A 288358-nucleotide genomic window follows, 5' to 3' on the forward strand; every position below is an offset into this window, starting at 1 on the left:
TGGAGTTTAGTTAGAATGAATCTGATGTAGATTCTGTTAAGTTAAAATACACATTGTAAGCCTTGGGCAAACACTAAGAAAATAACTAGAAATATATACATATTTAAAGGAACTAAAATGTTACACTGGAAAACATTTGTGTAATACAAAACAATAAAACAGACACTTCAGATTCAAAGATCCAAAAGGTATTTTTAAATAAACCTGAAAAATACATCTTGCAAATAACAACCCATGAAAGCACTATAACAGCACAAAGGAGTTTCTTGGGAACAAAAGTGTATTGGAATAAGGGAACACTGCTGATGGTAACTCTACTGCTAAAGAACAAAGGAAGAGAACCTGAATTAGTATCAGTATAGCCTGTGTAGCTCTATTAGTAATCAGGCAATATAGATTTAAAAATATGTTACTAGTGATAAAGAGGGGTATTTTATGATAAAAGAATCAAGCTTGAAAAAACGTGAGTATCGAAATAACAGAAAATACGTTCTCCAACCACAGTGCAGTGAAATTGGAAAGTCAATACCAGAAAGAAATTTGGGAAATTCATGAATATGTGTAAACTGAACAAAATACTCCTAAATAACAAATGGTTCAAAGAAAAAATTACAAGGGAAATTAGAAAACACTTGGAGATAAGTGAAAATGAAATCACAACATACCAAAACTTATGGGATAAAACTGTAGCAGTACTTAGAGGGAATTTATACATGTAAATGCTGATATTTTTAAAAACGAAAGATCTCAAACTGATAATCTAAACCTCTACCTTAAGATTTCAGAAAAAGAAGAAAAAGTAAACCTAAAGTTAGCAAAAAGAAGGGAATAATAACTATCATAGCAGAAATAAATAAAATAGAGGATAGGAAAAATAAAGAAAAACAATGAAACCAAAAATTCAGTTAAAAATAGGCAAAGGATTTGAATAGATATTACACCAAAGAAAATATACAAATGTCCAGTAAGCACAAGAGAAGATGTCATTAGTCGCCACAGAAGTGCAAATCAGAACCACTGTGAGATATCACGTCACACCCACCAAGGTGGCTACAACCAAAAAGATAATAACAAGTCTTGTTGAAAATGTGGAGAAATTGAAACACTCACACTTTTTGGGTGGGAATGTAAAATGGTACAGTCACTATGGAAAACATTTTGGCGACTCCTCAAAATGTTATACATGGAGTTGCCGCGTGACCCAGCAATTCCACCCACAGGTATATACGGAAGAAAATTGAAAACATATATCCACACAGAACATGTACACGAACATTCATAGCAGCATCATTTGTAACCAAAGCATAGATGTTATGACTTTGTTAAATTAGCATGTGTTAAGTGGAGCACAGAGCGTAGACGGTGAGCTGCAGTTCAAGTAGACCACAAAAGAAAGGGAAACAGAGAAAATTATCACTCACCAGTCCTAGAGGAAGTACATGCCACGCCCCAAGGGTCCACGTGGGGAGGTAAGGTCAGGGTACAGACAGAGAGAGAGACAAGACCAAGGGCACATGCCTCTCTTAGGGTCTGAGGGTAGACTGCTTTGGGGTTCCCAGGCTAAGGTTAAAAACCACTTGGATGTCCAGCATAAGGTATGTGGGAGGGTGGGGAACGAAGGGGACCAGGGCAGAAAGAATGGTTCAGTCTCCACCTGGAAGGAAAGCGTGACCAAGAAGGTAGTGTTTGGATTTATGGGAAATGAGCCGTCTCCTGCAGGGCTTTGCGCACGGTGAGGCCTTTCTGTCAGTTTCCTTATTTAAATAATGGGGATAATGATATCTATGTCATTAAGTGACATGTGATATTAAGCGCCCAGCAGGGCCTGGACTCTACTGAGTGTTCCTTTCCTCCACATGTGCACAAGGCATCCCTCCCTGCCCCCCACCCAGGGCCTGGAATGTGCCTTTAGGCAGACCCCGTGCCAGCACAGACCAGCAAACCAGCAGGCAGAGCGTGTTCAGTAAGTCCCTGCCTCTCCTGCGGAGGCCAAGGTCAGGGACTGGGCCAGTCATATGACTGTCCAGGCTCCAAGGTAAAAACCAGAGCAGGAGATGCTGTGGCTGCAGCAGAAAACCCTAGGGCTTCCTTTTATATATTGTATTTCTGGCCCAGCAAAGAGGCATTGTACAAATTCAACACATAAACAGCAGTTTTGGCCTTAAGCTCAAAAGCCTTTTGGCATTCTTCTGTTTCTCCTCCTAGCCGGCGCCTCCCCGGTGGCTGGGGCAAGAAGCCAAGAGAATTCTTTGATTCCCCTGTCTCTCCCTCAGCCCGGCACCCACCCCAGAAAGTTCTGCCACGTCCGTTTTCTAAACCAGGCTCCGGTGAGCACCCTCCTTCCAGCGGCCCCGACCCCAGGCTCTCTCTGCGGAATAACCCAGCAGCCCCCTCAGAGCTCCCTACAATGTCCCCCCCGGGCCCAACCTGTCCCCACTGCTGCTCTGGGGGGGTCTTTACACACCGTGGAGTGGATCCCACTGCCTTCTCCCCACCCCTGCTGAGGACCACCCCCTTCCCTTCTCTTCATGGCTGAGGCGCACGTGCTCTTTGGCTGCCTGCCTCTAACTCTCCCCTGAACCTCCCTCCCGCCCTGTCCCCTGCTGGGTGCTCCCATCACACTGGCTCTTCCTGCTTCTGACAGCTTGGTGAAGCTTTCTCCTTGCCAGGAGCCCCTGCCCCATGGCTGTCCTCTCCTCCAACAGCCCTCCCCACTCACCCACTGGAGGCTCAAGGCCCCTTACTTCCTCCATAGCAGTTGTTTACTCATCTGTCTTTCTTGCCCTTTGGTCTGTCCCCCCACAGATGCAAGGGGCAGGCACGCAGCCTTGGTTACTTGTGTGCCGTCCCAGCCCAGTGCTGGGCACAGAGGAGGTGTTCAGGTAACGCTTGTTGGACAGCTGAGGGACTGAATGTGTGGAAGAAGGAAGAAATTGATAAATGAATGACAGCAGACAGCCAAGCACCCTTGTCTGACCCTCCAAGATGCCATGCCATGGCGGGGTGGGGAGAGGTCCCAGGCAGACACCCACACATCTGACCTCAGGCTGGCTTGGAGCCCCAGGACTTCCCATGGGAGCTTTGAGCGCTGAGCCTTGAAGAGAACTCAACATCTGGTGTGCCAGCACCCCAGCTCTGGCTGTCGGCGTGTCCTCTGTCCTTGTCCCCTTGTCAGCAAAGGCTCGTTGAACTCCTATTATGCGCCAGGCATTGTTCAAGGCACCGAGGATGCAGCAGGGAAGCAGACAGCCCCTGCTGTCATGGAGCTTGCATTCAAGAGGGGGGAGGGAGACCCCCAAAGAGTGAGCAACTGAGAGAGAAGCGAATGTAGAGTGGGATGGCAGGGAGCAGGGCACTGGGATGGAGAGGGACACCCGTGGATGGCGGCTGGGGAGGGGGAAGGTCAGGCAAGTTCCTGACCTTCTCTGCTTCAGTCTCTTCATCCGTGAAATGGGCTCACGACAGTCCCTCCTCATAGGGCACTGTGAGCCCGTAAATCAAGTCCCCCCCTAGCCTGTTCAAAGCCAGCAGTAGTGCCTCCTGGCACTAAGAGCCCTGCAGGATGTCCCCACCACTAGCTCCACGGTCCCCAGCCTTCACCTCCCTGAACTCATCCCCTCCTACTGCACCCCAATTCCCTCTGAGCACCCCGCTGCTCCTCAGTCAGGCCAGGCAGCACATGGAACAAACTCCACTCCCTTCCAGACCATACATAGGGCAGCCCCAAGACCAGACACCTGAACTGAAGCCCAGGGTCTCACCATCCCCACCATTCACAATCCATACACTCAGGGTGAGGGGCAGCCAAGGGCAGCAGCAGGTTCGTTTTGAGTAACTTTTCTAGCGCTGTCAGCAACTATACAGGGAGACCTTCATGACAGCCTACTTCCTTATTCCCGAGCCAGGTTATCCAATGGAGGTGCCCATGGAACCCATGCATTCTCCACGGATTTTTGTTTTGTGTTTTACGTTGGCCATAAAACAATAAACAGGGACCAGTTTTTGCCCCAGATACACCACCAAGCTTCCTATAGAAATTTGTTCTGTTTCTGTCCCTTCCTTTCCCCGCCACAACCACTCATCCAGCACCTACTATATGCAAATACAAGGCTGGAAGCAGTAGCGGGGGGGATCACATGTGTTAACAACTCATCCTAACAGAGAGTAGAATAAAATGGGGGCTAAGGCTCACTGCTGTGTCCAGAAGAACCGATTCTTTCCAGCCGCAGAGCTCAGGGAAGGCTGCATGGAGGAGAAGCCCTTGAGCTGAGCCTTGAGAGAGAAGCAGAACTCCCAGTGCAGGGCTGGGAGGTGGCTGACGGAAGGGGGCAAAGGCCAGGGGTGGCCTCTCCTGGCCAATCCTGGCAGCCCTCCCCACGGGGAACCTTGGTCTGGAAGGAGAGCCGGGCAGAGGGTGTGGTGGAGCTGGGGCAAACAGCTGTGGTGCCAGGAAAACAACTTGGATACCTCTCGTTGGCAGGGGACCAAGGCTGCTGGGGAAGTGATTCCTATTGTTTCTGTTTCCTCCGTGGGGGGCTGCTTGAGAGGACGCAGCAGGTCTCTGATTGTCAGTGGCCTTGAGAGCTTCTCAAGAGGAAGGCAGAATAGGAAGAGCCCCCTTGAAGAAATAAAAGCTAAGCGAGGATCAAACGACAGCACCCGTGATCTTGTAAGAAGCAGGCTACGAGAAAATTACTCAGATTCAAAATGCCGGAGCAAAGAGGCACTCGGGCGCCATCCACTCCAGCCTCCTTATTTTACAGAAGAGGATGTCCAGGTCCAAGGAGGTGAAGTGACTGGTACAAGGCCACGCAGCCGACTGCTTTCCTGACTGTACAGCAATCAGATTACTTCCTGGGGCCGAGAGCAGGTGGAAGGAAAGACAGAGGTCCCTTCTCCCTCCCTCCTGTGTTAGGAGAGGATGGTCCCCAATTCCCAGCCACGCAGGCCAACACCTGCCCAAGTGCCCATGAAGACCTCGTGTCACAGGGAGAGCCTCACACGGGTCCCGCGTGGCCCACCCCCCCTCCCTGCCCACCAGCCTCCTTGTCTCTGAGGCCCGGGAGGTCTGCCAGCTCTGGCTCCAGCCCTACCAATCAGGAGAGCAAAGCAGGACGGGCCGCGCTCACAGCAGAAGGAGGTCCTCAGCAGAGGGCTTTGTTTGCCAGGTCAAGGTCGGTGACTCAGGCTGGGGCCGCTGCACTTTACCCACCCTCCCCCCGTCCCACTCCAGCCACCCCTGCCTTTTGGGAAGTCGTCCCAAGATGGGGTGAGGGGCCCCTCCTATGGGCCCCTGGGTCCCCCGACGCACACACTCATCACATGGGGTTGTCTGAAGCCATACGATCGACTACAAGTTCCCCCAGGGCCAAACCCTACTTCGTTTATTCTAGAAATAACACCACCACAATGACACATTTTGAACTCTTTCTATGGGTTTCACTGTGGTGAGAATTAACTCACTCTCTCCTCCTGATAACTCTACAAAATGGGTAGAGTTATTACGCTCATTTGTCAGGTGGGCAAACTGTGATCCAGAGGCTGAGCCTCTTGCCCAAGGTCACAGAGGCAGTGAGTCGTGGAGTCCGATTTCAGAGCCAGCGTGGTGGACACAGCAATGTGCCACCCACATTTGTCTGCTGGGATCCTTGTGTGCAGAGAGCTTTCCAGGCTCTTGAAGAGTCCTTGCAAGACTGCCTCAGTCCCTGAGAGCAGCCTCAACTAAAGTCACGCGCCTTCCCAGGGCAGCCCACGTCCATGGACTGATCAATGTGGGGTATTAGGCCTGGCCTTTCCTGGACAAGCCAGGTCAACCCTGAAGGGCCGTTCTAGCATCAGAGCTCCAGTGAGTGGGAGAGGGCTTTACTGGGCCTGCACTACAACTCAGCTTCTCCCTCTGCTGAGTCCTGCCCCCTTCTCCTTGGGGGTTGATCCCAAGGCAACCCTATAATCACCCTGCACATGTATCTCCAACCTGCAATGGTCTGTTTGACACCAGGATACAGAGCGGTAACCGTCCATCCAGTCGCCCTCCAGGGAAGCAGCTCCACCACCCAGCGTGGTGCCGGCTGCCAGCTAGAAACTGACACTTGCCATCTACCTCTACCAGGATGAAATCACCAGCCACTGCAGTCACTGACCTTCAGCATCCCCTGAAAGGAGTCCAGGGTGGAGATCAGGAATGAGTTTTTCCCTGTGCTCTGGGAAAAGCTGGCAGAACAGGTCTTCAGACAGTTAGATATTTTCAGGAGAAGATTTCATGAGCCCAAATTCTTGCATCTTCTGATATCTAGAAAAGCACAGAAATCATTAGTGCTTTAGGAGACATCTGTTCCTTGTGACTAGCGGTAAACTGCAGGAGAGTTGCAGCCAGCCTCTGCCAAAATGTGTGCTTGACTACACGCATCTTCCTTCCCCCAGATCACATATACGCTGACACCCCACCCCAACCCTTCAGAGTAGTTCCTCAGAGCTGTCTAAGAGGCTGCCTCCCAGGCCATATTTCTCATTTTGCCCCAAATAAAGCTTAACTCACAACTCTCATGTTGTGCTTTTTTTTTTTTTCAGTTGACACGGAACACAGCAAAAGTGCTCGAAATGTACTTGTAATAAGGAAGACGTGGTATATGCATACAATGGAATATTATTGAGCCCTGAGAAAGGAGGAAATCCTGCCGTTTGTGACAACATGGATGGACCTGGAGGACGTTATGCTGAGTGAAATAAGTCAGAAAGAGAAAGACAGATACTGTATGACCTCACTTATATGTAGAACCTGAAAAAAGCCAACCTTGTAAAAACAGAGAGCAAAATGGGGGTTTCCAGGGCCTGGTGGGCAAGAGAATGGGAGAGATGTTTAAGGGCACAGACTGGCAACTAGTAGATAAATAAGTCCTGGAGATCTAACGCACAGTCTAGTGAATATAGACAACAATATTGTACCGTAGTCATCAAACTTGCTAAAAGACTAGACCTTAAGTACTCCCACCACATGCGTGCGCACACACACACACACACACACACACACACACACAGAGATAATTACGTGACATGACAGAGATGCTAACCATGGCTACATGGGAATCATATTCCAATATATAAATGTAACACATCAACATGTACACCATAAATTTACACAGTGTTATATATCAAATATATTTTAATTAAAAAATATTTTTTGAATAAATAAATGAACATCAATGAAGAGACTTCTTGGATGATTTAACAAAAGTGCGTATTTCCCTTCCCGGTCTTCACTGTTTATAACACCTAGCCAGCAGGCCCCCTGCATGTTTACGATGAGGGAGGCGGAGACCCCTGCCCGCCACCCGTCCTGAGCATTCGCGTGCTTTCCCACTGATGCTCAGGCTGCCTGTTTGTCCTCTGAACACTCTGTGCCCCGGGGACTGAAAGGACTTCTGCATCTCCATGTTACAGATGAGGCCAGTCTGGGTATCTGGAAACAAGGCCGCTGGCAAACCAGACCAAGTTCAGGGTGAAAGTTCAGAGTCCTTCCAGTGGCTGGAAGAGACTGGAAGCTATAAACAAACCCTTTCCTGCTCTTGTCTGTCCTCTGCGGCCCTCTATCCTGTCCCTACTGCTGTTCTTGCACACCACCCAACTCCAGCCCAGCTCCCCTGCAGCGCCAACTGGGTTTGTTTTCCAGCAAAGGGAAAGGTGGGGCTCTTAGGTGATCAGGAGGACCCTGGAAGCCACTCACAGCAGATAAAGGATATGTTTAGGGGCAAGAGAGAAAAACACTAAGAGTGGATGGGGAAGCAGGCTGCCTCCCTGCCCCCAACCTCAGTTCTGCTGGGTTCCTTCCCTCGCACCCTACCCCCACCTCCCAGGCCTTCTTTTCCTTCCCTCCCACAGGTCAGGGCTCATGCAGAGCTGAGCTGGGGCCACTGCGGAAGGCAAACCTTTAATGTCCTGCACGCTTGGTTCTGAATACACCCCATACTTCATCTTCCAAAGAAGCCTCTGAAGTAGATACTACTTACTGTACTTTTCAAAGGAAACTAAACCAAATCCTGAAACTCAAAGGAGTTGGGGACCTCGCCCGGGGTCACAGGGCTGGAGGATTTGAAGCCAGGTTGGGGACGACAGTGTTGTTCCTATCCTGCAGGGTGGCTTCCTGCTGGCCTTGGTGCTTTGGCACGTGGGCCCGGACCCCAGGATGAACAAGAGAGTGCTGGCTGCATGGAAACACAGTTACCAGTCAATGGGAATAGTAGCTGAGGCTGCAGGAATCACGCTAAGCAAGTTTGGCAAAATAAAGTAAATTCAACCAAACTGACTTGGGGTCACAGATCCCTTCCCCAGCCCAGCCCCACGTCCCCTTGCTCTGCGCCTTGACCATGGCAAAGCGGCAGCTAAGCAATCTCAGCGTGTCCAAAATCCAGGGTATGATGGGCAGGCAAGCACCTCGCGTCTTTTTTTGGAGGGTTTCTAACTACTTGGATGATAATATGGGAACCAGGAATGCTCACTGGATGTAATTCCATTTAAAGCATTGCTCTTCCTCTTGGTCGCTGGTGGTAACAGGAGCCTGAGAGGAAAGCGAATGAGAGCTGAAACGGGCAGAAAAAGGGAAGCTGTGGGCCCTGGTTTCAGGCCTCCCGGCCATCGCATAGGAGCGGAATTCCCTACCTTCCCTCAGCTTCCGTTTCCTCATCTATAAAACCCAGATAATAATATCTATCTTGTTGACTTTGTTAATGAGAAGTAGATGAAATTAAGAATTAAATTGATGTCATCAAGCCACCCAGCACAGTGCCTACAAAAAGCAAACGTGAGTTATGATTTATTCGGGGACCTTACTGAGGACTATAGCCTGGGAAACAGCCTCTCAGCTAGCTCTGAGGAACTGCTCTGAAGAGGTGTACAGTCAGGCCACCCAAGATGGCTGTTCTCTTGCTCTCTGTACATCCCCCCAACCTCCCGCTGGACCAGTGCCTGCTTCCCCTACAGCTTACTCACAGGACTGCCCTTCCTACATACTTGCCCCAGGTCCCAGCTGATGATTGTTCCTAACAGCTTATCAAAGGGGAAGTAAAAGGCAAGCGGCTCTGCTGGTTTCCCTGGTAACCACGGGGCCAATTCCCCGGGGAATAATTCCCGCCTATAACTGGTAAACTCCCCCTGCCCCTGGGAGTGAAGGCTGCCGCCTGGTCCTGCCCACTCTCTGTTGCACACAGTGGGGTGTCACCCCAGGACGTTGCTTCAGACGTTCCCCCAGCCATTAAACCATTGATGTCTCTGTCACTGACTTGAGGCTCTGTCTTCCGGTCTCAAGGCTCGGCAAGTACAAGGCTTGTCGGCCTGCAGCCGAACAAGAGGTAAGACAGGAGCCAGAGAAAACTATGCTAGGCCTCTGTTATCGTGAGTGACGCTACAAGTATCACTACTCCAAGTGGATTCATCTGAAATTCTTTCATCTAGAGATACCAAATAAGCCTCTAGAACGCCTCATTCACATGTTGCTATTTATGTACATAATTAAAATTCCAAGTTAAAGAACAAACAAAAAAATACGTGCACTTCTTTTTTGGCTGGGGGAAAACATGTAGTCAAGCATAAAAGGATGACTGCTAATCACAAAGGACAGACATCTCGAGTTAATGATTTTAGTGTTTTCCTATCCCTGAGAAGATGCAGGACTCTTGGGTCACTGACATTTTTCCTTAGGTATGCGTCTGAACTAGTACATCCAAAGCGCAGAATGCTTCTTGTCTCTCTGCATCCTGAATTCCCCTCAGGGGCACTGTGGTTGGGTGACTGTAGGGGCTGATGGCTTGATCCTTGTAGAACTGGAACGACAGGCAACATTTTTTTCTTGACAGCCTTGAATCCAGTAGATGTTTGCTGCATCTTGGCTTCCCTCTGATCCTACGTGCAGCACAGCCGTGACCAGGGGGAGCAGGTAGAATGGGGGCCGATCACAGGAGTGGCTCACTGATTTATTGAAGTGAAAACAAATTCAAGTCTGATTTTGTACGGAAAAATGAGGTGATGAAGAAAAGTGCATAAATCACTTAGATGCCATTTTCTCCGCAACTCCAAAGATCTCCAGATACACAAATCATCGTCTAGGACATAAAGTGTCTCTGCTTCCTAGCTCCGTGCCTGCAGGCATTATAATACCTAACTCAGGATTCTTTCAATGATTAAAGAAGATAAACAAGGGTTTTTCCAGTGGGTAAGTCCCCACCCCCTGCAAAAAAAAAAAAAAAAAAAGGAAAAGAAAGGTTATATCACCACTTTCTACTTCTGCAGCAATTATAAACATCTTCCATAGGAAGCAAAACAAAAACAAGTAATCTCCCTTCATTTTCAATGAAGAAAGCTAGTCTGTGTGGAAGTGGTTTACTCTGGAATTACAGGGCAAGCAAGGGGAAGTGTGACCTCTCAGCTCTGTGTCTGTCATTACTTTTGCTCTGATTCTTTTGTCTGCTTTGAACCAGATACATTTGTTTAAAGCCTTGTCAACAGATTGTGCAAGAGGAATCACCTGAGAAACACCTTCAAAAAAAGCAAAGCCAGTGCTTGAAGGTGCTGAGTTCTGATCCTAATTTCTGTCTCTAGATGGAGCTGCAGGGTGCAAGGCACCAGGTACCCCTGGGGCGTCAGGCAAGCAAGCCTGTTTTTTTCCTCCGTTCCTCTCTCTTCTCTGCCTCCGCTCCTGTGTGGTTTGTGTACCCACCGAGATCTGGCAGTGAGCCCTCTAAAAAATCTGAAGAGACCTTCTTTCCCTTTGGCTACGATAGAGTGGTTTGGCTCAAAAACAACTTTGCCTCTAAAATAACCACGATCCCATGTTATATTAACTTTTCCCCATTTCTCCATGAATGGTCAAGGGAACTTGAGATTATTTTTACTCAGGAACCAGCTGGGAATTTGGCAAAATCACAGAACTTCTCAAATGCAGCCTGTACAAGGATGCTGAGGGCATTCGCTTTTTTTGTTTTTCTTTAACTTTGAGTATAGTTTGTATTATAAAGTAAGTTTACAGGAAAAGCTATAAAGTTTTCACAACATTTTGGGGATGATGGCATCACAAAGTTAAATTCAGTTCGTCTCTGCTCCTGCAGAGGGACGGGGGGGGACATCACAGGTGCAAAACCTGTCACGGCAGCCGTCTGGATCTAAAATGGCATTGATGGCTTCTCAGCCCCACAAGCACTTTCTGCTGAGGGCACTGCCATGCCCAGGAGGACTATTGGTGGATGCGAGGGGGAGGTCTGAGTTCAAGTCCTGCTTCGGGGTACTTCTCGGTGACAGACAGCAGTCGGAGCTTCTCTGACAAAGCACAGGTGCTGAGCAGGGGGACAGTAGGGGTGATTCCAGGGCAGCTGAAGACATCAGGGACATAGCTTCTGCTCTGTCCTAAGCCTAAAGGTTGGTTGACACACGTGGCCCCAACCCTGCCTGGGTGGATAATCTGACGGCAATTCCAGAAGCTGCTGTAAGGCTCAGTGAGTGGGCATCCTGTGCGTGCCCGGCTGGGGCTGGCACCTGGCTGACCTGAGGTCCCACCTTGGAGTCCACTGGCCAATGCAACCTGCAGCAGCCCCTGGGTCCAGCATTTCCCAGCTCAGGCAGAGCAAAAGCTGCGTCAGAATCTGCTAGGCGGCTTGTGGAAAATGCAGCTCCCTGGCCACACACTAGACTCTAGATCCAAATCAGAGGTTCTGGAAATCCTCGTTATTAACAAATGCAGGAACTGAGGCTCCTGCATGCTGACACCCGTTCTCTGGAGAACAGTCCCCCTTTGACACCCAAGCAGAGTCCCCAGTGAGTCAGGGCCCGTCACTCCCCTTGGTCTTGGGGAGCAGCACTGGGCTCGTGTCCCCCACTGCATGAAGGGGTGAAAAACTCTTCACGCACAGAAACATAAGATAAATTGGGGCTTTTATTCACAGAATATGGAAGAAAAGCATACAAAAGAAGCCTCTTGGTCAATCGTGTAAAGGGAAGGTTCTAAAACTCAATTTTTAGTAGGGTGTGGATGCTGATACAGTTTTTTAAAAACTAAAGAGAAAGAAAAGGCGAAAAGGTAATCTGCAGCATGGGCGCCTTGTCTCGGGGGAAATGACAACTCAGATGAGTGACAGTTTACAGCAGTTCATCTTCTATGCACACGAATCTGGCTCCCAGGACCATGCCTGCAAGGTTTTGACTTTTGAAATTTCTGGATTAATTCTTAACCAGAATTCTAAAACGTTGAGGGCAAAATGTGCTTGGCCTTATAATGTCTCTAATTTGGGGGTAAGCGGGGGCGATTCTCCCTTGGACAGGCTTCAGCCGCTCTCGTCCCTCCCAGGTCACACTTCTACATCCCCTGGGAGACTCAACGGGCTTCTCTGGGGGCAGGCCAGCAGCACTGGGCCACCGGGCAGGCGTCCTCAAACCCACACAGGCTCCTTCTTCCCGTCTGCCTTTCCTGTGACCATCAGGTCGCGCAGGCCTGACTCTCTTTCCCCCCAGACGATGCTTTGCTTTTTCTTCCACGGATGTCGCCTCTCTTCCCTGACTCCCAGCGTGGCCAGGCACGCTCTAATTATCGTACATGTGTGAAAATGTGCCACCATCAGCTCTCATCATTTGAGCTAAAACAAGACCATTTGTTTTCTCTTTTCCTCACCGATATTAATGATGCAGGAATTGGGTCCAAGTTCATCTTCAACACAAGCCTCCAGAACGTGAAGCACAATCTAGCTTCCCGGCTACAATGCTCTCCTCCACTCGTTCCTTTTTCTGTCCATCTGTCTGTCTTCAAACCTTCTCCACTTCCCGGTGCCACCTGGTTGGGTTTGACGGGTGAAACACGAGCACTGAGCCCTCATGTCCCTGCTCCGGGAAACTTCACAGGGCAACAAGCAGGTGTTGCCACCAATCCTGCAGACTGGTCCGTAATAACTATTTTGGACTTCGGGACATTCTGGAAACCAGGTCAGAACAGGGGCCTATCGTGGAGGTTGGCAGCGGGCACCCCCCTGTCCGATGGTCCAGTGGCAGTCCACGGGTCACCCTCCAGGCCCGGGACCCTCGCCCGCCCTAACTTTGAATCCAGCTGAGATGACGTCAAACTGGGCAGCACGGAAGAGGAAAGGCTGCTCCAAAGGCAGCCAATGTGAGCTCACAGGCCTCAGAGGGTCTGGAAGCACCAGCACGGTGTCTCTGGTCACCCAGCCTCCCCCGGACCCGGCCCAGAGCTTAAGATTTTCCAGCGCTGATAACGCAGACCTGGCACCTGTGCTTCCGCTTCTCTCGTCCAGCATCCTTCTTCTGCTTCCTTCGTACCTGTCTCCTACCTTCTGGTTCCTTCTCTACATAATACACTTTCATTTCCAGGTATAGCACCTCCCTCTCTCCCCAGAGAGAGCACCCTTCGTTGGCTTGATGTCGAGGACGAGGGGGCTGATGGTACCCCAGGCAGCTGAGTCAGGAGGCCAGCCATCTGCCTGCCAGAGAGTCTGGCCAGCTCCATGTGGCTGGGCTGGACTGGGCTGGACTGGGCTGGACTGGGCCCGGCAGCTCTCAGGAGTGCTCTCTCCCTCAAACAACCTGTACCTGAACTTGCAGATCCTAACACCCTCATCACCACCTCCACATTCATGTCAGAGAAGGTGAAAGTGACAAGTCTTCATCTACTTGAAACAGTCATGACACATCGTCAACACAGTTTTCAAAGCATCGTAGCCTTCAAAGAGGTTTTTCTTCCTTCCTTCTTCTCAAGCCTGTAATTAAAACTCCTTGTGGCAAAGGGGTACAGGAAGGAGATGGGGGGATGACTTCAGGAACAAACAGTTCCTTGGGTGTCCTCAGAACCGAAGCAGCTAAGGGCTGGGAGTCCTGTCAGCTTGTGCGCTTTCTAGAATTGAGCAAATCAGCTCACTCCAGATGCAAATCGCCCATCCGTGTCCCTAATCACCACTCTGCTACCCACCCAGAGCGTGGACTTCTGCCAAGTGTTTGTCTCCACACCAGCCCCTGCCCCCTTCACGAGCAGCTCCGGTTTTAGTGAACTAACCCTAATCCCAAGCCTGACCTCAGCCTAATTCTCTGCGGGATTGTCCACCAGGGCCACCCATGTCCCAGACATGTGGAGAGCTCGGCAGTTGGAGGGGGATGACTCATCGGAAACACTCATCCAGTTCAACCAAGACGTTTTCTTTCTTCCGAGTATTTTGTGAGTTCAAGTCTGAGATGCTCCCGGATTCGCACTATTCCCGGAACAGAGGCTTCCAGTCTGCCCAGGCAGCTCCCACTAGCGGACAAACGACACCACACTGGTGGCCACTCCGAACGGGGCGGAGTAGGCAGCAGCGAATCCCTGCAGGCCGACCACGATGTAGCGGCATCCTTTGGTGATAACCTTCCCAACGTTCTGTTTTTAGGAACAGAAGAGAAAAGCAAAGGGTTAGGCGAGGCAACTTTGAAATCTTCCATGCACAATGGTGCCATACATAAAGAATCATTTCGCCTCATTTTCCCAGGGCAAATGAGCCAGCTAGCATTTTCTCAGCTCTCTGGTGTCCCACACCCAACCCCATCATACGAACACTCGGGGACTCAGCACAGACATCGGCACCTTGAAAAGGGCTTTCCAGCCCTGCGTGTTTCCAGATCATTCAGAGATCTTCTTGGAAACAGCAGTGAAGCTGCTACTTTTTTTTTTTTTTTTTTTTTTTTCCGTACGCGGGCCTCTCACTGTTGTGGCCTCTCCCGTTGCAGAGCACAGGCTACACACGCGTAGGCTCAGCGGCCATGGCTTACGGGCCCAGCCGCTCCGCGGCATGTGGGATCTTCCCGGACCGGGGCACGAACCCGTGTCCCCTGCATCGGCAGGCGGACTCTCAACCACTGCGCCACCAGGGAAGCCCGAAGCTGCTACTTCTAAAATCAGACCAGTTTTGTTGTATTTTTTTAAACCAAAGCCCATTCTCTTCTGTTCCAGCTAAGTTACTGGCTCTGCTGAAGGCTGGGTCGAGAGTTTTCCGTCATTCACCTGATCTGAAAGCCCACCCAGTCCTCCCTCTGCCTCCAGGGCACACCCCTTTCTGACCCACATTTGTGTCTTTAAAATCTCCTACTGTTCTGTCATTGCTGCATCCACGGAAGTCTTGGTTCCCAATACAATTCTACACTCCTTGAGGGTAACGACTGGGCCTTTCTTTCTTGGTATCCACTCTCCCTCCTCCTTCTCTTCAAGGCCTGGTGCTAGACTGAGGGCATCCAAGGGATTCAAGTGGAATCGCAACAGAAAAATGAAGACCACCACCACCGACTAACACTGACTGTGCTGCTGCCCCTCCCCCTTTCTCTCTCCACCCCCCACTTCCGTCATCCTTCTCCGTGACGACAACATCCATGTAGGTGACCTGGACATCATCACACATCTTGTCTCTACACCCTCGATTTTTCCAACTCCAATAACCACTTAAAATCCCTGATCACGGGGCTTCCCTGGTGGCGCAGTGGTTGGGAGTCCGCCTGCCGATGCAGGGGACACGGGTTTGTGCCCCAGTCCGGGAAGATCCCACATGCCTAGGAGCAGCTGGGCCCGTGAGCCGTGGCCGCTGGGCCTGCGCATCTGGAGCCTGTGCTCCGCAACGCGAGAGGCCACAACAGTGAGAGGCCCGCTCCCCGATCACAATCACAAACCTGCCTTTGACTTCCAACACTGCATGCCCAGCCTAGTCTGTCAGTCCAGTAGGCTGACTGTTCCTCTCTCCCAGATATTATTTCTTACCTTTTCCTTTCTCCACAAGCCTCTCTGCCCCCAATGCACACAGAGAAACACAAACAGTGTCCATACCCTCATTAGATGATCCCACTTCATCTCCCACTGACTCAGAAGTCATTAGGGAACCCGTTCATCCTCTACCACTGTCTACACCTGCCCCAGCTTCTCCTCCCACTTTGCCGGTGTCCCAGTAGAGAAAATGGCCCTCTTCCCCCAAGGCCACTCCCTTGACACTTGCTGTTGGTACCCTCTCTCACCTTGCCCCCAGCTTTCCCTTCTCCAATATCACCATCCTCTTCCTCCCCATTGCATCATTCCTACCAGCTTACAGATACGCTCCGCTGTCCCCCTGACTCCATACCCTTCTCTAGGTCCTGTCTGGGTCTCTGCTCTCCTTCTCGGCAAACCAGTGGAAAGCGCCATCTACACACACAGCTTCCACTTCCTCCCTTCTTATTCCCTCTTCCTCAACCCTGACCATCCAGGACTGCTTGGTCATGGCCGTCTGCCACCGCCATGCTGCCTGAGCCAATGAGCATTTTTCTGTCTTCCCCCTGACTCTCAACAGCTTTGGACAAACTTCATGAAACACTCATTTGGCCTCTGACTCCATATTCTCTTGGTTTTCCCTTACCTCACATAAAGCCCCTCCTCAGCTTTCATTTTTTTAAATAATTTTTAATTGAAATATAGCTGATTTAAAATAGCTCAGGTGTATAGTAAAACGATTCAGTTATTCATATATATACACATACATGTATCTATTCTTTTTCAGATGCTTTTCCATTATAGGTTATTACAAGATATTGAATATAGTTCCCTGTGCTATATGGTAGGTCCTTGTTGTTTATTTATTATTATTATTTTTTAAAGAAGATGTTGGGGGTAGGAGTTTATTATTTTATTTATTTTGGCTGTGTTGGGTCTTCGTTTCTGTGTGAGGGCTTTCTCTAGTTGTGGCGAGCGGGGGCCACTCTTCATCACGGTACGTGGGCGTCTCACTGTCGCGGCCTCTCTTGTTGCGGAGCACAGGCTCCAGACGCGCAGGCTCAGTAGTTGTGGCTCTCGGGCATGTGGGATCTTCCCAGACCAGGGCTCGAACCCGTGTCCCCTGCATTAGCAGGCAGATTCTCAACCACTGCGCCACCAGGGAAGCCCCTTGTTGCTTATTTTATAAACAGTGGTGTATATCTGTTCATCTCAAATTCCTAATTTATCCCTCCCCCCTCCCTTTCCCCTTTGGTAAGTTTGTTTTCTATACCTGTGAGTTTATTTCTGTTTTGTAATTAAGTTCATTTGCATCTTTTTTTAGATTCCACATTTAAGTGGCATTATGTGATATCTGTCTTTGTCTGACTTACTTCGCTTAGTATGATAATCTCTAGGTCCATTCATGTTGCTGCAAATGGCATTATTTCACTCTTTTTTATGACCCTCCTCAGCTTTCTTTCCCTTCTACCAAACTATAAAATGTTGGAGTTGTTCAGTACTGTTCTTTACTTTTTATTTAAAAAAATATTTTGGGCTGGAATCTCTCTACAGGTGGTCTCATCCATTTCTAATGACTTTAAGAATTCCCTGTATGCTGATAAATCCCATATTTATATCTTCAGCTCAGACTCAAATATTCAGTTCTCTACTTGAGGGCTCTACTTTTTGAGGCCTCAAGATCCCTCCGGCATACACTCTTCCTTGCTGCAACAAACAGACAGATCTAACTTGGACTGGCTACTAGTGCATTCCTAGAGGCCTCTGGCTACCAGGCTTCAACAAGAAGGATGCACCAAGGAGTTAATTTATCCATGATTATACAGCTGGTACGAGGCAGGGCTGAAGTTCAATCCCAAAGAAACCTCACCTCAGGGCCTGTGTCCTTACTCCCCACACACACTTCCCTTCTTTAAGGAAGGCAGTATGTAACCTTGCAATTGATTGCTTGCGGCCTGGGCTTAAATTCCAGCCCAATCGCTTATTTAATTTTCACTGGCCTCAGTTTCCTCACCTATAAAATGGGCATATTTAGTAACCACCTCATTGGGTGAAGAGGCTTAAAAAGGTTTACGCAAGGAAAGCCCTTAGAACAGTGCCTGGCACCAAATGCAGGCAGTAGGACTGGCCCCCCAAGGTCAGCTATCTTTATTGGAAAATAACCTTTGCCTCTTTTTATTCTACAGTAATTTACGTTCGTGGTGGTAATTTTGAAATCTAAGATATTTTGTTATCTGTTCAGGAAAGTTTCTTAAGACGGCACTTTCCTATGATTTCTGGCTTATGTCAGCTTTCAGAGACCTGAGAATAACAGAAGGAGGTCGTGCTCAGTACTGTATGCCCAGCATCCAGAAAGAGCCTGGTATTTCCTTTGGTTGTTCTCAGGCCAAAGGAGAAGTTCTGGGAGAGGAAGGTCACTCTGATGGCCTCTTTAGACACTGATTCCCAGGACACTGCCTCGTCAACTTCCCAAGGAGACACTAGGGTGTGTGTTGGGAGCAGGGAGGCAGTGATGCTGCTAAGAGAAACATCTCTATAAATGTGTAATAAGATTCCGTGGGAGAATTTTACGTACCTGTTAGAAATAACAACAACGACAAAAACTGTCGTCCTGGAGTAAGTATTAACAGTCCAGAGCATCCTTTATAAGCCAAGCCCCTAGAATCATGGATGGCCTGCATTAAACTTGACATTTTGGGTATTTGTACACCCATTTCCCTCAGCCTCCTATTTTAAAAAACTGCTTGTCACTTCATCTTTGCAAATGAGAAAAAAAACGTTACTAAAATAGCTCATTAGCTAGAACACAGTCAAAACACAGATTTGAGAGATGTGATGCAAAGAAATGTAACATAGCATCGACCATTTCAGTGTCACTGGAGGGAGCAGATCCTGAAATCTTTTGATCTGAGTAGAGTTTCAACCCATATAATCTCTCAGAGGGGCGGAGGGGTCTGGGGGATCATGGGACAGTGTGGTAGGTTGAATAATGCCCTCCCCTCAAGATGCCCATGTCCTAATCCCCAGAATCTGTGAATATGTTACCTCATATGGCAAAAGGGACTTTGTGGATGTGATTTAATGAAGGATCTGGAATTGGGGAGACTACCATGGATTATCCAGGGGGTCCCAATCATTAAAAGGATTCTTTTTTTTTTGCGGTACGCGGGCCTCTCACTGTTGTGGCCTCTCCGGTTGCGGAGCACAGGCTCCGGACGCGCAGGCTCAGCGGCCGTGGCTCACGGGACCAGCCGCTCCGCGGCATGTGGGATCTTCCCGGACCAGGGCACGAACCCGTGTCCCCTGCATCGGCAGGCAGACTCTCAACCACTGTGCCACCAGAGAAGCCCATATAAGGATTCTTGTATCTTTATAAAGATCCAAATAAAGACGACCACCCTTACAGAAGGGAAGCAGGAAGAGTTGGTGAGAAGGCAATGCGGTGCCAGAAGCAGAGAGACAGAGAGAAAGAGACGTGCAGATGCTGTGCCACTGGCCCTGAACATGGAGGAGGGGACCTCTGGAAGCTGAAAAGAGCAAAGAAAGGGTTTTCCTCTGGAGCCTCCAGAAGGAACCAGCCTGTTGACTGTAGCTCAGGGAAGACGACTTTTAGCCTCCAGAACTGTAGAATAAATTTGTGTTGCCTTAAATCACTATATTTGTGGTAATCTGTTACAGGCAAACTAATACAGGGAGTGAGGCTTTTCTGGGGGTTCCCGGGTAACCCCAAAGATGTCGGGGATTCCCTGTCCCCACCCCCGGTTTCCAAAAGGGAACCAGCTCTCAACAAAGATCTCTTTCCCCCAAGTATAAAAATCAAGCCTTCCCTTGTGAAATTTGGTCAGGACCCAGGCACAAAGCTGAGGTGGGCTGTCAGCTACAGAAGTTGATTTTTTTCTGAGTTAGAGCTCATTAAAAACTGATCAGAGAAGAAACAGTCATATGCGACCTCTCCTCCATCCCCTTAGATAACAGCCAACAACAATGACAGGACCCTCGCCATATGCCAGGTGCGTTCCAAGACCTGTACATGGACTACACTCATTTACTCCTTACCACAGCCCTAGTATTAACCCATGTGACAGATGAGGAAACCGAGGCAGAGAGGAGAGCAGAGCTCAAGGTCACACAGCCAGTAGGAGGCTGAGCACAGCTGGCGCCTGGCAGTCTGGCTCCAGGGCCCCTGTCCTAACCCCTTACTTAGACGTGGGACATTTTTCTTCCTCTTGAGCTCAAGGTTATTCCACACCCTGTGTCTCCCTTCTCCAACCCCCTCCTAGCTGCCCAATTAATAAAATTAATAACTTTCCTTATCTGCGCTTCTCCTTGTGGCTCTCAGAGGTGCCTGGGAAAGGCGACTTCCTATTTGAAGCTAAGTTTGGGGTTTGGTTCCCTCACCCCCCTTCTCCCTCCACCCTAACTGCTTTTGAGCTGGCAGGGGCCAGGGGAGACTCCTGACTCCCAGCTCTGCTCTCCAGCTGTGTGGCCTTCAACAAAGAGCTTAACTTCCTGAAACTCCAGTTTCCTTCACTGCATAATGGGAGTCCATGGCTTTCTAAGGTCGTTGAGAAGATTCAGGGTAATTGTGCATCCTATGTGCACCAGAGCACCCGGCAGCCTGTAAGAGCACAGCAAACCCACACACTTTCCCCTTCCCTGCACCCAGAAAACAGCACTTTCCCAGCAACTCCTGCCCATCTGAACACTCACATCATTACTTAAAAATCAACTGGGGAGGGGCTTCCCTGGTGGCGCAGTGGTTGAGAGTCCGCCTGCCGAAGCAGGGGACACGGGTTCGTGCCCCGGTCCGGGAAGATCCCACATGCCGCAGAGCGGCTGGGCCCGTGAGCCGTGGCCGCTGAGCCTGCGCGTCCGGAGCCTGTGCTCCGCAACGGGAGAGGCCACAACAGTGAGAGGCCCGCGTACCGCAAAAAAAAAAAAAAAAAAAATCAACTGGGGAAAAAAAAAAAAAGCTAGGGCTTTCCTGGGGCACAGTGTTTGAGAGTCCGCCTGCCGAGGCAGGGGACACGGGTTCGTGCCCCGGTCCGGGAAGATCCCACATGCCACGGAGCGGCTGGGCATGTGAGCCATGGCCACTGAGCCTGCGCGTCCGCCACGGGAGAGGCCACAACAGTGAGAGGCCCGCGTACCACAAAAAAAAAAAAAAATCAACTGGGGCCACTGATTGCCAAGAGTCTCAGTCACCCAGCCTTTTGAGCCCAGAGGTTCCTGCCAGAGACTGGACCCAGCACAGCATTGGGTCGACCCTGCTTGGGGCCAAGGGGCAGCAGGGGAAGAGGAACCTATCCTAGGACAGTTCACAAAAGCCGAACACCTTTCTTTAAATAGAAGCAGGAAGGGACTTGGGTGAAGGATTTGAGCGGTTAACAGATAAAAAGGAACTTTATTCACCCTTCCTTGAAGGGTTGAGCTATTTGCAAGTCATTCCTTATTCCAATGGCCCAAGTGCAATAAAATTTCACCTGGTGACCAAAGCAGGGAAAGTCACCTCCCCACATTTCTAGCGGAGACATGGCTATTCTCATGGATTTTCAACACAGAAGGGTGGACCATCTGCCTCCTCCATGTTGGAGCTTAGATGTCAACCTTCTTGGTCACCATCAAGAAAATGGAAGTTGAAGGGCAGAAAGGGCACATCCAACTCCAACGTGACAGCGTCCCCGCCTGGCCTCCCGGTCTATTGAACTAGCATGTAACACTCACTCCAGAGCTTTCACCTGCCTCATCTCTGCTAGCACTCTGCCCTCCGCCTTGGATGCCACCCCTTCTTTACCTGGTGAAATTCTTTTTTTTTTTAGGTGAGGTGAAATTCACATAATGTAAAAATTAACCATTGTCAAGTGAGTAACTCAACGGCATTGAGCACATTCAGTGTTATGCAAGCACCACTTCTACCTACTTCCAAAATATTTTCACCATCCCCAAAGGCAAACCCACACGCATTAAGCAGTCGCCCTGCATTTCTCCTTCCCTTCAGTCCCTGGCAACCACCCATCTGCCTTCCGTCTCTCTGGATTTACCTATTCTGGATATTTTATATAAATGGAATCATAGATTCGATATGTGACCTTGTGTGTCTGCCGTGTACTTCCTTCCTTTTAACGGCTGAATAGTATTCCATTGTGTGTATGAACCACATGTTGTTTATCCATTTATCAATTGATGGACATTTGGGTGGTTGCCACTCTTTGGCTATTGTGAATAACGCTGCTGCGAACATGTACATATATATTTGTTTGAGTATCTATTTTCAATTCTTTTGGGTATGTACCTAGGAGTGGAATTGCTGGATCATATGGTCGTTCTGTGTTTAATTTTTTGAGGAACGGCCAAATTGTTTTCCACGGCAGCTGCCCCATTTTACACTTCCACCAGCAATGCACAAGAATTCCGATTTTCCACATCCTCACCAACACTTGCTGTTTTCTGTTTTCTTTTTCCCTAATAATAGCTATGCTAGTGGATGTGAACTAGTACCTCATCATTAACCTGTGAAACCTTGACTCATCCTTCTGTGCCCAGTTTCCATGTCATCATTGATCTGAAACCTTCTCTGACTTTACAACCTCATCCCTGAAGATTAACTGCTGAGGCTCTTCCCATGCAGCTCCATGGTGGTGCCCCATACGGCAGCGTCTCCCTGGGAGGCTGTGGCCTCCTCTAGGGCAGGACTGCATCCTATCCATTTCTGTGTCTCTAGTGCTCAGCACATAGTGAGAACCTTCAAAGCATCTTCAGCTCAGCCAGCCTCTGAGCTGAGATTTCCACATTATCAGTTCACCAACTGAGAGGCAAATGATGGATTTTTTTTTTTGCAGTACGCGGGCCTCTCACTGCTGCGGCCTCTCCTGCTGCGGAGCACAGGCTCCGGACGCGCAGGCTCAGCGGCCATGGCTCACGGGCCCAGCCACTCCACGGCATGTGGGATCTTCCCGGACCGGGGCACGAACCCGCGTCCCCTGCATCGGCAGGCAGACTCTCAACCACTGCACCACCAGGGAAGCCCGATGGCTTTTTTTTTTTGTGATCAGCTGGAACCAAGAAGAAGAAGAATTCGTCCTAGCATGACTCTAAGCCTGAAAGGCCCAACTTTATAGTTTTTATTATTACACTATACCACTGCCTGCTTGTTTACTGCTCCCAAAGCTGCTGACATACCTTTAAAGAAGATGATAAAGCTAAGTTTCTAGGTGTGGCGACATCGGTTTCAGGTATGATAAGAGGTCACTGGAGGACTGGATAATATATCAGATGGGGCCCCTGCCCTTTGGCCAGGATAGAATGAGTTTTGTGATTATCTTCTGGGTGGCCTTGTCCAGTCCCAGGGACCAGAGGCAGCAGTAGCTTCAAGCGTTTCCAGGCCAAAGCACCTGGGAACTGCTTTGGGGCTTTGATCTCTAGGGAGGAAACTACCATTTTGTCCCATATTCATATTACCTCTCTCTCTCCCTCTGTCTCTCTCTCCCACCCACCCCACAAGTGAATACTTATGGAGTGTTGAGCTCCCAGGCCCTGGAAATCACCTTGAGAATATTGGGAGACATAACCCAAACAATTCTCAGCTAGTAGGATATCCTCGAGAAGGCGTTGCGGGAAAACAGACAAACTGGGCTGTACCTCCCTGCTTTCCAACTGGGTCACCTTCTACAAGTCACCTAACCACGCTAATCCCTCAGTATTCCCGCTTTTAAAATAGGGACACTGATTCCCGTCCTACCAACTACACAAGGGAGTGGGAAGACACACCTAGGATAAGAACCACCTGGGTAAGCGACCCCTTGGGAAAGTTACCCACCCGCCAGCATCGGGATAGCCGTGGAGCGGTGCGCAGGGAAACCTCTGATTTAATGTCTATCACTCCCCGCAGCTCACTTTCCCCTTACTGCCCAGTTCACAGAGTGAGCAGTCTCGGGGCTCCAGGAGCGAATGCCGGGAAGGGGGTGCTCGTGGGAGGCCGAGGGGGTGCAGGGCAGCGCAGAGAGGCCGAGACCGTCAGACGGTGGGGAGCCGACTCCAGCTCTAGGGCGGGCGCCCCGCGCTCCCCGACCTCCAAGGGACAGTGGCGGCGGTGGGATGCCTACCTTGCCGTACTTCTTCAGTTTCTGCCGGTACCTCTTCTTGGGCTTCTCGTCCGGCGCCGTCTCCTCCAGCGGCTCGTACCGCTCGGGGAGGACCGCGAGGTGCACCCTCCGCGCGCCCCGGGTCCCCGGGCGCTGCTCGCTCGCCCCGCTCTCCGCCGCCTCGGCCCCGCTCTCCAGATGCTCCAGGATAGCAGCCGCCTCCTCGTCCCCCTCCGTCCGCCCTCGCCCCCGGGCGAGGGGCCTGCAGCGCGGGAGACTGCTCGCCGCCTTGCTTCGGAGCCTGGCTCCCACCGTCATGGTGCCGCGGGCCCTGCGGCTGAGGTCGGTGCACGAAGACACCAACCTTTGCGCCTAGCCTGCGCCTCCACCCCCGCCGCCCGCCCTTGCCCAGCCCGGCCCAGCCCGGCCCAGTCCGGACGGGGCGGGGGGGCTGGGGGAGAGGTGGATGGGAAACTTGGGATCGCAGCGCCCCCTGGCCCTAGGATGGCGGCGGCTCCACCCAGGCCTGGCTTTCTGGTGGTCGGGCCCAGCCGCCAGCATCCCATCCTCTGGCAAAAGGGGTGAGGGATGCTCCAAAGCTCAATGCACAATGAACACGCAAAGCACGTTCAACCACACTTGCAACGAAATAAGTGAACCCCAAATAGTGAGACTTCCTTTGCACACGTGCAAGCTGGCAGAGATGATGAGAGATGATGATGATGGTGATGATGGTGATGAAAAAGACGACAGTAATAAAGATTATACTCAGACTTCCCTGGTGGCGCAGTGGTTAAGAATCCGCCTGCCAGTGCAAGGGACACGGGTTTGAGCCCTGGTCCAGGAAGATCCCACATGCTGCAGAGCAACTAAGTCCCTGGGCCACAGCTTCTGACCCTGCCCTCTAGAGCCCACGAGCCACAACTACTGAGCCCGGGAGCCACAACTACAAAGCCCGCGTGCCTAGAGCCCGTGCTCCACAGCAAGCGAAGCCACTGCAATGAGAAGCCCGCGCACAGCAAGAAAGAGCAGCCCTGACTCCTCTCAACTAGAGAAAGCCCACGCCCAGCAACAAAGACCCAACGCAGCCAAAAATAAATACATAAAGAAACTAATCTTTTAAAAAAGATTATACTCAATGCTGGTGAGGGTATGGTGAGAGGATGGTTATAATACAATATTCATGGGTCGCAAACTGGAGACAGGCTTTTGCAAAGGCAATCAGCAAATATTTATCAAGAGTTCTGAAAAACGGCCATACCTTTCTAGGTGCCTATGTTAAGGAAACATTCAGAAACACAGAGCAGTGTGTCCACGGTGTTAATCACAGTCTGACTTCAGCGAAAAGTTGAGGGAAACCAATGGGGATGGGCAGGTGAAATTCTGGTGCAAGCATATGATATCATACGAAGTAATCATTAAAATCACGATTTTCAAGAATATCACTCTGGGGGAAAAAACGAGAATATCACTCTGGTAGATATGCATTCTCAGGTCACTGTGAATCTCAATCTGTTTGGGATGCCTTACTTTCTTATGTGGGTAAGTATCTTTTAATTCTTGGAAACTTAGAGTTAAGTATAAAATGATGTGTTATTATTTCATTAATATTTTAATACTATTAAAATGTGTGATATGTTTAAGAATGATTTGGTTATACTGCTCTAAGTACATAAAATAGTCATAATTTAACATATTAGAATATCAAAAATTATTGGTGATTTCAACATAAAATGTAAAATCAAGTAGTTTACTTAGACTTATAAGTTTAACTTGAAAGGAATACAAAAATAAGTTAATTTACTGTATTTATAAGAATTACATAGTCCTGTACATAGTTGAAGTACTTGAAAAGAAAATCACATATATTAAATTTATAAAAGTCACTTAAAATGTTTAAGATAATTAAATTAAGTGAATGATAAAACCCCTTACAGTGACGGTTAAATTCTATTAGGTTTGTAAATGAAATAAAACAATACTGAATTTAAAAGCTATGGGAAGCTTGACTTGTGGATTTGCAACTTTACTAAAATAACTATTAACTTATAAACAAAAACAGACCCTAACCGTCCTTTTTCTATGTGCAAAACTGACTTCTGAGAACCCCCCAGATGACATAATAAATGGAGACATAGGTGGATTGTCCATGGAATGGAAAGTGTGTTTTGTCCATACAAAATACATTTCAAATATCACAACATTTATCTTGCCTGATATAAAGCAAAACACTAGAGCACCTGAAAACTGATCCGTAGACTATCTCCATAATCAGTGAGCAAGCAGGACTCAAGGAGATGTAATCAGAACCCACCTTTATGTTGCTCTCACCGTTGTCTCTTTAGAAGTTATTCAGTGTGGAGAGCGCTTCCCTTGCTCCTGCGTGACTACTTAAGCAGTCCTATAACTCTTCTGACCTCACTGTGGTAATCAAAAATCCCCAAGTTGCAAATATGTTCTCAGTTTATATAATTTTAAATCTTACAATGTCCAATTCCATGTAATACTCAGAGGCTTGAACTTGATTTTAAGTTAAGCCTCTCTCCTCCCTCAGAAAAATTCATCACCTGCAGGGCTGTGATTACTTGCAGGAGGACGGAAAACAGCAGAAGCGTGGCTTTCACCCCGGTCTGCTTTTCAAAGCAGGGAGCGCACCTGATTATAAGCAGGCTTGTTACATTCCCTCCAGGACCAAAAGGACTCTGCGACATGCTCATCTCCTAGCCTCTGCTCACAGGAAAGAGAATGGAAAGGGCTGAGTGCCAATCCATAGGAATCTTTCCTTCCTGGTAAGAATTAGGAACCTGACCTTCAAAGGAGCAAAAACATTGGAGGGCTAAGATTCATGAAAATAGATCATCAGTTAGTGAGTAAAAAAAAAAAATACTTAGACACCTCAGAGTCTTAAAAATAATTGCTTGCATAAGACAGTTACAGATATTTAATTGAAAACAAAGTTTCCATCTGTAGACATATAAAGGTTTTATGTTTTCATCTTTTGTTTTGTAATAAATGTGTGAATTTGGAAAGAAAGAAAAAAAAGGAAAGGGAGGGATCTTTATGGACCTGAAGTTTTATGAATTAAAATTGTTTAAAGCTGTTAGTTTATTTGTGTAGGCTTAGACTCCAGAAGAAACATATCTCTGGAGGTGAAAAGAGCTGGTTATAAACAATGGAACAGATATAACAGGTTTAATTTTCCAAAGACTGCAATGTAAAGTGAGAGGGAGAGCAGTTTTGAATCCTAGCTAAGTCTCAGTCTTGGGGCAGCCCCCAAAAGGGAGGATGGTCTACTCCTGCCTTTTCTCATGTTAAAAAAATTTCTTTTAAAGATTAAGTTTGGAGCCTTCTACATTAACTATCATTTAGTTCAAAAGGTGGTAAAACCAGATGGCATAATAGGAAGAGGAAATTTAACATTTGCATTTAAGTTTTTAAGTATTTTCTTTTTTTTTTTTGTGGCTGCATTGGGTCTTCGTTGCTGCACGCGGGCTTTCTCTAGTCGCGGCGGGCAGGGACTACTCTTCGTTGCGCTGCACAGGCTTCTCGTTGTGGTGGCTTCTGTTGTGGAACACGGCTCTAGACGTGCGGGTTTCAGTAGTTGTGGTGCATGGGCTCAGTGGTAGCGGCGCACGGGCTTACTTGCTCCATGGCACGTGGGATATTCCTGGCCAGGGATCAAACCCATGTCCCCTGCATTGGCAGGTGGATTCTTAACCACTGCGCCACCAGGGAAGTCCAGTATTTCTTAAAAAATATATCTGTAGTTGATCTGTGGTAAACCCATTCATGCAGATCCCAGTGAATGCAAAGTTGGGAATGTCAGGCACAGCACATTTTTATTTCACTTTAAGGGGTTGGATTTCTGCACCAAAGATAAGATCAGAGATTTGAGGTAAAGACAATGTAAGCCTGGGACTGCAGTTAAAGGATCTTACAACTAAAATTTACTACAATTGTAAAAACTAGGGTCTTCCATAAATTGCTTCTCTTTGAAATCTGAAGAATTTTTTTAAAAATTTTGTTTTCTCTTTCCCAGAGAGAGCAAGCTTTTTCCTGTCTTGTGATTACTGTGAGGGGCTGACCATCTGGAAGCTCATCCAGAGTCATCTGAGCCCAGGCTGGGCTGGGCCACAGCTCAAATTAGACCAGCTCACCTCTGATAAGCCCAAGCCTCAAACTTCTGGGCCACCACCATCAAGAGGCCAAAGCGGTTGATCTTATCAGCACTAGGGCTGGAAGGGGATTGGAGCATAGTGTCAATATTTGTTCACCCTGGCTTCAACTCCAGCAGGGCCCTGGCATCAACCACGGTGGGAAAGTTCGAGAAAGCCCACGTGCTTCCCAGAGCCGCCCCTCTGCGGCTTTCTCAGCACAATTCCAGGGGTAAGAGGACCATCGTGTGGCCAAGTGATTTGCTTACTTTTTATCTGGGGCTCGTCTAGTTTCCAGTCTAGCTTGCCAGCCCACATGTAACAAAAAGCTTGGCTCTTCCCCCCTCACCTGTAGGTGTCACCTCTCAGTACCAGGCAAGCCCCCTTCCTCGGGTCCCCGCACCCAGCTCAGCGACTTGCCCGGGAGTGAAGGCTGCATGCCTGCTGCCCATCCGTGAGAGGCTTGTCGCTCTCTGGAATTCCATTCACCAAGGCATCCCTGCATCCCCCACTGGTGCATCATTCTCCATCAGAAGCAGAATCAGAAGTCTTCTGTGGATGAAGCTTTAAAGTGTAATATATAACATTCAAAATCATCCTTCAACACTATAATGGAATTGTATCTTATTTGGTTGGATTTATTCAAAAACCACTGAAGATTTAGAAAACCACTGAGCTATTTGCGCTGAATATTGATAATAGAAAAATGTATGTGTAGAGAAAAAAGGTCAGAATTATGACCTTATGAGTTAAAAGAAAACAAACATTTCTGACAAAACCTGAAAAACCTGCTTTGATATGTATTCTCCTTTGCCAACAGAGCATCACTCAATTTATATATATATATATATATATATATATATATATATATATTTGAATATAATATGTAATAAAAATATCATGTATTTCCTGGAGGTGGGTTAAGATATTTTAATAACTGGTTCTGTATTTAGAAAACAGCAACATGGAAAACTATCTTGGCTTATATATAGTAAAACCAAGTAAATATTTAGTTTGATACAACAATACTTAGCACAAATAATGTATTGATTAGAAGGGAATGCTATCGTATATGCAAGAGAAAAGAAAAACTTGAAGCTGGCAGAGGGTGAGGTGGGGGAAGAAGGTCAATAAAAAGTTCTGATTTTAGGATAGAATTTAGTACAATGAAAATTTAACTGGAGACATGAAACTGTAGATTCCAGATGTATTAAGACAAATTGAATAGGATGGGTTTGCCAGAATGGGTTTGTCTGGGTCTGTCCAGAATGCACATATATAAATCTCACACATATAGCTCTGCACTGAGTCATTGTAAGTGAGGCAGACAGCGACTAAATGAAATTCCTGTTCAGTACTCAGAAGATTGAACTGTGGAGGTATTTCTATTTATTTTCATGATGCGAAGTAATAAAACTGACTTACCCTTTTGCCAGTGGCTGAATATAGCCCAAAGTAAAAAGCAGAAACTAAAATATTAGGAACTCAGAACTGTCAAATGTTGACCCCTTCAACTGAAAATGAATGGAACCATTTGAACAGAACTTTGCTAACCCACAGAATGAGGGATTATTTCAGAGTTCTCTAGACCAAAGTAATTCTATTCTATATCCTTTGGTGCACTCTAAGGACAAAAGTAAGTACAAAGACAAATTTGAATTTCATGTAGCAGTTTAATAGTTACTGTTAATACTGGTATCACTATTTTGGATCATTTTTCTTTTATTGGCAAGTAAAACAAATCAGTAATTCTGTTTGATTTGTTATAAATCAAGAGCTTCAGAGTGACAATTATATGTGTCATTTATGATAAAAGAAGGCATAATTATAGTTTGGATATAAAATTAAGAATTTAAATATTACAGCTGTGAAGTAATGTTAGGACTAAACTGAAAATGGCTATGAACTTATTACATATGAGTGTGTACATATAGATAGATGGATAGATAGATAGAGAGGTATTTTTTTTCCATCTCTGTCTACTGAAGTGGCCTACAGCTCACATCATCCTAATAGCACAAAGTCAGATAAGCACCTCTAGTGCTCAGAGTTTGGTTTCTAATATCAATTTCCATGGAAAGGAAATGCGGCTTAGGAAAAATTGGCCAAATGCATGTCTGGGATACAGAAGGTGTAAGATGGGCTTGGGATATCTTGTTACTAGAAAGCAAAGACAAGTAAATATTGTGCATTTTATGCTACCTGGGCCAGTTAAAGGACTGCTTTAGCTAACATAACATTTTCGTCAAAGACACACACACACACACACACACACACACACACACATACACACATACAACTAATGACCACAAATAATTGAAACAAATTGAGTCAATGAAAAGCCATTGGCTCATCACAGTATTCTAAGAGAAAAAATGTGTACAGTATGAAAAGAATGTGGTTATAAAAGACTATGGGGTTTTTTAATATGTTATTTTAATATCTCTAGGTTTTTGACCCTATTAGACTCACACAATATGAAAAGAATGCAGAATTCCATCAAGTTCCAGAAAATTTATAAAACCATTACATTTTGATATGAGGGATCCAATGGAATGAAGTTGAGAGTGCCTTTGTAGCCAGATGGTAGGACATTTTAAACAACCTGAGTGAATCAAAAAGGTGAAAAATTCAACTGAAGCAGCAAAGAATGTTAGCCTCAAATCCATGAGTAGGCAGAAGAAATAAACGTTCTCTTAGTTAAATCTAAAGAATGTGGGCCACAAGACCAAGCACTTTTCTAGGGCAACGGGGTGTCTGTTGTATAGACAGGTCTGTAGTGTTCCAACCACTGTGGGTAGTAGGACACAAGCACTGCATCCCCGACAGTGGTTTTCTGTGACCTCTAGTGGTTCCCTCTGGTAATAACTGGAACTAAAAACAATTACAACGTGTCAAAGATTTTTTAAAAAATGGTATGGCATTTCTGTGCTTTGGGCTGGGATTATATCCATTCAATATGGTGGCAGGGGTTATCTCACCCTGACCCTAATCTTTGACTGACAAATGCATCATTACTCGAATGCAGCTCAAAAGACCAAACTTTTCTGAAGATGGTTCCACAAAGAGAAATATAAAAGGGGATGTTGGTGAGGATGCTGGAAAGCACTGGCAGCACAGAGACCACAGTGTAAAACCTTCCTGGGCCAGACTTTGTACCAAATCATTATGACATCTTTGAATCCTGTTTCCTCATCAGAGAAATGAGGGTGTGAATGAAATGATTTCTCAGGTCACATCTGTCCATGATATTCTGGGAATACAACATGCACAAGAGTTTAAAAATCTGAACCAATTTCTCAGTCTGGATTCATTTCTTTTTTTATAACTGTAAGAAAATAAACATTTGTTAAATGTGTGGATTGGAGAAGACTTTTTATGGTTAAGAGTGATGAAAGAAATTATAAAGGAAAGACCAGTAATTCAGAAGACAGCATTAAGAGAAATAAAAGACAAACAACAAGCTGAGAAATACTGGCAACAAATAAGAAAAATAACAACAGCAAACTTCTATTGTGTCTAACACTTATTAGGGTCTTACAAAGTGCCAGGCATATTCTAAGAGCTCTACATGGTTTCATTTCATGGGTTCATTTCTTTCCATAGTTAATAAAATCCCTTTAACAAACAGGATCATAACTTTTAAAAGAAGCGGTTTAAAGAAAGCATTAATTTACTGCTCAAGTTTTAGATCCCATTTTGTACTTGACATCTGAAGCAAAAGTGCTTGGATTACTTCACCCTGTCCAGCCCCTTCACAAGTAGCTAAGAAAAAAAATATGTCTGTTGCATATCTATTTGGAGGTCATTTAATTTTCAAATAATGAAAATAGTAAGAATCCATTTTTCATTTGCTGGAGAGAACAGCTGAAAAACAGCTGTAGGACAAGTGAAAAGGGGGACTGTTGTTTTAGAGAGAGAACGGAGACCATTTTGATGCTAGTGAAATTGAAATGCCACTGGGGAAGAATCTCCAGCATCATGGTTTCTAGTACTTGCCAGGTATTCTTTCCCCCAATCAGTCCACTCTAAAGGGAGGACAAAAGGCAATTTTAAGACACAAAGTTACCTGAAAGTATACAAATTTGGAATCACCTATCTTGAAAGGAAAACATTGAAAGAGGCCTGCTAAATGAAGCCAAGCTGATTTTAGAAAACAATAATAATTAAGAATATGTGCATACCTACAGTGAGGGCATGACTCTTACGAGCTAGGGTTATTTCTGCCCTTTGTTGTTGTTGCTGTTCTTTTTTTAAATTGTGGTAAGGTATGCATATACAATAGATCATCTTAATCATTTGTAAGTGTAGAGTTCAGTGTTGTTGAGTACATTCACATTGCTGTGCAACCATTCTCCAGAATTATTTCCATCTTACAAAACTGAAACTCTAAACCCATTAAACAACAACTCTCCATTTCCTCTTCCCCCAGTCCCTGAAAATAACAATTTTACTTTCTGTCCTATGAAATTAACTATGAGCTACCTCACATAAGTGGAATCATACAATATTTGTCTTTTTGTGACTGGTTTATTTCACTTTAGCGCATACTGCTTATGTTTTCTTCTGGAAGTTTTATGGTTTCAGGTCTTACATTTAAGTCTTTAATCAATTTTGAGTTTATTTTTGTATATGGTGTAAGAAAAGTAGTCCAGTTTGATTATTTTGCATGTAGCTGTACAGTTCTCTCAACATCATTTATGGGAGAGGCCGTCTTTTCCCCATTTTATGCCTCCTTAGTCATAGATTGACCATATACACGTGGGTTTATTTCTGGGCTTTTTATTCTGTTCCATTGATCTACCTGTTTGTTTTTGTGCCAATACCTTACTGTTTTGATTACTGTAGATTTGTAATTTGATTACTGTAGTTTGAAATCAGGGAGGATGTAAACTAAACAGGGTGTATAGTTTGATACAGCCAGTTTTGTTCTTTCTCAAGATCGTTTTGGCTATTTGGGGTCTTTTGTGTTCCCATGCAAATTTTGGAATTATTTGTTCTAGTTCTGTGAAAGATGCCATTGGTATTTTGTTAAGGATTGCACTGAATCTGTAGATTGCCTTGAGAGTATGATCATTTTATTAATTCTCCCTATCCATAAGCATGGTACAGTTTTCCATTTGTTTGTGTTGTCTTCATTTTCTCTCTACAGGGTCTTATAGTTTTTGGTGTGCAGATTTTACCTTCTTGCTTAGATTTATTCCTAGGTATTTTATTCTTTTATTGTGAATAGGAATGTTTTCTTAATTCCTCTTTCTGACAGTTCGTTGTTAGTGTATAGAAATGCAACAGATTTCTGTATGTTAATTTTGTATCCTGCAACTTTATTGAACTATTTATTAAACTATTTAAACTTTATTAAGCTATTCATTTAATAGTTACAACAGCATTTTTGGTGGCATCTTTAGGATACTCTCTATATAGTATAATGCCATCAGCAAACAGTGATACTTTTACTTATTTCTTTCTAATTTGGATTCCTCTTATTTATTTTTCTTGTCTGATTGCTGTGGCTAGGAATTCCATTTCTGTGTTGAACAAAAGTGGTGAGAAGGGGCTTCCTTTTCTTGTTCCCGATCTTAGAGGAAAAAAATTCAGGTTTTTCACTGTTGAGTATGATGCTAACTGTGGGCTTATCATATATGGCCTTTATTGTATTGAAGTATGTTCCCTCTATGCACACTTTCTGGAGAGTTTTTATCATAAATGGATGTTTAGTTTTGTCAAAAGCCTTTCTACATCTATTGAGAGGATCATATGAGTTTTATTCTTCAATTTGTTAATATGGTGTATCACATTGATTGATTTGTGGATATCAAGCCATCCTTGTATCCTTGGGATACAACTCACTTGACCATGGTGTATGATCCCTTTAATGTATTCATGAGTGGTTTGCTAATATTTTATTGAGGATTTTTCCATCTATGTTCATCAGTGATATATACCTGTAATTTTCTTTTTCTGTGGTGTCTTTGATACCTTTTTTGGTATCAGGGTGATGCTGGTCTCATAGAATGAGTTCTGAAAGCATTCCTTCTTCTTTGATATGTTGGAATAGTTTGAGAAGAAAAGGTGCTAACTCCTCTTGAAATATTTGGTAGAATTCACCTGTGAAGCCCTCTGGTTCTGGGCTTTTCTTTGTTGGGAATTCTTTTTTTTTTTTTAATATTACTTATTCAATTTCAATACTGGTAATTGTTCTGTTCTTATTTTCTATTTCTTCCTGATTCAGTCTTGGGAGATGGTATGTTTCTAGGAATTTATCCATTTATTCTAGGTTGTCCATTTTATTGGTATTAATTTTCTGTAGTAATCTTAGGGTCTTTTGTATTTCTGTGGTGTTGGCTGTAACTTCTTTTTCATTTCTGATTTTATTTATTTGGGCCCTCATTATTTTTCTTGATGAGTCTGGCTAAAGGCTTATCACTTTTGTTTGTCTTTTCAGAGAACCAGCTCTTAGTTTCATTGATCTTTTCTGTTGTTTATTTAGTCTCTATTTATTTTTGGTTCTGATCTTTATGATTTCTTTCCTTCTACTATCTTTGGGATACTTTTGTTCATCTTTTTCTATTTCCTTTAGGTGTAACTTTAGGTTGTTTGAGATTTTTCTTGTTCCCTGAGGTAGGCTTGTATTGCCATTAACCTCCCACTTAGAACTGCTTTTCCTGTGCCCCATAGATTTGGGGTTGTTGTGTTTCCATTTTTATTTGTCCTAAGGTATTTTTTGATTTCCTCTTTGATTTCTTCAGTGACCCATTGATTGTTTAGTAGCATATTGTTTAGCTTCCACATATTTGTCTTTCTGCAGTTTTTTTCTTTTAGTTAATTTCTAGTCTGATAGTGTTGTGGTTGGAAAAGATGCTTGACATGATTTCAATTTTTAAAAATTTATTGAGACTAGTTTTGTGGCCTAACATGTTATGTATCCTAGAGAACGTTCCATGGGCTCTGAAAAGAATGCATATTCTGCTGCTTTTGGATGGAATGTTCTCTATGTATCTATTAAGGCCATGTGATCTAATGTGTCATTTAAGGCCAGTGTTTCTTTATTGATTTCTTGTCTGAATAATTTGTTCATTGATGTAAGTGTGGTGTTAAAATTCCCTATTATTATTGTGCTACTGTCAATTTCTTCCTTTATGTTTGTTTATATTTCCTTTATATACTTAAGTGCTCCTTTGTTGGGTGCATATATATTTACAACTGTTTTATCTACTTGTTGGATTGATTCTGTTATCATTATGGAATGCCCTTCTTTGTTTCTTTTATAGCCTAGTTTTTTTTTTTTTTTTTAAGTCTTTATTGAATTTGTTACACTATTACTTCTGTTTTATGTTTTGGGCCATGAGGCATGTGGGATCTTAGCTCCCTGACTGCGGATCAAACCTGCACCCACTGCATTGGAAGGTAAAGTCTTAACCACTGGACTGCCACAGAAGTCCCTATATCCTAGGTTTTAAAGTCTATTTTGTCTGATATAAGTATTGCTACCCCAGCTTTCTTTACATTTCCATTTTCATGAAATACCTTTTCCCATTCCCTCCTTTAGATAAATACCCAAAAGTGGAATTGCTGGATCATATGGTAGCCCTATTTTTAATTTTTTTGAGGAACTTCCATACTGTTTTCCATAGTGGCTGCATCAATTTACATTCCCACCAACAGTGCACATGTTCCCTTTTCTCCACCTTTTCACCAACGTTCGTTATCTTGTCTTTTCGAAAATAGCCACTCTAATTGGCGTTAGGTGATATCTGTGATTTGGATTTGCATTTCTCTGATTTTTAGTCATGTTGATCACTTTTTCATATACCTTTTGGCCACTTATATGTCTTCTTTGGAAAAATGTCTATTCAGAGAATCTGCCGATTTTTAAATTGTTTTTTATTAATTTTTAATTTTTTGCTTTTGAGTAGTATGAGTTCTTTATATATTTTGCATATTAGCCCCTTATCAGATATATGATTCGTAAATATTTCCTCCGGTTCTGTAGGTTGCCTTTTCATTTTGTTGATGGTTTCCTTTGCTGTGCAGAAGCTTTGTAGTTTAATATAGTAAACCCCATTCGTTTATGTTTGCTTTTGTTGTCAAAACAAAAAAACCATTGCCAAGACAAAAATCAAGGAGTTTACCACCTACATCTTCTTCTAGTTTTATGATTTCAGGTCTTAAAATTTGGGGTGCCAGATGTGAGATTCAATCTCTTTGCTACTCAGGAGTAGCTGGGAGTTGAGCTCCCTCTTGATTATGAGTTGCTGAGCAATGGTGTGGGGTTTATTGTGGGACTGTATCAGCCTCTCTTACCCATTTTGATGTGGGTTTTTTCCTCATTTGCCCAATGTATACAAGTTGCTAGTTTTCAGATTCCTTTCAAAGGATATTGTTCCATATTTAGTTGTAGATTCAGTGTATCCATGGAAATAGGTGAGTTCAGGTTCCTCCCACAACACCATCTTGAACAAGAACCAGCTTATCAATATTTTCTAAAAATTTTGAACATACGTCACTTTTATGAAAAGGAATAAAAGGCTTTATTATTTCTTTAAACAGGATAGAGTATAAGATTTTTATTGCTATTATATTTTATGACTCTTGGATAGACAGGTAACATTCAAGGGACATCTCAACAGATGAAATTTCTGAATTGCTATAAATGTCCGTTGCAAAACTGAGCCAAGAAAAAACTGAGGCATTAAGACGCTACTCTAACAGGTAAACATTGATCTAGGAAAAATCTTTCAGCAACTTAGGAAGTAACAACTTGGGAATGAAAATGAAAGATAATTATTAACAATTAGCATGAGTTCACTAATGAAACATTATATCAGATAAACTTTCCCTTCTTCCCTTTTGTTTTTGTTGTTGTTATTGCTATCATTAACGTGTACCATGGGAAGTATATCTAGATTTAAGCTGAACATTTTGCAAAATCAAAACATGGAAGAGTGGGCTGAATAATAGATTTATTACTCATAATTGGTTAAACGAAATATATGCAGATTCATTTCTCCATGTGCTTGCACTTCCCAGTGCTTGCACTTCCCAGTGCAGGATGAAGCTGGGAGGAATAAGGAAGGGGAAGAAGAGGGGTGTGCTTTGGGATGTGGTCTTCTACTCTGTGTCTGGACCTGCAAATATTTAGGGCAGGCTAGCCTTGTCTCTGCTGAAGCAGCATCAGCATGACCAGTTTTGGGGGATAGCTTAGATTCGGCATTATAAGAGCCTTTCAATCATGATATTTTGATTCTTGGACTAAGTTTATTATCAATTAATCTAGACATGGATAACAATAATCTATACAAATTTCTATGAGGGTTGAAAAATTTGTCTGGAGTGTTTATGGTGATATCAAACTTCAGAATGCCTCATGTAGAATAAATTAACTACTGATGGCATAAAGAAAAATAATCAACCCAATATAACTCAGGTTCCACCTTAATAAAATTAGCATTTTGAGAATCTACAGTAACTTTCGTTGGCTTTGTTTATATATAAATAGACACGACTTGGACATATGTTTAAAAAAATTTGATTTCTCACAATAAACAGGTGGGGTTTTCTATTGTTTTACTTGCTTTATTATATCCATGACACCATCTAAGTTAAAATATGACTTACCTAGAGATGATCTGAGACTAGTCTTCCTCAGCTTTTTTCAACTTCATATTTCAATTCAAAGTGAATATCACTAAAATTTCTTTTAACAGAAATTTTAGTGAGTGTACCATCAAATGTACCATTCAAACCACTGAGCATAAGCTGAGTGAGAAGCAATTATTTAGGAAATCTTACAGAACATGTCTGTTTGCAATAATAATACAGTTGAGCATTAGTTATCTAAGTTTTGTTGTTTTTTTTTAAAGATGATGTCTTTTACATATGATATTCCATATCAACAAACAGTTTTTTGGGACTTATTTCCATAACATACAGTATGTGCTAAGTGTGCTGAAAAAAGTTGAAATATGTACTGGCTGTAATATTACCAATTTTCTTTTCTTTTTTTTTTTTTTTTGCGGTACGCGGGCCTCTCACTGTTGTGGCCTCTCCCGTGGCGGAGCACAGGCTCCGGATGCGCAGGCTCAGCGGCCATGGCTCACTGGCCCAGCCGCTCCGCGGCATGTGGGATCTTCCCAGACCAGGGCACGAACCCGTGTCCCCTGCATCGGCAGGCGGACTCTCAACCACTGCGCCACCAGGGAAGCCCCCCAATTTTCTTTTCAGATAATTCCTCCTTATCATATACCCTTCTCCTTTCCACACCTCCTGCTTTATACTCATGAAAATGTAGTGTTCTGTTACATACAGAGAAAATGCAATGATGTTACAGACCAATGAGATGAATGAAAAAAATATTTAATTTTTAACCATGCTGGCTTTTAAAAAAATTGTATTAAAAATGCTATGTAGACCAGTTTCTATATAAATATATGATCTAATTTTTTACAATAATTCAGTTAGAATATTAATATTTGCATGCTGGAAAACTTTTGAATGGAGGCTAGATATTGTGAATATTATTACCATGTCAGGTGATGCACACTTTGTATTCCTATTAATATTCTTGAGGTCTGTTCTGGAACATAAGTTACTTAGAAATAATTCTCCTGGATATTGCTTGTTAAACTTTGTTAAGCAGGACCAATGCAGTATTTAATCCAGGGCTAACTGGTTCCAACTACTTAGGCAAAATTAATTCCCCCTGACCCATGAATTATGAGGTTTTTCACTGTGGCTGATTGGAGCAGGCACCACTTCTGTATGCAGTTTGATGATTGTTCCAATTTTTCAGGTGGTTCTTTCATTGGCTTCATGCAGTTTTCTCACACGCATGCACCAATCTCTGCATATCTCTGGGGTTTTGGTATAGCTCTCTCCCCTCCAGACTTTAGCTGTCTTGGTCTCCCTGGTCTCTCAGGTCTGACTCCTTAATGAGGAGCTTCCACTGCATTTCCCCTCCATATGCCACTGCCCAGAAATTCTCCTGAGGCAGACAGCTGGGTCAGTCCCCGGGTTCATGTGTTTCCTCTTAGGGATCACTGTCCTCCATTGACTGACACACAATGTCCTGAAAACATTTCATCAAAATGAAAACACTGTATGAATCTTGTTTCATATATTTTTGTCTTTTTCTTGTTTTAGGTGGAAGGATAACTCTAGTACTTGTTATCCATGTTAGATGAAAGTGGAAGTCTTCATACGCAAGCTGCAAACCTGAATCATATGCCAGGAAGCTCTTTGTGCCACCCACTCCTCCCTTTTATAGTCCATATCCTACTCATGCTATCTTGTTGATGCATCTTTTGAAAGGTCTCTCAAATATATGCTCCTTTTGATCCTGTGTTAACCACCTCTATCTAGACTATTTCATACATGCTTTATTGCTAATAGTCTCTGAAAAGATCTTCCTGGCTCTATCTAGCCTTCAGTCATCCCACAAATTTCTATTACAGATTTTTTTTTTTTTTACTGCTGTTTTCCCAGAACCTAGAATCTGATGTATATTGGTACTTGACAAAATTGCTGAATTAATGAATTGCTCTTCTTTTACAACCAATTTATTAGGTATTTCCTGGGCTTTGAAAGCCCTAACTACTCCCCTCTGACCACAGGTCAAGTCCAAGCTGAGGCTGCCAATCAATACTTTACATAATCGTCTATCCATCAACTTAGGTGAACCCTGTCAACTCCCTAGAACAAGTGATTCATTTCTCACATGTGTCTTACAGCCATTATTAACTTCAAACCTTTTCTCACATGTTCCTTCCATTCTGCCCCTTGAATTTTAACCATCCTCAAATTCCTTCCTTTCTCATGTTCCTACAGCACTCGCTCCCTCTGAATTCTTATAGCATCTATTCTTTGTGATTGAGCACTTTCACTGTCTCCTATTTGAGTGCGTGTTTTGTTGCCTTGTGCATGTTTATATTTTGTCTTCCCAAATGGACCAAATTTTGGAGAAGTAGGAACCCTCTTTTACAATTCCTTTATATACCTTAAGGCACCTCAATAGGTATTTTAAAAATGAAGGCAGAGATCTTGATTAACTGACACATGCTGTAAATCACTCATTTATAGTAAATTTATGTCTCACTCATCACATGCCATTTTGTTGTGCACATTGTGAAATGGTACCATTGGTGAAAATCACCTCACAATAAGGTCTTTTGGGTTTTAAATCAAGGCCTATCTTATTGGGTCAAGATTCTAGAGTGTATTTCAGCTTATTATTTACCAAATTTTTATTTATCAAATTAAATACTGTGCCCAAGTCTCTACAAAATAATTTAATATTAGGGATGTTATAGCAAATCATACTTAAACAGCAATGAAGGAAATCCTGATATCACATAGCCAGTGAACATAAACTGGTATTTATTTATGCAAACATACTATAAAATTCCTCTAAATCTTCAAAAAAAAAGTTATGTCGCCATATAAAATGGGAAAATCTAAAGTGAATATTAAGATTTCATTTTTAGTTCATAAAAAATATTGAAGTAAAATTCCTTGCCCACAAACACAGAAGAGTTAACCAGAGTGAGAAAATGCAAAAGAACATCAGTTTTTTGCCTTGGAAAAGGCATATCTATTTTTTAAAAAGTGTTTTAATTGATAGGAACTCCAATAAAAAAGACTAAATTTTTCTCGTCATAATGACATCTTGGAAACCTACACAGCTTTCCCATCAACTAAATTTAGCACACACAAAATAAACTCCCCATACAGAATACTTTTGCCCTAGAAAACAGGTAATTCACATTCTGATAAAGAGCAAAAGACAAGTGCTTTATTATGAGAACCGTTCAAGTAAAATTTCAGTGTGCACCAGTGAAGGTGAATGAAGATTTGCGTCAATTGTTCTGAATGAACACTAGGTTAAAAAGGGGCTACACAGTTGTTGGGTTTTTTTTTTTTCCAAACACCATCCTTTGCTAAGGCAAAAATACACTTCATTTTAGAACAGAACTTTACAGAAGAAAGCTACATCACAGTACAGTACAGATCACCCTAGTCTGGAAGCCATCATGGAATGGCACATCACCTACGCTTAGAGCTTTCTAACGTAGGCTAGAATTACAGTATTTAATCACAGCTTTATTTTCCTTTAAACTGATAAAATTGGAATACACTTTCTATTTCTCAGGAGTGTGAAGATGGGGCCCATATGCTGATATTACAGTAATTACAACATTAAATAACATTGCACAGTCAACCTCCAAGGCTAATTCAGTAGAAAATAACAAGTATTAAAAGGTACCTTTACTAGTGGTTTTACATCGCATGTATCACTAATTATGAAAGAAAAGTAGGCAAATGCCAATTACAAAGCTGCACATTATAGGCACAATGATGTGGAATAAATACAAGAAATCTGGCAAAATATTAAAAACAAACAGGTCACATGGGAACCAACTGAACAACCACATAAGCGTAAATCAATAATACACTGCTATAAATAGCATGTTTTACTCGGAAGTCTCTTAAGTAATGACAGATATGTGCCGGGGGTGGGTGAAGAGGCTGGGAGGCGCATGAGGCAAATGCTCCCAAGGCCAGTTAATTCCTGAGGTGGCATTATTTCTTAACTGATGCATTGATCAACACTGTAAAGATGAGTTTGTGCTATGAAACAGTCCCAATATTATTGTACTTCCGCAATTAATGCTGTGGGATTTGGAAGGGAGCAAACCTAAGTGACATTTTACATTGTAATAGCCAGATGAAGTATTGATTCTTTTAAATTTTGCTGCTACAATTAGCAGTGGGCCAGAAAATACTTTAAAGTTCAAAAGAAATTTGATGTAGGTTTAACTTCCTCCCCAGTACTTCTTAGTTAGCTCAAGGCAAAGCTATTATTATTTCCACGTACTTTATTTTAAAAACGCTAAGTGCCAACACTGTAAACATTTTGTATCTTCTCAACTAAACCTTGTCTGATAACAAGGATAAGAGCAAAGATAAGCAGGAGTAGTTCTGTGTATAATAAAGCTGATCTATTTATCAGCTTCTGGTTTAAATTTAAATATGATTTAAAAATAATTTTAAAAAGTCCATGCTATAATTGTAAAGACTATTTCTGTGCACTTTTAATTCTGGACACAACTCTCAATTTTTAAAATTGCATGATGGAGGTAAGAATTTAAAAAACCCACCAGAATGTAAATAACAGAGAGAACATTTTCAACTCAAAGCATCAAACGTACATTTACGTGCAGAAATCTAGACAACTATACAGGTTTTTCAGCAATCATCTGTTTTATTATACAACTCTATAAACAGAAAATGAACAGAAATACACAATATACTTACCTGTACATGTGAACCTACTTTTTTAGCTACACATATTTATTATGGTTCATACTGACTTTAATTTTACAGTTCATAACTATGTATAACCTTATTGCAGTAAGGGCAAAATCTACATGGGGAGATTCACAGGCCGATCACATTAAGCATTGCCAGTACATTCAAAAACTGTACCTCATATATGGATGTATCTTCCCTGATCCTGTATAAATTTGAGTTTCTTTACAGCTTAAGCTCATTTGCTATTTTAGATGCAATGTTCTTAAAGGCAATAGAAGTCCCGGATATTCGCTTGAAGCGCACCCCATTGAGGGACAGCCGTGGCAACTTGCAGACCTCCATCTCCCACTGCACAAGGCTATCCTGCCTGGCATCTCCATGGACACAGAAAAGCAAAAACCTCTCTTTTTGTTCATAATCACAGTTATTTGCGTCTAACACTTTCCGGATTTCTCTCATCATGTCACTGGGGTCCATTGAACTAGTGGTCTTCATACTCCACGTGAACCGCAAAGAACGTGGCTTGGAATCTTTACCCTCGTCCTTGTCTCTTTCTTTTGGTTCCCCTGTTGTACTTCTGGAATAAGAGGACAGAGGGGGAAAAAAATGAAAACAAAAATTCCATTCAGCAAAGAAATCAAAACACACATAAAATCTAAGTGGTCATAAACCAGTGCTTAATAAAACTACCCAGTTTGCAGACTACCTTCAAGCAGATACAAAGATTTGTACCATCTTGCTGTTACAAAAACCAGACTCCAGGACGCCATCTGTTTTGACTTTTATTAATATCTTCCATTTAAAATAGCACATTTTCTTAAATATATTTGTTTGTGGGAAATAAGTTTGCATCCCAAAGTAAAAAATTTAGTACTTTTCCTCCATATTTCTCCGTTTAAGTTGGAAAATGCAGATCCTCCATTTTCTGTACATTTACACAAAATGGATCCCACTAGCATGCTGCTTATAAATACACATTTTTGAAATACAATGAAACATTTCCTTTCTTTTTTACCTTTTTTGGGGAGGAGAAGGACTGGGGACAAGGAGAGCAGTAACGGCTACAGAGGGATTACTTGTACCTGATGATGCTGTGGAAGAACGTGGTACTGCAATGGGGTGAAGACGTCAGGCCACACCACACGCAGGAGTGTAGACATCAGTTCTAATGATTTCAACGTTTTGCTAAAGATATCCTTAAAACAGTCTACAAGGCTCCACATGACCTAAACTCCAACTCCCACCCCCAACCCTTCATCTATTATTTTCCTCCTTGCTCATGACCATCAAGACACACTGGCCTCCATGCCATTCTCCGAACACACAGGGTATGCTCTTGCCTTATGGCTGTAACACAGGCTGTTCCCTCTGCCACGAATGCTTTTCCCTCACATAGATGCATGACTAACTCCCTTACTTCTTTCAAGTTTCTGCTCACTTTCTCCATGTGGTCTACCCTAACTACCCTACTGCAGCCCCAGCTCCTACACTGGCATGGCCAACCTCCTCACCCTGCTATTTTTTCCTCTATAGTACTTATCACATTCTTACATAGTATTTAATTCATTTATTTATTATGTTTATTATTTATTGTCTGTCTCCACCGCTAGATTGCAAAGGCCAGGAGGGTAAGGAGTTCTGTCTGTTTCGTTCACTGATACATTTCAGACATTTAGAACTGTGCTAGGCAAACAGGAGATGATTAACACATATTTGTTAAATGAATGAACCTTATTGGATTTTCCTTATTGTAGGTCTCCCATAAATAATACAGTATCAGAAAACCTACTTCAAATAATCCAAGAAAGGTACAATTCATAGATTACTTATGATTCAGAAGATGCTGTAATTAAATTTGTTGAGCAATTATCCACAGATGTTACAATTTTAACTTGTTAATCTATCTCACTTACATGTGATTTAAAGCAAAATATGATGTACTTTGAAAGTTTATATTCTACTATATAAATATTTTGTATCTGTTTATAGATTTTATATCACTACCATATAAAGTATATTCACGTATACATTTATATGTATCAATTTTTATGTATACATTTACATATGCTTTCCTCCTCATTCCTAGATATCTGGGCTGACAGAGCTCTGCCAACTATGCAAGCCTGAGAAAAGCAGGAAAGGAGTAAGTACAGAAAATAAATTTCCAAAGTATGGAGAGTATGTATCTCAGTGGCTTCTCTATTATTCTCTTTTTTGCTCACTGAATCTAAGCCATGGCATCACAGGCCTCTGGGTGTGCAGATCCAACCAGTATCATTCGCTGGGACCACATGTACAATGCGGGCCATGGAATCGGCCTGCTAGGGTGGGGATGCACCCACGACATCACTTGATTGAACACTCATTTTCAAAACAGAACCGATGGCTAGGAAATGTAAATTACTTTCATAGAGCTAATGAGTTGGAAAGCGAAGACTAGAAATCAGATGTTTTATTCCAAGTATAGTTTTCCTTCCATTCCATCAAGGAAACCTGGTGACCTTAAGACAACAGGCACATACAAGATATTTTTCTACCTGTATCTCAAAGGCATCAGCACTGGTAACGTTAACTGTAGAAAGTGCCTGGAAACACTGACACCAATAGTAACAACTAACATTTACTGAGTACTTACTAGGTACCAGGAACTGTTCTAAGTGCCTAACATGTATTATTTACCCCTCACAACAACCCTAGGAGGCAGTCAGAATGAGGACGCATGGGCACAAAGAGTTAAAGTAACTTTCTTAAAGGTATACAGCGAGGTAAGTGGTACAACACAGCCAACGCCCACGCGGTCTGCTATTCACCACCGTGCCCAACAATCCCTCTGAAAGGACAGAACCTCACTGTAACTGGTTTGGTCCTCCCGATGCTCCTTACTGCTTCTTCATCTGTAAAATGGATACTTTTCACTTGGTTGTTATGAGGATTAAATGACCAGCCAGTACCTTATAGGTAGTAGGTATCAAATACGTTTGCTCAAAAGCAAAACAGACAAACAGACAAAAAAACCAAAAAGCAAAATTCAACCATGACCAAACAAAAGAGACACGTAGTCACATCAAAAAGATAAATGCATGCAGATTAACTGCAACATCAGCAGCGACTTGTGACCCTACACACGATTAAATGTCTCAGAAGAAAATCTAGTAGAAAGACAGGATGAGATGCAAGAAGGGGGCTCAAGACTAAGTGACTAAGTGAGGGAGGAGTTGAAAACGAGAGTCCTGCATGTTTACTCAATAGGCAGAAGGACATTAAAAATATCTGTCCTGCCTCTCCTTGCCTCCCTACTATGGTGATTCAGGTACCTAACTCAAAAAGAAATATTTCAACTACTATGACTAAACATATATACAGCACAGTTCGTAAAATAAAAAGACTACATAGGAATGCTCGTTAAGGTCTTTCCATAGCTCATTGTGTTTTATGTTTCAAATAATTTTAAAAAGGATAAATTAAACTGAGGCTTGTGTTTAGCTGGTCAAATATAATTCCTGAGTGAAGCTGGGCCTCTGTCCTACTGAGGAACTGCTTGTTAAGGTTCTGAGACTTATACTGGACCCCTTAATGCTGGTGTACACTCGAAATAATTGAATGCCTTCGTTTCTTAAATTTCCCATTTATAAATACGAACACAAGGACTAACATGTCACTAATGTGGGCCCCAGACCAGCGGCATCAGTGCCCCTCCCTGACAATCACAAACCCTGGGGGTGGGGCTCAGCCACCTGCTTCCTCAAGCCCTCCGCCTGATTCTGAATGTGCTCAAGTTTGAGACCCACTGCCAGAACGAATACACAACCAGTATTAAATGTCAAGTAACCCATAAAGTACGGCAGGGTGAGAGTTTTGAAATGTGGTCCACCAATGAAGAGTGCCCTAAAATATATGAATAATATCACATCTTCCTATGTATTTGGTAACCTCCGTGTTCTGCATTATTTGACTGAGACTAATTTTTTTTTTTTTTTTTTTGCTGCGCCGCGAGGCATGCGGGGTCTTAGCTCCCCAACCAGGGATCGAACCCGTGTCCCCTATGGTGGAAGTGCAGAGTCTTAACCACTGGACTGCCAGGGAAGTCCCAAGACTGATTTTATTTACATCATTTTAGTGAGAAAAGGATCAGTACATTTTAATCTATTAATTCTTCTGCTAAGACATGTCTTTTAAAGGACAGAAAGGCTATAAAGCATACAATTCAAAATAATGTTTAGAAAATACAAACTTAAAGTTAATACACTTAATAAATGCTAGGCAACATTAGGAAAACCCATACCAATATAAAATTTTAAATACACATACTATCTAGTTATTAGTTCTATCCATGTTTATTAAGCGCTGTAAGTATTTCAAAAGTACGTCTTCACACACAGGGACCTATAGCAGCGAAGTATTAATAGTGGCTCCTCACCTTGAAGTGTCGGCTCTGCCACTGGCTTCGCCTTCACTTGGATCCCTCAAAACAAAGTGAAGGTTGAGATTTAATGATAAAAGTGAAAAAAATACCAAGAAAACCTACATCTAAAATGATTTTAAAATAAACTTGTTAAGCAAACTTCTAGCATGACAGATTTCTATGACTAGTCAGTCTAATACCATTTCTTATGTTTTTCATCACAACCACACTTGACTACCATTTATTGAGCGTCTACTGGGTATACTGTCATAGAGGAGATGCTAGGTGATGGTTTAGGATTTTTATGTGATATTCCAATTCCCAGCCACGATTTTAAAGTCATAATTTACCTCTTGGTTTAGCTTAGGTCAATCTAAAGTCAAAACTATTTAATAATTATCAACAGCAAGATTTAACTTCATAATGGTTATTAAACATAGTTTGAGTAGTCGCTCAATTTAGAAAAATATAAATTAATCTTGCAGTTAGAAATAAAGCTCAACACATAAGTATTTCTAAAAATAAATACTAGTTTTTAAATATGCAAGTAACTTATTTCAGAAGTTATGCTAATGATTCATGCACATGATAAAGTATTATAGCAAACCTAACAGCCTATCCAAGCAGGTGAGTCTAAAGACATGAATTCAAACTTAAACAGAAACATTGATCTTACCTGGACATCCACCTGTGAAGTAAAACCAGGAAAACTCCACTAATTGTTCTTTTGTTGAATGTAATTAGTATTTTTGAAGTCTGCCAAAATTTTAACTGTCATTTTCAAAGGTAATTAAGTATCTAACATAGGAGTATCAAGTTATAAACCAGTTTAAATAGATTAAGAGAAGGCTGGTGATAGCAAAATACTATTAAATAGCTGGAAAAGTCACCAACTTAAACCCTTAAGTCCACATTTTCTTAATGTTTTAACCATTCCAGTAACATTTATATTGTTTACGTAAAATAAATGCAACAGGAATAAAATCAGTGCCACCTTCCTCATTCCCCAAATTAAGAAAATCCAGCAGTACAATAAGCTCTAAAACTTCAACTCATGGTTAAAAATATGAATGCCTTATACGCTTCTCAGGGTCTTTAACTATAGGGCTTTCTTGACAAAAATATTATGTAAAAACCATTTTCCTATCTGAATTAAAAAGGATAATAAGATGTATTCTCACATTCAAATGGGGTTTCTTAAATTTCTATTTTTAATAACTAGCATTTTCATTGGGAAATATAATAAAAGTTCAAAGCCATCTACATAAATCTATTTTTATTATAGCACACTGAAATAAACGAAACATTTTTTGAGCAGGCTCAAAGTGAAATGTATATTTTGAGTTACATGTAGATGTACTGAAGGGCAGTCCACCAGCTGGGCAAGAAAGATAATAATGCTGTTGGTTCCTGCTGCTAAGATAAAATTCCTTTAGCAGGAAGGGACATACATCTCACTGGACTTTTCTGTCCTATTTATACTTTGCCTTATGAATCACTGCTAGCAGACTGCTGCCCAAGTGTAAGCATTAGGAATGAAACACCCCTTAGACCCTACTTCCCTTGCTGTTAATTGTGGAAATAGCAACTGACTCGTCACATCGTTTCCCATACCCTGTTCCTGCCTTCCTGGATGCCACTAGGAACACTGACTGGAAGAATTTCTGCTATTTGGCAATGGTTTCAAATAGTCCAGTTAAGTCAGCTCCAAGCAGCCATGGTGGGAAGCATCTAGGGATACAGAACGTGCCGCTGGCTGTAACAGCAGATGCAGTGAAGCATGGTTCTCCAATATTTAAAACTTAAAGGAAAGCCAAATATCTTATATATAATCAGCTGAACCAATCAGGTTACTCCCTATGTAAGAACTATTGTTAAAAAATCATAAGGTTTGATCCAATCTCCTGTTTGTACAGTAGGTATATAGCACTGATCCAAAGCATATCATTCTAAATGCTATTTAAAAGACTTTGGAAATAGTATGTCTACATCCTCCCTTGACAGATTAGTCTAGTGTAAATCACTTTCCTAATTAGAAAGTTCTTTCTTAAAACCAGAAAACAACTCTCTCATGTAGCCATTCTGGTGTCCAGCTTCTTACTGGCCAAGAACTACTAGCTGGTTTCTTCTTTGTGATAATGGTTTTCAAATACATGGACGATTAACTCTGGACTATTCTTTATCCTTCTTTTCTTAAAGCTTAATAACCCAAATTCCTTTACTTTTTTCCCCTATAAAATCCTATTTTCTTCATCTTTTAAAGCCTTCAGTGGCACGTTGGGGACTTAGCTGGTCCCCGAGTCTGGAGGCGTCTTGGCCCCCGCACTGTGCTCAGAGCCAGCCCTGCCCCCCAGCACCCCGGGTGTCGGTGCGGGTCCCACGGGGGCGTCACCGTGCGGCCCCATTTCTTCAGGCTTTAGGCAGAGTGAAGTGAGGAAGGCAAAGGGAACAGAGAGAAAGGCCGGCCTTGAACCCAGGATGGAATTAAGAAGACGAGACCAGTGGGAAGGACTAAGAAGACAAGACCAGTGGGAAGGACGATAACCTGGCAGCTGAGTTGAGAGTGTTAAATAATAAGGCACTGAGAGGTCCTCTAGCTTATCTCCAAGCCTCCAGCCCCCGAAAGCTCAACTCGCCGCAAATGCAGACAGATCAGCTGCCCGTCCCGTCTGCCAGCTGCTAAAGAGCTCAGCAGGTTCATCCCCGGGACGGAAACCCATGCCTGCTTGTCTTCCTGCATTAAGTCGTCAGGGGGGTATTAGATGGCGTCATCTTGAGCCACAAAATGCTACCCTTACTTATGCACTGCTGCGAACGCAAACATACTTGTAAAGCCAAACCTGTTCGCAGGGTGACAAGTGGCCTTGGAGAAGAACTGAGCATTTTTTCTCTTCTCTCACCAAATCCAGAATTAATTAAAATATGTTAAAAATCAAGACATTAAAAAACCGTATCTAATTTCTGACAACAGCAAACAACCTCCGCCCTCCCTCCTTTCCCTACCAAGCACCGCCCCCCCCGCCCCGCCCCAGCCAAAACCCTCTACTGGATGACACTGTTCAAAGTGTGATAAGGGCATGGTGGAACCTTAGAAACTTCCACGCTAGCTCCCCTCACAGGCTGGGTCTGAACACTCCTATTCCCTCAACCTTGTTCTCTCTTTCAGGACCTGCCTCCTTCAGAGCACTTATCAGAATGTATTACAAGCTTATTTGTTTACTTTTTAAACTGTCTTCCATACTACTCGTCTGCTCAGTAGATGAATGTTTACTGAGTGCCAGAGTACGCGTCAGAGGGAGCACCTACTGCTCGGCAGGAGATTCAGCACAAAACAAAGCCAGCCAACGAGCCAACCGCAAACCCCTGTTCTCACGGAGCACGTCTCCTCGGCAGAGATGGACAAGGAACAACTACGTAAAGCAAACATACTATCTCATGTCGTGTTAAGTGCTATAGAGAAAACATAAAGCAGGAAAAGGGAATGTTGGGAGGGGGAGGGGATGATTTTCAACGTGGGGTTGAGGAAGGCCTCGCTGAGGAAGTGACAGTCCCGCAAAGACCTGAAGGAGGTGTAGAAGCCAGCCACGCGGGTATCAGCGGAGTATGAAATCCTGAACAAGCATGCCTGGTGTGCCCAAGGACAGTCAGGTGCCCTCTGGGGCTGGTGGGGAACCAGCAAGGGAAAGAGTGGGAGAAGATGAGGTCAGAGCAGGAACGGGTGGCCAGACTATGGAGACCACTGGCAGGCTCTGAACTGCATTCTGAGTGAGATGAAAAGCAAGCTAAGGATTTTTTGCAGTATGCAGGCCTCCCACTGTTGTGGCCTCTCCCGTTGCGGAGCACAGGCTCCGGACTCGCAGGCTCAGCGGCCATGGCTCATGGGCCCAGCCGCTCCGCGGCATGTGGGATCTTCCCGGACCGGGGCACGAACCCATGTCCCCTGCATCAGCAAGCGGACTCTCAACCACTGCGCCACCAGGGAAGCCCCAAGCTGAGGAGTTTAAATTGAGGACTTACATTGTTGTGAACAGAACAGGAGGACAAGGGCAGAAGCTAGGGGACCTGTGAGGATGTGAAATATCAACAGTGGTTTAGACCGTGAAGGCAGTGGTAGGAGTGCTGGAAGCAGCTAAATCCTGGAACTGTCGTGAAGGCAGAGCCAACACAACCGCTCGTGGAACTGACATGTGGTAGGAAGAAAGGAGGAGTGAAGGATAATCCAGGCTCAGGGTCTGAGCAACCAGAAGGATGGTGTCACCGTTACCTAAAATGATGAAGGAGAGGGGACAGTTTGAGGAAGAGAAGCGGGAGCTGAAATCTGGACAGGTTCTGTTTGCGAGTCTATTACACAATGAGGTGGAGAGGCAGAGCAGAATACTGGATACGGGAGTCTGCCCTTCCGAGGAGCGGCCTGGGCTAAAGATCTAAATTGGGATTGTTAACACATGATGGAGTTTCATGTCATGGGCCTGAGTGAGATCACCAAGAGAGTGAGGATAACCAGAGAAGAGATTGTGTCCAAAGACCATGCCCTGGGATAGGCTGGCATTTAGAGGTCAGGGGGAAGGGCAAAGAGACCTGAAAGAACCAGCAAAGGAGCCTGAGAAGGGATAGGGAGTCCGAGAGGGTGGAAGCCAAGTAAGGAAAAGGTTTCAGTTTGTGGAGTGTCGTGAGACCATCAGCGACTCGCAGGAATGGAGAAGCTGCTGGGCAGAGGGCCTGGCACGTAGTAGGTCTTCACATTTGTTGCATGCCTACATGGCAATCTTCTTGTCTGGTGTTCCTTACTACGTTCCCTCTAGAATCTAAATTTTTATTGCAAAGTAAAGAGCAATATTTTGCACAATGCTTAATGTACAGTTAGTAATCAAGCATTAAACTCAAAACCTGTTTTTCTTCACCTTAAGATTAATCGTGGATTAACCAGGAGAAAGTACCGGGTTTTAAAAATGGATTTAAATTGTCAGCTAAATTCCAACTACTGATAACCTAACTACTACCCTGCTGACGGCCAGCCAGCACTCCTGTCCCACTGTCACGCTGACCCTGCAGGGGAGCTTTCAGGCCTTTCTCTGTCGATGTGTCATGGTAACTGCCCAAGCGGTACAAAATCTCAGACTGATACGGTTAGAAACGGACGTTGCAAGGGGCTATGTTTAAAGTAATAAATTCAGCTGTGTGATCTTGGGCAAACTGATCCATGAACAGAGTCTATAAACAGCTCCAAGAAAAGGTGAGAGGCTAAGGACACTGCTTCTCTTTGCCACACGCGCTATCTGAAATCCTAGGAACACTAAAAACATTGAAAATTAAGTACTGAAGGACTATTTTTGCTGCAGGTACAAAACTTTCTTACCCATAACTTACTTCCTGAAACAACTACCTGCTATGGAGCCTGAGCTTCCCTCCCGAGTCAGGAACCCCACAGTGCCTTGCCTGCACTTTCCTTTCTGTTCACGTTCATTGTATATCGTGGCTGGTGGTGTCCAGTCTGATCCTTTTGGGGCTGTCCGAATCTTGAGGGCACAGATGCTGCCTCTTTATCTTTGAATCCTGTGCAGCACCTGGCACAGGGCTTGGTTCATACGGGACTTTCATGGGCTTTTAGTAGGACCTGACAGCACACCAAACTTACAGCAACCTGTACTGTGTTCAGCAACGTGTATCATCAATGTGTGTGACCCACTTACGCTTAATTTTTAGAAAAGGGTACAATTTCATTATTCTACTGGATTAGGTTACTACACTTGCATTCATTTTGTGTTTACCGTGTTCTGATGTTAGGATTTTATGATGTTAAATTACATAAGTAATCTCTGTGATTCCAATACGTAGGCTTTTTATAAGGAAGAATAAAAGGTAAACGAGATATATATATATATATATATATATATATATATATTATTAGTGAGCAATTGAAGAGTATTCTTAAGAAATACTATTTGAAGGATAAAGGTAAAGCCATATTTAATTCCTTTTTCTAAATCAAGGTTTTTGAGTAGGGGATACTGTTTGTTCAAACACACATTTTCGATGTCAAGTTTTGCTCTTTCCACTCTATTCTATAGTATTCTTAAATTCTCATTTTGTTCTTTTGTTTTTCTTTCTTTTCCTTAAGGGAACAGACTTTATGTCTTCCTTGATCTTTTTCTTCCAACTTCTGTAAAAGAGCACGTCTAATGAAATGTCATAAAACCATTTTGGAAAATCACTGTAGAGACTGAAGAAAACAACGAATCTTCTTTGTTAATTCCTAGAGGACAGAAAACACCACAATATGTTGGTACTGACCTGCGGACGAATTTGGACGTTATTTTGCTTATTATACCAGTTGACGTGCCCCTCCTGGCATGTGCAAATGCCCCCGTTTCATGCGAGGGGGAAGCGGGCGGCCCGTTGTAGGCAGCGCCGCGGCGCTCGCGGAGCTGCTCCCCATGGAAGGTGCTGCGGCTGGAGCTGCCCCGGGGGAAGCGGGTTCGGTCAGGGGTGGTGGTGCTGATACTGTGAGCAGACGGGGAAGCAGCGGGCGCGCGCTGGGCTGTACTGCTGGGACACATTGAGATGTATCTCTCAGAATACTGGCAGAGAAAGGTTTCACTCACGCTAAAAACCAGAAGAAAACTGCCATGGCTACTTTTATTCGGCCCTATTCTATTCTTTCCCGTTACAGATGTGATGCATGGGTTGACTGTAATTACTGTTATCGCCAGAGACGGATGACATTTCAGATTCAAACTAAATGCCTTTTATAAAAATTTAGTTACTAACGATTAAGACATTACTGAAACGGGGATACAAAGATAAACACTCTTCAGTAGCAGGAATGCCAGACAAGGGGCACTGCGTGCCAATTTTTTTTTTTTTAACTATTCTCTTAAACCATTCGGCAATGTAGAACACAGATTTTACTGTTTATCAAAAAGCCTTTGAATTGAAGGCTCATTTCCTATTTATAATTTCGGCCTCGGTGATAGCAAACGCTACAGGACACCACCATCGTGATTAACAAATCTAACTATCAAACATTTTCCTGAATTTGAGAAATCTCAACATACAGAAATACCAGAAAAATAGTCATTTAACTTTATAAGTGAAAGGGCTCTTCAAGATCATCTGTTTCGTCACTGACAGGAAAACTAAAAGTTCTTCTTGAGAACAAGTGACTGGCCAGAGCCGAGAAGATTAACGAGGTCTCAACACCTAGTCTCGTGGGGCTTTGTTTGTTTGTTTTTAAGCCATAAAAACTCAATTTAACTGAATGCTAAATTTGGCAACAACCCTTTACTTTATGGAGAGATTTAAAACAAAATCCTGGAAGAAAATTCCTCCAGAAAATGATTTAAATTGTAAGCAACATTTCTGATAACTGCTAGGGGATGTAGTAAGTTTATGTTACAATTCAACTTTACCTCTGCCACAAACAGTGAATCTTCGAAAAGCTCGTAATGTGATGGCTATCTTGTATTTTTGTATGGTGCAACATTTTTTAAAACTCTTTTTAATGACAAACAAAATGAGATGCAACCAGCATGTTACCCGGGTCTGTAAGCTTCAGAGCTGTCTTTAATGGTCGGCAGTGTGACTTTAATAGGATGACCAGAAGCGGACATGGACTTCTGGTGGCGGGGTCGTGCTGAGGGGACAGCGGAAGCCACGGCAGAGCCTGCAGAGGATATGCTGCTCGCGGACATCTCCGTGAGGCTTTCAACATAAGACAGTCGAGAAGACCGTGGAATGTAAAAAAAGAAGAAAAACTGCAGTTTACTAAAATTTAAGAACTAGATTTTTAAAAGTCTAAATTGACTAATACCTTTCATGACTGAAACTTAGAAATCAACATTAGTGTTATTATTACTGACTAACAACAATATTCTTGTCAAAAGTGTACAGGGTGAATTTACCACCACCTTCCATGGAAAAGATCTCACACACTCTTGTTCTATATATGTGAATCTGAAAAGTATGACATTATTTTTATGGATAAAATGATTATAATTAGAGACAGTTTTCACTTTCCAGCAATCACAGTTGGGTGTGACGTGTTGCTGTGGTTCACTGTCCGCTCTTCAGTAAGAATTCATAATCGTAGCAAAAACCCTATCTCTGGAAACTTCATCAAAACACTTTTAGTTCATATCTTTAATCAATAGGTTAAACTGATGTAGACTAAAGGAGCTAGAGATTAGGATTTAGTACAGGAGAAAGAGTAAGTTAGAAATCAATTCCCAACAACCTTTCTAGCCTAAAGGATCTTAGGTCCAAGGAGGATTCATTTACCTTTCTATGCCTTATAATAACATTTACTTTAAATGCCTATTAACTGAGAGGAAACAAGTGTAAGAGTGGTCTGTCAAGTTTGCTGAAATGACTATGGATGGAACTAGATGGGATTTTATTAGAAAAGACTCTCCCTGCCCTTTTGCCATATACTGATGAGCAGTCCTTAACTCACGATGAAAAGAACTTAGATTTTTTACATAATAAAATATGTATCATTATTTAAAATAAAACCCTTCGAGAACTGTATGGTTCTCAAAGATCAGCTGAGATGGCCACATTTCTTTAGAGGAAGGAAAACAAAGCCTTCACTCTTTGGATATAATGATGACTTGATGGGGGGTGGGTGGGAAGGAAGAAGGTAAGAAGGAAGCAGCAAGGGTATAAAAGAGTAAGATTCAAATAATGAAGATCAGATTAGGATGCTATGATAGGTTTTGCTACAGGGAATTATTTACTATCGTATTTTATTCAGAAAAATCACAGGTGAAGACATTTATCTCCTGTTTTCCCTAAACATTTTTTCATTGCTCCATTCTGGTACACATGAGGAGGTGCCTTAGTAAGAATGGTTGGTTGCGATCTAACTAGCTGTTTTGTGTTTCCTTTCCCCTTGACCCATTCAGCTACAGGAGTTTTACCCAGAGCACTAATGCAAAGCAATGACAAAGGTAGCCCTGCCTGTCACTGTGACAGTTACCTGCTGTCTTTTCCATTCTGCAATGCTGTGTATCGATCTGTGGTTCTTTCACAGACGTATGTATTCCTTCTTGCCATGCTACCTCCAGGATACACATTGTTCTTTAAGAAGTAAAAAAAACACATTAAAATATTCTAACTGTATTTGTGGAAAATCAGAGAAGTGAATTTAAGCTTCAAATAACTGAAAAACATCTGTGGTAGAATTTTAATTTATCAGAATCTTATATTAACAAATTCTATCTCCCACCCCTCTCCCTCGTAGGAATAAAAGGCAAAGCATAGCAAGCATCGCACAGTTTTCTTAGTTTACTGTCCTACAGCAGTGGTGAACAGTTGTTTGGGAAAAGCTGGGTTTTATTCATGCCTTTGTAAGCTGGTGATAGGGAGAAGGCCAGGACAGTGGCACAGGCAGCTTGAGGGGACTATGCACGAGAGACACCCCACCCTATCATTACAAACAGGAAACCTGGGGCCCTGAAGATGGAAGGCCACCTGGAAGCCTGTGGGTGAACCTTCTGCACCTGCTCGGGAAAACCCCACAGCCACTGGTGATGTTAAGAGACCAAAGCTCCAGGGTCACAGGCAGGCCCAGCTGAGGACACCAACACTGTGTGCAGTGCCACCCTGGGAATACTTCCTCTTTTCAGCTACACAGATATACAGTGTGTTTTTTTTAACTAATAAATCCCTAATTTTTGAACATTTAATTATTTCCTACTTTGCTCCTATAGATTACTGAGGAGGTTTAACTGGAGATTAAAAATTTAGAGGAGAGGACTTCCCTGGTGACACAGTGGTTAAGAATCCACCTTTCAATGCAGGGGACACGGGTCCGAGCCCTGGTTCGGGAAGATCCCACATGCCACAGAACAACTAAGCCCGTGCACCACAACTACTGAGCCTGCGCTCTAGAGCCCGTGAACCACAACTACTGAGCCTGTGTGCCACAATTACTGAAGCCCATGCGCCTAGAGCCTGTGCTCCGCAACTAGAGAAGCCACCGCAATGAGGAGCCCGCACACCACAACGAAGATTAGCCCCCGCTCGCTGCAACTAGAGAAAGCCCGCGCGCAGCAACAAAGACCCAGTGCAGCCAAAAATGAATGAACGAATGAATGAATGAATTTGTTTTTTAAAAATTTAGAGGAAAAATCCTGTAAATAAATAACAGAAAATAGGGGAAAATCCTGGAAAAGTATAAAACCACCAAGATATTACTAGAAGTCTGTAACATTATCCCATGGGCACCAAATGTAGCAATATAAGAATATTCACTTTCGATAATTTCACTGTTTTGGCTGAACTGTCACATGAGTAACCTAATTTTGAACAAATTCCTTGTCACATCATGCTACCATACATCCTTTAGAGACCTCTAAAACGTTTCTGGCTGTCTTCAGTAACACTACTTTCCTTCTCAAAGTGTGACGGGTGAACAGTTTCTCCTTCAAAACTGTGCCTTCCAGGTTTCTGATCCTCACAAGCTGCCTCCCTGGCCTTGTCCCTTTGATGGCAGTGATGCTAATACTAAGTGGCTAAGAGAAGAATTTCTCTACCAGAATCTTTTAGCTTATGTTTAAAAAAAAAAAAGATAAGTAAGTGTGGCATAGTTCGTTTAAATTTAAACCAATGCCTTAGTTTCTATGCCTTTTTAAAATTTACATATGCTTTGAATACCCACTTTGCGCGTCATCACTAATGATTCTGAGGAAGCTACTGTGTCAGTGTGTAACAGGAGAATATAAATATGGGGAAACAACAGTGAACAATGCAAGGCAGCATATAGCTACGAGCTAAATAACGTGGTCCAGCAATCAGAAAGGCCAACAAGATCACTCTGGAGCGTTCAGTCCTAGGAGGCTCCATCCAGGAGGCAGGACTCGAAATGATCTATAGAAATGGGATTTTCATAATGTGCAGGGGGAACTTTAAGCAAGAGCACTGCATAAAGGCGGGTGGAAACAGCTGAGAATATTCATGGGAAAATATGACCAAGTTGAGTTGAATGACAGGTAATCTAGCAGAGTAGCAGGAAATAGGGGATGGAATTCTTTCTTTCTGTTATATGGGGTGATGACACTCTGGAAACTGTCCTCTAGTTGATGTTTAGGTAAGAGGAAATGATGACTTGTCTAAAAAACTACTTATACAAAATGTATTAAATCTATTATAGTTAAATCATTTCCAAACAGACCAGCTGGAATGTAAGTGGCTGTATCCGTTCATCCTTAAAGCGGTTATACACATCTGTTTCATAGACCAGAAGGTGATGATCAAATCACATATTTTTTTTTAAAATATGGTTTCCATTAACTGTGTAAGACAATGGGTATTGGGGAGTTTAACCCATTTACAATTAAGGTTATGCTGGGCTTCCTGGTACCTTATTTCATGTTTCTATTTAAAGTGTCTTTATGTTTTCTCTCTCCTTTCCTACTTTCCATAAGCTAAATCAATTCCTTTTCTTCTGTTGGTTTAAAAGTTATACATTTTAGTTTTGTCCTTATATTTCTTGCCCTTAAGTTCCTGAATTTATTTTTGCTTATCACTACAGTTGTCCCTCAGTATCCGCTGGGGATTGGCTCCAGGACCCCCTGTGGATTCCAAGATCTATGGAGGCTCAAGTCCCTTATATAAAGTGGCTGAGTATAGTTGGCCCTCCGTATCCACAGGTCCCGTGTCTTCAGGTTCAACCAAACACGGATGGACAGTGAGAGCCAACTGTACCGATTTCTTACCCTTACCCCTACCTTCCCTTCCAAGGCATATGCTTTTTCCTTTAATTTCTATCCCTATCCTCACTTCCTGGATATTATTCAGAATTTTGGTTCTGAATTTTCATTGTTTTTTTTCTTTTTTGCGTATGTTACCACATACACACTTTAATAAGTTAGTTGATTGCTTTCAATTCCCATACATTTTACAGCAAAACTCGACATACCTTTCTCTTACTGTAAGAGTACTTCCTCAAACAGTACAGTGTTTTCAAATGGGTCACTGTATCACAAGAGTTGAGGTACTTTATTCATAAGAATATGCTTATTGTACCTTTATGTTTAAATGACAGTTTGGTTGGGTATAAAATTCTGTGTTCAATGTGCTTTTCTTTTGACACTTTAAATATATATATATTTTTTATCCATTTATCTTCCTGCATCCATCTTACTGTTGAGAAATCAGATGTCAGCCTGCATCTTGCTCCTTTTAAGGTCACCTGCTGTCTCATTCCGGGACCTTTGAAGTTTTTCCTCTTTGCTTTTGGTATCCATATATCCCACTTTAATGAGCCCAGGAGTAGGTTTTCCTTCTTGCTTCTGTTTTCCCTTTTGAGGCCTTTTAATATGAAGTTTTCCATCTTTTTAAATTATTATTTCTTCTTCAAATATTTTCTCCCTTTCATTTTGCCCCTTTTCCTTTCTATGCTCCTATTTCCTAAACGTCACTAATTCTACTTCTATCCTTTGTATATCTTAGTTTTCTTTTATATTTTCTCTTTATTCTCTGCTGCTGTCTTATAGGGGGACGTCTCAATCTATCTCCCAGCTCCCATTATATAATTTCTATAGTTTGCTGTTTTAAGTGGATAATGGGAGCTAGCTCTATAAAGTAATTATTGTTGTAGTCTGCCTTCATTCAACAGTTTATTTGTAAACATAAAATTAAATGCACCAATATACTATCGAGTAAATATTACAAACATGAAAACTGAGGCAGGAAAGTTTAATGTACTGTTTTGTGGTAAGGTTAAATGTTATTTTAAGAATTCACAGTTTTTGTTCTTAAATTGCATTTATTAGAAGCTTGGCCCCCTTTGCACGTTCTTTAAGTGTATGATTCACTTTAATATTTTTAAACTTGAAAAGAAAAGATAAAATTTTTTAAAATCTTTAAACAAAAAAATTCTGACAACAAATAACTACAGCATATTGCAATTTGCCAGAATATTTACTCACACTTGGAATAGTTGAAGACTTTTTCCTTTCTGGCCCTACAAGAGGGCTTGTAGTCATCTCACTTTTTGAACCAACTGTTGTGCTGCCAAGTTTACGAGCCACGTCTTTGTCCCACTCCTCTTTCTGCTCACTTTCCACGCTGTTAGCCTGAGGCCTTTTGGTATAGGATACGGCAGGGGGAATGGATGGACCAGCTGTAATTTTTTAAAAAGCATAATTAGCTGAAAAGCAACTGACATATTTTCTTCTAACGAACAAAAACTCTATCAAAAATATCTTTATTTGCATACTTTACGCTCTGAACGAAGATTAAACTGTTTGATTACAAAAATTAGGTCGGCCCCTGAAAACAGGATTATATTTATCATTCAATAATATAAAGCTGTGATAACCGGGAATGATACAAGAACATAAACATGTGAACTGTATGATGCTTAACAAAAAATGCAAGTCTGGGCAGACTCAGTCTGTCTTTCCACATATCTGACTTTCCCCCACCATGATCACTAAAGCGTCGTTGCTTCTGATTTGCTGAGATGCTCCGCTGGACCTTCAGGTGAGCAGGGGACTGCAGAGTGCTGTTGTTTAAGTCACTGTTGGGCCGTGACCTCTGACACAAGTTTCCACTGGATAATGATTCACCACCTTCAAACTATAAGAAGAAAGACCACCAACATTTTAAAATTAAAAAAAGTTCATAGAAACCTTATGCACGCTTGATTTTTCTAATTTATTCCAAGTCGCACATGGAGTAATCAGAACTAAGAAAATTTAAAAGTTTGGATACAGAACTGCAAGTTGGCAAACAGGAAGGGAGAGAACTGGATACAACATCGTTTCACAAGTACATGTCATCTTCTGTTATCTTGTACAAATGGCTTTGGGTCCTTCTGGGTCCAAATAATAGCTACCAATTATTGAATGGTTATTATATACTAGCCGCCATGCTGAACTTTTTATATATGTTACTTTGTTTAATCATTACAACAAACCTATGATGTATTAACCTGTACTTTTTAGATGGAAAAACTGAGGTTAAGAGATTCAAGAGACATCTTTGGGATTCGAATTCAGGTACAGTTGAGATTCAAACTTAGGATGAAATCTAAAATTTCAACTTCATGCACACACACACACACAAACACACACACATTTTTTGTTTTGTTTTGCTTTTCTCCACCACATTTACAGAACAAAATTTGGTTTATTGACTCTGATCAAGAAATTGCATCTGCTTAGAGCTAAGCATGGTGTACTGGGGATTGATACACTTTCCCTCTCTCTGTAACAAAGAAGTATTTTGTTGCCAGCAACCTTCTGACTGAATCACTGGCATTCTAATGGGAAATCGAAATTCATATGTAAAGTTGCTAACGATAAAGAGCAGAGAAATACTGATGATGAAAATTTTAATAGATAACAGCTAACACAGAGCACATAGTAGTGTGGCAGGAGCTGTTCTGAGGACTTGAGAAGTATTAATTCCTTTAAACCCTCTCAGTGACCCTAAGAGATAGGTACTATTGTCATCCTCATTTTATAGATCAGGAAACTGAGGCACAGAGAATTAATTAGTTAAATTGCCTAAGTCACACAGCTAGTTAGTGGCTGTGCTGGGGTGGGGGAGGGGTGGGAATTCAAACCCAGTGACCCTGGTTCCAAAGTTCAGGCTCTTACTACTTATAGTAGCTTCATTCATTTATAGTCAATGCAATTCAAACTTCATTTTAATTCATGCACGGGCTGGGCTGTATGCTTATAAAATTAGTGTGTCCTTTATACTTAAATTAATAGGAAGATTAAAGATCTCAGGAGTGAAATCTAAAATCTAGGTAGAGATAGTTCAAAGACTTTAGAGATAACCATTTGTACTATTTCCCACTTCTTAAAATTCTCTTGGCTTGGCTTCTTTGACGCCACTTCCCTAGCTATTAGCATCTCTACTGAAGATCCCTCTCCTCCGCTATAGTAGTACCTACCTGGTAGGGTCACTGAGAGGATTAGATGAATTAATACTTGTAAAGTCCTTAAAACAGTTCCTGGCACATTACTGTGTGGCCCTCCGATGACGAATCCCAAATCTGTTCATGCTATTCAACTCATTCCCTTCAGATCCAGATCTTTATATCCAAATGTCTACTGAACAGCTCCAACCAACAGGAATCTCAAATTCAACCACCCGGAACTGAACAAACCTCCCATCTTCCCACTAAGGTTCACTCTTTTCCTATCTTGGCAAACACATCTTACAAAACCAGTCACCTATGCTAGAAATCTGAGAGTCTCTTATCCTTCATTTCCAACAGGTTATCAAATACTGTTAATTCAACCTCTTACATGTCTTGGCCTGTTGTGGGTGCCTGTCCCCTTATGTCCCTGAGTATCCTGTACATCCCCCTAATCAGAGCACGTTCCACACTGTACCACACTGTGGACCGATTCTCTCCCCTCTAGACTGACGGCTCCTTGAGAGCAGAGACCTTCCAACCTTTCTATTCCAGTACTTAGCATAGTTTCTGGTACAGAGTAGGTTCAATAAATGTCAGCTGAATGTACCGATTCACTAATAGTTACTATCTAATTATAAATAATTTCATCCTACTCTACAAAATGCCTCCCACAGATGTCTAATTTTCAACCAACTGTCAAAGCTCTGGGCTGTTCTTGACTCTCGATTTATACCTTTATATTTTGCTGTCCCAAAGGATCATCAAAGGTTCAATCACAATTGGCAGAGAGTGACTCCCTTGCTCTCTCTCCCTATTATAGACCTCGACTGGCCTTGAGAATTTCCAACTGAATGTATCAAAACACTTGACACTCTACAAGGCAAAATATATCACCAAAAAACCTTTTCCTGGGTTCCCACCTATACATTTTGTTTTCAACGCTGTCACCTCCTTTTGTTTCAGTTGCTGTCTTTTTCTGCCCACCCAAAATAACCGTGTTACCTCTGGCAGGGCTGTTGCACTTGGGCTGCCAGAGCCATTCTCAAAGACGTGACTGTGAACAGGGCCTCTCAGAGGTAAGCAAGGCACTATGCCTGCTCTTTCAAAACAGAATCTCTCAGTATTCGGAAATAAGGTGAGTTCACAACTCAGCAATTTGAATTTTGACTTCTGATAAATAAGAATGTTAGGGTCTTTGTATTATTTTTGATACAACCTAAAATATATTTGCCAACATTATATCTATACTTAGCTGTGACTTAGCTCAAGAAATATTTCACATTAATCTGAAAAGGTGAAAAACTTACTTCAGGTGGTTTTCTACCTAGAAGAATATAAGTAGCCATGACTTCATCATATTTCTGATTTATTAAGGCATCATTTATCTCATCTCGGGCAAAACCCATGGTGACCATGATGTCTAGAAATAAAAAACAACAAAATTCAAATTTTCTGAAAATGGGTTTATTTTAGTAAAGAAACCAACAAAAATGGGCAAGTTTGCCCACATCGGATATGAAAACTAAATTCTGAACGTTTAAAGTGTAACTTTAATTATAAAACTTCTGGATTACTAATATACAGACACTGTGTAGTTACAGATACTGTACATCCCCAATTTTTCATGCAGAAATTATCTGCACTGGGGGTTAATATATTCACAGGCTACTCCATTTCTCATTCCCCAGCACATCCTTGAGCTGAGTTCCTTTATCCAGCTCCACGTAGCATCTGTCTCTCTGTGACACACACAGAACACCTTCTCTCTCTCTCGACACACCCTCAGCCACTCATGGAGTGGCTTCTCTCATCTCTTAACAATTTCTGCTTTACTCTTTGGAAGGCTTGAATCCCACAGTTCTTTCTGATCAGATTCCTAACACCCTACAATGCCCCTCCTCAGCCATTCTGCCTTCAAGCCAGACAGGAGATGACTCAACTGTGAGTTGCTGATGGCTCTGGGAATGAAGAGAGGGAACCGGTTGGGAGTAGAGCACTTGACTGGGTGTGGGAGGATGGACCCTGCTGAGATAGTGGGAAACAAAGGGGGAGCCAAAGTGTTCCTCCCTCTAACTCAGGGCCTCTAGGTTTTTGGTTAAAATACATGCTATGTTTTGCTGATATTTATCAGTCTGATCAGTGCTGATTCTTAAATCAGTCATTCCTCCCGTTAGGAATTGCTGAAATAAAAGAATGAGGTTTATCTACATTATCTTAATTTTTATATTACTGTTGCCAACAACTGGTTTAGGTTATAATATATGAGAACAAAATAAGGAACTTGAATTTTGCAATGTTTAGTGTATATCTGGAGAAAGAAAAGATGATAAAGCAAGTATTTTTCAAATAAAAACTGCTTCCCATTTACATTTTAAACACGGTTTTGGTAGACTAAAGGACTCTCACTTTTAGCCTAGGGACCACCCCTCTCACAGTACTTAAATACTTACCTATTCTTTTTGCATCATTGAAATCTGGTTCAGGCTCAGCATATGGCTTTAGTTCTTCTTCTTCATGACCAACATTCATCCATCGATCTTTCATTATTTGCTAGGAAATAAACTCTACATTATGTTTGGCCAATCAGAACATTCAACCACTTATGTTAGCTCTCTTTTAGTAAATGTGAAACTTATTGGTTCAGTCAACAAGAATCGTGACGTTTTCAAACTAAAGTTACTGTTTCTAGCTTGATTAGCAGGTCAACAGGAGGTGTAAGATTTTGGGACATACTTATAGGTCTTACGACAACTCTAACCATCACCCCACACACACCAAATGAACTGATTCAAAATATACTGCCTGCTGTCTATGCTCCTCTAAAAGGAATATTTTCACATTTGAAAAATTTAACATAAAAGCCCACTGATTTTAACCTCTGCTTCATTTTTACATTTGAGATTAATGAAGAGATTTTTTTTTTCCTGGTCTTCCACCAAATATATACCTGTAATTTTGAAATCATCACTTACTAAAACATTAGGAAAGAAGAGATCATGGGAAATGGAAATCAGAGTCAGTAATGACAATATAGCTCAGAGAATATGGGAAGAGAGAACAATCAAGATTTAAGCCTGGAATTAGGAATCAGTAAGAATCAGGGTGAAAACAGACGTTGGTGTGCATTACCAGAGTCCAATTTAAGCTGAGACTGTGAAACAACAGTCAATCCGGGGCTGTTAAAAGGCAACCCAGAGGGGGCAGCCCATGGAATGAGGAAACTACTGGCAAACCATATATCAGATAAGGGGTTAATATCCAGAATCTATAAAGAACTCCTACAACTCAGTAACAAAAAACTGCCCAATTAAAAAAATGGGCAAAGAACTTGAATAGATATTTCTCCAAAGAATATATACAAATAGCCAACAAGCATATAAGATGCTCAACATCACCAATCATCAGGAAAATCAAAACCACAATGAGATATCACTTTGTATCTGTCAGGATGGCCAGTGTTGAAAAAAACGAAAATAACAAGTGTTGGTGAGAATGTGAAGAAACTGGAACCCTTGTGCGCTGTTGATGTGACTGTAAAATGGCGCTGCTGCTGTGGTAAACAGTATGGAGGTTCCTCAATAAGCTAAAAATGGAACTATTATATGATTCAGCAACCCCACTTCTGGGTACCTATCCAAAAGAACGGGAAACAGGATCCTGAGGAGATATTTCATACCCATGTTCACTGCAGTGTTATTCAAAATAGCCAAGATGCAGAAACAATCTAAATGTCTGATGGATAGCCCCATACTTACTTCTTATAACCACTTTGAGCAATGGTAATTTAGGTACATTATCCAACTAATTTAAATAAAAGTAGACTCACTACAAATTTAAAAAATAACAATGCTATCACCAAGTCTTTAGTGATCATTCATCAATAAAGTAAAAGTGAGGCTTCCCTGGTGGCGCAGTGGTTGAGAGTCTGCCTGCCGATGCAGGGGACACGGGTTCGTGCCCCGGTCCGGGAGGATCCCACATGCCGCGGAGCGGCTGGGCCCGTGAGCCATGGCTGCTGAGCCTGCGCGTCCGGAGCCTGTGCTCCGCAACGGGAGAGGCCACAACAGTGAGAGGCCCGCGTACCGGGGAAAAAATAATCATAATAAAAATAAATAAATAAAGTAAAAGTGTCAGGGAGGGTGCACATCAGGAGAAAATAAATTTTGCAAAGCAGAGCTGTAAATTCCTGCCACATGATTTTCCAAAATATCAAAGTCCTTCCTGTGCCTCATCTGCCTCCTCCCAAATAGTATGTCTGGCAGAAGCCTAGACAGTAATCAGGCAGCAGCATCTGCAGGAGGAAAATCCTGTTGCTGGCAGAGTTTCCTAGCTTGTGTGGTGAATGCATAAAAATCCTCAAAGAATATGATGAACCACTTGGGACAGCTACACAGTACAGCCAGCCCTCCGTGTCTGTGGGTTTAGCATCCTCAGATTCAACCAACGATAGACAGAAACTATTCAGAAAAAAAAAAATTCCAGAAAGTCCCAAAAAGCAAAACTTGAATTCGTGACATACCAGCAACAATTTACACAGCACTTACACTGTCTTAGGTGTCATAATAATCTACAGATGACTTAAAGTATATGGGAGGATGTGCACAGGTTATATGCAAATGCTACACACCGTTTTATAGACGGGACTTGAACATCCACGGAGGTTCCTGGAACCAATCCCTGTAATCCAGCCCATCTAGTCCTTGACAACTTTACTCACGTCCGCAGCTGGACTGCACAAATATGTGGAGGTGGCAGCTCAGATAGTGCTTAAAAATGGAAGTCTTGAAAAACGTTTAAAACAAATCGATAACATAACACGACATTATAACTTAACTACACTTCGATAAAATAAATTAAAAAAAGAACAACCAAATCTATAACAAACCCCACCTCTCCACACAAACACATCAGTATACACAAAGGGATCTAACTGTCCTTTTATCAACACATTACATTTTGGGGGCAGCTCTCTGAGTGTCTGTTATTATTACGATGAATGAGAATGGGCAAACAAGAAAACTAACAAACATAAGCTAGACATAAATACTTCTGCTTTTTCAAATGAGCTGAACTTAAGTCCTTAGTGATGTTCTCAAATTTAAGAGCACAATATATATTTTTTAACATCTTTATTGGAGTATAATTGCTTTACAATGGTGTGTTAGTTTCTGCTGTATAACAAAGTGAATCAGCTATACCTAGTACACAAACATCCCCATATCCCCTCCCTCTTGCATCTCCATCCCACCCTCCCTATCCCACCCCTCTAGGTGGTCACAAAGCACTCAACGGATCTCCCTGTAAGAGCACAATATTAAGAGTTTGAAAATAATAACCAATGGACTGAGATTTATAAATAGTAGAATCCCAAGTAAGTGGAGGTTAGATGCTGGAAGAGTTAAGTAAGAGGTTATCCTGCCAGGAGGAATTGGAAGAGAGGCAAAAGCCTGCGAGTGATCCAGGCAAACGAGCAGGGCATGTGGGGGACAGCGCGTCAGTATGACTACACAAGGCGGGAGCCGGAGCAAGAGCAGGGTGGAAAATTAATAGGGACCAAATCATGAGGCTTCCTTTCAATTGGATAAAGGATATCTTTGAAGAGTGTGATTTTGCAAAGTCTCTCCAGCCAGTGTGTGGAGAGTCATTCAACACTGGAGACTCAGAAATCCACTAAGAGGCTTTCGCTGGAATCTAGGAGGGAGAAGATACCAGCCCGCTCTAAGGGCAGGCAGTGGCAATGGGAAGAAAGACATTTTCAGTATTTGGCTGGTAAAAATCAACAGAACTCTGTGATTGGAAGCGAGGGGAGAGATGAAAGAGCTCAGGGAAAATGAAGGCGATGATGAGGCTTCTGGTTTAGACAACTGAGTAGAGGCTGATACCATTTACTGAGACACCAAACTCGGGAAGAGAGGTCGAATGGACCGGGAAAGATGGAGCTCAGGTTTAGACAAACTGAGTGTGAGGTGCTTCGGCATATCCAAACAGACATGTCCTGTCAACACTTAGTTTATTCTAAAGCCCAGGAGAAATCTGGGTTAGGGATGGAGATTTAGAAAGCAGCCAACAGATGAGGACAGAGTGGTGGGATTCTCCAGAAGAGTGAATCGAGGGAGAATGAATACTAGAGGCTTAAAGAATGCCAGCATTACCAGCATATAAGGGCTGCAAAGAAAAGTAATCCCAAAAGTAAATGGGGGGAGGAAAAATCTGTACAGAGTGACATGCAAGGCAACGCGAGAGTTTTTCAAAGAGGAGGCAGCTGTGTCCTGTCAAATAAGGTGATAACTAAAAAAGTAATCTGTTGTGTTTACGACAAAGACAGATGAGTTTACTGAGGGTGGCTTCACCAAGTGGTGGAGATGGGAATCAGAAGGCAACGCACAGAGGCAAATGGACAGATGAGAAACTGGTGACTGCCGGTGGAGATACTTTTTAAAAAGTCTGGCCAGAAAGGGGGGAGCAAGAAAGAATACTGGATGGGGACTGTGAGGTTGAAGGATGCCTTTTTTAAAAAGCCAGAAGCTCTTTAGGTATGGATAAAGGCTGAGGGAAAGGAGTTAGCAGAGGAGGTTAGGATGGTACAGAAGAGAAAGCTTTACTGAAGGAATAAGGTACTGGGAAGGCACATCACACGTGCTAAATCCAGCACCGGAATGAATGGGTAATTCTTGCACAAGAGGAGACACCTCTCCACTGCAACAGGGAACTAAGGAGGTGGGTGGGGTTCAGACAGTACCATTAAGAGTATGGTGGCAGGAAATGGAGTTCATGACTACTGGTTTCTGTTTTCTCAGTGGAGTAGAAGATAAGGATCTTTGCCTGGAATGTTTCCCCCTATTTTTTCCACCTAAGTTCCGTTTTATCTGTCTTACAATGTCCACACAAAATCTGGGCTCCTTCTATCATTGTCTTTCATGGTACTCTGATCTTTGTGTACAATTATGTAACCTGTCATTATGTAAATATTGTGTTTACCTGTTAATTATCTCCGCTATTAGCCATAAAGCCAAACAAAGAATGACCTGCATCTGATTTGCTCAGTATTGCATATCAAGCACCTAAACATACCCAGCACTTAAATGCTCAATGCATATTTGTAGACTGAAGGAATAAAACCTCTTGTCTGTGTTACTCATCTGTCCTTCCTCTGTGTTCCCATGGAACTCTGTATATTTCCTATTGTGACTGTTATCACATTCTACCTTTTATCACAGCTCCTTCACTATATTTAAAGTCCTTGAGGATAAGGACTGTGCCTTGTGCTATCTTTCTCAGCACAAATGCTTGTTTGTTGCTTTTGAACAGGGCAGTGTTTTAAAATAAGCCTGGACAGAAGCCTTGAGTAAAATTAAATGTAGAGAAGAGATTAACAACAAGAAGACAGCTTAGGAAGTCGCTAAAATGCCCAGGAGATAGAGAACAGAGAAGTGAACTGGACAGGATGAAACAGAAGAAAGAAAACCTGTAGAGGCACAATCTATAGCACCTGATGACAAAATTCGTTGTTGTTTTTTTTAACAGCTTTATTGGAGTATAATTGCTTTACAATGGTGTGTTAGTTTCTGCTTTACAAAAAATGAATCAGTTATATATATATACGTATGTTCCCATATCTCTTCCCTCTTGCATCTCCCTCCCTCCCACCCTCCCTAACAAAATTCGTTTTGAGAATGAGGGAAAGGATGAAATCCAAGAGGGGTCTGAGGATTTTAACTCAGGTGCCAGGAGGAACAGAGTATCCCTAAGTAAAAAATACAAGAGCAATAACAGATTTGATAGTGGAAGACAAAATATTAAAGCAAAATTAAGATAATCCAAATTTTCTGATGCTTCTCAATTAAATGGTGTGTATTTGGTGCTCATTTCACAACCATTATTATCTGTCCACATCAAGGAAAAATATATATATGTGGACTAAACCCTGAGGTAATTTGTCTTTTATCTGGGGAAATAAGATTTACTCACCAAACCTGAAAATATTTGAATACACAATGGATTTACCTGTTCAGGAGTGTGCTATTAGCAGTGAGTATTAATAAAGATGAAAAAGAGTAACTTGCAGTGTGGGCTGCAGTTTTCAGGGAAGGAATCCCAAGAAGTTAGGAGGTGAACTCACTCTCCAAATATAGGTAATATCTGGACTGGTGAACAAGTGAAGGAAGATGTGAGGGAGGAACAGTGAGGCATCCTCTCCTTTGACTTGGAACAGAGGTAACATGCAATGAAAGAACAGGAGATAAAGTGAGTATCCTCAGATGATGAATTTAAACTTGATCTGATCGGCAATGGAGAAATGCTACATTTTATTAATGAAGAAGATAAGCAACATTTTAGAAACAGCACCGGGAAAGGAACGATCTGAGGAACACAGAAGGAGCACTGACTCTGCTAGTCTTCACACAAAATCAGATTTGAGGCCGGGCTGATCCAGGGAAGGTGGAAAATCAAAGTGAAAAGAAAAGGCCGCTGGGCGGTGATGAGAGAAAGAACACAGTTTCGCTTTCCTGTCTTAACTGTTCTGATCTCTGGGGGTCGCCGAGTCCACGTAGCAAAGTTTGTCTCCTTAAAAACAGTTGTGTTTCAAAGCAAAATAAAAATAATCTGAGGAAAAATTTCCTTCCGTAAAAGGAGTGGGAGGTAACAGTAGGAAGAAAGAAGATCTGCTTAAGGGAAAAAAGAAGCAGAATTAACTCTACTAGTTCTAAATCTGAAGGTCTTTTAGAGGAGTAAGGCACAGAGGGCAACAAAATAGGGATAGAGGAAAGGGAAGAGCATGCAGAAGTACTTGTCTTCAGTGCGTGAACCTCATGCCCACTCAAAATTCCTCCATGGGAATCGCAGGGTTAACATTCAAAGCCAAGGGAGAAGTAAGTGTCCCCAGGAAATGGTGGTGCTGGTGACCGTGGAGTTCATGCAACCCTATTCCTGGTGGTTTCAGGCAGTGTAAACCACTGGCCAACACACTGCACTAGACCAGTTCAACAAACTAGTCCATTTCAGGTTTCATTTGAGATATCTCAACATGAGAAACAAGACGTCCAACAAGACTGCAAACTTGAAGAAAGTTTACCCTAGCTATCACTGTCACTGAACAGAAATGACTACTTGCTGAGAAGTTCTAACAAAATAATTGATTCAGATGAATTATAAAGAGTTAAACAAATGACCAATGGAAATATACACATAGGTCCACACTAAAAAATTATGGACTTTAGGCTGGCCAGATGAAAATAATTTTTCTTAAATGGTTTCAACCTTTGTAAAGTATACCATATGCTTCTGAATTTGTACTTAGAAATTTTCATTAGAAAAATGGTTATTATTCTTATTAATTGTCTTTTGCTTTACTGTCACTTGAACTGGGCAGACAGAAGCAAGATTTTAAAGATTATCTTAGCAGCGGCTGAAAAAGGTGTTAAAAGTAAAAATAAATACTTTTTGAGGAGGACCAAAGATGAGGGAGAAAGGGCAACAATGAGGAACTTTGCTTTAGGCTCAAATTTTGTTATTGTTTTGAAAGGTAACACAGTCCATCTTACTTAAGGACTGGAAAAATGAAAGAATATACAAAGAGGGGGTAGCAGGAAAAAATTTCAGTATCTTTCTAAAAAAAATCCAGACACACCAATATTCAAATAAATAGGAAAAAACCCAGCATAAAACACAAATCCTTTGAAAATCATGTGTGATACTGTCCCCCCCATTATGAGTACAATTAGGAAGAGGTGACAGCACTCATATATACAACCTGAAAAAATTATATTAACTGTTTAGATCTAGAAGCAACTATGGGTCAAGCAAGTAGAACGTGAAATTATTTAAAATAAAGATTCTTTAAATCAAACTTCAATATTAGCAAATTACATAGTGAAGACTACAGTTTCATCAATAACTCATGATACTCAACTAACACCGAAAAAATACATCAAGTTCCATTTCTTAAAATATGAGAATTAACAGGGAAATATTTCATATCAAAATGTACGAAGCTGATACAAGTCTATAAAGCTGATTAACCAGATTCCTTTAAACAAGCAGTTTAGGGACACAGAGAGCTTACATATGAAGAAGGACACTTAACCTATTTATTAAAAATATTGAACATTATCTCTAATGAAAGAAATACAAATTAAAGCAATTATGACAAACTGCATTACTACCATAAAGGCATCAAATACTAGAAATTACTTTTATCCAATACTGAAACAAGCTGTGCAGAATATGTACCTTCAAATGCCTTAGTTAACACACAATCTTTTGGCAATGATACACAGGACCTAGCAGACTGTTTATACCCTTTGACCGAGTAATTACTGTCTGGAGAATTTATCTAAGCATACGTCCCAAAGGGAAAAAGTACATCACATTATTTTTAGCAAAAACAATGAGAACAACTCACATGTGGAACAAGCAGAGAATAAATAAACTTTGATACATAATCCAAGGAGAACAACATAGCTATTGACAGGGAAGGCAGTCACTCTCATGATAAAGCAAAGAGGACATACTAAAAACGTTTAAGTTAAAAAAAAAGAATGCAACATGACATGAAAACATTATTACTGAATAAAAATTTATGTTTACACACTGAAGACTGGTGTTTTGAAAATAGCTGCTTTTTATACTTTATGAATTTTTTGGTTGTAAAGTTGATAATAAAGTAGGTATGAAAATAAAAGCGAAGACTAATATAATTTTTGACATCATTGTTATTTCAAGGGGAGTTTCTTAAGATTTGGTATAAAGAAATCCTTTATTTTTTTTTCCCCAATGGTGTCAGGTTTCTCTGGAAAATCATTTCTGGGAATTGTGAAGCAGACCAGCCTTTGTATGCTGATATCTGCAATATTATGATAATATTTCCAATGTAGACTCATGGTTCCATGGCTGGAAAACTTAATTTTGAGAAGGTGGAACAGGAAGTTCCAGACTATATTCAAATACATCAAGTTGAGCTTCTGATGAGCAAATGTTTTCATAATAATAACTTGCTTTCACATTCAAGTCAGAGAATTCTAATACTTTAATCCTTCATATTTTAATGCTAAGGATGAAAGACTTAAATATTTGGCCACTGTAAATTAATCACAGTTAAGACATGAAGCATATCTTATCAATCGTCCATAGAGATTTGTAAAATCTACTCCCCCCAGATAATTTTTGTTCTTTATGGTCTTTTTGTTCCTCTCATTAGCTGAGCTGATGCCTCAACTCTGGACATTTTAAGTGACATTCAGGTAAACTTGGCTCCAATGATAAAAATGGGTCATAAAGCAGGATCAAGGGAGGCTTATGTTCCTACAAAATTTTAGAACTTGTATGAGTGTCAACAATTTTAACTATTTCACACAGTTTTCCATTATAATGGTTGAAAGTAAGTTTAGAAGAGCGGTAATATGAAAGTGGGCTTTTTTACTGCACAGATTTCTCTTTTAAAACATTACAACATATCCTTTGACCCCCAAAGAAAAAAACCCACAAAAATCATAGGAAGTAACTAATCACATTTAAACAAACAATTCAGTAAAAAATATCTGATAATTGATTTACTGGTATAAAACATTTAAAATAATTTCCCAATGGAAGTCACCATCCCTTAACTTCCATCAAAACATCATATTGTATCTTTTAGTGAAAAGTACTGTGGTAATCCAATTACAAAGCCCAAACTAACCTGAGAGCTCTGTACACAGGGATGGCTCACTATAAGGCTGCCTCCTAACCAGCATGGAGTCCATGCCAGAAGGCCCCCATTGCTACACTAAAAAAGTACAGTTTAAATGAGGTTAATTCTCTGAATTTTCTACCCTATCTATTAAGGCAAATAAATGAAGACAAAAAGTACTAGTGAACAATACATGCTGAATCTCTGAAATTATCTTAGTACAGGCTAAAATATTTTTAAAAACAGATGGGAAAAATGCTTAATAAGTTGTTCTGACTGCAGTGTCACAAGGAAAAAAGATTAGACATTTTGGTTATATGAACCTCTGATGTTACTGGCTGTAACATACTTAGTACTTTTTTAACAGCATCTGTTATTATAAATAACCTCACATATGTGGAATGTATGTAGGCAACACAACAGTGTGGTAAGAAATGAAATACCTGTTTCCAATATGTTCTACTTAAATATTTGCAAATTTTCTGTACTGATGATGAGAGGGTTCTATTAAATTTTTTACTATCGGGTACAGCCATGAAGTATTCACTGGATTCAAATTTCACTATCTTCTTTTATCCTTGAAATATCTGTACTTACTAAATACAAGGTTTCTATATTGGACCAAGCAATTTGTGACAGAGACTAGGTTTTCCTTCTTCTTCAACTAAGTCAATTTTATCCCTATTTTGATGTTGTTTTAATTTAAGACTTCACTGCAGGACAAAGAAGAAATAAAACTCTTTAGCCAAACCTACTGCACAACCTTTGAGTAGTGAAAGCATGATGTGACTTTCTCTAGATCTAAATAAAAGGCAAATGAGATGATCTGGCAATTTTCCTTAAAAAACGTGGGGAAAAATTATTGAAATAATGCTCTGTAGTTCCTTGAATATTTTAATTGTTAGACTTTAAATATGGAGTGGTAAAAATTACTTACTTCCAAGCTGCCTCTCTTGATTGGATTCAGCACTAATAATTTCTTCAGGAGGTTTTCACAGTCAGTGGACATATAGAAGGGAATACGGTACTTCCCTCGTAAGACTCGCTCCCGCAGTTCCTTACAAAGCAAAAGAAAGCACGTATCACTGGCTCATGAAATCACTGTGCTTGGGGATAGAACATTAATATCAAATTTAGCTGATACCTTTAAATTCTGGCCGTCAAAAGGCAAGGACCCACTGACTAACGTGTAGAGAATGACGCCGAGACTCCACACGTCCACTTCAGGCCCGTCGTACTTCTTCCCTTGGAAAAGCTCAGGGGCAGCGTAAGGCGGGCTTCCACAAAATGTGTCCAACTTGCTCCCGACTGTAAATTCATTACTAAAACCAAAGTCAGCAATTTTAATATTCATATCAGCATCAAGGAGAAGGTTTTCAGCCTAAGAGGAAAATAATAAAAAGGACAATGTAAAGAGCCTACATAAAATAAAACGTTCAATGTAAACATCTATTTCTTGTCTCTCATTTTTAAGTGTAACATCAAATTGAGAAGCCCAGTAGAGTACTTCAATGTGTAACTTCTCAGAATTACATTTATATAAAACTGAATTTTAACACTATATAGGAAGCTTCCATTTATATGCATATATGTAACTGTTTAAGAAAGGTTACTTAAAAACCATTTTCTTCCATAGGTCATTTTAAACCTAATTTTTTTCCTCATGGTAAGAAACATCCTGGAATTGCACCTTAATATGACCTATTCTAAAGAATGTAAGTCAACATAACACTAATCCATCTTGGGCTTAAACCAACAAATTTACCCAAATATGCTGTTTAATAGAGTATCACTGGTTAATGCAAGCCTCAAGCATATATTTAAACTAACTCCCAGTCAGGGGTTCTATGACTACTGAATTGATTCCTTGTCCTTTCTTGCAAAATGCATCCTCAACAAAGTTCTTTTCTCAGTAAAAGAAAACAACACAGCCTCCATTGGATCTTATCTGTTTTAAGCCTCCTTTTGCTTTTCTAAAACTAGATTCTCTTCTAGGGGTTTATTATGGTAGAAAGAAGTGATTTCTCCCATGTTTTAAAATGTCGGTTTTCTAAAATCTTCCTAAATCAGAATCATTCAATGAAAAAATTTAAATGTACCTTTTATAAATGCAAGCAATTCAATAAAGGATTTGCTTTTGCACATGTTTTGTTTCAAACTCTGTTACAACTGACAGACTAATGAAGTTATAGCTTAGTTTGTAGATGTGTTTTATCAGGTTACAAAAAGGAGTAAAATTTGACTAAAATGAAAATCAGAGTTCTCTACAGTTTATACCACTGGAGGGTCCAACAGTCAGCAGACCCAAGCACTTTGCCCATCATATAGCTCTTCCCTCGCCTACTTCCTCCTTTTCCTTTTTAAAGGAATACTACCTTGGGATATTTGTTTTCATCTTGTTTCAGAAAATACACATCTAACACCCAAAAATATGCAAAAAATGTGGTATCACTTATTACATAAATATTATAACAGCACACAGATTTGGGAGATTTATATTAGATCTTAACATTATGGACTGTGCGACAAAACCAGGTTACTCTGATGTTCTGATGTAAGGGCCTGGTCACTGTAAATTTCTGAGGCTGTCTTGGAGCAAGCTAGACTTTTCCCAGTCTCTCTAAAGATGTCTGGATGGATAGCAAAGTACCCAAGGCTGCCTCAGAAGAGGAGAGATGGCGAGGGTTTTGAGGTTTCCTCCCAAGAGCATACAGGAAACTCCTGGGTAATGAACATGATTTTTTGCAGATATTTTCCATATAAGAAATGAGATGACAAACTAGGAGTCAAACACACAGGCAGGGAAATAAATAGCCCTCTTCTTTCTCTTTCTTTGAAGCAGTGATTTCCCTTAAAATAGCTAAGGGAGGAAACAGAAATAGAAATATTTGGAGCAGGAGAAAATCTGTAAGCTCAGAACAATGGAGTCAAAATATAGGATGAGACTTTCAACAACTGTTTAGGACAATGTATTCAAATATAACACAAACTAGTGCTAGTAATTGACAGAGGCAATGGGAAAAGAAGTTGGAAAAAAAAAAGACCTCCTAGGTATGGAACATGCAAGTTAACTTTGGAAAAATAGAGAAAAAGGAAAAAAAAAGAAAACTTTCTTAGACAAGGAATCTTCTACCTTCGTTCAAAAAGAAAAGAATCCATTTGGCCCCAACCATTCTTTCTTTTTTTTAATTATTTTATTTTTTTAAATAAAAATTATGTATATTTAAGGTATAACACATGATAATTTGATATACATACAAACAGTGAAATGATTACTTAAGTCAAGCTACATACTTCCTCACAGTTACCTTTTTTTTTTGATAAGTGTGATGGGAACACCTGAAATCCCTCTTAGCAAACTTCCAGTATTCAATACAGTATTATTAACTTTTTGGATTAGACATCAAAAGCTCAGGCAACCAAAGCAAAATTAAACAAGTAAGACTACATCAAACTAAAAAGCTTCTGTACAGCAAAGGAAACCATCAACAAAATGAAAAGACAACCTATAGAATGGGAGAAAATACTAGCAAACCACATATCTGATAAGGGGTTAATATTCAAAATATGTAAGGAATTCATGTAACTCAATAACAAAACAACGAACAACCAGATTAAAAAATAGGCAAAACACCTAAACAGACATCTGATTTCATTTCCCCATGAAATGAAACATGGCTCCCATGTTCACTGCCACAAACATTTCCTGACTATCACATATTTCTTATTCCAAAGTATGCTAGTTTATACTAATCATATGCATTCAAGATTCATAAAAACATTTAAAACTTTCCTGATTTCTTTGAACTTTAATGTGAGGATGAGCACTGGCTCTTACATCAGACAAATCTGGATTTGTGCCCTGACCCTGCTTCTGATGGAATGCGGCCTCGGGCATTTTTAATTAGGGACAAAGTTCCTCATTTATGTTATTAAAAGAAGCTAATTAATGCAATCAAATCCTCTAGTCTTTAATGCTAGATAACTTTTCATCCACATTTTCTTCATTTCCTCAGTGAAAATACTGCCTTTTAAGAAAACATTCCTGGGCTTCCCTAGCGGCGCAGTGGTTAAGAATCCACTTGCCAATGCACGGGACATGGGTTTGAGCCCTGGTCTGGGATGATCCCACATGCCGTGGAGCAACTAAGTCCGTGTGCCACAACTACTGAGCCCGCATGCCACAATTACTGGAGGCCACGCACCTAAAGCCTGCGCTCCACAACAAGAGAAGCCACTGCAATGAGAAGCCCATGCACCAAAACGAAGAGTAGCCCCACTCGACGCAACTAAAGAAAGCCTGCATGCAGCAAGGAAGACCTAATGTAGCCAAAAATAAATAAATAAATAAATTTATTTTAAAAAAAAAGAAGAAGACATTCCTCTGATTTATGTCAGAGCATGTTTTGCCTATGTTCTCTTCTAGGAGTTTTATGCCTTATATTTAGGTCTTTAAACCATTTTGAGTTTATTTTTGTGAGGGTGTGAGGGAGTGGTCTAATTTCATTGATTTACATGCAGCTGTCAAGCTTTCCCAACACCACTTGCTAAAGAGACTGTCTTTTCTCCACTGTATATTCTTGCCTCTTTTGTCTTTTTCATAGATTAACTGATCGAAGACATGTGGGTTTATTTCTGGGCTCTCTATTTTTTTTTTGGCCGCGCACGCAGCTTGTGGGATCTTAGTTCCCCAGCCAGGGATCGAACCCGGGCCCTTGGCAGTGAAGGCTCTGAGTCCTAACCACTGGACCACCAGGGAATTCCCTGGGCTCTCTATTCTGTCCCACTGATCTGTTTTTACACCAATACTGTTTTGATTACTGTAGCTTTGTAGTACTGTCTGAAGTCTGGGAGGGTTATGCCTCCAGCTGTGTTCTTTATCCTCAGGATTGCTTTGGCAATTCTGGGACTTTTGTGGTTCCATATAAATTTTAGGATTATTTGTTCTAGTTCTGTGAAAAATGTCATGGGTATTTTGATAGGGATTACATGAAATTTGTAGATTGCTTTGGGTAGTGTGGCCATTTTAACAATATTAATTCTTCCAATCCAAAAGCATGGAATATCTTTCCATTTCTTTGAATCATCTTCAATTCCCTTTATCAATGTTTTATAGTTTTCAGCATATAGGTCTTTCACCTCCTGGTTAAGTTCATTCCTCAAGGCAAAAGAAATAAAAGAAAAAAAATAAACAGATGGCACCTAATCAAACTTTATAAAGTTTTTGCGCAGCAAAGGAAACCATCAACAAAATGAAAAGACAACCAAAGGAATAGGAGAAAATACTTGCAAATGATATGACCAACAAGAGGTTAATATTCAAAATACACAAACAGCTCATACAACTCAATATCAAAAAAATCAAACAAAAAAATGGGCAGAAGACCTAAATAGTCATCTCTCCAAAGAAGACATACAGATGGCCAACAGGCACATGAAAAGATGCTCAACGTCACTAATTATTAGAGAAATGCAAGTCAAAACCACAATGAGGTATCACCTCACATGGGTCAGAATGGCTATCATCAAAAAGTATACAAATATTAAATGCTGGAAAGGGTGTGGAGAAAAGGGAACCCTTGCACACCGTTGGTGGGAATGTAAGTTGGTGCAGCCACTGTGGAGAAGAATATGGAGATTCCTTAAAAACTAAAAATAGAGCTACCATATGATCCAACAATCCCACTCCTGGGCATATATCTGGAAAAGATAAAAACTCAATTCAAAAAGATTCATGCACCCCAATGTTCATAACAGCACTACTTACAATAGCTATGACATGGAAACAAACCATGTGCCTATCAACAGATGATTGGCTTAAGAAGATGTGGTGTGTGTGTATGTATATACACACAATGGAATATTACTCAGCCATAAAAAAGAATGAAATAATGCCATTTACAGCAACATGGATGGACTAGAGAATATCATACTAAGTGAAGTCAGAAAGAAAAAGACAAATATTACATAATATCATTTATATGTGGAATCTAAAAAATAATACAAATGAATCTATATACAAAACAGAAACAGACTCACAGACATAGAAAACAAACTTATGGTTACCAAAGGGGAAAGGAAGCAGGGGAGGAATAAATTAGGAGTATGGGATTAATAGATACATACTACTTTACATAAAATAGATAAGCAATAAGGATTTACTGTATGGCACAGGGAACTATATTCAATACCTTGTAATAACCTATAATGGAAAATAATCTGAAAAATATATATATAACTGAATCACTTCACTGTATACCTGAAACTAACATAATACTGTAAACCAACTATACTTCAATTTAAAAAAAAAAGAAAGAAAATACTACCTTTTATAAAAAGTTGCTGTGAGAATTAAATAAAAACTAATTTCCTTGTACAGTGCCTGGCACAATTAGGCAATCAAAAAGACATCTCTAGTAGTATCACATATCTGTTAATAATTAAGAAATTTTTGTAATAAAACCAATCACTTACCTTAAGATCACGGTGAACAATGCACTTTTGATGACAATACTGTACAGCAGATACAATCTGAAATAAATATTTGGATAAAAGATTCAAAATTATTATAGTAAAAACATCTCAATTTTCCCCCAATTATCATTCCAATTTAGAGAAATTACTAACTTGGATTTTAAAGTTACGTTTAGCAATTTCACTGTTCCTTTATTTCAGAAAACCATACATATTAAAGTTATGAAATTTTCACTTTTAAATGTGGACAACGTGCAAAAGTAGTATTCTCTTGCTAAAATACACTAAAATATTTATCAGAGTCCATGAAGATTTCTTTATGGGTTGTTATATTTCTGTTCACATGATACAATGTATACACTTTGTAGTTTTGGTCAAATGGTTTACACTGTTGAAATAAGAATTCTGGCACACATGAATCAGCATTCCAAGATAGCTGGCTCAAGTGCAAAATGCAAAACTGTATTTTAGGAATTATATTAAATGTGTTCAAGGCATGTTTCTTCAGCGAGGTCAACTGACTAAGAATTTATCAACAGGGTTTAGCAATACCTTATTTTTGTCTCTTCATATAGTATAAAGCAAAGGAAAAATTTGTGAGCCTTTAAAGGAAACCTAATTATCAAAAGAAAAGAGGTAAAAATGAAATCTAATCTTAAACTCGCCACTAATTCAGCTGGGCAAAGCATTCTACCCTTGTAACTAGATTTTGTACACCATCTTAATTTTTAATCATTACATAGGGCTCTTCGGGGATGAGTGCTAAACAGGAAAGAACCCAATGGTTTAAGTAACTAGATTTTGTACACCATCTTAATTTTTAACCATTACATAGGGCTCTTCGGGGACGAGTGCTAAACAGGAAAGAACCCAATGGTTTAAGTAACTAGATTTTGTACACCATCTTAATTTTTAACCATTACATAGGGCTCTTCGGGGACGAGTGCTAAACAGGAAAGAACCCAATGGTTTAAGGGCCAAAGATACCAATGAGAAATAGGTTATAAGCAATTCTATGATAGTTATACGCTTTATTACATAAAATACAGCAAAGGAAACAATCTGATAGCAATCAACTAAGCGTTACTTTGTACATATAAGTGTATCTGATGTATAGGAGGGCCATTTTAATGCACAGCAGAACATTCAATTCTGTGGATTCAGTTAAACGTAAACACAGTTTGGATGTTGAATATTGGTTAGGCATTAACAAATGGGGACAGAAATGAAATTTTTTTTTTTTTTTCGGTACACGGGCCTCTCACCGCTGTGGCCTCTCCGGCTGCGGAGCACAGGCTCCGGACGCGCAGGCTCAGCGGCCATGGCTCACGGGCCCAGCCGCTCCGCGGCATGTGGGATCTTCCCGGACCGGGGCATGAACCTGCGCCCCCTGCATCGGCAGGTGGACTCTCAACCGCTGCGCCACCAGGGAAGCCCCAGAAATGAAATTTTTGAAAGTGTAAAGGTGATGTGAAGTATCACCATGCTAATAGGATACTGGTTAGAAAAAAAAAAACTTCCAAGTAGTACAAGTGAAACTGGTATTTCAGTATTATAAAATTATTTTAATGTATATTATAATGGTTCAAAGACAGAGAAGACATAAATTCAAAACAAAATCAACACACAGTGAGTAAGATGTAATTCAATTAAATTCATTTTGATTCAACGGTCAGTTTATTGAGTGCCTGCTATGTGCAAGGAAATGTGCTAGTTGCTGGGGGAATACAAAAATGTGTTCACGCACCCTACATGCACACTGCCTTTCAGGAGCTTACAGTCTGATTAGGAGGAAAAAACATGTTTATGAGTAACTATACATACTACAAAGTAGAATCATAGAAGCCGAGGTACAAAGAAGTGAGGGAATCATAAAAGATAAAGAATAATCTCAGTTACTAGGTGATAATTGATCTAAGCCCTCCATGAAGGATAGTAAAATTTTAAAATGTGGATGTTTGGGGATGGGGACGTAGGAGGTAAGGTGGTAAAATGCACTGATTGTTTTTTTTTAATTTTTGGCTGCATTGGGTCTTCATTGCTGCGTGTGGGCTTTCTCTGGTTGTGGCGAGCATGGGGGCTACTCTTCGTTGCGGTGTGCAGGCTTCTCATTGCGGTGGCTTCTCTTGTTGCGGAGCACGGGCTCTACGCATGCAGGCTTCAGTAGTTGTGGCATATGGGCTCAGTAGTTGTGGAACACAGGTTTAATTGCTCCACGGCATGTGGGATCTTCCCGGGCCAGGGCTCGAACCTGTGTTCCCCGCATTGGCAGGCGGATTCTCAACTACTGAGCCACCAGGGAAGCCCTGCACTGATGTTGAGGCAACACAATGTATTTGAAAAGTAGGTGGGAAAATGGTAATACTGGGAGTTAAATCCTGATAGACAAGTTGGTAAAAGTCTCTGAATTCCAAACTAAGCAGGTACTACCATGAACTGTGTTTGAGCAGAACAATTGTGAATGATTATAATCAATTTGAGGTGTGAGTCCTCCAAATACAGCAGAATCCTACAATGAATACATGGAGTATTAGTTTTCTTAAGCAATATGCTTCAAAATTCTAATATCCAATTTTTACCATGTAATTAAGAGAGACATACATTTATATGTAAATATTAATACATCTTATTGAACATACTATATAGGCTATAGGATGTTCATACTATAACGCTATTTTTGCGTCATAGATGACAGAACTTTGCTGATAATGTTATCTTCTTCAAGTCCCCTTCTCTTGATACAGTGAAGAAGGCATGCTACAGATAATGATTTGGTTACCAAACATGCATTTCACATTAGACAAGATAGTTTCTATGAAAGCAGTTCTATAGGCACTTCTAGAATAAAAATCTCCTGAGTCTTAAAGACTTAAGAAGGGAAAGATTATTTATAATATCGTCACACTTATCTAGCAGGGTACAATTCCTGCCATAAAAGAAGCTCTGGCTTCTGACTCACTCGCTGCAAGAACCCCCATGCACAAGCCCAAGTTTTACTGCATTAGTCTATGGTCAGACCCTCCCATCTCAAAACATTCTGTACCTCCACAAATAGGATGCAGAAACTTCCCTACAATCCTTTTGTTATGGATCTTGAAAACATGATTGACCATCAGTCCTGCACTGACCTTAAGACCAGACATGTCAATGTTTTGCCAGGAGGTGCAATTGTGGGGGGAGGATGCTTTGCAATTATTTATACGTGGGTCAGGAATTCCCAAGCTTTAAGTAGTAGCCTTGATACTGGAAGGGTTTAGTCAATATTATGATTTCTCTTGCAGGCCCTTAAATCTTAAGGAAGGCAGCGGCATTGTATGGGCAATGACTGCTAAATTGGTCTTGAACTGTCCTAGTGTCTCTGCTATATTTAATGGTAGGGTCAAGGACATATCCTTACTAATACAGTACATTCCCTTTCACTGTTAAAGTTTTTAAAGTAATTTTATGAAATACAGAGCAAATAAAAATAAAAGTAAATACACATTTATTCGAGTTTTAATTACACCTATAAAGAAAAATAAACTTAGCAAAAATAAATTGAAAAACAAATATAACTTTTTGCCAAATAACTATAAAATTGTGTGTGTGTCCCTGGTTTTTAAAAATGTGAGTTGGTTACCTATTTAATTTGGGGGGAACACATACAGATAGTTAATATGTTTAATATTTATAATAAATAGATAATTATTTTTTAAATTGCCACTGTTTTACATTTTAAATAGCATTCATTTAACACTCAATCTCTGATTTGATTTCAAAGTAATCCAGACTTTATTTTAAAAAAGAGCCAATTAATAATTGTTTGGATCTTCATGAAAAATATCTGTGTCCCAGCCTGCTATCCTGCTCCCACCCATCAGTAGAGATGAGTAAGCTCTTTAAAACAGCACCTTCTCTAATTCCATATAGTACCCAGTACAATTTCTGACCACAGTATGTTTTTAATAAATAAATAAAACCAACTGACTAAAAAGAATAAGAGTGAGTAGTGACAGTCCTTGAAATATATATTAAAATCCCAATGGAAATATTTAATGTCCATTGGAATTTTCTTCCTGATAGGCTCCTAAAACTAGTGTGACTGAGATGGAAAGAACGATGATATTTAAAGTGATGATTGTAGCTCTTTACTTAAGTAAGCATGGACTTCCATTCCACAGTAGAAAAGAATTTAACAATATGTAGCTGAATACCATTCAATTTCTCAATGCTGCTTCCTCATTACCAGTTGTCTTTAGATTCAGCTATTTTAAGTCAAATGCTCTTAGGAATCTATCCTAAATATAAGGGCTATGTTTATCTTTGGTCTAAAGTATTTCATGTATATTGTTCCAAATAGTGATTCTGTGAGATATTAATAATAGAGGTTTCACAAAATAAACTCACTCCACGATCGATATGCAGAATGCTACGTCAAAAAAAAAAAGTTGAACAGGTTTTTTTCCTCCCATCTTCTTCAGGACTTCTCCAATTGTTTATATGTTAACATATATGTCAAATCTCACAGAGGAAGATTTCACATCAGTAGTCCGTGTTTCCCAACCTTATTGATTACAGGATCCCTTTAACTGTAGAATAATGTTTACAGAAGAGATACTGAACTTTTTTTTTTTTTTTTTGCGGTACACGGGCCTCTCACTGTTGGGGCCTCTCCCGTTGTGGAGCACAGGCTCCGGACGAGCAGGCTCAGCGGCCATGGCTCACGGGCCCAGCCGCTCTGCGGCATGTGGGATCTTCCCGGACCGGGGCACGAACCAGCGTCCCCTGCATCGGCAGGCGGACTCTCAACCACTGCACCACCAGGGAAGCCCTGAACTATTTTTGAACGAATATTTTAAATTCACTTAGGTAAAGTTTGGGATATAGTAAGTTGTCTGTTGAAACTTTACTTCAGTAAATTTTGTGGACAATTTACAATTTATTAATTGTCATTTCTACAGTAATTTATAAAGTATGATAATCTTAAATACTTCATTCCTAAACATTAAAAACAATCTTAGATGAACTTAAATTGCTTTTTCTTATTTTATCATTTCTGTAACAAATCATATTCAAGTTGACCTGGAAATATCAATATCTTACCACATTCTTCACACTGGCAAGGTTCCTTCCCTACTTGACTAAATAAAATTGATCATAGTCTTTAAGTCTACAAAAATATGAGTTCCAAAACTAAGACATCTTTAATTATTTAAAAAATACAAAAACCTCTTTAAACAGTACACATTTATACTGTACACATAAAGCTAATAATACTTGATAATAATTACTGGATAAAAGTTTAAGTATTTACTTTCTATCTCACTCTAGTCTGTATTTCCAAGACTCTCAAAGAGTTATTAATAAGAATCTCACCTATAAACATTTTACTATTTATGATGAACTAGAAATAACCAATGGCAACTATTTTAAATTTAAATTCAGGAAGAACAAATTTCTTTTTCAGTTTTCCATTCTTAAAACGTGTAAGAAAGCAGGAATTTTTCTTTTTAAAGTACCATGTACTCTGAATTCCAGTTTGTGATACTGTCCATTGTACATCACTAAAAATATCAGCAAAACAAAGTTGAAAACTACTTTCCATACCTGCCTAAATTTTGCACGGGCCTCTTTTTCTTTCATTCTTCCATGGGCAACTAAGTAATCAAATACTTCACCTGAATCAGAAAGGTAAAGCAGGCAGTAAAATATACATAGATTTTTCAGTTAACAATATATGCAATGTCAAGTTTTTGCCTTGTTTTTAAAGAAGCTTTTGGCCCACACTTTTCTGATAGTACTATATAAATCACAACTATTACATGAATAGGAAAAAAGGAAAAAATACATGTAAAATTGAATATGGGTAGAGGCTTATGATTCAACAAAACTCTTTTAATAAAAAGTCATAAAAAACATAAGAGAACTTACTTTCTGCTTTCAAGTATTATGTAAAAATACAGTCAACTCTTTATTATCCATCCTAATAAAGGGAAGCCACAGCATGGGCAATCAAAAATCACATTTGGCTTTGTATTTGGGGCCTACATTTCAAATAAAATAACAGAAGTCATATTATGTCGGCTCACTCTCTTAAAGTCCACTAGTCATAGAGACTTGGTCAAATTCCATCTCTCTACCTCCATCCACACTGATTTCTTTCTTTTCCTTCCTACACTGATTACACTCATTCTCACAGTACTCATTTCATCTGCATTGGTATTTAACTACTTATTATACAGAATGAAATCATCCTTGTGTGCATCTCCTATTACCCCAGGTGAGCTGCAAACTCCTTGAATGCTGTCATCATACCCATACTTTACCTGTATCCCCATCCGCATGACAGAACACAAAGTGGATAGACAATACATATTTGTTGAAATAATTTAAAGATACTAGAAACCATAAAAATGTTCTAATAGATCTTTTACTTTACATGTCTGTATGTTTTTTTCATTTTTCTCCAATCAATAATAATAATAAACCAACTAATATTTAGTTACATTATCAAAAATAAAATATCTCAGTGTAAGGGATAAAATTTTTATATCCTTATAATTTGTACCACATAGATATATACATGTATATTAAAAACTCATAAAGTGGCTTAAAGAGCTCTTGTAAAGTACAGCAAAGTGCTTAAAAACTCAGGTTTTAGAATCAGACCAATTTTAATATGAATCCTTATTTAGCCCTAAGTAGCTATTGGGAGACATTAGGAAGATTTCTTAACTTCGTTTAGACCCTGTTTCTCCCTATTACCTATTTCACATGGGTGTTGTGAGGATTAAATGAAATAATGCACGTGCTTATTAGCACAGTGAGACTGGCATATAGTAAGCACTCAATAAATTATATATTTGTATCTAGGTATACAGATATATTACATATACATATATGCAGTATCAATCCTAGGACATAAGTAAAATGTTAAAAATCAAATATGTAACGATGTATGTCAGATGAAACTAATAAATCTACAATGTTAGCATATTATATCAAGCATACTTAAATGATTAAATGGGATGATGAAAACAGAGAAATGAACAGATGCTCTAGTTGACCCATCATAGCAGTTAATTCTAGATATGTGAGTTTAGGCGGGGAAAGATATACGGCAGGAGTTCAAAAATTTGGACTACTCTTAAGTTCTGCCTGGAACGCTCACACCCCCCGGATGTTTACGTGATTCAGTCCTTTACTGATTATATATTATTTGTTTATGATTTGCTTCCCCAACTAGAACGTAATCTTTTTGAGGGCAGGGACCTTGTCTTTGCTCACCCATGTGTTCCTAGCACCTAGAATACCACTTAGTACACAGTAAACATTTAATAAATGCCTGCATGAGCAAAAGAAGGTATAAACACACTATTCCAAAGTAGTCCTGACGCCTACTTTTAATAGGCTCCTTTGAACGAAACATGGTTCAAAATCATAAAGGAGTTCCCTGCCCTTCTAATCACTGAAGATCTTTCGCCCCATTAGTGAACCAGGATCAATAGATGTACTTCTGGCAAAGAGGCAGTTGTCTGACTCAACCTTGTTCATGCTAGGATTCTCGTGTGCATGTCAGATTCAATCCTAAAATATCTAGAAATTTCAGAGGAAAAATATTAAGCGTTTTATTCTCTAGAGTCACCTTGCCGTTTATAGATTAAAAAGGCAAGAGGATGATTCTAGATTTACTGCTACAGAACCAAGATGGTTTGTTACAGGATCACTGACTGGCAAGACTCAAAGAACACCTAACCCTAGGATTCAGAAATGAATAAGGGGCCACTGGCTGAGCTCCAGTACACACCTCTCTACACGTGACTAGACCCTTCTGCCCCTCCCAATGCTACTGAAGGAGAGCAGTGAGGACCCTACGTGCTGTCTATTACTCGAGCCATTGCTCCCCTTCATCAGCACCAATAAAGAGTTGACTGCACTTACCATTAATCGTTAAAGCACATTAACACAGCCTTGTGGCGGACCTTCATAAAAAGAGAACAATGCCCACAGATCTTTAGCTGTCTATAATTTCTCATATCAAAACATGTTTAGCCCCACTCTCTAGACTTTAGATCGCTAAAAAAAAAAAAAGTCTAACTGGATAAACACTCAGGGTTTCAACAATGATGAATTGATACACAGATCTAACTACAGGATAGAAAAGTAGAGAAAGTTTCATTATGTGGTATTTGTAGGTTCATTAATTTTATTATAGATTAACATTTTATGCAAATTTGCATGGCTGTATTAATATTTCTTAAAATCCTATAATAATAAAAAACATTAATGATGTAGGTTTCCAGGTTAAGTAAAAAACCTACAATGAAATATCTTCATGACGAAAAAAAGCTATGCAAAAAACTAAACCTTTTAAAACTGTCAATCTACATAAAAAACTGAAAAAGCAATTAAAATCCGTTTAATATTTGTAGTAAAATTTTTTAGAAATCTGAAAGGGTATAAAAATACATAACCTAGATGCTATAGACTAAAATAAATCATCTTCATTCTCGTTACAGAAAATCTGAATCATCACAAAAATCTATACACTTTATTAGCTAAAAGAACTCAAAACTAAATTCGACACTAAGTTTTTCAATTGCTTAGCGAAAAAAGGTGATTAGCCAAAGTGGTTTAAATAATTTCTGCTGTCCTCTCTCTTCTTCAATTGCTTAAATTCTCTGAGCCCTTAAAACCTTCAAGTATCCTCATTTTACTTATTAAATGATTTAATTCCATAAATTTTAAACCTGTTTCTGAGAAGGTTAAGTTTTATGCCTAAAAGAACAGTGAATCTGAGCCAATATATCTGTCATTTGAGGGAAAGTATATGAAAATGATTTTCTATTATATATCAGTGTTTAAAAATCATTCCTATTTTGAACACTATATAGTCAGAATATATATTGGCTTGGCCAAAAAGTTCATTCGGGATTTTCATAACATCTTCCCAAAGAACCTGAATGAAATTTTGGCCAGCCCAATATTATATTCTACTAGAAATGTATCTTACTATTTCCCCATCAACTCAGTCTCCTAACTTATAAAATATATAAATACTTGTTTAAATTGAAACATTTTATGGATTTCTTGAAAATGTATGTATATGGAGAATCTGTCATATATGAACAATCAGTGAAATAAACATGTGACCTAGAACATGCTTTTACTCTAAACTTTATTAAATACATTCTGAATTTGAGATTTCCTGTTAATAGCCAAGAGCTTCTACTACTACTAATATTATTATATATTACATTATTTAGATAAGAATTGAAACATTCATAGATAACAATGCAAATTTAGAGTTTTGAAAAATGTCCCTAAGTAATTTTTAAATAAGCCAAAATCCTACTTTTAAATGTAGGATCAATAGGTCTTGAAACTAAACACTGAATTTTCCTTAAGATACCATTTAAAGGCATTTTATGAAACTACAGATTCATTAACATCAAAAAAGACATGAATGTTAATGACTGGTATAAATAATTCTATATGTCTCATCAAAGATAACTTTTCATTCCCTTCCATCCTTACCTCCACTCGCGTATTCCATGACTAAATAGAGGGTCTTCTCTGTTTCAATAACTTCAAACAATTTTACTGAAAAAGAAAGTAGAGATATAACTCTGTGGTTGTGAGCACATATTGAATATGCTTTAAGGAACTTTAAGGTAACACTAAACTAAAGGAAAATTTGAGTATTTACTAAAAATTATTAATTACAATTTAAAGTTTAAAATTTTCTCAAGGGTTATTACGACTATGGAAGAAAACTATTTATTGTGAAGTGATTTGGAACCAACTGCTGGGTTATTATTACCTTATTAGAATAAGGTAATAAAAAAAGAAAATCTTAAAATCAAAATAATAAAATTTTAATTAAAGCTTAAAAAGACACTATTATTATAATGAGCCTATCAAAAAAATGTTAAATAATCTTTGGTACAGAAACAAAAAATTTTATAATTATGTGATATTTTAAGTTTCTGCTTAAAAAAATACTAAATTATGAGACTTATGTATTGACAAATAGTTGAAATTATACACCACAAGTAACTGCATGAGTGTCTCTAATAAACATAAGATTTTTTAATGTGCAAGAAACACATGATTCAAAAATAAACAGATTAAGAATTGCTTTTTACTTCTTACAATCCTATGATTTTGTATAATATATGTAATCAATAAACTTATTTGTAAATATGGGGGAAAAACAGAACTTACGGAAGTAAATTCACTAAAACTGAAATCAACTCTATTTTCTCTAAAATTCAAACTAGTTATTTTGCTTATAAACTATGATCAAGCCCAAGTGCCTATTATCAAAATATCTGGAATTATTTTTTATAAATACCTAAATGGCATGCAATCTCTATTTAGAGAGATTTAGTAAGGAGATACAAAAATCATTCATACGCTTTAACTCCAAGTCATATATATTATTTTAGTGACAAGCAGAAGACAGAAAGGTAGTAGAAAACTACAATTTGTAGCCTTCAGTTAACTTCTTTATAATCTATTTTTACCCAAAGTATCACTTTCTGAGGTTATCATTTTTCCTCATTTTATATAAAACATCCTTAAAATTGTATCCTTTCAAATAGCCTCAAATTAAGGAAAACACTTTATCGTTAATTGTATACATAAATTTCATACCTATGTTAGGGTGATTCAATATCTTCATTATTCGTACTTCCCGAAACAACTGTTAAAACAACCAAACAATTTTGTTAAAAAAGAACACTCAAGCTGAGAACCAATCAAAACATCTATTTGAAGACATTTATCTGCTTATAAGACACTACAGGATTCTGGTCAAATAAGAGATTTACTTCACAGTCCCAACTCTAATTTTGCTGAGACTTGGTTCCCAGGACAATTTTAACTAATGAACTCAAATGGTTCTGTGTGTGTGTGTGTGTTTGTGTATGTGAATATACCATATACAGTAAAACAAACATTTATTTCAATACTCATTACTAGGAATAAAAGAAAAACACTGTGGGAATGAAACTAAATGATCATTCACATGATTTTTATCAAAAAAAAACCTTCCTTGGGGTTTGGGGGGCCTGACTCTTTAATCACCTCTACTGGTTGATCAGACTATAAGCAATTATGAATAAAGCTGTACAAACCATGTGTAAGTTTCTGTGTGGACATAAGTTTTCAATTCACTTGGGTAAATACCAAGGAGCATGATTGCTGGATGGTATAGTAGAGTATGTTTAGTTTTATAAGAAACCACCAAACTACCTTGCAAAGTGGCTGTACCATTTTGTATTCCCACCAGCAATGAGAGTTCCTGTTGTTCCACATCCCTGTCAGCACTTGGTGTTGTCAGTGTTTTGGATTTTCACCATTCTAACAGGTGTGTAGTGGTATCTGTTTTTGTTTTTTTTTTAATTTATTTATTTTTGGCTGTGTTGGTCTTCGTTTCTGTGCGAGGGCTTTCTCTAGTTGTGACAAGCGGGGGCCACTCTTCATCGCGGTGCGCAGGCCTCTCACTATTGCAGCCTCTCTTGTTGCGGAGCACAGGCTCCAGACGCGCAGGCTCAGTAGTTGTGGCTCACGGGCCTAGTTGCTCCGCGGCATGTGGGATCTTCCCAGACCAGGGCTCGAACCCGTGTCCCCTGCATTAGCAGGCAGACTCTCAACCACTGCGCCACCAGGGAAGCCCCTATCTGTTGTTTTAATTTGCAACTCCTAATAATGTATGGTGTTGATCACCTTTTTATATGCTTATCTGCCATCTATATACTTTCTCTGATGAGACCTCTGTTCAGATCATTTGACTATTTCTAAATCAGTTATTCGTTTTCCAAACTCTTTCCAAACCTCAACAATACCAGATGCCAGTGGACAGCAGTAAGCATGGAATACTCATCAAATACCACGTAGATTCTAGTTAGCGATGTCAGAGAATATGTCCTTCCCATGAGCAGCCCTGGAGGCCCTGGGCAGAGGGAGCCGGAAGTCACATACCCTCACTTCCTCCTCAGGGGTCTCAGAGGGGTAAGGGCCTTGGTGTGAGCTGGGTGGCCTCAGGTCAGCAGAGGGGAGTGTGGAATCTTACTCCTGTGAATATTCAGAGGGAGGATTGAGGGGACCTCCTATACCAAGACAGAGGGGATGCCACCAATACCCGACGTTTCTCACGATTGGCAGCAGGGGCAGAGCTCTTTGGGGTCTCCTGTATTCCTGGTGGGTAGTCCCCTCAGAATGCACTCAGGGTTTTTATCTTGGTTTCTGACACCACCTGGGTCTCCTCACTCTGCTTACCTGACAACCCCCCTAAAAATAAGGCCCTCACTTCCCTGAGAAAACCAAAGAGGAAGTAAGGGGGCACCGCATCAGCTGACCTCTGCCCACGGATTCCTTGGGCTGACAGCAGAGGTAGACTCTGTAGTTTAGATTTTCAGAGAATCTGTACTTCTGGTTTCAACTTTTTTTTCCTTATTATGGCACATTAGCAGATAAAATTCACACATAATATGAGCACATAAAACTTATATAACTCACAAATCTGATGATCCTAGGTTCTACTATAAGCAGAATTTTTTTCTCCAGAAAAACAAGTCATATATTATGCCTGCCTCTTATTTTTCCATGGCTTTCATAAACCCATTTTATAAGCACTGAGTAATAAAACAGTCCATTTAAACATTTAAAATATTTTATAAGAAATATACCTATTTGTAACTAAAGTAATTTTTTAAAATGTTAAACTTTATTGTTTAAAAATATTGACTTTTTTTTCCTGAATCTCCACTCTGCACCCCAGGAATGTATTATAAAAAATAAATACAGATAGTCCCTATTTTGGTTTTGCTGTCCTATATAGATTTTAAAGTTATTGGACCTATTATTAATATGAGTAGCATTATTGTAAGTTTCATTTGCATTCATTAGTATTATCACTATTATGTATTTCTTTTTAAAAAATTTATTAAAGTATAGCTGATTTACAATGCTGTGTTAATTTCTGCTGTACAGCAAAGTGATAGTTATACATATACACACATTATTTTTCATATTCTTTTCCATTATGGTTTATCACAGGATGTTGAATATAGTTCCCTGTGCTATACAGTAGGACCTTTTTGTTTATCCATTCTATAAATAATAATTTGCATCTGCTGATCCTAAACTCCCACTCCATCCCTCCCCACACCTGCCATCCCCCTTGGCATCCATATTCTGTTCTCTATGTCTGTGAGTCGGTTTCTGTTTCGTAGATAAGTTCCCTTATGCCATATTTTTAGATTCCACATATAGGTGATATCATATGGCATTTGTCTTTCTCTTTCTGACTTACATCACTTAAGTATGATAATCTCTAGGTCCATCCACGTTGCTGCAAATGGCGTTATTTCATTCCTTTTTATGGCTAAGTAGTAGTATTATGTATTTCTAATAGAAAAGTCCCCAATAACAATCTTGTTCTCCTATACTTACATGTAAATGAACTACCTCTGTTTTCTTCATTGAGTGTTACTTTCTTATTAAAATTTTATTTATCTGTTAAGTTGTTAGATGTGACTATACAGTCACAATTCACAAGCACTACAGTAGAGAAGCCTTTGTAACTGGCCTCCATGAAACCAACTGTCACTCGGCATTGCCTCTGCAAAACCTGCTGAGCACACTTGTGCACCCTCGATGCTCACTGTTCGAGGTGCTTCCTGTGCCCCGACACTTCCGCAGTTAAGCAGCATGCTTACCAAAGGTTATTTAGATTTCAGACATGTCTGTCAGTTGCAGTTGTTACTGCAAATAGATCATTCAACTAATGTATTAGTTTTCTATTGCTAAGTAACAAATTACCACGCCCCAGCAACTTCTAACAACACACATTTATTATCTCACTGCTTCTGTGTGTCAGTATTCACTGTGCACTGTGGTCACGGCTTAACTGGGTCCTCTGCTGGGGGGTCTCACAAGGCTGCCACCAAGGCGCTGTCCAGGCTGCACTCTCACCTAGAGGCTCGACCAGGGAAGAACCTACTTTCAAGCTGACCCAGGCTGTGGGCAGAATTCATTTCCTTACAGCCCTAGGGCTGAGGACCCTGGTTTCTTGCTGGCTCTCCTGGAGGCTGCCCTGACCTCTCAGAGACTGCTCACAGGTCTTGCCAAGTAAGCTTCTCCAACACAGCAGTTTAGTTTATCGAGCCAGCAAGGATAATCTCTAGAGAAAGTTGGCTAGCAGGACAGTCTTATATTAACATAATGTGATCGTGAGAGTGAACTCTCATCACCTTTTCCTAATTCTACTGGTTAGAAACCAGGCACAGATCCTGCTCACACTCAAAGGGAAGTGATCATACAAAGGTGTGAACACCAGAAAGCAGGGATCACTGGGGTTGCCTTAAGGTCTGTCCAACAAGATTAAATTTACATAAACCAGTGAAGGACAAGTATGCTGTTTAACAAAACAAACCAAATTGAATACTTTCTAAATACTAGATAAGAGCTGTTAAAGAGATTGCTGTCCTGTTAGGTGTGGGCAAGAAGACTGTAAAAGATTAAAAGAAAATCTAGGATTCTGCTCTCAGATCACTTCCCGGGAGTCTTTAAATTCTCCGTTAATTAAAATAAGAAACCAATTAGAAATAGCAGCAAACATGGGTTTATGAGTATGACTTGTACAAGATAAACAAAGCCAATCAGTAGACCCAAACTTAAAAGAGAAAAAAAATAAATAAATAAAGCTTTGCACCTAAATGAAAGGACTGGTTGATGAATGTATATTTATGTACTCAATTTAAATGTTAAATGCTTATATAATTTTTAATAATTCCTCACTCTAACCTACTTTTTCGATTACCAGTCCTTACGGCCCCGTGGAAGAGGGCTTCTGCCTTACTTTGTAACTGGCATAGGTACCTCCAGGAAGTGTGGCCCATTAAGTTGTAGCATGAGTATGCCACACTGGCTCCTTCATTCTATCTTCTTTCTCTTCTGTCTCAAGAAAGAACATCAAATTGCAACAGAATGAGAACAAAATTGTCACATAGGTAATCTTGAATTTACTCTTGTTAATTTTTATGACGTTATCGGCCAGTTCAGTAGTTTATTCTTAGAAGCAAACTGGTTGAGACATATCTGATCACTAATTAAAACATACTGGCAGCTCCATGTTTGAGAATAAGTAATCTAAAGGAACGGACAGCTACACATCCTTCAGGCATTCCCCTATAACACTGTCTTTTGTTTCTTTACTTGATTGAGTGGTACTGAATTCGTGAATTTAGTCTTTGACTGGAGGAGTCTAGAACGTAGCTCTTTTGTTCTATGGAGAACCGTGATGAGCTGGGGAACAGTGTTAAAATTGTCCTGTGAAGAGTGGGGCACTTAACAAAAACCGTACCTGAACAGAAGGCCGCTCCACTTCCACCTGGAGATGAAGCCAGGGAAATACCACCCCATTCTCATCAGAAAGGACTTTCTTATTCCAGTTAACACAATAATATACAGTCATCGGGTTCCTACATCTCAATGTCTTGAATACATTGTTCTATCCATAGTTTCCTCTCCTTCAGCATTTAAAAAAATTTTTTTTATTGAGATATAGTTGATTTACAATGTTGTATTAGTTTCAGGTGTACAGCAAAGTGATTCAGTTATACGCACACACATACATATATATACACATATATTCTTTTTTAGATTCTTTTCCATTATAGGTTATTACAAGGTATTGAGTATGGTTCCCTGTGCTCTACAGCAGGTCCTGGTTGGTTATCTATTTTATCCCTCAGTAGATTTTGACAAGGAGTGAGAAAAAACTATAAAAACAAGCAACGTCATGAATGTGTGTATAAGCTGAGTGTGTGCTGGCTAAAAGTGACAAGCAGTTGTGGAAAGAGGAAGAGTGGTTGCCGATGGAAGAAGTGGTGAGGGGGTTTTAAGTGGTATATTGATTCGGGACAATGAAATGCCAGAATTCTGCCCCGTCAATCACCCTTACTCCCAAGGAAACACTTGAACTGTCAGCCAGGTTTGTCATTAACGTTCTAAATCTAGAAAATCGGGGCCAACTGAATAGTACTAGCACGTGGATTCAGTAAAGCGCTATGATGTTTCTTCCTCTTCCTGACTCCCCATAACTTCTTCCTAAACTCTAATGTTCTAGTTGGTTGTACAGAGGAAAGAGACTGGACTAATGTCAAAGTCTTCTGCACTAGCCTGCTGAGTCAAAGGGAGCAGAAGAGGGAGAGACAGTGAGCTCCTTATACATATTTGGTCTTTTCACCCAGAAGAGACCTTTACCAGCAAGGATGCCAACCTTATCTGTGCTTACTCTTCCTTAGGAGAGGGGGAAAGAGGTGAGGGAGAAAGGAGAGCTGAACATTTAGATCAAGATAAGAAGTTTACCCTGAGATGGAGAGTTGTTGTAAAAAAAAAAAAAAAAAAAAAAAAAGTCAATTATTGTATGCATTGTACATCCAGACACAAGTAAGGAAAACAGAAGTTTGTGAACATATTAAATAGGCCCACACTACTATCTTAGTTCCTGATTCTAATTTTTAGTCCTATTTTTCCTTTCTCCTTTTTATATTTATTTATTCATTTATTTATTTTGGGGCTGTGTTGCGTCTTCGTTTCTGTGCGAGGGCTTTCTCTAGCTGTGGCAAGCGGGGGCCACTCTTCATCACTGTGTGCGGGCCTCTTGCTATCGGGGCCTCTCTTGTTGCGGAGCACAGGCTCAGTAGTTGTGGCTCACGGGCCCAGTTGCTCTGCAGCATGTGGGATCTTCCCAGAACAGGGCTCAAACCCGTGTCCCCTGCATTAGCAGGCAGATTCCCAACCACTGCGCCACCAGGGAAGCCCTCCTTTCTCATTTTTAAACTTGACATCATGATGTTCCTAGCATATCCAAATTTAGCAGGAGGGCTCTGAATTCACTAATGCCTTTCAAACTACTGTTTCAATTTTGCTGTCAGCTGAAAATTAAGGCCATAGTTTGCTAAGATTGTTGAATTAAAGAAGTTAAGTGTGGAGAGAAGGCTTGAGATGGGTCTTCTATGACTAAATGGCAGGGACTTCACTGTTTGGACTTTGTGACAGCTGTTCTAGTTGTTCAGAGGCCTCTATTGTTTTCTCCTCGGTTCTTGGCTTTGTTCTAGATAATTGAAGTTAGTGAACAATCCTCAATTCTGTGGACAGGTATTTACTTTCCAGTTCAGTCCTTCCTGGTTAGAGCTTAGGGTCAGGATTAGGCAAACTCCATTAGTGTTAATCAATACATATTTGCCTTAATTATTTCTTCTCTCAACTACTCTGTTCCTTCCTACCTCTTCCATTCCTTCTGCCTACTATTACCCTTTTTTGATGGTGGAAAACTCTGTTCTATTTAGAAGCAGTCAAGTGGACATGGCTTAGACAATCCCCATTCTATTTACTCTCAAAGCAGCACAGTCAGGGGCCGAACACCTATCATCCTCTCTCTACCAGCCCTGCTCACCATGCTGCCCTTGGACTCATCAGTGTCACAGGACTTCTTCACTACTTCCTTGATCTTGAGGCAGATGGGGAACAACTCTGTGGCCACGGAGAGCTTGACAAAGGCTGTGGTCAAGCTTGTTCCCCCCAGGACAGCTCTTCCAGGCTGTCATCAAAGTCATAGTAGACTGAGCTCATAAAAAGAGGGTGACGTTTGTTTGTGTCTTTTAACACAACCTTTTTTGGCCTTTCAAGTACTTTGCTCTGATTTGGGTTTGAGGAGGGGCAGAAGGCCTTCTTTTTTTTTTTTTTTTTTTTTTTTTTTTTTGCGGTATGCGGGCCTCCCACTGCTGTGGCCTCTCCCGTTGCGGAGCACAGGCTCCGGACACGCAGGCTCAGCGGCCATGGCTCACGGGCTCAGCCGCTCCGCGGCATGCGGGATCTTCCCGGACCGGGGCACGAACCCGTGTCCCCTGCATCGGCAGGCGGACTCCCAACCACTGCGCCACCAGGGAAGCCCAGAAGGCCTTCTTTACCTTCACCGTAAACTCTGTAAAAATTCGACCTATATCTTCAACAGCAGTTTACTGGCCTATTAATGTGGAGTGTGGGTGCTGTGCTGTACCCTGCAGGTGACGTTCAGCTCCAAGAGACAGTGAGGACCTTGTCTAGACTTTGTCTCGGAGACGCCAGTCATGGAGCTATACTAACAGAATCTTATAGATTAAACTCTCAGCTTTTCAATTTCTGGGATTACCATTTCACTCCTCCTTTACTTGAGACATCGTATTGGGACACCAAAATATTTTATAAAGTTATTGCTAGTACCAGTATAACAACTTAGGCTAATTTCTTAAGTTCTTCCCATGAAACAGTAGTTCAGAAAAAGAAATCTGAACATAATTAAATTTATATATAGTGATGATTTCTACCTAAAAAAATGATTGTTTAGTATTACTTCCAAACTTGACAACTTATAGTCAGTTATTCATTGCAAAATAATAGGCTGTGCCACTTTGCCAAAATTTGTCTTCGTATATGAATTGTAAGATTCTTATTTCTTATGAACTGGTACCAAGTTTATAGTACTAGAGTCTTTCCCAAGGCCTTGTACAACTCTGGGCTCAAGTTGGTGCTAAGTAAATAAAATTGTTTGAGATACCAAATCAAATAATTTCAGAGAGAAGATACTAAACATAAAATAGATTAAATTTGAAAAGATGTCCAATCTCACTATAAAGAAATCATGGAAATTAAAACAAGATGCCATTTTGCTTCTATAAGGTTGGCAAAAATTAATAAATCTGATAATATAAAGTGCTGACAAGAATGTGAAGCAAAAGTAAATCGCATACAATGTTAGCAGAAGTAGAAATTGATGCAGCCACTTTGAAGAGCAATTTGACACTATTTAATACAGTTGAGGATATGCATGCCCTTCAACCTTATTCTACTTGGAGAGATATACTCTTCTATACATCTTCGCAAAAAGATATACATAATAAGAATCATTGCAGCATTGTCTGTAACAGCAAAACCAAAAAGCTAACTGGAAAAAAAAGAAACACTAAAACAACAGGAACAATCTAAATATAAACTAACAGAAATGAACTAAGTGTAGTAGATGTCTATTAATAAGAAAATGGGTAAACTGTGGCTTATTTGTACAACGGCATATAATAATAGTGAAAATAAATGAACTAGACTATATAGACTAACATGACTAAAACTGTAAGACAATGCTAAATGAAAAAAGCAAGTTGCAGAAGAATAGAAAGTTTAAAAATAAATAATACATAGTATTTCATGTACAGATACACATGTGAAATTAAAAAAAAAATGGGAATAAGACCAAATTCAGAATAGTAGTTATTTCTAGGTAGAAAAATACAGGAATAGAACCAAGAAATGGCACACAGGACTTCAACTGCATCTCTTGTAAAAAAAAAAGATTAGAAATGAAACCTTTTAGTCCAATAAATAAATATCATGAGAAAGCAAGTTTTTAAAATGGGAAAGATGTTTTGAAGTCTCCATCCAAAAATTAAAAATAGACTAGTGTACTGTATCAACAAACTGAACTTAGAAAAAACAGGAGTATGACTCAAAATAACTAAATGCAAATATGATTTTTAAAACAGCCAGACAGTTAGTCTAAAATTCATAGGTGATTTAAAGATTTCTAGCTTCCTCCATTTCCAAGAGAAAATTCTTCCATATTTATTTCAGAAAATATTATATACTTTCTTGAGAATACAGAAATAGATGTACGCTTTACAGCCAAAAAAGACCAAGCAATTAAAACAGGTCTTCAGAGTCAGAGCCAGAATACAAGAATCCAAAGCAAAACGCAGGGACTTCCCTGGCAATCCGAGGTTAAGAATCCGTGCTTCCACTTCAGGGGACACAGGTTCGATCCCTGGTAGGGGAACTAAGATCCTGCATGCCACGTGATGCGGTCAAAAAAAAAAAAAAAGCAAAATCCAAACAGTACTACTCAAACCAAAACAAATAAAAACTAAAGTGATTGGTTATAAATAATTCTTGGTTATGAGTGCTTAATTTTAAGAAGGGCAGGGGAATTTAACACTGTTGTTGAGACAGGAAGCTTTCCCTGAAGAAATGACTCTAAGGCTGAAATGTGAGAAATGAGTAAGAATTAAGTGAAGAGGGAGTGATAAAGGATTATGCATAGGGTGGGGTGAAAAGCTGCAAAGGCCTGGTAGCTAGAATAAAGAGTAGGAATAGGAGCAGATGAAAGAAAGTCAGTGAAGTTGGAGGAGTAGGGGATGAGGAGAGCAGGGAGAAGCTGGGGAGAGCTGGTGGACCATGGGGTGGAGGAACAAAGTAGGGCCTGTACACCATGTTAATGAAATTGATTTCTAGACTACAAAAAACAGGGAAAGCCAACTAAAAGCTTAAATAGAAGGATAACATAATCAGACATATTCTGCATCTTTGATGACTTTTTAAACTCTGTGTGTGTGCACCCGTGTGTGTGTGCGTGTGTGCGCGCACGCACGCAGGGATGCAAAGTGCAGAAAGACAGGTTATAAGGCTACTGGGGTAGTCCAAGGGAGAGATAATAGTAGTGCTGCCTAGAGGATCATGACGGAAAAAGGCAAAAGCAAACATTCTCAAAAGATATGTAAGAAATAAAATCAGCACAACTCAAGGTCAGACTAGATGGTGAGAAGGAAGGAAAGGGAGGGGTCAAGGATAACTCTGAGGTTTCTGACTTGCACAACTTGGGGACAGTGTCATTCACTGAGAGAGGACACTGGAAGGGCACTAGGTGGGCAATGTACCAAGCAGGTGGGGTGGAGATCATGAGTTCAGTTTTGGACATAATAAGCTTGGGTTATCTTGGAGGGATTACAAGCAAACGTAGGGGAGGTCTGAGTTGAAGATATAAATTTGCGAGTTTGCCTACCGGTGGTAATTTAAACCAGAGTTACCTTTGAGACAGCCTAGGAAGAGAATACAGAAAGAGAAGTCCTAGGACCGTGTCTTGAGAAACTCCAACACTGAGTGGCCCACAAAAAGGACAATGAGTCCACTTAAAGGAAACAGAAAAGGAGGGGCCAAAAACACAGAGGAAAACATAAGGAGAAATATAATCTTTCAATAAATACTTGTTAGATTAAGAATTAATTAATGAACGCATGTACTGGGCTCCACGACGTGTAGCTTGAACCACAAGACAGTTTCCATTTCTAGTTTTACTTTTTTTTTTTTACTTTTTATTTCTATTAAATTTAAAAAAATCCTAAGTCACAGTCATTGATTGGGGGAAGGAACAAAGCATTGGGTGATGTGTCAGAGACGTTCAGATTAATAACTGGATCCAAACTTACAAAAGCATTTCTCCAAGAAGACTATGCCCAGCTCTCAGACAAATTCTAGGCTGCTGATCTAATCACACTAAAAGGTTAGAAGATTGGAAATTTCAAGTTGAGGGGTAATAACAATCGGTTCTTAATATACTCTTTGGATATGCTTGCGTTGGAAGGTATTCTTCATATTTGGATGTAACATCTGTATGTTAAACTTGCCCAATAATATGTCATTGAACCCTTTGTCCAATAACTAATGAGGGCGAAAACAGGGTTTAGAAAAGTCAGATTTTTGGTCAGTGAACTGCTTGAAATACAGTTTGGTCTTTCCAGAAAATCTGGTTATCTTATCTTCAACATTTAAACGGTTGATATTTTAGCTAGACATTAACATTATTGATATCACCTTTTAAAAGAAACTTGTTTGAACAACTTCCTTCTCAAATCCATTGTATTTCAGTGTGAAAGATATACTTCCCACCAATTCTTCACACTGTATGCTAAAGAAACATCTTTCAATAGCCAAGATTTTATGATAGTCCCTGTTTTCAGTATTCCTTTAAAACCGAATCAAGATCAGAGGTTATGTTACTGACCACAGATGTCATGGAGAATGAAGCAATGAGTGACTGGGCATTAGGTATGATCTTATTTATTCACACAGCAGAATCATTCCTTGCAGTATATATATTAAAAAATTCAGTAATGATTCAAAGACAACTTCTGCAGTCTACAACCCAGCTCACTAAATGCTAACCCTTCTCTTTTCACTTAGGTTTTCACTGATCCACAAAAGAATTGGTCAAGACTTTTCCTTCAAATGATCCAGACACATAAAAAGAACTGTATGGAAGAAGTACTCAGCACGTGTAAGTGGTTTTGTGCAGCTACAAAGTGAAATATGCTATCAAGCACGCATATGTGAGAGTAACTGGTACTTCAACCTATGTCCAACAGAGAGATCTGTTAAGGGATATTGCCAAGAAGCTCCTGCTTTCTCCTTGGTCAAAAATATTTCTCAATAATTATACGATTTCTTTTACAAGTTTGGTTTCTTGATAATTTGCTAAAAGAAATGTAATTTTGAATTGCTTCAATGGTTCTGTCCTCTGCTCTACCTTTAGTGACCAAATTCATCAACATGTTAAAGATTATTTTGCAGATGTTCTGGAAAACTTAACTAGCTTACCAGGCTTTATCTGCAAACTCACTAAAGTATAAATGGCTTAGGTCACCATTTGACAACGTTTTACACGACAGGTAACACACTAGACACTAGCAGTAAATGGATCATTCACTTAAGCCTAATTTCCAGATGTCGGTTACTGAAATTTTTTTACACTTGTCCTGCTTATGCAAAATCACTGTCACAAGGATTTTCATTCTTTATAACTGGGATGCATGCAGCACTCCTCTTTATTATTTAATGAGTTGTAGTAGTCTTGTTTCTGTTTTCATTACAGGTTTTACTATTCAGCAGATCACTTCTGAACCACCACGCTATTTTTGTGAATTTGAAATACAATGCAACACAGTAAAACAATAGAAAATGCAAATTAACAAGCAATACACAGAAGACAGATAAACTGCACCCTGGTGACTGCGATCTGAGACAAGCTAACACAAACTCTGTCATCTGTGTATAAACTAATGTGTCCAAGTTTCAAACTTGGTGGAATTTCAGAGGAAACGATAACTAATCTTACATTTCAAGTATGTGAACTAGGAATAAAACTGCTTCATCATTCTGCTTTTCCTCCAACAGTAACAGGTTGCTTAAAAGATCCCCAGGAATCACGAGTATAGTTCATAGACCCTAGCCTAAAAAACCACTAATATATGAGGTGGGAGTCATGCTCCAAAGAGGAAGAAGGAAATACAGCACGTATATCAAATAGCTCTTAAACTATGAAAACTTATTAAACTGTATTCCATTAATTTAAAATATGTAATACAAATAATAGGCGCATATTACGTAAAGAATGTTGAAGCCAAAGATGCTTAACAATTCCAAAGACCAAACTGTCTTTAAGAACTTTATATTTTAGAAGTTTGGAACAGTTGGGGTATCAAATTTAGATTACTTTTATCTACCACTGATGTTGACAAAGGAAATTAATATTTCCTATAAATATGTTATACACAAAAGAGAGTAAAGGAGGGGAAGAACCAGCTTAAATTCAGACCAAGTCCAGAACAAGATTTAACCAAACACTTTTGGGTTGAGATGAGATTAAAATGAATCCTTACTGTAAACGTATGTGCTGCCATTATCTGCCTTTTAACAAGCACACCTAAGACATGGAGAGCCATTTTGCTATTTTTTACCTATAGGACTTGACTGTCAATGCTAAGGAAAAAAAATTGATTACTTTTAATTCCGTTTTCTACATTTTCATTTTTTAGATATGACTGACTGGGAGATGCTCCCAGCATTCAATGCATAAGGCCAAATGTTGAACGTTCTACAATGCACGAAAACTAAGCAAGCCTCGATCTGTTTTTTTCAAACCTTTCAACAAAAAGCGAATCTATGAACACAAATAAAAATTATTTTGAAAACAACAAATACACACAGTGTATTGGCTACATTTAGCAAATTTCAATCTTTCCTTTGCTTTTATTTTTACAGATTAAAGAAAACAAAATTGCCACCATTTTTTATATGCCTGTTTGGAAAAGCAACAATTTATCAGCCAGATTAACAGAATTTATAACAGAAATTACATCAACAAGTATATTTTTTATCTGAATGACAGTCCACCTTCATGTCTGCATGTCCACATGTTTCAATAAGCGTGACTTTGGTTCTACAACCTTCTCTGGTACCCCCTGGGAAAGACAGAGCGGAGGTCACATTACTGTGCCTCCAACGAGCACAACAGGCCTGGACTAGTTCTAAATGTCACTTAAAACCACTTAATTTACCAGAGTAACCCACAGATTAACCTAGGAAAAGTGACAAGGCTAGGTGGGCCATGGACTGGGCCACTGGGCTGGTATGCAGTCTGCATTGTAAAAGGATTCCCAGGAGAAGGGCAGGCAAAAATTTGCCCCACTGTGGCTCTAGTCCAGGAAAACACAGCATCTTTGGATAACTCGTCTGCCCAGGGAGGATGCCTTTTTATAACGCATACCACTAAATCATGATTTAGAAAGATGAAAGATGGGCGCTGGAAGTTTCTCCAAAAAAACATCCAATAAAGTATATTATCTCATACTCAGAGAGAAAAAAAATCCAGCAAATCTTTCATGTTCTCACAGATGAGAAATACTAATGCTATGAAAAATTATATTGGTTGTCAAATTTAAAAGGAATCTCAGTAAGTGCAAAGACAGATCTCTAAGTAGAAATATATAAAATAAACTGAGTTATCTGGCACTGAGACAAGTGGAAAGCCTTGATATCACAGACCTAAATTTTTAATTTAATATTAAAATCACAGCAGGTGCAGTTAAACATACTATACTAAAATTTTCTTACAAAATTCTGTTTTAGAAATCCAGAGTTATTTACATCACACTTACATATGTGACCACGATCCCATTATATTCTAATAAAAATCATAATGTACTATATATATTATATATAAGTATTATATAGTGAGCTATATACAAACATATATGACACAAATGTTAAAATATTTGCTTCATTTTTAAAGTACTAGTATGTGCATCTGAGAACATTTTCCCACATAAATAACTAATGAAGCAACATGAAACAGCTTTACCAGGTCAATCCCCATCCTAACTGCTTTTTTTGGTCCCTCTCCTGCTTTATATTTTCACCCTTTGAAGAAACGGTCGTATCTTTTATTGTAAGTTAGTTGAAAGACTAATTCTTGTGGAAGAAGGAACAAAAGCAAGTGAAGCAATAAAAGGAAACCCACCTATGGACAACAGTATCTCATGAGTTGATTTTTAACGAAGCAGAATCCTTACTACTTCAAAATATTTGATATGAAAAATTTTATTCTACTGAATTAAAGACATAAGTTCCTCTGATATGGTACATGCATTTGAGTAGCAGATATTTTTCAAACACTTGATAAACATTTTTTAAATATTATTAAATGTAAATATTATGTTTTATATCAAATCTTTTCTTCATATATTGATGAAATGTAGTATTGTACCTAACAGGAAGTTTAGAATAACTGAATTTACAGAGTATCATATATTAATTAATAAACTCGTATTCTAATTACTTACTATTAAAATAATTAAATACCTTTTGTAGACTGGTAGGATTTAGCTGAGTTTTGTCTATTATTTTCACAGCAACCTAAAAAAAGAGAATCATTAAAATATATTTGAGAATACATATCTTAATGAATAAAATTTATAAGGAAAACATCTTCTGTTTCGTCCCTAACTAGATATAATTTAGCTGTATTTGGTGTTCACATAATTTGATGGTAAAGTTTTGATAATTAGGCAGCCTTAGAATATATTCTATTGACCCAAGTCTTTAACCTATTTGATTCTGAGTCAGTGAAATTACACCTTTGTTAAAGTCATTCCAGGTTTCCCCTTTTAAAGTAAAAGTCATCTGTATCTTCATCTTTTACTCATGATCTTGATAAGTTACAATTATCAGAGGGGAGAGGCTTATAAACTTTTAGTAAGTTAAGTATTATGTGGGTAGAGAGATTGGACACCCTAACTTCCTTACAGCAAACTAACAGAACGGATTTAAATGTCCTCTAAGTCTCTGTCTAATACAGCCTGTGTCCCAACAGCTCCTGGGGTCAAAATGGACAGAGAGGACTCAATTTAACCATATGTGACAATAATATTATGTATAGAACAAAATGGAAACTTAACAAAAACATTTTATGACAGATTTTTCATAATGTCCTAACTGGATCCAGTAAACATTATATACTATAGAGTGTTAGATGTTTAACTATTTTTAGTCTTCATTATATGTTATTAAATATATTAATTATTATTTTAAAAACAAATTTTGCTATATAAATACATCTGATTTGAAACACATGGGATTTTAGAAACCCGATTCTCTTATTATCTGAGAAAAACATCTGTATAACACTTGCTCAATGTGGTTTCTAAATAGATAAAAATTAGTGGGTGACTTTCTACACATTTATACCTAATTTACCTCAAGCAGTAATTTAAAAAAAAATTTTATTGAGGTAACAGTGGTTTATAACACTATATAAGTTTCACACGTACAACCTCATTTTCTGCTCCTGTATTCACTGCAGCGTAAGCAGTAATTAAGAAGAAGTTATCCTAGCCCTGTTCACGGGGTCAGGGAAAAATCAGAAAATTTTACAGAAGCCGTATAATGAAAGACAGAAGTCTGAGAAGACCTCATCTGCAGCACATCTGATTTATGAGATGCTAATACATAAGGACAATTCTTCTCTGCCATGTATAGATAACTCTATCTACATACATTCCATTCACACATATCCCAGTGTTTACCACATTGCAACTGGTACTTATTCCCAGAATCAGCTGTAGGAAAGCTTTTATAACTAGACTCTGCAGAGGTCTAAGTAAATATTAAAAGGAATCATGAAAACTTACCTCTCTACTAGTTAGAACATGTCTTGCCAATTTCACTTTGGCAAAATTTCCCTTCCCTATTGTTTTTTGTAAACGGTAATTTCCAATGTGAGGCTGTTCGTCTGTTGCTGACGTAATGGAGTTTCTACACCGAGGGATGTTCTGTCTGCTACTGGATTTGGTTGGCTGGATGTGGGGTTCAGTATATCCATCCACAGATGTATGCTGAGAAAAAGGTTACAAGGTTTCACGGTTAATTAAGCTACATTATAAAAGGATAGTTTAAAAAACTACAAACAATTTTCATCAGTAATTCATCTCCAATGAAAATAGGTTGTACTACACGATTTTAAAACATTTTGAGCATTCTGTTCATAATTTCTACTTGACTTTAGTTCCCTTTGCCAGTGGGAATATAACCATTTAAAACGAAATGTTCTGCATAGCTTTAGGTATATGCTTTTGATTTAAAACAAATACAACTGGTTAGATAGCCAGGAGCCCCAAAGACCATTACTCCTGAAAGGGTGTTACCCCTGTGGGTTGAGAGGACAACACAATCCAAGATTGCATCATTAAAATGGCAGAACGTCTTCAATGCCAAGGCAAACAACCTCCTGAGTATGGCTCTGTTTCTCCAAACCAGCCCAAGTACTTGTCGGGTTCACTCTTTCATTTGCTGGGCATATAACTTGGCCAGCTGACCTAGCAGCTTCCCACTGTAGGTACACCTCTAATCAATTCCTGCCCAGTCCCCTCACCACCTCACCATGTCCAAGCAGGAGCTATCTACAGCCCGGCCTGAATCCATTACCTAACATCCACTGCGTTCCTCTTCAGTGCCCTTCTCAAGGCAGAGATGTCACTTTGTCTCCTCGTCTCACGCTAGCCCGCAATCGCATTGAGTAGCTGACTCTGTTCCCCCTGCAGGCTCAGCACCTCAAGTCCCAGGTAAAGCTGCCTAAGGAATCCTGCTTCCCAAGCTCTGATTGTTCCTGCTCTTGTCTAGTTCTGTCTGCATTCGGACATAAATAAAATTTCTCGCTCTTTTTGTGAAAACATAGAATGTAACATCTTGATCTAACTGGCATCTTAACAATAGCTGAAGATGAGTAGAACAAATTAGCAAGAGAAGGGGATAATTTTTATTTGCAAAGTAACTAATTCAGACATACATTGTCCCACCTACACCACCAAAAGCTTGTCTAAAAAATTCTGATCAGAAATTTCTTAAAAGCAACTTCGAAGACGACTCCATTTACGAACCTCACGCAAAGCATGACTCACGGTCGTTTCTCTACTTGTTATTACTTTCTGATTTTTTTAAAAACTCAGCTCAGGGTTAAAGGATTTTCTGTGTTTTACACACACTTGCAGCCTGCAGCCTCAGTCTGAGTTAGTGTCCTTCTGGTGTATTTCCACAGAAAACTGTACTTCCATGGATCTCAGCGTCCATTCCACTGCACTGTCATTACACATTCACTTCTTTGTCCCAGCCACCCTACCACAAGCAATCTGAGGGCAGGGACGTTTTCTTTTTACCTTTATATACTCACCACATTGCAGAGTGCCAGATACATAGGAAAGATTCAATAAATCAATAGTTCTCAAAGTATTGTCCCTGGACCACTACCATCAGCATCCTCTGGGAACATGTTACAAATGCAAATTCTCTGACCCTATTCCACACCGACTGAATAAGAAACTCTGGCAGTGGAATCCAGCAATCAGTGTTTGAACAAGTCCTCCAGGTGATTCTGATGCAGGCCAAAGTTTGAAAACTACTGCAGTAAATAATGCAAGAAGGTGGTAAATACAAAGTTATTCATTGGCTCTCAGAGACTTTCCTATTATCCGGGCATAAACAAGAGATTTTAACTATAATCAATTTCTAACAGTTAACAGATTGCTATAATATTCCCTACAAAAAATACTTCTCTACCTGAACTTGTTCTGTAAGGACTGTGGATTTGTCTAACACTCAAAATTTAATCTCCTTCTCAACAAACTTTCTATGCCTTTTCATAAAGCAGAGTTGATTACCCCTCTCTTCTGTTGCTATCTTTATATCTAGTAAAAACTTCTGTTACTGAACTATCACACCACCTTTTAAGTCCTGTCCATGGTCTGTTTTCACTGTTAGACCTAAAGCTCCTTAAGCCCCAGAAGTTAATATGGTGTTAGGCACAAAAAAGACACTAAATACATACTAGCTAAGTTGAAGAAATTTAGGGTCCTTGTGCCCTGACACCTATACTCAGAATGACTTCTGAGGAATGATGATTCCTTGCTGTCCAGGTCTTTGATGCGTGTAACAGCAGGATGAGTTAAAGTATTTGAGTTGTAACCCAGCTTCCAATGCTGGTTGCAGAGTATATCCTCAAATAAACCAAACTATGACAGACTGAATTATTAGCTCCAAATTTTTGCAACCTTTGCCAGGTAACTTTCCAATGTTCTCCCACTGAGGACAGGGTATGGTTCTCACTCTTTGGGCATCCAGTCATGTGATTTGCTTTGGCCAACAGAATGAGTTCAGAGTGGGGCTTCCCTGGTGGCGCAGTGGTTGAGGGTCCGCCTGCCAATGCAGGCGACACAGGTTCGTGCCCCGATCTGGAAAGATCCCACGTGCCGCGGAGCCGCTGGGCCCGTGAGCCATGGCCGCTGAGCCTGCGTGTCCGGAGCCTGTGCTCCGCAACGCGAGAGGCCACAACAGTGAGAGGCCCGCGTACCGCAAAAAAAAAAAAAATATATATATATATATATATGATTTCCTAACTTTCAACATTAAGCATGACCACTTTAAGAGCCAATCAACTTACACAGAATGCATTTATATGAGTCTTAAATTAGAAATTAAAATAGAATATATAGCACATGTTTTATATTATATCATTCTAATTATAAAACACCCACCCAAACAAATATTCCTCCCCTCAAACCCTCATCTTTCCTTTGGACTGCCACGGCACCACTCGGGAGCAGAATCTTTCCTTGAAGAAACTTTGTGAAGGGTAATTTGGGATAACTGATCTCATCCCTTCCTGATCAATAGATTCTTTCTCAAATAGGAAACCTGGAAAAAATGTTTAATTTTTAAATGTTTACTGTTCATGGGCTGAATTTATAGTGTTAATAAGAACTATCTCAGCCCTAAGGCTGACAGATATAAGACATTATGTGAGCTCAGTTATATAATATCTGGAAGTTTTAGTCCGCATCTTTAGCTGAAAATACAAATTCAGATCTTGTATTTTCTTTCTTCAAGCTGTCCACTCAATCCAGTAGACACTGAACTCCTGCATTTTTCTGTAGCAGTGGCAACATGACCCTAAAGCTGGCCCTGAGTACACAGCATATTCAAAGTAATTATAGGTAATGGTCTCATTAGTTCTTCAAAGCTGCATCTCATGGAATACCAGACTTCAGTTCCTGAATAATACTAGAATTTTCCCTGCCTTCAATACCAACTGAAATGAAATAGCTACTCACTAGCCCTGCATCCTTGGGCAAGTTGTTTAACCTTTACGTGCCTGTTTCCTAATCTGTAAGAGGCAGCTAATAATAAAGCTTACCTCACAGTTATTCTGAGGATCAGATAAAATAATTTCTGTAAAGGTGTAAATAGTATGTAATAAGAACCATGTAAGTTGTTTGTTAATTAAAACTACACTAAACAAAAATACCCCATTTCCTAGACCAGAACACTCATCCCAAATTTCTGCTATTTCTCTGAGTGTTTGTTGCCTGCAACCACTCCTGGTACGAATATCAGTCAGGTTTCTTGTCTGCAAGCAACAGAAAACAACTCAGGCTAAGTCAAATAGAAAAGAAAGTTTTGGAAGTCTACTCGTAGACGGAAAAAATCCTGAAGCATGAAACTTATATTCTAGTGAAAGAAAACAAGACTATGCAAATAGCCAAAATAAAATAACTATACTTGGTAATAGGGGGCAAAAAGGAAATAAAATGAGATGATGTGACAGGAATGACTATGGAAGGAGTTGGGGTGAGTGATACCTAAGATAGAGTACATGGAATAAATGATATTTGAGCTGGAGCTGAAAGATGAAAAGGAGCTAGATAAACAGGGAAGAGCAATCCAGACAGTGAAATGAATAAATAGAAAAATCCCAAGGTGAGATCATACTCTGTAAATTCAAAGAAGCAACGTACCTAATAAAATGGTACGTTATATGGGACATCTTTTCAAAGGGCTACATCTTGAAAATTCAGATGTCCAACTGAATACTATTGGAATTCAAACTGTTTAAGTTACAGATATAAAGCCCTGTACATTTGACCATACAGAGTCAGATTTAAAAGGCAAGAGCAGGTGCAGCTTGCTTACTAATAGGTAATGAATGAATAAGTGAATGCATGAATGAATCAAATAACAAATAAATGATAAAAAAAGAAACCATTAAAGATAAGCCACATCTCTATCTCACAACCTAATTTCTTTCTAGGTAGTTCTTCTCTTTTGCCTGAATCAAACAACTGTTTAGATCAAAAGAAAATCTAGCTGGGACTAGGATTTCCATTTTCATAATTTTTTGCTAAATGAGAATGGCAATACCCTAGTTATCCAGAAGGAAAATGGTAAAAAAAAAAAAAAAGCTATCAATTACTGAAGGGTTACTGTGTGCTAAGAGCTGTATTAGATGTTTTACATGCATTACCTCTTCTAATCTTCACAACGGCTCTGTCAAGAAGCATACCATGATGACCTGTTTTATTTATTTATTTAATTTATTTATTTTTGGCTGCGTTGGGTCTTTGTTGCTGCACGCAGGCTTTTCTCTAGTTGTGGCGAGCGGGGGCTACTCTTCGTTGTGGTGCGACGGCTTCTCATTGCGGTGGCTTCTCTTGTTGCGGAGCACGGGCCCTAGGCGCGCGGGCTTCAGTAGTTGTGGCACGCGGGCTCAGTTGCTCCATGGCATGTGGGATCTTCCTGGACCAGGGATCGAACCCTTGTCCCCTGCATTGGCAGGCGGATTTCTAACCACTGTGCCACCAGGGAAGTCCCTGATGACCTGTTTTAGAGATAGGGAAAATAGTGGCTCAGAGAGGTTATGTACCATTAGACCCTGACCCTTCTAGTTAATGCCAGGTTCTACATAAATATCAATTAAAGTGCATATATGTGTATGTTGGGGTGGGTTGTGATCCTTATGGAGCTTCTACCTTCATGTGCTTTACTCTGGATAAAAAATTTCAAAAGCAAAAGAAAACAAAAAAGTACTGGACATATTTTATGCTATTCCTAACATTGCTAGTGTAACGGTCATCTATAAAGTTACCAACTCCCAGGAATAATATTGACCACACTAGTCACATATCAAAAAGAAAACTGGCATTCATTTCATTTAAACTACATAGTGAGTAGAGTTAGCCAAATAGCTGGAATTCTGAGGAAATAGAGATGGTTGTCCTATTTTTGAAAAATGAGATGGTTTATGCCCTAAGTGCAAGTAAAAGGAAAACTTTTTTTTTTTTTTTTTTTGCAGTACGTGGGCCCCTCACTGTTGTGGTGTCTTCCGTTGCAGAGCACAGGCTCCGGATGCGCAGGCTCAGCGGCCATGGCTCATGGGCCCAGCTGCTCCGCGGCATGTGGGATCTTCCCGGACCAGGGCACGAACCCGTGTCCCCTGCATCGGCAGGCGGACTCTCAACCACTGCACCACCAGGGAAGCCCAAAGGAAAACTTTTTATTTTGGGTGCAGCTTTTTAATTGATTAAACTTTTCTGACTTTGTTGTTAAAACCGGAAAGTAGCCTGGAGATTACAAAGTTCAGGGCAAACTGAATGTGGCTTACAAAATCAAAGCAAAACAGGCACCTTAGAAGTCAATCAGCATCTAAACTTCCACAATTTTGCTCATTGTATTCATGCCATAGGTAAATATACCTTGAAATTAGGTCCCAATTTTAATTGCTAAACTCAGATCCTCCCACAAGGATGTATTACACTTAGGTATTTTCCCTAGGCAAGGAAGATATTTTTCCACATGTTCCCTCACCTGCTTGGATAAGGTTTATTTCTTTTTATTATTTTCACTATCCATCAATGATTGTCAAATCAGATATTAAAAAGGACAAGTACTACCTCTCCCCAGACCCAGAATTAGCGACAAGTGAGTAGGAAGCACTCTCCCACAGGGCACTCACCATGGAGTCTGGGAACGCTGAGTCAACAGAAAGTCAACAAAGGAACTCCAAAGCCTCTGGCTTCATCTTAGTTTTTGAACTATATCTCCCATCTCACTACTCAGTGATTCGTTTACTCACTCATTCAATCAACAAAAATTTACTTTGACCTACTATACGCATATCCTACAGTGCCAGAGAATTGAGAGAAATCTAAATATAAAAAGTCCCGGTCCTCATAAAGTTTACATTTTAGCAGAGGGAGAGGTAAAAGGAAGAGAGAAGGGTAATACGTATGCAAACCAATAAAGAGATAAAATGCCAACCAGTGGTTCATGGTATAAAAAGAGAAACCAGGGAGGGTAAGGAACTGATCATCTGATGAGATGACATTTAAGAAGAGGCCTGAATGAAATGAACGAGTCTAGAAATCAACAGAGGTCTGGGCTGGAGATATTAATTTGCAAGTAATTCCTTGCAAAAATAAGCACTTCACATTCACCTTTCCCTTTGAAACATCTAAGTTGAAAAATAAAATGACATTTATCTGTTGTCTCTTCCCGTGTGTGTGTACGCATAAACACACTCCCCCAAATTCTACTCATCTTGATCCCTTGAACATTTTTTTCAAGTTGAGGATAGGTATTTTCCAACCATGAAGAAGGAGCAAACATGTACCAGAGGATAAGAAAACCTATTAATTCTCAAAATGGATTTAGATTTTCTCCTTTGTGAATGTCCTCTGGCCACACTCGAAAAGGCGATACTGACTGAGGGGGATACTAAAAAGAGAAAGAAAACAAACGCTCTCCAAATTATTGAACAGTGAATAAATATGGTTCATTATTCTCAGCTATGGTTAGCATCATGGTTTTATTTTTGTAAAACCATATCAATTTATTCAAGCGTACTCTAATATCAAAGTAAACCATGATCTTTTATAACAGCCACTGAATCTACTGGGTGACTGAATATTCAAATGTTCCTGATTAGTCATATCATGTATTAGACCTGAAGTTAGGGATGCCACAGCTCACGGCCCAGGACTCTAGAACATGCTGCTTTTGCACACCACAACTACTCTTTGGTCAGCTGATAGCACCATTACAGGCCATGACAATTTAGAATCAATAACCAAATTTCTATTTCTCAAAGTCATTTATTAAAAAGTAGGGAAATTATGCTTCCAATAATGGATGAATAATTTGTAGCTGACTAACCTATCAGCAGATAAAAATACAATCTCTAGACAAAATATTAAGAACAATTGTTTCGTGGCCTGGAAGAGCCACAAAAAGCAGGCAAAAACTGAAGGGAGACTGATCTTTGTAAAAAGGGAACCAAATAGGGTGAAATTTTTAGTTTTACAGTCTCTACCTGGGGGCAAACTCTGGTCCACCTATTCCTAGTGACTGAAATTTAAGCACAAAGCAACAGTCTTACTGGCTAAAGGAGTCAGAGGATGGAGCTGGGGGCTAAAAAAAATTGACTGGAGAGTGTAAAAGGAAACTGGCAAAAATAAAGTCACAAAGAATAAAACTCTGAAATCTTTATATATATAAACTACAGGTTCTTTATTGAGCCCTAAACCAAATGTGAGCAAGAGAAACTCCAAGGAACATGTCACAAGGAGACAGCTAGAAAGTTAAGGAAATAAAGATTTGGCTGTTGCCCACTGTAGGGAAGGGAAGGCTAAATTTGAAGTCTGAGTTAAGCCAAATTAACTTCCTGCCAAATCAACACTTTTTAGAGGAAGATAACTAAATCCGGAGTCTCTGTAAAGTATTATCAACAATGCCCAGTGTATAACCAAAACTTACTAGATACGCAATGGAACAGGAGAATGAGACTGTTAAGAGAAACAGCAGTCAACAGAAATACACACCAAGATGTTCTGGAAGTTGGACAACAGGCAAGAACTTTAAAGCAGTTATGATACATACGTTTCTAAAAGTAAAGTAAAATATGATTGGAAAATTCAAACAGATGGAAAATATCAGCAGAGAAATGGAAACTATAGTAAAGAAGCAAATAGAAATTCTAGAACTGAAAGTACAATACCTAAAAAGAACAATTCACTGGAAAGGCTTACAGTAGACTGCAAAGGAGAAAGAGTCAGTGAACTTGAAGACAAATGAATAAAAATTAGCCAGTCTGAAGAACTGAGAAGAATAATTAGCCAATCTACAGAACTGAGAAGATTAAACAAAAATGAAGTGAGTGCCCCTATGATCTCTGAGTCAATATCACACAGACTAACACATTTGTAAATGGGGTACTACAGAAAGAATACGAAGGAAATGAGGAAGAAAAACTGACTTGATGTAATTAATAATGGTCATATAATTCACCCAAACTGTGAACTCCAAGCCAGATAAATTCAAAAAAAACCAAAAGTAGGTACATTACAGTCAAACTGCTAAAATCCATGTATAGAGGGGGAAAAAAATACCTAAAAGGAGTCAGGGAAAAACAACACAATACATACAAAGGAATGACAATACAAATGATAGTTCACTTCTTATTAAAAAAACTGGTGCTCAGGTGACAATGGACGTTTTTAGATGTGCTGCAGAAAAAACAAATGAAACTCCATATCCTTTACCCAGTGAAAATATTCTTTAAAAAAGAGAAGGCAACTATTGTAAATCAACTATACTTCAATAAAAAAAGTAATAAAATAAAGACAAAATAAAGACATTTTTAGATGAACAAGAACAGAAAGAATCTGCTGCCAGAAGACATACGCTATACAAAATGCAAAGGATAATTTTTCCAGCCAAAGGGAAGTGACCATAGATGGTAAGCTGAATCTACAGAAAGGAAAAAAGAGCTCTGGAAATGATAAATATGTGGGTAAATATAAAACAGCATGTATTTTTTCATCTCTTAATTTCTTTAAAAGACATATGACTATTTAAAGCAAAAATGTATAACACCATACTGTGAATTTTATAACATAAGCAGATGTAATATATGTGAAAACAAAAGCACAAAGGTCAGTGGAATTAAAAGATTCTTATAAGATTCTAACATTTTATCTGAACTGGTACAATACCACCCTATGTAGACTGCAAAAATATGTGGGTGCGTTCTGTAATCTCTAGAGCAACCACTGGGGGAAAATGCACTGGAAAAGATACAGAGGCATTGGTAATTCAACAGAGGAATTAAAATAGAATACTAGAAAATATCTGATTAACTCAAAAGTAGACAAGAAAGAAAAAAAGAGAGGAACACCACCAACGAAAACAAGAACAGATGTAACAAAAAAACAAAAGAGCAAAATTAAAGACATCAAACATCAAAAATTATATTTAATGTAAATAAAAATTTCAATTCAAAGAAAGGATTAAATGAATTTTTAAATTAAAAGACATATTTTAAGTATGAATATACAGATAGATTGAAAGTAAAATTATGGAAAAAGACATACTAATGCAAACAGTAAGCAAAAGAGAGCTAGAAAAGCTATAATAATATCAGACAAAATAAGCTTCAATACAAGGAGTACTAACAAAATAAAGACACACATTTCATAACGATACAAGGGTCAATTCATTAGGAAGCTATAACAATCCTAAATATGTATGTGCCTAATAACCAAGTTTCAGTAAACAAAAACAGAAAAGGGAAAAAATACACAAATCCACAACTACGATTGGAGATTTTAACAACACTCTCAATAGTTTAAAGAATTTCACTCAAAACACAGTAAGGGTAAGGAAGATCTGAACACACTATTAATTTAAGGTGGGTTACAGATTTCTTGAAGCACACAGTTCACGGACTCCATGTCAAGGACCATTTTCCAGATCTTTAAAGCTCTACATATCAAATTAATTACCTTACTGGAAAACTGCACACAGATATTGACAACTTTGGCTTGTCAAAGAACAACTTAAAGAATATCTACATGTTGTACAAACGCATGACGGAAATGAAAATATCATTAATAATGATTAATGCCTATTTCATAAGGAACCCGGCAATAAATGAGTTTAATTGTCAGAAAAATTCTCCCAAATGGTATGCTTCCTTTATTATGTTATCATACGATAATGCCTCCTTCATTCCCCAATTTCAGTGTTCAAGGTGAAATTTCTTTTTAAATAGTGCAGTGGTGAGTTGCACGTGAGTGAGAAGAGTAGTTTTATGAGTGTCCAAAACTTACACAGCAGAAAAAAGAATACTTACTCAAAACGGAAGCCCTGTGGATTCTTTTCCCTGTGTTCCTACAGCACTTTATGGGCATACCTCATTAGCCAGACTCATCAGAAAAAAAGGCAGAAGACTCAAATCAACAGAATTAGAAATGAAAAACGAGAAGCAACAAATGACACTGCAGAAATACAAAGGATCATGAGAGATTACTACAAGCAACTATATGCCAATAAAATGGACAACCTGGAAGAAATGGACAAATTCTTAGAAAACTACAACCTTCCAAAACTGAACCAGGAAAAAATAGAAAATATAAACAGACCAATCACAAGCACTGAAATTGAGACTGTGACTAAAAATCTTCCAACAAACAAAAGCCCAGGACCAGATGGCGTCACAGGCGAATTCTATCAGACATTTAGATAAGAGCTAACACCTATCCTTCTCAAACTCTTCCAAAATATAGCAGAGGGAGGAACACTCCCAAACTCATTCTGCGAGGCCACCATCACCCTGATCCCAAACCAGACAAAGATGTCACCAAGAAAGAAAACTACAGGCCAATAACACTGATGAACATAGATGCAAAAATCCTCAACAAAATACTAGCAAACAGAATCCAACAGCACATTAAAAGGATCATACACCATGATCAAGTGGGGTTTATCCCAGGAATGCATGGATTCTTCAATATACGCAAATCAATCAATGTGATAAACCATATTAACAAATTGAAGGAGAAAAACCATATGATCATCTCAACAGATGCAGAAAAAGCTTTGACAAAATTCAACACCAATTTATGATAAAAAACCCTTCAGAGGATATTGGCTCGGTGCTTTGTGACAGCCTGGAGGGGTGGGATAGGGAGGGTGGGAGGGAGGGAGACGCAAGAGGGAAGACATATGGGAACATATGTATATGTATAACTGATTCACTTTGTTATAAAGCAGAAACTAACACACGATTGTAAAGCAATTATACCCCAATAAAGATGTTAAAAAAAAAAAAAAAACCTTCAGAAAGTAGGCATAGAGGGAACTTACCTCAACATAATAAAGGCCATATATGACAAACCCATGGCCATTGTTCTCAATGGTGAAAAACTGAAACCATTTCCACTAAGACCAGGAACAAGACAAGGCTGTCCACTCTCAACACTATTATTCATAATAGTTTTGGAAGTTTTAGCCACAGCAGTCAGAGAAGAAAAACAAATAAAAGGAATCCAAATCAGAAAAGAAGTAAAACTGTCACTGTTTGTAGATGATCTGATAGTATACACAGAGAATCCTAAAGATGCTACCAGAAAACTACTAGAGCTAATCAATGAATTTGGTAAAGTAGCAGGATACAAAATTAACACACAGAAATCTCTTGCATTCCTGTACACTAATGATGAAAAATCTGAAAGAGAAATTAAGGAAACACTCTCATTTACCATTGCAACAAAAAGAAAAAAATACCTAGGAATAAACCTACTTAAGGAGACAAAAGACCTGTATGCAGAAAACTATAAGACACTGATGAAAGATATTAAAGAGGATACATACAGATGGAGAGATATACTATGTTCTTGGATTGGAAGAATCAACGTCGTGTAAATGACTGTACTACCCAAAGCAATCTACAGATTCAATGCAATCCCTATCAAACTACCAACAGCATTTTTCACAGAACTAGAACAAAAATTTACACAATTTGTATACAAATACAAAAGACCCCAAATAGCCAAAACAATCTTGAGAAAGAAAAATGGAGCTGGAGTCATCAGGCTCATGGATTTCAGACTATACTACAAAGTTACAGTAATCAAGACAGTATGGTACTGGTACAAAAACAGAAATACAGATCAATGGAACAGGATAGAAAGCCCAGAAATAAATCCATGCACATATGGTCACCTTATCTTTGATAAAAGAGACAAGAGTATACAGTAAAGACAGCCTCTTCAATAAGTGGTGCTGGGAAAACTGGACAGCTACATGTAAAAGAATGAAATTAGAACACTCAGCAACACCATACACAAAAATAAACTCAAAATGGATTAAAGACCTAAATGTAAGGCCAGACACTATAAAACTCTTAGAGGAAAACATAGGCAGAACACTCTATGACATAAATCACAGCAAGATCCTTTTTGACCCACCTCCTAGAGAAATGTAAATGAAAACAAAAATAAACAAATGGGACCTAATGAAACTTAAAACGTTTTGCACAGCAAAGGAAACCATAAACAAGATGAAAAGACAACCCTCAGAATGGGAGAAAATATTTGCAAACGAAGCAATTGGCAAAGGATTAATCTCCAAAATATACAAGCAGCTCGTGCTGCTCAGTATCAAAAAAACAAACAACCCAATCCAAAAATGGGCAGAAGACCTAAATAGACATTTCTCCAAAGAAGATATACAGATTGCCAACAAACACACGAAAGGATGCTCAACATCACTAATCATTTGAGAAATGCAAATCAAAACTACAGTGAGGTAACACCTCACACCAGTCAGAATGGCAATCATCAGAAAGTCTACAAACAATAAATGCTGGAGAGGGTGTGGAGACAAGGGAACCCTCTTGCACTGTTGGTGAGAATGTAAATTGATACAGCCACTATGGAGAACAGTATGGAGGTTCCTTACCATTCGACCCAGCAATCCCACTACTGGGCATATACCCTGAGAAAACCATAATTCAAAAAGAGTCATGTACCACAGTGTTCATTGCAGCTCTATTTATAATAGCCAGGACATGGAAGCAACCTAAATGTCCATCGACAGATGAATGGATAAAGAAGATGTGACACATATATACAATGGAATATTTCTCAGCCATAAAAGGAAACGAGATTGAGTTATTGTAGTGAGGTGGATGGACCTAGAGACTGTCATACAGAGTGAAGTAAGTCTGAAAGAGAAAAACAAATACCATATGCTAACACATATACATTGAATATAAAAAAAAAAAAAAGAGGTTCTGAAGAACCTAGGGGCAGGAAAGGAATAAAGACACAGACGTAGAGAATGGACTTGAGGACACAGGGAGCGGGAAGGGTAAGCTGGGACAAAGTGAGAGAGTGGCATGGACATATATACACTACCAAACGTAAAATAGATAGCTAGTGGGAAGCAGCCGCATAGTACAGGGAGATCAGCTGAGTGCTTTGTGGCTATCTAGAGGGGTGGGATGGGGGGGTGGGATAGGGAGGGTGGGAGGGAGACGCAAGAGTGAGGAGATATGGGGATATATATATGTATAGCTGATTCACTTTGTTATACAGCAGAAACTAACAGCCCATTGTAAAGCAATTATACTCCAACAACGGTGTTAAAAAAATAAATAAATAAATAAGCTATGTTCGTTGTTTTTTATTTTTTTTAAAGACATAATGCCATTGCACACTTAATAGACTACAGTGTAGTGTAAACATAACTTTATATATAGTGGGAAATCAAAACCTTCATGTGCTCATTTTACTGCAGTGGTCTGGACCTGAACATCTCTGAGGTCTGCCTCTCTACTATATAGAGATCCAAGAAACCTAAAGAAAATCTTCACCACTATCACTCAGTAACATTAAAGAATTATCATTACGGTCATTTAGGTATATGACTTAAGAAGGCAAAGTTAACTATACAAGAAAAATATTACAACTTAGCACTTCAATTTGAAAAACATAAGAGTAGCTGTGAGTGATAAGCCATATAAACACAAACAAGAACATCCCTTGAAACACTCAATATTATAGTAGTGCTAGATGGACCAGCAATGCTTTTTAAGAAGAAAAATGCAGTGGAAAGATTTATTTGTATCATCTTTCCACTGCTGACCTGAATATAAACCTAGAAAATGCATGTAAATTAATAAAGTATCTTTTGGAAGTACTACTTGCGCTCAACAAAGCTACAAGAGAGGAAACATCCTTAACAATCAATTACATTCTGAAAGAATCATTTGGTGAACTCTTAACTCATCCTTTCATATTCAGCTTAGACATTACCTCCCAGGAAAAGCCATGCCTTGTATAGCTTCGATTCCACCCTCAACTAAGCTGGGTTCCATACCCATTTTTGGTCTTTTTATAGTTATTTCTAGCAATGTATTGTCCCAAATTTTAAAATTAATTTTTACTAAAATGATACATGCATATGGTAAAAAATGTCACCTCTAGTAGGTTACTAACCAAAAATATCAGTCCCCTGTACCAGCCTTTAAAACGTCAAGCCTGCTCCCCAGTGCCTTTTTCTTTGTTTTTTTCCTTCTAAAATTGACTTAAATGTTTCTAAACAAAATGCTTTCATTGCTAATTCTTAGTTCATCAATCAGACATTCTCTCAATTTCCTACTACTGTCAATTAGGATTAAGATCTTTTAGCCTCTCATCTTCCTAATGTAATATGATTAAATTTTCAGTTAAAAAAGTATTGTTTACATGATTATGATTTGTAAATACTTACTCACTGGAAACCAAGTAGTATATTATGATGCTTCTATTAAACTTTCTTTTTTGGCAGCTTCCTTGTGGAGTAAATAACACATAATGAAATTCACCAAATTTAAGTATATGAGCTGTGACAAACATATAAAGTCATGAAACAGAACATCAATTAATATGTAAAACATTTCATCATGTCAAAAATTTCCCTGTGCCCCTTTGCTGTCAATGCCCTCCCTCATTGATCTGCTTTCTGATATTACACTCTTGCATAGATAACACTATGCAGAGTTTAACCTGTTATGTTCATTGCAATTACTGACATATTTGGACTTATTTCTGTATTTTGTTCTGTTTTTACTTTAAGTGTCTTGTCTTTATTTTTCTCTATATTCATTGGATTTTCTTTGTTTCTTTTTTTTCTTCTCCAGTGATTTGGAAGCTCTACCTCCTGTGTCTATTCTACTGTTGATTTTTTTTTTTAATTTAGGGGTAAAAGTCAAGGTGCAGTGGGCCGGGGAAAAGTGGAAAGTGAGGAAATGGAGGCTGCTAGGGCAGATTATGACCCTGAGAAGTCTCCCTGTGAATTAGAGGCGGAGTATGACAGCTGGGGAAGAAAGAAGGGTGTGGAATTGAAGAAGGTTACTGTTCATTTGCATGTTGTTTTAAGATGGAAGAGACCTGAGCATGTTTAAATCCCAAGGGAAGGATCCTGTGGAGAGGGAGCTGCTGACGAGACGAGAGAGGGAAAAGATAAGTGAAGTTCCTGGGAAGGTGGACAGTGAGAAGATTCAGAGCACGCAGATGGAGAGATTGCCCTTATGCAGGAAGAAAGACATCTCTTCTCCTGTAACAAGTAGAAAGGAAGAGAATTTAGATCTAGATGTAGAAAGGTGCATACATTTAATGGTAGAAAGCTGAGGGAGTTCTGATCTGATGGCTCTTACTTTCTCTTGGTGGTTGAAGGTAAGGTCACCTGTTAAGAGTGAAGAGAGGCCACAGAGGTTTGCAGAGAGTTAAAAAAAGATTTGAAATCTCTTTAGAAAAAGAAAAAACAAGTTAACCAAAGAAACCTGATGTTGGGTAGGGCTGCTGGGCAGTACTGACAGCCTAGTTGAGATCAGTGACCATGAATTTATTATGGCTCTAATCTGTCCTGTTGTGTCATTTTTTTTTTTTCGGCAACACTCAAATGCACACAGATTACCAAGGAAGCAGATAAATGAGTTCATCCTGGCCTGGAGTTTGTCAAATAAGCACCACCAAAGAGAAAGCGACAAGGCAAGACAAGTTAGGTTATTGGCAAGTTACTGAGATGACGGGTCATAAATCTAAGCTAGATAATGGAACACACAAAAAATTGATGGATGGGGAGTAGAGGCCAATATACTGGAAGGCTCAGTGAAATCAGAGAATAATTACAGCAAGACTAGCTAAGAAAGCCACCAGATGGCCAAGTACCTGTAGTAACAAATCCAGGTGATTAGACTGGTGATAACTGGAAGGACAATTACCAGATGCTACTAGTATAGAATGTTTTGTTAAAATCACCAAGAATTATTCTGCATATTTTTCAGATTTTTTTACCATGTGCCTATTCTATTTTTAAATATTTTAAAGAATTGCATTAAACTTCATAGCCATATTATTAGAAATTATTTTTAATTATCTATAATTTTCACTGATTACATTATTCATGGTAGTTTCTTACATCCCTCCATTTCTTTTCCTTAGGTTCGCTTTTTCTAGTTTGTGAATTTTTTTCAGATAGGTGATACACTTTCTAAATCGTTGCAGCTAATTTTTCTTTATTTTAACTTCTACAAAACAATAATTCAATTGGAAACAGAACAGGGTACAAAGAAACTTTTTCTCACTCCTGTATTTGTTCAGAAGGTTGAATTTTTTAGAATCATGACTTACTGATAAACAGAAAGTCATTACAATTAAATGGTGACCCATGAGTGACAAAATAAAAGTGAAAATATTTTGACAAAAGTTTGTCTAAGGAACAGATTCAAATACAAAGGAGAATTAGTGAGATGTCAATGTTAGCATTTTATATCAGAGGGAAAATAATAGACTATTCAACAAATGGTACTGCATCAACTAGGAAAAAAATAAGTTGGAAGTCTAGGAGTGATGCATTACTTCTTACACCAAAATAAACTCCCAATGTATTAAGGATATAAATGTAAAATAAGAAAAAAAAAACCCAAACAAAAAGACAAAGAAGCTGTAAAAATGAGCACTAGAAAAAATAAATGACAAGCTAGCAACTGTTTTTATAGTCTCAGCATGGCAAATGCCTTCCTAACTATGACACACAACAGACGCCGTTAAAAATTTGTTAAATTTGACATCATAAAACTTTTAAAAACACAGGAAAGTTTTTAAAAAGTCTTCTTAAAAGATATCCTGTGCTCATGGATTGGGAAAATTAACACTGTTAACATGCCTGTACTACCTAAAGCAATCTACAGATTCAATGCAACCCCTATCAAAATCTCAAGAACATTTTTCACAGAACTAGTACAAAATATTCTAAAATGTATATGGAACCACAGAAGACCCCAAGTAGCCAAAGCAAACCTAAGAAAAAAGAACAAAGCTGGAGGTATCACACTCTCTGATTTCAAACTATATTACAAAGCCATAGTAATCAAAACAGCTTGGTACTGGCTGAAAAACAGATACATAGTTCAATGTAACAGAAGAAAGCCCAGAAATAAACTCACACATATATAATTAATTTACGACAAAGGAGCAAAGAACATATAACAGGTAAAGGACCGTCTCTTCAATAAATGGTGCTGGGAAAACTGGAGAGCCATGTGCACAAAAACCCCAAAAAAACAAAAACAAACAAACCCCAAAACTAGGCCCCTATCATACACCATACACAAAAATCAACTCAAAATGGATTAAAGGCTTGAATGTAAGACCTGAAACCATAATACTCCTAGAAGAAAACATAGGCAGTATGTTCTTTGACACTGGTCTTAGCAACATCTTTCTAGATATGTCTCCTCAGGCAAGAAAAACAGAAGCAAAAATAAATAAGAACTACATTAAAGTAAAACCTGCAAAGCAAAGGAAACCACCAACAAAACAAAAAGACAACCTATTCAATAGGAGAAGAAATTTGCAAACAATATATCTGATAAGGGGTTAATATCCAAAATATACAAAGAACTCATATAACTCAACAACAATAACAAAAAACAAACAACCCAATTATAAAATGTGCAGAGGAGCTGAACAATTTTCCAGTGAAGACATAAAGATTGCCAACAAGCACCTGCAAAGATGTTCAACATCACTAATTATTAGGAAAATGCAAATCAACACAATGGGCTATTGCCTCTTGCCTGTTAGAATGGCTACTATCAAAAAGGCAAGAAATAACAAGTGGTGGTGAAGATGTGTAGGAAAGGGAACCCTGGTGCACTGTTGGTGGGAATGTAAATTGGTGCAGCCACTATGGAAAACATATGGAGGTTCCTCAAAAAATTAAGAACAGAACTACTATATGATCCAGCAATTCCACTTCTGGGAATATATCCAAAGGAAACAAAAACATTAACTTAAAAAGATATCTGCACTCCCATGTTTATAGCAGGATTATTTATAATAGCCAAGGCATGGAAACACCCTAAGTGTCCATCAGTAGATGAATGGATAAAGCAACTGTGGTATACATATATACCCTGGGATAGTATGCAGCGATAAAAAAGAATGAAATCTTGCCATTTGCGACAACATAGATGGACCTTGAGAGTATCATGCTAAGTGAAATAAATCAGAGAGAAAGACAAATACAGTATGACTTCACTCATATGTGAAATATAAAAAATAAAATAAATGAACAAACAGAGCCAAACAAAAACAAACACAGAGAACAGAGTAGTAGTTACCAGAAGGGAAGCATGAGGAGGGGGGCAAAAGGGGTAAAGGGGATCAACTGTATGGTGACAGACAGAAATTAAATTTTTGGTGGCAAGCACATGTACAGTATACAGAAGTAGAAACTTAACACTCTACACATGAAACTTATATAATGTTATAAACCAAAACCACCTTCAATAAAAAATTAACAAAACCTCAATAAAAAATTAATGTAAAAATTTTTTTAAAAAACCCTCGGGCTTCCCTGGTGGCGCAGTGGTTGATGCCGATGCAAGGGACACGGGTTCGTGCCCCCGTCCAGGGAGATCCCACATGCCGCGGAGCGGCTGGGCCCATAAGCCATGGCCACTGAGCCTGCGCGTCCGGAGCCTGTGCTCTGCAACGGGAGAGGCCACAACAGTGAGAGGCCCACGTACCACAAAAAACAAAACAAACAAAAAAAAAAACCCTCTCCTGAAATCAAACTAAAAGAGAAATAATAAACCAAGAAAAAATATTTGTAACATGTGGCCAGCAAATCGTTCATTTTTTAAACACTAAAACCTTTGGCAAATCATTAAAAAAAAAAACACTCAAAGAGAAAATGAGAATAAGCAAAGGATAGGTATAAATAGTTCACAGACAAGGACAAATACATCACTTTCTAACATATTTTTCATATGACAGTCAATCATAACAAGTCAAATACAAATTTGTTAAGCTACAATGACATACTATTTTTCATTTATCAGATTAGCAAAGATTAGAGTCTGACAGCATTAGCTGCTAAAGCTACAGTAGAAATATGCACACTCAAATAGCACAGAGTGAAAACTAATACAAATTCTACATAAAGGAGTTTGGCAATATCTATCAAAGAAATTCCTATAATCATTAGACTAGAATTACTTCTAGTAATTTATGCTACAGATATAATCACAAATGATTCAAAACAATGAACTCATACAAAGTAATCTACTGCAGCACTTTCTGTAACAGCAAAACATAAAACAAGCGTCAATATTCAACAGTAGGGAACTGACCATGTATGTGTGGTAGGTATGCTCTTTGTATGTGTGTGTGTGCCCATGTACAAATCCCCATGCTTCGATAAGAAGAGAATATCTTCAGGAGATTACACAAGAGACATAAGTGTAAGTAGTTCTCATTTGGGAGAGGAATTGGGGTACTGGGAATCAGGAATAGAGGGAACACTTTCTTTTTCTAATGTACCTTTTAAAATATTTGGAATGTTGTTCTATATGCACGTACATTAACTCTTCAATATAACGAAACAAATGATTTTTTCAAGTTTATCTAAGAGAATGGGCAAGGGAAGAGGGAACCAGCACTTATTGAACGTTCACTCTGTACCATATGTTAACTGGTTGAATAATGTACTCAAATTCAATCCAATAAGTTGCATTATTGGGATTCAAACTCAGGTGTAATAAACTATAAATATAGTTGGAGACATGTTTTTAAAAATTGAAGTAGAACTTTTGGGGGCAAATGGTAGGTGACAGCACATTTGTATAATTCCTTCTTTATAACCAACCAAAATTAATGAAGTATGAAAGAAACAAGTAATAATCATAATGTAGCCACAACCCATTTCTCAAACTTCAAATTAATAAAAAATGCTAACTGAACAGTTTCAGAGGGCCCTTACTAATAACCCCTAACTAGGAGGGCTGATGACCAGATGTATAGGTAGACCACCCGAAAAATGGCAGATGGGCTAGTTGCTACCTGAAAAGAACCATGTGGTGAGATCATCTTAACTTTCTCCAACTCAATTTCCTAACTAGTAAAAAGGATTGTAGATCTTCTCATTCTGGAAAGAAAGACCAAAATCCAAGAAGTATTCCCCAATGAGCTAGATGTGACTCTGAAACCCTTAAAATTCAGTGAAACTATTCTAAGAAATTACACCTTACATGAAGTTACCTGATCCCGTCTGCACCAACCTCCACCATAATCTCAATCTCCTTACCACTCACCACTTCCTTCAAGCTACTAAGAACTGAAAAGAGGCTATGAACCCATATATAATGAAACAGAGCTGTCAGCTCAAGTTCTATTTCCACTAAATGGGGAAACAAGTCAAGGAAAATTCACACACATTATTCTTGAGCAAAAAGCACGTCTAGATAAAATTCCCCATCCAAAGGATGAACTATAAGTAAAAGATTCCCACACTGTACCTATGCTTAGACACTGGATGGCGGGGGAGGCGGGGGGACTTATAAAGAAATCAGGAAGAATTACTCCAGGAAACGGGAAAGAAAAAAAAAAAACACCCCACCACTTTAGCTAAACCTTCTCTACAACACATACACACAGTTGCTTGTATTTGCAAAAGAACACTAGGATAAACTGAAAACTGAGGAAAATGGTTACCTATGGGGGAGGGAGGGAACGAGAATGAGAGACAGGGAGGGAGTAAGACTTCACTGAATACACCTTGTTACACAGCTTCAATTTAGAAACCATGTAAATGTTTTAAATATTCAACCAACGAAATCAAAACTAAAAGTAAAAAGTAACCCTGAAATATTTAAAACAAAATGAAACACATGAACTTAACTATATGTCAAATTGGTAAAACAACCAAAAAGAAAAAAAATTCCTTTAAGTGACTTTAGAACTGTGTTTGGACTGCATATCCTTAGAGCAACAACACTTTTAGACAAAGAACTGTTAAATATCGTTCAGTAGTCTGATTAATAGTGATATTATTTGGAGACTGTATTTTATATATGTATATATACATATAATATGATAAAGCAAATAAATAATCACAATATGTATTCATGTTATTTTAAAACTTCAGTATAAAATCAAAGTAAAATCATGTAGCATTAAATTTGAAGTACTACTATCAGTATGAACTCATGCTTTTTTTACTTTAACAAAATGCCTACTTCCTGATCCTGGCCACAAAAAAGGCCTAGAGACGCAGACAACCGAGTTACAATGGCACCCTCATTAGAAAAATGGCTGATTCCAGGTCTGGGGGGCAGGAGATTTACAAGATAAACCTGGGACACATCTTGTGCCAGAAGCAAGAAAGGTGGCAATTATTAAGGAAGTTGTGTCAGAAGCCAGCCTGACAGGGCTCCCAGCGTCGCTCAGCTGTCTACGAAATAGCAGAGCTGGGATTGAAACCCAGGGAGTGTGGCTTCAAGAGTCATGTTCTCAACCGCTATTCTAGACCACCTCTCAAACAAGAAAAATTAGAGGGGAGGGGGAGGGAAGAGATGAAAACCAGAGACCAGAACACAGGAAAAATAGCGTACTTGACTCACAAGCATCTCTTAAACGAGTTGATCCTTCTTTCCTCCCTTAAATTCTTTCTCTACTTTGCTTTCACATATTCCTCCTGCCTGAAGGCACCTTTTCAGACCTTGTTGTTTCCTTCCCTTCTCCCCAACTTCCTAATATTGAAGGGCTCCAGGAATTCAGACCTTGGTACTCTTTGTCGTCTCTGTCCACACTATACTAACTCCCTTAGTGATTCCACCCAGCCTCATAGCTTTAAGTAACATGTATGTGCAGACAACTCCAAAATTTCTATCTCCATTCAACTCTCCCAAACTCCAGACTGCCACCTTGACATGACCATTTAGATTTCTGTTGATATCCCAACCTCAGCTTGTCCCAAATTGGTCTCCATCCCCAATTCCTACACAACCTGCCCCAACACAGCCCCCTCCATCTCACTGCAGACAAATCCATCCTTCCAGGTGCTCAGACCCAAAACTCTAGGGTCATCCTTAACTCGGACCCTTCCAACCCTCCCTCCCTCCCTCTCTCTCTTTCTCTCATCCTCAATTCAATCTGTCAGGAAATCCTGCTGGTTCTACCTTAAAATATATCCAGAATCCAGCTACTCTCACCATCCCCATTGCTACCACTCAAGTCTGAGCTACCTGGATTACTGCATTAGCCTCCTAAGAGCCTCCTAACATGTCACTCTGTTTCTAACCTTCCCCATTCTACTCAGGGTAAAAATCCAAGTCCTTATAATGGCCCAACAAATTCTGACCCCCTATTACCTCTCTGACTTCATTTGCTATCACTCCCCTTTTTTTCACTCACCTTGCTCCAGTCAATGTGGGCTCATAGATGTTCTTCAAGCACAGCTGGCACACTTGTACAAAAGGACCTTTGGTCTAGCCATTCCCTTTGCCTGGAACATTCTTCTCTCAGATACCCGTTTGGCCAACTCCCTCAGCAAGCCAAATCTTTCCCCAAATTTCACCCTCTCAGTGAGGTTTACTCTGACCTATTTGATGCCACATTACCCCCTTGCTCTACTTATTTATTAATCTATTAGCTTTCTCTTCCCTCCCTCACTCTGATAAGAACAGAGGTATTTGTCTGTTTTGTTTACTGTTGTACCTAAAATGCCTGAGAATGTACAAACATCAAGAAGCACTAAAAAGGTTCAAATAAAATAATTTAACAAAACTAAATAAATGTATCATATTATTGGAGCATAAGTGCGTTATTTAAAAGTAACTATTCGAAAGTAAGACTTTTACACTGGGGGAGAAGTATGCCTAAATTCACCTATATGCTGCCTATGAGACACTCTAAAACAAATGGAGTGGGAGAGACCTTCAAGATGGCGGAGGCGTAAGACAGGGAGGTCACCTTCCTTCCCACAAACATCAAAAATATATCTACATGTGGAACAACTCCTACAGAAACTTACTGAATGCTGGCAGAAGACCTCAGACTTCCCAAAAGGCAAGACACTCCCCATGTACCTGGGTAGGGCAAAAGAAAAAAGAAAAAACAGAGACAAAAGAATAGGGACGGGACCTGCACCTCTGGGAGGGAGCTGTGAAGGAGAAAAGGTTTCCACACGCTAGGAAGACCCTTCACTGGTGGAGACTGGGGGTGGCAGGGGGGAAGCTTTGGAGCCACGGAGGAGAGCACAGCAACAGGGGTGCAGAGGGCAAAGCGGAGAGATTCCTGCACAGAAGTTCAGTGCTGGCCAGCACTCACCAGACTGAGAGGCTTGTCTGCTCACCCGCCGGGGCGGGCGGGGCTGGGAGCTGAGGATTGGGCTTTGGAGGTCGGATCCCAGGGAGAGGACTGTGGTCGGCTACATGAACACAGCCTGAAGGGGGCTAGGGTGCCACAGCTAACCAGGAGGGACTCTGGGACAAAGTGTGGACCTGTCTAAGAGGCAAGATACCATTGTTTCGGGGTGCGCGAGGAGAGGGGATTCAGAACACCGCCTAAACGAGCTCTAGAGACAGAGACGGGCGCAAGCCGCGGCTATCAGCACAGACACCAGAGACGGGCATGAAATGCTGAAGCTGCTGCTGCTGCCACCAAGAAGCCTGTGTGCAAGCACAGGTCACTCTCCACACCTCCCTTCTTGGGAGGCTGTGCAGCCCGCCAGTGCCAGGGTCTCATGATCCAGGGACAACTTCCCCAGGAGAACACATGGCATGCCTCAGGCTGTTGCAATGTTATGCCGGCCTCTGCCGCTGCAAGCTCACCAAGCATTCCGTACCCCGCCTTCCCCCCAGCCTGAGTGAGCCAGAGCCCCCTAATCAGCCGCTCCTTTAAAGCCCTTCTCTGTCTGGGTGAAGAACAGATGCCAGAGGGTGACCTACATGCAGAGGCAGGGTCAGATCAAAAGCTGAACCCCAGGCGCTGTGCGAACAAACAAGAGAAAAGGAAATTTCTCCGTGCAGTCCCAGGAGCAACAGATTAAATCTCCACAATCAACTTGATGCACCCTGCATCCCTGGAATACCTGAATAGACAATGAATCACCCCAAAATTGAGGCAGTGGACTTTGGGAGCAACTGTAGACTTGGGGTTTGCTTTCTGCATCTAATTTGCTTCTGGTTGTATGTCTATCTTAGTTTAGTATTTAGAGTTTATTATCACTGGTAGATTTGTTTACTGATTTGGTTGTTCTCTTTTTATCTTGATATATAAATATACACATAATTCTTCCTTTTTCTCTTTTTGTGAGTGTGTATGTGTATGCTTCTTTGTGTGATTTTGGTTGTACAGCTTTGCTTTTACCATTTATCTTAGGGTTCTGTCTCTCCGTTTTTCGGTTTTTTTTTTTTAGTATAGTTTTTAGTGCTTGTTATCATTGCTGGATTTGTTTTTTGGTTTAGTTGCTCCCTTCTTCTTTCTTTATTTTCTTTTTCTTAATTACTTGAAACGTTTTTTATTTTAAAAAAATTTTTAACTTATTTTAATAACTTGATTTGACTTTATTTTCTTCTTTCTTTCTTTTTTTCCTCCCTTTCCTTGAGCCATGTGGCTGACAGACTCTTGGTGCTCTGGCCAGGTGTCAAGCTTGTGCCTCTGAAGTGGGAGAGCCGAGTGCAGGACACCGGTCTACCAGAGACCCCCCAGCTCCACGTAATATCAAACGGCGAAAGCTCTCCCAGAGATCTCCACCTCAACACTAAGACCCAGCTCCACCCAACAATCAGCAAGTTATAGTGCTAGACACCCTATGCCAAACAACTAACAGGACAGGAACACAACCCCACCCATAGAAGAAAGGCTGCCTAAAAATCATAATAAGGTCAGAGACACCCCAAAACACACCACCGGACGCGTTCCTGCCCACCAGAAAGAAAAGACCCAGCCTCATCCACCAGAACATAGGCACCAGTCCCCTCCACCAGGAAGCCTACACAACCCACTGAACCAACCTTAGCCACTGAGGGCAGACACCAAAAACAACGGAAACTACAAACCTGCAGCCTGTGAAAAGTAAACCCCAAACACAGTAAGATAAGCAAAATGAGAAAACAAACAAACACAGCAGGTGAAGCAGCCAAGTAAAAACCCACCAGACTAAACAAATGAAGAGGAAATGGGCAGTCTACCTGAAAAAGAATTCAGAGTAATAATAGTAAACATGATCCAAAATCTTGGAACTAGAATGGAGAAAATACAAGAAATGTTTAACAAGGACCGAGAAGAACTAAAGAGCAAGCAAAAAATGATGAACAACACAATAAATGAATTTAAAAATTCTCGAGAAGGAATCAATACCAGAATAACTGAGGCAGAAGAAGGGATAAATGACCAGGAAGATAAAATAGTGCAAATAACTATCGCAAAGCAGAATAAAGAAAAAAGAATGAAAAGAAATCAGGACGGTCTCAGAGACATCTGGGACATTAAACGCAAAAATATTTGAATTACAGGGGTCCCAGAAGAAGAAGAGAAAAAGAAATGGACTGAGAAAATATTTGAACAGATTATAAATGAAAACTTCCCTAATATGGGAAAGGAAATAGTCAATCAAGTCCGAGAAGCGCAGAGAGTGACTTACAGGATAAATCCAATGAGAAACACGCCATGACACATATCAATCAAACAATCAAAAATTAAATACAAAGAAAAAATATTAAAAGCAGCAAGGGAAAAACAAAAACTGACATACAACGGAATCCCCATAAGGTGAACAGCTGATCTTCCAGCAGAAACTCTGCAAACCAGAAAGAAGTGGCAGGACATATTTAAAGTGATGAAAGGGAAAAACCTACAACCAAGATTACTCCACCCAGCAAGGATCTCATTCAGATTCAACAGAGAAATTAAAACCTTTACAGACAAGCAAAAGCTAAGAGAATTCAGCACCACCAAACCAGCTTTACAATAAATGCTAAAGAAACTTCTCTAGGCAGGAAACACAAGAGAAGGAAAAGACCTACAATAACAAAACAATTAAGACAATGGGAAGAGGAACATACATATCGATAACCACCTTAAATGTAAGTGGATTAAATGATCCAACCAAAAGACACAGACTAGCTGAATGGATACAGAAACAAGACCCGTATATATGCTGTCTACAAGAGACCCACTTCAGACCTAGGGACACATACAGACTGAAAGTGAGGGGATGGAAAAAGATATTCCATGTAAATGGAAATCAGAAGAAAGCTGGAGTAGCAATTCTCACATCAGACAAAATAAACTTTAATATAAACACTATTATAAGAAACAAAGAAGGACACTACATAATGATCAAGGAATCAATCCAATAAGATATAACAATTGTAAATATTTATGCATGCAACATGGGAGCACTTCAATACATAAGGCAAATACTAACAGCCATAAATGGGGAAGTCAACAGCAGCACAATAATAGCATGGGACCTTAACACCCCACTTTCACCCATGGACAGATCATCCAAAATGAAAATAAATAAGGAAACACAAGCTTTAAATGAAACATTAAACAAGATGGGCTTAACTGATATTTATAGGACATTCCATCCAAAAACAACAGAATACACTTTCTTCTCAAGTGCTCATGGAACATTCTCCAGGATAGACCATATCTTGGGTCACAAATCAAGCCTTGGTATATTTAAGAAAATTGAAATTGTATCAAGTACCTTTTCTGACCACAACGCTACGAGCCTAGATATCAGTTACAGGGGAAAATCTGTAAAAAATACAAACACATAAAGGCTAAACAATACACTACTAAATAACCAAGAGACCACTGAAGAAATCAAAGAGGAAATCAAAAAATACCTAGAAAAAAATAACAATGAAAACACGACGACACAAAACCTATGGGATGCAGCAAAAGCAGTTCTAAGAGGGAAGTTTATAGCAATACAATTCTACCTTAAGAAACAGGAAACATCTCAAATAACAACCTAACCTTACACCTAAAGCAATTAGAGAAAGAAGAGCAAAAACACAACCAAAGTTAGCAGAAGGAAAGAAACCATAAAGATCAGATCAGAAAAAGAAAAGAAGGAAATGATAGCAAAGATGAATAAAACTAAAAGCTGGTTCTTTGAGAAGATAAACAAAATTGATAAACCATTAGCTAGACTCACCAAGAAAAAAGGGAGAAGACTCAAATCAACAGAATTAGAAATGAAAAAGGAGAAGTAACAACTGACACTGCAGAAATACAAAGGATCATGAGAGATTACTACAAGCAACTATATGCCAATAAAATGGACAACCTGGAAGAAATGGAAAAATTCTTAGAAAAGTACAACCTTCCAAGAATGAACCAGGAAGAAATAGAAAATATAAACAGACCAATCACAAGCACTGAAATTGAGACTGTGATTAAAAATCTTCCAACAAACAAAAACCCAGGACCAGATGGCTTCACAGGTGAATACTATCAAACATTTAGAGAAGAGCTAACACCTATCATTCTCAAACTCTTCCAAAATACAGCAGAGGGAGGAACACTCCCAAATTCATTCTACGAGGCCACCATCACCCTGATACCAAAACCAGACAAAGATGTCACCAAGAAAGAAAACTACAGACCAATATCACTGATGAACATAGATGCAAAAGTCCTCAACAAAATACTAGCAAACAGAATCTAACAGCACATTAAAAGGATCATACACCATGATCAAGTGGGGTTTATCCCAGGAATGCAAGGATTCTTCAATATATGCAAATCAATCAATGTGATAAACCATACTAACAAATTGAACAAGGAAAACCATATGATCATCTCAACAGATGCAGAAAAAGCTTTCGACAAAATTCAACACCCATTTATGAAAAAAACCCCAGAAAGTAGGCATAGAGGGAACGTACCTCAACATAATACAGGCCATATATGACAAATCCACAGCCAACATAGTTCTCAATCGTAAAAAACTGAAATCCTTTCCTCTAAGATCAGGAACAAGACAACATTGTCCATTCTCACCACTCTTATTCAACATAGTTTTGGAAGTTTTAGCCACAGCAATCAGAGATGAAAAAGAAATAAAAGAATCCAAATCATAAAAGAAGAAGTAAAACCGCTACTGTTTGCAGATGACATGTTATTATACATAGAGAATCCTAAAGATGCTACCAGAGAGCTACTAGAGCTAATCAATGAATTTGGTAAAGTAGCAGGATACAAAATTAATGCACAGAAATCTCTTGCATTCCTATACACAAATGATGAAAAATCTGAAAGAGAAATTAAGGAAACACTCCCATTTACCATTGCAAAAAAAATAAATAAAATACCTAGGAATAAACCTACCTAAGGAGACAAAAGACCTGTATGCTATGACACTCATGAAAGAAATTCAGGATGATACAAACAGATGAAGAGATATACCATGTCCTTGGATTGGAAGAATCAACATTGTGAAAATGACTATACTACCCAAAGCAATCTACAGATTCAATGCAATCCCTATCAAACTACCAACAGCATTTTTCACAGAAATAGAACAAAAATTTTCACAATTTGTATGGAAACACAAAAGACCCCGAATAGCCAAAGCAATCTTGAGAAAGAAAAACAGAGCTGGAGGAATCAGGCCCCCCACTTCAGACTATACTACAAAGCTACAGTAATCAAGACAGTGTGGTACTGGCACAAAAACAGAAATACAGATCAACAGGTTAGAAAGCCCAGAGATAAACCCACGCACATATGGTCCCCTTATTTTTGATAAAGGAGACAAGAGTATACAGTAGAGAAAAGACAGCCTCTTCAGTAAGTGGTGCTGGGAAAACTGGACAGATACATGTAAAAGAATGAAACTAGAACACTCCCTAACACCATACACAAAAATAAACTCAAAATGGATTAAAAACCTAAATGTAAGGCCAGATACTATAAAAGTCTTAGAGGAAAACATAGGCAGAACACTCTATGACATAAACCACAGCAAGATCCTTTTTGACCCACCTCCTAGAGGAATGGAAATAAAAACAAAAATAAACAAATGGGACCTAATGAAATTTAAAAGCTTTTGCACAGCAAAGGAAACCATAAACAAGACCAAAAGAAAACTCAGAATGGGAGAAAATATTTGCAAATGAAGCAGCTGACAAAGGATTAATCTCCAAAATATACAAGCAGCTCAATATCAGAAAAACAAATAACTCATTCCAAAAATGGACAGAAGACCTAAATAGACATTTCTCCAAAGAAGATATACAGATTGCCAACAAACACATGAAAGGATGCTCAACATCACTAATGATTAGAGAAATGCAAATCAAAACTATAATGAGGTATCACCTCACACCAGTCAGAATGGCCATCATCAAAAAATCTACAAACAATAAATGCTGGAGAGGGTGTGGAGAAAAGGGAACCCTCTTGCACTGTTGGTGGGAATGTAAATTGATACAGTCATTATGGAGAACAGTATGGAGGTTCCTTAAAAAACTAAAAATAGAACTACCATACAATCCAGCAATCCCACTACTGGGCACTTACCTTGAGAAAACCATAATTCAAAAAGAGTCATGTACCACAATGTTCACTGCAGCCCTATTTACAACAGTCAGGACATAGAAGCAACCTAAGTGTCCAGTGACAGACGAATGGATAAAGAAGATGTGGCATATATATATACAATGGAATATTAGTCAGCCATAAAAAAAACGAGATTGAGTTATTTGTAGTGAGGTAGATGGACCTAGAGTCTGTCATACAGAGTGAAGTAAGTCAGAAAGAAAAACAAATACCATATGCTAACACATACACATTGAATCTAAAAAAAAAGAGCTTCTGAAGAACCTAGGGCCGGGACAGGAATAAAGACGCAGACGTAGAGAATGGACTTGAGGACATGGGGAGGGGGAAGGGTAAGCTGGGACGAAGTGAGAGAGTGGCATGGACATATATACACTACCAAATGGAAAACAGATAGCTAGTGGGAAGCAGCCGCATAGCACAGGGAGATCAGCTCGGTACTTTGTGACCACCTAGAGGGGTGAGATAAGTAGGGTGGGAGGGAGACACAAAAGGGAGGAGATATGGGGATATATGTGTATGTATAGCTGATTCGCTTTGTTATAAAGCAGAAACTAACACACCATCATAAAGCAATTACACTCCAATAATGATGTTAAAAAAAATAAAAACAAAGAATAAAACAAATGGAGTAAAAAAAAGTTAAAAGTAACAGAATGTACCCAAACACCAGGATGGATAGAAAGCAGGGGTCATGTGGTATATAAGAAGATAAGCTTTGAAACTAGAGATCTAGGGTCAAACTGTCTACACCACTTTATAGCTCTGTGACTTTTATTTAGGAAGCTTCTCTGAGCCTCAGTTTACTCATCTATAAAATAGCGATATTACTTAGACCTCGAAGGGTTTTTAATGAGAATTACATGAAACAAAGCATTTAACACAGTGTCTGGCATATAATCAATACTGGAACATACTGTAATCACTGTCCTTGTCATACACCAAAATGGAACAAATATCTTTCAATATTTCTGATACCAAAAATATAGTCCTTTTAAGAGTTGTTTTACAGTAGGAGGAAACACCAGATTAGCAATTCTAGCTTTCAGATATCTATTCAGTTTCCTGAAGAGGCATAAAGAAGCCGTTAAGGTTAAAAGGCCTAGCATACCACCAGAGCCTATCCTAACTATCCTCTCTTCCCTCTCAGGTAAAACACAAATATTTATTATGCCCTGTCGGAGGCTTCTTAAGTACTTAACTCTCTGAGCCAGTATCCCTACTCTGCTCTAAGAACTTAGCCTACAAATAAACTCCCATAAGTGAGAAATGCGAAGTGACATTTATAAGACAGATGTACTCGCTGCAACGTAACATTTATAATAAGAAAAGGTCAGAAACAACGTAAATAGCCATCAGTGGGAAACTTGGTTAAATATATCCATATAGTAGGGTACTAAGCAATTTTTTTAAAGAAGATCTTTATTTAGTGATATGGAATAATCTCCAAGATATACTCTTAAAAAAAATCAAGGGAAAGAGTGAGTATCACAGGGCTGCCACTTGTGTAAACCTTGGTGGGAGGAGATCTATATTTGCTTATAAATGCATAAAATATCTCTGGAAAAAACTTATGATAACTAGAGACTAGATTAGCAAAAGGTATACTCTTTCAAACTTTAAAAATTTTCACGTATTTGAATACATCACCTGTCATCACAAATACTTAAATAAAGTAAAAAGACTATTGGGTAGTTAGTTTCTATCAGTGACAAGCAAGGTAAAGTCTGCCTGAATTTATTCACCAGACGTTAACTGCACACCTCCTACATGATGATGTTTTCATTTTTTTATCTTCAATTTTATGATCTGACATCAAAAGCAAAGGCAACAAAGGCAAGAATAAACAAGTGGGTCTACATCAAACTAAAAGCCACATTTACTGAGCATGGCAAGCACAGTGTATTTACACCACTCACATTACCTTAGTTTTCAAAATAAAATAAAATAAATCCCTAGCAATGGTTTGCTCTCAGCAATGTGCCTTATCAATAATAGTTTCAAGTGCGACTAGTCTGGTCTACAGACAGAGATCCAAACTAGAAAATTCTAGTGATTAGAGCTATGGTGAAATGGTGTGCTCCGTATGACCCACTAACAGATCAATCAAGAATAAACAGGTTATATTTACCTCTCAAATGGTGGTTCTCTCATCTGGCTGCTCCTCCCTCATTTTATCCGAACTCTACTATGACCAGAATACACTGGCACCTACTTGTAATCCCTGAAAACAGGAATAACGTTACTACCAGTCTACCAACAATAACAGCAGCCATCATTTATTCAATACGTACTGACGATGTCCTCTGTGGTGACTGCTTTATTTAGACATGATTTTATTTAATCCTCAGGGTATACGTGAGAAGCTGAAAACATTACCCGCTTTATAGATGAGAAACCAGAAACTTGGCAAGTAAAACAAATTGGCAGTGGCCACATACCTAGGAAATGGCAATTCTAGGAGTCGAGGCCAGGTCTGGCTCACTCTTCGCTAGAATGCTAATTCACCTCCCCAAACCCTCCTCCTATCCCCAAATTAACAGGGTCTGAAAATAGCAAAAGCAGTCCTTCTGGAACCCTTTTCCGAGGTGAGCACTTACAGAGAACATGCGTCCTTATCAACTCTCATTCATTTGCAGGGCAGGCTCAGCTGCTGGCAGAGGCCTATGGTTGCCCAGACTTGCCAACAGCTAAAATCAAGATGGAGAGAGGAAGAGATCAAAGATCTGATGAGAGTTCTGAAGGACATGGACAAGGAGAAATCCCGTTTGTATCGCTCACTGGCCACCATGATTTGGGTGGTTTCCTCCAGCAGAGTCCAGGGCGAGAGCTTTTGGTCTGGGGAGGTCTTTGCCTCCACCCACTCCCAGTAAACTTTGTTGCTCCAAATGCCCCACTCTGCAGTAGACCCAAGACCAACAGTCTACCACCTTGTAGCCAACCCTCACAGAATACTGCAAGTAAAAGCACACTTTGATCTTTCAGCATTTCCTTCTATACCTCCGAAACCCTGAGGACAATGTCAACAGAGAGTGTGAACCAGTTTACCAAAGCAAGTGTCAAAGCAGTGCTCTACCGACAGTGCCATCAGAACAACTTCACTACTGTGGCACCATCTGAAACTGGCTGTTAGCTAATCACAGGCTCTCAGTGATGGTCACTGCTAAGAAAACCAATCATCTATTTCACAGCTTAAATGCTCAGTTAGAAAGGAATGGAAAAATATCTCATGAATGTGATCAAAATATAGTAATCTAATTTCCCCCTTAAAATCTAGTCATTTTTCACATCTACTATTCCATTCTTAATGCAAAAACTGTTGCAAACAATGCCTTATCGAGATATAAAAGCAGAATGTTCCACACTTGGAATTTTATATCCTTTTGCATAAAATGGGTAGCTTTGTACTGGCCTAAACTATAATACAAGCAGAATGTCTCTCCCTCAAAAAAAAAAAAAAAAAAAAAAAAGAGAAAAAAGGAGGAAAGGTAATCTAGTAAAAAACAGAATGAGAATAAAGAGTAAATTATTTTGGAGGATTCCCCCTTTGGTATCTGAATAAACTGTCTTAAATATGAAAAAATAGTATTACTTCAATTACTTCAGGAATAAGATGAAACCCGTATACCTCAACATCACATTGTTTAGTTTAACAAACATTAATTGAGAACCTACAATTGCTGAACGAACATGGTAACAAGAAATGGCCGTAAATATTAAAAGTTAGTGGGAAAAACTAATACAGTTTTGATATGATATGGTAATTATTAATAGGTATACATAGCATGTTATTTTTCTGTCCGCTAGAGCTGTTTTCCAACAATAAACAGTTATTTTCTGGCCACCTGAGTTGTAACTCAGTAAATCTTCTTTTGCCCATCTTGTACCACCTGGAACCTATCTGGATAATATATATAGGAAATAATTTGCATATACATCTGGTCTTTCACCTTTCTAGCAATTGTCACTATAATTAAATAACTGTACATCTCCAGGGGGCAGAAAAGGTGCTGATTTGTTTGTCTCTCACTGAGCAAAACACCTTGTCCAAGATACCTGGCCTACAACCTGGCCTACAAGGCTCTCGTGTGAAATGAATGAGCGAACATCCAAAAATATAAGACCCATACAATGATGGACTTCCTCAATGCAGCCTCTAATCCTCATTAGGTTATACACAGCCTTCAGTTAAATATAGTTTCAACTCTAAGCCACAAAAAGAAATTACAAACCAAAAACTCCGAAGTATTTGCATTAAGTGAAAATCACAGAGAACAGAGAGAAATTAAATCCACAGACCATTTAAAAGCCACTTAATGCAATAGTTTCTACTTTGTCCCTCAACAAACTAATGTTTTTAATGAATAAGCATGTAATCCATTTTAACTTGGCAACCCTTCTCTTTTCTACTGCTATCCTCAAACAGAAGTGCTGATTAAGAGTGAAATGACCAAAAGGAAAACAGCACATGAAGGAGGAGAGCATTCGGTCTGGATAAACAGGATTATCAGTTTTTAAAGCAAAAAATGGCTGGGTTCAAATAAAAACACTTCCACTGAAAACATGATTTGATTATTCACTTCCACAGACCCTAGCGCAGCGATTAAAAGAAATGGGTCTGGAGTCGGGCTGCCTGACTTGAATGAGACTTAACAGCTGTGTGACCTTGGGCAAGTTACCTAACCTGGGAAACACAGTGATGATAGGACCTACTTCAAAGAGCTATGTTCAACTGTCTCCCACCTACACTGCGGGTCTTCTCTAACCACCTCCCACCAGTTTCTCTCCATTCTTTAACTCTTCTTTATTATCTTCATATCACTTACTACTGACTAAAACTGTTACTTTACAAGTTACTTGCTTTCATATGACCTCTCTCTTAAGAGTAAAAATCTTGTCTGTCTTATTTACTTCTATATCCCTGGTGCCTAGAAGCAGTGCTCATTACGCACAAGTAGGAACTTGATAAATATTTGTTGAGTAAATGGATGAAGAACACACAATACAGGGAGAGGTACTTCGTAAGCATTCAATAAATGTTAGCCATTATTATCCAGGTAAATAATTCAGGCTTTTGTGTTATATCTTTAAAAAAATTTTCTCATTGCCCTTACAGGTTTTATTTACTACTCACCAAAATCAAGAAGTACATTAATTTACAGCTTGAAAGGATTTTTTCCTTCCACTATCAGGAGCTGCCATTGGGATCGACTACTTCACTGAAGTTCACTGCAGACATTTACTGGGCAACATACTATGATCCACATTCTGTAGATACAGCAATGAAAGACAGTCCCAGTCAGCCAAGACATTTGTGTCTTAGTTTTGTGCCTGGCTCTGGCCAAGTTACCTACTTAAATGCAGGATGAGCAGGAATAAGGATCTGTGCAGAATGTAATTGGATTGGGGGAGGTGGGAGTTTGTAAAGGTCCTGACCATTTCATGGAAATCCTCACAAGGTTCAATGTGGAACTTCAAATTCCTTAACTCATTATGGCTAAAATTCTACCTTAGCTACTGTTTTTTTTGATAACAATAATGAGACAAACTAGGCTACTGCCTAGGTAGGTTCTCAAATGAGCAAGGTAGGTGTTTCTGAAATATCCCCCAGTAGATGGACATTTACACAGGTCCTCAGCACACTAAGGACAATATATTGGTGTGTGTATGTTAATGTATATACATTGTTAGTATAAGATTGCCAAATGCTCTCTCTTAAAAGGACCATTCTTTATTCTGAGGCGATGTCCTTCTACTCATTTGATATTAAGCTATCTTTTTTTGTAAAGTAATTATGTTGATAACTCATGGTGAGCTTCCCCCCCTCCCCCCCCCCGCTTACTTGCCAAACAAAAATGTTCTTATTTTTGTTTGTTTTTAAAAAAATTTTTATCAGTGAAATTCTGAAATCTAGAACATCTAGAAGTAAACAGAACACAACAGCAGCCTGGCCAAACTCCAAATGCAGAATACTGGATCTTTTTTTTTTTTTTTTGCAGTACACGGGCCTCTTACTGTTGTGGCCTCTCCCATTGTGGAGCACAGGCTCCGGATGCGCAGGCTCAGCAGCCATGGCTCACGGGCCCAGCCGCTCCGCGGCACGTGGGATCTTCCCAGACCGGGGCACGAACCCGTGTCCCCTGCATCGGCAGGCGGACTCCCAACCACTGCGCCACCAGGGAAGCCCTGGATCTTTTATTCACTAACACACTGTCTCTTCATTCACCCAAGCCCAATTTTCTTTAACCATCTGTCTATAACCGTTGTCTATACTATTTGAGCAGATCTAAATTATAACTCAGACAATATTTACACAATTTTCCTCATCGTGTATGTGTTTGAGAATGGAATGGTATGGACCTTCCCAGAAAATGCTTAAATCTTATCATGCACTGATATAAACACTATAATCAAACTATACTCTTGACTTTGTAACTTTTTTACTTTTCATGTATCCTAAGTAAGTCTTGTCATAGAGATGTTGAGAGCACTTGAAGCACTGATTTGATGTAATTAGCTCTTGTCCCCAGAATATTCAAATAATCTTGCACTGGAATATTCAAAGCTTTCTTCAACCTCAAAACCTCTAATCCACTGACCCTTCCCATTCACACCATTCATCCCTGTCAGGTCTTCATGTATCTCCTTATCCAGGCGATATGCCATGACCCTTTTCTATAAATGCTCCTTTACAAAATTCCTTAACTCCTCTGCTTTCCAGTTCCTCTTTCACATTTGCTTGGCAAACCCTCATTACTGTGAAACTCAATTATGCTTCAACTCCGCATCAACTCAACATCGTTAGAGACACATTTACAAGTGGGCTACCTGATTCACTTACATTTTTGACCACAAATCCCAAGCGAGGGCTCAACACCATCCGACAATCCTTTATATTATACTTTGCAAACGCTCACTTTACCCTTGAAAACTTCCATTTCATGCTTTCTCCTCCCTCCTCTTATAACCCCACTTGCCAAATGATGTTTTGCTTTATAGTTCATTAATAATACGGAAACAATTAGACAGCCACTCAAATGTTTTACCCACATCAAAACTACAGCCTATCAACAACCTTTATGAAATGTCCTTGATGTTATCAAAAACCCAAATCACCTCCCATGCTGTGGATCCCATTCAGTCTCACCTTTTCAAAGGTTTTGTTCCTGTACTTACTCTTCCTCACCTGAGTCATCAATTACTCCCTCTCAAATGGACTTCATCCAATATCATATAAACATACCCTTGTATCTAATTTTAAAAGAGAAAATTGTGACCATATTTCCCCTTCCAACTCTGCTCCCCTACACCTAAAAAGTATCAAAAGAAACTTTTGTGGTTGTAAATAACTGTTGTCACTTCTCAATCTTTGCTTCAACACACTCCAACCAGATTTGTCTCCACCATTCCACTGGGACTAGTCTTCTCAAGGTCACCAGTCGAAAAACCTCTATGTCGAAAAACCCAACTACATTTGACATGGTTGCCCACTCTTTCTTTATTCCCTTGGCTTCTGCAACACAACACTCTCCAGATTTTCCGCCTAACCTACTAACAGTTACTTCAGTGCCCTTTGCTCCTCTTCTCATGTACCACAGCCCTATCCTAAACATATTTTATTCATCTTTTCAAAGATTTTTTGGTGTTACTGATGTCTCTCGTTTTTGTTTTTCTATTTCCTTACTGTCTGCTCTAATTTTCATTATTTCCTTCCTTCTACTTTCCTTATGTTCAACCTGCTAAGTTTAAGTTGCAAAACTGACCTGAACTTACTTCGTTTTTTTCTAATTAATTCTTAGTCCCTTGTTTTCCAATATGTGTATTCAGAGTAACAAATGTTCATCTTAATTATACTTTAGCTGAACTATTCTATATCTGTTCAAAAAGAGTATATTCTGTTTTGAGTATACATTCTACACACATCCACTGAATAAAACATTTTGCTTGTTCAAATTTTGTTTATTCTTACTCATTTTATTTGTTTGTTCCATCTTTAGATTTAAAAACAAAAAACTATTTGTCAATTTCTTTAAAATGACAAATTTTTGTTTTATGTATTTGGGGGCTATGTTGTGTATACTTAGACTCAGTAATATGGTAAAATTATAGGATATAATTATTAATATAATATTAATATATATAATATTAAGGTGTTTTAGAGTAATATAGTAATATATCCATGTGAATAGCACCTTTGATTACTTAGGGTAAAGATCTACTTTACCTCTAATAATGCCCTTTATCTTGTTCGTCTGATATTAATGTTAATATGCCAAGTTTTTAATCAGCTCTTTCAACATTTCATTCACATTGAGCTTTAGTCACTTTTAAATTGTTGGAGTTAGGGTTTTAACAAGCTAAGAAACCCTTTCTTTAAACTGCGGAGTTTAATCCCCTTATATTTATTCTGTGATTATTATACCAAATTTTTTTTTCCTTTTCTTCCTTCTACTGGATTTAGTTTAATTTTCCTTCTCACTACAAGCCGGTATACATTCTATTTCTTTTAGTTAAAATTTAAAATGTACGATATGCCTTAAACTTTCAAATAATCCATTTTACATCCTCTCCCCAGTAAACCAAGGCCTCAGAAGTTTTCACTGCAATTTTTCCCCTGCATTGTTCATGTTATTCTTATCTAGCATTTTTGTTCATTTTTTCCCAACATCCTAAAAATAAGCAATTACTCTTTTTGTTAGTGTTACAATCCATGTTTATATTTATCAACCTGAAACTCTTTGCTTATTATTTCTTGCATCCAATTCCTTTTTTCTAGATTCTATTTTCTTCTTCCCAAACAACATTTTTTGGTAGTTCAAGAAGTCAGGATGTGTAGGTGGAAAAATCTCAGTCTTTGTCTGAAGATACCTTTATTTTGTCCTTACTCTTAAAGGACTGTTTAATTAAGAAGAGAATTTGAGGTTTATAGTTATTCCCTCTCACATTATATAAAAGTATTATCCCAATTTTAATATATTAATTATCGCTAAAGAGACCTTTACTGTTCATCTAATTATTGTTACCTGGGAAATGTTTTCTCTTGGACTGCTGTTCAGATTTTTTTTTTTCTATTTTGACTTAGCAATTCCACTAGGTACAGATTTCTCTATTTATTCTGCTAGGTATTCAGCAATTCCACTAGGTACGGATTTCTCTATTTTGCTAGGTATTCAGTATGTACCAATCTAAAGACATGTATCTCCTCAATTCTGGATAACTCTCAACCATCATCTTTTCAAATATAGCCTCTCAAAGATTTCTGTTATTATCTCCTTCTGGAATGTCTACTAAAGGTACAGTGTACTTTTTCATTCTATGCTCCATATTTCCTAATCACTCTTTAATATTCTCAATGTCTATCGCTTTATGATTCATTCTAAATCATTTCCTCAGATCTATATTCTAGTCCATCAAGTCTATCTTCAGCTTGGTATAATCTGCTGCTTTTTTAAATAGAAGTACAGCTGATTTACAATATTTTAATAGTTTCAGGCGTACAGCACACTGATTCAGTATTTTTACAGATTATACTCCATTAGAAGGTATTACTAGCTAATAGCTATAAAATCCCTGCACTATACAATATATCCTTGTTGCTTATCTATTTTATACATGGTAGCTTGTGTCTCATAATCCCATACCCCTCATTGGCCCCTTCTTCCTTCCCTCTCCCCTCCAGTAACCATTAGCTTGTTTTCTTTATCTGTGAGTCTGTTTCTGTTTTCCTATATACGTGTGTTTGTATCATTTTTTAGATTTCATATATGTGACAACACACAGTATTTGTCTTTCTCTGTCTGACTTACTTCACTAACCATAATATTCTCTAGTCCATCCATGTTGCCGCAAATAGCAGAATTTCCTTTTTTAAGACTAATATTCCATTATTATATATGCCACATCTTCTTTATCCATTTATCTCTTGATGGACACTCAGGTTACTTCCATATCTTGGCTATTGTAAATAGTGCTGCTATGAACACTATGCTATGAATTAGTGTTTTCATTTTTTCCAGATATATATACAGGAATGGAATTACTGTGTTCCCTTTCCTCCACATCCTCTCCAACATTTATTATTTGTTGGCTTTTTGATGACAGCCACTCTGACAGTTGTGAGGTGAGGTGATAACTCATTGTTTTTATTTGAGCATCAATGTTGAGCATCTTTTCATGTGCCTGTTAGCCATCTGTATTCTTCTTTGGAAAAATGTCTATTCCGGTCTTCTGCCCATTTTTTAATTGCATTGTTTTTTTGATATTGAGTTGTATGAACTGTTTATACAATTTGGATATTAAGCCCCTGTCAGTCATATCAAGTGCAAATATTTTCTTCCATTCAATAGGATGTCCTTTTTGTCTATGGTTTCCTTTGCTGTGCAAAAGCTTTTAAGTTTAATTAGGCCCCATTTATTTTTGTTTCCTTCTTTTGCCTTAGGAGACAGATCCAAAAAAAATATTGCTACAATTTATGTCAAAGAGTGTTGTGCCTATGTTGTCTTCTAGGAGTTTTATGGTTTCCGGTCTTACACTTAGGTCTTTAATCCATTTTGAGTTTATTTTTATACAGGGTGGGAGGCAACATTCTGATCTCATTCTTTCACATGTAGCTGTCTGGTTTTCCCAGCACCACTTATGGAACAGACTCCATTTTCTCCATTATATATTCTTGCCTCCTTTGTCACAGATTAACTGTCATAATTAATAAACCCATACATGTGTGGGTTTATTTCTGGGAGCTTTATTCTGTTCCATTGATCTCTGTTTCTGGTTTTGTGCAAGCACCATGCTGTTTTGATTATTGTAGCTTTATAGTGTAGTTTGAAGTCTAGGAGGGTGGTATCTCCAACTGTTCTTTTCTGTCCAGATTGCTTTAGCAATTCAAGGTCTTTTGTGGTTCCACATGAAATTTAGGATTATCTGTTCTAGTTCTGTGAAAAATATCATGGTTATTTTGACAGGGACTGCATTAAATCTGTAGACTGCTTTGGGTAGTATGCCCATTTTAACGATATTAATTCTTCTAAACCAAAAGCATGGGATATCTTTCCATTTCCTTGTATCATCTTCAATTACCTTCATTAATGTTTTATACTTTCCAGAGTATAGGTCTTTCACCTCCTTGGTTAAGTTTATCGCTAGGTATTTTATTCTTTTTGATGTGATTTTAGACAGGTTTTTTACTTTCTCTTTCTGATAGTTCATTATTAGTGTATAGAAAAGCAGCTACTGTATCCTGCAACCTTACTGAATTCATTTATTAGTTCTAATAGTTTTGGGGTGGATACTTTAAGGTTTTCTATTTATAGTATCATGTCATCTGCAAATATTGAGTTTTACTTCTTCCCTTACAACTTGGATGGCTTTTATTTGTTTTTCTTGTCTGACTGCTATAGCTAGGACTTTCCAATACTATTTAAATAGAATGGCAAGCATGAGCATCCTTGTCTTGTTCCAAATTTAGAGGAAAGGCTTTCAGCTTTTCACTGTTCAGTATGATGTTGGCTGTGGGTTTGTCCTAAATGGCCTCTATTATGTTGAGATATGTTCCCTCTAGACCCACTTCGTTTTTTTTTTAATTTTTATTTAAGTTTTTTTGATGTGGACCATTTTTAAAGCCTTTATTGAATTTGTTACAATATTGCTTCTGTTTTATGTTTTGGTTTTTTGGCTGTGAGGCATGTGAGATCTTAGCTCCCTAACCAGGGATCGAACCCACACCCCCTGCATTGGAAGGCAGAGTCTTAACCACTGGACTGCCAGGGAAGTCCCCCTCTAGACCCACTTTGATGAGAGTTTTTATCATGAATGGATGTTAAATTTTGTCAAATGCTTTTTCTGCATCTACTGAGAGGATCACATGGTTTTTATCTTTCCTTTTGCTAATTGTATATCACACTGATGATTTGCAAATGCTGAACCATCCTTACAACCCTGGAATAAATTGAGCTTGACCATGGTGTATGATCCTTTTTTATATATTGTTGAATTTGGTTTATTAATACTATGTTGAAGATTTTTATATCCATATTCATCAAAGATATTGGCCTGTTATTTTCTTTTTTTGTAGTGTCTTTGGTTTTGGTGTCATGTAATGGTGGCCCCATAAAATGAATTTGTTACTCTTCCCTCCTCTTCAATTTTTTGGGAATAGTTTGAGAAGGACTGGTATTAATTCTTCCTTACACGTTTGGTAGAATTCCCCAGTGAAGCCAACCAGTCATGGACTTTTGTGTGTACTGGGAGGGTTTTTTTTGGTTTTTTTTCAGGTTTTTTTGGCTGCATTGGGTCTTCGTTGCTATGCGCAGGCTCTCCCTAGTTGCAGCGAGCAGCTTCATTGCAGTGCATGGGCTTCTCATTGTGGTGGCTTCTCTTGCTGTGGAGCATGGGCTCTAGGAGTGCGGGCTTCAGTAGTTGTGGCACACAGGCTCAGTAGTTGTGCCTCGTGGGCTCTAGAGCGCAGGCTCAGTAGTTGTGGGGCAGGGGCTTGTTGCTCAGAGGCATGTGGGATCTTCCCAGACCAGGGATCAAACCCATGTCCCCTGCATTGGCAGGTGGATTCTTGACCACTGTGCCACCAGGTAAATCCCTGTGCTGGGAATTTTTTAAATTACAAATTCAATTTCACTACTAGTGATAGTCTCTTCAAATTGTCTGTTTCTTCTTGATTCAATCTTGGCAGGCTGTATGTTCCTAGAAATGTGTCCATTTCTTCTAGGTTGTCCAATCTGTTGGCATATAACTGCTCATAGTATTTTCTTTTTGTATCTCTGTGATATCAGTTGCTATTTCTCCTTTCATTTCTTATTATGTTTACTTGGGTCCTCTCTCTTTTATGCTTGATAAGCCTAGCTAAAGGTTTATCAATTTTGTTTATCTTTTCAAAAAACCAACTCTTAGTTTCATTGATCTTTCCTATTGTTTTTTGATTTCCACCTTATTTATTTCCTCTCTGATCTTTATTATTGCCTCCCTTCTGCTGATTTGGGGCTTTGTTTATTCTTCTTTTTCTAATTCCTTTAGGTAGTAGGTTAGGTTCTTTGAGTTTTTTTCTTGTTTATTGGGGAAGACCTGTATCACTATAAACTTCCCTCTTAGAACTGCTTTTGCTGCATTCCACAGATTTGGGAGGACTGTGTTGCCATTTTCATTTGTCTCAAGGTATTTTCTGATTTCCTCCTTGATTTCTTCACTGACCAACTGATTTTTTAGTAGCATGTTGTTCAGTCTCCACGTGTTTGTGCTTTTCCCATTTTTCTTTCTGTAACTGATTCCTGGTTTCATACCACTGCAGTCAGAAAAAAATGCCTGATCTAATTTCTATCCTCTTACATTTATTGAGATTTGTTTTGTGGCCTAGCATATGATCTATGCCAGAGAACATCCACGTGCACCTGAAAAGAATCTGTATTCTGCTGTTTGGGGATGTTATATGCTGTAGATATCTATTAAGTCCAACTGGCTCATTGTGTCATTTAAGATCACTGTTTCCTTACTGATTTTCTGCCTGGATGAGCTGTCCCTTGATGTAAGTGGAGTGTTAAAATCCCTATTATTGTATTATTGTCAGTTTCTCCCTTTATGTCTGTTAGTATTTGCTTTATATATTTAGGTGCTTCTGTACTGGATGCATATATGTTAGTAGGTGTAATATCCTCTTCCTGCATTGATTCCTTTATCGTTGTATAATGTCCTTCTTTGTCTTTTGTTATAGCCTTTGTTTTAAAGTCTATTTTGTCTGATATGAGCACTGCTACCCTACCCCTGCTTTCTTGTCATTTCTATTTTCATGAAGTAACTTTTTCCATCCCCTCACTGTCAGCCTGTGTGCGTCTTTGGCCTGAAGTGGGTCTCTTGTAGGCAGCATACTGAAGGTTACTGTTTTTTCATCCAATCAGCCACCCTATGTCTTTTGTTTGTAGCACTTAGTCCAATGACATTTAAGGTAATTAATAATAAGTATGTGCTTACTGCAACTTTTTAACTTGTTTTCCAGTTGTTTTACAGTCTTTTATCTATTCATTTATTATTTTTGTTTCTTCCCTTGCGGTCTGATGGTTTTCTTCAGTAGTATGCTTCTGTTCCTTGCTCCTATCCATATGAGGGTGCTGGAATCACTTTTTTTTTTTTTTTTTAAGATTTTTTTGATGTGGGCCATTTTTAACATCTTCATTGAATTTGTTACAATATTGCTTCTGTTTTCTGCTTTGGTTTCTTTGGCCATGAGCCATGTGGGATCTTAGCTCTCCAACCAGGGATCGAACCTGCACCCCCTGCATTGGAAAGCGAAGTCTTAACCACTGGATCACCAGGGAAGTCCCAGGAATCACATTTCACAATGCTTACACTGTATCCAGAAGACCTGAGCACTGTCATGCTGTCAGCTTGTGTCTACCTTTCTGGCTTTGATTTCTCTTCATTCCTGCCTGCTTTAGAGCTCAGTTGTATAGCAAATATACCTTAAAACTTATAGTTAAGCCAATCTATGTTTTTGTAGCAAGAAGGAAGGAACCATCTCAATTCCTTCCACCTTGGTATTGGTACTCCCCTCTATTTTTCTAACTACACATTTTCCCTAGGTGAATTTACTATCGTATGATTTTCCATATTAGCTATACCACATGACTCCCAAGACTTTTATCTCCAACAGTGACCCTTCCTTGAATTTTAGACATATTTTCTGACAAAGAACTTCTATCCAGAAAATGTATTTTTAAAAACTCGTACAAATCAAGAACAAAAAGACAACTGACCCGACTTTTAAAATAGGCAAAAGACTTGTACATACATATCACAAAAGAATATACACAAATGGCCAACAAGGACACTAAAAAAGCACATATCATCATTAGTCAGTAATGAAATTTAAATTGAAAATTACAAGGAGATTCCACTAAATACCCACCAGAATGCCTAAAATAAAAAAGACTGACAACACCAAATGTTGGTGAAAAACAGTGAGAACTCTCACACATTGCTGGGAGGAGTGTAAAATGGTACAACCACTTTGGAAAATATCTTGTCAGTTTCCTAAAAAGTTAAAAATATGCCTTTGCTACAACCCAGCAATTCCACTCCTATGTACCTCCCCCAAAGAAATAAAAATATAAGTTAAAAAAAGACGTGTACAAGAATGATTGTAACAGCTTTGTTCTTAAGAGCCCTAAACTGGAAACAACCCAAATGTTCATCAACGGGTGAAAGGATGAACAAATTTTGGTATATTAATACACAAGAATACTATTCTGCAATAAAAATGAATTACTTGTTGATATATACACAACATGGATGAACCTCACAGACAAGTGAAAAGAAATAAGGAAAATGCACTGCTTGATCCACTTATATGAAGTTCTGGAACAGGCAAACCTAATCTATACTAATGGAAATAAAGAGGGGAGTGTGCTCATTAGAAAAAGGCTGAAGTGAAATTTCTGGGATAATGGAAATGTTCTTTATCTTGATTGGGTTGGTATATACTTTTATCAAAACTCACTAAACTGTAGCCAAAATATCTGTGCATTTCTCTATATGTAAATGTTACCTTAATTTAAACAACTAACCATCATCCTTTTACTTAACTGTAACTTAAATGCTTGGTTTTCACATGATCATTAGATGCTTACTTACTAAGGAGAGCTAAAACACACCACAAAGTGGAATACTTTTGGAATATATATTGGGAATATACATACCCAATTGTTCTAAGTATACATGTACTAAAATATCTAGATTTTCAGCCATTTTTTTGGGGGGGGGAAACTTTTTCAGAAGCATTTCATTTGCCAAAGCTACCATTCTGAATACTGTCCAAAATTTATAGAGCAAAACATCTCTTATGTGTCTGCTAAACAAATTGTACACTCTCACTTCCTTGCAAAGGTAGTTATCAAAAGCCACAACCTATCAAAAGCCATTGCCAGCTAACAATCTGATCAAAAAGAGCTCAAACCATCAGAAGCCAGGAATATCCTTATTATATGTTGGTCACAGAGTCACACAGCAGCCAGGCTGCTGTGTTGCACAACTCCAGGGCACAACTTGCACATTTTAGTCCATTTCAAAGGTACCCCTGGACTTACACACAGCCACACACAGTGGCCCTGATCTCAGCTATTCCAAATGGGTAAGTAAACCGAGGCAGCAATTGATATGACTATATATAAGCAACACAGATCAGCCTGGAAAGTTAAATTACCCGTGGTCAATACGAGGAATAACAACTTCCCTGTACTCAACGTAACGGTGCCACCAACTGTACCATCAATTTAACTAAGCTGCCATGTTTCCCCCAAATTCCCTTCACTCTATAGAGTTACTATGGGCCATAAGGAACATGTGCAAGATTTGGAAGGCAGAAATGTTATGTTCTGGGTCTAGGTCAGGTGCTTTTGCAGCTCACACTTTGACTTGAATCAAAATATAGTTACAGATTTCAAACAATTCCCAGACTTGAGTACTTTCAAGACCCAGAGCCTCTTGAATGAAGGGAAGGATACGTCCAGAAGAAAAACAACACTACTTACCCCAAAATGTATACTGTAAATCTTCCTCCTAGCTTTCCCCCACGTGGAGCTGTGCTAATTTACTAGGATGACTATGCACTGGTCATGTGGGGAAAAAAAATCCAAACTGTCTCCAAACTAACAATAACTCCTCAAAACCCAAAACTCCACTGTGTTCCACCAGTCACAGCAGGAGCTTAAGGAAATCAGATGATCAATGAACTTTAGAACTGGACTCATTTCACTGTGGAACTAGATAACCCCAAATCTGTCCTGTGGTTACCTCCCCAGTTCTGGGATAGACACTTGGAATATACAAACTCAGCACCTACCAGAACCTACACGCTGGCTCCCAGGCCTGTGAATTAATATAAGGACATCAGACTGGGGAAGGGCAGGAAACCATTAGAATTATGTGGTCTTACCAAAATAGTAAACCAAAAGCAATACTGCCTCCTGGAGGGACTGCAGAGATTAATGACAGCACAGAGACACAGGGATGGTAATTCCCCCCCATACATCCATTCCCACTCCATCTCCATTTCAACTCAGTTATTTGGTCCATGCAAAAAACAGATAAATCTTGGAAAATGACAGTAAGTTATCAAAACTTAACCAGTTGGTAATTCCAATTACAACTGCTATTCTACATGTGGTTTCCATGCTGGATCAAATCAACATACCCTCTGGTACCAGGTGTGCAGCTACTCAGCTGGTGAATGCTTTTTTCTCTATACTTCTTAGAAAGAGCATCTGAAGCAATTTACTGCTCCACTCACTATGCTACTTCGGGGATATTTCAAACCTCCAGCCTTATCTCATAATCTAGTCCACAGTTACACAATCTGGGCACTACTGACATTTGGGAGCAGATCATTCTTTGTTGTAGGGGACTGTTTAAAAGCATCCCTGGGCCTCTACTCACTAGATGACAACAGCACCCACCCACTCACCCACACACACATACTTGTGATAATCAAAAAAGTCTCCAGACATTGCCAAATGTCCCCTGCCAACTGCCCACAATTGAGAACCACTCATCTACTCCACAGGGACCTTATCATCTTTCTTTCCATAGGACGTGTCACTAGTCTGTTATATTGATGATATTAGGCTGATTGGACCTGGTAAGCAGGAATTAACTACTCTGATACTTTGATAAGGTATATGTGTATCAGAGAAAATAAATTCCACAAAAATCCAGGGGGCTGGCTCCTCAGTGAAACTTCTAAGAGTTTAATGGTCTGGGACGTGTTGAGATATCTTCCTGGGTAAAGAACAAATTGCTGCATCTGGTCTCCCCAACGTTTAAGAAAGGGACACCATGGATACGGAATTTTAAGGCAACATATATTCTTCATTTTCATTACAGGTAATCCAAAAGCTTGCCAGTTTTGTACTGGGACCAGAAAAACAGGACTCTGCAGAGATCTAAGGCTGTCATCAAGCTGCTCTGCCACTGGAATTCAGAAGACTCACTGGTGCTTGAAGCATCTGTGGCAGAAAGAAATCAAGTACTGAGCTTTTGACAGGCCCCTATATGTGAATCGCACTGCAGACTTTCAAGATTTTGAAGCAAAAACTATGCCACCCTCTGCAGATAACTATTCTCTTTTGAGGAAACAGCTTTTGGCTTGACATTGGGCCCCAGGAGAGACTGAACCGTTAGTTGATCATTCAACATGAGCTTCCCATTATGATCTGGGTGTTGTCTGATTCATCAAGCCAAAAACTGGGGCATGCACAGCAACATTCCACTACCAGATGGAAGCGCTGTATATTAGAAAAGGCTTGAGCAGGTCTTGAAGGCACAAGTTGCACATCCAAGTGACTGAGGTGCCCCTGGCCCATAATACTCCAGGTACACTGCTTATTCTATATATTTATTCTAAATCCACACCTTTGGCCTCATGGGGTACTTAGAGGAAGAAAAAAATTCAAACCTAGTTTACACTCGTTTCTGTGGACAGTTGTAGCACTACAGCCCCACTCTGCGGTGGCACTGAAGGAAGAATAGCAAAAAGAAAATTTCTCATGGGTGGAACTTTAAGCAGTGCACCTGGCTGTTTATTTTGCCTAGAAAGAGAGAGTGTGAATTATGGATCAACAGAGATTCACAGACTTGTGCTACTGGCTTGGCTGAATGATCAAGGACTCGGAAGGAACATGATTTGAAAATTAATGACAAGGAAGAAGTATGCTAATAGATCTCCCTGAACGAGCACAGCATGTAGAGATAGTTGTCCCATGTGAAAGTTCACCAAGGATGACTCATGCAATAGATATCAGTCAGCCTCTTTCTCTAGCCACCCATCTTCCTAGCAACAGGGACTACCATTCACCAAGGCTAATCGGCCTATTGAATAGAATAATACTGAGGTCCCAAAGTGACACTGCAATTCCCAGGAGGGGGTGAGGTTAGCCTGGTAGCAGGTTGATTATATGAGACTAGTTTCATCATAGAAGAGGCAGTGCTTTGCTCTCACTGGAATAAATATTTGCTGTAGATAGGAATTTGCCTTCCCTGTCCATAATGCTTTTGCCAAAACCTCCATGGGTAGGCTTACAGAATAGATTTTTCGCCATCATGTTATTCCATACAGGATTGCTTCCAAGCAAGGAACTGATTTTATAGCAAATGAAGCATGGCAATGGGCTCATGCTTGAAAAATTCACTGGTCTTATTATGTTCCCCAATAACCTGAAGGAGCCGGCTTGATAAACCAGTGGAATGGCCTTTTTAAAGATTCTGTTATGATGCCAGATGGGTGACAACACTTTGCAGAGCTAGTGCATCTTCCAGGATGCAATATGTACTCTGGATCAGTGACTAATATATGGTGTTATTTCCTCCATAGCCGGGATTCAGAGGTCCAGGAATCAAGAGATAGAAATGGGAGGAGCTCCTTTCACTATTATCCTTAGTGATCCACCTGTGAATTTTTTTCTTTCCAGTCTCTGCAACTTTGGGTTCTGCTACCATGGAAGTCCTCCTAAGGGAGGAATGCTTCCACCAGAAGTCGTAGCAATGATCCATTAAGTTGCAAGTTGACACTGCTTCATGGCAGTGAATCAATAGGCGGAGAAGGGGGTTATTATACTAGCTAGGGTGACTGACCCTGACTATCAAGGGGAAACTGCGTTGCTCTTACCTAACGGCTTAAAGAGGAGTATATCTAAATGCAGAAGATCCTCTGGGGCACTTCTTATTACTCCCATGTCCTGAGATAAGTCCATGGAAAATTACAATAACCCAATACAGTCAAGACTTCTGATGACCCAGACTCTTCAGGAATGAAAGGCTGGGTTACCTCACCATGCAAGGAATTATAATCAACTAAAGTGTTTATTGAGGGCAAAGGGAATATGGAATGAGTAGTAGAAGAAGGTAATTATAAATACCGTCTATCACCACACGACTAGTTGCAGAAACAAGGACTGTAATACTTATATTTCTTCCTTATATTGCTATAAATATATCTGCATATGTATCCACCAATTATTTCTTCCTTTTTATTCCCCTTCCCCATTTCCCTATCTCCCAATATTAAAGTGTTAACATTAGCTAGTCTCTTATGTTAATACTGAAGTTACAGGGTATAAAAGGAGAGTGTGACTCAGAAGTGAACATCACCCAGAGAGGGATAAAGGGACTTCATATCTATCTTCTTTTAAGGAGAGGATTAGCATGTTTTTGGTCTGCCTAGGATAGGTGCATCATATTAGGCAAAAGCATAATTTGCTGTTATCTTTCTTTGGAAGTTAAGTATGGTTAAGATTAGTGTGGCCACATCCCATACTTAAAAGAGACGGCCAAGGTGACATGGGACAGGCTGTGGTGGCTTCTGGTATGTTAACTTAGCTAAGCTGGAACTATATTTCCCAGAATTCCCTTCCCTCTATGGTCTGGGGTTAGTATTGGCACATTTATTTGCTTTGAAGGGCAGGGCAGGGCCAGACACAGCTGCAGCTCACTGACACAGATGATCTGTTGGCATGTCTTGTGGGCAAGGAGCAGCAGCCAGGCTTTCACAGCTCCTTCAGCTCCCACGGGATCACCTACTTCAGCTGCTCTGAATCCTGGTCCAGGTGACTGCGTACCTCTACGATGAAGGGCATCAGCTTACCCTGCACGTCACCCACCTTAGAGGCTGGAAAGCAGTGAGAGATAGACGTTGAGTTCCAGTTTGTCCTCAGAGATTCCAATGTGTCTTGCTCTCTCCCACTTCACATTCATCTTTCCTTCCTAACTGGATGGCCCTGCAGATTTCAGCCTCTTAATACCAGACTCCAGAGCAGCAACCATATAGAGAATGCTTAACCGGTTCCCACAACTGTGTAGCTTTAATCCCATAGCAAAAGCCTTAATCTATATCGCTGATAGGATTCTGCTTCCCTGGCTGAACTCAGATGTAATAATATATGTAAACTTGCAATGTTCTTACTTTTAAAAGGCAGTTGAACATGGAACTGTATTTCTAATTTAAGTCACTATTACGTCAACTTCACTAAGGTGAAATTAATTCCTCTGAAGAGAAAAATACCTATCAAGCATTATTTTTAGAAAGATGAAGAGAAATGTATTTCCTTAAAAGAGAAGGAAGACAAATACAGAATGAGAAGAACGTTTCGGAACTCCACCAAAACCTTGCTCATCAAACCATTATCTATCATTTCTAAGGGGCAAAAATATAAGCCTCACGATTCCAAAAAGTCAAGAGAAGAACATTCTACTCCAGTGTACACGACGGCACTATCAAAATTACCCTCAACGTGTAAACGCCTGACTTAAGACCTGCCTTTAAATTTGGTTTCAGTAAAATCCACGCAGTCTCAAGAGAGAGATTCCATTAGCATGTTTAAAGCAGTAATCCATGCAAGTATATTTGTACTCAGTCTGAAGAATGAATGTATTGACGTGAAGAAAATGGTAAGCATAGGAAAAAAAGAAGCCCAAGGAACAGGAGTTTAGCTGTGTATCTTCAACACTGTGGAGTAGAAGAAAAAGTATATCCTGATGAGCAACTGTGAATCTTCTTTTCACCTTGGTTTTGTTTCTTTGGTACCATTACTGAAAAACTAACTATTGCCAAGCATGTAATGTGTAGCTAATAACTTAAAACTGACAATCCATCCAACCAGGTATGTATTTTACTCATTTCACAGATAAGGGATTATACACCTTATAAATGACTAAACTGGGAATAAACCAACCTCAGGGATGTCTTGTCTACAAAATTTATGCTCTTAAGCATTACACATACCATAGGTATGTCCGCTGCCAACTGAGAACACTGATGTCACCACACACCTATCCTCCTCTGTGCCCTGCTCTGATTCCTTGTTTACCTAGCCACCTGCGGACAATTCGGATTCCCACTTGACTTTCTTACACTTAAAAGAAGCATTTCAGTACGCCAGAAAGTTATACTTCACACTAAATTTAATATAACTTTTGTATTAAAATTTAACACAATCATTTTGGGGTATAAAAAGGAATAAATCCATGACTTAAAATACAGAAATTCTTAACAATTAAAATCATGTGTAATCCAGTAGCCCTAAGGTAAGCACTTAAAACTTTGGCATATTCACTTCCTTTATCTAAGTGTAATAATAATAATAATGATGATAATGGCAGTTAACAGTTACATAGCTTCTACTAGGTGCCAGGCACTGTTCTAAGGGCGTTGTATGTGTTCAGTCATTTAAACCTCACAACAACCCTATAAGATAGGCACTATTGTTATTCCATTTTATAGATAAAGAACCTGAAACATAAATTAAGTGGCTTCCCAAGGTCACAGAGCTAGTAAATGGCAGAGCTTGGATTTGAACTCACACAGTCTGACTTTAGAGCATGTACCCTTAACCAAGGAGTGATGTCGCTTCTATATCTGAACTGGGGTATACAAAGGGTGACTACCCCTCTTCAGGAGGTGAACAGGGAGTGGCTGAACCTGTGTTTTATTTCTAGACGCACTCCTCCCTAAGATACTCCCCTCTACCCCAAAACATTCCTCTGGGAGGTCTTTCACTACAGCTTGCCATAAGACATTACAGGCTAACACAACTGAGTCCCCAGGGGATACAAGAAAACATCTGCCTAAATTATATCTAAAAATACAGTATTATATTGTTTTAGAAACTTCCTAGTTCTTTCACTCCCACAAGTGCAAAAACCTTACAGCAAACTCATGCCAGAAATTACAATGGATGTTTGTTCTTTAAATCATTAACTTAACACTCTAGTAGTCAAAGCTTTAGTCTTTTTTTCTTTTTTTTTTTTTTGGCTGCGTTGGGTCCTTGTCGCTGTGTGCGAGCTTTCTCTAGCTGAGGCGAGCGGGGGCTGCTCTTCGTTGCGGTGCGCGGGCTTCCCGTTGTGGTGGCTTCTCTTATTGCAGAGCCCGGGCTCTAGGTGCGCAGGTTTCAGTAGTTGTGGCACGCGGGCTCAGTAGTTGTGGCTCACAATCTCTAGAGAGCAGGCTCAGTAGTTGTGGCGCACGGGCTTAGTTGCTCTGTGGCATGTGGGATCTTCCCGGACCAGGGCTTGAACCCGTGACCCCTGCATTGGCAGGCGGATTCTAAACCACTGCGCCACCAAGGAAGTCCCAAAGCTTTAATCTTTGACTAAAGACTACATCCAGTTTAGATATATTTAGTAAATCTAACAAAATCCAGTAATTATTCCTGAATATAAGCTAATAATCCTATCAACTTAAATGTTAACACACTTCCTGAATAAATTTTGTAAAGTAAAGTAAAATTTTAACTGATGACTCTAACTCATGAACATGAATATGAGGGGTAGGGGGAAACCTCTCTGCAAAACACCTCAGAAGTTCATTTTAAAAATGACCAGAATTTAAAAGGCAAATACCATATCTACATAGCACCACTTCAGACTCTTGAAGTACTTCAACATTTTCCAGAGAATGAGTGACTCAATTGTATATATTTACTGAACACCCATCAAGTAGCTACTGTGTGTACAGGACTGTACCAAAGGACTTTTAGAGAGGGATGTATTTTACTGACATATTCTTGCTGTTTAATAGGACACAGCAAGCAATTCTGAAAGCCAACTATACTAGCACCACTACTTGACTGATATGGGAATCAGTAACAGGGTTCTCAGTCTCAAGGAGTTTGCAGCATTGTGTGTGAGACAGGCTTAAAAAAATGACAGTACAGTGTGAAAGGACTGTCACAAAGAGCACACAGAGTAGAATCAACTGCGTGATAAATACTCAATTCTGGCCGAACAGACAGCAGAGTCCCCTATTTGACATACTCTTCCCTCCCCTGGTTTTTCCCTCTCCTGGAGAGGAAGGGAAGGTAGAAGAAAAAGGTTGAATAGAAGTATTCAACCAAGCTGGTACCAACCTTTTCTATTCAAGGCGTTCCTCCTTAGCACGGTTTTTGGCCACTAGTAGTTAAGAACTTACTAGAAAATCAATCCTCAGGTTTAAACAAGCGGCCACTGATACCGAATTTATTCCCCTCTAGTTTTTAGTATCTAAGCAGTAAGCAGAAAGAATGTAGAGTGGCCAGAAGGACCAGTGGCATAATTTAGTAGCGCTATTCAGTCAACAAATAATTTCTACAGTGAAAAGGAAAGTACCAAAATGAGGTGTACCAATAAGTGCCAGAAGAAAAGGTAAATGACTTACCCAAGATAACTAGCTAGTGACTCATTAGCAGCTAAATAATCTTCCCCCTTAGGTCAACTGTATTCACCATTGATAAAATTCACAAAGACAGGATGCAATGAAAGGATAATGAGTTACCAATCTCAGCATCTGCTAAATCCTTGTCCTAAGCCCCATGTATCACCCTGTTCTTCTGCCCTAAGTCTGGAAAGGCTCTACTTTCTGGCCTCCTAATTTTTTTAAGGTTACTATGGGCTTCTCTAACCTTATTCTGAATACGTACTACCACAGTGAAATGTGTATGGGATTTCATCATGAAACGTGAATCTTTTCTTAACTGGTGTCAAAGAAATCATTATTCTAATACTTGTTAAAACAGTAGAAAGAGTTTATTCAAGATTCTTGCACAGGGATATTACAATATGGGAGAGAGATCAACCCTGAATACTGCGAAGACATCTGGGGATTTTACAGCCAAGGAGCACAGGGAGGGAGTCAGTGGAAGGAAAATTACTGAGGAAACATCAAGGTAGGGGGATTCTCGCTAAACTGGCCAAACAGGATTCTTGCTGGAAGCTGGTCAAGAGCTTACACATCAAAGGTAGGGGCTGAGGAGCTTGATTAGATATGCAGGGTAGTCAGACAGCAATGATTCTCGCAGCAGAATTCTTTGCTGAGATGGGACTGAGCAGGCTGCAAGGACAGGACAGACTGGAAGGCCGAGGTCAAAGCCTAGTTGAAAAGAAGGCTCAGAGTAGCCCGAGTGAAGTGTGATCAAGGAGAGAGCCTCTGTCACCAGCACTAGCATCTCCCCTTTACCAAACCCTTCTCCCAATATGCCAAATAAAGTTTTTATAAGCACCATATTAAAAGCTCTTTCATGGGCCATGAGAAAGCAGGCCATGGGATTCAAAACCCAGAATGTCTCTAAAACATGCCAGCACACCCAGAACACAAGCTAATCATGCTGACCCTTTGCCTAAATCACCCAAGGGCCACCACTGCCCCCAGGGCCACTTCTTGCTGAGGCGCCCACGCAGGGCCCTGCCTCCTCTCCTGCCTGGTCCTCTCATGCAACGCTGCCCCTCCAGGCTGCCGTCTGCCTCTGAGCCGCCTTACACACAAGGCCTCTGCATAACGCTAGCATCTTCCTCCCACCAACTCAATTTTTCACAGAGCCGCTTGGCAAAGCACCACTTATCCTTCAAGCCTTAGTTCAAAGGCTATAAACTTTGCTTGAGCACTCCCTCCTGCTTCCCCCTTCCTTCTTTATTCTGTGTTCTGATCACTCAGATGACAAGGAGCTGTAACTTTCTACTGCACTTGTTTGTCTCTATGTCTATCTCCCTCTGCAGGCTCTGAGTCCTTCCAGAACAGGGAACAGGTTTCATTGGTCTTTGTATCCCTATCCTCTCCAGTTGAGATGAAACAAATAGAAAAGGAAATAAAAGCAAACCGTCTTTTGAAATTGTGAAAGCAGCACTGTTGATCCCCAAAGGAAAGGTAGTCATGCTTTAAAGATTCAAAGCAAACCTGTTACTATATCCCTTACAGGTAGTTCATTAAGACTTTGGACTGTTTCTCAGCTTCTGACTTGTTTACAACCTGAACTAAACTGATACAGTGGTCAAAAAAATATTAAATAATACTTTCTCAGAAGAGAGATTCAGCCTACGATCAAAGGCACCCTTTATTTTGTTGGCACCTCCCCCTCAAATAGAGTTCACCACGTAAAGCTGGGAGGTGGAAGGAAGGAACACGAAATTCCTCATTATCCCCTTCTTCCATCTCACACAAATGCTACACACGTACCTTACAATCTCCAAGCAAGACAATTCCATTATTTTCTACTGCTGTCATCACCCACCAAAAGGACTGATTCACCATTTCTCCTATCCCACTTTCTTTAATAACCAAACACGGTTCTTTCTTCATTTTAATCAAAAGATGAGACTTATTACAATGTAATCACCATCATCATCATAGCAGTGTTTTACACAGCCTAGTCAATGGATAGCAGCATCAGAACTACCTGGGCCCTACCCTAGAGAAACTGAGTAAGTAAGTACATGGAGTGAGAGGGAGAAGGGCTTAGGGAATGTGAATTTGAAATGATCTCCCCAGCTGGTCTGCAGACTCACTATATTTGACTCACTCACTCACTATAAAAAATAACCTTGATTTACTAAAATCCTGAGTGTCAAAAAATGTGCCAAATACTATGGTAGGTAACATAAGATATACATAAGTAATTTGGAAGTAATTGCTGACCTCAGAGCTCTTCCAATTGAGTTAGGAAGATAAAATTTACACACAGAGGAATTTTAGAACAATGTTAATCTCTATCATATAGAATCTTCAGACATTAGATCAAGTGCCCAATCTTTAAAACCTTTAAGTATGGACCACTTTAGAAATACTGATTTATAAATTATATATGTATTACTTTACAAACAGATTATGTACATTAAAAAACATAACATAAAAAAGGTGAAAGTTCTTGGACATATACTAAATCTATAGTAGAGCAAACTTTATAGTAATTAATAAAACATTACTAATATTATGCAATATAACTATGTTTCTTGACTTTTTTAATCCTGGGTTAACAATTGGTAATACAGAGATTTGAAGGACTGGTTACAAGTTAAATTTATGTCAGTACTTGATCTCAATGACTGTCATGGATAAAAAAAAGTACCTCATACAAATAAAAGCAGTGCATCTCTGGTTACATTTGTCCATATTTCAATCTACCCACCAATTATGAGAAAAATTTTTATAAAAGTCATGTTAGGAGACAGCTTCCTGATGACAATTAGCTGTTCTTGAAAAGTAACTATTTTAATAATCATAACAGGGCTTCCCTGGTGGCGCAGTGGTTGAGAGTCCGCCTGCTGATGCAGGGGACACGGGTTCGTGCCCCGGTCCAGGAAGATCCCACATGCCGCGGAGCAGCTGGGCCCGTGAGCCATGGCCGTTGAGCCTGCGCGTCCGGAGCCTGTGCTCTGCAACGGGAGAGGCCACAACAGTGAGAGGCCCGTGTACCGCAAAAAAAATAATAAAATAAAATAAAAATAATTGTAACAAATGGCTTCCAAAATCTAAGATTTTGATCTGCAAGATTTATAAACAGGTTTGAAAACTGTCCATATTTTAGAGTATACAGATATGAGAATTTCAGAAATGACACAGTTTAGGGTAATAAAACTATATAAGTATGAAAATTTCTGAATACCCATTTTCAAAAAGCTTACTCCAGCCTTTCTGTAGTATAGCAGGCAAAATATTGTAAAGAGTCCTCCAAGATAAAACACACTTTTTTTTAATGCACTGCTGATCTTGAAAGGCATAAGAGAAACATCCAAAGAAAAAAAAACAAAACAAATAAACAAATATAAAAGACAAACTCCAGGGCTTCCCTGGTGGCTCAGTGGTTGAGAGTCCGCCTGCAATGCAGAGGACTCGGGTTCGTGCCCCGGTCCGGGAGGATCCCACATGCCGCGGAGAGGCTGGGCCCGTGAGCCATGGCTGCTGAGCCTGCGCATCCGGGGCAAAAAAAAAAAAAAAAAAAAAAGACAAACTCCAGCTGAAAGCTACCACAAAAGCCACCATTGCCCTAGGATCAAATACCAAGCCTTGGACCCACTACAAGGTGGGAGAGCTGAATCTACAACATCCTCATTGAGCCAGGATCCGTAGAGTAGACAAAAGTGTCCCAGGTCAGTAGGGGTCCCCATTAGGGGCAATCACAAACCCTCTATACAGGAAATCATCCTCAGTTTGGTCTTCCAAGTTTCACACAGATAAAACCAGGCAAATATGAGTTCATCAGCAAAGACCAGCAAATAAAGGGAAAAAAAACAAGTCACAGTGAACAAGTAGACAAACAAGAGAGCTAAATCCCCAGGGACTTCAGGTAATGGAATTTCTAGGTATAGAATGTAAATAACTATATATTAAATGTTTAAAAAAGTGAAGATTAAATCACAACAGTAAACAAAGACCAACAGAATATTTTTAAAAAGCCAGTTTGGTCTAAGCTAAAACCTTAGAACTTTTAGAGATGAAAAACAGTATTAACAAAACTAAAAATCCAACAGATGGGGACACAGAAGAATGGAGCATGCATCGCACACTCTGGCTTTTCAGGGAATTGCCCAAGGGACTGGTTTCTGCCCAGCTCTACTCAGGGTGCTGATGGGAACTGGCATATGCTAGATGCCTAGTGGCTTCTGAGAACAAAAAGAGCTGTTTAGTGTGCTGCAGCTTCAGAGCAACCACAGTACAGCAGACAGACACCAGAGGGAGCAAGAGATTACAAGCTGCCCTCCTACAAAAAGGAAACCTAAAATTCCTCTAATCAGGAATCTACCCAGACAAGTGAAAAAGACGCAACTACAGAAAAGGTTTGAGAGTCCTGATCATCCCCAGCTGAACTGAATAGTGAAAATCTTTCCATGTATGAAGCCAGTACAGAAAGATTAGGAGAGGTAGCCACTTTTTTTTTACAGGTGTGGTTACCAACGCAAAGCTACAAGGAACATAAAAACAAAAAACAAAAAAAACACATGACCATGATCCACTCAAGGAAAGAAAATAAGTCTCCAGAAATCAAGCCTAAAGAGACCAGAGTTATACGCATTACCTGACAAGGAGTTCAAATTAAGTGACATAAAGATGCTCAATGAGCTTATGAAAATGATGCATAAACAAAATCAGAATATCAATAAAGAGATAAAGAAAAGAACCAAACAGAAATTTTGCAGCTGAAGAATGCAATAACTAAACTGAAAAATTCATTAAAGGGGTTCAACCAATTCTTGATCAAGCAGAATAAAGAATCAACAAACTTGAAGACAGGTTGTTTGTAATTATCTAGTCAGAAAAACAAAAAGAAAAAATAATGAAAAAAGAGTGAAGAAAGCCTAAAGTGCTTATGGAATACCTATGGTATTTATAGGGACTAATACCCACATTTTGGGGTCTTAGAAGATGAGAAAGGACAGAACGTTTATTTAAGGAAAAAAATGGCTGAAAAATTCCCAGATATGGAGAAGGAAATGGATATCCAGATTTAAGAAACCCAAGAGAATTTAAATAGGATGAACCCCAAACAGGATAAACCCAAATATGTCCACACCAAGACACATTATAATCAAATTCTCAAAAGTCAAAGATGGAGAATTTTGAATGCAGCAAGAAAAATAGTACTTGTCAACATACAAAGGAACTCCCACAAATCTAGCAGCAGATTTCTCAGCAGAAAATTTGCAGACCAGGAAAAATGCAATTAATACATTCAAACTGGTGAAAGAAAAAAAAAAAACCCTGCCAACCAAGAATGCTGTATCCAGGAAAACTGTCCTTCAAAATGAAGGAAAGAAAAACTTTCAAAGATAAACAAAAGCTGAGGGAATTTATCACCACTAGACCTGCCTTACAAGAAACAAAAAGACACTAAACAGCAACAGGAAAGCATATGAAAGTATAAAGTCCGCTGATAAAAACAAATACACAGACAAATACAAAATACTATAATACTGTAATGATGGTACATAAATTATTTTAATTCTGGTACATTAGTTAAAAAACAAAAATATTTTTTAAATTATAGCTATAAATGTATGTTAAAGAACACAATATAAAAAGATATAATTTGTGCAATCAATACTATAAAGTATTGAGGAGGGAAAAATAAAAGTGCAAAATTTTTGTATGAAATTGAAGTTAAATTGTTATCAGCTTAAAATAGATTGCTGTAACTATAAAACATTTTAGATGAGCCCCATGGTAACCACAAAGAAAATACCTACAGAAAACACATACACATACACACACACACGAGAAATAACTCAAAGCATGTTACTACAAAACAAAAATCAAAACACATAAGACAAAAAAAAAAAAAATACATAAGACAGCAAAAGATGTTGAGACAAAAAAAATTATAAGACAAAACAATTAACAAAATAACAAAAGTAAATCCTTCCCTATCAATAACTACTTTAGATATAAATAATTTAAACTCCATGCTCAAAAGACACAGTGACTGAAAAGATTAAAAAAAAAAAAAGAAAATCCCAACTAGATGCCATTTAAAAGAGACCTGCTTTAGATTTAAGGACACACATATGCTGAAAGTGAAAGCCTGGAAGAAGATATCCATGCAAATGGTAACCTAAAGAGAGCAGGCGTGGCCATATTTATATCAGACAAATTAGACTTTAAGTCAAAATATGTCACAAGAGACAAAGAAGGACATTATATAATGATAAAATGGTCAATTCACCAGGAAGATATAACAATTATAAATATTTCTAGACCCAACACCAAAGCACTTAAATACACAAAGCAAACACTGACTGAAATTAGGAGAGAAATAGACAGCAACACAGTAACATTAGATTTTACCACTCACTGTTAATAATGGCTAGAACCCCAACAGAAGATCAATGAGAAAACAGAGGACTTGAACAACACTACAGCCTAGATGAACCTAACAGAAATATTACGAACATTTCACTCAACAGCAGCAGAAAGCACGTGCAACGGTCTCCAGGTGACAAAACAAGTCTTAACAAATTTAAGAACACTAAAATCATACCAAATATCTTATCCAAACTGGTATAAAATTTGAAATCAATAACAGGAAGAAAAAATGGAAAATTCACATGTATGTGGAAATTAACACATTCTTGAACAACCAATGGATCAAAGAGGAAATTAGAAACATATCTTGAGACAAATGAAAAGACAATACACAAAAATGTATGGAGATGAAGCAAAAGCAGTACTGAGGGGCATTTAGAGCAATAAATGTCTACATCAAAAAAAATACATATATATAATATATATATATATATACATATATATATATATATATATATATATATATATATATATCTCAAATAGCCTAACTCTACACCTCAAGGAACTAGATAAAGAAGAAAAACCTAAGCCCAAAACTAGTAGAAGGAAAGATATTAGAATTAAAAGTATAGCAGAAATAAATGAAATAGAGAATAGAAAAACAATAGAAAAAGTCAACAAAGAATTGGTTTTATGCAAATTAACAAACGACATTTTTTTAGCTAGACTAACTAAAAAAGAGAGAGAGAAGACTCAAATAAATAAAATCATAAATGAAAAGGAGACCATTCAACTGATGCCACAGAAATATAAAGGACCCTAAGGGACTGCTATGAACAATTAATTACATGCCAAGAATAACCTAGAGGAAATGGAGAAATCCCTACAAACACAACCTACCGAGACTGAACCATAAAGAAACAGAAAATCTGGGGATATATATAACTAGTAAAGAAATAGAATTAGTAATCGAACACCTTCCAACAAAGAAAAACCCAGTACCAGACGGCTTTACTGGTGAATTCCATCAAACATTTAAAGAAGAATTAATACCAGTCCTTCTTAAACTTTTCCTAAAATTGAAGAGAGGGGAACACTTCCTAACTCATCATATGAGGCCAGCATTACACTAATACCAAGGCCAGAAAAAGACACTACAATAAAAGAAAACTAAAGGCCAATAACCCTGATGAATATAAATGCAAAAATCCTAAACACATTAGCAAACCAAATTTAAAACATATTAAAGGATCATACACTATGACCAAGTTGAATTTATTGCAAAGACACAAAGATGGTCAACATATGATAATCAATGTAACACACCACACTAATAGAACAAAGGATAAAAATCATATGATCATCTCTACTGATGCATGAAAGACATTTGACAAAATTCAACGCCCTTTCATTATAAAAAATTCTCAACTCTCTAGGAATAGAAAAATTACCTCAGCATAATAAAAGCTTCATATGAAAAGCCCACAGCTAACATCATACTGAAAGTCTTTCCTCTAAGATCAGGAATAAGGAAAGTACACTCACTATTGCCTCTTGTATTCAACACAGTACACTCATCCCTCAGTATCCTCAGGGGATAGGTTCCAGGCCTCTCTCCCCCCATGGATACCAAAATCTACAGGTGCTAAAGTCCCTTACATAAAATGAAAGAGTACTTGTATATAACCTACACACATCCTTCCACATACTTAAATCATCTCTAGATTACTATTAATTAATATAATAATATAATATGAATAAAAGCTATGTAAATAGTTCTTAGTCCACAACAAATGCAACTTTTGCTTCATGGAACTTTCTGTAATTTTACTTTTCGAACTTGTTTTAGTTGCAATTGGTTGGACCCATAGATGCTGACCCTGCAGATATATAGGGGCCAACTGTACTGGAAGTCCTAGCCAAAGCAATTAGGCAAGACAAATAAATAAAGGGCATCCAATTGGAAAGGAAAAAGTAAAAGTATCTTTGTTTGCGGACGAAACAAATTACACACAAACTGTTTGAACTATAAACAAATTCATAAAAGTTTCAGTACAAAATCAACAAATATCAGATATGCTTCTATACAGAACCAATAAATGATGCAAAAAGAAAATTAAGAAAATTCCATTTATAATAGCATCAAAAACAATAAAATGCTCAGGAATAAACTTAACCAAGGCGGCAAAATACTTTTACACTGAAAACTACAAAACATTGCTACAAGAAATTAAAGACACAAGTAAATGGAAGGATCTCCTATGTCATGGATTGTAAGATTTAATGTTGATAAAATGTCCATACTACCCAAAGAAACTACAGATTCAACACACTCCCTATCAAAACCCCAATGGCGTTTTTTACAGAAACAGAAAAAAGTCCTAAAATCCACTGGGAACCATAAGGACCCTAAATAGCCAAAACAAGCTTGAGAAAGAACAAAGCTGAAGGTCTCACACTTTCTGACTTCAAAACATATTACAAAGCTACAAGTAATAAAACAGTATGGTACTGGCATATAGACAAACATATAAGCCAATGGAACAAAAGGTAGAGACCAAAAATAAATCTATCTATATATGGTCAAATGATCTTTGACAAGAGTGCCAAGAATACACAAGGGGAAAAACACAGTCTGTTTCAACAAATGGTGCTGGGAAAACTGTATATCCAGATGTAAAAGAAAGAAAATAGAACTTTCTCTTGTATAATACACAAAATTCAACTCAAAATGGATTAAAGACTTAAACTTAAGGCCTAAAACTATAAAACTCCTAAAAGAAAACATAGAGGGCAAGGTTCACCACGTTGGTCTTGGCAATGATTTCATGGATATGACACCAAAAACACAGGCAACCAAAGCAAAAATAAGTAGGTGGGATTACATCACACTAAAAAGCTTCTGCACAGCAAAGGAAACTATCAACAGAGTGAAAAATCAACCTATGGAATGAAAGGAAAGATTTGCAAACCATATATCTGAAAAGGGGTTAACATCCAAAATACATAAGGAACATCCAAAATACATAAGGAACAACATCAAAAAAGCAATCAGACTTTTTTAAATGGGCAAAGGATTTGAATAGATATTTCTCCAAAGATGTATAAATGGCCAACAGGTATATGAAAAGATGCTCAACATCACTAATCATCAGGGAAATGCAAATCAAAACTACAATAAGTGATCACTTCACACCTGTTAGAATATATTATCAAAACACAAAACTAGGAAATAACAAATGTTGACGAGGATATGGAGAAATCAGAACCCTTGTGCAGTTAGTGGTAATGTAAAATGGTGCAGTCACTATGGAAAACGGTACAGAGGTTCCCCAAAAAGTTAAAAGTAGAACTACCCTATGACCCAGCAATCCCACTTCTAGGTATTTATTCAAAAGAATTGGAATCAGAAATATCAAAATATCAAAGAGATATCTGCACTCCCACAGTCACTACACCATTATTCACAATAGCCAAGATATGAAAGCAATCCAAATGTCCATCAATAGCTAAGTGGATAAAGAAAATGTGTGACATACACTCAACAGAGTATTTTTCCACCATAAAAGGAAGGAAATTTGTCATATGATACAACATGGATGGAACTTGAGAATACTATTCTAAATTAAATTAGCCAGTCATAGAATGATTAATACTGCATGAGACTAGTAGGGCCAAGATGGCAGACTAGAAAGACCCTCACCTCCTCTTAAGAACACATCAAGATCACAATGATCTGCAGAACAGCCATCAATGAGAAGGACCAGAACCCACCAGAAAAGATCTTCTATAACTAAAGACATAAAGAAGGAAACACAGCAAGACATGTAGGAGGGGCAGACTTGCAATATAGTCAAGTCCCATACTCCCAGATGGGTAACCCACAAACTGGGGAATAATTACATTCCAGAGGTTCTCCCGTAGGAGTTAGAGCTCTGTGCCCACATCAGGCTCCCCAGCCCCAGAGTCTTATACCAGGAAGACAAGCCCCCAGAGGATTCGGCTTTGAAGGCCAGCAGGGCATAATTTTGGGAGCCCCACAGGACTGGGGGAAATAGAGACTTCACCATTAAAGGGCGCACACAAAATCTCACATGTTCTAGGACCCAGGGTAAAAGCAGTAATCTGTTAGAAGCCTGGACCATATCTGCTGATCTTGCAGAGTCTCCCAGAGAGGTGAGGGTCAGCTGCAGCTCACACCACAGACCCCTTCTACCACATGAATGCTGTGCTGGCGGGTGCCATTGTGGGATTCCTCCCCCCCACTCATCAGCACTGAGACTTGTGCCCGCCAAAAACAGCCTGTAGGACCAGTGGTGGGACGTCTCTGGCCAAACTGGCCAAGCAACTGGGTGGGGACACAGTCTCACTCATCAGCACACAGACTCCCTAAAGCCCTCCTGAGCCCACAGCACCTCTAGACACAGCTCAAGATATGGCCCTGACCACCAGAGGGCCCAGGACTCAAATCCACCCACCAGACAGGCACCAGCTCCAGAATCTACTGCCCCACCCAGCTGCCTTCCAGGAAGCTTGCTCTAGCCTCTGGAGCAGCCTCACCAATCAGGGGACAGGCTAGATGCAAGAAAATGACAATCCAACAGCCTACAGGCCCGGCCTGCCCACAGCAGGCCAGACCCTGCCCTGAGACCAGCTGGACCCCACCCTGCCCACTGTCGGACCAACACAAGCTTCAGGACACCTCACACCCCATATTCAACTCTGTCAGGAACCAGCCCCCCCAACCAATGACCTGACACCAGCTCTGGGATCCCTAGGCAACCAAACTCCAGGACCTGGTGCTGTCTGCAAGCAGTCCAGCACTAACCCCAGGGCCTGGCTTCAACCACCAGTGAGTGGGCAACAGCCCCAGAGTTTTCTGGATCCTGACTCTGCCCATCAGTGAGCCAGCATAAGCCCCAGGGAGCCTAGGGGTTCTGTAAACAGCCACTTCGTGACCCAGTACCACTAACCAGTGGTCAGCAGCCTCTGCACAAAGCAGGGCCTGGTAAACTAGCAGACTGGGAGCCAATCAAGCCTATCAGACTGCCCACAGAGCCCACAACAACAGAAGGACCCCTGCAGCCCTCATAGGGGGAACTCTTAGAGCATATCGCTTGGGTGATGAGAGGAACTGCATTCTTGGGAAACGTAATCAACCTACCAGACACACAAAAAATAAAAAAAGTAACATAGGTAAAATGTGGTGACAGAGAAATAAGATAAAACCTCAAACAAAGAAACAAGATAAAATCCCAGAAAGAGAACTAAGTGAATTGGAGAGAAATAATCTACACAAGAAGGTGTTCAGGGTAGTGATCATAAAGATGATCCAAGAATTCAGGAGAAGAATGAATGCACAGAATGACAACTTAGAAGTTTTTAACAAAGAGTTAGAAAATATAAAGAACAACCAGACAGAGATGAAGATTACACTAACTGAAATGAATAATACACTAGAAAGCATCAACAGTAAACTAAATGATAAATAGGAACAGATCAGCAAACTATAAGACAAAGTAGGGGAAATCATTGATGCCAAAGAGAAAAGAAGAAAAAAAGAATGAAAAAAAATGAGGACAGTTTAAGAGACCTCTGGGACAACATCAAGCACACTAATATATTCACATTATAGGGATCCCAGAAGGAGAAGAGAGAAAGGGGAAGAGAACATATCTGAAAACATCATAGCTGAAAACTTTTCTAACCTTGGGAAAGAAACAGATATCCAAGTCCAGTAGGCACAGAGAGTCCCATACCGGATTAACCTAAAGAGGAATACACAAAGACACACTGTAGTTAAAATGGCAAACAGTTAAGACAACATTAAAAGCAACAAGGGAAAAGCAACAAACAATATACAAGGGAATGCCCATAAGGCTATCAGCTGACTTTACAGCAGAAACCCTGCAGGCCAGAAGGGAGTGGCACGATATATTTAAAGTAATGAACGGGAAAGACCTACAACCAAAAATACTCTATCCAGCAATGCTCTTGTTCAGATTTGATGGAAAGATTAAAAGTTTTACAGATAAGCAAAACCTAAAAGAGTTCAGCACTACCGAACCACCTTTAAACAAATATTAAAGGAACTCCTCTAAGTGAAAAAAGAAAAGGCCACAACTAGAAACATGAAAATTACAAAATGAAAAAGCTCATCAGTAGAGGCAAATATAACAAAAAGGTAGGAAATCATCCAGGCACAAAGCTAATAGGAAGGTAAAAAGACAAAAGTAGTAAAGTCATCTATATCCACAATAAGCAGTTAAGGGATACACATAACAATTAAATGTAAAATATGATATCAAAAACAGTTAGTTGTGAGGGGAGGAGAGTACCAATGCAGGGTTTTCAAAATCCATTTGAAATTAAGAGACCAGCAAATTAAAACAATCACATATTACAGGTTGCTAGATAAAAACCTCATGGTAACCATAAACCAAAACTCTATAATAGATATACACACAGAAAAAGAAAAAGGATACCAAACATAAAACTAAAGATAATCAAATCACAAGAGAAGAAAACAAAAGAAGGAAAAAAGAAAGACCTATAAAAACAACCTAAAACAAGTAACAAAAGGGCAGTAAGAACATACACAGCAATAATTACCTTAAATTTAAATGGACTAAATGTTCCAATCAAAAGACACAGCCCAGCTGAATGGAAACAAACCAAAAAAAGACCCATATATATGCTGTCTACAAAAGACTCACCTCATATATAAAGACACAGACTGAAAATGAGGGGATGGAAAAAGGTATTCCATGCAAATGGAAATCTAAAGAAAGCCAGGGTAGCAACGCTTATATCAGACAAAATAGGCTTTAAAATAAAGACTGTTACAAAAGAAAAAGAAGGACACTACATAATGATTAAGGGATCAGTCTAAGAAGAAGACATAATAATTGTAAATATATATACATCCAACATAGAAAATCCTAAATACATAAAGCAAGTATTAACAGACATAAAGGGAAGAATCGACAGTAACACAGTAATAATAGGGGACTTTAAAACCCCACTTATATCAATGGACAGATCATCCAGATAGAAAATCAGTAAGGAAACACTGGCCTTAAATAACACAATACAGCAGATGGACTTAATTGATATATAGAAAGCATTCCATCCAAAAGCATCAGAATACACGTTCTAGAAAGAGTGGATATATGCACGTACAAACCTGATTCACTTTGCTGTACAGAAGAAACTAACACAACATTTTAAATCAACTACAACAAAAAAAATTTGGATTAAAAAACGAAAACAAAGGGCTTCCCTGGTGGTGCAGTGGTTGAGAGTCCACCTGCTGATGCGGGGGACACGGGTTCATGCCCCGGTCCGGGAAGATCCCACATGCCGCGGAGTGGCTGGGCCCATGAGCCATGGCCGCTGAGCCTGCGCGTCAGAGCCTGTGCTCCGCAACGGGAGAGGCCACAACAGTGAGAGGCCCACGTACCGCAAAAAAAGAAAAAAGAAAGAAAACAAAAATGAATTTAGCACCATGATGAATAGAATTGCATCATTACCCAAAAACTGAAATGCAGAACTTTTTTTAATATTTGTGATTATTTTTACCAAAAGTACACTTTAAGAATAAATAACATGTAGATTTTACACATTCTTTCCAAGTGCACATGGAACACTCTCCAGGAGAGATCACATGCTAGGCTACAAAACAAGCCTTAGGAAATTCAAGAAAACTGAAATCCTATCTAGTGTCTTTTCCAACCACAACACTATGAGACTAGAAATCAACTATGAGAAAAAAATTGCAAAACACACAAACATGTGGAGGCTAAACAATATGCTACTAAACAACCAATGGATCACTGAAGAAATCAAGAGGAAATGAAAAAATACCTAGAGACAAAAGAAAATGAAAACACAACGATCTAAATCCTATGAGACGCAGCAAAAGTAGCTCAAAGGGCGAAGTTAATAGCGTTCCAAGCATCTGGGGAAACAATAAAAATCTCAAATAAGCAACCTAACCTTACACCCAAAGCAACTAGAGAAAGAACAAACAAGGTCCAAAGTTAGTAGAAAGAAAGAAATCATAAACATCAGAGCAGAATAAATGAAATAGAGGCAAAGAAAACAATAGAAAAGATCAATGAAACTAAAAGATGCTTCTCTGAAAAGATAAAATTGATAAACCACTAGCCAGACTCATCAAGAAAAAAAGGGAGAGGGCACAAATCAATAAAATTAGAAAGGAGGAAGAAGTTACAACTGACACCACAGAAATACAAAGGATCATAAAAGACTGCTACAGGCAACTATATGCCAACAAAATGGACAACCTAGAAGAAATGGACAAATTCTTAGAAAGGTACAACCTTCCAAGACTGAGCCAGGAAAAAAACAGAAAATGTGAACAGACCCATCACAAGTACTGACATTGAAACTGTGATGAAAAATTTCCAACAAACAAAAGTCCAGAACCAGATGGCTTCACGGGTGAATTTTATCAAACATTTAGAGAAGAATTAATGCCTATCCTTTTGAAACTCTTTCCAAAAACTGCAGAAGGAACACTCCCAAACTCATTCTATGAGGCCACCATCACCCTGATACCAAAACCAGACAAAGATACCCCCCCAAAAAATGTTACACCCAATATCAGTGATCAACATAGACACAAAAATCCTCAACAAAGTGCTAGCAAAGGAGGCAAGAATACACAATGGAGAAAAGATAGTCTCTTTAATAAGTGGTGCTGGGAAAACTGGCCAGCTACATGTAAAAGAATGAAATTAGAACATTCTCTAACACCATACAGAAAAATAAACTCAAAATGGATTAAAGACCTAAATGCAATGCTGGATACTATAAAACGCTTAGAAGCAAACATAGCCCCACAAATTGTGAGGCTGGGAAGTAGATATAGTCATGTTCAAGAAGTCCAAGAATGGCTTAACTTCCTTAGGCTTGTTTTAAACAATTAGTGTTGCTCTTTTAAAGACAAAGAATACCAAGTTGATATGCTGTATGACTAGGTCTTTGTTAGGTTCTCTGACATAAATCACAGCAGTATCTTTGTGGATCCACCTCCGAGAGTAATGAAAATAAAAACAAAAATAAATAAATAGGGTCTAATTAAACTGAAAAGCTTTTGCACAGCCAAGGAAACCATAAACAAAACAAAAAGACAGCCCACAGAATGGGAGAAAATATTTGCAAACGAAGCGACCAACAAGTGATGAATCTCCAAAATATACAAACAGCTCATGCAGCTCTATATCAAAAAAAACAACTCAATCAAAAAATGAACAGAAGATCTAAATAGACATTTCTCCAAAGGAAACATACAAATGGCCAAAACACACATGCAAAGATGCTCAACATCGCTAAATATTAGAGAAATGCAGATCAAAACTACAATGAGGTATCACTTCACACTGGACAGAATGGCCATCGTCAAAAATTCTACAAACAATAAATGCTGGAGAGGGGGTGGAGAAAAGGGAAACGTACTACACTGTTGGTGGGAATGTAAATTGGTACAATCAGTGTGGAGAACAGTATGGCGGTTCCTTAAAAAAGCTAAACAAGAACTACCATACGAGCCAGAAATCCCATTCATGGGCATATTATCTGGAGAAAACCATAATCTGAAAAGATACATGCACCCCAATGTTAACTGCAGCACTATTTACAATAGCCAAGACATGGAAGTAACCTAAAATGTCCATCAACAGATGAACAGATAAAGAAGATGTGGCATATATATACAATGGACTATTACTCAGCAATAAAAGAAGAATGAAATAATGCCATCTGCAGCAACATGGATGGACCTAGAGATTATCATACTAAGTGAAGTAAGTCAGACAGGGAAAGACAAATATGTGATATCACTTATACGTGGTATCTAAAAAAAATGATACAAAGGAACTTACTTCAGAAACAGAAACAGACTCACGGACTTCAGAAACGAACCTACGGTTACCAAAGGGGAAACATGGGGGTGGGGGGGGAGGGATAAATTAGGAGTTTGGAATGAATATATATTCCCACTACTATATATAAAATAATCAACAAGGACCTACTGTATACCAGAGGGAACTCTACTCAATATTCTATAATATTCTATAATAACCTATAGTAGAGTATATAACTCTACTCAATATTCTATAATATTCTATAATAACCTATATGGAAAAAGAATCTGAAAAAGAATGGATATATGTATATGTATAACTGAATCACTTAGTTATACACCGGAAACTAACACAACATTGTAAACCAGCTATACTCCCAATGTAAAATAAAAAATTAAATTAAAAGATAAACAGCTCATACACCTCAATATCAAAAAAATAATCCGATTTAAAAATGAGCAGAAAAAATGAATAGACATTTCTCCAAAGAGGACATGCAGATGGCCAAGAGGCACATGAAAAGATGCTAAACACTGCTAATCATCAGGGAAATGCAAATGAAAACCACAATGAGATATCACCTCACAACTTTTGGGATGGCTACCATCAAAAAGAGCACAGATAACAAATGTTGGTGAGGATGTGGATAAAAGGGAACCCTCCTACACTTTTGGTGGGAATGTAGAGTGTTTCAGCCACTGTGGAAAACAATATGGAAGTTTCTTAAAAAACTAAAAATACAACTACCATGTGATAGAGCAATTCCGCTCCTGGGTATATACCCGAAAAAAAAAACAGAAACACTATTTGGAAAAGATATATGCATGCCAATGTTCATAGCGCCATTATTTATAATATGGAAGCAATCTAAGTGTCCATAACAGACAAATGTACAAAGAAAATGTGGTGTGTATGTATGCAATGGAATACTACTTAGCCATAAAAAAGAATGAAATTTTGCCATTTGCAGCAGCATGGATGGACTTGGAGGGTATTATGCAAAGTGAAATAAGTCAGACAGAGAAAGGCAAATACTGTATGCTATCACTTATATATGGAATCTAAAATATACAACAAACTAGTGAATACAGCAAAAAAGAAGTAGACTCACAGATACAGAGAACAAACTCGGGTTACCAGTGGAGAAAGGGAAGAGGGGAGAAGCAGTATAGAGTAGGGAATTAAGAGATACAAACTATTACATATAAAATAAGCTTCAAGGATATATTTACAACACAAGGAATATAGCCAATATTTTATAATAACTATAAATAGAGTATAACCTTTAAAAATTGTAAATTGTACACCTGTAACTTACATGATATTGTACATCGACTATACTTCAAAAAAGAAAAAAAACTGCATGAGTCCACTTAAATGAGTTACCTAAAGCAATCAAACTTACAGAAGCAGAAAGCAGAATTGTGGTGACCAGAGGCTAGAGAGAGAGAAAAATGGGAGCTGTTCAATGAATATAAAGTTTCAGGCATGCAAGATGAGAAGATTCTGCCTCAGTTAACAATATTTTATTGTACATTTAGAAATTTGTTAAAAAGGCAGATCTCATGTTATGTGTTTTTTCCCACTATAAAAAATAATTTCAATAAAAAGGTTAACAGTGATTTAAATACAGCTAAAGAGTTTTAGTTAACTGAAAGATAGACCTAAACATGTTACATGCAGAAATTGTACAGCAGATTGTACTATAGATTACAGTACAGGGAAACAATGAAATAGGGGGAAAAAAATGAATGAGCATCTAAGACATATGTAGGATAGAAAGAGAATTTTAGCATATCTAATCAAAGGACCAGAAACACTAGAGAGAACAGTAGTAAGGCTATATTCAGAGAGATAATGGCTGCTCCATTTCCAAAATTTATGAAAGATATAATCCACAGAGTTTAGATCTAAACAAATTATACAGTTTGTAGTACAAAGACACAACAACTCACAGAAAAAATGAATCAAGAAGTTAAAGCATAACTATGGAGAACAGTATGGAGGGTCCTTAAAAAACTAAAAATAGAGTTACCATATGATCCAGCAATCCCACTCCTGGGCATACAGCCAGAGAAGATACATGCACCCCAATGTTCATAGCAGCACTATTTACAATAGCCAAGACGTGGAAACAACCTAAATGTCCATCAACAAATGAATACATAAAGAAGATGTGGCACATATACACAATGGAATATTACTCAGCCTTAAAAAAAGAATGAAATAATTCCATTTGCAGCAACATGGATGGACCCAGAGATTATCATACCAAGTAAAGTAGGTCAGAGAGAGAAAAACAAATATCATATGATATCACTTACATGTATGATATCACTTACATAAAAAAATGATACAAGTGAACTTATTTACAAAACAGAAATAGATTCACAGAAACAGAAAACAAACTTACGGTTACCAAAGGGGAAAAAGGGCAGCGGGAGAGAGGATAAATTGGGAATTTGGGATTAACAGATACATACTACTATACATAAAATAGATAAACAACAAGGACCTACTGTACAGCACAGGGAACTATATTCAATATCCTGCAATAACCTATAATGTAAAAGAATCTGAAAAAAGAATGAAAAAAAGAATCTGTATAACTGAATCACTCTGGTGTACACCTGAAACTAACACAACATGGTAAATCAACTACACTTCAATTTAAAAAAAAAGAAAAGAAAAGAAGTTAAGGCATATGGAAGAGTTATGGTACAACATAATCTAATCAGAGTACCAAAATAAAATTCTAAAGAGAACAGAAGCAAGGCAATGTTCAAAAAGATAATATATGGTAAGTATCCAGAACTAATAAAAAGAATATGAATTCAAAGACATGAGAAGGAAACAAGAAAAAAAGAAATCCATACTTAAATACACTGTAGTGAAAGTATAACACCTAAGAAAAAGAATCTTAAAAAGAGACAGACAGAAAAGACACCTATACCTACTGGCAGATGACTTCTGAACAGAAACAATGGAAATAAGTAGACAATGGAAGATCAACTTAGAATTGGAGACTGAGCAAGGCTCTCTTTCAAGAAAATGGACAAAAAATATTTTCATATTTAAAAAAGAAAGTTTATGACTAACAATCCTTTACCAAAAGAACTGTGAAGATGCTATCAGGAAAAGGGAAAATGACCTCCAAAGGAAAGTCTGAGATGGAAAAGGGAATGGTAAAAAAATAATAATAATAATTTAAAATATGTGGCTGATTCTAAACAACCTGAGCTTTAAAAGAATAAGAAGGAGAAGGAGAAGAAGGAGAGTTAGTAATAGCACTGAGTTCAGAAGGAAAATGATAGAAGGCAAAGACATTTTTTTCTCACGATGGACCGTCCTGCATACCCACTTTGGAGACCAGTGGTATGGACTATACATACACAGATATTCAGCTACATCAGACAGCAATGCTGGTTGCAATCATTTCAGAGGTCTTCTTAAAAACATAAGCCATGCCATAAGGGACTTGTAAGTTTGGGATAAGGGGAAAAGAACAGGGAACTCGAGACAGAGAAAATAGCAAACGTTCAGGAATGAGATGAGCATGGCACACCCTGTTCTTCAACCAATAAAGCATCTCATATCATCGCACATGCTCTTTTGAAATCTCTAAGACAAAAGCAAAACAAACCAAAAACCTCAAGAAGCAATAACGTGAGTAGAGCAACAGTGGAAGACATCAGATATTCGTTATGACCTTGGGCAGGTCACTTCACTCTCTGAAGGCTTTATAGTATGTAATATCTACCGTTCCTGGTGTCACTAGTATATTTTGATGACAAATGAAAAAATTCAAAAGGGGAATATTATAGGACTGATCTCATATATTACTACTAGTCATTGTACTGGCACTGGCGATACAGAACAAAGGAGACAAAGTAAATCAGCAATTAGAAGGCAATGTGATAGATCCTGTGACATGAGGTATGCACAGGGTACTGAGAAAACCCAGCAGTAGTGGCAAAAGCATGCTTCACTCTTGCCTTTTCAAACTACTAATGTCCACCTTGGTAGTTGTTCCAGTCATCACAGTGAAATTCAGATCTATGAAAAGAATCATCATCAAGAGTTTTGTTATTAAAAGTTTCAAAACAAATTTAACCAGAGTCAATTTTAAAACATCCCGAGAAGGAATCAAATCAATTTCCTTCATACTGATCAAAATTTCACCACAAAGCTAGTAGGGACACTTTGGATCCATAAAAATTAGCAAAATTGGAGTTTTTCTAAAACATGAAAACAATTCTTGCTCCATTTAAAAGTACATAAGAGTAATGGTAATATATTCTCTCTATCCACGCTGGAATTATCCAATTATAATCTAACAGAAGAAGAAAAAAAAAAAAAAAAGGAATATTTCAAACACCCATTCTCTTTCTGGACTTACACTTTACAACCTAACATCAAACATATTTTGCATAAATTAATTCTATGATCTACAACATATGTTTTCTACTTCACTGCGAAGTATTCATTGCCTTTAATCATCGGTTGTTCTGTTGTATTTAGCTATTTGAGGCCTATTAATAATGCACACAAAAATCCTTCATCTAAGAAAATACTCCTGAAAAAATACACACAGAATGTTCTCAGAGAAAAGCAATTCTTTCTTGCTCTACTAGATACAGTGGTAGTAAAGAGGAGAATATTTACTACTAATGTTACAGGGCTGCAACATTCTTCCTCTGAACTGTTTAATATGTATATAATATTAACAATTACTTACATATCCTCAATATATATTAGAGACATGGGGAAGGGTAGATATCACATATTCCCAAGGATACCAAATCCATTCACATATGACTAAGATGCTTATAATAACTGCAAATGACAATACAATTCAAAGATTCTTTAATTACCTTATTTGTTTAAATTAAAATATTTTGGGCAGTAATAAAATGTTTTTAGTTATGTCCTTAATATTCCAAAAGGCTTACAAGCATTTAATAGTCACACGAATGTAGATTTTCACAACCATTTTTTAAAATGTGTCAATTTAACTGAAAACAAGTTCAAACAAATGTTCATTTTGATTACCACACTGGCCTTAATATATTAGCTAACAAGCGGATATGTTCCTTTATTTCACTGATGAGAGGTAAGCAAGAATGGGTATGACATTTACTACCAACCAGAGAACAGAGAGAGACACGAATGGTGATTTAATAGCCATCACTGGTGATCCCTTTGATAAACACCTATAGCACCTATAAACCAATTTAGCCCTATTTACACACAGCTTTCTACTGTACACTATTTCTTTGGGACTATATTTACCTTTCTTCTTAAGTTTTTTGAGGGGAGAGGCCTTGTCTTAAATACTGCTTCTCTATCCCTTCCAGCTCAAAAACCAAAACTGAGTGCATATGTATTGATAAATTAACAGCCACAGTATAACAGGTACTTCGCATGGCAATTAGGAGAAAATCAGGATGTGTGTAAAGGAAGCTAAACGGAGCTATAGCTATGCACAATGCAACCAACACCAAGGGACAAGATCATAAAAGTGACTTTGAAATAACATGCTCAGAAACAGAGCAAATCAGTTTACTTAGCATAATCATTTTCAGAAGGTACAGGAAAATTTAGCACACTGTTATTGCTTAATTGAACCCCCCCTTTTTTTTTTGGTCTTACAAGTGATGCTGCATTTTGTACTACTCCCTGATTCAGATTTCTATAATAATACCTCATGTCTGTATAAAGCACCTTATTCATACAACTGTGGAAAGAGCTATACTATTCAAAATCCAAAAGAAAATAAAAACAATGTATTTTTCCACCTTTCCTAGGTTAAAAACACACAGAGTGTTTTGCTAATAAAAACAAAGGTCATCATCTGTCTTACTTTTCATTCATACTGAATGACACGTTTTTGTTAAAGATTTTCTGTTAGAAAACTTCTGCACTACCTTGGCTTTAAAATCAACTTTAACCCAATTTTGCAACTTTTTCCGTCACCTTCTTCAATCTCTTAATCAAAATTATGTATCAATTATATTTTTAAAAACAGTTAGGAGGCTTTTAAAACGTTACAATGTAAACTAAGTTATAAGTTACGGTAACAGCAACCTTACTCTGTATCTTTACCATTTGAAATGCAAGACACTAGACAAGACGAAAGCATACTCTGAAATCTCTTCCTGGGTCTTCTATAATAGTCTCTTACCAAAATTTCTTCTCCTTTTGTATATCAAGTTCCTGTGCTCCCCTACTCTCCAAGATTAAAAAATCTGTTTATACCTCCCTCTAACACTTCAGGGGTGAGTTTGTATGTCTTCTGTCTCATATCTTTTGTTTAAGAACGCCAAAACCCTTCATTATTTTATTTTACCAACCCTATGAAGGCAGTGATACACCAAGGGCTGGAGGGTCAAGGAGTTAACTAGGCAATCAGAAACTGGAGAGCCGACCAAAACTTAACACCCCTCTACGCAAACCCAGTCAGAAAAATCAGCAAAGGCCCTCTTTACAGGTCATGAGGGCTTAAAAAAAAAAATTATTTTTAAACCCTTTCCCACAAAGGAACTCGCACACACACACACAACTGCACTTTTCAGAATGTGGAAATACAACTGATCTGGTTCTTTCGGTTTTCAAGAGTTTAAACACCAGGGACATCTGCATCTAGATAAAAACTCCTGAGGGCAATTTGATCAAAGACACGGAAAATCCTTCCTTCAAAGAAATGCACCTTGTGACACTCCAAGGAGGAGAGGTATTTAAAGTAAAACCTGCCCTGAATTATTACCACCGACTTGAGAAAGAGAAGCAAAAGCCGTTGGCTTCATACGGCTTTTAAACATTTTGCTGTAACCCTGGGGCCACAGAAGCTGATGGTGAAATTCTTCTGCTCATTTCTATAGAAGAGTATCACACAGCAGTAGAAACTCGGGACACACCAACACACACATCCATCTCTACTCCCATTCTCGTCCCTTCCATTCCCGACCTTCCCCCTTTGGTGCCCAAGACCCAAATGTGGACACAGTTACAAAAAGCAAAGTCATGGGGCAATGCAGGCGGGTGGGAGGGCAAAGGACCGAAAGAGCCAGAAAAGCAAGGGAAAAGAGGCAGTCGGCTGGCTTGTCTGTGATCATAAAGCAAACATTCGGGTGGGGATACAGAATGCCGCGTGGAAATAAAGCCATCCGGGATGCCCACTCTGCTATCTCCTTGTGCCTGTCGCCCTCCATCACCCCACCGTCTCCCGAAGGACCACCTCCGCGGGGAGGGCGCCACTTACGGTGCCCCCACCCTCACCCTTCAGGGGAAAGCAGTGAAACGCGCCTGGAAGGGAGGATGGGGGCTCAGCCGGGGGCGAGGGTCACGCCGGGCGCCAGGTGGACACCCTGCGGCGGGTGGCCGCTCTGGGGCCCCGGGGCGGCCCATGCGGAAGGTGAAGCGGGGGTCCGGGGAGCGTCTGGCCCCGCCGCTCCCGGGGAGGCTCCGGCTACTCACGTTCTCCGTGTCCCGCTCATTCACCGTCGGCAATGGCGTCCGCGCCGACATTTTGTGCGGGCGGCGGGGTCGGGCCGGGGTCTCGCGGGCCGGGCTGCGGGCCCCGGGAGAGAGCGGCAGGGGCTGCGGCCGCGGGCGCGAGGCCGGGGCCGGGCGAGCGGCTCCCACAGGCCGCGAGCGGTGCAACAAGCGGCCCCGGCGGCGGAGCGGGGGGAGAGGACGCGGAGGAAGAGGAGGGGGAGCCGCTTCCCGCGGCGGCGCCGCCGGGGGACGCGAGCCGGGGCGAGGGAGGGCTGCGGGCGAGGGCGGTTGCCCGTCGCGGGCCGGGCGGCGAGGCCGGCGGGATGCAGCGCCGAGGCTGGGAGGCGGGGCGGGAGCCGGGGGGCGGCGTCCGGGCCCCGCTAGGCTCTCCCGGCCATGGCCGAAGGTGAAGCGGCGCCGCAAATCACTGCTTGGCTCGTACCGCCGAGCGCGGCCGGGAGCCGGGAGCCGCGGCCCTGACAGCGCCGCCCGCGCCGCGCCCAGCGCCACGCCTCAGGTGAGCGGCTCCGCCCGGCCGAGCCGCAGCCACGCGCCCGGGGCCCAGCGCGGCGGCGCCCCCTCTTCCGGCGCCCCGCGTCCCGGCTCGGTCCGCGCGGTCCCCGCCGCCGCCACCGCCGCAGCCGCCGCGCCTGAGCCGGGAGGAGCGGCCCGAGCCGGCTGCGCGAGGAGCGGCGGGCGCGGCACGCTGCGCCCAGAGGCACTTGGCGGCTGCCGCCGGGTGGGCGGGCGCCAGCCGAGGGGGCCTCTCCATTCATTCCCTCATTAGGGATGCGGGGCCGCCTCCTGCTCCTCCCGCGGTCCCTCGCCCGCCTGTCCCCGTGTTTATTTTTGTTTCTCGCCCCACCCGCGGAGTACGGTCGTCTCAGAGCTTCTGGTGGTTTTTAGTTTGATTCATGTTTGGGTTTTGCCGGGGGGAGGTGACATGGTGCTGATGCAATTGAGTGGTCCTCTTTTTGTCCGTTTCATGCGGGAAGAATGGGTACGATCCTACCCTGGATCCGACACCGCCTAGCTCCTGTCTCAGGACTTTTCCCATTCTTAAATTCATCCCCTCCTCCCGCGTTTCCCAGCTTTCTCAATTTCTGTCCTCCCCTGAGCCCTCTCCTGGGAGCCGTTGGGTTCAGGGTCACTCTGATAGTTGGGCAGAGGGCACAAAAGCCCCTAAAAGCGCCAGCAGCCTCGGAGGCGCTGCTCCAGAACCCTGTGCGAGGCACTCCGGCCAGGCGGCTCGCCTAGGTGCCCGGCACCGGGCGGCTTCCTTGGGAACCGGGTCGGCGGAAGAGGTCGCCAGGCGCCCGCCGCAGCACCCCCAGAGTGGCTGAGCCCCGGGAGTCACGACGTCTCCCCTGGCTGGTCGTCACTTCCTGGGACGCAAGGAAGTGTCACTTAGGCGAGCTTGTTTAGGGAGGGAGGGGAGCTGTCTCTGATTTTGGCCCTGGCCTACCTCCTCCAGGTGGCTTCCTCACCCTTCCACCCACCTGCCACTTCTTACATCATGCAGACATCCCTCTGTAATGCGTTACACAGGGCCCATTGGCCCCCTAAAAAGCAATGCTGCTTCTTCCTATCTAACATGAGAGCTTACATTTTGCACACTCAGCCTCCAGAACAAAATCCTTACCATCTCCCTATTCCTCGTCTTTCCAATATGTCTTTTTCATTTTCTTTCATGAGTAGTCAGGACGATAAAAGGAGCAATAGATAGAAGGGGATAAATTCAATTTTTGAGCTACTAGGAATCCTTAAGCCTCCAATGGGGATCTTAAGATGATAGGAAATTCCTCCTTTCTCCTGAAGTTCATCCATTTGAAGGAGGAATCCCTGCACCAGATGGGTTTTTTTATCCTAACTCATAAATGTTGTTTCTGAAAACTTAACATTTGACCCTTAAAACATGTTCCAAAAGACCTAAAAATAGCAGATACAAAGATTCTCAGAAAAAATTCTCGCCCAGCATATATATTCACTTCTACAACATCATCTATGTATTTATTTCTTTAGCATTTTATTTGTAGACACTTCCCAATTTCACAAAGCAAGTAAAAATATCATAAGATCCCTTAGGTGTTCATCACCATTCCTCAAACAGAATTCAGGCTTTGGAACTGCAAGGCTGCACACTAAAATGTGGTGTGCAACCCAGGATGCCAAGGTTTTATAGTCCCTCTGCAGAGATCCTGAATCACCAAGCTGTACTGAAGTTGCCAGGGTAGAAGCTTGTACTTTTCTGATCAACTACAGCCATTGTTGCCAATCAACAGTGCAGCCACTCAAAAGTACCTTGTGTTACAATACTACCCCTGTTAACATGAGAGGAAGCAAGCATCGGTGAAAGGGTGTTCAATCCCATTGGAATATGAATCATTCCTTCAACTGGTCGCTTGGGTGTTGCTTTTCAATGCCCACTCACCTATTATCCTGTCTTTATCCTTGTGGTGACCCAGACAAGCATATTTCTTCCCATTTTACAAAATTCCACTCAACTGACTTATTCAAGATCACAGATGCACCAGGTTAATAGTGTACAGAATAAAGATAACTGGAATATATGGTACTGTTCAATCTTGCAGTGGTCACAAGATCAACAGGTTCCCCCGCCCCTTCCCCCGCTCCACCGTGTAAGGTCATTAAACCTCAAAGATATGATGGCTAGTTAGAGACAGAGCTCAGAGGAGTGCCCAGGATTCTGGCAGAGTGGCTTCCGAGATTTTGAAGTATACATTAAAAGTCTTGGGTAAATCCCTTAGCTATATTTGCTACACTGTGCTCACATACTGAAACTTATTGAATATTACATAATAATAGTGAGGGATACTTATTTTTCAAATCAGCCCATAAAGATAGTTTTGTAACAGTGGAGCTACATTCAAAGAGAGTTTTTATTGGATGGGTAACTCAAATCCATAATTTTGGTTAACGAAATAGACCAGAAACAACTCTGTCCAAACAATGGCATTCAAACAACCCTATTCATACCCACAGTTTTAGGCTTGGTATATAAATTTCACTTTGCTTGGGTTAGAAAAGAGTCATTATGTCTTTTAAAAGGAATTATTGAGTGCGTACCCCTGTGTGAGCTCTCCTCCCCTTAAAATGGCATGAGGCAGTACTATGATTGAATGAAAACTGTTTAGCCATAGTCCTTAATAGTGAGAATGCACGTAAGCAAAACTTTTTGTGTCACTATTATGTAGCTTCTTGTGCCAGTAACTATGAAGAAATGACAAGGAATATTTTGTCTTTGAGTAATGATTTTTAGGATTATTAACTAAATGGGGCATGTTTAATTTAGAGGTTTCTAACCTCTAAGGTGTTAGGGTAATAAAGGTTTCAGAAAAAAATTGAAGTAATGCGAAAACAAAAGAAAAATAAAGATCTGCAAGGTGCTAAGCCCACACTGAAATGCGCTAAATGAGCATGCCTCCCAGCAGCTCTATGGAGCAGAATTCTCTAGAACTACACTGTCATATACAGTAGGTATTAGCTACAGGTGGCTATTGAGCTCTTGATAGCTCTCCAGTGTGACTGAGGAACTGAATTTTTCATTTGATATCATTCTAAATAATTTTCAAACTGACATTTCATTCAGTTATTGGAAAATTTTAAATTATGTTGGGAAAAACGGGTACATGAATCTATCTTTTCAACTATAAAGATGCTGAAATCTAAATACAGATTTAGATAAATTTAGAAAATTTATTATCTGAATTGAGATGTGTTGTAAATATAAAATGCACACTGATTTTTAAAGACTTAGTAGAGAAAAAAAAGGGTGTAACGTATCACTTTAATAAATTTTATATTGATTACATTTTGAAATGCTAATATTTTGATATGAGTTACATAAAATATATTATTAAAATTAATTTCAACTGTTTCTTTTTATTTTTTCAAAAGTGAATACTGAAAAACATAAAATTACATATGTGACTTAAATCATACTGGACAGCACTACTCCATAAAGTAAAAATTGAGAATAAAGAGATTTAATTGCTAAAGAATCAAAGGCCTTGATTAGAAGCTATTAATAATTTGCTCTTTGACTCAACAAACATTTATTAAGTACCACTCCACTCACTCTGCTCAAAGAAAACATTCTTCGCCTAATAGTTAACCAGCAGTTAGCATTATAATATTCTTTTTACAGAGCTAAATGAAAAACATGGTGAATTCATACAAATGTTAAGAGATAGCAGTCATTTATAAACAAATAATTTATCAAATGTGACAGATTTAGCAGAATTCATAATAAACTCAGAAAACTGTACATTTCTTATCATGTGCTTTAAATGTATCCAATGTCTGATAGACTTGGCCAGTCAGTCAGTAACTGTTTGTTGAGGGCATACTTTGTTTCAGTACTGTACAAAGCTATCTCCAATCTCTCATTTAACCCACACAAGGAAACTACAAGATGGGCAGTTCTGTAAGGTAACAAAGAGTTGTCCCAGCTAAAGAGAAACATGGTTAATGGCCATCAGGAAAGGAACAATCAGTTCTTTTCATAAAATAAACGGGATCCTGATTGCTCTCCCAGCATTAACAAGGTAAATTTGTATTGCATGTCAACAATCACCACTTAAAATGGAAAAGGGCCTAAAGAGAAAAGACATATTTTATCCTAAAAACTGTATAAGCCTCGTTACTTAGGTTAGGCCACCCAGCACGTTGCAAATACAATCTATGTCCAAGTGCCATTTAATCTCCTTCGGTTCCCCATAAGGACTCTCGGCTCAGCAATATCTCACTGTTTGGAGTTCCCCACATGCACCATATTGCTTTACTCCTCCGAGCCTTTGTGTCACCTGTTCTCTCTTTCTGGAATGTCCTCCGCTCTTTTCTGCCTGATGGACTCCAAGTTGATCTTTAAAAGCCTTCTCTTGGAAGGCTTCCCTGACATCCCTACTCCTTCCCACACCCACAGAGTTAATTAATCACTCTGTGAGCTGGGTCAAGGGAGGGAATATGTCCTATTTAACTCTTTTTGCCCAAGGCCTAGCAGCAGTGCCTAACAATTAGTAGATACTCAATTTCCTAAATGACTTTCATTGACTTGTCCCCTGTTGTAAATTTTCCTGCACTTCCACATTCTTTTGAATTTCTAAGAAGCATTACATGGGAATTGAAAAGATGTTATAGGAGAATCATTAAAGTTTACAACCAGGGACTACAGGAGTAGGTAAGAGTTCACACAGTATACAAAATACCTTCCTAAATCAGTGCTGTTGACTGTGTAGCAGAGACTGTTTCGTCTCCCACAGAGTAGAAGCTTAACACAGGGCTGCTAATTTTACTAATTTGTGATTTTACTGTAATCATTCATTTTTATCCATGCAGAGGAGTTGCTGATCACTGATATTTCAATACAACCGTCTTTTAAATAAGCATCTGCATAAACCAAGGTGTACTGACAGTAAGTTCTTAGGAGGAAGCACTAAAAGGTAGATAGAAAAAATTAAAAGTGGAATAACATGATGACGGAGCGTTGAAGGCAATAAAGCGGGCAGATCAACTCCGGGGAGGAGTCATCAGCAACCAGGTGGCTCTTCCTAAGCAAAACCGGCAGACTGAGCATCACAGCATCTCTTGGCAGTGCAAACAGAGCAGCAAAATGAAGGAACAGACACAGCAAAACGACTATTTGAGGTGAGTGACGCACTGGTCTTTAGCAACATCGAAAAATACAGATGAAAACCAGCATTAATAGCATCATCTTCAAATAAAGGGACATTGGTTATGCATAGACTCATACGGGTGTGGATACACCCACGTTATCGTACCTTTCAAACTGTAGGTTTGTAATGTCGCATAGGAAGCAAAACAAGCCTTTGAAAGTCTTATGGTAGCCATCCAAAAGTAAGAGTTTGGTCATCTTTCACTTGGCATTTGCAATAACAAATTGAACATAATGTAATTCAACATCTATTTAAACAACCTTGTAATTTGATTATCTGACTTCATGGGCAATATACTGGATGAATGGTTCCTTTAAATTTTTATGCTTATTTTCTTAGTATAAAAGTATCAGTTTTGTAGATTCTTTCCATAAGCTCAACTTAATTTATTCAATCTGTTCATATTGTTTGTGCTATGTTAAATGTTACGTTACTTACATTATGATGATTTTCTTTCCTTCCTACATAAATATGGACACTATTTGCTACTTTGCTTTTCATTCACTCATTTAAAAATATCGAGCCCTGCTAATGCTAATATAATGCTAATATATAGTGCTAAGCACTATATTAAGTGCTTCAGAAAGAGCAGTAGATAAAATAGACAAAAATCCCCACCCACATTAAGTTAACATTCGGAGAGGCACTTTCAGTGTCTAGACAGTTCAAAAGCAGAGGCTCGCATAAAACAAATAACATTTTATAAAACTATGCATTTGGTTATTTTGCTCTTTTAACAAACATAAGCACCCAGGTCTAATTTATGTTTTTAAGTAATGAATTGCAGTAGTTAGATCTTTTCTTCAATCCAAAGGTAATTGCTTTCTCTCTTGATATTTGGGCCTTTCTCCAGTAAGCTTTTGTATTAATGGCTTCAACTGGTTCCACAAGTAGCTTGGGTACTTTAAAATCATAATAAAGATGCCTTCCTGACCAGGTGGCTTGCATTTGATCTACATTTTGTAATATTATCTAAGCTTTATTACCTTGACACAAATATACTTAAAACCACATTTCATCATTATGAACTGCTTTATCTTTAATCACTGATGGTTTTTTCTTATTTCTATTAGTCCCAGATAAACTGCCAATATTTTAATAGTTCAGCGAGAATCGTATAATAAGTAGGAATCTGCATTTATACCATTTTGGCAGTACTTTTTTTTCAGGTAAAGAAACAGTTTTGGAAAATTCCTGTCAGTCCTATAAAAATTAAGCCCCCATTACTCACTTTAATGTGTACTCCATTTTTCCTATGTAGCTCTTACAATAATGACAAGTAGGGAGGCACTGTGAGTGTTCTTTCCAGTACTGTATCTCCAGTGCCTAGAACAGTGCCTAGAATATGGGGGTTCCTCAATTAACATTGACTGAAGGAATGAATCATAGGTTTGAAAATCTCTCTGAATTTCAACATATGTTTTCAGATCCTAGATTTCTTTTAGACAGCCTTAGTATACTGCCATCCGTAACTGAAAGACCCAGTTTAGGTCTCCCTTAATCTTTCCAAACTGTCTCTTCGTAGTCACCCCTTGGGGCCTTGCCATCCATTGCTTAATAGCTCAATTGCCAAGGCTCCCAGAGTAACTTTTCTACTATTTGCAAGTATCTTCTTTTTCTAGTTCTAAAACAAGTATCCAAGTTCCTAAAGTTAGAAATGCCTCTTTTTAAAAGCACTAGAATCATGGAGTATGCATCTTAGAAGACTACCATGGCTAGAATCCAAATTTACTTATACGTGGAAAAAAATGTATTTCCTTTGTAATATTTTTAGCCATTCTTTTTGCTGCCTACTTATCTCATATTAAACCTTAATTCCACCTTATCACAAGTCAATTCCATACTATTGAGCACCTACTATGTACTATATGCATATGTATGCTACGCTATGCTATGTATGTTAAGAGCTATGCCCAAGGTCTGACGCTGACATGCTGCGACTAATTTTTACATAAGTACAGCAAGACTTACATAGCACAAGTTGAGCTCAACCTTCCAAGTGGTCACTCTGAGGAAGTATGTAATGATGTGATGTCACACCTTAGGACCTCCTCTTTTGTAATTGCCTCTGGAGCCTGTGACATGGACTATTGTGTATTCTCAGTGGTGGTAAGTCATCGTCTTTTGAGGATTTATTTTAATGAAGAGTCATTCAGAACAAACTCTGCTCCGTAGTATGGATGATTAAATTGGATAATCTCACATTTGATCAAACATTAGAAATGTAGTAGTTGCAAAATATTTTCTTGTATTCTTCAAGCTGAATCATGTTTTAAAGAAGCATTTAAAACATTGAAAGATGACAGCCTCTTTGGAAGAAGCATAGAACCTTAAAAAGTGACTATTTTAAAGATGTTCTCACTGTTTTATAATTGTTTTAGAATCACTTCTACGTGTGGTTACATGGCTCACACAGTTAAGGAACATGAAATCTTGATAGAATGATGTGAGAAGTTAAATAACAAAATACAGTGTTAATTGCTAAGTGTCCAAAGGGTAGAAGAGGCAATGTTTACAGATGGCCAACAGGTATATGAAAAGGTACTCAACACCACTAATTATCAGGGAACTGCAAATCAAAACCATAATGAGATATCACCTCAAACCTCTTAGGATGACTATTGTCAAAAGATAAGAAATAACAAGTGTTGGTAAGGATATGGAGAAAAGGAAACCCTTGTGCACTGTTGGTGAGAATGTAAATTCGTACAGCCACTATGGAGAACAGTATGGAGAGTCCCCCCAAAATTAAAAATAGAACTACCACACGATACAATAATTCCACTTCTGGATATATATCAGAAGAAAATGAAAACACTAATTCAAAAAGATATATGCACTCCCATGTTCACTGCAGGGGTATTTATAATAGCCAAGACATGAAAACAACCTTTATATACAAAGTGGAATATTACTCAGCCACTAAAAAGAATGGAAACTTGCCATTTGCAATAACATGGATGGACCTTGAGGGCATTATGCTAAGTGAAATAAGTCAGACAGAGAAAGACAAAGACCGTATGATCTTACTTATATGTGGAATCTTAAAAAAATAAAAAGCGTTCATAGATATGGAGAACAGATTGATTGTTGCCAGAGGCGGGAGGTGACAGAGGGCAAAGTAGATAAAGGGGGTCAAAAGTTACAAACTTCCAGTTAAAAAATGAGTCATGGGGAAGTAATGTACAGCATGGTGACTTTAGTTAATAATACTATGTTAATAATATGATATTCACATATTTAAAAGTTGCTGAAATAGTATATCTTAAAAAACATTTGTAACTCTGTATGGTGACAGATGTTAACTAGATTTATTGTGATGATCATTTCTCAATGTATACAAATATCATATCATTATGGTATATACCTGAAACTAATATTATATGTCAATTATACCTCAATAAAAATAAAATAAAATAAGCCAATGTCTTTATGTATTTTCTAAACTCATTTGTTTGCATTATATCTTGTAATTCACACTAAAAGTCTGATAAGCAGACAAAAATTCTTAGTTCATTCCCCAAAGAAGAAACCAAGTCTACAAAGGTGAAATGACTGCCCAGAAGCATACATTTCATAGCAAACTGATCTGGAAATGTGGGTCCTCCAGCCCCAAACCCAGGCTCCCTTTCATTCATTTCTAGGTCTCTTGCATGTACACCTGAGCATCTATCTAAGGATCGCTGACTTCCACATCTATCTCCCTCATTTCTCTTCCATTCTACTCACCCTAAAAACCATTGTCAGCTTTCTGAATGGGAGAACATCAGTGCAACTGAGACTTGGAGGTGAGTGTTAGGGACAGAAATATATATGAATAGCTGAACTTACCTTCTTAAATGTAAAGAAAAATCAAGACTAGCCCTAGAGGCAGGATCCAGGCCAAACTGTATTTTGTAGCTTGTTCTTATATGGATGGAATCAGATTAGAATTAAAACCAAGAGCAAACTAGAATTAGGAAAGAAATAATTAAAAGATGTAACTTACAGCCTGGAGAGTATGTGTTTTTGTGTGAGGGGGTGGGAAATGTGCAGAGGACACCTATGTGTAGAAATAGAGAGAGGAGTTGCCTGGGTGGTGGTTGGGAGAGAGCTTGTGGATGAATTATATTGTTAAAGAGTATTAAATCTGTTTTCTTTAAATTTGTGTTTTGTATTGGAGTATAGCTGATTTACAAGGTTGTGTGAGTTTCAGGTATACAGCGAAGTGACTCAGTTATACATATACATATATCCATTCTTTTTCAGATTCTTTTCCCATATAGGTTATTACAGGATATTAAGTAGAGTTCTCGGTGCTATACAGTAGGTCCTTGTTGATTATCTTGTTGATTTATCTATTTTATATACAGTAATGTGTAGATGTTAATTCCAAGCTTGTAATTTATCCCTCCCCCACCTTTCCCCTGTGGTAACCATAAGTTTGTTTTTTGTTTTTTTTTTTCATAAGTTTGTTTTTGAAGTCTGTGAGATCTTTACTTTTAGTGGGAGGAGGTCAAATTGTTTAAGCAACTATCATACTAGAAATGACTCTAAGTGTATTCAGTTGGTGCACGCTTAAGAATAGACAGGCTCCCACACGGTAAAGGTATTGGATATGAAATCGCACCGAGATGTGCTCAGCAGTTAAAGGGGGTGGATGTTTGAGAAAACGTCTGAAGCTGGTGCCCTGAGGAAAAGATGGGCAGGATGAGCCAACCCTCAAAAGATTTAGGAACCGTCCAGTCCTATCTGTCAATCGGACAAAAAGAAATAAACTGCCCGAAATGGGAATAACAATAACTTTCCTACAGGCAGGGCTGACTTCGTGGGCATACAACCCGTGCAATCACACGGGACCCTACTCATAGGGACCTGGGCTTGAGTTAATGCTTTGCTTCCACTGCCTTGAAATTCTGAATAAATTGTAAATGAGGGGACCTGCCCTGGGGCCGCGATTTATGCAGCCAGTCCTTCTTGCAAAGTTGTTCTGAGGATTAAGTGAATTAATGTACATAAGGTGCATAAAATAGTTGTAAACTCCATAATTACCTCTCAGTAATGTTATTTACTGTTTCTTCTTCTTCTATTTTAATTGAATGAAAGATTCTTTAAATTTTACAGTGCTTTACATTACTATTATCATTATTACTATTATTAGCTATGGTCCCAGAATACTGGGAAAGGAGACAATGACCTCAGTCCAGCAAGCTTCACTAAACTTATAACCACCTGCCCAAGAGGCTAAGCAGTTAGTGAAAGACTAGGTGTGTCCTAAATGCCAGTGTCAGACTTAACGACCATCTATCTAGCTCAGGAGAGTAAATGTGGGCCACTTCTATTAAGCAACTACAACAGCTGCAAAAATAACCAGCCACCGGGAAGTGAGAGCTCCCATAGTGTGCCTTGTACTAGAATCACAAAAAAATAGATAGCTTCTATTACTTAACAGCCTACTGAGTATCCTGCAGTTCCCATTTATCATTTTGTTTAATCTCCACAGCAGCCCTATGGGACTTGCCCAGAGTTGCACACACAGTTATGGAATATGTCAGATCCACTGTATCTTGATGCCACCAGCGGGAATTGTCCCTACTCTCAAGGAACTCACAGTCGAGTCAGTTAGACCAGGGCCCCTACTCACCACATCTCCACTCACCGTGATCTGCCACCAGGATCTAAACAGACACACACACACACACACACACCACACACACACACACACACACCACAAAATCAAAAGCATCTATAAAGGAAAATAACTGCCTAGAAAGATAGTATAAAAGGCATCTATTAGGACCATGAGGGAAAAACTAAGTGGGTCAGAGTTACCTGGGGTTAATTAGAAAAGTCTTTCTGGGGAGCAGAGCTTTAAGCTGCATTTAAAGAACAAAAAGTTCCAATATACGTGAAGAGGAGTGAATCAGGCATTCTCTGAAGAGAAGGTAATGGGCAAAAGCATGGAGGCAAGAATGAGCGCGCTGTGGACAGGAGATGACACACAGATTTGTTTGACTGCCACAGACTTTCCAGCAGTCCAGAAAAATCATTCATGTGCAAAAACATTTAAGGACTCTACTCTGGGTGCTTACATGTGAAAGTCGATCTTTCCCTGAATAGAGCCGTGAGCTTCTACCAAGACGGCTTTAAAATAATGCTGGGAAACATCACTTGCTCTTTTTAATTCCTTAACAGTTTTCTCCCAGTGGGACCGTTCAATTCTCTTTGTCTTTGGGCTGCTCTGAATTCTAACGGCACTCACTCCCTTAGGTCTATTAGACCCAAAAAAAGAAAAATCACAAAACTCTTTCCTTCCCTGAGTGTGGAATACAATTTCCATTTAAAGTTGAAATGTATTGTTGTGGCTTTTCTGACATTCTTTCCCCAAATAAGACCACAACTATTTGTACTAAAAGAATATTTTGCAGTTCGACATGTGGAAACTCATTTTGCTAAGATGCTTTAATGCATTACTGAAGAAATCTTTGCTTCGCTCTGCTGCCTGTTATTTTTATAGACCATTTCTTTGCGATAGCAAGAGCTTTAAACAATAAACAATACATGAACACGATCCTGACCCCCCAGAATCTCCTCTGGGGAGAAAATGGGGTCTGGATGTTAAACTGTACCAGATGGATGGAACAATTGGAACTTCAGGTCCGATTCCTGATTTCAGCATGCCTCACTTATGTTTGTTCTCTGGGCCTCAGTTTCTCTACCTATTAAGTGGAGATAGCCATTTTCACTTCCCAGTGCATGCTTATAAAATATGTTCAAAGCCCTAGTGAGGTACAAATATAAATAATTACATATATATATATATAAACATAGGCTTGAAAGTACTCACTCCCTCCTATTTATGGTAAAAATACAAAATCTCCATGACGTCATGTTCCCAGAATAGAGCACTGATTATCCACTTCAGCCATCTCCGATGGCGACCAAAGTGCCACTGAAAATCATATTCACGTAGATGTGGCCCAGTTCTGAGGGAGGCATTCATAGCTCTGGTCTTTGCGTCACTCGCCTAGGTTTCTGAACACGTGTCTATTGCTCTAGAACAGTGCTTATCAAACTAACTATGCTGAAGGGCCAGGTTCCCCCATCCCCAATTTCAAATCTGTCCCCAACCGACACTTTTGTAAAAATACAACATTTCATTGACAGAAATACTAAACTTTTAAAATTAGACACACAAAATCAAAGCTTAAATTTATTATTAGATTCCACAGACATAAAGGTACTCTGTCAAATTCTACATGTTTCTAAACACACTCAACGTGTATTTAACCTGCTGCTGAGAGTCGATGAACAATTCTGGGTGTGGCATTGGTGTGGGGAACAGCCCCGCTTTGAGTAGTATTGCTCTGAAGCACCCATCTGAGAACTAAAATACTGCCTGCCATGTCAGGAAACAAAGGATGTTGCAGCCATCAAGCCATCACATTACAGCTGCCCAGACAGTGAGCCCTGAGGGAACTCAGGATGAGAAAACACAGGATCCTGGTCCCAGATAGCTGAGGTGCATATCAAAGGAATAAATTCAGTGAGCCCAGACTGTTGCATCTTCCCATGCATAGAAAAGCACTAAATTCCTTCATCTGAAACATCTGATTTTCTTTTATTAACAATAATCCTTTGATGCTCCGACTACCTGTCTTTTGCTGCCAAAACTTCTGTATATCCTGGCATCCCCCCCCCTTGCCCCTTCAGAACAGTTTTCTCAGCGTTATCTGAGATGCTGTGTCCTGGGTTTGAAGTCCTCAGAGAGTCTACCAAATGAAACGTAACTCTCAACTTTTAGGCTGTTCATTTTTTTCAAATGACACTCCCCAAAGTCTCTTTCCATCAATCCCTCCTGTGCCGTCCCAGAAACTTCTTAACACTGAAGCATGAGTTTGCGGTTGGTGCTGGAGTTATAGCATCTTCTCAGCATTTTTCTCCATTTCAAGTCCAGAGATGCATCTGAGTCGTTTCTTAACCACTGGGAAAAGGCATCACTTTCATGGAAAGAAAGTGAAGTAGTCCAAGCTTGCCCAAACAACTCCAAAGTTGTACACCACTCCTGAGCTCTCTCGGGGATTCCTGAGATGTGCTGTGACGGAACTACCTCCTCCATATCCCAGTTCCCGACCCAGAGCCAGTGGGGCCCAAGTGAGTCAGGCACTATAGAAGTCCTTCTCCTTCCCACCCTTTGTTTTAGCGACTTCTGCCACCTTTGTTAATAACCTCTGTCTCCTCAGGAGAAAAAAAAAAAAAGTTTCCAGTCAGCCATCCTTATTCTTTGGCAACATTTTTCTCTAATGACTGCATTCCTATGATATCAGATAACTAGAAAAGAAAGAACAGCCAATGGGTATCAGTCGTTATGACTGTAAGACAAAAGGGAAGTAAATTCCTGGACTTTCAAGTCCTCCCTGCCATGACATCACGGTGGGAGGTTGCCCACTCTTTATTCTTGCTTCTGAGAGAGCTGCAATTAAATTAGGGATTGTTTATCTGGAGTCTGAGAAAGAGGGAGATCCAAAAACTCCCTGAAAAGATATGAGAAAGTATGTACGTGAATTTTTCTGTAAAATGGGGTCTTCGTGGTAATCCGATTTTCAAGAGTTGCATTTAAAACGTTAAAAGCTGTAACTTAAGCAATCCTAAATGGTTTTCTACAGTATTAGACTCGAGCCTTATGTACTATTTCTTCTTCATCTAGGCACTGTATTTTTCGAATTACAAGCTGTGATCTGTACCATGAATCATTGTGGGCATTAAAAAAAAGAATTAGAATAGAATGAAATAATCACCCATAGTAATCATCACCAGCCTCACACATAGTCCGGGTCTGTACTATGTCATGACACTTTTATCATGTGCGTGTACAGGGTCTTGTAAAATATATTTCTTACACGCTGGGGCCAAAAAGGGTTGAAGGCCACTGATGTAGAGATTTAGTTCTCAGACTTGAGTGTATACGAGGATCACCTGGGCAGTGAATTAAAATGCGTATTCCCAGGGCCTTTCCACACAGAACCTTCTTATTAAAAATCGGTCGGTGGGCAAGCACCTCAGGTGACTTTGACGGAGGTAGGTTATGAGCTTAAGGTAACTATTACAATGCTGATATGAGTTGATTGGGACTTCTTAATTAGGATGCTTCCTTAATTAGGATGCTTTGTTCTTCTGTTTGAAAGAAGAACCATTCTGCATATAGAACCGCTGGATCATTTCAGGCCTATCCTAGACGTCCACCTCCATCAGTGCCCTCCAGCGGGGGTCACAGTTAGACAAGCCTCCACCTCCTTTCTGTTGCTGCACCTGGGGGTGTGAGGGGAAAGCAACCCCTTCCCGCCTCCCCTGTATCAAAGCCTTCCAGGAACTTCTCAGCAGCAAGATGAAAGCCCACTCCCTTGATCAGCCAGTACAAGTTAAGTAAAGCACTTTCAAGATCTAAGAATAATCCTCAGACCTTCACATGAAGTGGAAATCAAGTATGGTTAACACGAGTTTAGAGATGAAAAAGCAACGCGTAGGAAAACTCACTCACAACCTCAGGGTTACTTATCTATCAATACATACTTCAGTCATTACCTCTATGCTCCCGACTCCCCAAATGACATTCCCACCAAGGCCACTCATTTCTGATCTACCTCCAAGGAAATTTAAGTACATTTCTACTTAAATGTCTTAATTTCAAATGGGCTCAAAACCAAATTTTGCATCTTTGTTCCTCAGAATGGCTTCTCTTTCTGACTTTCCATTTTGTTTCAGTATCCCACACCAAGACCTCGGATTGCTCTGTAGCTTATCCCTACACACACGTCACACATAATACACACCGTTTGTATTATAATTACGCGTGTGTGCCTCTACTGCCCAGACTGAATTCAGAGGGCAGGAACTGTGATTCATTTTTTTACAAATGCCCCATCAGCATAAAATAAGTCCATCTTCCATTTCCTTAGAGATAGAGGGTGGAGGCCACTTGCAGTAAACCCCGACTCCACTTGAGCATTTCCACCTCCTTGCGCATGCCGCTTGTCGGGGTTGCCAGGTAAAGCCCCAGTTCCCTGGTGACTGCAATGTTAAATGCTCCGTCGTACGTGAGACTTATTTCAAATGTCACAATTTGCAATTCTTTTGTTCATGTTAAGAAATATTTGCCTGGGGGCGATAAATTAGGAGTTTGGGATTAACATATACACATTACTATGCATAAAATAGATAAACAATAAGGACCTACCGTATAGCACGGGGGAACGATATTCAATATCTTGTGATAACCTATACTGGAAAAGAATCTGAAAAAGAATAGATATATATGTATAACTGAATCACTTTGCTGCACACTTGAAACTAGCACAACGTCATAAATTAACTATACTTCAATTAAAAAAAAAAAAGAATAGGCTGAACGACATAGAAAAAGAAAAAAGAAATATTTGCCTGGGATGGAGTTGAGGTATGTAGGGCTTCTACATATGTCATTGGGTAACAAGGTAACACAATTTGAAAGTACTTAAGTTTAAGTACCTTAAATCTTTCTAACATGACTTTTTTGGATGTCTTAATACCTGAGATTACTTCTCTGGTATATCAATCAGTCAACAGGCTGGAGAATAGTATGTCCATCAATCACATGCTAGGTCGGTTCTAGTACACTATTTCAAGGCATAATTTTTTTTTTTTTTTTTTCGGTACGCGGGCCTCTCACTGTTGTGGCCTCTCCCGTTGCGGAGCACAGGCTCCGGGCGCGCAGGCTCAGCGGCCATGGCTCACGGGCCCAGCCGCTCCGCGGCATGTGGGATCTTCCGGGACTGGGGCACGAACCCACGTGCCCTGCATCGGCAGGCGGACTCTCAACCACTGCTCCACCAGGGAAGCCCTCAAGGCATAATTCTTGACTTCAAGTATCTTAAAATCAAGTTGAAAGAATTGTCTATGAAATTAGAAACAAATTAGAGGGTACTAATATTGTATAACTGGCTATAAATTTGTAAGATTAATATGTACGTCAATGGCTGAAAGACAGTTGTATGAAGGTGGGCCTGGGCTTGAGCTTTGAAGAATGAAAAGGGTTTAGAAAGATAGAAAGGAGACAAGAGGGGACAGTTGCGGGAAACCACAAGGAGTAAACAAGGTAAGCCTGATTTCAGCATGTATGGAAGATGAATAAGAAAATCAGACTGTCTGGAGATAGGAGTTTATATCTGGGAACAGAAGGTACCCTAGTTTGTATATATTATGTCAGCCTGGAATATTGAAGTCTTGGAATGATGAAAGGACTTTGAACTTAATCGAACAGGCAATAGAGAACACACTCTTTTCAAGGAAGTGGTCAGAAGAATATGGGCATAAGTTTCTGTCGTTGTGCATATGATGATTGGGAAGGATGAGAATTATGGGATGGTGAGGGGATGGAAGATTTGCCATAATCTGTAGGTGAGATGGTGAGAGGCTGGACCACAGCAGAGGCAGACGAGTGGAGGAAAACATAAGGCAGGAATCTGAGTTGTTGAAAAGACTTAATTCAATCCACAGGTATCCACTGAATGCCTGCTGAATGCAAGAGCTTCCGCTAGCCCTGAGAAATTAACGGCAAACAAGACACGCACGGCCCTGCCCTCCCAGATTTTGCCTCTTACGGAGGGCGGCAAACAATTCAAGAAGCAGGCAATTACAGTACAGCACCGTAGGGATTCTCATGGGAAACGCGGGGGATAATCTCCACGGGCATAAACAGAATGACTCCCAACTCTAATGGGCCAAGGGCAGGGGCAGAAAGTCAGGGAAGACAGCTAAATAAAATAACATCTGATATAGGAGAATAGAGTTAAAGAAACAAAAGTATTCCAGGCGAAGGAAATCATATGCAATAAAGTGGAAAATAATGTCAATACACACAGGAAACAAACACAGGTTAGAGACCCCTCTCAATCATCAAATCATTTGTCCTTGATAAATGACAGAATCCTGGATTTAAGTCTTCTTTTTGGACTTGAAGATAATGGAGATCGACAAGGTTTGTACCCCTATCTTTTTCTCCAGAAATATATCTTCTCGAAATATAGCAGAAAAGAGTCAAGATCCTTGTTCTAGGCAGCTGTTGACTGAAACAAGAGTAGGATATGCTTCAAAATATGTTTAGAGGCAAACAAGGCTTTGGAGAGCAATCATGCCTAGTTTTTATACCTACAGCGATACCCCATTATATGCTAAAGGCTAGATACCAAAATCATTTGTTACAAAGACCCACTTGCAAAAGCAAAGAGGAACATGGAGACACCAGCCTATGCATACATGATGTGAATGGTGGGGCAGGTAAAGCATATGAAATAAGCTTAGGGACCACTCAAATTGATGATTGCCTCATTCTTTAATAAAGGGAATATACAGGAAGAGAAGCAGATTGTAGAGGGAAGGTAACAATTTCTGCTGTTAACACAATAAGTCGGAGGTGTTATGGGACATCCAGTTGGAGATAGCCAATTTTCAGGTGAACCCAGAGCTCAGAGGATAGGTCAAGACATCCTGTATAATGAATACTTTCTTTAAAAAGAAAAAACTGAAGTGAATATTGGAAAATGTTGACCTCTGTTAAGTTTTATTAGCAGAGATATAGGAATTTGAATCACCCACAGATCTATTTTCTTGTGCTAATATTTTTACAGAATTACCTTTTTATTAAGTAAAATATTCCAAATATAAAGAAACGTTAGGGAATCATTTAGCAAACACACCTGGCAATCCTCTACTGCCCTGAGCCTTTAAATCTATTTACCCAGAAACCACAAAGGCCAGCAGACAAAAAAGCCACTCATCCTCTTCTCTCCCATCTCTTGTCCCATCTTCTCTTCCTCACACCCTTTCTTCATCTTCCCATTCCTGTTTTGTCATGCCCTTCTCTCTATCTTACCTTTCCTTTGGTCACTATTCATCATCTCTGTCTGACAGACCTTGCAAGATGCTCCCTTCCCCTTCAACAGGATTAAGTGCACCACAGCTTCCTCTGTATCACCCCGGCTTTCTACAGCCCAGGATGAGACCTGGGAAAAGGATGGTGACTGATCTCTGCTGAACTCCAGATGCATCCTCCTTTCCACCCTAAAGAGGCTCCAGCCTCTAAAAACAACTTGTGAATACCAGCCATCCTCCCAAAAGAAAACATTGCGCTCAGACCAACCAAGTATCATCCTGCAGCTCTCCTGCGTGTTCTTCACACTGAGCTTACACCTCTGCTCACCTCCTAATTTCCTTAGCTTCAAACCCATGTCACAGTCATTCACTGTGGTCATAAGATATCAAACATTATTGTCAATGTCAAATCCCTCAACATGCAAAACTCTGGGATATATGTTTTAGCCCCCTTTGGCCAGGAACAGTGTGACCTAGCAACTCAATTTAGGTGTCTACATTTTTTAAAAAATCATTTTTTTTAGCTGAAGTATAGTTAATTTACAGTGTTGTGCTAGTTTTAGGTGTATAGCAAGGTGATTCAGTTATGCATATAAATGTATATATATTCTTTTTCAAATTCTTTTTTCCATTATAGGTCATTACCTATATATATTATAGGTAATAACCTATATCTTATATATAGGTTATTACCTATATATAAGATATTGCATATAGTTCCCTGTGCTATACAGTAGGTCCTTGTTGATTATCTATTTTATATATAGCAGTGTGTATATGTTAATCCCAAGCTTCTAATTTATCTCCCCCCCGCCACCCCACTGCATCCCCTTTGGTAACTGTAAGTTTGTTTTCTATGTCTGTGAGTCTTTTTCTGTTTTGTAAATAAGTTCATTTATTTCATTTTTTTAGATTCCACATATAAGTGATATCATATGATATTTGTCTTTCTCTGACTTACTTCACTTAATATGATAATCTCTAGGTCCATCCATGTGGCAGTATTGTATTCTTTTTTTACAGCTGAGTAATATTCCATTGTGTGTGTGTGTGTGTGTGTGTGTGTGTGTGTGTGTGCGCATATATGTATATCACAGGCCCTCATCCACGTCCATTTGATGCATGCTTTTGTCATAGGATTGATTACACTGTCCTGTAATTGTGGATTTTCTTGTTAGTCTCTCCTTCTGAACTGCATGTGTCTTAGGGGTTGTGACTGTGTCATCTTTGTATAGAAGTTTCTAGCCTAGTGCATGGCACAAAAAAACACTTAGTGCATATGAATAATAAATTAATAAATAAGCCGTAACAAGATAGAGCCCAGAAGTCTGAGAAAACGACCCTGATTTTGCTGTAGAGAGGTACTGGCTGAAGCAAGCTCACATGTGTCCAAAGTGTGAACAGCAGTGGCCCATGCAAGAGCCCAGTGCAATCAGAGAAATCCCCAGTTTGCAAACCCTTATGGTTTTCCGGGTGGAAGACCTCAGAGAGCAATTGTTCTCACGTGTCACTTCAAACACACACACAAAGTGTCACCAGATTCCCAGGGCCCACTGCTGTTGACAAGCACCATAAGGAACACTTGCACTCTGAGTCATCTCACCTACCTAAGAGGTCCAAAGACAGAAAGGTTCAAGAAAGGAACCTGGCCTTGCTTTTCTCTGTGCTCTTACATAAGGTTTTCTAGCCACTTGTATTTTCTATCAGGAGATTTCAGTCAAAGGTCATAGGAGGGACATTGCTGGAGGCAGAGCTCAGGTTTCCTACCCCCAGACAGCTCTCTTCCCACCAGCTGATTCTAACATCCTTCAAAATGAGCTCCAGCTTTACTTCCTGCAAGAAGCAGCTGATGACCTGCTACACAATCACATTAAAATGCCCTCTTCTGTGCTCTCAGTGCAAAGTGCAGGCTTCTATAGTAGCACTTATTACCCTGATCAGAAGAGGGACTGATTGACTGGTCTGTTTTCCTCTCCCAGGCTGGGAGCTGTGAAAGGTCCGAACCCTGTCTCATATCTGATGCTAAGCACCGTGCAGCACAAACAGATCTTGCATCACTTCTCTCCCTGTTCCTTCCCGGGGGGGCATGGAGGGAGTAAATATCCTTTGAGGTTCCTCCTTGTTCCAATGGTGTGTGCTTTTGGTGAGGTCCATGTTTGCCTGTTCCACTGCTGCAGGCAGGAGGAAGACTTTCGTGTTATGTTCCCATGTTAAGAGAAAGACTAACGAGGAGGGGCTTCCCTGGTGGCGCAGTGGTTGAGAATCTGCCTGCCAATGCAGGGGACACGGGTTCGAGCCCTGGTCGGGGAAAATCCCACGTGCCGCGGAGCAACTGGGCCCGTGAGCCACAACTACTGAGCCTGCGCTTCTGGAGCCTGTTCTCTGCAACGAGAGGCCGCGATAGTGAGAGGCCCGCGCACCGCGATGAAGAGTGGCCTCCGCTCGCCGCAACTAGAGAAAGCCCTCGCACAGAAACGAAGACCCAACACAGCCAAAAATAAATAAATAGATAAATAAATTTTTTAAAAAAAGAATCCTTCCTTTAAAAAAAAAAAAAGAGACTAATGAGGAAGATAGGCTAAATAAACTCCAACAGCCCTTCCAGTTCCAAAAATCTAAAATGTCATTTGATGTCACCTTCCTTTCTCTCTCCTGCGCCAAGACCTTGTTCCTCGCCCAACCCACACGGGAGAACGCAGTACTGCCCTCAGCTGCGTGTACATTGGAAGGCTGATGTTATAAACGCTCTCTGGGACTTCCTAACAGCTGGGAGGGCTGCACTGCTGTCGATTCAAAAACGGGGCAAGCTGCTAACCTGGAATGAAGGATCACAGGCCGAAGATGCTGAAACAACTGTTATAGATTTTACCGGCAGTGGCTTTCGACAGACTGGAATCGAGATGATAATTGGTGAAGGCGTCTTAGAGGTCGCCAGTGAATAGGAGAAAGCTCTCTGGCTTTCTATAATAGCAGTCTCTGCCCGAGCCGGATAATAACCTTGAGGACGGTGGCTTGAAAGATGAATTCATGTGGGGAGAAAGTCTGGGAACACCTCTAAATAGCAGCTTATAGCTTTTCAGAAACAGTGCTGTAATGAGAGTGAAGTATTTCTCTTTAAAAGGCTCTTTGCTACCCATTAAGGTAGCCAAGTAACAGCAACCCTGTTTTATCAAAAATAAACCTCCTAAATTAATAAATAAGCCCAAGTCATTAGTGAGTATTTTCAGCAATGAACATATGTTTCTTAGCGGAGTAGAGAGGCTAGAGAAGGTAGTTTCTCCTTCCTGGCTGCAAGTGACCTTAAAGGCACTGTTAAATAATAAAGGTCCATTAACTAGTCTTAAAATAATTGCATTTAAACCAATTTTATGATCCTCTACAACCACATTTTACATCACAGTGCAGCAAGATAAAAGTGCTCTATATTGCAGATATTAGCCAATAACAGAGGCAGTATTGTGAGAAGGATTAACTTTCAGGGCATCGCAAGACCCCCAAGTGTCCCCCAGATATGGTGTCACCAGCCTGTGGCATCAATCTCCTCTTTTCCCATCAAGAGGACTAGAAACCAGATCATAAACATGAGAAAGTTGTTCAAAATGTCACACTTAAAAGGCAGTTATGTGACTCGACAGAGACTTTATCTAGCCTCCACCACAAATGTTTTTTCCAATTAGCTATTTATCCCCTTAGAAGGTAGAGGAAATCTGCTAATATTTATTGACACCCTAGAGTATTGAGGAAGTGAGCTGTAGAAATACGGGATATCATTTTATCATTGGTAGGTCTGTTAGCAACTTCTCTTTACACATTACTTACGTTTATCATCATTATGACCCGAGTTTTTATGTACATACCCAAGTGTTCTAATGCAGTTGATGGTGCTGGGGAGGAAAAACTAGATGGAGAAGCAGCCCACTTTTCTCCTTCATGTCTAGACTCCAAGTCAAGACTGACAGAGAAAGAGAGAGAGGGAGAGAGAGAGAGAGAGCTTTTCCTCAAAATAAAAATTTCTAATTTACATCCTTGGTATTCACTAAGAGAGTTTTTATGCTTCTTAGGAAAAACAGGGAAAAAAATGTTTAGGGAGAAGCCTAGTATGCCATGACACTACAGATAGTCCTGCAAAGAGTTCAAAGTGAAGAACCTATTGCAAGTATAACCAAACAAGAACACAACTGTAAATACATCAGTTGCCTTGGTGATAGCCTAGATGGATATGGAGTATGTGATGCTAGGTGATGTTCTACCTTAATGGATTAGCAGTAGAGCAAATGTGTCCTGTGTGCTCCTGTTATGCCATGTGAGATAAAGGTACACTATATGCAAAGAGCACCCGTGCTTTGAAAGAAACTCTGCTCCTTGCTTTCATGAAGATGGCCTTCCCACTTTGGTCAGTAACTCTGAATATTCTGATACAGTTAGGGAAGTTGGGATGACCAGCCAGGGGTCAAACCAAGAAAAGCTGTCAGTAGCTTTTCCTTTCATATTTTCAACCTTCCTCCACTCCAGCCCTACACACTTACAGGAGTCCAGAACACATTGTGGACCTGTATTTCTTAATATTGACTCTACTTTCAAGACAGGGGCTCCCAAGAATGACAGTGAAACACTGATAAATGAATAGTTTGCCCAGCGTTACTTGAAGGCAGCATGAATGAGTGGGATTTAGACTGTGTCAGAGCCTGAGTTGATGAAGGAAAAGAACGTGAATGTCCCCCTCATCCAATCCCCAGGGATATGCCTCTACCATCTCCCCACTGTGCTGAATGTAAAGGGAAAGGAGGGAGCAGGGTGCACCAGTCCAGAAGCACTGCTCCTCCCAAATGGGTGGAAGTTCCCCGTGATGGTGTTAGTCTATGTTGGAAGTAGCTTAAACGACTGTGGCCACTCAACAGATCAGCAGGCTCTTTTTATACAGTAGCATTACTTGAGAAGTCTGCGAGGTACCCTCACTTTTCTTCCTACGAATTACAGCTGATGGTTTGGTTGAAATCCACATGGTCGTGGTCGCCAGGCATGGAGACAGCCTCAGACTACTAACTCCTAGTCTATTTCCCACATCTATGGGACAACAAGCTCTAAGGATGATTATTCAATTTAACTGGGGAGATTTTTCACAATACCTTTTTCACTGCATAGTTTCTGATTCAGTGTAGTTTGAAAATCTAGGGGACTGTGATTTCCACCCCAAGTTAGATATCATCGATCACCCAGGAAAACATCCTCAGTCTCGAGTAAGAAGTGACCCGGGACAGAGCCAACCAGGACAGGAAAGAAGACTAGCAGTTACTTAACTTCATATATCCAGTCTTTGTATCTGTAGAATAGAGATGGTTATGGTATCTGTCTCAGGGTGTGGCGATGAATAGTAAATGAATAAATCAAGGTAAGGCATATAATACAGTGCCTGGCACCAGTATATTCTTGATAAATATTAGTTAGTGTTGCCTTTGTTTGGCTTTGAAGCTGCCTAATTAGAAATTGCAGAATGCAGCAAGGCTGTTTGAATGGGACCTGCCTGAAAAGGGGCTGGGGAAAGTACAAAAAAAAAAAAATTCCAGCCCCTTTAAAAGTCCAGAGAAGAGCTGAATATTCTCCTATGGTCAATCTTTGAGGATTAGTATTTTATTAATTCACTTAAAAGGGTCATCTTAAAGCAGGATCATTTAATATCCATAATTTACCAATTTATGTCATCCAAAAAATTCAACATTTGCTCAAAGAGAAAAAGCAAAAAGGAAAGTATCTTCCCTGTTAATTCAGATTTTACTTGGAAGCCCCTGGCTTCACAAACATTCTTAATAAAAAGTGAAAAATTCTCAGCCCTAATATTTAAATTCTAACTTAGATCTCAGGTCAGGGCAGTGTATTTGTTATATATTACTGTATAACAAGTAATCACAACCCTAGAGGCTTAAAACAACACACATCTTTTATCTCATGGTTGAATTCTCATGGGCTGTTAATCCAGGCACAGCTTGTCTGGGTCCTCTGCTTCTGAATCTCTCACTCTGAGATTGATTGATATGCCTGCCAGAGTGGAGGCTGATTTGAAGGCTCTACTGGGAAAAGATCTGCTTCCAAGATCATGGGGTTGTTGATAGGATTCAGTTCCTTGTGAGCTCAGGCCAAGGCCACTCTCCCCATAACTTGCTTATTTGGGTCTCTTTAATATGGCAGCTTTCTTCATTAAAGCCAGGAAGGGGGATTCTGCCAGAAAGACAGAAGTCATTGTTATAGGTAACCTAGTCACAGAAGTAATATCCTTTCACCTTTGCTGTTCTCTGCTGGTTAAAAGTAAGTCACAAGTCTCACCCACACTCAAGGGGAGGGGATTACCCAAGAATATGAATACCAGGAAGCAGTGGTCCTTGAGGTCTCTCTTATAGAGTTGACCTGCCATGGAAGCATTCCCCAAACTAAATTCCCCAAAACATTATTGTCTGAAGACATTAACTAATGTTCTAGAAAACAAAGTAAATTGAACCAATGCTAATGATTGTTTTTCATCTAGCTGTTCTTAGGAAGAGAAATGCAAAATATACTTTTATATAATGACCCCACATATTATCTGCCGTACTCAAGAAGACTTTCCTTGAAATATTAATACGTGTTGTAAGAATGTAAATTGTTCACCCTCTATGTTGATGCAGAGCTGAAACCCCACTGACTTCAGGTTGATCCATGTAATTTATTCAATGCTCTTATATGTTATGTATCTTGTTTTACACTTTCAACATTAATTAATATTTAATGTTTCTTATATATTAAATATTTATATTACACAAACTCATTCTCCACAGATCCATGCTGAATGGAAGGATGCTTTCAAACAAAAAGCAGAGTCTTGAGATTCTCAAACTGTGCCACAAATAATCAAAAGTTAGAACACATCAAAATGAGGGTCACGCCTTTGCTTTCTAAAAATACCTGGAAGCAAGCTGTCTAAAGTAAAACAATGAATTATTCTGGAATAATCTAAGTCAAGAATACCAAGATTTTGTAAAACATGCAAACACTTTCTTTCTCTGTAACACATGTGAACAATATGGAATTTTTGCAATAAAAGGAAAATATCGATGTAATGCTGCACTTCATAGCTGGATTTTGATTCAACAATATCATTCTTACAATTAAAGCGGTCTATGAAAAAAACATTAAAGACACAAAAACACTATTTTCATTGGAAAAGTTTGTAGTTTTAATGTCACATTTTATATTGGCATGTAAAATAAGATTTTATGTTTCCTCTTAATGTATTCCATTTTTCTAATTTTGTTGTGACAATGTTATGAAAGTGACAAAAATACTTAAACCTTAAATATTCTCTCCCTTGCCATACCTTCTAAAGAGTATTCTATGTTTTATGTTTAGTTCCTTGTACCTTTGTTGTACTGATGGGATAAAAAGGTGGGAGAAACTATGAGAAGGTCAATGAATTCACAGAGAAAGATCACCAAAAAAAATATGACACAGAAATTTAGAGACAGAGAGAGGTCATCAGAACTTTCGTAAGACAGGGAAGAGAGCTGGAGGCAGCATCTGTAAATAATGTAGCTTTTGTATCGAAAAGGATGAGCAGAAACGTCTTAGTTTTTCTCTGTGCTCTGCAGTAAAATGCCCTATTTTGCTATCCCCTCAGGAAAACCTTCAATAGTAATAATTATTAGTCTTTAAGACTTTTGAAGCCAGGTGTGTGTTCCTTTTAGCTGTGTCACCGTGCTGCGGTGGCCTTCCAGTGGGCACACGGAAAGTGGCCCGTCTTCACAGCATCCTCTGTGTTTGTCCTGTGCCATTACGGACAATTCTTCTCCCAATTTCCATGATTGAAAATCCACTCAACGGTGCATTATTGTGCAAGGTAGACTTTACCGAAGATTTCGTGGTGGAGACCAAGGAGATGCTTCCTTCCCGTCACGGATGACTTCATTACAAGTTGTCCCCTGGGACATCTCTCCCTAAGACTGTCATCTTGTCTCTGTTTCTCCATCTGCTTTTTCCTCCTTCCCCAGCTGATATACCCCTTTAGTTCTTTAGCTCCTACAGACCTGCCTAACTATACCCTACATGGCAAACAAAATACCCTCCTTAGAAGTCCATGTAGGGTGTTTTTCATAGCCACATAAAGTTAAAAAAAGAAACACTGATCAAATTTTAATCATTTATTATAGCAACTGTTTTAACAGTCATTTTTATGATATGAATATAAACCAAGTCCCCATTACATCTCTTGACCTATCAATACATTCTAATTTGAAAGAGGTTTTGATGTCTCAATGGCATCCTGAAATCCAAGTTAGACAGGTGAGTCTGAGCAAAACCTGGGCAAGATTGTGTGTTCAAAAGGATAAGTCACCTGTAGAGGGAGAGGCTGAAAGTTCATTCATTCACAAGCATTAGGTGTGCACTGACCATGGGTCAAATACGGAGCTGGGGCTACCACAGGAACCAAGGTGGACGTGGTCCCTGCCTTCGAGAAGTCTGTGGTCTAGTGAGAGAGATGAGTAATTAAACAAGTGACTTGAATATAATGTGCTAAGTGGCAGGGAAAGTACAGCATGAAATGGGACAGTACGTCAAAATCCCCTAGCCATTTATCCACGACAAATAGGAAAGGGGTGGGACAGAGCGAGGGGAGGTCTGCTGAGTGGAGGCAACAGCAAGTGCAGAGGTGAGGAAGTAGAGGAAGCTTGGGCAGCTTGAGGAGTGTCAAGGTAAGGCCTCGTTTTGGCTGTGACATGGGCTATGAATGTGGCAGGATAGGTAGAGTCCAAAAGAGGCCTGAGATGAAAGTCCCCTGTTTGTCTCCTGTATCCTGAGGTTTCTAACCCTCTGCAGTGAATTCCATTTCCTTCCTTTTCCCTGTGCTCAGCTGAAACCTAAGCTGTGAGCTATGCTTGTACTTTGACTGCATCCCTTTCTCCCTGGAGGAACCCAGTGTTTCAGTGTCAGAGGTATGCATCTTAAAGGCACCCCTCACATCTGACACCAATTCTCTAAAGCCGGGTCAGGCAATCAAGCTATGGTTTAACCTTATGTTCCTCACCTTAATCACCTGCCTGTCAGAAAAAAAAAGGAGAGTTTAACAAAATACATGTCTTTTCTTGATACAAAAGAAATTAAATTCACTTTAAGAATTTTTTCTGAGAATGTCTTCACCAAACTTCAGAATGATAGCAAAATTTTGGTATATTACAAATTGGGGTTGAAATTCTTTTCCTTAATCTGAATAGTATGCATTTTGGAGATGAAAACGATTAAACACAGAATTGGTTGAATAACCAGTAATAGCCATATCCTGGGTTACATAGGAAAATCTCTCTCCAGAGCGCCCACTATCTAGGAAATGTACAAAAAAACCCCACTATAGATTCCTGTGATAAGGGAAGATGTAAAAGGCATTATTATAACCTAGACCCGAGGCATCGGGTTAAATGGTAAGCGGCTGGGCAAGGCTCACTGAGGAGGTTATGGTTCACATCAGGGAGTTGCTTCTCTTTGCCCTTGCTCCCTTTTCCCCTATTGCCTGATTATTACCATTCGCCCAAGATGTCTGGGACCATGTGCTCAATTACCACACCAATGTAGTAATTAGGTAAAAAGACTCTGAAATAAAAGCATTCTGGACATAAGAGCCTGAAGTTCAAAGGAAAGGAGCTTGTTCTTTTTGTCTTTGTAAGTTTTTTAAAAATTTATTTTATTGAAATTTAGTTGATTTACAACATTGTATTAGTTTCAGAGGTACAGTAAAGTGATTCAGTTATATATATATATATATATACATATTTTTTAATATTCTTTTCCATTATGGTTTATCACAGGATATTGAATATAGTTCCCTGTGCTATACAGTAGGACCTTGTTGTTTATCCATTCTATACATAATAGTTTGTATATGCTAATTCCAAACTTCCAATTCATCCCTCCTCACCCCCACCTCCCCCTTGGCAAGCATAAGTCTGTTCTCTATGTCTGTGAGTCTGTTTCTGTTTCGTAGATAAGTTCATTTGTGTCATATTTTAGATTGCACATATAAGTGATATCATATGGTATTTGTCTTTCTCTTTCTGACTTACCTCAGTGTGATCATCTCTGGTTGCATCCATGTTGCTGCAAATGGCATTATTTCATTCCTTTTTTATGGCTGAGTAATATTGCATTGTGTGTGTGTGTGTGTGTGTGTGTGTGTGTGTGTGTATGACATCTTTATATATATATATATATATATATGAGACATCTTTATCCATTCATCTGTCAATGGACATGTAGGTTGCTTCCATGTCTTAGCTATTGAAACAGTGCTGCTGTGAACACAGGGGTGCATGTATCTTTTCAAATCATAGTTTTAAAGGAGCTTGTTCTTGGTCACTCTAGTCTTCTCTGTCTCAAGCCCCTTCTCATTATCATGTCTTCCCCCCTCACTTATTGGCCCATTTGGCCAGGGAGGTCTCCCCCAATGAACAGGCAGCTAGATAGTAACCTAGATGGTTCCTAAATACTCCAGCATTCCCCACCCCAACCCAGGAATTAATGTCCAGAGCAGGCAAAGAGAAGCTAATCAGAAAGACAGGGAGGGGCTTTCCTGGTGGCGCAGTGGTTGAGAGTCCGCCTGCTGATGCAGGGTACACGGGTTCGTGCCCCGGTGTGGGAAGATCCCACATGCCACGGAGCGGCTGGGCCCGTGAGCCATGGCCACTAAGCCTGTGCGTCCAGAGCCTGTGCTCCGCAATAGGAGAGGCCACAACAGTGAGAGGCCCACGTAATGAAAAAAAAAAAAAAAAAAAAAAGAAAGACAGGGAGGCAGAGACCAAAAGATACAAACTTAGCGGACAGGATGCCCACATGAATATATGAGGGTAAATGTACAGTCTTGGACAGAATTTGTCCTAAATTTCTCTACAGATTTTTTAACACTTAGTTTCTAAGTGGAGAATGACAATAAACATTTGGGATAGTGAAGTTAAATCAAATGATACTTTTTTTCTTCTCATGCATCTTGCAGTCACACTGAGAACAGATGACCCTTTGAGTATTGAATAGGAAAACTTGGATATTGTAGGTAGGCTTAGTTATCTGCAGTAGTTATCTTTTTCATCCATTTGTTCATTTGTACAACAAAAATATATAGAACCCCTACTACATGCTATACACTTTGGAACCAAAATATAAATAAGATGAGGTCAGCCTAATGAGAGAGTCAACAAGTACAGTACAATGATTTGAGCACAATATAAGCCTCACAAAGGGTGGGACCATATTTGTCATTCAGAATTCCATCCCTAATACTTAGTGCAACACCTGACATGTAATAGGTGTGTGTTGAATGATGTGTATATGTGTCAAATGCACAGCATAGCATGGAAGCAGGACACATAATCAGACAGGGTTGGGGGGTGAGGAATGTCTAGCTGAGCTTGGAGACCATATCTAGAGTGGCACTATTCTGCTTGATGGTGTGAGTTTCTGCAGCAGAGCTCAGCTGCTTGATTATGAATGGAATCCTTCGATAATTCAGATGATAAAAAATAAGTTCCAGCAGGCAAAATATACCGGAGCAGAAAGGCAAAGGGCCCTCCTGGAGGGCAGTTGAAGCAACGACGCATAAAGTCTAGAACGGATAGGGAAGGAATGAAGGTCAAAGAGAATGAAGATAGAGTGGTCAAAGACCCAGAAGCCTCATGAGGTTTAAAGATTGGAGAATTGGGTTTAAAGTGAGGAAACAGGACAAAGAGGGGGATATGTATGTATTGTATAAAGGTGGGAAATGGAGCTGTGAAGGATAATGTCAGTTTCCAGTGGGGACGCTGAAGTAGACTGGTGGCCATTTAAGTAGAGAAGATCAAAGCAATATGTAACCCTTGGGCGGTAGTTGGGTCCTCTTTGTTGTGAAGGACAAAGGCAGTGGTGACAGTGGAGGGGAAGAGCCTGAGGCCAAAGACGTCATGGGAGCACTGACAGGGAAGTCAGTAAGTGACGGGCATCAGAGATGAAGAACCCAGATGGAATGAGCCTTGGGGTGAATCTTAGTCAGGGTTTTCCCAGAAAGAAGAGCCTGAGTTGAGCTTGCAGGTAGTTAGTTGATTTTGGAAGCAAGCCTAGGAAACAAGAGTGGAAGTACGAGGAGGGTGAAAAACAGAGGAAGGGAACCCAACGCCAGGGTACAGATTTGAGTGAGCACCTCTGTGGGTGAAGGGGGCTCAATCCTGCCTTCTGAGAAGCCATATAGAATGAACCTCAGAATTTATCCATTGGTGTCTTCTCCCCTTTGTCAAGGGTTACCATATGGGGCTTAAATTTCCCATGGGTCAAGCAGGTTTCTGCAGGTGTCCCACTCGCTAAAGCCTCTGAGAAACCCCAGGTAGAAATCAAAAGATAACGAAGTGCAGCTGAGACAATATGCGGACAGGTTTACACCTGCCTGAAGCCAATTGGCACCGCTGTGCTGGAGTAAAAGGTGGGCAGAGAGAATGTGAGGTGGAGAACAAGAGGTGCCTATTACAATGGGTAAAAGAGGCACTGTCTGTGAGCAGTAGGTGGGAACAAGTAGAAAGCCAGTGCAGGCCTAGGCACCAGGGGTGCCACAGATGGATGGCATTAGTGGCCATAGTTTGGTAGCTCTGGCCCTGGATGCCAAAGGAATGTGAATGAAAAGTCATCTTTTGCCTGAGAAAGACTCAGCCCTGAGGAAGGGACCCAGATGGGAAGAACCATGCTCATCTGGGCTTCCAGATGTACCCTAGGACCAAGCTGGTTTAACCAGGTCTAGAAATCTAACCAAGGTATGGCTGGCTGACTGTGAAAGCAAGCTGTAACCTAATCAGTGGTATCATGATTGGTATCAGAAGTCTGCTCTGAAGGTAGAAATGTGTGAGATTGTCTATCTATCTAATTCTATCTAGCTAGCTAGCTAGCTATGCATATATATGTATATATGTGTGTGTGTTTGCAGTTTTTCTGGGGAGAGACTAGAATGGGAAAAGAAGGAGGCATTAAACTGAGCCTTGAAAAGTTCCAACTTATAATGATACAATTTATCTGATCCACTTGGCAGTTTTCTTCCTCCAAGGTAAATTAACAAATTAGCATTCTGATTTAGATAGAACTCTCTTGGGAAGTTGTTTGGTCAGTTAAGCTCTCCTGAACCTGAACATCTCTGGACTTACTAATAAAGCAAGTCTATGGACGTCCAAAGCAGAGGGTCACACCTGAGAACTTAGTGACCTGAGCTGATGCCCTTGAGTGTCTAGCTCACCTCCTTCTCTGGTATTTTATTGATTTATTTATTTATTTATTTTGCGGTACACGGGCCTCTCACTGTTGTGGCCTCTCCCGTTGCGGAGCACAGGCTCCAGACGTGCAGGCTCAGTGGCCATGGCTCACTGGTCCAGCCGCTCCGCGGCATGTGGGGTCCTCCCAGACCGGGCCACGAACCCGTGTCCCCTGCATCGGCAGGCGGACTCTCAACCACTGCGCCACCAGGGAAGCCCCTTCTCTGGTATTTTAAAATTAATATTCTGGCGTCAACACATGATCTCTGTGACACATTGTGCAGAAGTAAAATTATGTCTGTGTGGCATTAGTTTACTATTACTGCGTAACAAATTGACACAAAACTTAATACACACTATCTCAGAGTCCCTGTGGGCATGGCTCACCTAGTTCCGATACTGCAGACTCTTTCACAGACTATAATCAAGGTGTCATCTGGGAGCTAGTTGTCTTAGGCTGTTAAGGATCTGTTTTCCAGCTCCCAGGGTTGTTGGCAGAATCAAGGCCATTGTGGGCTGTTGGACTGAGGGTCTCAGTTTCTTGCTGGCTGTTCTTTCAGTTCCATGCCACACGGGCCTCTTCAACATGGCAGCTTGCGTCATCATAACCAGCAAAGAATCTGCTAGGGAAGCTACCCTCTTTTGAAACTTAATCATGTGACATCCTTTATCTTTGCCATATTCTGTTGGTTAGAAGAGAGTCACTAGGCAAGCCCACATTCAGCGAAGGGGACTTGCACAAACATGTGTATACCAGGAGGCAGGGATCATTGGGGACCATCTTAGCAGCTACCTAGCATGCCATGTATTATCATAATGGGGACTGTGGCTCATTAGGGTACAAGGTAGGCTGCGTGTAACAAAGAGGTTCATATACAATGGCTTAAAGGATAGAAATTTAGCTCTTTCTCTCTCATAAAAGACCAGAGGTCAGCAACCAGTCCAAGGTTGAGAGGTGGCTGTGCCTCTCCAGGGACCAAGGACCCAGGTTCCTTTTATCCTGTTGCTCAGCCCTCCCTCAGGATGCTGTTATAGGCCAACGGTCAAAACTGGGTTACACTTCATCTCCATTCTAATTCCTGGGAATGAAAAAGAGGGGATAAGCACTGAATCAAATTTATTTTAAGGATGGGATGCAGCAGAGAAGTTGCATAGATCACTCCCACTCACGTCTCATTGGTGGAAACTGGGGTACTTGGTCTCATATAGCTACGGGGAGGCTGAGAGATGTAGTTTTCCATTGGTCAGCCATGCGTCTGTCAAAACGGGAGAAGGAAGCTCTTGTTAAAGAAAGAGAAGGGAAGGAATAAGCAGTCTCCACCAAAGTGGCCAAGAATGAACGGAGGGCTGAACCTTTATTTTGTTACTTCCGGGTCATGCACCAGATGTTCGTGTGTCCCAACTCTGACATTCTCTTTCAAGCTGTGATGGTTACCTAGAAAATTCTGTATGTGGGCAGGCATAGCTACCAAGCTCAGATGAGCAATTTCCTGCTTCACTAAAATACTAATTCCAGTCCAAACGAGGGTCAGTTCAAACGTGGTGTTTTCCCCAAGTAGAAAGAAAAATTAAGTGCATTACAGATTACCTCAATGTTCTACGGCTGTATTTTGTTATTAAAATATCTAAATGCTAAAATACAAACATATAACATATTCAAATTATTGTGCAATTATTGACAAAGACAAGGATTCTTAACTGTTTTTTTATACATTTCATCATCATAGTTCTTTAGATCAAGAGAGCTCCTAGTACATTTCATTTATTGTAAAAGATTAATTGATTTGAAAAGAAAAACTCTGTATTCCCCTGTTGACATAAACAAACTGGTGCCTGGTAAGTTCTGTTAGAAATACAAGCACTGATTAGTTTTGATTGCCATGTTGTCTGTGTCATTTCCAGACACTGGTAGTGGAAGATTTCCAGCTGACAGGAGGAGACCCGGAATAATGCCTAGTGTTTCTGAATTTTCATTAATTTTAAAACTTACATAAAACTTTAAAACTTTACATTAAATATATCATTTCATCCTCACAACAACCCTGTGAAGGATGGCATAATATCCCCATTTAATAGAAAGAGAGAGAAAGCCTGGGAAGTTTTGGTAGCATCACATGAATAAGGAGTTGGACTGCACAGTCGGATGGGAGAGGAGTAAGATTATAATGCTGTGCTTAAGTTAGTAGAAAACGGAAGCTCATGTAGCTTGACCGTCACATGGCTCATAAATGGGAGAAGCCAGATTTGAACTCAAGGTGGTCTCACTCCAAAGCCTGTGCCTCCAATTTCCATGTCTTATCCTCCTGTTGTGATAACAGGTCCTGGCAGAATCTGCCTTACGCTGATGTACAATATCTACACCAAGACGACAGTTTAAAGACAGGGCAAAGGTTTGGCTTTATTTGTTTAGGTTTAGGGTTGGGGGTCTATTTGTCATTTGTTTATCCATCCATTGACTCATCTATATCTTGAATATTTACTGAGAACCTCATGGGTGCTAATCACAGTCCTAAATGCTAGGACCTCGAGATCAAAAGTCACATCCCTCTTCTCAAGGGGGCTTACAAGTTAGTGGGGCTATGGGCTTGCTAACCTTCCATAACAGTAGAATGTGAAGGAGCTCAAATGAATTCACGAACAAGCTACAATAAGAACATAGGAGAAGAGATACTTAAATCTCCCTGGAGAAGCCAGAGACGATTTAAAAGGTGAGAAACCCTTGAAATGAAAATTGAAAAGAGAGTAGTTTTTAGGAAGATAAGCAGAGGAAAGTGCAAATGAGAGAGAAGGAGGGGGAAAAAGAGAAAATATGACATGTTTGGGGAGGTTTGACATTACAAGAGCATGACGGGTAAGGAGGAGGCAGAGGTGGGTTGAGGCACAATTATAAGGCTGACAATAAGGTCTGACTATGAAGACCCTTGGATGCCAGGCTACATAGAGGATGAGGTACCACGGACATCATTTGGGCAGCAGAGTGACATGGCTCCATCTTTGTGTTAGAAGGTTCACTCCAACAGCACAGGGGAGGAAGGAGGCAGGGTTGAGACCAGAGCCTGTATACCTTCTAGGAAGCTATGGAACCATACAGGTAACCAGATGATGTCATCCGAAACCAGAACAGTGGCAGTGGGGATGGACTCAAGAGACAACTGGAGTGTCGATTCAGTAGGTCTTGGTGGTTGACGGGATATGGAGGGCGAGGGTGAGGGAAAAGACTAAGATGACTCCCAGGGGTGTGACTTATACAACTGGTAGGTGATGGTGGTGACAGTCACAGATTGGGAACACAGCAAGAGGAATGGATTTGGTAAGAGTTCACTTTGGGACTTATAGAGTGTGAGGGACGTTCAAAAGGCATTTCCCTCCTGTGCCACAGAAAGCCTGAACTTCAGGCTGCCCCAGCTTCACAGTGGTGTGTGGTGGACTCAGGGAGAAAGGGTGCCCGCTGTATTCTGTGTCCTTCTTTGCCAGCTAGGCCACCAGAGCAAGGCTGTTTTTGCTCTGAGTCCCAGGCTCTCCTGAGAATTACCTCCTTCAGGATCTGATTACATCTAACCCTCTTTGTTCACAGTGGCTCAAAACCACTCTTTAGAACCCAGGAGAACCTCATCTCTTGCTCCTAATTGACATGTATAATCCCTTCCCTCTTCCTTCACCCAGAATGCTAAGATCCCTATGCATATGGGCAAGAAACACACACACATGTATATCAGGTTTAAGGTGAGGTGATATCCACATCCCCAGTCTCCATTCAGGGACTCCCATCCCTGCTACCCACACGTATGGAATAAAGTCTAGGATGAGAGTGAAAATGTTGACAATGATTAGCTCTATGTGGTGGGATGATAGATGGTTTTTATGTCTTTTTATTCACCTTGATTTTAAAAGTTTGCTGTTGATGCCATAACAAAACTTTTAAAAGATGTAGAATTTGTAATCTTCCATCCGTTCATTTTACTGCCCGTGCCCAAGGCTGTCTCTGTGATAATGCACGGAGCCTGTCCCAGCTTTCATTTCTGCTCAGCCCCTGCCCTGCGATCAGCTGGAAATCACACGTCCCGTGAAAGGCAGAACCCATGTAAAAGCGAACTGATTGCTGTGAGCATTAACCGTATTGTAGGGAGTGTGAAAAGGGAACTGTAGCAGGCTGTAATCAGAGGAGAAAGGGAGCTCTATTCCTCATCTGCTGTGACATCATCGCCCATCAAATGGAAACCATGGCAATGAGTTAATAATGGGAAACAATCGCCTGAATTCTGAAACTAAGAGGAAGGTAGAACAATGGAAAGGTAGCTGGAAGGAACATGTTATCCAGGACAAGTGTGAAACACTGGATCCCGGTGTAATTTAAACTGGGCCCTGTGGGGATGTGACGGAGGGTACAGTGGTGCCACTCCCTAGGGCATTACTCACCTTGTGCCTGTCAGGTGACACCCTGGCCTGAATAGGAATATTGCCTGACACTACAGAAACGCGGTCCTCTGATTCAGTACTCATCCATGGGGAAGGTAAAAATTAACAGTGACATTTACGCCGCTCCCACGCACACCTTCAGACTCCAGAAACGTCTTCTTGCAGAGGCCTCTTTGGCCTGCTGGCACCACACCCTTCACGTAATTCTTTTTTGTTGTTTTACAGCAAATAGCAACACTATTTCTGAACTGTGAGTACTTCTGCAGAAAGGCCTCCTAGGAGGGCCAGGGCTCTCTTTAGCCCAGTGTCACAGGGCTCTGGAGGGTTGTGACCGCCCTGGGAAGTAAGCAGCTCTTTAGTGACCTGACTCCTGGAATTCGCCTGGGCTGTCTCCAGCTTCCCAGAGCCTCTCTGACTGGGGTTTGCGTCCTCAGGGCCATTATTTAAAAATGTTATTGAAGTATCGATTTACAATGTTGTGCTAATTTCTGCTGTACAGCAAATTGACTCAGTTATGCATATGTATACACTTTTTTCATATTCTTTCCATTATGGTTTACCACGGGATATTGAATATAGTTCCCTGTGCTGTACAGTAGGACCTTGTTGTTTATCCATCCTGTATATACTAGTTTGCATCTGCTAATCCCAAACTCACAATCCACCCCTCCCCTGACTTGGCAACCACAAGTCTGTTCTCTATGTCTGTGAGTCTGTTTCGTAGATAAGTTCATTTGTGTCATATTTTAGATTCCACATATAAGTGATATCGTATGGTATTTGTCTTTGTCTGACTTACTTCACTTAATACAATAGTCCCTAGGTCCATCCATGTTGCTGCCAATGGAACTATTTCATTCCTTTTTATGGCTGAGTAGTATTCCTCAGGGACATTTTGACTTCTAGGTGAGTGCCTGGATTGGGGAAGCACCAGGAAAGTCTCTCCAGTTCTTCCAACACCTTGGCCATGTATTAACTCAGGCCTAAAATTTCATAATTAGAGTCATTCTTGTCCTTTGATCATAGTTAAAATTCAAATCACTCTACAAATGGAGGACAGATGGGTGAGTGAAGTCTTAATGCCCTTCTAGTCTTAATCCAGGTCCTGCAGGTTCTGCCTCTTTATATGAAGTTCTCCAGATTCCTTTGTCATCATGGTCTTCCCACTTCTCAGTTCCTACAGGGTCTACCTTTGTGCACGAAGCGCCCTAGTGACTACCGCTATACCATTTGGGGCTGTTTCCTGGTCCAGTGATTCTTAAGTCAGGGCAAGTTTGTCCTCCAGGGGATATTTGGCAATGTCAGGAGACATTTCTGATTGTTATAACCCAGGAGAGTGATAATAACATCTAGTGGGTAAATGATGCTGGGGATGCTGCTAAACATCGTACAATACCCAGGATGGCCCCTACAGCTATGAGTTACCCAGCCCAGTATGTCAACAGTACCGAGGTCCAGAGGCCCTGCTGCAGTCAACGGATGTAAGTATTAAGCCTTATCAGGTATCTACAGTGCAGTGTGAACGACTTTAAGAGATTCTCCTCGACAGCTGTTTGAGTGGGTGGAACCTGGACTATCTGCATGCCGGTGGAGGTGGAGGGTGGTGAGAGTGGGTGGAGAGAATTCAAAATTGAAAGTCCAGAGGAAATTTCACCTTCTCTGGGGTTGTTGCTGAAGAATTTGATAATTTAGTTTTTTCTTCTAGTGTAGTTAGTTAGCTAATCAGAGTATATATCAAAATCCCCTGGGGAGCTTTTTCAAAATAAAGATGCTTAGGCCTCATCCTTGAATTATGTTTAGAGTTGGATCTGGATATGTGTTTTTAAGGACTCCTAGGGATAGGCACTCCTTGTTTCAAGCCAGTGTGCTAAAGACCATTAGCCAGTATGGCCACTGTTCTAGACTTTCTTTCCCAAACATGGAGGTTCCACTTTGAAAGAACTAACAATTTTCAAGAAGAATTTGAGGGGTTTTTTTGTTTTTTGTTTTTGCCGCCCATCAACACTGGAATTGACTCCTTCTTTTAAATTGAGGTATAATTGACATAAAATTGCTTTAGTTTCTGGTGTACAACAGAATGATTTGATGTTTGTACACATTGTGAAATGATTACCACAATAAGTCTAGTTACCATCCATCACCATAAATAGTTACAAAAAATTTTTTTTCTTGTGATGAGGACTTTTATTATTTATTCTCTCAGCAACTTTCAAATGTAATACTGTATTATTAACTGTAATCACCATGTTGTACATTATATCCCTGTGACTTATTTATTTTATAAATGGAGGTTTGTAGCTTTTGTCCCCTTTAGCCCTTCTCACTCACCCCCAAGCTCCCTCTCCTGTGGCAACCGCCAATCTATTCTCTGCATCTATGAGCTTGGTGTTTGTTTTGTTTTTTAGATTCCAAATGACCTAATAATTCCTAATGTATTTTAATGTACTATTAATGAAATGTAAAAGGCTAACTTATAAAATAAGTTTGTTATCATAAAATAACAAAATTTGATAGGGATGAAGTTGTCATTTACAAAATACCAATTTTCATTTATGCATAATGAATGTATGGCTGAAAAGAATATTGAGGACACGCACAAATTTTTTGAGTTGTATACTAATTTTCAAAGTTGAATTACTAAAATCACAAAATTTTACATCAACAAAAAAATAACTGTGACTTTTTCTGGTTTATGGCTCCTGAAAGTTCAGATAGAAAAGGCCTTTTATGCCTGGCTTTAATCTACTGTCTTGAGAGGTAATAAACCCCCAGGACCACCTCCACTGTTTCTATTACCAGACCCTGGAGCAGAGGTGGTGTTACCTTCTGAATCCCGAAGACTGCACATGTATGGGAGGAAAAGCAGCTACATTGAACTCTTAGTAGATTTTTCATTATGCAGAGAATCAGAATTTCAAACAACTCACTTACCTTTTAAAAAATGTATTTTTTAAAAAAAATTCCTCACTCATTCTGTCAGTCAACAGCTGTATTTGAGACTACTTGTCCATAATTTTTTACACCATGTGTACTTGAGATGGTGGTATTATAAAAACAGCTTCCTTGGGGAGCTTACAATCTATTAGGGGCACAGAACAAAACACAAACCGTATAAGTATGAAAAACAGAATAAAAGAGAAAATACTTTGGACTCTGTTCAACAAGTCATTAATTTCCTTTTAGTCCCAATTTCCTTGTCTGTATAATAAGGAGGTTGGATTAAACAGCCTTTAAAACCCCTACCAGCCTTCCAATTGTCTAAATCTGTCCTGCTGTAAGTGTGTAATCTGAGTGCCTGTGTCCTCAATGATGGAGCCATAGTCACAAAAGGATGTCATATAAGGGAATATAACCTGCTTCAGGAAGATCACCTCCAAGGTTCACCTGTAGACGTCAACCTCTGTCAGCCCTCTAACCAAATGCCTTGCCCCTGGTGGTTCCTGAGTCAGTCACATCGTGGACAGGATATAGTCTTACAACCTTAGCCCGCCCACTAGTGGGGTTTGGACTTAATTGGTTCTGCTACTTTGGACCTATGGGCTATTGTTTATCCTAAGTACCTGCATACCTACCTAATCCTGGCCTGCCTGCCCAGCCCAGTATTAGCTCAGTCTGCATGTCTTGGCCTGGCTTTTGCTCTGTTTTCTTCCATTTGTTCACTCAGCAAGTATTTATTAGGTATGTGTTCATATCAGGCACTGTCCTTGGCAACTGGATGCAGATGAAAAACAAAAGAAACACAGACCCAGCCTCCAAGAGCCCACAGTCCAGCTCCACCTGGCCCTGGGCTTTGAGCCCTGTCCAAAGCCATCATGCTGACTGGGGTCCTGATACCATTTTAGTCTCTGTCACTCCCTGCTGCTCAGACCCCAAGCTGTCAGCCGGAGTCCTACAATGAAAATGAAAGTCTAGAAACTGATGGCCTGGGCGCTGGCTACCTTGCCTCGCCTCTGAGTTGGCCCTCTGCTGATATGAATACCTGTCCACATCTCATACTTGTCTGCCCTTCTCTTTCTTAGATCCTCTGCACAGCCTCTCCATCTCCACCTGGCTGTCTGACCTGTCTCCTGTCTGGGCTCCGTCTGGTCTTAACTTCCCCCACCAGCTCCCCATGCTGTTCTTGAGGTGCCAGCTTCGGTCAGTTCCACCTGAGGAATGACGGGATGGAAGAATCAAGTCACCCTCATTGTCCTGGTCATAATCGGGAACATTTCTATTCTACATGTTCTTAAAGCATCTTGCTTGAGATGTGTCACACAAAAAAACCAGGAGCCTCTTTAAACACATGGCTGTATGGTTAATATAGCAGTGGAGCGTTCATGGCATTGAAGTGATTAGCTAAGAGAGTTTCTCACCAAACCCTCACATCTAGAGCCATATTTTGCAAAAACTGAGTCATGGAAAGTGTTCTGCCAAGACTCCTCAGTTTTCTCCTTCTCTGCAGTCGTGCCACCAGTGCAAAGGGGGATGCTGGTGACGGCCAAAGCCAGCTTTCCTTGGAAATGTCACTCCCAAACTTCCTGTTCTGTCCCTCTGCATTCCTCTCCCCCGCGCTACCCCATCCCGGTAAGAGTTTCACGTGCAGCACATCAGTGCTTCTCTTTGGCCGGGGATGGGACTTCGCTCTGGAACCTGTAAGACTATCTTGCAAGCATATGAGCAAATCCTCCCTCTCCAGCCTCCTCTGTGTCCATCATCCCCTACAGCAAGGAGCAGGAAGGCGATGTAAGCCGGGCCACGAGGTGGACATGTTTACTTGGAGACAGCCGCCCAGCCACCACCCTAACCTACCAAACACACTGTCAGCAAAAGGTCAGGCTCAGTTTTCTCTGCGAAAGGAGACTTCGAAACTGCTGCTTCCCCAGCCCGAGGAATTCCCAAGGAAAGTTGCAATGGAAGTTGTTGAGATCGATGCAGTGGGCTATCAGTAACATTTTAAAGACATTGAGCGTGTTGTCACCTACTCTCCTCTCGTGTCTGGCAACCCCCAATGGTCCTACCCTCTCTCAGATGGGTAGAAGTCCAAGTCATGGGCTGATAACCCATGTTTCCTTCTTCACGGCTGAACGTTATTCCAAAGACACAAGGAGCTTTTAGAGTCTTTACATAACCACCTCCCTCAAACTCCCAAGGTACATTCTAAATTCCAAGTCATCCCTAGGCATCCCAGAGAGTGAGGAAAGCAAGCTGTAACTGTAGCCAAATAGCCCTTAGTTAATCATGCCTCTTTCTCCCTCATAGACAAATGAGATAAACTTCACTTGCCTATTACACATCAATTAGAAGTGCTTTGAGATCACAGATCGGTGGGAACTAACACTTCCTGAGCCCTCCCAGGGGCTGGGGCTTCAGTTGGCACTTGACACAGGCCAGGCACTTTGCCTACATGACCCGCTAATCCTCATGCCTGCCTTGTGAATTAGATATCACCCCCAATTTTCAAATGAGGAAACTGCATTTCAAAAAGCCAGAGAATTTACTCTGGCTTCCTCAACCGGTAAACTGAGCTGCAATTCTAACCCAGAATCTTGTGACTTCAAAGGCTAATAGCTAAAATAGTTTAATTCCCTCTAAAATCTGGATATGTACATGTGTAGATTCATTTATTCAATACGTAAATCTTGAGCACCTACTATGTGTCAGATGTTTGTGATAAATTAATGACCAAATTAAACAAAATTTCTGAGCCTCATAGAGTTTACACTCCAGTGAGGGGACTACAGAGAGAAGATATTTCATAGTTCTTTTTGCCTGAAATTCCAAAATGGATATTGCTATAGAAAACACAAATAGACACTATGAAAAATGCTGCATGAAGAATTCCATATCCCTAAATGGAGCTGAATTGATTACAACGATCAAAGCCAGGAAATAGTACTGTTAAGAAACCGTATAAGTAATGAATTTTCATTTCTGAAGGCATTTGTTGAAATTCACATCACTCAGCTTTGGAAAGCTGTGCATACCTAAAAACTGATTAAAAGGATTAGGTGTCTGTCTGTTGATTTTTTTTTTTTTTTTTTTTGCAATAACATTCAAAGTTGTACATGTCCATACCCATTTCACAGATAAAGAAACTAGCTCTCCAGGGGATGAATTGCTCACAGCCATTCAAAGGTAATTCCTATAACGGCAAAATGCTGTCCTGAGTGGAAAATAAAACAACCGATTTAATAGCAAAAGTGTGAGGAGTGTAATAAAGGGGACAGGACATACTTTTAACCTTCTAGGCTTCAAGCAATAGGGGTCAGCATCAGTGGTGTCTATGTGAAGATCCTATAAAAGTCAGACTTGCCCTCTGAAAGCTGTGACTCCCCCAGTAGAAAGGACACTTCTTTTTTTTGTTAAATTGAAGTACAGTTGATTCACAATATCGTATTAACTTCAGGTGTACAGCATAGTGATTCGATGTTTTTATAGATTATACTCTATTTAGGACCCTTCTGATGATAGGATTCCTAGAAGATGGGTCACCTAGTGTTTCTCCACCGCTCAGCATAGAGAAGACAGATGACTCAGCACGCTGATTACGAAGTTGTGGTTACACGTGTGGGTGAGAGGAAGAACTGATCCCGTTGCCTGGACCACGTAGCTTTACTTTAGCAGGGTTCCAGAAGTGTTAGGTGAATGTCTTGATGATCACTTCACTTTGAGATGTTGAGATGAATGTTTATAGACAAGTGGTACCAAGAGAGATTCAAATCCTGACTCTGCCACTTACGAGCTGTGTGATTTTGGATAAATGACTTAATATCTGTGTGTCTCAGCTTCCCCATCTGTAAAGGAGGAATAACAATGGTACCTATTTCACAGGGTCATTTCAGCGTTGACTGAGTTAATACATGAAAAGCATTGAGTTGATTCATGTCTGGCTCTTGGGTCAACACTCCATCATGAGACATGTTATTATTATTTAGGATGGTGTGTCTACATAGACTGATGGCCTAACATTCTGAAACAGCCCATTTGCTTTAACAGCATTTGAGATTTCTTTTCTTCAACGATGGTTAAAGCCAGGTTGAAACAACTTCCTGCCACGTGTGAAAGATCATGACATGGCTGACAAAGCTTCTTGGTGTCTCAACAAAAAAATCTGAAGCAAACGACCACACAGTCCATCAGGCTGCCAAGCACACCGTCATCCACTTAAATGATTGAATATTGAATTTACCTTGGCCAGTTTGGTTGCCCTGTCTAGACTTGATCTAAGAGTGGCTGGAGACCAACATGGTGCAGACCCACAAGTGATGATGCTTCAAATGGAGCAAAAGAACTAAATATTAATGAGAGGAACTCAATACCAACATGAAAACAACTGGTAAAAAACCCTTTTCTATTAATATGTGCGGCTAAGCTTAACGTCAGAATTTGAGTTAAGAAAGAACATTACACCAGATGGTAATGATCCAGAGTTTCCGTTTGAGAGGAAATCAATGATACAAAATATTTAATTCCTCAAGGGAGACGGTAATCTCTGGCAGCCTTCTGAGTGACTTGTCAAAATGGAACACAAACCAAAAGATGAATCCAGTGAGACTTCATAGTTGTTACAAATGGAGAAAGTTACAAATTGTGAGGCTGGCTGGTGCTTCTTACATGTACTTGGGCAGGAGTGTGGGTTTCTTCAGGGTAAAGAAGGAAATTGATTGCTGTTGTTGAAGGAGTATCTGTTTCTTTCATGTCACAGTCTGGGTTCCAATTACTGACCTTGATGTTCCCCTGCCACAAAGAGGAAAAATAAATCTCTTGAGCACCTTCACCCTGGGCATTTAGCTGTTGAACAAAATCTTTACTTGGCCCTGAGAAAGAGCTGCTCTTTCCAGATAGAAATCCATGTGGGCAGTCAGTTGACCAAGATGTTTTCTTGTAGCCTTAAAATAAAATATGTACATGTGGCTGTCCCGCTGCCTCCACAGGGGAAAGGAAAGCAAATTTTCCCTCCTCAGACCACCAATGAAGGAGTCTCTCCAAGAGGTTTTGCTACTCAGTATCTTATTGGAAGACTGCTGAAGTGGACTAAATGTCCAGGGGTAGAATGGAATAGACAATAAAAGGTTATGTACCTTCTACTGTGTAAATTAAAAAAATTCAAAAATTAACCTCTTAATTTCAGCAGAACAAATACTTTTCTTATGCATCAGAATATTTCAAATCAAAATATTTTGGAGCCTGCATTGTCTGTAAAATATCCTCAGCTAGCATCTCTAATTTACTAAGAGAAAGCCTAGTTTTAAGATGTGTGTAGGGCTTCCCTGGTGGTGCAGTGGTTGAGAGTCCACCTGCCGATGCAGGGGGCATGGGTTCGTGCCCCGGTCCGGGAAGATCTCACATGCTGCGGAGCGGCTGGGCCCGTGAGCCATGGCCGCTGAGCCTGAAAAAGAAAAATGTGTGTAAAACTTCCTAAATTTCTTTCTTTTCCCTTTTTTTTTTTTTTTTTTGCTCTATGTTTACCCACAGTTTACTTGAAGTCTAAAGAAATTTAAATATTCCTTGTGGGCTTTGGATCCATTTAATCAACAGACATCTACAGATTTTATTACTTTCCTGATGATACTATTTGACTATAGTTTTTTTTTTAAATAATGGGAGGCTGGGTATAAAAATTACTATGTTTACTACTATTACTAATACTACTAGTAGGAAAAGCTTCTTTTTTTCAGCCAAATATATTTTCCAGGAGTAAAATTTTCACCCTAAAAATCAACTGCATATTATCTTGAGTGGTATGATCCTATCATAAGACATGAATGGAGTTTATTGCTATCAGCAGTAAATGGAACTGGGAGAAGAATGGCAGAACTAGGGCTGGGAAAACCACCTAAGATAGCAGGAGTATAAAAACGGATCGTGGAGCAAAAGGACACAAAGAGTAGGAGTAAAGGAAGTTGCAAGATGCACAGGTGTTGGAGAGCTCCTAATACAAGGTCTGCCCCTGCTCCAAGTACTTCCTAAAATGCAGAGATGGGGATATGTACCAGCATAGATACGTATTCTGAACCTGACTCTGAAGACCCAGGGGCTGAGCATGGCTGAAGTAAGGCATAGAGTGATCAGCACAATCTCAAGCTGATTCCCTTTGTTATACAGCAGAAACGAACACACCATTGTAAACCAATTATACTCCAATAAAGATGTTAAAAAAAAAAAGGTACTGAAAAAAAATTAATTAAAGAAAAATCCAGTTAGTCGTTATTTTTGGCATTGAGCTTAAAAAGCATAACTACATGTTTCTCTTTTTAAACTTTTGTTCTTTTAAATAAATTATTTTAAAGTATGCTAAAAAAAAAAAAAGAAGTATCTGCTTGTCACCAGGACAGCGGGTCAAGTGCGTTGGTTTGGCCAAATAACCAGTTAATTTGGTATAAAAATGTCAAATTTGTTGTTTGAAATTCATAAATCAATCCATTCATAACACACCATTGTAAAGCAATTATACTCCAATAAAGATGTTAAAAGATAAATTAATTATTTAAAAACTCAATCCATTCAAAGTGAAGGAAATGATAGTCTGTATAAACGGTTATAAACAGGTTTTAAGTCCAGTAATCTCGATAAAAGAACTGTAAAATTTATTTGAAAAGCATATACAAATGTCAGATATTATTACGATGCCATAATTTTCCTGTACTTCCATTATTGGACTAATTTATGTTAGTATCACATTTCCAGTTTGGGCATGAAAGCCTAAATTACTATATTCTAGAAAATGCACATTTTGGTACCCACACTGATATATTTATTTTGGCATACAAATAAAAGTGTATTAATTGCCCTTGTTGATAGTCATGGATTTCTTAGGACCTTTTTTTTTTTTTTTTTTTTAAACATCTTTATTGGGGTATAATTGCTTTACAATGGTGTGTTAGTTTCTGCTTTATAACAAAGTGAATCAGCTATACATATACATATGTTCCCATATGTCTTCCCTCTTGCGTCTCCCTCCCTCCCACTCTCCCCATCCCACCCTTCCAGGCTGTCACAAAGCACCGAGCTAATATCCCTGTGCCTTGCGGCTGCTTCCCCCCAGCTATCTACCTTACTACGTTTGTTAGTGTGTATATGTCCATGACTCTCTCTCGCCCTGTCAAAACTCACCCCTCCCCCTCCCCATACCCTCAAGTCCGTTCTCCAGTAGGTCTGCGTCTTTATTCCTATCTTACCCCTAGGTTCTTCATGACATTTTTTTCCCTTAAATTCCATATATATGTGTTAGCATACGGTATTTGTCTTTTTCTTTCTGACTTACTTCACTCTGTATGACAGACTCTAGGTCTACCCATCTCATTACAAATAGCTCAATTTCATTTCTTTTTAAGGCTGAGTAATATTCCATTGTGTATATGTGCCACATCTTCTTTATCCATTCATCCGATGATGGGCGCTTAGGTTGTTTCCATGTCCTGGCTATTGTAAATAGAGCTGCAATGAACATTTTGGTACATGACTCTTTTTGAATTTTGGTTTTCTCAGGGTATATGCCAAGTAGTGGGATTGCTGGGTCATATGGTAATTCTATTTGTAGTTTTTTAAGGAACCTCCATACTGTTTTCCACAGTGGCTGAACCAATTCACATTCCCACCAGCAGTGCAAGAGTGTCCCCTTTTCTCCACACCCTCTCCAGCATTTATTGTTTCTAGATTTTTTGATGATGGCCATTCTGACTGGTGTGAGATGATATCTCATTGTAGTTTTGATTTGCATTTCTCTAATGATTAATGATGTTGAGCATTCTTTCATGTGTTTGTTGGCATTCTGTATATCTTCTTTGGAGAAATGTCTATTTAGGTCTTCTGCCCATTTTTGGATGGGGTTGTTTGTTTTTTTGTTATTGAGCTGCATGAGCTGCTTGTAAATTTTGGAGATTAATCCTTTGTCAGTTGCTTCATTTGCAAATGTTTTCTCCCATTCTGAGGGTTGTCTTTTGGTCTTGGTTATGGTTTCCTTTGCTGTGCAAAAGCTTTGAAGTTTCATTAGGTCCCATTTGTTTATTTTTGTTTTTATTTCCATTACTCTAGGAGGTGGGTCAGAAAGGATCTTGCTGTGATTTATGTCATAGAGTGTTCTTCCTATGTTTTCTTCTAAGAGTTTGATAGTTTCTGGCCTTACATTTAGGTCTTTAATAGGACCTTTTATCTGTAACTAAATTCATTGGCCTTGAATTCATTCTGACATTTTAATTATTCACTAGTTAATTTCTTAAAAGCAACTTCAACTTTAAAATGTCACTAAGAGCACGCACTGAGTTATTCAATCCCATATAATAATTTCATACAATATTCATATCAACCTAAATTTTCTCTGAGATCTTATCAATGTGTCTAACATATTTTTATATTCAGAAAATAACGTTAGAATTCTGACAACTGTGAGTAACATCCTTTGCTTGATAAATATGCACATTTTCCAAACACCTTATTTTTTCATATAGTCTAAGACTACCTGAAACCAGTTTTTAAGAATCAACTGAGAAATCAGTAAAGAAGTCTAGTTCCTATTGTGCATAGTACTATACTGTGGGAAGTATAAAGACGTGGTAAAACTGCACTCTGGGGCTTCCCTGGTGGCGCAGTGGTTGAGAGTCCGCCTGCCGATGCAGGGGACGCAGGTTCGTGCACCGGTCCGGGAAGATCCCACATGCCGCGGAGCGGCTGGGCCCCATGAGCCATGGCCGCTGAGCCTGCGCGTCCGGAGCCTGTGCTCCGCAATGGGAGAGGCCACAGCAGTGAGAGGCCCGCATACCCCAAAAAAAAAAGAAAAAAAAAAAAAAAACTACACTCTGTTGGTGCTCTGTTCATATCCCCATGGAACACTTTACTGCAACCACTGAACATAGGGAAACAATTGAAAACAAACAAACAAGCAAAAAATACTAACTGGCGCTAGACCATATAATATAATACATATCTGTCTTGGTTTGGGCTTCACAGATGAGGATATGTATGAAAGTGAAAGTGATTTGGGGAGTGGGGAGGTAGGACCTGAAGGGAAGTCCCATGGAGGGTAACTTTGGCTCAGTCTTATAGGGAGCTTTGAAGAGAGTGTACAGGTCAGGGGCAGGGGAGCTGGGGTGTTTATACCTCCCACTCATCAGCCTTAGATTATGGGGCACCCTTGCTGGGAGGTGATAGGAAGAGGGGACTTATAAGTTCCCAGTCCTTTCCTGCTATCTTTCTGGCAGGCAAAGCACGTTATAACTGCTTGGGAGCAGCCTTCCAACAGAGCAGGTGTTGGCTTTTGGAAGTGGAAGCATATCAGTGTGCCATCACTGTGAAGCGTATGCCTGGCAATGGCCAAGTGTGCTAATGGGCTATGAGTGGAGCACTGACAGCATCTTACCCCCTCTACTGTGGTAACATTGAGCTGCATGGGATTAATTACCAAATTAATTGTGTGGGCAATGATTGCTGTAATAGATCAGAGAAAAAAGAGATCCTCTGGTCACAGAAGCATTGGTTTGGTTCCCTTTATATAAATTTTATAGGGACAGGCCTGCCCCAGTTCCTTGTCACCTGTGACTGGGTAAGCTCCTCTACTGGGATTCTGTATTAGGAAATCACTTGCCCAGAGATAGAAAGCATGCTCTACAATAATACATTATCAGTAAAAAGATGATATTTTGATCTCCATCTATGTTACTCCTTGTATATATCTTAATTAGTTCAGGACTCAGGTGGGGAAATGAGGTGTTATTTATTGGCCCTCCTCAAACCTCAAAAAATAATAATAATTAACCTTTACCAGATACTAACTATGTGCCAGGAACAATTCTAAGCACTTTGCAGAAATGGTCTTATTGCATCTGTTCAACAGTCTAATAACATAGGCCCTGTTCACACTTTTCAGTTATGAAAGCTGAGGCACAGAGAGGTTCATTAGCTTGCCCAAGGGCCCACAGCTGTAAGGAATGAGTCCAGGATTTGAACACAAAGACAATCTAGTTACATAGACTTTGTAAGTCTATGCCCTTAACTACTAGGTTAAAAACAACTGAACTGAGAGCAAGAGGAATTGTCAAGGGATATTTGTAGCAAGAGGATGGTAACCCTATCAAAGAAGCCACAGGATAGACGTAGCAAGTGATGTTACGGAGAATCAGAAGGTACAGGCTCAGTGAGAGTTGAGGTGGGCTGAGACAGCGATTGAGAGCCACTGGGTCTTAACCCAGCCGAAAGAGCAAACCAGAAGTTTGTCAGCCACAGCTCAGTAGACACTAGTATAAAGAGACCCATAGACCTTACCAGATCAGAAACCCTTCACTTGGGAAATCTGAGAGGTGAGTTACAAAGACAATCAAAAGAGGCCAGCTTCCCGTCTTCCAATGCCATAAGATCACATAAGGACTCACCAACCCCAATAAACTCAGATTTCACTTTGGTTATTTTACCATACATTTTAGGTGTAATCATTTAGCTTATGTTGGATTTGCAGGGCTTTTTAAATCTGTGGATTAACGTTTTCCATCAGTTTTGCAAAATTCTCAGCCATTGTCTCTTCAAATAATGATTTTTTTTTTTTTTTAACTCCCATCCTCTCTCTCTTCCTTTGGGACTCCAGTTAAGTGTTCTAAGCTCTCCACATAAATATTACTGTTTCTTGGTAAGAGTTCATTACTAATTATTTTTGTTATTATAATATTGGAAAGGTTTTTCTTCCATGATAGCTTCTAGAGGGTTTTGCTGGTATATCTGAAAGTTGTTGGTCATTATGTTAATTTTGTACCCTGCCAGCTTACTGAATTCTCTCATTGTTTGCCGTAGTTTTTCATCTGATTTTCCTAGGTCTACATATAATCTGGAAAAGGTAATAATTATACCTCTTCCTTTCCAATTTCATACTTCTGATTTCCCCCCTTTTTCTAATTGAATTGGCCAGTACCTATGTACAGTATTAAATAATAATAATGGACATCCTTGTCTTGTTTCTGATTTTAATGGAAGTAATCTCAGCTTTTGAACTGAGATATCTTTTTAAATTATTTTAAGGAAGTATCTGTCTTCTCCTAGTGAGTTATTTTTTTTTTTAATCAAGAATAGTTGTTGAATTTGTCAGAGGCTTTTTCTAGCACCTATGGAGAGGATCAATAATTTCTCTTCCTAACAACTATTAATTTGATGAATTATATTAATAGATTTCCTAATCCTGAACCATTCTTGCCTTCCTGAACTAAACCTTACTTGGCCATGATATTAGTAATTTTTTTTTTTTTTGTGTGGTAAGTGGGCCTCTCACTGTTGTGGCCTCTCCCATTGCAGAGCACAGGCTCCGGACGCGCAGGCTCAGCGGCCATGGCTCACGGGCCCAGCCGCTCCGCGGCATGTGGGATCTTCCTGGACCGGGGCACGAACCCATGTCCCCTGCATCGGCAGGCGGACTCTCAACCACTGCGCCACCAGGGAAGCCCTATATTAGTAATTTAATATTCTTCCAGATTCTATTCTCAAACATTTTATTTAAGATTACTGCATTGAAATTTATAGATGGGATTCATCTTTAGTTATACTTGTTTCGTAGAGAGAATGTGGAGATTTCATTTTTTTCCAAGGCTATAGATCTGTTAAAAGCCATTGGAATTATCTGCTCTTTAATGGTTTTATCAAATTCACCTGTAACACTATCTGGTCCTGTTGCTTTTGTGAGGGAGTAGCTCTTTGACAATTTTCTCCATTTCTTCTACAAAAATCAGATTGTTTAGATTTTCTAACTCTTCTGGAATCATTTATGGTAAATTTGGAAAATTTCTAGAAAGTTATTCATTTTTATCTAGGTTTCCAAATTCATTTGCATATACCTCAGTCATCTTTAATGGTTTTTTTAATGTGGTTATTTCTCCTTTATCATTTTAAATTTTGTGTATCTGTGCTGTCTCCACATGTTTCTTAAAAGTTCCTTGGAATTTTTTTTTGGTGGGGGCAGAATTAACTTTTCAAGGTTGAATGTTATGTGCTAAATTTTCTTGGAATATGGAATTCTTAACCAATGCCCAAGTACAAAGCCAGGTGTAAATAACAACTTAGTTTATAATAAAAGTGACATTTAAATCACTGGGAAAATTTTGTCAAATTACGTTGGGTAAAATAACTACTGATATATTTGAAAAAAGTCTTCATGTCTAACACCACACACTGGAATAAACTCCAGATGAATTTAAAGTTATTCTTAAAATGCATGTCAGAAGAAAACATTGTAGAATATTTCTCCAACTTTGGGATGAGGAAATAATTTCTAAACAAGTCCAAAAAAGCCACAAAGGAAAACAGTGGGAGATTGGTCCAATTAAAAATTTTAATACAGCAAAAGATACCACATGTAAAATTGTTACATGACAGGGAGAAAACGTTGCTATACGTTTAAAGGACTAATAATATCTAATGTATATTGAATCCTACAAATTAATAAGGGAGTGCCAAATAGTCTATTTAAAAAGAGGCAAAAGATATTTTTAAAAGTTACAGAAGAGAAATTATAAATAATAAAATATATTGAAGTTTGCTGTCATCTGAAACATACAAATTAAAATAATAGTGTGACAATTTTTGCCTATCAGATTATTAAAAATTATTGTAAAATAATTGAAAGTATCAAATGTTTGACCAGGAACTGGTGCATAAGCAGTTAAAATAAACTATAAAATAGTTATAGGTTATAATAAATAAACTATAAACTATAGTTTATAATAATAAACTATAAAATATAGGGTGGAGTGAATCTGAAAGAACAATTTTAAAAAATGCATATACCCTTTGATTCAGCAATTTCCCCATCCTAAAAATATACTTAGATATATTCACAAAGATGTTCACTGTTGGTTAAGGATGTTGTGATACAATATATATTGTATCTATAATATGAAATACCAGCAGTCATTAGAAGGAGGTAGAGAGAACTACGTGCAGTGAAGTACAAAGCTCTACAAGACCTACTGTTAGGTGAAAAAGCAAGGTGAAGAATGGTCTGTCTATATATTATGATCACATGTGTGTAAAACAAACAACAAGCAAGACCATGTTTCTGTAGTGTGTAATATGTGTGTGTGTGTGTGTGTGTGTATGTGTATATATATATATATATATATATATATATGCATTTTTTTAAAAGACCAGAAAGATGTTCACCAAAATGTTGACATTTTCCCCTCTAGGTAAATGAATCAGATTGGGAAAAATGAAGATATTCACATTTCCATCCATTTATTTTTTGTATTTTATATTATTTGAATCATTTACCATAAGAATGTATTTAAATATTAGTAGCATAATTTTTAAAGGCAGTAAATATTGTTTTCAAAATAGGTGGTATGGAGTATGGACCTGCCTATTTGTATATGGGGGCAAATATAGAGGGCGGGTGTGATGAAGAACAATTATCTATGACCTATTTGCAGTCAGTCAGGAGACACTTCCACATTTCGGTGAAATACTTTGTAGTACAGAACAGATCATTCAGTAAGAAACAAATATTTAAATCCTTTCTCTCTGTCTCTTTTCCACACACATATACACGCAAATTCACATATTAATTTATTCCCTAGGTGTTTGTTGAGTACGGACCTACTTCTTTTTTTTTTTTGCGGTACGTGGGCCTCTCACTGCTGTGGCCTCTCCCGCCGCGGAGCACATGCTCCGGACGCGCAGGCCCAGCAGCCATGGCCCACGGGCCCAGCCGCTCCGCAGCACGTGGGATCCTCCCGGACCGGGGCACAAACCCATGTCTCCTGCATCGGCAGGCAGACTCTCAACCACTGCGCCACCAGGGAAGCCCCGGACCTACTTCTAATTCTGTTTTAAGTGTGATGACACTTTCTCATCACCCTGTACAGGTAAAAATATGCATTTTTCTCATACTTTCTGGGTCACTATGCCAGCTTGTAGGACAGCATTGGTCTGCTGCTGTCAGTAAGGATGGATGACTTCAGGCAATTTCAGGCAAGCAGTTATTCCCCACCCCACACCCACCTTAGGCTCCAACTGCTTAGATGGAGCTGAAGGAAGCAAGGTTGGGGCAAGGGAAAGGTTAGGGGGTATCTATTCAGAGGTGCGTGTAGTTGTAATATTGTGATTTATAATAAGAAATGTATCTTTGGTCTTTGTCTCCAATTTTGGCACAGAGCTCCTAAAACCCTTGGAATATCCTAAGTGATGGGAGTGCAACAATGTCTTTTATTATGTTAATGAGGTGACGCTGGGACTGTACCTAAGGATGGGAGCTGATTGCCAGCAGAACCAACCACATGATTAGAGGGTTGGAACTTTCAGTCCCATTCCCTAACCTCCAGGGAGGTGGTGGGGCTGGAAGTTAAATCAATCACCAATTACCAATGATTTAATCTATCATGCCTATGTAATGAAGGTTCCATAAAACCCCAAAAGGACAGGTTTGGAGAGCTTCTGGGTTAGTGAACATGTGGAAATTTGGGGACAGTGGCAAAGGGAAGGGCATGGAAGCTCCACATCCTTTCCCCATGCCTTGCCCTATGCATCTCTTCCATCTAGCTGTACCTGAGTTATATCCTTTTATAATAAACTGGTGGTCCAGTAAGTAAAATATTTCTCTGAGTTCTGTGCCACTGTAGCAAATTAATGGAACCCAAGGAGGGGTGTCATAGAACCTCCAATCTATAGCCCATGGATCTGAACACAGGTGATACCCAGGACTTAACGACTAGCATCTGAACTGGGAGTTGGGGGAAAGTCTTGTAGGACTGAACCCTTAAACTGTGGGATCTGACACTATCTCCAGAATTGAGTTGAACTCTAGGACAACCAGCTGGTGTCTGAGCATTGCTTGGTGGAAACGCCTTCACACACTGGAATAGGGGGTGCAGTATTATAGTAGTATAGCCACCCCATTTTAGCTGTAGAAAAGAACTAGACAGATAAATGTTCATGCATTTCTTTTTTTGTAGATGGTAGGTAGTAGATTATCACAAGAAGGAAATGGGACATGGGACCAACAGAATCATCCCAAAGTGTTGTCCACAGGTGTGTTTGTAGCCTCTATAGAGAGGGCAGTGGAGCTGACACTAAAAAATGAGGCAAAGATAGAGTGACTCAAGAAAAACAGGATCTGGGAAAACACCAGAGAAGGTGGGTCAGTTGTCCCTACTCAAAGGAAAGAGACTAGTTTAAGGAAAATCTGGGCATGGGATCCAGAGAAAAGAATAAAGCAACTTAAGGTTCAGGGGTCAGAGTGAGACAAAGGTTTCTCAAGTTTTACACACTGAAAAAGATGATAATGTGCTCTAGTATCTTTCTCATTTGTAACTGCAAATAAAAGCAGTAATAATGCATAAACTCTGTAAAATATAGGAATTATCCAAGTTTTTAAAAAATATTTTGTCTCATTTTTGCTAGTCCACCAAGCATGTTGGTAGGTGGCCTACTGGGTCATCTGTATGAATGAGCTTCCACTCTGAGGCTTGAACCGGGTACCAGCCTAAGAAAATTCCTATCCTCAGGAACAAGAGGACAGAGAGTCGACCTAAGTGGCCTGAGCTCAAAACAAGAGAACTTATTCTCATAGGGCAACAAAACAACATGGGACACCTAAAGTGGGGCTGGGATGGGTATGGGGGTGAGATGGAAGAATGGTCATGACAAGGTGAGAACGGTTGGTGAGGATTATCTCACAAGTGGAAATACGAGGTGGCAATGGTGCAAGGGAAACTCTCTGGTGCTGTGTGAAAGGTGCATTCGATTGCCTCCTTCTAATTGTGAAAGAGGTTGAATGTCATCTCTAGGGGTGTCACAGGTGTCTTCTGGTTCTAAAATCTGTGCTTCACATCTCCATCACTCACATTTAATTGCTTTTTCTGCAGGTCTTCAGGCTTGGAGAGCAATAATCATATAAGCAAAAGGAAACACAAGCTCAAGAAGCAACTTCCCTGTGTTAATAAGCCCAAGGTCATCCTTTTACCACGCAACTTTCCAGCAATTGCTGCCTTACCCTCAGGGCCTCTGCCCAGCATGAATTGGGGTCACTGGACTGGCTGACCCTCACATAATGTAACACATACTGTGGCCTTGACTGCCACTTTCTCATGCCTATACATCCCACTGATCAGATGTGGACTCTCAAAATTGTTTCCAACGTACCGGGTTCTCAGTTTTCTGACCCCTACCTTGTCCCTCTTTTTTTTTTTCAGAATTTTTTCTTTTTCTTTGTCCCTCCCTTTTGATTAACAGTCCATCTTTTCAGATGACAGCATCCTGGGAAGTAGTAGCCTTTTAGTGCTTATAACTTGACTCTAGGCTTGAAAGCCATTGAAATCAAATTAAAACACACCTTTATGATGGTGAATTCATTAAGGTCAGTAATCAAACTCACTCTTCGCTTGTATTTGTAACTTCAAAAAATTATTCTCAGGGCTTTTCAATTCATTACTGGCACACAATGTTGTGTGTTTTGATTGACTCAATCTGAGGGCTTTCAGCTCTGAAGCAAATTCTCTGCATTGAGACAGTCTCATTTGCTAACCACAAAAATATTATTCCATTCATAAGTTGGTTGTATGTCTGCACATGTGCCTTACTTTTGTACAATGGCCATATATTGCTTGAACTACAGGGAGGGAAATCATTCTACTCTTCATTCAGCTACATTGCATAAGAAAAAGAAGATTCTATTAATACTGTATCTCGAAGGTCAAAATTTCAAGGTAGTCCTTATCAGAGATGTATTTGCAAAATAACCTGCCACTGGCACTCTGACTAGAGACAGAATAAATTAAACCAATTCTAAGGTAGGGTGGCAAAAACTGTAGTTGGATTAACAGAAGTATTTCCATTCACTGATTGTGTATTCTTTAGAAGAGGTTTGGTATTTTCCTGTGGTATTGCATGTGCAAATGTAACAAGCTGCTCTCTGCCTCCACCTTGATTTGATTTGTTTTTCCATATATGTGCCCGATAGTCTCAAAGAAGTTATAATACATCCATGTGAAATGAACCATATCATAATGGGCCCAAGTGATGGATGGTAAAGTGAGCCTGACCAGGGAAATCTGGATTAGAAACATAATAAGACATACTATATAGGATAACTTTGAAGTTCAAAAGCTATAGATGGGCCCTTCTGTGGACATACAAACAGTGAACATCTTAATTTATATTTTAGTTTATTTAGGGAATGCAGATGATTGAGTTATTTATACCCTTCAGTTCATAGCACATAATCATCAGTGATCTGTGCAAGGCCTTTTCCCTTTATGTTTTATTTCTTTCATTCAATAAATATTTATGAAGTACACGCTGTGTGCCAGGTACTATTCTAGGCAGTAGAGCTACAACAATGAACAAATCAAAGATCCTTGCTCTTGTGGTATTACCCTCTAGCAGGGTTAGACAGACAATAAATAATAAAATAAATAAATAAATTATACAGTATGATAGAAAGTGATGCATGCTATGGAAAGCTTGATAAAATACTTCCCAAATAAGATGTAAACCAATGCAAATTCTGAGATCAGAGTGCTGGAGAGCCAGGAAACCTACCTTTCAGCCAGAACCACAGAATTGGCTACATAAAAAAGTGCTTCATTCCTCAAACTTAGGGCAGAAGTACATAACAGAGAACAAGTGAAGACAAAGGTAGAAACTTGGAAAAACATGTTCTATTTCTCAGCAATTCTTAGAGTTCCAAAATATTTTAACAGTGTCCCCAACCCAATTCTTGGACAATCTTAGAAGGGCATTGCTTAATCACTGACTACAGTTACTCTTGGATAATCTTAGAAGGGCATTGCTTAATCACTATAATTACTGTCTTTTATACCATAATGCAATTTTTTTATGCTCAAATGAAAGCCAGACAGCTTTAACCAGATCTTAAGCTTAAATTCTAGACCACTCTTCCAAACATGAAAAAGGCCCATTTCAACTATTGTTAAATGCAAAGTTGACAGAAATGCAGAATGGAAAGCCTTTTTTTCATGGCCTCTACTCCATAATAAGGTGTGCCCCATGTTCCCAGTGTGCCTAGTAACCAACATTCATTCAATGGTCCTGTCTTATCTCTCTCCCCCACTAGCTGTGAAACCCTTGAAAGCAGGAACTGTGTTTTATTTATTTTTGATGAACTGGAATCTAGCTCAGTGCTGGCATATAATAATCAATTTTAAAATATTTAAAGAATGAATAAATGAATGTTCTGTAATGGTGCTGGACTCATATTCATAGTGACGAGTTATGTAAGCAAAGGGGTTGCTTAAGAGTTGGACTTTCTTGTTAAAAATAGAAATATACAAATAATTTATCTGACCTCTGAATATCAGATCTTTAAATCTTTGGTTTTTAAACGTGATTTTTTTCATAGTATGCTCTCTGGAGTCCATGCCTGTCTTGTCTTTCCTGCTCAACTATAAACAGGAAAGAGCTTCATCCTCAATGTCTAACCCTACCTAGTTACTGACTCAATGCTGGCTAATACTGGCGTCTCATTTTCATCAGTGTGTGTTTGTGTGTTGAGGTGGGATGAAATGGAAGTGAGGTGAGGGCGTAAAGGGAAGATGTGAAATTAGTCTGGCTGTATCGGATGTGACTGGGGTGAACTAAGGCTATCTGTCCACCAAGATATCGTCTGCCCACCAAGATACCGTCTGCCCGGTTCATACGGCTGAACTTCTGCTCAGAGACTATAGGAGATGCCATGGTATGCCATCCACACCCTCCCTTCAGGAACTGCCCTCAACCAAAAGGAACTGCCTTGCCCAATATTACAACCCTTCTTCGGGGCTGTCCATATCCAAGGGCTGATCAATGTGGGAGCGAAAGATTTAGCCCCTTGCCTCATTTGCGACATCTTTGAATGGCCATTCAAGATTCAGAGCTCCCTGTGAGATTGGATGAGACCTTTATTTCAATGGTATTACAACTTCATTTCTCCTTCTGATGAATCCTGCTTCCCTCACATCCTTACAGGTGTTGTTCCCAAGATCATTCCCCAAAACACTTCCTGCATGCAAATATCCACCTCCATTTGTTTTCTTGAAAAGTTGTTCCATGAAAGAGCATGACCGACACTCCAGAATCCCATGGGTGTCAAGAGCTTGCCTCAAAATTTGGCTAGCTCAGCTGATGATCAGAATTCTTGTGAAGACCTTACCTCTCCCCTCCCACAAATACTTACTCACCATACCTTTAGCAGATGGACCAATAGACCATTTGAAAATATAAGATCACCACCTGTAAGGTTTTGAAGATATCATTTGCCTATTAATTCCATCACTGAGCCCCATTTAGTAACAAAACTGGCCAATCAAGCCCTTTGGACACTGTAATTTGATCTGTTGTATACCAGTTAGGGTTTGATTAGCATTCTGGATTAACACAATGTTTTATTCCATCTGACTGCCAGGACTGTCTATTGCTGTTTCTATCAGTCTTTTTAATTTTATTTTTTTCAGATACAATTTCCCATCAGCCTGAAAAGAGCAGTTAGTCCAATTTTATTTATCTATTTTTTTTAAGATTTTTTTTGATGTGGACAATTTTTAAAGCCTTTATTGAATTTGTCACAATAATGCTTCTGTTTTATGTTTTGGTTTTTTGGCCACGAGGCATATGGGATCTTAGCTCCCTGACCAGGGATTGAACCTGCACCCCCTGCACTGGAAGGCAAAGTCTTAACCACTGGACCATCAGGGAAGTCCCAGTCCCATTTTAAATAGATTCACATAACCCTTCAGAAGAAGGCCTGCTAAAGCCAGGCACTATTGGAAAGGTCAAAGGTGAAGTTTCTTGTCCTTGTTTGAGGCATATCCCCAGACAAGCAAACAGCAACAACCGTGCCATGCAGGGGACGATAAAGGTCAAAGGCACAGTGGAGAAAGAGATCACAGCCACTGCAGGGACTCCAAAAAGGCTTAAAGCAGGAAGTGACATTGGAACTAAGTCCCCAAGGATGGATAGGATTTCAATGAGCAGAGATGGAAAGAAGGACATTCCAGACTGCAGGGAAGTATAAGCAAAAGAGAGAAGCCTGGGTGTGTACAGGAACAGCTAATGGTTCAGTCCGGTTGGAAGGCAGAATATGTGTTGGAAATCAGTAAGAGAAATGGCAGGAAAAGACAAATTAAGGTTGCAGATTACCTATCAACAGGTTATGAAGAGGACTCTCAACTGAAGTGATCTCAGGAAGGGAATACTGAAATAAAATCAGTTGACTGCTCCATACCGTGTATACAAAAAATTGGGATAAGAGAAAGATGATTGGCAACCTGGAGTCAGAAATGAGCTCCCATCCAAGCACTGAGCAGAGGAAAGTGGTTCTTTACACAACTGCAAGGATATCTTGACCTGAGATGTGTGCCTCTATCATGGGGCAGATCCCCAGCTACCAATCTCCTATGATCATAAAACTGTTGGTTTTATCTACATGCTCACTGAACAATCTTACCATGTCATTCTTACAATGTTTATTTATTTATTTACTTTTTAAGCATCTTTATTGGAGTAAAATGGCTTTACAATGGTGCTTTATAACAAAGTGAATCAGCTATACATATACATATGTTCCCATATCTCTTCCCTCTTGTGTCTCCCTCTCCCACCCTCCCTATCCCACCCTTCAGGTGGTCACAAAACACCAAGCTGATCTCCCTGTGCTATGCAGCTGCTTCCCACTAGCAATCTATTTTACATTTGGTAGTGTATACATGGCCATACCACTCTCTCACTTCGTCCCAGCTTACCCTTCCCCCTCCCCATGTCCTCAAGTCCATTCTCTAGTAGGTCTGTGTCTTTATTCCCGTTCTGCCCCTGGTTCTTCAGAACCAATTTTTTTTTTTTTTTTAAGATTCCATATATATGTGTTAGCATACACTATTTGTTTTTCTTGTTCTGACTTACTTCACTCTGTATGACAGACTCTAGGTCCATCCAGCTCACTACAAATAACTCAATTTCATTATTTTTATGGCTGAGTAATATTCCATTGTATATATGTGTCATATCTTCTTTATCCATTCATCTGTCAATGGACACTCAGGTTGCTTCCATGCCCTGGCTATTGTAAATAGAGCTGCAATGAACGTTGTGGTACATGGCTTTTTCTGAATTATGGTTTTCTCAGGGTATATGCCCAGTAGTGGGATTGCTGGGTCGTATGGTAGTTTTATTTTTAGTTTTTTAAGGATCCTCCATACTGTTCTCCATAGTGGCTATATCAATTCACATTCCCACCACCAGTGCAAGAGGGTTCCCTTCTCTCCACATCCTCTCCAGCATTTATTGTTTGCAGATTTTTTGATGATGGCCATTCTGACCGGTGTGAGGTGATACCTCAGTGTAGTTCTGATTTGTATTTCTCTAATGGTTAATGATGTTGAGCATCATTTCATGCGTTTGTTGTCAATCTGTATAACTTCTTTGGAGAAATGTCGATTTAGGTCTTCTGCCCATTTTTGGATGGGGTTGGGTTTTTTTTTGATATTGAGCTGCATGAGCTGCTTGTAAATTTTGGAAATTAATCCTTTGTCAGTTGCTTCATTTGCGAATATTTTCTCCCATTCTGAGGGTTGTCTTTTCATCTTGTTTATGGTTTCCTTTGCTGTGCAAAAGCTTTTAAATTTCATTAGGTCCTATTTGTTTATTTTTGTTTTTATATCCATTTCTCTAGGAGGTGGGTCAAAAAGGATCTTGCTGTGATTTATGTCATAGAGTGTTCTGCCTATGTTTTCCTCTACGAGTTTTATAGTGTCTGGCCTTACAATTAGGTCTTTAATCCATTTTGAGTTTATTTTGGTGTATGGTGTTAGGGAGTGTTCTAATTTCATTCTTTTACATGTAACTGTCCAGTTTTCTCAGCACCACTTATTGAAGAGGCTGCCTTTTCTCCATTGTGTATTCTTGCCTCCTTTATCAAAAATAAGGTGACTGGGCTTCCCTGGTGGCGCAGTTGTTGAGAGTCCGCCTGCTGATGCAGGGGACATGGGTTCATGCCCCGGTCTGGGAAGATCCCACATGCCGCAGAGCAGCTGGGCCCGTGAGCCATGGCCACTGAGCCTGCGTGTCCGGAGCCTGTGCTCCACAACAGGAAAGGCCACAACATTCAGAGGCCCGTGTATCGCATAAAAGAATAAGTAAATAAGGTGACCATCTGTGCGTGGGGTTATCTCTGGGCTTTCTATCCCATTCCATTGATCTATATTTCTGTTTCATGCCAGTACCAGGCTGTCTTGATTACTGTAGCTTTGTAGTATAGTCTGAAGTCCAGGAGCCTGATTCCTCCAGCTCCGTTTTTCGGTCTCAAGATTGCTTTCGCTTTTGTGTTTCCATACAAATTGTGAAATTTTTTGTTCTAGTTCTGTGAAAAATGCCAGTGGTAGTTTGATAGAGATTGCATTGAATCTGTAGATTGCTTTGGGTAGTAGAGTCATTTTCACAATGTTGATTCTTCCAATCCAAGAACATGGTATATCTCTCCATTTCTTTGTATCATCTTTAATTTCTTTTTTCAGTGTCTTATAGTTTTCTGCATACAGGTCTTTTGTCTCCTTAGGTAGGTTTATTCCTAGGTATTTTATTCTTTTTGTTGCAATGGTAAATGGGAGTGTTTCCTTAATTTCACTTTCAGATTTTTCATCATTAGTGTATAGGAATGCCAGAGATTTCTGTGCATTAATTTTGTATCCTGATACTTTACCAAATTCATTGATTAGCTCTAGTAGTTTTCTGGTAGCATCTTTAGGATTCTCTATGCATAGTATCATGTCATCTGCAAACAGTGACAGCTTTAATTCTTCTTTTCCGATTTGGATTCCTTTTATTTCTTTTTCTTCTCTGATTGCTGTTGCTAAAACTTCCAAAACAATGTTGAATAATAGTGTTGAGAGTGGGCAACCTTGTTTTGTTCCTGATCTTAGTGGACATGGTTTCAGTTTTTCACCATTGAGAACGATGTTGGCTGTGGGTTTGTCATATATGGCCTTTATTACGTTGAGATAAGTTCCCTCTATGCCTACTTTCTGAAGGGTATTTATCATAAATGGGTGTTGAATTTTGTCGAAAACTTTTTCTGCATCTATTGAGATGATCATATGGTTTTTATTCTTCAGTTTGTTAATATGGTGTATCACATTGATTGGTTTGCATATATTGAAGAAACCTTGCATTCCTGGGATAAACCCCACTTGATCATGGTGTATGGTCCTTTAAATGTGCTGTTGGATTCCGTTTGCTAATATTTTGTTGAGGATTTTTGCATCTATGTTCATCAATGATATTGGTCTGTAGTTTTCTTTCTTTGTGACATCTTTGCCTGTTTTTGGTGTCAGGGTGATGGTGGCCTCATAGAATGAGTTTGGGAGTGTTCCTCTCTTGCTATATTTTGGAAGAGTATGAGAATGATAGGTGTTAGCTCTTCTCTAAATGTTTGATAGTATTCACCTGTGAAGCCATCTGGGCCTGGGCTTTTGTTTGTTGGAAGATTTTTCATCACAGTTTCAATTTCAGTGCTTGTGATTGGTCTGGATTTTTTTGTTTGTTTGTTTGTTTGTTTTTGGTACGCGGGCCTCTCACTGTTGTGGCCTCTCCCTTTGTGGAGCACAGGCTACGGACGCGCAGGCCCAGCGGCCATGGCTCACGGGTCCAGCTGCTCCGTGGCATGCGGGATCTTCCCAGACCAGGGCACGAACCCATGTCCCCTGCATGGGCAGGCAGACTCTCAACCACTGCGCCACCAGGGAAGCCCAGCCTAATTTTTTTTAATGCGATAGGAGGGTTATATGATATAAATCAAAGAAATCTCCCATAAAGTAATCAGCAAAGAGAAAAAGGTGAAAAATAACAGAGAAAAGAAACCTAACAAAGTCACAGGGAGAGAATAAAGTGGTAAAACCTCATGTTTTGTATATTTTACCACATTTTAAAAAATACAAAAAAAGAAAATGGAAAAACATCTTCAAATGTCTAAAAGCAAATGGCTGTCAAGATGATATTCTATCATTCAAGAATGAGTGTAGAATAAAGACATATTTTAGTCAGACAAAGTTTTAAAAATTTATGTCCCATGAATTCTGTTTTGTGAAGCTTCTGCAAAGTGTGCTCCAGAAAGACAGGGGAGTATTCTGAGGAACAGAGAGACTAGAAACCATAGAATGAGACTCCAACATATAAAAGTGGAAGGATGGAAGTCAAAGATGACTTTGAAGGAAATTCTCTGAAGAATACTGCAAAATAAGGCAGATTGGAGCAGGTAAGTAGAGGGTTCCAGGACAGAGGTCTCCAGGAAAAATGTCATTTATAGGTTATTTAATATGTTTGAAAATTTGTAAAGCATTACTGATAGGCCAGTAAGAAATAATAAAACATGATGACATTTTGGGCAAATTGGGTACATCATCTCCTTTAATTCTCACAGTAACTCCACCAATCTAAGAGATTTAACTTCAGAACCTGTCTGCATCACCACTAACATATACTTTCCTCTAAAGAACCAGGTGGAAAAATCAGGCCAGATACCTGGAAAACTATGGAAATGAATAGGAAGAGACATTTAAAATCAGGAAGCCAGAAGGTTGTGCAAGGAAAGAAACATAATTATAGTACACAATTTTACTATTGGTAAAATGTTACGTGGTCATAATAACATAAATATAATTGATTTGATAATAAATGGTTATCAAATATAATTGATTTTGATAAGAAGAAAACCTTCTTCAGAGGATAAGGAGTGGGGAAGGTGAAAGTTTGAAGCAATCAGATAATAGATCTGTATCCTCATATGCCATAAAAGGAAGTTAATGTATAATGTCTGACACTGACCAATCAAGAAATAGTGATAAAAGTCCATTACTTAGAAATATGGAAGTAAATATCAGAAGAACCATGTGAGAGATTCAAAGGCCTCTGGGTGGGGGGAGGGGGTCAAGGAAGGGTGGGGAGGGAACTAAGTTTTCTCATTTTAAATGTTTTACACATACTGGACTTTTCATTGTGTACTTTGATTCAAATAGTGAAATTGTTTGCTCCTAGGCTTTATGTCCCTGAGCATGAAGAAGGGCTCAGGCGCAGTCATGATTCTATGCCCCAGGGTGAGGGCAGCTCACGGGGGGAAGGCAGAGCAGGGCAGGTGAGAGGCTAACTTTTCCTCGGAGAGGCCTATGGACTAAAGGGTACACAATTCTTAGAAGGCCAGACTCTCTGGAAAGTAATAACTCTCTGAAAACCTCTTGTGGCTCCTGTCAAAACTAAAGTCATTTTCCTCTTGTAATGCTCTCCTAGCATCTGTATCTGTTTTGTCATAGCACTTGTCACCTTGTGTTATTGCTGTGAATGTGTCTGTCTCCCTTATCAGAATATAATCTCCTCAGTGTCAGGAACCATACTTATCTCATTCATTGTTGTGAACTCAATGCTTACCACCATGCCTAACATATAGGAAATGCCCAATAATTGTCTGTTGAATAAATTAATGCTAATTAAAACTCTAAGAATTCCTCAGGATAGTCTATCCACCAAGAAACACAATTCCTCTATTAAGAGGAACCTAAATCTTTGAAATCATCATTTTGCTTTCCAGTTCATGATGGCAGACTAGCCACACATATTTATTTCCTAAGAACTCACTGAAATAAAATCCTGGAAGTACAGAAAGGAATAAACTCATAACAGGGGAATGAAAGATGTGAAAAGATGGACAGATGACAAATTCATCTAGTTTCTAGAAGATGTAAAAGAGATGAGAGAGGTGAAGGAGGAGGAAAACAGAACTGAGAATATAATGTGTAAGGGTTTCAGAGAGGTGGGAGCCAATCTCGGTGGTAGACAGACCCCTGGGGAGCATCTGGACACAGGGCCAGCCTGTCTGTAAAAATCAGAGAGAGAGAAGTAAAATTGTATACAGAGGAATAAATGGACAGCCAATATTTATAACTAGACAAAACACCACACCACAAAGGAAAGTTCTGGAGTGGGAATTGGCATTTGGGACAGCTGTGGGGTCTATGGCTTAAAAGCTAATTTTTTTCCTGTTTATCCTAAAGTAAAGCCTCCCAGTATTTACATCCTGCTCCACTCTACCCAGAGCTCCAAATCAGAATCCCCACAATATCACAGAAACCATATACCCACTAATCGGCTCTGGCCTTTCTTTCTTAAATAGAAAGGAACAATGGAGATTTTATCTAGTTTTATCTCAGGTTATAGGCTATGAAGAAGCAGCATGGATGCAGCGAGCCAAAATAAGCACATATAAAAACAGACCCTGGAGAAAGTTCTTTCCTGTCCATGAATTATCTGTGCTAACAACAATAACAGCAGCAACAATCTATATAATATATTCAGAAGGATTTGGAAAGATATTATAAAATCTATAAAATAGTAAAATGATATGAAAAAGGGAAGAATATGAAACTTTTGTCAATATAAGAACTGCAGGGTTTCCTTGGTGGTGCAGTGGTTGAGGGTCCGCCTGCCGATGCAGGGGACACGGGTTCGTGCCCCAGTCCGGGAAGATCCCACATGCCGCAGAGCGGCTGGGCCCGTGAGCCATGGCCGCTGAGCCTGCGCGTCCGGAGCCTGTGCTCCGCAACGGGAGAGGCCACAGCAGTGAGAGGCCCGCGTACCACAAAAAAAAAAAAAAAGAACTGCAAATAAGATCAAGAAAATCTCTCAGAACAAATAGCAGGACAGTCTAAAAGATCTGATTCAATGTCAGACTAATATGAATCTTAGGAAAAAGTGGACAGAGAAAATGAAATCCTCAGAGAAGCAATAAATTTAAATTTTCTAAAGTTAAAGGAAAAATGTTTTTTTAGAGGGAAAAGGGTTTTAGAAGAAAGAAGGGTTTTTTAGAGGAGGATTTTAGATGGAAAAGGCCCACTGTCTACCAGGTCAGCTGATGGGAACAATAAAAATACTCATACCTCAACCCATTGATATGAAATTTCAGGACAGCAAAGACGAAAGAGAGATATTAAAGCTTTCAGAGAAAATAAAACAAGTCCCCTAGAAAAGAATGAGAATTAGTCAACCATCAAATTTCTCCAGCAACATTGGACGTTCAAATATGTGCCTTTAAAATAGTTTTTTTAACCTAAAGTCTACACACATCACATTATTAGGCAAGTGTGAGGGCAGAATAAAGTATTTTTGAAGATACAAAACTTCATCCTTTTGTAGGAAATTACTTGACAATAGTCACAGCAAATAGGAAGTAAACAAAGAAAGACATGATGTGGACTCCAGAGGATCCAACTCAGGAAGGCAGACTGGAGACTTCTGAGATGCCAGCTGAGAGTTAGCCTAAATTAGACAAAGAGCTCCAGGAGGAGGTAGGTGTCTGGAAACAGATACTACAGAGCAGATAAAATGAGTTAAAGACTGGAAAACTTGAAGATATGATAAAGTACAAGAAAAGGAACAGAGATTAGGAACTCCAGGAAAAACAGAAAGCTCTCCAATTAAGACATAGATCAAATATTAAGCAAACAAAACCATCTAGGAGATTTTAAGCAACTGATGAAATGTAAAAAAGAATAACCACTTAACCATGAAGCTAAGAACATTTTATTTTAACTAGTCCGTGGATCTTTCCTGGACTCCCAGAAAGGAATGTAATGCTAGCTCTCAACATCGTGCAAAACAGTCAAAATAATGTATCGATTTTTAACTTTTAGAGTCAACTCAGTAGAGAAGACTTGGTGCTTGTTGCAAGAGTGAAAGTAAATGTTAACAATTTTGACACAATGTAAAAGTAGAAAGATTTGGCTAGAATGTGGGATGAAATGGGGAGAGAGAAAAAAATAACAGAAAAGATAGAGAAGAAAATATCTTCATGTTATGAATTGGAAAATTCAGCAATCCTGTGCAAAGTGGACATAACAAGGAATAGAAATTTTAGTATGTTAAAGAATCAAGTTTGAAGGTAAGCAGTAGAAGAACTAAAAATAATAAAGCAAACAAACATTGGTATGAAGGCAAGGGAAGAAAATAGAGTAACGTTATTAAGGGTTTTGTTTGTTTGTTTGTTTTGTTTTTTATTTTTTTTTACTTACTTATATTATGGCTGCACCAGGTCTTAGTTGCAGCATGCGGGATCTTTTATTTGCGGCGTGCAGACTTCTTAGTTGTGGCATGCCAACTTAGTTACAGCATGAGGACTTCTTTGTTGTGGCATGTGGACTCTTAGTTGCAGCATGCATGTAGGATCTAGTTCCCTGACCAGGGATTGAACCTGGGTCGCCTGCATTGGGAGTGCAGAGTCTTACCCACTGGACCACCAGGAAGTCCCAATGTTACCAACATAAATATTCAACTTTCATACTTAGGAGTCAACAGATGTAATATGTAGATAAATCAAGAAAAAGGAGTATAAACACATTATTTAGATGTTTGGATGTATCCAAAGAACCAAAAACAGAAACAATTAAAAGAGCTCGCTTCTGGAAAGTAGGATTGTGGGTGGAGAGGAGTAGAGGAGGAAACTATAGCTGTTCACCAGAATCTCCTTCATGTTGTTTTGCAGATGTAAAAGAGTAGTCCTGGTCCAAATGTGATGGCTCCTCTGAGGGCCTTGCCCCCATCATCTAGGACATCTCTGGCTGCTGGTGCTTCCCAAGAATTCCCTGAGCCCTTTAGCACTCCAAATGAACTCACCTGTCAGATGCAGTTGAGAAAGGCTGCCCTTTGCAAATGGCCCACAAAAGGGAGGGGTACAGCAATCCAAAACAAAACACAGACCACCCAATCTCAAGAACCCAATTCTTTTTCTTTCAAACCAACCCACAACCTGGTTCTTCTTTCCATTCAGGCTCTATCTAGCTCCGCTCCTCTTGGTTTGGTGTCTTTAAAAATGATTATTTTCCCAAGCATTTGGCCTTGATCCTGGAACTTGCCCACCCAAATTGCTTGGGTCTGTGACCTTGGCCTCCTTAGTAGTAAACAACCCTCTTCATCTTCAACAAACAGCATATTAGCACCTTCCTTGATACCACAGTTTCTTTACTTCTGCAGAGGATAAAAGAAAATGCCCAATAATATTTGGGTTCCTTTTTTAGGGTAATCACATCCTCCGTGAATCCCTTCTCCCCATTATATTACTTGGCAGCTGGGTCACTTATCTATGAGGCTACCCTATAGCTTTTCTGGTGCCTGCCTTTCCCACACTGTACCATCTGGATGCCATGTGAATTCTCCTTCTCTTCGCTTTATCCCTCCTGCATCTTAAGATGTAGCCTGAGTCCAGCTCTAACTCCACTTTCCTATAGGCGGATCCTCTCTTTAATTATCCTTTTCCTGCTTCCCTCCTCTTTCTCCCACTGGTTGTTCCATTGCTGGCCTCTCTTCCCGCCTGGTTCTTAAGCATAAAATCAACAGAAATATGTAAATAGCATTCAGGCAAAGAAAAGAGTTGTCAAAATGCAAGACATGATTAATTACCAGATGCATTGTGCAGATGATAATTGCCATAGGAATTCAGAGGAGACAGGATGTGAGCGTGCTAATGAACCATTTCTTTTCCTCTCCAGCAATTCTCCCACTTGACTGTTGTTTCTTTAATCATTGCTGTGGTTCTCAAAATGTGGTCCCTGGACCAAAAGCGTCAGGCGCCTCCTCGTTAGAATTTGTTAGAAATGCAAATGCTTTGGTCCCTCCCCAGAACTGCTGAGTTAGAAGCTCTGGGAATACAGTCCAACAGCTTGTGTTTTATTGAACACACTCTCCAGGTGATTCCAATAAACACTCAAGTTTGAAAACCACAGGCCAAGCTCTTACGGCAGATAGTAGTTTGAGTTAAAAGAAGTGACAATGATTTTTGTGAGCTAAAATCAGCAATAAATTATACAATACCTCACAGCTTAGAGATCTGTATTTCTTTTTTTTTTTTTTTTTTTTTGCGGTACGCGGGCCTCTCACTGCTGTGGCCTCTCCCGTTGCAGAGCACAGGCCCCGGATGCGCAGGCTCAGCGGCCATGGCTCACGGGCCCAGCCGCTCCGCGGCATGTGGGATCTTCCCAGACCGGGGCACAAACCCGTGTCCCCTGCATCGGCAGGCGGACTCTCAACCACTGCGCCACAGAGATCTGTATTTCTTATCTACCACAAGCGAATCTTGCCACACAAATCCTCCCACTTCCCAGAGGCCTAAAGAGACCCATCCCTTGCTACTTTCTACATGGAATTCCTTTCCCCTAACTCTAAATGTTTGAAGAGAGAAATCAAACCACATGTCAGATCTTTAAAGACAGCAAACATCAAAGGTAGAGCTGGGATTCCACCTCCTCTCAGAAACTTTCCATTATTTTATTGCTTACGCAGAAGAACAATGTGACAAGCAATTAGAGGTAGTTTGGCCCCTGTAAGCGCTGTGCCGAGGGCTTTACATAGATGCTCACTGACTCCTTGTAACAACCGTGGATGGAAGGTGCTATCACCCTTCACCTTTCAGAAACAAGCTCACTCTTTCTTCCCTATGCTTAACTCTTCGATGCTCTCTGTGTGCTCATATTAAGGGTTGCCAAGGGAAAATGGAAACTCTTTTGGGGGAGGGGGGCATCTATCCTTCCAGTTAAGCATGTAACTTCTATGGGGAATGTAGAGGAAAACCTCTGGATACATAGTGGATTCAGTGACTAGGTTAGGAAACTGTAATAGTCAGGGTTTGCAGGAAAAAAAAAACCCCACAAGTTATTTATTTATCTATCTATATACCTATCTATCTATTTATTTTAAGGAATTGGTTCATGTGATTATGGAAACTAGCGGGCACAAAACCTGCAGTGTTTGCTGGCAGGTTGGAGACCCACGAGAGGCAATGTTCTAGTTTGAGTCTGAAACTAGTCTGCTTTTGAACCTGGAAGAACTGATATTGCAGGTGAAGTCTGAAGGCAGTCTTCAGGAGAATTATTTCTTGCTTGGGGGAGGGTTTTTTTTTTTTTTTCTCTTTGTATTATTCAAGCCTTCAACTGATTGGATGAGTCCCACCAACATTATGGAGGTTGATCTGATTTAAGTGTTAATGTCATCCAAAACACCATCACAGAAACACCCCAAAGAATGTTTTTTTAATACATAAATTTATTTATTTATTTTTGGCTGCCTTGGGTCTTCATTGCTGCCCAGGCTTTCTCGAGTTGTGGCGAGCAGGGGCTACTCCTCATTGCGGTGCGCGGGCTTCTCATTGGGCTGGCTTCTCTTGTTGCGGAGCATGGGCTCTAGGTGCTCAGGCTTCGGTAGTTGTGGCTCACGGGCTCTAGAGCGCAGGCTCAGTAGTTGTGGTGCGTGGGCTGACTTGTTCCGCGGCATGTGGGATCTTCCTGGACCAGGGCTCGAACCCGTGTCCCCTGCATTGGTGGCAGATTCTTAACCACTGTGCCACAAGGGAAGCCCCCCAAAGAGTCTGACCAAGTAACTCAGTAGCCCGTGGCCCAGATACACTGACACATAAAATTAACCATCACGAGAACATCCAAGTTTAGGCTGGAATAAGAAAGCAAGTCTGACAAGTAGGATCCATAGCTGCCTTATCCTGAAGGGCTGTGTCTGTCCTGTTCACTAAGTTTTCCTCATCGACTAGTAGGGTCCGCAGCACATAACAATTGAGAATAAATATTAGTTGAATGAATGAAATAAATATTGATTCAAAATGAATGAAAGCTTCCTGACATCCAACAAAGAGAGAGGTGGGAAACATTTTTAATACTTCTCCTCTCCTTTAATTAGACCTTGCCTAAGGAACAATCAGCCTCTGGGCCTGAAATTTACTCACATCACCATAAGCTCTAGTGAGACATGGAGACATGGACGGAAAAGTCCAACTGGTTAGTTTCAGATTGCTCTTTGAAGAATGAAGGCGAGAAACATTCCTACCCTCCTTTTACTTTGTGTGCAACCAGTCAGGTGCCATGATCCACAATTGGTAATTCAGAGGAGATACTTAGTCACGTGATTACCACACACAGCGATGCAATGACCTAGTTCTCCTATTGGAGAGCTCTTTCAGCTTCAGAGAGGTATTGAGAGGTTGATAGGTTAACTAATTCCTCCTCCTGGGTCAAATTTCAATAATATTTGGTAACCAATTATCCTCCACACAAAGAGACGCTGATTCCTAGAGTCCCAGTGTTTAAAGCGTTTCATCTCAAAAATGATGCATAAAAATCATCTGGAAAGCCTTATAAAACCATAGACCTTGGGGCCCTACAACCAGAAATTCAGTAAACCTAGGATGAATCTGCTTTTTTACCAAGCAGTCCCGGGAGATACTGATACACGAGGTATATGGGACACTCACACACACACACAGACACACACATGCACCTGACATACATAAAGGAGAAAGTTCACTTAATTCTTTCATTTAAGGATCAACTTAATTCACAAAGAAAATGTTCATATATCCTGGGAAACTTGTTATTACTTATACTGTACTTTATATTTTTTTGTTAACATTATTAACGCTAATATTATCTTTAATTTCAGTAAGTTTTACTGTTTATGAAGCACTACTATTTATATATTATGTGGGGTTTTTTTTTGTTTTTTTTTTTTTTGCGGTACACAGGCCTCTCACTGTTGTGGCCTCTCCCGTTGCGGAGCACAGGCTCCAGACGCGCAGGCTCAGCGGCCATGGCTCACGGGCCCAGCAGCTCCGTGGAATATGGGATCTTCCCGGACCTGGGCACTAACCCATATCCTCTGCATTGGAAGGCGGACTCTCGACCACTGCGCCACCAGGGAAGCCCTATATTATGTTGTTTGACCCACCCAATCTCCCTTTATAAAGTAGGCAGAGAGAAGTATAATTATCCCCATTAGACTGATGAAAAACTGAGATTTAGAGAGATTAAGGTACTACCAGATCGCTCAGGTAGTAAGTAGGGGAAAGATGACAAAGTTTTAAGAACATCAAAATTATTTTTGGTCCCAAGAGTGAATGTGAGTCAAGCTCCGGTACTTCCTTTTCACACTTCTGTGCATTGTAAGTGCTACCAGCTACTAGAGGCTTCAAAAGGAGAACACAGCTTTCTTCCCGGGAAAATTAGTCAAGATTGCTCCTTTCCCACCCCAGTCTGAATCCTGCCTCTGCACTTTGTCTGTTTCTTAGCTAGAGGTTTCAATCACGATTGTTCTTGCCATTTTCTACTGCTTGTATTCACTCTTTAAGCCTTTGGTGGCTCTTGGGTCTGTGTGAGCAGTTGTGGATACTGTGGTCTCGTTTCTCCAACTCCATAAGACGCTTTAGTTTTCTTCCTCTAAATATCTGGGGCTGCCCTTCAGGACTTCCCTCCAGAATTCAGCTTTGCCCCAAGTTTGAAGTCCACCTTTGTCCTACCCAGATAGCAGATAGCCCTCTCTAGAAAAATTGAAAATTCACTTAATAGGAAATAGCATTTTTATTAGCAGAGAACACAGCTGTCTCATCTTTTACTTTCATATGTAAAGGCTCTTACATGCCAATTTCCCTGTAAAAATCAGGTTTTATGCCTGGTTTCCCACTGTAATTATTAGCTCCCCCTTTTACTCTAGAAGTGTCTCAGATTGCACAATAAATTAGATGGCCATCCTACCCAGTTGACAGCTCTCCACAGGAATTCAACTTATATGTTTTAGAATAACTGTTAGCATTTGGTGCTTCTCAACGCTGGTTAGGCAACATTACTCAGGGAGTTTATTAAAAATAGACTTAAAGCTCCTCTACTCCCCCTGCACCCAATAACTTCAGAAACAGCGTTTTAGAGTAGAGATAAAGCATCTGTAATTTGAGAAAGTTCCCAAGTGATTCTGATCATGTTCTGCTACAAACCCAAGTTTGGGGCTTTCTCTTCAGTTGTATTTCTGCTCGACCCCTTGGTAGCTGCATGACCTTGGGCAGATTCTTTAACTGCTCTACATCTAATTTCATCTGTGAGGGTGCTATAAAAAGTACCCTGAGAATCTCAGTGGATGAACACAACATAGGTTTATTTCTCATTTGTGTCATGATCCAGCGGAGGTTGGAAGGAGATTCCACCTCACACACATAGTCAGGTCCAGACTCCTTCCATCAGGCTCCACTGTCCCCTCGGAGTTCCCTGATGGATCCTCTAAGCCAAGCTGACAAATGAGAAAAAAGAGAGTATATGGAGGATTGTGCAGAAGGTTTTTAAGGGCCAGGCCTGGAATTGCATAGAGGACATCCATGTATGTATTTACTGGACAAAACACAAGGACATGGTTGCCCCTAGCCATAAAAGAGGATAGAAATATTACATAATTGTACATCCAGGAGAAAAGTGAGTGATTGGATGAACAATTATTCAATCTCTGCCATAGACCCCCATTCTGGTCATCAAATATTTGTTGACACTTATTCCTTCACATAGGCAATCCACAGGAGACAACCCAAATCCTAAAACCCCTCCAGTCTCTGAGCCCAGCTTAAGTCTAGGATATGCAAGGGATGCACGGTCTTCTCCATCAGTTCCAGATGTAGCCCCTTCTAATCTAGACATCTTTTTTAGATGAAAAAAGACAACTTATACTTCCTTTCCCCAATACACACCCAATATACAATGATGGGTTAAGGAAGGGGATTCTCAATAAGAAATCCCATTTTCAAAGGAGCAGAAGGGAGACACTCAGCAAAATTTGCCCATGGCTAGACGGGCAATTAGAGGCTCCCTTCCTTGAGGTTGGAGATGTATTTTCATTAGACCCTAATTTTTTTCTCTGGGAAGAACTCCTTTGTCCCTCCTTCTCTGTGGTCCCTGACTCTGCCCTTTATGGTGTTTTTTTCCCAGTTGATAACCTCTCTGTCCGTCTCTGAAGAGAGCACTGGGGTATATGTCTTGGAGGTTTTATAGGAGTCCACTTCCTACTGAAGCAAGCTTGGAAGCCCAGTGGCTGTTTTACAACTTGGAAAATACTTCCCACCAGTCAGTTCCATGTGCCAGTAGCCATGCCCAAAGTTCTTTACTAGATATAATCCTTCAGCCTGATTTCTTTCTTTCCTTCTTTGCCTCCATTATTCCCCTGCCCCTCTCATTCATGGAGACCACCTTGAAGTCATCTGAAACAATATGAAGGAAGACTCACACCTAACCTGATTTTGGTCAAATGCCTAAGTCACTTTGTTCAGCTGAGGAATATTACTAGGTCTTTGTCACTCACAACTTTTTAAGAATCTTCACTTTGGGGATCTAGAAGCAGTTAGTTTTCTCAAATCCGATGCCCCAAATTCCTGGACTCGTTCTATCTTCTTCCACTGTAACTTGTAAATGGGCCAGTTGATTTGATCCCTATGTTGTTTTGTGTTGTTGCTGTTCATTTGTTTGTTTGTTTGTTTGTTTTGTCATACCTTGTCGAAGAGCCAATAATAGTCACACTTCCACTAACACTTTGATATTTTCCAACTATTTTTCCTGGAGCTACGGTTCAAGTACACATGTTAATTGCCTTCCAAATTAAAGGAGGTGACAGTTTTACCAAATATTTCATCACCACATAACATGGTCACTACCTTTGCAGCCTTTGATGTTAGCTTCCTTGCTACCTATTATGCAACTGCTAAGCCAATGTCATCTATTTTGGGGCTGTGTTTAGGCAGAACTCCCACTTCAAGGCACCAGTATAAGTATGTATACTGTCTAATATAACAAAACGACGAGAGTAAATGTTTATTTCTTGCTTATGTCACTAGGGTAAGCTCTGCTCCACAGACCCATTCAGGAACCCACGCTCCTTTTATCTAGTGGTTCCAATGTTTCCTTGGTGCCTTGATGTTCTCTGCAGGATCCTTTGCATCCACTCAGCAGATAAAGGATGAGAGACAGGTTGGAGGATTAGGTCAGAGATTTTAATGGGTCAGTGGTTTATATCACTTATGCCCACATTCTCCTAGCTATACCTGACTGCAAGCATGCCTGGGATATACAGTCAGGGAGAAAAGAAAAGTGATTTGATAACTGGTCAGTCTTTGCATACCTTATCTGTGAAATGGAGTTAGTAATAGTATCTACCTCATAAGATTGTTGTGGGATTACATAAAATAATTCATGGAAAAAACAGTCCAGCATCAGACTCACAGTAAATGATCAACATATATTATTTTTTCCATTATTATTATCATGCATATTTTCAGTGTTGGCCAAAGTTAAACATTCTCTGTGAGATGTTTCTAGCTAACTTGAAATGATTAAGCTCTCAACTGGCCAACCTCTCCATTATGAGAGAAAATCCGCCCAAGGTGAATTCCTGCCTCAGAAATCAGGCTTTTCTAGGGAATTCACAGGTAACAGACATTAAACTCTTTCAATAAAGAGGGTCATGTTGGTGAGGACACCCCACAGAAAGTCATTGTGTCAAAGGAGCCAGGAAAGCAGGAAATGGACCTCACTGTGGTCAAGAGTAAGGGTATAGATGTCCAGAGAAAAGGTACACACCGCTGAAGTTCTGAGCTAGCAATCACCACTTAGAGCACAGGGCAGTCTACAAGTGCGTGAATCTTGAGTTCCTGCTCTTTGCCTGTATGTTGACTGTGGGGCAGGGGAGAAGGGCAGGCCCGCAACTGCACTGCATCCCAAGAGCCTGGGATCCGCAAAATTCATCTGTGATAGTTTGGAATACATTTTTCCAAAATGTTATCAATAATGTCTCGTTTCCCTAGGTTCACTCACAAAAGCCTATTTTGCCATCAGAGTTAATTTAGGAAGTTCTAAGAAACGTAGAGAGTCTACAGTCCTGGCTTTCAGTTATAGCTCTTTGGCCTGACAGCTGTGTGGCATTTTGAAAAATCACTCAACCTTCAAATTCTAAGTTTACACCTACTAAATGGAATAAAGCTATTGTGGATTTGTATTGTGTCAGCTTAGCTAAGCTGGAGCTGTGTTTCCCAAAATTGCCTTCTCTACACAGTTTTGGATTGGCATGAGCCCCAAGAAACATTCGACACATGATTTGGAAGGTAGAAGTGAAGCAGACACCATATTCTTAGGCTCAGAATTAGGGGCAAGACACCAGGTGCCGGGGCAGCTCATGTACTTTGTCGCCGATCTGATGGCTCACCTGATGATCCAGAGTCACAGACAGGCTGTAGCTGCTGCAGCCCTGAGTCCTCCTTTAGTTTCTCCAACTACTGAGTGAGGTGCAGGTTTAGCTTTGTGTTGAAAGGTTCCAGATTTCCCTGCAGGTCATTTGTATTACCCAAGATGAAGGCTTAGAAAGGATATAAGACCAAGGCAGATCCTAGTCTGTCCTTGGAGTTCCAGTTTGCCTTTGGTCTTCTCTACTTTTATTCCTGTATCAATTATCTATTGCTGTGTAATAAATAACCCCAAATCAGCATATTAAGACAACAGAATTTATCATCTCACGTAGTTTCAGAGGGTCATGAATCTAGGAACAGTTGACCTGGGTGATTTTGGCTCAAGTTCTCCCATGAGTTATTAGTCAAATTGTTGGGCAGGGCTGCAGACTCACCTGGGCCTGAAGAAACCAGTTCCACGCCCACCCATGTGTCGGTTGGTTGACCTCTCTTCCTCACTGGCTGTTGGCCAAAGGCTCCATTTCTTTGCCTTGTGGGCCTCCCATGGGGCTATTACAATGAGGCTGGTGGCTTCTCCCAGAAAGAGCAATCCAAGACAGAGAGAAACAGTGAGCGATCAAAATAGAAGCCAAGATCTCTTTTACAAACTAAGCTCAGAATTGACATTGCTTCTGCTATATTTTACTGGTCATACAGACTACTACCTGTACAATGGAAGGGGGGACTATACAAAGGAGGGAATGCTACGAGCCAGGAATCATTGCGGCCTTCTTAGCGGTGGGCTACCACATTTCCCTATGGGTTCCTGAAGTTAGCACCGGACACAAAGACAACAGTCACACATTAGTTGTTTAACCAGCTCCTACAACTGAATGAGGTCAAGTCCTATAATAAATCTCTTATTGTAACAGAGAAGAACATGATTCCATATTGGATCTATTCCTTTAGCTCTAACCCTTGTGCTGTTGCCTGTGCTAGGTCAGGCTGGCTCTGCAGCTTTTGTAAAAGAATGTTGCCTATAGCCTGAAATATACAGGATAGCCTATTTTCAGGGCTCTGACTTCTAAAGGTAAAACATTTTTCCATTCATATAGAGATAAAAATTGCAGAACAGAACAGAACAATTGTCCTGTTGGAGTTTTATAGGACCACTGTGACCAGATCTACATGGACAGCTGTAAGAACAAAGGACTCCTGCACCAAGAGGTTTACACCAGCCAGCCACATCCCCTCTCCTTTGAGTATAAAAGAACCCTGATTCCTAACTTGTGTAAGGTGGTTCTTTGGGAAACTAGTCCGCATCTTCTTGGTCTGCTGTCTTTCCAAGTAAAGTCGCTATCCCTTGCCCCAAAAGCTCATCTCTTGATTTATTGGCCTGTTGTGCAGTGAACAGTACGAGGTTGGACATAGTAATATTATTATATGTGGCTCCAAGTAGTTCTGTCTCTCTGATTTAACCTTGACGGACACAAGTGTCTACCTCACAAGGTTCTTATGAAAATGAGTTGATAATACTTACACTCTTACATTCTACAAATATAAGTTGTTACTGTTATTAAGCCCTAATCACCATGTATAACTATATCTGTGGGAAAAACGCACTAAAAGTTCCAACTTAGGATGCCAGGAACACATGTCCTCCCCTTTCTGTTCTAAAGGATCTCAGTTCCTGAAATGCTTGGCTGTGACAGTGGGGGAGATTTAGGGCCAGAACTTCATGTGTTATGAGTTATGGGGTCTGTGTCTTCTTCCAACAGAATCCATAGAAATACTTTCTTGCCCAGGCTGATTCCCAGGCACTTGCTTTATTTTCTTTTTACTATTTCCACTGATTGAAAAACAGAACATGAGAAGCTTAGAGCTGGGAGAGACCAGTGATAATCTAGTTCCACCCTGGTTTTGCCCATGAGCCTCCAACAGGCCAGATTGGGTACCACCTCTGATGATGGTACTCAAGAGAGAGGGATCCTGGAACTGGGTCAAACTGGGGATGCTGGTTAACTCAACAAATATTTCCTGGGTGATTATCCTAGCCTACCAGCCAAGAGGGAGAGAGACAAGAGCTACTATGAAGGCTGGGAAGATGGCTGGAAGTTTAATCATGGAGAGAGTCTGGAAGACGTCGATGCAGAGAGAAAGAGAGCACTGGGTGACAATGAAGAAAAGCAAGAAGTTGGGTCCTGGTGGCACCAGAGAGTACTTGAGGCTCTAAGTCCAGAATGCTAGGACTGGGGCAGACAGTTCAATGACACAGAGAAAATGCAGCCACCAAAATGCCATGTAGGGTCAGCATCACATGGTTAATATCCTCTTCTCCACTCTGATCACCTGAAGCCTCCAATCTGATGTTTCATTCTCCCAATTTGAACAAAAATCACACTCACAACTTTTCACATCTCTGGGCTGTGAAGCCACGCATATTAGCCTTTTCAGGGGCTTGTATGTCTAGTAGCTTTAGAATATAGTCGTAAAAGCTCATCTTCTATGCTGGTCTCCCTTATTCAATCTTTTATTTTCCTCACTGAGATGTTGTCTCTTTGGTTTTACAAAGGACAGAAACGAGATTTATTTACAGTTCATAGAAAAACTAGACTGAGACTGAGCTTTTTATCACAGGAGTTAGGATTGGTGGGAGCTCTTTAGTGGAGAAAGAATGCTGTCTGTAGAAAGAAGATGCTGGTGAGACCAGGGACTTGCAGAAGCTAAAGCAGGAGGAAAGCAGGAAGGAGAAAGGGGGAGTGCCTTTGGGAAAATTTTCTTTCTACTTTCCTCTTCCCACACCAGACTCACCACCAAACATTCTGTCCTAAAATGGGTGAGTTGTGGCTGCCATACAAATGACTACAAACTAGTTGATTTAAAGCAAAAGGTGGTTTAAAGCAAAGGGTGGTTTAAAGCAAAAGAAATGTGTTCTTTTACAGTTCTGGAGGCCAGAAGTCTGAAATCAAGGGGTGGCGGCGTGGACATGCTCTCTCTGACGGCTGAAGGGGAGAATCTGTTCTTTGCCTCTTCCAGGTTCTAGTGACTGTCAGCATTCCTCAGCTAGTGGTGGTATCATTCCAATCTCTCTAGGGTCACATTGCTTTCTCCTCCTCTGTCTGTCAAATCTTTCCCTGCCTCATTCTTTTGTGTGTGTGTGTGTGTGTGTGTGCTGTATGCGGGCCTCTCACCGTTGTGGCCTCTCCAGTTGCAGAGCACAGGCTCCTGACGCGCAGGCTCAGCGACCATGGCTCACGGGCCCAGCCACTCCGCGGCATGTAGGATCTTCCCGGACCGGGGCACAAACCCCTGTCCCCTGCATCGGCAGGCGGACTCTCAACCACTGCGCCACCAGGGAAGCCCCATTCTTTTTTTTTTTTTTTTAATTGAAGTATAGTTAATTTACAATGTTGTGTTAGTTTCAAGTATACAGCAAAGTGATTCAGTTATAAAAAGTTAATATATATATATATAAAGTTATATACATCCATTCTTTTTCAGAGTCTTTTCCATTATAGGTTATTACAAGATATTGAATATAGTTCCCTGTGCTATACAGTATGTGTTTGTCATTTCCTATTTTATATATAGTAGTGTGTTTATGTTAATCCAAAACTCCTAATTTATCTCTCCCCCTCCCCCCACCATCCCCTTTGGTAATTATAAGTTTGTTTTCTATGTCTTTGTGTCTATTTCTGTTTTGTAGATAAGTTCATTTGTATCATTTTCTTAGATTCCACATACAAGTGATATCATATGATATTTGTATTCCTCTTTCTGACTTACTTCACTTAATATGATAATCTCTAGGTCCATCCATGTTGCTGCAAGTGGCATTATATTGTTCTTTTTTATGGCTGAATAATATTCCATTGTATATATATATGTCAGACCTTATCTATCCATTCATCTGTCAGTAGACATTTAGGTTGCTTCCATGTCTTAGCTATTGTAAACAGTGCTGCTATGAACATTGGGCTGCATGTATCTTTTTTAATTAGAGTCTTCTCTGAATATATGCCCTCTGCCTCATTCTTATAAGAACAATTGTCCTTGGATTTAGTGCCTACCCAGATAATCCAGGATGATCCGCTTATCTCCAGATCCTTAATTTATTTATACCTGCAAAGACCCTTGTCCCAAATAAGGTAACAGTTACAGGTTCTGGGGAATTGGGTGTGGACATATCTTTGATGGGCACCATTCAACCCACTATAACGGGCTAATGCGAAACATGGGGTAAGGGCATTCCTAGGCAGATGTAGGCAGGGAGGGAATGGAAGGTGTCAGAGTAGAGAAAATATGAGCAGCTGCAGAAAGATATGAAAAAAAATCTATTAAGTAATAAAGGATATAAATAGGGAAATCTATCTTGTTCACCCAAAATAATAAAAGTTGAGTACTTACTAAGTTCTAATCACTAGGCTGAATGCTTTATGTATATTATCTAAATTAATCCCTTCATAATAATCCAAATAAGTGGCTACTATCCTTGACCTTATTTTATAGCTGAGGAACCTGATACCTGCCCAAGATCACATAGCCAGTAAATGACAGGCAGGTTCAAACCTGGCTGTCTGTCTCTCTGGGAGCCATTCTCTACCACTGTTCATTACTGCCCCATATTGGAATGCCCGAAGTACATGAAACAGGAAGACCCCACTCAAGCCAGGAAGAGAACCTGTCTCCTATTGACCCAACCAAAATCTTCCCAGGGACCAGGGCCTCCCAATAACCACCTTCAACCTGTCCACTTTGGTTCACTCCTCTACCTTTCCCCTCTAACAACTCAGGACCACACCTCAGGTACCTAGGACCCCACCGATGAACCCACATTAACATGCCATCAATTGTCAGGAAATACTTCGTCTAGCATAAATTCTTCTAGCTCTAGTTGAAACTCATTTCCCCTTGTATTCTTTGCAGTAGAGATGGAAAAGAAGACAGGAAGTCAGCATCCCCTGTATTGAGCGCCTTACCTTTTTTCAGATTACTAAATGAGCCTCTCTCCCTCCCTCCACAACACACACACATCTTTTCCCAGACTTCTTTCATTGCAATTATTCTTTTGCAATCCTTAGTACCTCTTGGTGTCCTCCAACGTTTGATGAGAAGTTGTTGTTTTATTTTGTAACCTCCCCCCAAAATCTTATTTTAGACTTTGAACCTCACACTGCTTTCTTCCTTTTAAACACATTCTTGGTTTATTTACTAAAAATAGTATTTACAACGCATCTTTAAAGCATTTCCTTTTATTTAGCATTAATATTAAAGATACAAGAAATTGTATCATGTGAAAGAGACATTGATACATACGTCTGGATCTGGATCTGCCAGGCACAGTCATTAATATATGGAAAATCTGACTTAAATTGATAATCTTCTCTCCATCCAGGGTCAATTAAAGCCCTGTGACAACTTCAACTTCCTGGGTAGCAAAGTCATCCCATCCCAAACAGATGACCTTCCAGACCTCTGACTCTTATAGGTGACTCTTCCCTACAAGACTATTGATTGCCATTGTTATTCTGGAAATAACCCACCTCCACACAAGTGCTCACTTTCTTTGTGTGGTAATTCATTAGAAAGGATCCCATAGCTTTTGGTTAATGGGGCCAGAGTTTAAAGGGGGCCTTGGGTCTTTACAGGTTTGATTTAGCTAAGCTTTTCTCTTTCCCTTTAACTTCGAAGAGCAAGAATCCTTTGTTTTCAACGGGCGGATAGAATCTTTCCATTTGTGGTTTCCTCCTCATCAATACTTTTTTATTTGTTTTCAATGGGATTGATTCAATTAGATTTAAATTTATTTAACTCTTGTCACATTTTGAGTCTTTTTTTTTTCTTTTTCTGCAGATGAGTCATCTGATGCTTAAGCTCTTCTAGGAAGAGGAGTTGTCTCTTGGAGAATGAGATGAACCTCTCTCATTCATGATCCCAGGAGGCAAAGGCTGGAATAGCTGTCAAAAGAGGGGCATGTGGGTTCTGGAGAGAGATATAAAAGTACTTTAGGAGGACTTCCCTGACGGCACAGTGGTTAAGAATCCGCCTGCCAATGCAAGGACATGGGTTCGAGCCCTGGTCCGAGAATATCCCACATGCTGTGGAGCAACTAAGCCTGTGTGCCACAACTACTGATGTCTGCGCGTCTAGAGCTTGTGCTCTGCAACAACAGAAGCCACCACAATGAGAAGCCCACACACCACAACTAGAGAAAGCCCCTGCAGCAACGAAGACCCAGCGCAGCAATAACTAAATAAACTCTTTAAAGAAAAAAATACTCTTGGAAGGGGGCTCACTCTGAAGCTATTCAAACGAGCTTCAGGACCCCCTCATTTGTATTGGCTGCTTCCAAGGTTCTGGAAGAGAGCCTAGCATCTTGTATTTGTCCATTTCTATCACTTTTCTTAAAAAGGAGCCACCCCACCCCAATGTTATAAGCTTTAGCCCCCAAAGTCTGTAACCATTCTTTGACTGTTGCATTGTACACTAAAGAGAAAAACAGATTCCCCTTGGAGGGAGATACTTCCCCTGCATAATCAGAACTGGACTCAGCATGGGCAATCAGAGCCTTGGATGAATGAGGTAGGAGGTAGAATAGGGAGTGTTATCCTAGGAAAACAGCAGCCTGGTATGGAAGGGCAAACCATACCTGAGGAAATGACAGTCTCCCATATGGATTATGGCCACAACAGATGACGTCCTCGTAACAGAATATCTTATTAAGGCCCTGCATGGAGGAGAGTCCTGAACTGATCAGAGGCAAAAAACAAACAAACAACAACAACAACAGAAAAAAAAAAAAACAGCAGGAGAGGGAGCAGGGCCTATAGCAGTCAATGGAGAGCCCTGTGGGCCCAGTGGAGAAAAGCCCTCACAAGCACTCATTCTTTGGCTCCAAGTCATGATGTTTAGAGGACCCCCAAATTCCCAATAGGTGCATAAGGTAGGGGAAGCTGCATAGCAGGAGCTTTGCCCCTGCCCCACTTCCATCTGAAAAGCACAGTTTTTTATCTGTCCTATATATTGGGATTCTGCTATGGACAAAATGTTTGTGTCCCAACCTCCCCACCAAATCCATATGTTGAAGCTCTAACACCCAATGTAGTGGTATTTGGAGATGGGAACTTTGGAAGATAATCAGACCATAAGTGTGGAGTCCTCTTGAATGGGATTAATGCCCTTACAGAGGAGACATGAGAGAAATGATTTTTCTGTGCCATGTGAGGATACAGCAAGAAGGCAGCCATCTGCAAACCAGCAACTGGATTGTCACCAGACTCCAAATCTGTTGGCATCTTAATCTTGGAATTCCCAGTTTCTAGAACTGTGAGAAATAAATGTTTGTTGTTTAAGCCACACTGTTGATGGTATTTTGTTATAGGAGACCAAGCTAAGAAAGGTTCTGAATAAAATTTGTTTATGGGAAAAAATTGCATTTCTTAGGAAAAGTCCAACTATCAGTGATGTCAGGGTATGACTTCTCTGATAGAGTGTGAAGCACAGAGGCACATTGTAGAACTCAGGCCTATAGATGCAATTTTCTATTTATTAAATCTCTCTCTCTAACATCGTTAAGAGTCCTTATTATGGAGAAACAATTATTTGTGATTATCCTGTCGAGGGTATTTTTCCAGATTTCTGACTCTAGCTAGTGCAAAAGCCTACCTAACATAACTAGAGGACTCTTCCCCACATAGGTTATACATAATGAATAAAAACATCAGGCAAAAAGGAAGCAGATAATACTAAGAGCATCCAAAATCAGGATCGTGTGCACATTTTTCTCTCTCCATCCTCCCTTTCCTTCTCCCCAACACTCGCAAAAGAATTTGTCTTATTTTACGTCTTCCTTCTTGCCTATAATCTTCATAGATCTGCAACATTGCCAATTCTACAGCAATCACCACAAAGTTACTGTACTGGAATAATACTTCTTTCAAACAACTGCCAAAAAGCTTATTATGTTAGTCTCTATCAAAGAGGCTGGGATTTTTTTTTCAGTCTACTTCTAACCATGCTTCATTTTGTTTGCCTTTCAGTCTCTGGAAACAATTCTTGAGAAATAAATAATCAAACAATGGAATACACTGAGAGAAGTAATGAGGAAAACATGTTAACAAAAATGCGAATGCAACTTAGAAGATGAGGCTGTGTTTAAATATAGCCTGCTGATTAAGGTTGAGGTTTTTTTTGAGCAGTTTGGAAAGACATTTGCTGGTAACACAGATGTGCCAACAGGCTTCTCAAGTAAATATTGACTTCAGTTGACAAAGCCTGACATTTTCTCCAGTTTTTCTGACACTAGCAAGGCACTTGCTTCATAATATGTGCTTGAAGGTAGAGGGTAAATAAGCAAGCAGATGGTTGCTGACTCTACAGGAAAAACAGGCAGTAGTCCACAGAGAACACAACTCCCAGGGCCATGGTTCCCAAACATGGAACAGAATGTAGAAAATACATACAGCTTCCTGGCCATGTTCTAATTCAGAAAGTTTGGAGATTGCCCAGGAATCTGTATATTTTTTAAGTCCCCAGGTGATTTTGATATAAAGGCAGGTTTGGGGAATTACAGCTCTAAAGGTTCTAGCACAATTATAACTACTGGCCCAGCACCCACATCAGCAGGGCTCATGGGGGCCAAGATGGAATGAGATGTGAAGGATGCATTAGCCTTATGTTCTACAGAGAAGTTCCCTCAAGGTTATGGTTGAAGCACATGGCTACTGTGTCTATTTCTTGCATAAAGAGTGGAATTTATCCCATGGGCTGCCAATTTGGCACCCATTTGGAGCATTAAATTCACTTAGCGAGTCAGAAAGGGAGGCTTTTTAAAAACACCATTTCAGTTAGGGTAAATTTCAACTGCGAATGCTTATACTTTCTTTATTGTAGACAGCTGTGATTGCTCAGGACTGAACAACAGCACATAACTACACCTTGTGATTTAAATATCAAGGATCTAAATATTCTTTTGAAAATCAGTCAATTAACCATTCTTAGGAAATGCCAAGCACGGTGAGTATAATGGATAAATCACTGGAGTTCATCAGACATCGGTGTGAACACAGGTCTACTTCTTACTGGCTATGACCATGGGCATAATTGCTTCATACCAGTTTATCAGTGTCCCGCTCTATGCAATGGAGGTAACAATAGTACTTACAATATAGGGTTATCATGAAGTTATAATGACATGTAATACAGGTAAATCCTCTATGTCATGATCTGGCACATAGTAAGCAATCAAAAGTGTCAGCTGTTAGAGTTGTTGTTGTTATTATTATTATATCTGACACATAGCCAATACTCAATCCATCATGATGATGACCATGATGGTGTCAATTGAGATTATTCCTCCAGCCCACCGTCTCCACCACCACCACCTCTGAGGACCTTAAGGAGAAGTAATTAGACATGCTGCTCTTCAGTATGAAGTTCATATAAGATGGGTTGTGAATTAACTCAGGGCAGAGAAGGAGCCATCAATTCTCCCTCTGCATAATAAAGGTGATGAAAATATTTCACAAGAAAGAGAGTTCAAGTTATGTCAGTGAGAAGAATAACGATTTCTCTTGCAGACCAAAAAGAGGGAGGTCAATCCGCATACATTCAGGGCATGTAGCCACCATCTGGAGAAGAAACTCTAGAGCTTCTGCCTCCCCATACATGGGACTAGATCCTGAAGGACAGGCAAACACAGGGGTGGTTCCCTGCCCCTTCATCATTGACATTCAGTGATGAAGGCTGTGGAATTGACAAGACCTGAGCTTGGAACTTAATGATTTCCATTGGGAGGGAATTGTGACGGCACTAGAAGCGGAAAGGAGTGAAAGAGAAAGGAGTCTTAGAAGAGGGAGGTGAGTAGAGAGTTTAGGACCAAGAGAAGTCTGCAAGGCACCCTCAAGTCACCTGGGAAACATCAAGGGAAGCCTCTCCCAGCAGACCTAGGCAGTGAAACCTTGACCTTTGTGTGATCCAGAGGGGCCAAGGAAATAACCTGGGGAGAATACCAATACTTCTTCCTTCCTTAAATGTTCCAACGTGTGTGTGTTGGGCTGGAGGATTACCCACATAACCAAACAATTATGGGACACCAGCTGGGTGTCCTGCAATTCATCTCAATTCCAACACTGTCCGATCCCACAGGTTAAGGGCTCAGTCCCACATTTTCAGATGCTATTCGCAAGCCCAGGTTGTTACCTGGACTTCTGACTGACTGGCTATGGAGGTTCCCACAACCTCCTCCTCGGGTTCCATTAATTTGCTAGAGTGGCTCAACTCAAAGAAACGTTTTACTTCATGGAAGAGATGCCTAGGGCAAGGTGTGGGAAAAGGGCACGGAGCTTCCACGTCCTCCCCAGGCTCACACTCTCCTCCAATCTCCACATATTCACCAACATGGAATCTCTCCAAATCCCAACCTTTTGCTTTTTTATGGAGGCTTCATTACATGGGCATGACTGATTAAATCATTGGCTATTGGCATTGATTCAACCTCCAGTCTCTCTCTCCTCCCCAGGGTCAGGGGTTGGGACTAAAAGTTCCAACTCTCTAATCACATGCTTCATTTTCCTGGCAACTGGCCCCAACCTTAGTTACGGTCCAAAACTCACCTCGTTAACATAACAAAAGGCATAAGACATCTTTATGGCTCTCACCACTTAGGAAATTCCCAGTGTTTTAGGAGCTCTGTATCAGAAATGAGGATGAAGACCTCATATATATTTCTTATTATAACTCGCAATACCACAGTTCTCTTCCCCACCCTACAGAACTGTAGAATCGTCAACTAAAGCCTTTCATTAAACATATCTCATGCCGAAAAGGGAACCCTCCTACACTGTTGGTGGGAATGTAAGTTGGTGCAGCCACTATGGAAAACAGTATGGAGGTTCATCAAAAACCTAAAAATAGGGCTTCCCTGGTGGCGCAGTGGTTGAGAGTCCACCTGCCGATGCAGGGGACGCAGGTTCGTGCCCCGGTCCAGGAGGATCCCACATGCCGCGGAGCAGCTGGGCCCGTGAGGCATAGCTGCTGAGCCTGCACGTCCGGAGCCTGTGCTCCGCAATGGGAGAGGCCACAACAGTGAGAGGCCCGTGTACCGCAAAAAAAAAAACAACCTAAAAATAGAGTTGCCATATGATCCAGCAATCCGACTCCTAAGACATATATCCAGACAAAACTATAATTCAAAAAGATACATGAACCCATATGTTCATAGCAGCACTATTCACAACAGCCAAGACATGGAAACAACCTACATGTCCATCGACAGATGAATGGATAAAGAAGATGTGGTAATATATATATACACATATATAAAATGGAATACTATTCAGTGATAAAAAAAGAATGCCATTTACAGCAACATGGATAGAACTAGAGATTATTATACTAAGTGAAATAAGTCAGAAAGAGAAAGACACATACCATATGATATCACTTATATGTGGAATCTAAAATATGACACAAATAAACTTGTCTATGAAACAGAAACAGACTCATAAACATAGAGGACAGACTTGTGGTTGCTAAGGGTGGGGAGGTGGTAGAGGGATGGAGTGGGAGGTTGGGATTAGCAGATGCAAACTATTATATACGGAATGGATAAACAACAAGGTCCTATTGTATGGCACAGGGAAGTATATTCAATATCCTGTGATAAACCATAATGGAAAAAATAAATACTATAAAATATAAAAAAGAATAGAATAAGAATGTATATGTATATATATATGTATAACTGAATCACTTTGCTGTACAGCAGAAATTAACAAAACATTGTAAATTGACTGTACTTCAATAAAAAAAATTTTTTTTAATGTTTCATGACTTTATTGAGGTCCAGTATAGGGTTACCTCAGGGAAAGTCAGGAGGGACTGTATTTCCTGTCATTGTTCCATGGGTGACACCCCTACTATGGGCCACAAGGCAGCAAGAAGTAGCCATTCACAGCCTATCATCTCAGACTTGCCCTGACCCTTCAGAAAGGATAGCTAGAGACACCACTGTGAACAGAAAAGGGGGAGGTCTATTTACATCAGGAGTTAATTGCTAGTTGTTTTGATAGATACCATAGGACCTAAAGGCAGCACAAACTATGTTATAAAGCCTTTCCAGGATCCAAGTAATTAAATCTTTGAACATCCTGCCAAGAGTGTTTGTGAATTTTCCATTTCTGGAAAGCTTTATAATATGTAGACCATCATCTTGCACAGTTTAGATTTTAATGTTGCTTTTACATAAGAAGCTACACCAGTTGACCTCTCAGATCTTTTAGGTTAAGCTCTTTGTGCTTATATATTACCAGCAGAAAAATAAAAAGGCCATATAAAAAGTGACAATGGCCAAAATAGGTTCATATTGATATCACATTTTATCCTCAAAACCTGTTATGAGCAAATGAAAACACTGGGGTTCACAAAATTTAATTTGACCCAGGTCACAGAGCTCCTATAGAATGTTTGGGTCATCCAAGGCTCCTGACCTCAGTCTCATACTGTCCTCTGGGTCATTCTGAGCCCCCCTGCCAGGGAGGGGTCAGCAGTGGTCCAAAGTTGCTTCATTGCCTAGAGATACTTCGAGGAGAAAGGGGCACTGAACATAAACTTCCCTGTGTAGTTTTAACATGTTTGAATTAAAACATAAAAATTCAGCTTATCATACAAATGATTCTTTACATTTCTGTTTTGTTTTTGCACTCAGATAGTTACTGAACTCCTCTATATACTCAAATATTCCCTGATCCCTTCTGTGTAGAACACTGAGCTGAATGCTGTGGTACACAGTGGAGGTGGTCCTTTTGCACAGAAGGATGGATGTTTGGCTTTTGCACAAGGACACAGGGGTCAGGGCAGTAGATCAGAGTTTATTTCGACTGAGGTTCCCTTGGCCCTAGACATGGGCAAAAGTGCATGTTGGACAGATGGGGTTAGTTTGTGTCATGATCAAAGGTAGAATTCAAACTTTGATACTCAAGACAGCTTGAAAGGCAGAAAGCACCATGCAGGTCCTAAGATGAAAACTGGACAGCAAAGCACGCTTTAGCCACTGAGGAAGACTGAACCCAGGTTGCTCTGATTCTAACACAGGACTCAAGCCAGTGATCCCTGAGATCTACTTGGTCAAAATATTTTTTTAAAGTAGGACCTGTGCACAACATTCATTCTGGTTCCTCAGCATCAGGTTGGGTCTTCCCTTATTATTAGCACCTGGTGGTACTAACGTCTACAGAAGTTTTTTTTGTGTGTGTGTGTGTATTTGTGTAACAGGGAAAAACAACTGTGACTCCATATTGGATCCATTTCTTTAACCTTTGTATTCTATTGGTTTTGCTACAAGTTACTCACTAAAGGGATGTTGCCTATAGCTTGAAGTATACATAATACTAAAATACCTTTGCTAAATACCTTAAGCTAAAATACCTTTGTTTAGCTCACAGGAAACATCCTGACCCGGCCCACCTATAAACGGATGCAGGAAAGAAGAAGTTAACACATACCCTCCAGGGTCTGGCCAGAACCAGGAAATATTTGCAACAACTTATTGCCTTTTATACTTTACATCCTTCTCTTTGTTCTATAAAATAAACTAGCAGGGCTTCCCTGGTGGCACAGTGGTTAAGAATCCACATGCCAATGCAGGGGACATGGGTTCAAGCCCTGGTCCGGGAAGATCTCACATGCCACAGAGCAACTAAACCTGTGTGCCACAACTACTGACCTGTGCTCTAGAGCCCACGAGCCACAACCACTGAAGCCCACGTGCCTAGAGACTGCTCCACAAAAAGAGAAGCCACCGCAATGAGAAGGCTGTGCACCGCAACGAAAACCCAACACAGCCAAAAATAAATAAGTTAATAAATAAATAAATAAAAGAAACTAGCATCCAGCCCAGACAAAATGGTTCTTTGGGACACTTGTCCACCATCTTCTTGGTCTGCTGGCTTTCTGAGTAAAGTTTCTATTCCTTGCCCCCAAATTTGTCTCTTGATTTATTGGCCTGTCGTGCAGTGAGCAGTACAAGCTTGGACTCGGTAACGTGTGAGGGAGAGAGAGACAGAGACAGAGGGTGAAGGAAAGATGACCTCTCACTGAGAACCACACGTCCCCCCCCCCCCCCGCCCAATTTCTGCAACACTTCCAACCCCCTGGGCCTGAGACCCACAGAGAATCCTATATTTCAGTCCATGATTCCATAGCCTTCATAGATATCCTATGCACTTTGAAATGTTTAGTTATTTAGTTTGTAAGAAACAGAAATAGAAGCATTGTGTAGGAGAGTAACGAGAAAGAAAATTTCAAAGATGAGGTTTGGGCCAAATTCTGAGAACCAGAATAATGGGCCAATGGGAGGTTTTGGGAAACATTGGTTTTTTTCTTTTAGAAACATTTTGGAAGCTATCTGGATGTTTAGCGTCTGTAAACCAAAGATATACGTAGCTGACTACTCTTCAGCCAAAGATTTTGATAGCTTTTGAACATTGCCTTTGTACATTTGCCACAAGTTATGCAAAGAATGCATTTCCCAAAGGTTATATTTAAGTTACATGTTGCAAATCAAATCACATTTTAAATGTACTCAGGGGCCTTGCTATTTAAAGAGCATTTTGTCTACTGAACACATGTGCATATGAATGTGTGTGTGTGTGTGTGTGTGTGTGTCTGTGTATGTATACTAAATTCATCTTGGCTTAAAAATTGGGTGAAACTGTGGTTTACTCACTAAATTCACCATTTTTAAAACTCTTGCTTTTCTGTAGTTTTCAAGCATTTAACGGCCTGAGACAGTAAAAACAAAAAACAAAACAAAACAAAAAAAAGCTACTGCCCTAGGTATCTGCCTGACTTTCAGACAGGAAGACACCAGTTCATTGTCATTTACTTCATGCGCCCAATAAGCTATCTGAAGTGTCAGAATGTCTGGTGATAGTGTGTTTTATTTTTAAGGGTATAAGAAGGAGGAGGGAAAGAACTGCCTGCAATCTCCCCAGTGTCTCTGTGGAATATTGTTTGTCTGTTTTGAAGGACACGGTGAGCTGGTGAAATGGGGAGGGGAGGGAGAGACTGTTCAAGGCAATGGCCTGCCGGTGGGAGGAGGAGGTTGCTAAATCCAGCTCAAAGGAACTCCACACATCAAAGAACTGGTTTGCTGAAGCTTTGCTCCCAGACCTTGCTGAATCACGCAGCTCAGCTAGACACAACGAGCCTGTTGCTTGAATTACCCAGCGCATTGCTCCAGTTTCCCCTTTTGCTTTGTCAGCAGGAACCTTTACTCGTGTGCATATAAGCATCACTCACATTTGCATGCAAGAGCCATCTGTTTATTTTTGCACAGGCTGGCTGGAACCTCCTCTGAATATTTTCTGAATATTTTTCTGGTCATCTTGATCTTGAACAACCCTTTAACTACCCCCATTTCAAGGCTCTTTCTCACAAGACTTTCTGTTCTGGGATAAATGTGTCCCAGGGCAGAGATTAGGACAATGCCAGGGAGATAAAAATGCTGTCAGGGCAGAGGTGGGGTCATGGTACATCCCACCTGCCCTGACTCTACTTGTTTACAATCTCTCCACTTGGCCACACCACCTCCCTCTCCATGTGCATATTCACCATGCATCACAAATCATGACCAAATGTGGAGACATGGGTCATTTAGCCGATAATAATTGTACAACTGGAGCCTGTTTATCAACCCTGGAACAAATTAATACCAAATCTGAGGTTATGTTGATGTGATGTTTAAATATGCATTTAATTCAGCCCAATGACTAAAAAATTCCATTAATTATCTAAAATTCTGTCTATGAGTTTGACTGCTTTTTTACAAAATTGACTGTTTAGTTTCATGTTGATACCTCCTGTGAGTAGCTTATTCTCAAAAGCAGAATTTTTTCCTCCTTCTCAAACTCAACATGTCCTTGGAGAGTTCAGGGAAACCATGTAAAGACCCTCAAGACTTATGGAAAGAGCAAAAGGGGAGGGGGGGTGGCTTAAAAGGGTGATTTTTTTGTTGTTGTTGCAAATTTGCATTTGGAATCACAGAGTTTAAGAATAATGAAATATGATGATGAGTGGGACGCCATGCACAAAGCAGGCATAAAAGTAAATGAAATTTCTCACTGGAGTAATTATATTATCACATTCCCTTCCAATATTCATTCCATCATTGGCATTCAATCAAATAGATCCCTCAGTGAAAGCCACTTCTACCAATACTGTATAAGAAAAGAAGCCTGACCTTTTAATAATTTCCATATGGTCTCTCATATAATTCATAGCAATTGAACACTTACTAAGTGCAGGTATTGTATTAGGGATTTTGCAAACATTATCTTAGTTCAATTAATCATTATTTCCTTCCATATACTAACTTTGGGCTTTGTTTGTTTTTCTTTTTCTTGTTCCTGTAGATGTAAAGTTTGATTGTTTATTTGAGATTTTTCTTATTTCTAGTGGTAGGCCCCTATTGCTACGAACTTCCATCTCTGAACTGCCTTTGCTGCATCCCATAGATTTTGGAATGTTATATTTCCAGTTTCATTTTTCTCAGGGTAATTTTTATTCCCCCTTTGATTCGTTTGTTGACCCTTTGGTTTTAGTACCATGTTGTTTAATCTCCACAAGTTTGTATTTTTTCCAGTTTTCTTCTTTTTGTTGATTTCTATTTTCATACCATTGTGGCTGGAAAATATGGTTTCAGTCTTTAATATTTATTGAGTCTCGTTTTGAGGGCTAACATGCAATCTATCCTGGAGAATGCTCCATGTGCACTTGAGAAGAATGTGTATGCTGCTGCTTTTGTATAGAATGTTCTGTATATATCTATTAAGTTTGTCTGGTTTAATGTGTTAAGGCCAATGTTTCCTTACTGATTTTCTGTCTGTATGATCTATCCATTGATGTAAATGAAGTATTAAAGTCATAGTACAATTACTGTATTACTGTCAATATCTCCCTTTATGTCTGTTAATAATTATATATTAACAAAATATATATATTAATAAAACATATAATATAAATATTATATTTTCCTATTCTCTACAGTTCTATCATTCTTCTGACCCTAATCCCTGCTGGTTTTCAAAACCTGATGTTTTGGGGGCTTATGTTTCCATGTTGGCTCCAAGGATCAGAGTTTCTGATGTGGGGCACAATCTGTTCACTCCTCAAGGGAGAGTTCCTTGTTTTAGGGAGACCCTCCTGGTTGTGGGTTGCCATGCCTGTGGTGGGGTCCTGGGCAAGGACTTGTCTCTGCCTCTTCTACCATCTCAATGTGTCTTATTTGTATTTTGTTGTGGAGGTGCTGATCATCTAATTCTCGGGGTTTGTGGAGGGGTGGATTTTTTTCCATATGTAAATCCCAGCTCTGTCCAATCACAGAACCACAGAGGTAGACAAGTGACCAAGAAGGCCAATTAGAATCTCTATCCCAAGAATTTGAATTTTGGGTGGAGATACAGGATTCAAAATCAGTTAGAGTGGAGTTGTCAGAGCTGAGTATCCTAAAGTTACAACAGATTTAACATCACTGGAACTGGATCTCTGGGACTGCCTAGATCTTCTCCTTTGCAAAGGCTGAGTTTCAGCTCTTCCTTTGACTCTGGAAATGACCTCGTTTCCTTCCAACAAATTCCTTTTGGGAATGCTTGTGTTAGTCAGAAGTAGTTTCTATTCCTTGCAACCCAAGAACAGCAACTGATATACTTAAAAGAGTTTGGTAAGTTCTTAGATCTCACAGATACTCAGTGGCAAAGTTGGGCTTTTAACTGAGACTTGTATGACTACAAAATTCCACAAATAGCCATTAGTTATGCTGATTCATTTACCCTGTCTCATTCATCTCATGGCTTTTATAGTTCTTGTAGCAACAGGATTTGTGATTTTTGCTTTTCTGCTTAAGACTTTGGCCGGTTTCTCATTAGTAGAACACCTCAGCCAATTCAGGGTTGTTTTGCTTTATTTCTTAATTTCTGCCAGAGAACACATTAGTAGTATTAGTTGGACAAGTTATTTCACTTATCTGGATGTCTGCCTCCTCATCCCTTTATGACATAAAGGGAAGGTGGAATCATATAATTACAGGCAGCCTTCAAAGGAGGAAGTTCATTTGAGGGTCCTCTCTTTGCCGAGCAGAGGTGATGGAAGACAGTCAGCGGAGCTTGAGCTGCTGAGACACAGGAAAACTGTCCAAAGCCCTGAGGGAAGATGATGTAAGGCCTTGCAGATGAGCTTAATAGTTTTCAAACTTTTGTTCACACTTTCATGTCAAAATTTTTGGAGTGTGCACTGCCCAATACGGTGCATTATTTTTGTAAATGATAAACATTTACTACTGAACCATTCTGTCATATGATAAAATAAATGCAAAAGATAAAAATTTAAAGAATACATTAACAAGCATAAACATAAGTTATAATATTTTATTTCTGCATCTTCATGATTATTTTCTGCACCTCCTAGGGTACCCACACCTACCTTGGACACCACTGAATTGGAAGTCAAAGAAAGGAATCCTGGTAATAAGTCTAGATAAATTCTTTCAGATCATGATTTTTGCTGCTGAGGGATTTTTTAAGGCCCTCCCCTCCCCTCAAGGTCAGCGTATAAAAATAGTGTTCATTCACAATACCAATTTAGCAGTTATCATATTACATTAATTCATTTTTATAAGTATTTTCCCATCAGACTATGACATTCTTGGGACTTTCCTGGTGGTACAGTGGTTAAGACTCCACACTCCCAATGCAGGGGGTCTGGGTTCAATCCCTGGTCAGGGAACTAGATCCCACATACATGCCACAACTAAAAGTTCACATTCCACAACTAAGGAGCCCACCTGCCGCAGCTAAGACCTGGCATAAATAAATAAATAAATAAATAAATAATTTTTTAAAAAAATCAAAAAAAAAAGACTATGCCATTCTTAAGGGCAGAGGCTATGTCATATTTATCTTTGCATTCTCAGTATATGGCTCTAACACAGTTATAGCACAATAGATGCCTAACAAACAACTGTTTAATTGAATAGAAACCCACTCCCTCTCCTTCATGTCTGTCGGGCCAGGGCCACCACTGGAATAGTTGTTGAGGCCCTCTGAGCAGTTGGCTAGGGTCCCAAGCCCAGCAGCTTTGGTCTTAGCCCAGCCTTGCTGTTGAACAGGAAATAACCAACACATTTTAAACACAAACAAATGCAAAGAACTGAATATCAAGAAATTAGCCTGAGAGCTCAGAGAAGGAAATCTATTAAATAAATAGCAATATCTTAAAAGCTCTCTTTGTCTTCAAATACTGATCTCTATCAGAGGAATGGGCAAGGTTTCCAATATGGAAATCCTGGAAATTACTCTGCAGTAGGAAAAACTCTCATGTGTGTCTCCGGGTTCTCCCCAGTAGCTATTGTGAAAAAACTCCATGTGGCATTAGGATCCCTCCATGGTGAGTTACATTGCCTGTGTATGTAGTTCTTTGGTCTGGAGGCACTTAGGTTTTGCAATCAGGTCAGGAAATCATGCATATGTTTCTCGGTTTCTCTATTCCCTTGACTCTATATTATCAGAGCTTATGGATGTGGTGTAGGTTGCATCTTGCATTTTTGTGAAATTATGCAATTCAGTCTTCTTTGGCGTCCCAGGAGAAGCCTGGGAAAACTCACAATGTCAAGTTTTTTCTCTTTCCCTGAGGAGGAAGTGGAATTCCATTCCTTTGTCCCTACTGCTTCCCCCCCCCCCCCACCAACCCCCAGAGGACAGAGCTGTGTACCAGAACAATTGACCAAGTAAGGTCCTGCACTCACATCCTTGGGGAGGGAAAAAATTTATCAGATTCCCAGGGCTAGAGAGATTTCATCTGTCCAACTTCAAGGACTGTTCCCCCACACATTTTCAAGTGATGAAACAAAGGAATATCAGACCACATCCTCCATCTGGTGAATGAGGTAGAGCAATACACGGCAGAAAGGGTGGGAAAAAGACAAAGCGAACAGAGAGAGGTTGAGGAACTAAAGATGTCGTTCCTGGAATCTGGCACCAAATGGATTATTTAACCTGAGATAGGGGATATTTCTCTTGAGATAAGATGTTTATAGTGAATACAGAAGGCTCTCTCCTGGAGACTAGAGCTATATAAGGCTTGACTCAGAGTCCTCGGACAGGACACACAGCCCGAGAAGATTTATTCAAGTCCCTTCTCCTCCTGCACAAGTGCTGCCTCAGTTGTTTGCGGTGGGTACTTTCAGATGCAAATGTGACATTGGTCACTGGATGCTAATCTCAGTTGCTAGTCTCCTTGTTCCTCTGTCCAGGAGAGAATCGGCTGGAACACCAATGCTACTGCACAACATGCAGTGTCACGGCTCTGTGCCTACTGTACTTAAAAAAAAAAAAAAAAAAGGAAGAAGAAAGTCATGATAAAATTTCCCCCTCCAACAGTGCCAATTATTTATGGGCTTTCTCGAGGTTCAGTGCTATTCAGTGAAAACCAACCACATGGAACCCCCAACCCCTCCCCTCCCTGTACTTCTCTACAAAATTCACAATGGGCAAACCAAAGGTGTGTCTATCCTTGGTCAGATTTTTCTCTCTGAATCTGTGGACAAAAATATTACTGTAGCATTTGTGCACCTGAACTGTTCTCTCCCTTTTGCACAGAAGACATTGCATTTGTCCTCCTGATCCTGGAAGAGAAGAAACTGTTCACCTGAGTACGTTTTGAAATTCTCTCCTTGAACTGGGTTTGGTTCCCATCATGGCTAGATTTGCAACATGAGTTTGAGTGGTCTACAGGGCTGTCAGCAAAATAATATCACCCCTTTGTGGAGGAGTGACGGGCCATACAAAGAGTGCGGCTTGTTTTATCTACTCATGCTGGCCACCAACTCTGTAAAAAACAGTTTCAATATTTTCCCACAGAATGTATGCTAATTAAAAAAAATGTATATAACATAGACAAGCCAAATAATTCCACTACTTAAAGGTAACCACTATACACACTCGACATGTATATCTTGCTTGTCTTTTTTCTATACATGAATTTTCTTTTGACCAAAAAAAGAAAATTGACTATATATACTGTTTTATATACCACTTTTTTACCAAACAAAATATACTGTATATTTTTCATATCAGACATTGTTCTGAAAATTCATTTATAAAGGGAATATATATATTAAAATTTTTTTTTTACCTTATGGTATACCATAATTTACTTAACTAATCTCTTATTTGGGGAGACATTTGAATTTGCTTTTTTTAAAATTTATTTTATTTTGGCTGCATTGAGTCTTCGTTGCTGCACGTGGGCTTTTCTCTAGTTGCAGTGAGCGGGGGCTACTCTTTGTTGCAGTGCACAGGCTTCTCATTGCGGTGACTTCTCTTGTTGCAGAGCACAGGCTCTAGGCACGCAGGCTTCAGTAGCTGTGGCGAATGGAATCAGTTGTTGTGGCACACGGGCTTAGTTGCTCTGCAGCATGTGGGATCTTCCCAGACCAGGGCTTGAACCCATGTCCCCTGCATTGGCAGGCGGATTCTTAACCACTGTGCAACCAGGGAAGCCCTTGAATTTGTTTCTATTGAAAAAATTCTTTGGATAAAATCTTCACTTTGGACATACTTATGATCCTTTCCTAAAGATCAATTACTAGCAGTATAATTACTATTCCAAGGGTAAAAAAAAATGATGTCTTTTGACTCATCACCGAATGGCTTTCCAAAAGACTATACCAAGATTATACCAATTTACAAGATTATACCAATTTAATATTTTTTGGCATTTTGATAGGCACCCACCAAAAGGTATCTTATTATTGTTTCATTTTGCATTTATATTGCAATATTTCAATAGATATTACAGTAAACATTAAAAAAATTTACTGCTCATTTGTAGTGCCTCTTTTGTGATACAGTATTAACAACTTTTATATGGTCTTCTATTGGGAACTGAGTATTTTTCATACTGATGTGTAAAAACTCTTTATATATTGCATTCTATATGATGCAGTTTTTTTCTTCAATTTGATGCTTGACTTTCAATATTATTTATTGTAGGGGACATGTAAGATAATTTCCCTTTTATATGTTTACTAAGAACTTTAAAAAGTAGAGATGCAATAAGATAAATAAAATATAAATACCTGAATATCACTACCCAGAGATAACGAAGACAATGAAGAAATTTTTACTTTTAGTAAGATTCAAACCATTTAAATATTTTCTATTATGGTTTCTATCTTTCATGTTATTCTTAGAAATATCTCCCTTACTTTAGAATCACCTGCATCTGTTTCTATTCCTTTTTTTTTTTTTACTAGATCTTTATTGGAGTATAATTGCTTCACAATACTGTGTTAGTTTCTGTTGTACACCAAAGCGAATCAGCCATATGCATACATATGTCCCCATATCCCCTACCTCTTGAGCCTCCCTCCCACCCTCCCTATCCCACCCCTCTAGGTCATCGCAAAGCACCGAGCTGATCTCCCTGTGCTATGCTGCTGCTTCCCACCAGCCAACTATTTTACATTCTGTAGTGTATGTATGTTGATGCTACTCTCACTTCACCCCAGCTTCCCCCTCCTACCCCATGTCCTCAGGTCTATTCTCCATGTCTACATCTTTATTCCTATTCTGCTCCTAGGTTCATCAGTACCATTTTTTTATTTTAGATTCCATATATATGCATTAGCATACGATATTTGTTTTTCTCTTCCTGACTTACTTCACTCTGCATGACAGACTCTAGGTCCATCCACCTCACTACAAATATCTCAATTTCGCTTCTTTTATGGCTGAGTAATATTCCATTGTATATATGTGCCACATCTTCTTTAGCCATTCATCTGCTGATGGACACTTAAGTTGCTTCCATGTCCTGGCTATTGTAAATAGAGCTGCAATGAACATTGTGGTACATGACTCTTTTTGAATTATGGTTTTCTCAGGGTATATGCCCAGTAGTGGGATTGCTGGGTCATATGGTAGTTCTATTTTTAGCTTTTTAAGGAACCTCCATACTGTTTTCCATAGTGGTTGTATCAATTTACATTCCCACCAACAGTGCAGGAGGAATCCCTTTTCACAACACCCTTTCCAACATTCATTGTTTCTAGATTTTTTGATAATGGCCATTCTGACCGGCAGGTGATACCTCATTGTAGTTTTGATTTGCATTTCTCTAATAATTAGTAATGTTGAGTGTCTTTTCACGTGCCTCTTGGCTATCTGTATGTCTTCCTTGGTGAAATGTCTATTTAGGTCTTCTGCCCATTTTTTAATTGGATTGCTTGTTTTTTTGATTTTGAGTTCCATGAGCTCTTTGTATATTTTGAAGATTAATCCTTTGTCTGTTGTTTCATTTGCAAATATTTTCTCCCATTCTGAGGGTTGTCTTATTTATGGTTTCCTTTGTTGTGCAAAAGTTTTTAAGTTTAATTAAGTCCCATTATTCCTTTTAAATTAACATGTAAATCTTTCATTCATTGGGAGTAATTTTGGTATAAAGTAAGGCTGTAACTTTGTTATCTTTCCAAATTCTCTTCCTTCTGCCCAGTATATCTCTCTATATAAAGTATAGATATTTGGCTTTCTTTCTGTAGAAGGGTAGGACAGTGAATAGAGGAAACTGTGAGGAAGCCAAATAGTTCTGGGAAAAGCAAGGAACTATATCAACAGCAATAAAGACTGATGAACGCCAGTGGTCACATACAATAACTAGGTCAAAAGGGGGTCCCATAACGTGCAGTGAAATAATGGAAGAACTATGGATGGCGAGAGGTGAGCTGACTGTTGACATTCAATTTCTAGCCCTCTGTCTTTTCCTCTGCCATTACCTACCACCCCTGCTGCTGCCTTCTGGGAAGAAAAAAAAAAAAAAACCTACTCATTAAGGTGAGATGGAGTTAAGGCATAAGGAAATGTATGAACCCAAGTGAGAAATCTAGTGACCAGGATTTGCGGGCCCTGGGGTTAGATAGTTGAGGCACGAGGGAGGGTATCAGACTTTGCTCAGTGCCATCTCTGGATGACAGAGTGAAAGCTATGGCTCTGTGTATATTGTTAGTGGCTTTTCACATTTTAAACAACTGGCTTACCCTGACTCCTAATCACATGAGAATTACGTAGTTCTATGATTTAGCTTAGACTATCTGCCCCACCCTCCTGGATACTGGCCAGGCCTCTGTTAAAGCAGCTTGCTAACGTTAGCTGTCCTGACATTGTGGAGAACTCAGGCAAGTCAGCTTCTGCTTTTCCCTGCCTCCCTGTTAAAGTACTGTCTCACCTGAGCTAAGATATATGTTCATAAAACCACTTTGCTGTTTCTACAGAACAGGTCCTCTGTGCTAGAGCTTGGAAACACTCTCAGCATCTTACCGTCTAGAACTCCTTTCTGTTGGGTGGACCACCTTGAACGCTAACCCCAGCCTGCTTAATTGGAAGTTATGTCTAGTCTAGTCTCCCTTGGATAAACAGAACTCTTCGACTCTGTTCTTGGCTTGCCTTCTGGACCTTGGTACTAACACACCACTCATTGCTCTTGCTTGACCTGTCAAGTGCTCGCTCAGAACACATGCCGGGCCTGATCCAAGCACTGGTCTCCCTTCCTCCTGGCCACTCTGGCCTCCCGGGATCCAAGACCGGATGCCAACCACCCATCTCTACTCTCAAATTGTTCGTTACTGACGAGATTTCCAAGTCAGTTGAAATAAAACTTTGAGTTTATTTTCATCGCTACAGAAATTGACAACAATTTTTCAAAACGTTTGATGAAATCAAGATTTTCTCTCTGAGTCTTTTGGCTGCCTACTTTTGGTTGGGGGGGGAGGGGGTTTGAAATGTATTCCTAATTGCTCATGGAAGCATTTTTACAGTGGCTGCTTTAAAATCTTTGCCAGATAATTCTAACATCTCTGTCAGCTTGCTGTTGGCATCTATTGATTTTCTTTTCTCAATCCATTTGAGATCTTTTTAGTTCTTGATGTGACAAGTGATTTTTGATTGAAAACTAGACATTTTGTATATCGCGTGCATTGTAAGAGATAGATCTTAATTAAGCCTTCTGTTTTAGCTGACTTCTTCTGACATTGCTCCAACAGTGAATGTAGTTATTGCTGAGCAAGGCTGGGAGTTCCCACTCCATACTAGGTACTAGGCTCCATTGATATCCCCTGGCTGGGAGGTACTGGAGCTGCCCCCTTAACTGCTCCCCATGTGGCCTCTTCTGATGGAGGGTGGGGGGACCTCATTATTAGTGGGTTGTGAGGAAAGTCCACTCTACTAGGCCTCCTCTGATACCAAGGCAGGGGAGAGGGAAGGATGTCTCTGTCCACCAAGGAGGAGTGGAAGTTCTGGTCCCTCTGGGAGGTCTGAGACACCACCCATGTTGGAGGGAGTGGGGGGAATTGAAGTGCCTCATTACAGCCTCACGAAGATGGGAATATTGCCTCCCTAGCCTTTGCTGGCAGGGGTGGGGTGGGACCACAGTGTTTTCCTTGTTGTTGGCAGAAGCAGACCAATTATCGTCTAATAGTTTTCTGCCATTTTCCTGGTCCTCTGGTTGAGAGAGCAGGCTCTTGGTAGGGCATTTTTTGTCTGCACCCACTGGCATTTGGGAATGCCAGCTTCCTGAGACCTGTGTCTGAGAAACACGAAACAAAAAGAAAACTCACCACCAAGTTGCTCTTCTGTTCCCAAAGTCAGCCGTCTCTCTTCTTTTCAGAATCATCTTATGTTTGTGTTATATATAACGTCCAGGCTCTTCCATTGTACTTAGTGGGAGAAATACCAAAAAGCACATGTGCTCCATCTTTCTTAAATCTTAAAAGACAGAAGTAAAAGCAGTAATATAGGAAAATATATACCTCTATGTATGAAACATATAAATTTAAAACACATACACGTAAGAATTCCTATCACGGGAACACCAGATCCCGTGCTTCTTTTATCTGGTTTAATTTGCCTCAATACTTAGGTAAATATGAATAGTTTGTGTTCAGAAAGAATCTTGTCAGGAAGAGTCAGAATCAGCTAAATGTGGATCTCTCTCTTTCAACATCTAATTAGACGTGTTACTGTCAGTTCTTTCTTGGTTACAAATCATCAGTAGTTCTTATAATTGTATCTGTGTAAAGAAAGGCAGGACAGTTCTTCTTGATGCCTGCAGTTCTGAGCAATGTGAAAGCAAGTCTAAGTTCTTATATGAAACTCAGATGGAATACCCGTGTGTGCGTGCGTGTGCGTGTGTGTGTACACATGCATACATGTCTATCTATCTTTCTATATACTTACTGTTAGCAAATGTTTAAAGTCATGGCAAATTTTTTTGAGTATCCTTTAAGAAAGAAACATAATTTATATCTTCATGGAAACAAAAGTGAGACATGAAATGTAGAGATGTCTCTGACCACAGCACTTTCCATCAACCTAGAGCTCTTCCAGAAAAGCAGGTCGAGTAGTGAAATAACCACCCCACTGGAGGCCAGGGGCCTGGATTTGCTATTAGAATCATAAGTTGTTGGACTGAGCTGCTTGGCTTCGTTCTGTATCCTCGACCTGGCTTTTATGTCTCCCAGGGCTGGCGGGAGGAAATGCCAATATGCTGCAACACAGCTACAGAGTAAAAGAGATGAGAAAAGAAAAAGATCCTCTGAAACTGAAGCCGGGTCTCCCCAAGAATGCATCACCAGATCTGCTTTATAAGAGTCATCTGCCTCTGAGAGGCAGAGGAGAGGGAGCCAGGAAACAGAGAAGTCTTTCTGCAGCAGTCAGCGCAGGTCCATCTCCAACTGTAGCAGTGACAGCTCCGTCACCTGTGTAAAGAGTTTGGAGCGCTCTAAGGAGTCTTGACTTTCTGCCTTGACATGGCAGAGGAATCCTGTTTCAGGCTTTGACAAATCTCGATCTAACTTCTCTCAACACTTGCAGCATGAGTAAAGAGATTTAGCTTGTGGGAGGCCCTGTTCCATGTCTGCCTTGATGCAGCCTCTCCAATTCAGACTCACGCAGGCACCCACCAGCCTATACAAACACATACTCACATTCACAAAATTAGCTCAGGAAACCCCGTCCTAACCTTGCCTCCTACACCACCATCCTACCTAACGCCAAAATGCTATTGTTTGGGTTCCAAAGAAGCCAATACTGCTTGGTTCTTGGACTTGAGTTTTGCACATGACTACCATGGCTTAAGATGCAACTCTCTCTCAAAAACTCTGACCAGGTTTGCCTTCCTGCCTTTCTACCTCCCTTCCTCATCCCCACCCCCACCAGTGCTGCTTCAGATAGGACCTCACCCTAGCTTCCAGCCATAGAAGGGGACTCTCAGCCCCAGCCACCTGACCACACCCTGACAGTGTGCAGTCTTGAGCAAGTTGTTTACCCTCTCTGAACCTCAGTGTCTTCATTATAAATAGTACATTATGTTACCACAAAGACTCGTGTAACGCTCTGATGAGATATTGCATGCCCACTATTTAGCACAGTGCTTGGTGCATAAAAAGCCCCCATCGCTCCTTCTCTTTCTCTCTCTCTCATTCTCTCTCATCTCTATCTCTACCTCTATCATCTCTCCAGATCTGGGATAGTATCAGAGGAATTATGTTTTGTTCAAGACACCCCTCACTTTCAGAAGGGCATTGATGAAGTCGAGTGTCCAAAGGAAAATCAACTCCGAATAGATAAAATAATGATAGCAATAACTAACATTGAACACCTATGTGCCAAAACATTGTACAAGCAAACAGTCATTTTTGTCATTTATTCTTGACAAAAGCCAAAAAAAAAAAAAAAGGTGGCTATTACTATCCTTACTTTCCTACTAA

At 40.0% G+C, this 288358-nt stretch overlaps 2 protein-coding genes across 8 annotated transcripts; both read right to left on the reverse strand.

Moving 5' to 3' along the window:
* Window positions 1-11896: 11896 nt before the first annotated feature.
* Window positions 11897-24198, reverse strand: C1H1orf115 (chromosome 1 C1orf115 homolog). Its single transcript, XM_032640403.1, has 2 exons — window positions 23842-24198; window positions 11897-14392 (listed from the first exon to the last, which is right to left on the reverse strand). Exons 1-2 carry the CDS (start codon window positions 24136-24138, stop codon window positions 14273-14275), a joined length of 417 nt encoding a protein of 138 aa, XP_032496294.1. The 5' UTR covers window positions 24139-24198; the 3' UTR covers window positions 11897-14272.
* Window positions 24199-40250: 16052 nt separating this feature from the next.
* Window positions 40251-185077, reverse strand: MARK1 (microtubule affinity regulating kinase 1). Of its 7 annotated transcripts, none has more exons than XM_032636524.1 (19): window positions 184316-184604; window positions 129870-129924; window positions 106532-106735; window positions 105204-105257; window positions 90348-90396; window positions 89226-89291; window positions 85296-85366; window positions 79710-79766; window positions 74380-74616; window positions 74173-74292; window positions 64018-64117; window positions 62875-62987; window positions 60117-60270; window positions 59619-59812; window positions 55664-55764; window positions 54223-54387; window positions 52978-53232; window positions 46702-46746; window positions 40743-42861 (listed from the first exon to the last, which is right to left on the reverse strand). In XM_032636524.1, the coding sequence occupies exons 1-19, from the start codon at window positions 184333-184335 to the stop codon at window positions 42507-42509; spliced, it is 2415 nt and encodes an 804-aa protein (XP_032492415.1). In that variant the 5' UTR covers window positions 184336-184604; the 3' UTR covers window positions 40743-42506. The 7 variants fall into 7 exon arrangements, with proteins under 7 accessions (XP_032492430.1, XP_032492463.1, XP_032492415.1 ...); XM_032636533.1 differs by having other exon boundaries at window positions 52978-53229; window positions 184316-184600; XM_032636539.1 differs by lacking the exon at window positions 129870-129924 and having other exon boundaries at window positions 40251-42861; window positions 184316-185030.
* Between the last annotated feature and the right edge of the window lie 103281 nt (window positions 185078-288358).

Source organism: Phocoena sinus, chromosome 1 (assembly GCF_008692025.1).
Source record: "Phocoena sinus isolate mPhoSin1 chromosome 1, mPhoSin1.pri, whole genome shotgun sequence".
Taxonomy (NCBI): Eukaryota; Metazoa; Chordata; class Mammalia; order Artiodactyla; family Phocoenidae; genus Phocoena; species Phocoena sinus.

What these genes read in the sequence shown, in the direction of transcription:
- C1H1orf115 (XM_032640403.1), bottom strand. Translation starts at nt 24,138, where the DNA reads ATGACGGTGGGAGCCAGGCTCCGAAGCAAGGCGGCGAGCAGTCTCCCG. An exon ending in AACTGAAGAAGTACGGCAAG is followed by an intron (nt 14,393 to 23,841) that starts GTAGGCATCCCA and finishes TCCTAAAAACAG; the next exon opens with AACGTTGGGAAGGTTATCAC.
- MARK1 (XM_032636524.1), bottom strand. Translation starts at nt 184,335, where the DNA reads ATGAGCGGGACACGGAGAAC. An exon ending in CCCGTGCAAAATTTAGGCAG is followed by an intron (nt 79,767 to 85,295) that starts GTATGGAAAGTA and finishes TATTTATTTCAG; the next exon opens with ATTGTATCTGCTGTACAGTA. An exon ending in TCTGAAGCTTACAGACCCGG is followed by an intron (nt 53,233 to 54,222) that starts GTAACATGCTGG and finishes AATGTGTCCCAG; the next exon opens with CAGTACAGCCCAGCGCGCGC.